This window comes from Ranitomeya variabilis, chromosome 3 (genome assembly GCF_051348905.1).
Source record: "Ranitomeya variabilis isolate aRanVar5 chromosome 3, aRanVar5.hap1, whole genome shotgun sequence".
Classification (NCBI taxonomy): Eukaryota; Metazoa; Chordata; class Amphibia; order Anura; family Dendrobatidae; genus Ranitomeya; species Ranitomeya variabilis.
The window spans coordinates 201,570,970-201,859,327 of NC_135234.1; the positions used below are offsets into that span (position 1 = coordinate 201,570,970).

The window sequence follows — 288,358 nt, forward strand, 5'->3', positions numbered from 1 at the left end:
ATACCTCTGAAGGGTATTGATTCTACACCATTGGCTAGTAATAAACCACAATACTGGACACAAGTGACTATGCGTATGAATCCAGACCATCAGGAGATGATTCGCTTCCTTGTGTTGTACAATCTACATGACGTTTTGGTGCTCGGATTACCATGGTTACAATCTCATAACCCAGTCCTTGACTGGAAAGCAATGTCTGTGTTAAGCTGGGGATGTCAGGGGGCTCATGGGGACGTACCTTTGGTTTCCATTTCGTCATCTATTCCCTCTGAGGTTCCGGAATTTTTATCTGATTATCGTGATGTTTTTGAGGAGCCTAAGCTTGGTTCACTACCTCCTCACAGAGATTGCGATTGTACCATAGATCTGATTCCGGGCAGTAAATTTCCAAAGGGTCGTTTATTTAATCTATCTGTACCTGAACATACTGCTATGCGAGAATATATTAAGGAGTCCCTGGAAAAGGGACATATTCGTCCTTCTTCATCTCCCTTAGGAGCCGGTTTTTTCTTTGTATCTAAAAAAGATGGCTCTTTGAGGCCGTGTATTGATTATCGACTCTTGAATAAAATTACAGTCAAATATCAGTATCCTCTGCCACTGCTGACTGATTTGTTTGCTCAAATAAAAGGGGCTAAGTGGTTCTCTAAGATTGATCTCCGTGGGGCGTATAATTTGGTACGAATTAAGCAGGGGGATGAGTGGAAAACCGCATTTAATACGCCCGAGGGCCATTTTGAGTATTTAGTAATGCCTTTTGGTCTTTCAAATGCCCCTTCAGTCTTTCAGTCCTTTATGCATGACATTTTCCGTGAATATTTGGATAAATTTATGATCGTGTATCTGGATGATATTTTGATTTTTTCGGATGACTGGGATTCTCATGTCCAACAGGTCAGGAGGGTTTTTCAGGTTTTGCTGGCTAATTCCTTGTGTGTGAAGGGTTCTAAGTGTATTTTTGGGGTTCAAAAGATTTCTTTTTTGGGGTACATTTTTTCCCCCTCTTCCATTGAGATGGATCCTGTCAAGGTTCGGGCTATTTGTGATTGGACGCAACCTTCTTCTCTTAAGAGCCTTCAGAAATTTTTGGGCTTTGCTAATTTTTATCGTCGATTTATAACTGGTTTTTCTGATGTTGCTAAACCTTTGACTGATTTGACCAAAAAGGGTGCTGATGTTGCTGATTGGTCCCCTGCTGCTGTGGAGGCCTTTCGGGAGCTTAAGCGCCGCTTTTCTTCCGCCCCTGTGTTGCGTCAGCCTGATGTTACTCTTCCTTTTCAGGTTGAGGTCGATGCTTCCGAGATCGGAGCTGGGGCGGTCTTGTCGCAGAAAAGTTCCGACTGCTCCGTGATGAGACCTTGTGCGTTCTTTTCTCGAAAATTTTCGCCCGCCGAGCGAAATTATGATATTGGTAATCGGGAGCTTTTGGCTATGAAGTGGGCTTTTGAGGAGTGGCGTCATTGGCTTGAGGGGGCTAGACATCAGGTGGTGGTATTGACCGATCACAAGAATTTGATTTATCTTGAGTCTGCCAGGCGCCTGAATCCTAGACAGGCGCGCTGGTCGTTGTTTTTCTCTCGGTTTAATTTTGTGGTCTCATACTTACCAGGTTCTAAAAATGTGAAGGCGGATGCCCTTTCTAGGAGTTTTGAGCCTGATTCCCCTGGTGATTCTGAACCTACAGGTATCCTTAAGGATGGGGTGATATTATCTGCTGTTTCCCCAGACCTGCGACGGGCTTTGCAGGAGTTTCAGGCGGATAGACCTGATCGTTGCCCGCCTGGTAGACTGTTTGTTCCTGATGATTGGACCAGTAGAGTCATCTCGGAGGTTCATTCTTCTGTGTTGGCAGGTCATCCCGGGATCTTTGGTACTAGGGATTTGGTGGCTAGGTCCTTCTGGTGGCCTTCCCTGTCTCGAGATGTACGAGTTTTTGTGCAGTCTTGTGATGTTTGTGCTCGGGCCAAACCTTGTTGTTCTCGGGCTAGCGGATTGTTGTTATCTTTGCCTATTCCGAAGAGGCCTTGGACTCACATCTCTATGGATTTTATTTCTGATCTCCCTGTTTCTCAGAAAATGTCTGTCATCTGGGTGGTGTGTGACCGTTTTTCAAAGATGATTCATTTGGTGCCCTTGCCTAAGTTGCCTTCCTCATCCGAGTTGGTTCCTCTGTTTTTTCAAAATGTGGTTCGCTTGCATGGTATTCCGGAGAATATCGTTTCTGACAGGGGGACCCAGTTCGTGTCTAGATTTTGGCGGGCGTTCTGTGCTAGGATGGGCATTGATTTGTCTTTTTCGTCTGCGTTCCATCCTCAGACTAATGGCCAGACTGAGCGAACTAATCAGACCTTGGAGACTTATTTGAGGTGTTTTGTGTCTGCGGATCAGGATGACTGGGTTGCCTTTTTGCCGTTGGCGGAGTTTGCCCTCAATAATCGGGCTAGTTCTGCCACTTTGGTTTCTCCTTTCTTTTGCAATTCGGGGTTTCATCCTCGCTTTTCTTCTGGTCAGGTGGAGTCTTCGGATTGTCCTGGAGTGGATACTGTGGTGGATAGGTTGCATCGGATTTGGGGACAGGTGGTGGACAATTTGGAGTTGTCCCAGGAGAAGACTCGGCATTTTGCTAACCGCCGTCGTCGTGTTGGTCCTCGTCTTCGTGTTGGGGACTTGGTGTGGTTGTCTTCTCGTTTTGTCCCTATGAGGGTTTCTTCTCCTAAGTTTAAGCCTCGGTTCATCGGCCCGTATAAGATATTGGAGATTCTTAACCCTGTGTCCTTTCGATTGGACCTCCCGGCATCTTTTTCTATCCATAATGTCTTCCATCGGTCATTATTGCGCAGGTATGAGGTACCGGTTGTGCCTTCCGTTGAGCCTCCCGCTCCGGTGTTGGTTGAGGGTGAATTGGAGTACGTTGTGGAGAAGATCTTGGACTCCCGTGTTTCCAGACGGAAACTTCAGTATCTGGTCAAGTGGAAGGGCTACGGTCAGGAGGATAATTCTTGGGTGACAGCCTCTGATGTTCATGCCTCTGATTTGGTCCGTGCCTTTCATAGGGCTCATCCTGATCGCCCTGGTGGTTCTTGTGAGGGTTCGGTGCCCCCTCCTTGAGGGGGGGGTACTGTTGTGAATTTGGTTTTTGGGCTCCCCCGGTGGTCACTGGTGGTACTGGACTTGTGTGCTTCACTTTCTCTGTTCACCTGTTTCCATCAGGATATGGGAGTATCCTATTTAGCCTTGCTGCTCAGTTATTCTAGTGCCGGCCATCAATGTAACCAGAGCCTTTCTGTTGCATGTTCCTGCTTCTAGACTACTATCAGCTAAGTTGGACTCTTAGTCCTAAGTTTGTTTGCATTTTTGTTCCAGTTCACAGTTATGTTATGTTTCTGTAGCTATAAGCTCTTGTGGGCCGAAATTACCACTCCGGTGTCATGAGTTGACACATGAGTCTTAAAGTAATTTCTGGATGGTATTTTAATAGGGTTTTCAGCTGACCGTGAAGTTCCCTATTGTATCTTCTTACTATCTAGTAAGCGGACCTCGCTTTGCTGAACCTACCTTCATACTGCGTATGTCTTTTCCTCTGAACTCACCGTCAATATATGTGGGGGGCTTCTGTCTCCTTTTTGGGGGAATTTCCCTAGAGGTAAGCCAGGTCTGTTTTTTCCTCTATTAGGGTTAGTTAGTTCTCCGGCTGGCGCTGGGCGTCTAGGGATAAAACGTAGGTACGTCACCCGGCCACTGTTAGTTGTGTGGTATGTTTAGCTCACGGTCAGCTCGAGATTCCATCACCCAAGAGCTGTTCTGTTATTTATGTTCTCTGACGTTCCCTTGCCATTGGGAACCATGACAGGTAACATGACCGTGACGTCACGGCAGCTCCTTTCCGCGCAGGCGCGCAGGACTTGTGATGGCGTCGCGGTCACATGACCGTGACGTCATGGCAGGTCCTTCTGCCAGACCATCCTTGCCACCGGAACGTTCCGCTTGCATCGCGAGGAGCGGGAAAGGCGGCGTAGGTGAGTACATAATCATTTTTTATTTTTTTAATTATTTTTGACATTAGATGTTTTTACTATTGACGCTGCATAGGCTGCGTCAATAGTAAAAAACTTGGTCACACAGGGTTAATAGCAGCGGTAACGGAGTGCGTTACCCACGGCATAACGCGGTCCGTTACCACCGGCATTAACCCTGTGTGAGCGGTGACCGGAGGGGTGTATGCGGGCGCCGGGCAGTAAGTGCGGGGAGTAAGGAGCGGCCATTTTCTTCCGGACTGTGCGCGTCGCTGATTGGTCGTGGGCGTTTTGCCACAACCAATCAGCGACTTGGATTCCATGACAGACAGAGGCCGCGACCAATGAATATCCGCGACAGACAGACAGAAAGACGGAAGTGACCCTTAGACAATTATATAGTAGATATAGCACCATTAATTCCATGGTGCTGTACATGAGAAAGGGGTTACGTACAGAGTTATAGATATCGCTTACAGTAAACAAATTTACAATGACAGACTGGTTCAGAGGGGAGAGGACCCTGTCCTTGCGGAAATACATTCTATGGGATAATGGGGAAGAGACAGAAGCTCGGGGGCATGGCAGCTCTAGTGGTGGTGAGGCGGCAGCTCGGGTGGTGGTGAGGCAGCAGGTTATTGCAGGCTGTAGGCTTTCCTGAAGAGATGAGTTTTCGGGTTCCGTCTGAAGGATCCGAGGGAGGTGGATAATCGGACGTGTTGAGGCGTTGAATTCCAGAGGATGGGGGATATTCAGGAGAAATCTTGGAGGCAGTTGTGTGAGGAACAAATAAGTGTGGAGGAGAGTAGGAGGTCTTGGGAGGATCAGAGATTATGTGAGGGAAGATATTGGGAGATTAGTTCAGAGATATAGGGAGGGGACAGGTTGTGGATGGCTTTGTAGATCAGTGTTAGTTGTTTGAACTGGATTCTTGGGGAATTGGGAGCCAGTGGAGGGATTTGCAGAGGGGAGAAGCAGGGAAGTAGCGAGCAGAGAGGTGGATTAGTCGGGCAGCAGAGTTGAGGACAGACTGGAGCGGTGCAAGAGAGTTAGCGGGGAGGCCACAGAGGAGGGTGTTGCAGTAATCGAGGTGGGAGATGATGAGGGCATGCACAAGAGTTTTGGTAGATTGTGGGCTGAGGAAGGGACGGATTCTGGCAATATTTTTGAGTTGGAGGCGACAGGAGGTGGCAAGAGTTTGGACATGAGGTTTGAAGGACAGGGCAGAGTCGACAGTTACCCCGAGGCAGCGGATTTCAGGTGCGGGAGAGAGCGTGATGCCGTTTACCATAATAGATAGATCAGGTAGGGGGGATACGCGAGATGGGGGAAAGAGGATGAGTTCGGTTTTGTCTACATTGAGTTTTAGGAAGCAAGAGGTGAAGAAGGAAGATATGGATGACAGACACTCCTTGGATTCTGGACAGCAGAGAGGTGACATCTGGGCCAGAGAGGTAGATCTGAATGTAGTCCGCATACAGGTGGTACTGGAAGCCATGGGACTTTATGAGTTGTCCTAGGCCAAGGGTATATAATTTTTAGGTTTTATCGTCCTCAACACATTCCACTATATAATGAATAAAGATTTAAAATTGGAATATTTCATTCAGTGATATCTAGGATGTGGGATTTTAGTGTTCCCTTTATTTTTTTGAGCAGTATCTACTATATCATTGTCTAAGGGGTACTTCCGTCTGTCTGTCTGTCCCGGATATTCATTGGTCGCGGCCTCTGTCTGTAATGGAATCCAAGTCGCTGATTTGTCGCCGCAAAACAGCCAAGACCAATCAGCGACGGTCCAGTCCTTTGATCCATCATATAGCCGTCGTAGCTACGCCATTTGCGCAGATCGTCGTTGTGAATAGAGCACTTACGTTTGAAGCTATGTATCTGGCCAGCGCCGCTGCGCAACTTTCGTGACGCCGGTTCTCCTTGGCAGGCCCTGTGTCGGATGGGTTGGAAAGCGGCCACCGGTGGCGCACAATCGGCATGAGGATGACGGCTTCTCCTCACCGAGGAGCTCCCCTGCTGCTTACATGTGCGCCGGACACTTAATATTTACCGAGTACGGAGAGAAATACCAGGGGCCTTGAGAGCAGCCCCGAACCGGTGCCATTTTCTGGCAGAGGAGGCCCGGGGGGTGGGCCTATGTGTGGGTGAGATTACATGGAGAGATGGCGCAGCATGTGCATGGCGGTGTAAATATTGTGTGGACACTGCAGGGAGGAGGCGGTATATACCAGCCATTATCTGTTCTGTATAGGGGGAGGGGTGTATATATATATACATAGTGTGTGTATATAATATATACCCGGTGTAATGTGCGGACACTGCAGGGAGGAGGCGGTGTATACCAGCCATCATCTGTTCTGTATAGGGGGAGGGGTGTATATATATATATATATATATATATATATATATATATATATATATATATATATACATAGTGTGTGTATATAATATATACCCGGTGTAATGTGTGGACACTGCAGGGAGGAGGCGGTGTATTCCGGCCATTATCTGTACTGTATAGGGGAGGGGTGTATATATGTATACATAGTGTGTGTATATAATATATACCCGGTGTAATGTATAGCAGCCACATGGTATATACCACAGGCCACATAGTACTCCTATATACTACGTGGCCTGTGCTATATACTTTTTGGCTGCTATATACATACATACATATTCTAGAATACCCGATGCGTTAGAATCGGGCCACCATCTAGTATATATATACAGTACAGACCAAAAGTTTGGACACACCTTCTCATTTAAAGATTTTTCTGTATTTTCATGACTATGAAAATTGTAAATTCACACTGAAGGCATCAGAACTATGAATTAACACATGTGGAATTATATACTTAACAAAAAAGTGTGAAACAACTGAAATTATGTCTTATATTCTAGGTTCTTCAAAGTAGCCACCTTTTGCTTTGATGACTGCTTTGCATACTCTTGGCATTTTCTTGATGAGCTTCAAGAGGTAGTCACCGGGAATAGTCTTCGAACAATTCTGAAGGAGTTCCCAGAGATGCTTAGCACTTGTTGGCCCTTTTGCCTTCACTCTGCGTCCAGCTCACCCCAAACCATCTCGATTGGGTTCAGGTCTGGTGACTGTGGAGGCCAGGTCATCTGGCGTAGCACCCCATCACTCTCCTTCTTGGTCAAATAGCCCTTACACAGCCTGGAGGTGTGTTTGGGGTCATTGTCCTGTTAAAAAATAAATGATGGTCCAACTAAACGCAAACTGGATGGAATAGCATGCCACTGCAAAATGAGGTGGTAGCCATGCGGGTTCAGTATGCCTTCAATTTTTTAATAAATCCCCAACAGTGTCACCAGCAAAGCACCCCCACACCATCACACCTCATCCTCCATGCTTCACGGTGGGAACCAGGCATGTAGAGTCCATCCGTTCACCTTTTCTGCGTCGCACAAAGACACAGTGGTTGGAACCAAAGATCTCAAATTTGGACTCATCAGACCAAAGCACAGATTTCCACCGATCTAATGTCCATTCCTTGTGTTCTTTAGCCCAAACAAGTCTCTTCTGCTTGTTGCCTGTCCTTAGCAGTGGTTTCCTAGCAGCTATTTTACCATGAAGGCCTGCTGCACAAAGTCTCCTCTTAACAGTTGTTGTAGAGATGTGTCTGCTGCTAGAACTCTGTGTGGCATTGACCTGGTCTCTAATCTGAGCTGCTGTTAACCTGCGATTTCTGAGGCTGGTGACTCGGATACACTTATCCTCAGAAGCAGAGATGACTCTTGGTCTTCCTTTCCTGGGGCGGTCCTCATGTGAGCCAGTTTCTTTGTAGTGCTTGATGGTTTTTGCAACTGCACTTGGGGACACTTTCAAAGTTTTCCCAATTTTTCGGACTGACTGACCTTCATTTCTTAAAGTAGTGATGGCCACTCGTTTTTCTTTACTTAGCTGCTTTTTTCTTGCCATGATACAAATTCTAACAGTCTATTCAGTAGGACTATCAGCTGTGTATCCACCAGACTTCTGCTCAACACAACTGATGGGTCCAACCCCATTTATAAGGCAAGAAGTCCCACTTATTAAACCTGACAGGGCACACCAGTAAAGTGAAAACCATTCCCGGTGACTACCTCTTGAAGCTCAGCAAGAGAATGCCAAGAGTGTGCAAAGCAGTCATCAAAGCAAAAGGTGGCTACTTTGAAGAACCTAGAATATAAGACATATTTTCAGTTGTTTCACACTTTTTTGTTAAGTATATAATTCCACATGTGTTAATTCATAGTTTTGATGCCTTCAGTGTGAATTTACAACTTTCATAGTCATGAAAATACAGAAAAATCTTTAAATGAGAAGGTGTGTTCAAACTTTTGGTCTGTACTATATATATATATATATATATATATATATATATATTGAGGTTATATGCCGTATAGTGGAAATTGGTAATAAACATCTTTATGAGTTGAAACTACTGGCATAAAGATTTAGAAAGAAAATTTGTATAGTCTGCTCCATGTAATGGACATGGAGACGTATATGATATGGGGTAGTAGTGTGAAGGGAAAGAAGGTGAGTATCTCTTATGGCGATGCTATTTGCAGTCATAGGAGAGAGAGCACCAATGTGATTTCTAGCCTTAGTTATATTTTTCTAAAACAGTACTTACTTTTTCCGTACAACTATAGTTATTTTACACAGGGGTTCCCAACATGTTGTAGGCCCACATGTAGCTTGAAGGCTGATGATGTGTGACTCATGACTGTCTGCATGCTTGATGCATTAGCACCAGGTTTGGCCAACATATATGGAGAGCAGGTCTTTAGTTGATGATTTTTCAGAGTAGCCCCACACAGAAGGTCACATCTGAATGCACATATACTCTATATAATAAGGTGGAAATTGAATGATACTGCCAGTTAGAGAGGTGCTTGAAGCCGGTTGTATTAGTGTGTTGGGAATACTTTATGCAAGAATACCAAACAAGGGGAACACCTGGAAGTAAGTTTGCTCCGTATAAGAGAGTGCAATGTGTAGGTGCACAGTCACACTGTGCCCAGTCACACTGTGCCCATTAAAAGACAAAACATGGGATAAATATGCAGCGCCCCAGAGTCCTGGTCGTTGCAGTACTGTGGCTCCGCCACTAAGGGGAGCTATGGTATGTCTGATGGCACTGAAGGAGTTCATCTGACCAGGTATCACAGACACCAATACATTTCACAGCCGGGCCTCCGGGGGGAGCTAAGGGTTCTATTCACTAGGCCACTCCCCACCATAGTGGGTAAACTGGGGGTCAGGCAGGAAGTTAGAGGAGAAGCTGACTGGGTTGGAACCAGGCAACACCTTGTGGCAGAGGGTGTTGTGGGGGAAGATACAGTAGGGTCTCTGTCAGGGGTGGGATCCTGACAGAGGCTTGGCAACTTGAACGAACGTAACGGGACCGTGCCTGCTCAGGATAGCGGCGGTGCCCAAGGAGGGATCAGAAGCGAGATAGATTGTGCTGAGTGAGAAACGAGATCATAGCAATAGGAGAATACCAGTAGGAGTCGTGCTGTAAGACCGAGGCAACATCCTACTGAGGCGCATAACCGGTGGCCGGAACGCCGAGGGAGTATTATAATATCCAGCTTCAAGCAATACTCTAAACAGCGGCAGGACAGTCAGTCTAAGGCGGGCTGTCTAACTCAAATCACCTATGCAGTCTTGGGGGGCAACTTGTGGAGAGGGGCGACTCTAGGGTCCCGGAAGAGCTCCGAGCCTACCCGTCAAACGGGTGCCGTCCCAACCAGAATATCAGGGAGGGACGGAGGATTAGCGGAAGATCATCTAATCGAGTTGTGAGGGAACTTAAGAAACAGACACAACAGTTGTGGGGTACTTTCCGTAAGCACAGCAGGGAAGGACCACAACACATAGCGCAAGTAGGAAGGCACAGATTTCCACCTGTGAGGAGAACTCTGGAGGTGCCATTGGACTGGCCGGACTTGCGCAGCCTGGTGAACCGTATTCCGGACTGAGGACCCAGAGATCTTCAGTAAAGAGGTAAAGAGACTGCAACCTGGTGTCCTCGTTATTTACTGCGACCTGCACCCCACAACTGCACCGTTACCGTCACCACCATCTACATCTACCTACCCATTCACTGTGCGCCCCACGGCAGGGTCACGGACCGGGGCCTAGCCACCGTGACAACCCCAGAGCAGAGACTCAGAGGCCCGGTACCGGGTACCCCTCGGCCCTGCGGCGGTGGGGGCGCTACAAATACAAAGAGAAAATACTCCACAATAGATAAATAAATGGTAATAGTACATATAAAGAACATAGGGTACTTGGTTGATACTATTTTGATCAAAAATACGGAAAAGCAATCCCACTGCGACAAGGTGTACCCAATCAGGATGGTCTCTAACTCTAATATTCCTCCTCGCTATGTGCCAACAAGCCTCAAAACAGATGGGGCAGAGCAGAATCTAGACCTGACCTACAATGTCTCAGTGTGATTCCTGTGGGGAAGCTTTGGCTGTCATTATCTTAGTAATGGGGGTCTCTGGGTGTTACTACTGTGAAGAGGCACTGGATGCTGCTCGCGACTATTTTTAAGAGCTGAATGTGGCTCTTATAGATAGGTTGAAGACAATTATTCTTGTACTTTTGCCTCAAATCATCCCAAGATGACAACTTGGTGGTCCAATAAAAAATATAACCTACAGTATATGGTGCAAAGAGATTACCAAACGATTACGCTGGAGACAGGCATTGGAATTCTGGTAAATAAAGCATAATTAGCCAATTGACATGAACACAGTAGGTTAACGCACCACAATGCCTTCATTTTTTTACAGTGATATCTATTTTTGTACTGACGGGTTGGTGTGTTGATTCACATACAATTCCTGACTGAAGAAAGATGTGGATGGTTTCCTTGTTTTCATGACAATTAACAACAGGAAAGCTTGCTATACCCATGGTGCAAATTACAGGTTATGTTTAGCGATGTAACAGCCATAGAAGAGAATTTTCCTCATATAATGAAATCATTAGTATTCCACTGTACTTTTGCTAGACTTTAAAAAATGAGTAATGGAAAGAGTAGGCGACAAAAGGTTGGTTAATCCTTGTAGACTAAAGCTTCTACATGCTAGCCATTTTATTAATTTAAATATTAAACAACCTTGTAAGAAGCTTATACCAAAAACTCAATTAACTGTTTGGTTCCATGTGTCATGATTTCGAATGACATCCTTGAGACACTTGCACTGAAAAACATTTATTTGAAATGCTGCTAATGGTAGATTTTATTTAGCATCTGCACTTTCACAACTAAGCATACTGTAAAACAATTTTAAGTCATGTGCACATACATACAAATTAATATTTACGATAGTAGTCTGAAATCCTACCAAAAAGCTGCAACAGATTTATCTACAACATGTACAGCATCTTGAAAAAGTATTCATACCTTGGGAACTTTTCCACATTTTTCACATTACACTCATAAACTTAAATGTATTTAATTGGAAGTTTATGTGATACACCAACACAAAGCAACAAGTTTTTGTGAATTGTAAAGAAAATTATGCATGTTTCTCTAAACATGTAAATATATATATATATATATATATATATATATATATATATATATATATATATATATATATACACTCACCGGCCACTTTATTAGGTACACCATGCTAGTAACGGGTTGGACCCCCTTTTGCCTTCAGAACTGCCTCAATTCTTCGTGGCATAGATTCAACAAGGTGCTGGAAGCATTCCTCAGAGATTTTGGTCCATATTGACATGATGGCATCACACAGTTGCCGCAGATTTGTCGGCTGCACATCCCAAAGATGCTCCATACAAGGCAGGATGGATCCATGCTTTCATGTTGTTTACGCCAAATTCTGACCCTACCATCCGAATGTCGCAGCAGAAATCGAGACTCATCAGACCAAGCAACGTTTTTCCAATCTTCTACTGTCCAATTTCGATGAGCTTGTACAAATTGTAGCCTCAGTTTCCTGTTCTTAGCTGAAAGGAGTGGTACCCGGTGTGGTCTTCTGCTGCTGTAGCCCATCTGCCTCAAAGTTCGACGCATTGTGCGTTCAGAGATGCTCTTAGGCCTACCTTGGTTGTAACGGGTGGCGATTTGAGTCACTGTTGCCTTTCTATCAGCTCGAACCAGTCTGCCCATTCTCCTCTGACCTCTGGCATCAACAAGGCATTTCCGCCCACAGAACTGCCGCTCACTGGATTTTTTTTCTTTTTCGGACCATTCTCTGTAAACCCTAGAGATGGTTGTGCGTGAAAATCCCAGTAGATCAGCAGTTTCTGAAATACTCAGACCAGCCCTTCTGGCACCAACAACCATGCCACGTTCAAAGGCACTCAAATCACCTTTCTTCCCCATACTGATGCTCGGTTTGAACTGCAGGAGATTGTCTTGACCATGTCTACATGCCTAAATGCACTGAGTTGCCACCATGTGATTGGCTGATTAGAAATTAAGTGTTAACAAGAAGTTGGACAGGTGTACCTAATAAAGTGGCCGGTGAGTGTATATATATGTCTATATACAGTTGAAGCCAGAAGTTTACATATACTATATAAAAAGACACATATGCATGTTATTCTCAATATCTGACATGAAATCAGAATAAACCTTTCCCGTTTTAAGTAAATTAGGATTACCATAATTATTAATATTTGCCGAATGCCACCTCCCTGCAGGACCCAGAAGGAGCCCAGCGGCCATGTTGGATCTGGGGCCTGCAGGGAGGAGAACGGAGGAGAGGGTCTCAGGGAAGCATGCAGGGAGCCCAGTCCCTGCACGATGCTTCCCTATGCCGCCGTAACGCTGCGATCATGTTTGATCACAGCGTTCCGGGGGTTAATGTGCCAGGAGCAGTCCGTGACCGCTCCTGGCACATAGTGCCGGATGTCAGCTGTGATAGTCAGCTGACACCCGGCCCCGATCTGCCGCGCTTCCCCCGTGAGCGCGACTGATTGGTGATGATGTACTATCCCGTCGGTGGTCATATGGGCCCATACCAACTCGACGGGAAAATACATCATATGTTAGAAAGGGGTTAATACTTGGTGGCAAAACCCTTGTTGGCAAACACCGTAGTCAGATGTTTTTTGTAGTTGATGATGAGGTTTGCGCGCATGTCAGGAGGAATTTTGGTCCACTCCTCTTTACAGATCATGTGTAAATCATTAAGATTTTGAAACTGTCGCTTGGCAACTTGGAGCTTCAACTCTCTCCATAAGTTTTCTATGGGATTAAGGTCTGGAGACTAGCTAAGCCACTCCATGACCTTAATGTGCTTCTTTTTGAAACACTCCTTTGTGGCCTTGGCTGTATGTTTTGAGTAATTGTCTTGCTGGAAGACCCAGCCATGACCCATTTTTAATGTCCTGGCAGAGGGAAAGAGGTAGTCACTCAGGATTTTACGGTACATGGCTCCATCCATTCTCCCATTGATGCAGTGAAGTATGTTGTGATCCGCTTTTTGGGCTCCCCTAGTGGTGGCTGGTGGTACTGGAGAGTTGTGTGTTCTTTTCTGCCTCAGCTCACCTGCTTCCATCAGTTTTGGGAGTTCCCTATTTAGCCTTGCTCTCCAGTCACTTCCTTGCCGGTCATCATTGTAACCTGAGTCTTTCAGTTGCATGTTCCTGCTACCAGTCTGCTGATCAGCTAAGTGGACTCTTGTCCTTTTTGTTTTGTATTTTTTGTCCAGTTTACAGTTTGTCATTTCCTGTTACTGGAAGCTCTTGTGGACTGAAATTGCCACTCCTGTGTCATGAGTTGACACAGGAGTCTTAAAGTAATTTCAGGATGGGTTTTTGAAAGGGTTTTTCAGCTGACCGTGAAGTCCTCTTTTGTATCCTTCCTCTATCTAGTAAGTGGACCTCGCTTTGCTAAATCTACCTTCATACTGTGTATGTCTTTTCCTCTGAACTCACCGTTAATATATGTGGGGGCTACTATCATCTTTGGGGAATTTCACTAGAGGTAAGCCAGGTCTGTTCCTTCCTCTTCCAGGTATAGTTAGTTCTCCGGCTGGCGCATGGCATCTAGGCAGCCGTAGGAATGCTTCCTGGCTACTGTTAGTTGTGTGGTAGATTTAGGTCACGGTCAGCTTGAGTTTCCATCACCCGAGGGCTAGTCTGTTATTTTGTGTTTCTGATGTTCCCATGCCATTGGGGAATCATGACAGTATGACCGGCCGCTGTTAAAGTAATTGGCAGAAGAATGGAGAGTAAAAGAAGTCTGTAGATTTATATTTTTTTTTCCTCACATGTTTGCTACTTAGTTGGCTCAGTTGTATTTCTGCTCTATTTACAGCCTTGCCTTTCTCTCCTTCTAATCCTTGAATGGCTCTGATCTCTCCGGTTTAAGGATGGACTCTCAGAGTTTGGCTGCAGGTTTAAATAATCTTGCTACGAAGGTTCAGAATTTACAAGATTATGTTATACATGCTCCTATTTCTGAACCTAAGATTCCTACACCAGAGGTATTTTCCGGAGATAGATCTCGGTTTCAGAATTTCAAATGTAATTGTAAATTATTCTTTTCTCTCAGACCTCACTCCTCTGGAGATCCTGTTCAGCAGGTTAAGATTGTGATTTCTTTGCTGCGAGGTGACCCTCAAAATTGGGCATTTTCATTGACACCAGGGGATCCTGCGTTGCTCAATGTGGATGCGTTTTTTCTGGCTTTAGGGTTGCTGTATGAGGAACCTAATTTGGAGATTCAAGCTGAAAAAGTTTTAATAGCCCTGTCTCAAGGGCAAGATGAAGCTGAGATATACTGCCAAAAATTTCGTAAATGGTCTGTGCTTACTCAGTGGAATGAGTGTGCCCTAGCGGCAATTTTCAGAGAAGGCCTTTCTGATGCCGTTAAGGATGTCATGGTGGGGTTTCCTACGCCCACAGGTCTGAATGAGTCCATCACAATGGCGATTCAGATTGATCGGCGTTTGCGGGAGCGCAAACCCGTGCACCATTTGGCGGTATCTTCTGAAGGGACGCCAGAGAAAATGCAATGTGACAGAATTCTGTCAAGAAGCGAGCGGCAGAATTATAGGCGCAAAAATGGCTTGTGCTTCTACTGTGGTGATTCCGCGCATGTTATATCAGCATGCTCTAAACGTACTAGGAAGGTTGACAAGTCTGTTTCTATTGGCACTTTACAGTCTAAATTTCTTCTGTCTGTAACTCTGATTTGTTCATTATCAGTTATTACCGTGGATGCCTATGTGGACTCTGGCGCCGCTCTGAGTCTCATGGATTGGTCCTTCGCCAGGCGCTGTGGGTTTGATTTGGAGCCTCTGGAAGTTCCTATACCTCTGAAGGGTATTGATTCTACACCTCTGGCTTGTAATAGACCACAGTTCTGGACGCAAGTGACTATGCGTATGACTCCAGACCATCAGGAGATGATTCGCTTCCTCGTGTTGCATAATTTACATGATGTGTTAGTGCTTGGATTACCATGGTTGCAATCTCATAACCCAGTACTGGACTGGAAAACTATGTCTGTGTTAAGCTGGGGATGTCGGGGGGCTCATGGGGACATACCTTTGGTTTCTATCTCGTCATCTATTCCCTCTGAGGTTCCGGCATTTTTGTCGGATTTTGGGGATATTTTTGAAGAGCCTAAAATTGGTTCTCTCCCTCCCCACAGAGAGTGTGATTGCGCCATAGATCTGATTCCAGGCAGTAAATTTCCAAAGGGTCGTTTGTTTAACCTATCTGTACCTGAGCATGCTGCCATGCGAGAGTATGTTAAGGAGTCCCTGGAAAAGGGACATATTCGTCCTTCTTCATCACCTTTAGGAGCTGGGTTTTTCTTTGTCTCTAAAAAGGATGGCTCGCTGAGGCCTTGTATTGATTATCGACTCCTGAATAAAATTACTGTCAAATATCAGTATCCGTTGCCGCTGCTTACTGATTTGTTTGCTCGCATAAGGGGGGCTAAGTGGTTCTCCAAGATTGATCTCCGTGGGGCGTATAATTTGGTGCGAATTAAGCAAGGGGATGAGTGGAAAACCGCATTTAATACGCCTGAGGGCCACTTTGAGTATTTAGTAATGCCTTTCGGCCTTTCTAATGCACCTTCAGTTTTTCAGTCCTTTATGCATGATATTTTCCGTGAATATCTGGATAAATTTATGATTGTGTATTTGGACGATATTTTGATTTTTTCTGAGGACTGGGAGTCTCATGTTCAGCAGGTCAGGAGGGTTTTTCAGGTCTTGCGGGAGAATTCTCTGTGTGTAAAGGGTTCTAAGTGTGTTTTTGGGGTTCAAAAGATTTCCTTTTTGGGGTACATTTTTTCCCCTTCTGTTGAGATGGACCCTGTCAAGGTTCGGGCTATTTGTGACTGGACGCAGCCTACTTCTCTAAAGGGTCTTCAGAAGTTCTTGGGCTTTGCTAATTTTTATCGTTGATTTATAACTGGTTTTTCTGGTGTTGCTAAGCCTCTTACGGATTTGACTAAGAAGGGTGCTGATGTTGCCAATTGGTCCTCTGCCGCTGTGGAGGCCTTTCGGGAACTTAAGCGCTGCTTTTCGTCTGCCCCTGTGTTGCGCCAGCCTGATGTCTCTCTCCCCTTTCAGGTTGAGGTCGATGCTTCCGAGATCGGAGCAGGGGCGGTTTTGTCGCAGAAAAGTTCCGATTGCTCAGTGATGAGACCTTGTGCGTTCTTTTCTCGAAAATTTTCTGCCGCCGAAAGAAATTATGATGTCGGTAATCGGGAGCTTTTGGCCATGAAGTGGGCATTTGAGGAGTGGCGTCATTGGCTTGAGGGTGCTAGACATCAGGTGGTGGTTTTGACTGATCACAAGAATCTGATTTATCTTGAGTCCGCCAGGCGCCTGAATCCTAGACAGGCGCGCTGGTCGTTGTTTTTCTCTCGGTTTAATTTTGTGGTCTCATATCTACCAGGTTCTAAGAATGTGAAGGCAGATGCCCTTTCTAGGAGTTTTGAGCCTGATTCCCCTGGTGATTCGGAACCTACAGGTATCCTTAAGGATGGGGTGATATTATCCGCTATTTCCCCAGATCTGCGACGTGCTTTGCAAGAGTTTCAGGCGGATAGACCTGATCGCTGTCCACCTGGTAGACTGTTTGTTCCTGATGATTGGACCAGTAGAGTCATCTCGGAGGTTCATTCTTCTACGCTGGCGGGTCATCCTGGAATTTTTGGTACCAGGGATTTGGTGGCTAGATCCTTCTGGTGGCCATCTCTGTCTCGAGATGTGCGTGTTTTTGTGCAGTCTTGTGATGTGTGTGCTCGGGCCAAGCCTTGTTGTTCTAGGGCTAGCGGGTTGTTGTTGCCCTTGCCTATTCCGAAGAGGCCTTGGACGCATATCTCGATGGACTTTATTTCTGATCTTCCTGTCTCTCAGAGGATGTCTGTTATCTGGGTGGTGTGTGACCGTTTTTCTAAGATGGTTCATTTGGTGCCATTGCCGAAGTTGCCTTCCTCGTCTGAGTTGGTTCCTTTGTTTTTTCAAAATGTGGTTCGCTTGCATGGTATTCCTGAAAATATCGTTTCTGATAGGGGTACCCAGTTCGTTTCTAGATTTTGGCGGGCATTCTGTGCCAGGTTGGGCATTGATTTGTCTTTTTCGTCTGCCTTCCATCCTCAGACTAATGGCCAGACGGAGCGAACTAATCAGACTTTGGAGACGTATTTGAGGTGTTTTGTGTCTGCGGATCAGGATGATTGGGTTGCCTTTTTGCCGTTGGCGGAGTTTGCTCTTAATAATCGGGCTTGTTCGGCCACTTTGGTTTCCCCTTTCTTTTGCAATTCGGGGTTTCATCCCCGTTTTTCTTCTGGTCAGGCGGAGTCTTCGGATTGTCCTGGAGTAGATGCTGTGGTGGATCGGTTGTATCGGATTTGGGAACAAGTGGTGGACAATTTGAATTTGTCCCAGGAGAGGACTCAGCGGTTTGCTAACCGCCAGCGTCGGGTTGGTCCTCGCCTTCGTGTTGGGGACTTGGTGTGGTTGTCTTCCCGTTTTGTCCCAATGAGGGTTTCTTCTCCTAAATTTAAGCCTCGGTTCATCGGTCCCTATAGGATTTTGGAGATTATTAACCCTGTTTCCTTTCGTTTGGACCTCCCGGCATCTTTCGCTATCCATAATGTGTTCCATCGGTCGTTGTTGCGGAGATACGAGGTGCCGGTGGTTCCTTCTGCTGAGCCTCCTGCTCCTGTGCTGGTTGAGGGTGAATTGGAGTACGTTATAGAGAAGATCTTGGACTCCCGTATTTCCAGGCGGAGACTCCAGTATCTGGTTAAATGGAAGGGCTATGTTCAGGAAGATAATTCTTGGGTAACTGCCTCTGATGTTCATGCCTCGGATTTGGTTCGTGCCTTTCATAGGGCTCATCCAGGTCGCCCTGGCGGTTCTTGTGAGGGTTCGGTGCCCCCTCCTTAAGGGGGGGGGTACTGTTGTGATCCGCTTTTTGGGCTCCCCTAGTGGTGGCTGGTGGTACTGGAGACTTGTGTGTTCTTTTCTGCCTCAGCTCACCTGCTTCCATCAGTTTTGGGAGTTCCCTATTTAGCCTTGCTCTCCAGTCACTTCCTTGCCGGTCATCATTGTAACCTGAGTCTTTCAGTTGCATGTTCCTGCTACCAGTCTGCTGATCAGCTAAGTGGACTCTTGTCCTTTTTGTTTTGTATTTTTTGTCCAGTTTACAGTTTGTCATTTCCTGTTACTGGAAGCTCTTGTGGACTGAAATTGCCACTCCTGTGTCATGAGTTGACACAGGAGTCTTAAAGTAATTTCAGGATGGGTTTTTGAAAGGGTTTTTCAGCTGACCGTGAAGTCCTCTTTTGTATCCTTCCTCTATCTAGTAAGTGGACCTCGCTTTGCTAAATCTACCTTCATACTGTGTATGTCTTTTCCTCTGAACTCACCGTTAATATATGTGGGGGCTACTATCATCTTTGGGGAATTTCACTAGAGGTAAGCCAGGTCTGTTCCTTCCTCTTCCAGGTATAGTTAGTTCTCCGGCTGGCGCATGGCATCTAGGCAGCCGTAGGAATGCTTCCTGGCTACTGTTAGTTGTGTGGTAGATTTAGGTCACGGTCAGCTTGAGTTTCCATCACCCGAGGGCTAGTCTGTTATTTTGTGTTTCTGATGTTCCCATGCCATTGGGGAATCATGACAGAAGTAGTCCTGTGCCCTTAGCAGAGAAACACCCCCAAAACATAATGTTTCCACCTCCATGTTTGACAGTGGGAACGGTGTTCTTTGGGTCATAGGCAGCATTTCTCTTCCTCCAAACACAGTGACTTGAGTTAATGTCAGACCTTAATTTTTGTCAGACCACAGCACCTTCTCCCATTCACTCACAGAATCATCCAGGTGTTCAATGGCAATCTTCAGATGGGCCTGCTTGTGTGCCTTCTTGAGCAGGGAAATCTTGAGGGCACTGCAGGATTTTAAATCTTTATGGCGTAATGTGTTACCAATTTTTCTTGGTGAACTGTGGTCCCAGCTGCCTTGAGATCATTAGCAAGCTCCCACCTGTGTAGTTTTAGGCTGATCTTCCACCTTCCTTATGATCAAGAATACCCCACATGATGAGATTTTGCATGGTGCCCCAGATCGATGTTGGTCATTTTGTATTTCCTCCATGTTCTTATTATTGCACCAACAGTTGTCTCCTTCTCACCCAGCATCTTTCTAATGGTTTTGTAGCCCATTCCAGCTTTGTGCAGGTCTATGATCTTGTCCCTGACATCCTTATAAAGCTCTTTGGTCTTGCCCATGTTGTAGAGGTTAAAGTCTGACTGATTAATTGAGTCTGTGGACAGGAGTCTTTTATAAAGGTGACTATGTAAGACAGCTGTCTTTAATGCAGGAAACCTGTTGATTAGGAGCTTCTAACTGGTCTGTAAGAGCCTGAACTCTGGTTGGTATGACATCAAATACTTATTTCTCACTGCAAAATGCAAATACATTTATATAATTTATACAATGTGATTTTCTGGAATTTGTTTTTGATATTCTGTCTCTCAATGTTAAAATTAACCTTACCTTAAAATTAGACTGTTATAGACTGTTCATGTCTTTGTCAGTGGGCAAACTTACAAAATCAGCAGAGGATCAAATACTTTTTTTCCCCCACTGTACCTTGAGCTAAACCAGTGTTTCACAAATGCCAATCCTCATGGCCTCCTACAGGTCATGTGTTCAGGATTTCTCATATCATTGTAAAGGTGAAAGAATTCCTGATGCCTTGATACTTCCACCACCGGTACCATACTAAGGAAATTCTGAGAACATGACCTGTTGGGAGCCATGAGGACTGGAGTTTGGGAACACTGATCTAAACCATTCCATAGTAGCTCTTGCAGTATGTTTAGGTCATACTCCTGCTGGAATGTAAACCTTACATTCCAGTCTCAAGTCTCTTGCATCCTCTAACAGGTTTTCCTTCAGAACTGCCTGTCCCTGATGAAGAAAAGCATTCCCAAATTATGATGCTGCCATCACCATGTTTGGCCGATGGGAATGGTGTTTTCAGGGTGATGTGCAGTGGTAGTTTTCCATCACACAGGGTTTTGCATTTAGCACAAAAAGTTCTACTTTGGTCTCATCTGATCAGACCACTTTCTTGAACATGCTATGAAGGGGACACAGCTAGTATGAGGAAGAAGGTACTCTGTTCTAATGAGACCAAAGTAGAACTAAATACAAAAGGCTATGTGTGATGGAAAAATAACCTGACATCACCCTGAAAACACCATCCCCATTGTCAAACATGGTGGAGGCACATTATGCTGTGGGAATGCTATTCTTAAGCATGGACAAGGAATCTGATCAGAGTTGATGGGAAGATGGATAGCATTAATTCCTTGAGGAAATGTTAGAAGCTGAAAAAGACTTGAGAATGGGGCGTAGGTTCACCTTCCAGCAAGACAACAATCCTAAACATACTGCCAGACCTAAAATGGAATGATCAGAGCATAGCAATGTGTTTGAAAGACCCAGTCACAGTCTAGACCTAAATTCCATTGAGAATCTGTGACTTAAAAATTGCTGTTCACAGAAACTCTCCATCCAATCTCACTCAGCTAGAGCTATTTTGCAAAGAAAAATGGGTAAAAATTTCAGCCTTTAGATGTGCAAAGCTTGTGGAGGCAGACCCCAAAACACTTGCAGCAGTAATTTCAGAGAAAGGTGGTCCTTCAAAATATTGACACGGGGGGCTGAATACAAATGCACACATCACAATTTTGAGATTTATATTTTTTAAAGATTTAGAAAACCATGCATCATTTCCGTTACGCCTCACAAATACTTGCTACTTTGTGTTCGTAAATCACATAAAATACATTAAAGTTTATGGGTGTAACATGAAAAAATGAAAAAAAAATTCACAGGGCATAAATACTTTTTCAAGACACTGTATCTGGGGTCTTCTTAAACTCTACACTACACATTCAGTTTTATTCTAAAAACGTACTGAGTGAACTTATGCAAAAACAGGTTTTAAGATTAAAGAAAATGGTCTGTTCTGTTTCTCCGAAACAGCACCACCCCTGGTCATTGGTAATATTTTGCATTGTATCTTCGCCCCATTATATGTTGCCCTGCAGTTAAAACATCTTGCAGATTATCATACCTTGTACAATAGTGGTTAGAACCCGGATCATCACAGATCAGCAGTTCCCAGTGTAGCACAGTTTGTACGGTAGTCATTTTCCATCTCCCAGAGTCATTGGGTAAGTTCTGTTCTTTACTGTAGAGTGTTAGCTCTTATGGTCAGCAGGGTCCTTCATCTTTCTCCTGTAGTGTAAGCTGTTATGATCAGCACGGACCTCTATCTCTCACCTGTCCTGTAGAGTGTAAACTCTTATGGTCATCTGGGTTATAGCTGTCTTTCCTGTAGAGTGTAATTTCTAATGGCGAGCCACGCTCTTTATGTCTCTCTCACCTCTCCCCCTTATGTATTTTCTGATCAGTTACAAGTAGTGTTGAGCATTCCGATACCGCAAGTATCGGGTATCAGACGATATTTGCGGTATCGGAATTCCGATACCGAGTTCCGATATTTTTGTGATATCGGAATCGGAAGTTCCCAGTGTATGGTTCCCAGGGTCTGGAGGAGAGGAGACTCTCCTTCAGGCCCTGGGATCCATATTCATGTAAAAAATAAAGAATAAAAATAAAAAATATGGATATACTCACCCCTCCGACGGAGCCTGGACCTCAGACGTGCAACCGGCAGCCTCCGTTCCTAAGAATGAGCGAGTGAAGGACCTGCGATGACGTCGCGGCTTGTGATTGGTCGCGTGAGCGGTCACATGAGCGGTCACACGACCAATCACGACGTCATCGCAGGTCTTTCACTCGCTCATTCTTAGGAACGGAGGCTGCCGGTTACAGCGGTTACTACTAGGGCGCGTCAGAGGGGTGAGTATATCCCTATTTTTTATTTTTATTCTTTATTTTACACATGAATATGGATCCCAGGGCCTGAAGGAGAGTTTCCTCTCCTTCAGACCCTGGGAACCATCCAGGATACCTTCCGATACTTGTGTCCCATTGACTTGTATTGGTATCAGGTATCGGTATCGGCAATATCCGATATTTTTCGGATATCGGCCGATACCATCCGATACCAATACTTTCAAATATCGGAAGGTATCGCTCAACACTAGTTACAAGCTTTCCAGTATTGAGACACAAATTGAACTTTTTGGGAAAATCTGGTGAACCTGGCAAACACAAATTTTCAAAGATCTGTTCATCTAAAATTTCCCGCATCTCCACCTAACACTAGCTATAGCTCTGACTGCACGTCATTGAATATTAGAAAACAATATTTATCCTTCTGACATAAATGTACATTTTTGTGCAGTAGACATTTGAGTGCCAATAATTCCTATTAAAAAGATTGAACATACACATATTTGTACTATATGAAGATTAAATGAATACCATTGTGTAACTTGCATATGATTCAAATTCTATAATTTTTGTGTTTCATTTCAATAGGTCTCTGGCATAAATATTAAAAAAAAGTATGTAGTTTGGGATGAACATTTTTCTCAAACACTTTTTTTCACCATGGTTGTAGCTACTGTACAGACAAAAATCATCAAAATCACTTGGCATGGTACTCGATCTTGAGCCATGGAGACTCGAAGGATAAACGATCTGTAGGAAGATAGATTTTGTGCAAACCTACATAGATCCACCATGGTCTTCTCCTCTGTTATCTTGATAGTATCAAGCTGGTTGCAGGTCTTCCTCTTGCATGTTCCTTCTATTCTTCAAACCATGATGTCCTGCTCCTGTGATTGCTCTCTTCGTATGATTTGTTCAAATTAAGCAAGTCGAAGCTTGGTGATCCTTGCTACGAATGACATCTGGTTTGATTTTTTCCATTCCAAAATTGACCTGTTAGTTCTTCTTGCCATCCATGGTAATGATTAATAATAATAATAATAATACTACCTTCTCCAGCACCACATTTCAAAGGTGTCTATTCTTCTATCTTGTTTCTTTATTGCCCAGATTTCGCATCTGTATGTTACAACAGAAAACACTAAACAATGTATGAGCCATGCCTTCATCACCAGTGAAATGTTCTTTAATTTGAAGACCTTGCCCAGTGACTTACTTGTTGATTTTTCCATAGCTATTTTCCTATTGACTCCCGGTGTCATCTCTGCATCTTGAGTGATCATTGATCCGAGTAGGTTTAAGACCTTTGCAACTTCCAGTTTGTCACTGTCCATCTCAAATGGGTCTCGGTCGTACCTGGTAGTAGTCAATATCTTTGTCTTATTTGTGTTGAGTAACAGTCCCATGTTCGAGCTTTCCATTTTTACACTCTATAATAAGTCTTTCATTCCATCTACGCTTGTTGCTATCAATGTTGTATCATCTCTGTATTTAAAATTGCTTCGATGATTCATCCAGCAATTTTGATACCTTCTTCTTTTTCAGCAAGTACAGCCTTCTTGAAACTAACTTCTGCATATAAATTGAAGATAAATGGTAACAGGATGCAGCCTTGTCTCACGCCTTGCTCTACTTTGAACCATGCCGTGTCACCATGTTCCTTTTGCACTGTTGCTTCTTGACGAAAGTAAAAGTTCCTAATGAGGCCGTTTCGCACTACAAGTGCTTGGACCCGTCGAAGCACTTGTAGTGCGAAACGGCCGTCATCCGTACTCCACTTACCGCACCCTCCTTATGTACCTGCAGTCCTGATGGATTTTAAAGCTTATCTTCAATAAAAATCACGAAATTACACAGCAATAACTGGGTGAGTGCCCCATTCTTCATCTTTTTGTCCACAGTTGAAGGCTTTGCTGTAGTTGATGAAGCAAAAATAGATCTCCTTGTTGTATTCTTTGGCCTTTTCCGTTATCTCTGTAATATTAGCGATCACAAATTTTGGTCCTCTGTCTTTTCTGATTCCTGCTTACTGATCTGGCAGCTCTTTGTCAAAGTAAGTCTGTCTGTCTTTGTAAGATCTTCAGTAGTATTTTGCTGGCATGAGGTATGAGTGCAATAGTCCGATAGATTCAACAGTCAGCAGCATCTCTCCTTCTTTGGAATAGGAATAAACACGGATCTTGTCAACTCCTTGGGTCATTTACCAGTTGTCCATATCTGTTGACACAGGTGTGTGATGACATCAACTACTGCTTCAGAAGCCTTTATTAGCTCTGTTGGAATATTGTTACATTCAGATGCTTTGTTGTTTGACAGAAACTTTATCACAGCAGAAACTTCTTTTTTCAGGATGCTTGACTATCTATCTTTTCCAGTCTCAGTTTCTTCCTTTATCACTGAGTCTTTCTTGTAGAGATGCTTTGTGAACTCTTTCCATCTTTTATTGACCTGTTCTGGTTCAGTTAGTTTGTTACCATTGAAATCTTTTAACATGCCCACTCTTGGTGGTAACTTTTGTTGTATCTCTTTAATTTTTAGGTATGCCTTCATGGTCTTGCCCAACAGATGATCCCTTTCTATCTCTGTACATATCTTTTGATGATTTGTCTGCTTGAATGGCTCTTTTCAGTCTTTTACTGATGGTGTCTGCTTCCTGCTTGTTACCTTTTGCTTTTGCCATTCATCTGGAGCGCCCCCACGTGTAGGGAAATGGGGTACTCGGTACCGGGTCTATCTCTCTCTCGGTTCTGGGGATGTCACGGTAGCCCGACCCGGTCCGTGGCCCTTCTGAGGGGCGCCCAATCAAAAGTGTAATTGTTTGTACGGTGTTCGTGACGCCACCTGTGGTATTCGGTCAGGGTGACCAACGCTGCTAGGGGTCCGCTGGGGTGATGGAATGGCAGCTAGATGGTGTACCTTCCCACAGGCGAAGTATGTCCCCAGGGCTTCCCAGATGTGTAGGTGGTGATGGTGGACGTTGTAAGGCGCAATGAATAACGAGGACACAAAGGTTGCAGTCTCTTTACCTTTTACTGAAGACTTCAGAGTCAACAGTCCAGAGTACCGTTCACAGGGCACACTAAGTCCGGCCGGTCCGAAGGCACATCCAGAGTTCCCTTATCCAGGTGGAAATCAGTAGCCTTCCTACCAGCGCCTGTGTGTTGTAGTACCTCCCTGATGAGCACCACGGGATAGTCCTCACAACTTTCGTGGATGTTTCTGATGTTCTCTCTCTCTCTGTCCCCCAGATGATATGGATAGGACAACCCGTATGACGGGGTAGGCCTGGACCTATTTTATAGGGACCCTAGAGACGCCCCTCTCCCACAATTTGCCTCCGTGTCTTCATAGGTATTAAGTTCGGGCAGCCAACTTGGAATCAACTGTCCTGCCGGTCTCTGAAGTAATGCGTAGAGCCTATTACTCCCTCGGTGTTCCGGCCACCGGCTACGCGCCTCAGAAGGAGGCTGCCGATCTCGGGGGCAGAACTCCTCCTGGTATTATCTTCTTGTGCTGTGACTTCGTTTCTCACTCTCCACAATATACTTTGCTTCGTGTCCTTTCTTAGGATACTGCCGCAATGAAGTGCAGGCGCAGCTCCGTAACGTTCTATCTCGTGCTTGGCCTCTGTCAGGATCCCACCTGACAGGGACCCTCTGTCTGCAGCTCAGATGTTCCTCCTTCTCCCCCTGTCTGCCTGACAGGTCCTCTCTGGGTCTAACCCAGGCAGCTTCTGACTGACTTCCTATCCAACCCACCAGTTTTACCCGTGTGTGAGGAGTGGCCTAGTAAATAGAACCTTTGCTCCCCCTGGTGGACTGGAGTGTGAAGTGTAGTGTGTGACTGTGATACCTGGTCAGGTGAACTCCTTTAGTACCATCAGACGTAACATCACTCCCCCTTGTGGAAGAGCGACATTACTGCAACGACCAGGACTCTGAGGCGCTGCACATCTTTCTTTGATGATTTTTAGGGTCTCTTCTGTTAACCATGGTTGGGGGGTCTCTTCCGTCTCTTGCTTAATGTAGCACTGGCCTTTTTGGTAATAATAGTTTTATAAGTGTCCATAATTTCTCAGGCTTTCTTTCATCTGTGTCCATTGATGTAAATCGTTTGTGCAGACCATTCTAAAAAATGTCAAATGTGTTGGTGTGATGCTAGTGACTACTCACGGACAGGCTGTGAGGCAGAAGAGTCAGACGTTCCAAGGTCAATACCGAGGGAGTACATAGATAACCAAAGGAGAAGACAAAGGTGTAAGTCAGGTCACAATCCAGGGTCAATAACAAGAGGAAGCGGAGCAAAAGCCGAAGGACAATACAAAGGACGGTCCAATGGGTCAGGCAGAAGATCAGAACTCAGAGCAACAGCTTAGCACTCACCAAGAAGCACAAACTACATCTGGCAGGGATCAGGGGCAGACAGCTCAGTTAAGTAGCTATGCGATTACCAGAACACTGAACACCTGCAGAAGTCCTGCACGCCCCAGTCACAGACTGGACAGCAGAGCTGTCAATCAAGGCACAAACAGCCCAGCAAACCCATCACAGAATTGGACAACCAAGCTGTCAATCAAGACACAGACAGCTCAACAAGACAGTTTCCACAAAATAGCATAGCAATCATTCACTGAGTGGAGGAATTGTGACAGTTGGTCAAAACAAAGTTGGAAGTGGCCTGTTGTCTAGTCTATTTGTTCATCTCGACTCTAATCTTTGATGGCAAAAGTTCATGATCAGTTCCACAATCAGCTCCTGGCCTTTTCACACTAATGATTGATGACCTAAATCTTTAGCATTAACATGTGTAATCCAACTGATTATTATAGGTCCCATTCAGTGAGGTCCATGAGTAGAGTATCTGTTTGTGATTTTGGAAGAAGATCTTCATGATGAACAGTTGATTTGTTGTACAAAAGTCAATGAATCTTCCTCCAGCCTCATTTTGTTCATCAAGTACGTTTCCAACAGCAATTCCATGTTTGCCATGCCACAATTTGGCATTCAAGTCTCCAATGATAACAAATAAGTCTTGTTTTGGAGCCTTGCTGATTTTCTCTTGAACATAATTGTGGAATAGTTCAATGTCCTCCTCCTCGTCATCTGTTTTTGGGAGTAGACTTTTATGACTGTGACATGGATTGGTGCTCCTTGTAGCTGTATTGAGATGATTCTATTATCACTGACTGCATTTTACATCGGGACTCAATGTTAGTTTGACTGGAAAGTTCATCTTAATTCGCTAATTTCAAGTAAGTTGAGTCCTGTTCTGTTCATTTTGGTTTTGCTTTGGTTTATGGTTCGTACATTCCAAGTTTATAACTTTATGATATCTCTGCAGCTTTTCATGTTCCCTTTGAACCAAGCAACATCAGCACCAAGACGACTTTATGGCTTTGATTCTAGCGCATCATAAGCATTGAGCATACTCAGGTTGACCATTGGCTCTTCTCCGGTAGCTTGTTGAGTGTCTTCCGGCTTAGTGGCGAACCTTCCAGCACCATAACAAATTCTTTTAGTTGTACTTTCCATCAAGTTTGATTGATATGATATGAAAGTAGATTGCCATTCCTTTTTTGTGTGAGGTAATGTGGCACCCATGAAGGAGCCACACTGAATCGCGCTTGGCAGTATGCTTAGTCTGACACCTCAGTTGAAACCTGTCCACCTAGGGTGTCACTGATGGGGAAAAAATGTACACATAGAAATGGAAATTTTATTTTCACAAATTGGAGCCTGTTAATATTCTGATGGCCTTTTAGTGATAAATACATTTTATGATGTTACTGTATATTGCTCCTCATCTTGAATAATCACATTTTAGTCTTCATTAGGAAAAAAATCTAAACTATTATCTATATGTTATGTCCTAGATCCTAATCTATATTGTACCCTATGCTGTACACTATTATATCACAGTCTATTCATAGTATACAAGTTATGCTTAAGTACTAACTCTTGTACTATACATTAGAACATCACAACACTGATATACAAAAGATGCATAACACTATATACATGATGCATTTGGTGACTTCAGGGGAAAGGAATGTGTTAGTACAGACCACCACTCTTACAGATGTATCATACACTTTACTGGATGCAGCCCTTGTGATACAATCAAAGATTTTAGATCTAATATGTAGGAGAGCTCGGAAAGCTAACCCCACTCACACCCCTGATTAGCAGCTTCCTGTGTATACTGTATATTGGCAGTAAGCTGCTTATCAGTGCTGGGGGAGTGGTTGGACCAGGAAGTACATGGGCAGCTAGTCTGGCAGTGATAATCTCCTGCTGATAAAACACTAATTGGATTGGAACAACAGCACACAGCCTAATAAGTGACACATCCCTGAAATCAGTGTCTCAGTCTGCCTCATGCTGCCCTCAGATTTTCTAGCAAAAAACTGCTTACACTGAGAGATTAATTTTAAAGTTCTGTTCTTTCTGAGATTTTTTTTCCAGTGACTGACAGCCTTCCTTGTATAAATGTACATACAGGGATAGCTGTCAGTCATTGATAGGACTGCCTTCTGCGAAAAAAATTGGGTTTCATTACAAATTTTGCACTATTTGCTTTCTATAGCCATTATGTTGTACTGTCTATTGTTGGTGTAACGTGGTGCAGGGTGGTAGCCATGGGCGATTTACTCCTCTCTTACACCTGGCAGGTTACATGAAGGTGGGGATCCTGGCTGGGTGTGTGGATTTTGTCTAAAGGGGCACTACGCCCTTGATGTCAGTGACTTTGGCTGGCCTGGACCGGATGTTGAACGCTTCAATGAGGGATACCACCACTCAAAAATAAAGCCTTTTACTTAACAGTAACTTGGTGGGAATTCTGTACAATAGATAGCGGGTGCAAAACTTTACAAATGTTTATTTCACAATATGGAGCATCTTCACAAATCTCTATATCTCTTCAAGTTTACTGGTTCGTGCCTCACATTTCTCTGTCTTCACCACCACACAGCACACTACTACAGTCCAGTTAGTGAAAGTCCTAATCTCAACCAGCGTTTCCACATCCTCTTCCCTCTAAGGAAAAGTAGCTTGCCAATATGGCTGGTACTTAGCTTCTCTGCTTGCTTCTCTGTACCGTTCTGGCCCATTACCTCTCTGAGTTTTATACTCGAGGCCATACTGCTAGGCATCCTGTCCCAGGACTTGTCTCTGGTGCATCATTTCTGTCTTTCTGTCACTTCTCCTTTCGCTACTCTGGATCCACTGCCTCGGTCTCTACACAATTTGGGGGCACCCAACTCATGCGGCTCTGCTGAGTATACAGATCAAAGGTCTGCTCTAGCTGCAAGATAGGCCCTGTCTGACTCACTACCAGGAAGTTCTCTCTGATCTTGCTATATAGCCCATCCCTCTTTGGGCTAGTCCCAACTCTTAACGCTATCCATACCTACTTACTACTTGTTGCTGGGCATATTACAACACCAACACTAATAACGCATACCACAATACACATTGTACACCATAACAGTACTCGTGTCTTTAGAGGGTAATGTGGAGAGTATGTCCAACTCCTTATATTGGCAGCAGAATGACTTAACTGAGATTCCATCAATCAGCCCACTAGGACACTCTGACAGGGAGTGTGTAACTCTTTTATGTGTCTTTTTCTGAGCTTCTCTAAGCTGATTTAGCACCTCACACCACATCAAAGTTGAATGTGCAAAAAAAAACCAAAGAGCCTGAAAAAGCAAAACGGCAAAACAATTTCCAATGAAACCCAAATTGCAAAAAATGATTTTTTGCCCCAAATAAATGTAAATAATGTAAAAAAGAACCTGTCCCCATATGTGGACAACCCCTTAACAAAAATATTTTAAGGTCAGATAGAGAATATGGTGTTGTCAATAGGAAAATAAATTCCATTTCAGCTTGTGAGATTACTATCTCAATATCACTGTAATATTCAGCAAAGAAAAAAGTTACAAAGGCCTCATTCACACGTCCGTGTAATACCGGTACTGGAAAAAATAGTATCAGTGTCAGTCTTTTGGATCAATGAGCCATCAGTGTCTCATCTGTGTGCCATCTGTTTTTTTAGGTATGTCTTAAGTAAAATGAATCCCAAAGCTTCTCCTTGTACTTAGAAATAATAAACACATACAGCACATGGATAACACACGAATGCCATCCGTGATCTGTACATGTTTTACACGGACCCATAGACTTGTATTGGCCCTTAAATTAACAAGAACACGGAGGAAAAACGTCCACTTAAACATATTTAGAAAACAGTATTCAAAAGATTTATTAAATTGTAACAGTCATATACAAATATAGGTATATAAAATACAAAACATGGGTGTATTATCAATACAGCCATATGGCAGAAGACACAGAAAGGAGAAAATGTGGCGATGACCAAGTCAGAGGGGGAGTACACAAATAAACCTTTCGGGTGGCAGCATCAATTCAAAATATAGGAAAAACATATGCGACCATGACCGAATATAATCACTATATCCAACTCACGTGACTAGATTACCCGAAATACATGATCACATATTCATATATACATGCAATCGCTGCTTACCCATTGTCAATCAGGTATGGCCTCCCCACCTCACTCGGTCCCCCCGGACGCGCGTTTCGCGTAGCTTTTTCACCCTGTTGAAAAAGCTACGCGAAACGCGCGTCCGGGGGGACCGAGTGAGGTGGGGAGGCCATACCTGATTGACAATGGGTAAGCAGCGATTGCATGTATATATGAATATGTGATCATGTATTTCGGGTAATCTAGTCACGTGAGTTGGATATAGTGATTATATTCGGTCATGGTCGCATATGTTTTTCCTATATTTTGAATTGATGCTGCCACCCGAAAGGTTTATTTGTGTACTCCCCCTCTGACTTGGTCATCGCCACATTTTCTCCTTTCTGTGTCTTCTGCCATATGGCTGTATTGATAATACACCCATGTTTTGTATTTTATATACCTATATTTGTATATGACTGTTACAATTTAATAAATCTTTTGAATACTGTTTTCTAAATATGTTTAAGTGGACGTTTTTCCTCCGTGTTCTTGTTAATTTATTGATTTGGAGTAGTCCCAGAAGGGCACCTGAGGAGTGCCTAGAGAGAGTCGGTATTTACCGCTCACCTATACAAAGTATATTGGTGCTTCATGACTGTAATACTAAATATTGTATTGGCCCTTGTCATCTGTGCTGCTGGCAGAAAATGGACACTCTATATGGTTTACACTGACACTTGGTCTATGCAAATGTGGCGCCCCAGGGTCCTGGTCGTCACAGTGGCATTGCTTTCCTCTCGGGGAGAGTGATGCTACATTTGGAGGCAAGGAAGGATAACTACATCCAGGTATACAAGCATGCAACATATTCACACTCCAGGCCACCATGGGGAGCTTTTGATCCTATTTACTAGGTGACTCCCCATATATATATAACTGGTAGTCTGTAGGGAAAGTTAGAAAGTTCCAGACGTCCGTCTGAGGAGGACAGAGGACCACGGAGAGGGTCCACGGGGGACAGAGAGAGAAACACCACATCTGTGAGGACCTTATTTGAAGCTTATGCAGTAAGGGACTACACCACTACAGCACAAGGGAAGGCTATTGATTTCTACCTGGACAAGGGGACTCTGGACTTTCCTCCAAACCGGCTGGACTCTACCTGCCCTGTGATCTGGTGCCCTGGACTGTGGCTGCTGAAACCAACAGTAAACAAGGTAAAGAGACTGCAAACCTATGTCCTCTTTCTTCTCTGCGCCTCTCACCATTCTACCATCTACACACTGGGAAGCCCTGGGTATATACTTCACCTGTGGGAAGGTATACCATCTAGCTGCCATAACATCACCCCAGCGGACCCCTTAAAGCAGCATCGGTCACCCTGACCGAATACCACAGGTGGCATCACGAACATAAACTTTATCCCTTTAAAGACCTTTCCCTTTTATACGGACATCCCAGGGCCACGGAACGGGTCAGCCACCGTGACATCCCCCCTGTGAACCGCAGGACCCGGTACCGAGTAACCCCTTGCCCTGACAGGGCGCTCCACAAACACATGGATATGTGTGTAGCACCATAGATTATAATGGGTACATGTGGCATCCGTGAAAAAATGGATACCACGCATACTGGAAACAGGGATATGTGAAGGGGTCCAGCAGAAAGAGCGAGCTTGGCTTGCATAAAGGCTTTCTGTTACTCAATTTTGTGAAGATACATAACAAAACTAGCACATATGAATAGAACCTAAATAAAAATAAATGGATCTGACTGAATATCAAAGTAAATCTACATCTGGAAGTTATGTACAAATATTAATTCTGCGAGTGACTGGTTCTTACACTCGGTACATTATATGCACATTAATGAGATCAGTTTTCTTGCGCATGAAGTCAGGAATTCATTTATATTCAATTATTTGCAAACATGGGGAAATGTAGAAAGTAATTATATTGCTATCAGACTTCGGCAAATTAAAATGCGTTCATTTACCTCATTTACTGACCAACACACCTGACTTCTTTGAGAAAACTAAAATATTTAAAAGCATTTGGCACCTTCAGTGCTTTAGTCTACAATGTAAAGCCCCAACATCTGAAGCCTTTTTGGGTCAAGTGAACTAGAGGAGGTCTAGCTGTAAAGGCATGTGCATTCCCCCTTAATGGGGAAAGGAGAAGGATGTGAAACCTTGCCCAAAGCAATAGATAACACCATACAGATATCATAAAACACATATACTGCGCAGTGTGTCTGCATTCGGCCTTTAAATACGTATGTGGTGGTGTTACAGTATGGATAATATTTCCTTGGTTTCATTAAAATGCCAAATCACAGTTTAGTTGTGGATTGTGGGCATCATGCTTTGTCCACAACCAGCGGCGTAACGACCGCGGTCGCTGTGATTGTCGCTGCGACTGGGCCAGACAAGTCAGAGGCCCGCCAACGGCAGCAGAAACTTCTACTGGATATGCGTCCGAGGAAGCACATTCAGTTGGTGTGTTGCTGGGCAGAGACACATCTGGTCTTTACGCCACAATATTCACTGCCAGCTTATCAGAGGCCAGCAGCTGACGTCGGTGTGCACGAGACGACGTGGATGGCAGTGACATCATATGCTCTCGTCGAATTCTGAAGTCAGCTACCCGCTTCACAAGAGGACGCACGTGATGTGGTAACAAAGGGAAGGTAAGCTTTTATTTGTTTTTCTAAAAAAAAATTGTGGCCATACTAGTACATGGATGACTATGAGGAGCATTATATTTTATGGATAACTATGGGGGTGCATTATACTTTATGGATGACTATGGGGTGCATTATACTTTATGGATGACGATGGGGGCGTATTACAGTTTATAGAAGAGTATGCACCGTGCAGTATATGATATGGAGGACTATAGGATGCATTATACTATATGGAGGACTATGAAGGGTGCATTATACTTCTATTTAGCCCCAAGACTTGTATTTACACCCCTGGTGAGTATAATGGTATATTTTCTTCTATACATTAAAGAACAGCGACAGAACAGGGGACATATACCAAGATAGGGGATATATACCAAGATGGGGCCCAGGATAAGGAACATATAGCAGAATGGGCCATATACAGCGGAGTGAAAACGTGCCCCTTTCCTGATTTCCTTTGCTTTTGCATGTTTGTCATACTTAAATGTTTCTGATCACCAAAAAAAATTTAAATATTAGACAAAGATAACACAAGAAAACATACAATTTGGTTTTTAAATGAAGGTCTTTATTATTAAGGGAAAAAGAAATCCAAACGTACAGGGCCCTGTGTGAAAAAGTGATTGACTCCCCCTTAGAACATCAATTAAATAGTTTATCACATCTTTGGGAAGCTGAATTTATTCCCAAGCCACAACCAGGCCCTATTACTGCCACACCTGTTCTTAATCAAGAAAGGTAGGACCTGCCTGGTAAAGTAAAGTAGACCAAAAGATACCAGGATGGAGCCAGGATGAGGGACGTATATACCAGGATGAGGGACATATATAAACACACCATTAATAAATTATATATATAATTTATTCAGGATGGGGGAGCCCGGTTCAAATCTTGCACAGGGGGCCATCAGACTCTAGTTATGTCACTATCCACAACCAGCAAGATCTTACACATGACTAGGGTTCAAATATAAGAAGGCCCAGTACTTCAAATTGCAGGATACTCAACTAAAAGTGATGTATCATAGTCCTATCTTTAACATTAGTGATGCAGGTGCCTGCGATTGGATGCATTTTGCCGCATTTGACTACGCATGCGTCGTTTCGTTGTCTGTGGCTTGGCGTGGTAAACGCTACATGTTGTAATTTCAGAAGCGTGAATTTGCCGCCTAGAAACATATGCGGTTGTTAGCGGATGGAATGAGGTGAAAAAAATGCATTTCAGTCTATTAGAACGCATGTGTTCGCAAGCACATGCGTTTGCGTTTGTGAACGCATGCATTTTTCAACAGGAAAACCTGTCTAGACACTGATTAGCCACCCCCCACATACAAACTGATAAAAGGAGGGAGTGGGCATCGCAGGTCACTACTCAGCAGACTGGGAACAAGAGAACAAGCTCTGAAGCTATGAGGAATCTTCACTTTGAACAATGTGAGTATCAAAGCCAATGTCTGTATTTTCTTTTTTCTCTCTATATAATGTCCTAATTTCTGTCTCTTTTTTCTTGCTGCAAGCATAGGAATCTCATCCTCTTCTTCTGAGGAGCGTCTTGGGCCTGAACAAGGTGGAAATGATAGTGAAGTGAGTACTTACCTCTTCAGATTGGTAAGTATTCTCTAGTAAAGAAAAGCGAGCAGCATCCAATCCAGGTGAAAACTTGTGAGTACTTATCCAATTGGGTCAATGGATCTTTGAGCGGGCATCCGGATCTTCCGATGTGCTGTCAGTTGCTGTTTCTGGTAATCTACACATGTGACAAATTTTTCTTTTTTTTTCTTTTTCAGAACAGTTCAACTGTGGCAGAGGCCGAGCAGGAGCAGCGTGTTCGTGTGGCAAGGCGGCGTGTAAGTATACCTGACTGATACTGTACTGTACTGATGTACTCTGTTTATTGTATCCTGACTTTACTATTCTTGACTGTTCATTTCTTTACTTTGCTCTTTCTTTACCTTTTTCTTCTTGACTCCTTTTTTTTTCTTGATTTTTTTTTTCTTGACTTTGAATATTCTTGCCTGTTTTCTGTCTCTGTTGTTTTCTTTCTTTTCCTTATGTTAATGTCTCCAACCTTAATGTATTTATTCATTTTCTAGGTTCCAGAACGGAATGAAGACCTCATTGACAATGACATCCTCATCTTCCTGGTCCATGAGCGAGTCCGGTTGTGGAACACCCGAGTTCCGCAGCACTCGGACAACGTGACGATCTGGCGACTATGGAATGAGGTGGCCCAAGCGATGATGGATGGCTGGGAAAACGCCCTGGCTCGGGTCCGCAAGGCATTTCATAAGTATTGAAATTCAGTGTGATGCAGCAGTGACCTTGGCCGGGTTCACACAACTGTGTGTGATGAGAGAAACCCCTGTGTGTTTCTCTCATCACACACAGTTGTGTGATCCCGGCCAAAAGTGCATTGTCTAACCATTTTTTTTTTAAACAGTGCTCAAAATCAGAACACGTTGGCGTTCGATGAAGGATTGCTTCAACAAGGACCTTCGTCAAGAGAGCTGGGTTCCAAGTGATTCTGGAGTAAGGATCCGAAAACATAAGCATCACCACATGCTGGCATTTTTGAGATCGGTCCTTGCCCAGAGAACATAAGTATTTTTGTGGTGCATTGGATTGTGTTGTGTTGCCTAATCTGTATTTTTTGTTTCCACAGAAGTTGGCGTTTTTACTATTATAAATGTTTTGTACTAATGTTTTTTGTTTTTTTTGTTCACAGCACCTGGAGCAGCACTTTTGACCCTGGTTCTGGAGCGGTCCTTCATCAAACAGACCAATCCCAGCCATCCAGCAGCGCAGCAGCAAGTGGGCCTGCAACACAGACTGGAGACCAGGAAGCTGGTCCATCAGGTGTTCCCCTGTCCCAGTCCTCTGCCTCTGCCTCTTTTTTTTGGCCTCTACCCGGCAGCGGCAGAGGGCCTCGGACAGGTCACTCATGCCCGAATTTTTGCACTTGAGCTCGATCTTTCATGATGGACTCAAGGCGATGGGAGAGAGACTGGATAGTGGCTTCAACCTTATGAATACACTTTTCCAGGATGTCACCAGAAGCCTTGACCAAGTGAAAGCTGACCTCCAGAGGCCAGCACATCATTTTTTTTTAATGAAATAGAAAAAGGCATGTCGGAACACCTGATCTCCAGCTCAGTGTCATGCAGGCCTGCAATGCTGCTTACATGCAGTCTATGCAGCAGAGTATTTTCAGCAGCCAGTGGTGGCATTTCCACCTGTGCCAACACTGTCGCGCTTAACCTCAATGCCGAGCTCTGCTTCATACCACTACATGGCCACCACCTTTCCAAGCACTGCTGGACACCACTACAGCGCCACCACCATGCCGAGTGCTGTTGCACAGCCCACTGCCACCACCATGCCAACTGCTGCTCCTGCTTGGACATCCTCCACTGCCACCAGCATGCAGCAGCACCCAGACCAGGACAGGTCGTCAACCATCACCAGGTCCCAGCTGCAGCAGCAGCAGCACCCAGGCCCTGGCATGGCTTTCACCACCACCAGGGTGCAGCAGCAGCAGCACCCGGACCCTGGCATGGCCTTCACCACCACCACCATGCAGCAGCAGCTGCACACGGACCATGACAAGTTGGCAACCATCACCGGGCTGCAAGAAATGACCCCACCGAGGCTCCCCAGACTGCAGCGCCTATCCCAAAAAGAGAAAAAGAAAAAAGCAGCAGACTATCGCTATCACTCCCCCCTCACCTCCCAATGTGTCTGTGATGTCAGGTTTGTCTCACCCTTCCAGTGTGTCTCTGCCGTCCCATGCCTCTAGTACCATCCCTGAACTACCTGACCCCACTAATTTAATTGCCCCTTCTCCTGCAACCCCTGCCTCATCTTCAGCCAGCCAGGCCTCACAGCTACACACCCCCCAGTTCTGTCACTCTACCCCAAGCCAGCACAGTTAAATTTTTTTTTTGTTAATAAATGTCAATGTTTTTTGCCCCCAATACTGTTTGGTTATTTGTGTATTTCGCCGCCGGCAACACACACCGTACGCCAAATAAACACACTGCGACGTACACTTTGTGTTTTTGCCACCTCATAGCTCCAGGAGTTATTAAGTAGAACACTGCAGCTTTGTGTATTTGGTATGGAGCTATGAGTTGTCAAAAACTAACATTACTTGTATTTTCTCCATAATCTCTTCAGACTGCTTAATCTATGTGACGCAGATTGAAGAGACAATGGCGGTAATACAAAGCAGATCTATACTCAACAGGTCATGTGTCATGAATAGTGAGTTCATGATGCACAAAACACTGCATCTTGAAATCATTATTTATGACACCTGACCTAGTGAGTAGAGAACTGCCTTGTATAACCTCCATTTTCTCTTCAGTCTACGTAATCTAGTTCACACAAACTGAAGAGACAATGGAGGTCATACAACGCATATCTATACTCACCTGGACAGGTGTCAGAAATAGTGAATTCATGAGGCTGAGTTTTGTGCATCATGAAGTCATTATTTCTCACACATGAACTGGTGAGTATAGATCTGCTTTGTATTATACCTCCATAGTCTCTTCAGTCTGCGTCCAATAGATACTGCAGAAGAGATTCAGGACGTAATAACGTCAACTACCTAACCACTATTAACATACCGTATATACTCGAGTATAAGCCGAGATTTTCAGCCCAAATTTTTGGGCTGAAAGTGCCCCTCTCGGCTTATACTCGAGTCACGGTCGGCGGCGGGGTCGGCGGGTGAGGGGGAGAGAGGTCTGTCATATACTCACCTCCCCCTGCCTGTCCCATGGCCTTCGGGTGCCGCAGCTCTTCCCCTGTTCAGCGGTCATGTGGGACCGCTCATTAAAGTTATGAATATGGACTCGACTCCCATAGGAGTGGAGCCTCATATTCATTTCTCTAATGGGCGGTAACAGTGACCGCTGACAGAGGAAGAGGCTGCGGCACCCGGAGACCATCTGTCCGGGATAAGAAGCCAGGGAAGCCGGGAGCAGGTGAGTATTACATATTTACCTGTCCACGTTCCACACGCTGGGCGCAGCTCCATCTTCCCGTCCTCTTGCTCTGACTGTTCAGGTCAGAGGGCGCGATGACGTACTAATCTGCGCGCCGCCCTCTGCCTGAACAGTCAGTGCGGAGAGACGCCGAGACGGGACGCTGAGGAGCTGCGGGCAGCAAGAGAGGCGAGTATGTCATTTTTTTTTATTGCAGCAGCATTATATATTGCACAGCTTTATATGGAGCATCTATGGGGCAATAATGAATGCTGCAGAGCATTCTATATGGCATAGTTTTGTATGGAGCATCTATGGGGCCATAATGAACGGTGCAGAGCATTCTATATGGCACAGCTATATATGGATCATCTATGGGGCAATAATCAACAGTATGGAGCATTATATATGGCACAGCTTTATATGGAGCATCTTATGGGGCAATAATGAACAGTATGGAGCATTATATGTGGCACAGTTTTATGTGGAGCATCTATGGGGCAATAATGAAATGTATGGAGCACTCTATATGGCACAGTTTTATATGGAGCATCTATGGGGCCATAATGACATGTATGGAGCATTATATGTGGCACAGCTTTATATGGAGCATCTTATGGGGCAATAATGAATGGTATGGAGCATCTATTTTTATTTTTGAAATTCACCGGTAGCTGCTGAGTTTCCTACCCTAGGCTTATACTCGAGTCAATAAGTTTTCCCAGTATTTTGTGGCAAAATTAGGGGGGTCGGCTTATACTCGGGTCGGCTTATACTCGAGTATATACGGTAAGTGGTTTTTAGAGGAAAGACATATGACTCGGTACAGGTATCAAAACACGTTGTTTATTAAGAACAAATATTAGTAACATTTAAAACATAACTGGTACAGATTCAAATCCAAAAGCACATTTTACACAATATTATCTTGCCAATGCCACACGTCTGATGTCAGAAACAAAGTAGGCAGCAAATTGGTCTCGCATGTGGGCAACTTCAACAGTTGACCGCAGAGGGTGATGCTGGTAATCTGACAATGGGTTTGCAACTGGTTCATCCAGTTCAATGTTGGGTCGCTCCTTAGCCATTAGGTAATTGTGGAGAACCACACAGGCTTTGACAACCTTATTGACTGTCTCCATTTTTAGATTAATGGCTGTCCCAAGAATGCGCCATTTTGATACAAGAATCCCAAAGGTACACTCAACTGTTCTTCGGGCCCTGGTCAGTCTGTAGTTATAAATCCTTTTAGAGTGGTTCAAGTCCCGACTGGAATATGACTTCAGTAGGTTTTCACAGATCTGAAAGGCCTCATCCCCAACCATAACAAATGGCATCGGTGGGCCTTGAGTGTTGGGGACGGGTCGTGGCAGGGGAAATTAAAATTTTTGACATAGAAATGTCGGCCCATATCAGAGATCTTGAAAGTCTGGGAGTCATTGCCACGACCAAATGCTCCAATGTCCATGGCAATAAAGCGATAGTCCACATCTGCTATTGCCATGAGGACTACAGAAAAATATTTATTGTAGTTAAAGTACTCCGATCCAGATCTGGCGGGTTTGATAATCCGTATGTGCTCTCCATCCACTGCTCCCAAACAGTTGGGGAAATTATACACTCTCCAGAATTTGGTCGGCAATTTCCATCCACATGTCCGCGGATGGTAGGGGGATAAATTCATCCAAGAGTACGTTCCACATAGCCTGGCATGTGTCCGCAACTATTCCAGACAAGGTGGAGATTCCAAGCCGGTACTGAAAGTGGAGTGATGGTAAGCGCTCTCCGGTAGCAAGGAATCTGAAAGAAAAAAAAAGAAAAAATTATCAACAATTCTATTTATGGTGGGGTTTTGCTAAACACATAAAGGAAAATACAAATAATACATGGCAGAACAATAATAATTATGACAGGCATTTGTTTAGAATTATTACATACCTTAGTGTGACCAGGAGACGTTCCGCTGATGAATCGCTCTACGGAGCTGGGTGTCCTGTCTCCAGATGGCTCATTGGACACGACCAAGTAAATCCTGAAAAGTCTCTTGAGACAACCTGGTATATTCCGGGAATTTGTCCGGGTCGGAATTAAGCTAGCCATATAGCGTGTGGTAGGCTCTCCCAGAGTTCAATAATGGGGTGTCTCCAAAAACGCAGACGATATTTCCTTCTCTGTCTTTCTCCATTTCTTTGTTGCTCCCAAGCAAATGCATAAGCAAGAAACAGCTTTATACTTAAATCCTGGCTGAAATAAAAGCTCTCCATGCGAAGATCCATCATGACTCAGGATACAGGAGCAAAATCTGAAGATTTCATCAGTCCAAGGGTCTATATAAAGATATCCCATAATATACGCCCACTGTTGTCCCATTGGCGGTGTCTGTTTATCGAGATTTTTCTCCTTTTAAATTTTCCACCATGCGCACAGAAAAAACACTGCGTTTGCATGCGGTTTATCGTTGCGGCATAAACGCTGAGGATTCTACCGCAAATGTGAAACTAGCCTAAGACACATAGTCCCTAGCCGGGTGTCAAAATAGAACATACCTGGCTGCAATCACACTGCCAGTGTCTGATTCATGCTCGCTTTGCTCTGGACAGCATGAATCTGATGTTAAGTTCCCTTTAAAAAAAATTTAATCGCAAATGCCTGATGCTAGGGCTTATTCCTGTTGAAATTCAAGAATGTCTTGTTAAGGTCTATAGGAAAGCATTAAAGAGTACAAAGCTGCAATACCAACTGACCCTTCTTCTCTTGCCACTGAAGCCAAAACAAATGCACAACTATATAATTAAACCAGAAGAAGCCATCGTAATGTATAAGTAACTTATTACTTGTTTAGGGATTGTACAATCAAAGCCAAAAGTTTTGAGACTGACAAATTTTGGTTTCCACAAAGTTTGCTGCTTCTGTGCTTTTAGATCTTTTAGTAAGATGTTTCTATGGTTACTGAAGTACAGTTATAGGCATTTAATAAGTTTTTTTAACTTTTAGTGACAAATACATTGAGTTTATGCAAAGCCTCATACAGTGTCGATCTCTATTTTCCCAAACAGTCTGAAGTGAGCTTCATCAGAGAAAATTATTTGGCAGGAAGTACAGGAATTGGACTGCAGACAACTGGGGTAAAACTATTTTCTCTAATGAAGCCCCCTTTAGACCAAGACTGCCATCAGGGCATTATTGCCCTTACTGGCATATGGGGCCCGGTGAGCAGAGGGGGCCTGAACCGAGCCTCCTCTGCTCACCGGTCCCCAGGTTCAGGAGGACCTGCCGGTGCAGTAACTGAACGTGCATTCTCGGGGATCCTCAGTTAAAATTTATTTGGGCCCGCACGGTGATAGTTAAAAGCTGCCAGCCAATTACCGGCTGGTAGCTGATGGCAGTGCGCATGTCGCCGGCGTATGATGTCACTGTCATACGCCGGCGAGTCTGCACTTCAAATGGATGGAGGACACTATGTCATTGGACTGCGACCAGGTAAGAAGAAAATGTTGTTTTTTTAATATTGAAAGGGGCAAGCCACAATATGTTTGGCCGACAGGATGGAGACACACAGTGCAGAATCATGGGGCAGGATGGAGACAGATGGTGCAGGATCATGGGGCAGGGTGGAGACTATAGAGACACATGGGGCAGGATCATGGGACAGATAAGGCAGAATCATGGGACAGATGAGGCAGAATCATGGAACAGATGGGGCAGGATCATGGGACAGATAGGGCAGAATCATGGGCCAGATGAGGCAGGATCATAAATGAGCTAGATGAGGAAGGATCATGGGACACATGTGGTCGGATGGAGATCAAATGGGACAGGATGGGACATCACATGGGGGCAGAATGGAGACACATGAGGGCAGGATGGGAGAACATATGGCTGGAACCGGGAATGAGAGAAAAGGGGGCAAGAATGGGGATATTATTACTGCAGGGGCTAATAAAGGGATATTAATACTGCAGTGATGTATTTTATTTTTGAGGATACTGTTTTCAATGGGGGTGCTGGTACTGTGTGGAGCGACACTATGTCACCTTTTTTTCTTCATCTGGTGTAGTGTAGAATTTGGGAAAAAATAAGTAATGTGCTCTGCAAGTGGTGCTCTAGATAACTGTTATTTTCAGAGATGAGTCCTGGCTGGAAGAAGTGATGGCGGTCTATGCTTGATGAAGATGAAAAGTGAAGATGAAGGACTTCAACTAGAAATGTCACCAGTGAGTCAGTATGTTACCTGTACACTGACACTATACACTGCATATTATATATAGAGCTCTTATGTATAATGTCACCAATGATTCCTGTATTACCTGAACACTGACTCTATATACAAAGCTCTTGTGTATAATGTCACTGGTGATCACTGTATTATCTGTACACTGATACTGTATACAGAGCTCCTATGTACAATGTCACCAGTGATCACTGTATTACCTGTACACTGACACTGTATACTATGTACAGAGCTCCTGTGTATAATGGCACTTATGGTAATATTAGTATTGTGTTTTTTTATTAAAGGGAACCTGTCACCCCAAAATCGAAGGTGAGCTAAGCCCACCAGCATTAGGGGCTTATCTACAGCATTCTGGAATGCTGTAGATAAGCCCCCGATGTATCCTAAAAGATGAGAAAAAGAGGTTAGATTATACTCACTCAGGGGCGGTCCGATGGGCTTCATGGTCTGGTCCGGGGCCTCCTATCTTCATCAGATGACGTCCTCTTCTTGTCTTCACACTGCGGCTCTGGCGCAGGCATACTTTGTCTGCCCTGTTGAGGGCAGAGCAAAGTACTGCAGTGCGCAGGCGCTGGGCCTCTCTGACCTTTCCCGGCGCCTGCGTACTGCAGTACTTTGCTCTGCCCTCAACAGGGCAGACAAAGTATGCCTGCGCTGGAGCCGCAGTGTAAAGACAAGAGGATGTCATCATAAGAAGATGGGAGGCCCCGGACCGCGACGCCCATCGTACCGGGTGAGAATAATCTAACCTCTTTTTCTCATCTTTTAGGATACATTGGGCTTATCTACAGCATTCCAGAATGCTGTAGCTAAGCCCCTGATGCTGGTGGGCTTAGCTCACCTTCATTTTTGGGGGTGACAGGTTCCCTTTAATGATCAGTATTGTAGTATTGGCCATGCTGTGACGGCATTTGTCCCTTGTATGTGGTATTATTCGATCACTATGTGGTGGTAATATGTGGTCTGGTCATAGTGTATTGCTATTTGTATGTAAGATTATTTGTCATTTTAAAAATTGAAAATTAAATAAAAATATACCTAAAGAGTATTGGATATTTTAACAAATGTTTTATAAGTTACAGTAGAGTAGGGCCCGGTCAAAAGAGTCTACCTTGTCGTGGTGGCGGATTAAAAAATCTTTTGGCCAGAACAAAAGCTGATGGCTATGTATGTGATCTGGTGAAGGAAATTGTTAATGTGTGATTGGTGAGGATGTGGTTTAAAAGTGGAGTTTTTCCAACAATGGGTGGTGGGACTGTGGAAGGTTCGAGGGGTGGAACCTGGCCAGAGTATCAAGGGGTTCCAGAAATGTTGCCAGTATGTGTTACGGCTAGCGGAACGCACCGAATAAATAGAGATGTTTTTATTGATATTGGTGCGTTCGCAGCCCGGGTCCACCGTGCAGGAGTACCTGCTGCTAGCAACGGCGGCACGATATGGTGGTATGGACTAACTCAGTTACTTCACCGAGTAGTCGTGAAAGAAAAGCACTGTGCCCTGTTAGGCTTCACAGAGGCACAGGCTAACTGCCCACACAGAGAGCAGTCAGTGGTCACGCATGCACACAAAACTCCTCGCCGGAGGTGCCAGCATTCTAGGGGCTTATTTCAGCCGGGTCCCTGAACACATTCAAACACAAACTCCTCGCCGGAGGTGCCAGCATTCTAGGGGCTTATTTCAGCCAGGTCCCTGAACACATACTCTCGTGACCACACTGGCGCAAAGCACTTAACAAAGAACAATACTAGCGCATGGCCATGCGGTCATGCGAACCTTAAATAGCTGCAGCACGTACAGGACCTTCCAAGAAGGACCAATGAGAAGCTACACCAGAGCGTGAGCACCTACAGGACCTTCCTGAAGGAGCCAATGACCTTAGCTGCAGTATCAGATCATGTGACCCTCGATCTCCACTGAGAGATCTTACTCTGGGCATGCTCAGAACGAGCAAAGCAGGACTTAGACCCAGAAGCGTCTGCTCGCCGCAGCACAGTACCGACTTCAATGGCAGAAGCAGGAAAGGCAGCAGTAACTCTTAGCACAGAGTCAGACTGAGCGAGACGCTGGGACCGACGTCTCCGCTGAGCAGGCTCCACTGCGGCAGGAGAAGAATGGGAGACCGCAGCGGAGATGAACCGAGATTCCCCCTGTGCAGAGGAGGGAACTCGATCCCTAACATTACCCCCCCTCCTTGGGTCTCCCTACGTTTGAAGGCAGCAATGAGCTGCGGAGCCCGAATGCGCTCAGCAGGCTCCCAGGACCTATCCTCAGGACCATAACCCTTCCAGTCCACCAAATAAAATATTTTGTCACGAACCACCTTGTACCCCAAAATAGCGTTCACCTCGTAATCGTCCGTAGACGAACCCGATGTCCCAGCAGATGACTCAGAAAACCGGGACATGTATAGGAGGGACACATGAAAGGTGTCGGTGATACCTAGGCGTGGCAGAAGAGCTAGACGGTAGACCACAGGATTAACCTGTTCGAGGACCTTGAAGGGACCCAAGTAGCGAGGAGCAAACTTAGTGGACTCAACATGCAGCCTGATGTTACGGGCGGAGAGCCACACTAAATCGCCGGGAGCAAAGGTCGGAGCGGGGCGCCGATGTGCATCGGCGGAAGACCTCATTCTCTCCTTGGAGGCCTGAATGGCATCCTGAGTGCGGTCCCAAATGTCCCGTGCCTCCACAGCCCAGTCTGCCACCCTGGAGTCGGCGGAAGACACGGGCATGGGCACAGGTACCCACGGATGCTGACCATAATTAAGAAGGAATGGCATCTGTCCAGTGGAGTCGGCTACAGCATTGTTCAGTGCAAACTCTGCCCACGATAGCAAGGATGCCCAGTCATCCTGCCTGGCTGAGACAAAATGTCGCAGATATGTGACCAAGGTCTGGTTGGCCCTCTCTACCAACCCATTCGTCTCGGGATGATAAGCAGAAGAGAGATTTAAAGCTCTCTCCAGAATCGAAATGCAAACTGGGGACCCCGGTCACTGACAATTTTGTCTGGCATACCGTGTAGGCGGAAGATGTGTTTAACAAACAACGCTGCCAAGGCCCGTGCAGAAGGTAGCCGTGGAAGCGGCACCAAGTGCACCATTTTAGAAAAATAATCGGTGATAACCCAAATGATGGTACAGCCCCGAGACTTGGGCAAACCCACCACAAAGTCCATCCCGACCATCTCCCAGGGCCTATCTGCCACCGGCAGAGGATATAATAACCCAGCTGGCTGTTGTTGAGGAGACTTATTTTGGCGCAGGAGACACACGCCCGAACATAGTCTGCGACATCACGAGCCATATGTGGCCACCAGTATGTCCTCGCCAGTAACTCAGATGTCCTTTTGGAACCAAAATGTCCACCCACCCTGGACGAGTGTGCCCAAGAGAGAACCTCCGGTCGCAAACCGGATGGTACAAAAGTCTTGCCCGGAGGCACAGACTCTAGCGAAACTGGGGCCACAGTTCTCAGGCTCTCGGTGGGGACAATAAGCCGAGGCTCCTCTTCCTCCTCCACAGATGACACAACGGAGCGAGAGAGAGCGTCGGCACGAATGTTCTTCTCCCCAGAAAGGAAGTGGAGGATGAAATGCAACCGGGAGAAGAACAAGTACCATCTGACCTGGCGAGAATTTAACCGCTGGGCTGTCTGCAGGTACACCAAATTTTTGTTATCTGTGTAGACTTGGAAGGGAAAACGAGCTCCCTCCAAGAGATGTCTCCACTCCGAGAGCGCCAAATTCATGGCTAGCAACTCCCTGTCCCTGATGGAATAATTCCTCTCTGCTGGTGAGAAGGTCTTAGAAAAGAAGAAGGATGCTTCCGACCTTGAGCATCCTTTTGGAAGAGGACTGCTTCAGCACCAACAGATGAGGCATCCACCTCCATGATAAATGGCCTATCTACATCGGGGCGATTTAGGATGGGAGCGCTAGCAAAGTGAGACTTTATGGAGTTAAAGGCCTTGGAGACCTCCACAGACCACAATTTGGGATTTGCTCCCTTCTTGGTGAGGGCAACCAAGGGAGCTACCAAAGTCGAGAAGTGCGGAATAAACTGACGATAATAATTTATGAACCCCATAAAGCGCTGCACCACTTTAAGAGAATGGGGTTCCTGCCAGTCCATCACAGCCTGTAGTTTGGCAGGATCCATGGCCAATCCCTGGGCGGAGAGGATATAGCCCAGGAAAGGTAAGGACTCCTGCTCAAACACAAACTTCTCCAACTTGGCATAGAGGAAGTTTGCCCGTAGGAGGTCGAAAACTTTGCAAACATCTCTCCGGTGGGAGTCAATATCTGTAGAGTAGATGAGAATATCATCCAGATAGACTACGACCGAGGTGGTGAGCATATCCCGGAAGATGTCATTCACAAAGTCTTGGAAAACGGCTGGGGCATTACAGAGCCCGAAGGGCATCGCCAGATATTCATAGTGCCCATCCCTGGTGTTAAAAGCCGTCTTCCATTCGTCCCCCTCACGGATGCGAATCAGGTTGTAAGCACCCCGCAGATCTAGTTTAGTAAACACCCTTGCTCCCCGAAGACTATCGAAGAGCTCAGATATCAAGGGCAAAGGGTACTTATTCTTAACGGTGACGGCGTTAAGACCCCTGTAGTCTATGCATGGACGCAGTTCCCCTTTCTTCTTCTGCACGAAGAAGAACCCAGCCCCAGCAGGTGACACTGACTTCCTAATGAACCCTCTTGCCAGATTCTCTTGAATGTACTGAGACATTGCCTCCGTCTCCGGGAGAGATAATGGATAAACTCGACCCCAAGGAGGCTCAGCACCAGGCAAGAGGTCAATAGGACAGTCATAGGGGCGATGGGGCGGAAGAGTCTCCGCCGCCTTTTTGGAGAACACGTCCGCATAAGACCAATACTGCTTGGGGAGAGAGGATAGATCTGCGGGTACCTCTGTAGTAGCAACCTGAATGCACTCCCTCTGACACCTACCCCCACAAGATTCACCCCATCCCAAAATTCTGCCTGAGGACCACTCGATATGAGGAGAGTGGTAACATAACCAAGGTATCCCCAACAGGACCTCATCAATTCCCTCAGGAATGACGAGCAGAGATATAATCTCCTGATGGGATGGCGACATGGACAGAGTAAAAGGGATTGTCTGGTGTGTTATCAGTGAAGGCAGTGTCGACCTATTCACCACTCGTACCATCACTGGTTGAGCAAGCATAACCAGGGGTATTGCGTGACGTTGGGCGAAGGCAGAAGACATAAAATTGCCCTCTGCCCCAGAATCCACGCAGAGGTCTACCGAGTGGGAGGATGAGCCAATAATAATTGTCCCCTTAAAGGACAATTTGGAGGCAAACGTCGCCGTGTCTAGTGTACCTCCACCTACTACCACTAGACGCTGACGTTTCCTCGACCGCTGAGAACATCTGGTGGCAAGATGTCCTGAGCGCTGGCAAACATGACAAACCCGGAGTGCACGAGCAGTCTGGGACTTAGAACCCGCTCGTGACACTTCCATGGCCTCATGTGACTCAGGTACCATGACCGGAGATTCAAGAGGTTTGGCGAAGGTGGGAGCCAGCCGAAACCTCTGCCTACACTGGGCTCGCTGTAACCTCCGCTCGTTAAAACGGAGGTCAATTCAAGTAGAGACCGATATTAACTCCTCCAGTGTGGCAGGAATCTCCCTAGTGGCCAGAGCATCCTTAACGTGATCAGCCAGGCCCCTCCAAAATATGGGAATAAGGGCTTTATCCGACCACTCCAGCTCAGAAGCCAGAGTCCGAAATCGGATGGCAAAATGGCTGACCATGGACTCACCCTGAGTTAATGCCAGCAGTTGGAGCGCCGTGTCATGGGTGACTTGAGGTCCTAAAAAGACCTGTTTCAGAGTGCTCAGGAACCGCGGAGCACTCTGCACCACATGATCGCCACGCTCCCACAGCGGCGAAGCCCATTCCAACGCCCTGTCCGACAAGAGAGACAGAATAAATCCCACCTTAGCCCGCTCAGTAGGGAAACGTGCAGCCAGGAGCTCGAGATGAATAGAGCACTGACTCATGAAACCCCTACAAGATTTGCTGTCTCCAGAAAATTTTTCTGGCAGCGGGAGGCGAGATAATGTTGGAACAGGGGTGGCAGTGGACAAGGTAGCTGCATCCACGCTAGCAGCCTGTACAGCAACTGCAGTAACATCCACAGCTGGGGTTGAGCTCTCGAGAGCCGCCAACCTACCCTCCAGCTGCTGGATATACCGCAAAGTTTGCTGAATGTCCGCCATTTACTAGCCAGACCCTGGCGCTAGTATTATGTTACGGCTAGCGGAACACACCGAATAAAGAGAGATGTTTTTATTGATATTGGTGCGTTCGCAGCCCGGGGTCCACCGTGCAGGAGTACCTGCTGCTAGCAACGGCGGCACAATATGGCGGTATGGACTAACTCAGTTACTTCACCGAGTAGTCGTGAAAGAAAAGCACTGTGCCCTGTTAGGCTTCACAGAGGCACAGGCTAACTGCCCACACAGAGAGCAGTCAGTGGTCACGCATGCACACAAAACTCCTCGCCGGAGGTGCCAGCATTCTAGGGGCTTATTTCAGCTGGGTCCCTGAACACATTCAAACACAAACTCCTCGCCGGAGGTGCCAGCATTCTAGGAGCTTATTTCAGCCGGGTCCCTGAACACATACTCTCGTGACCACACTGGCGCAAAGCACTTAACAAAGAACAATACTAGCGCATGGCCATGCGGTCATGCGAACCTTAAATAGCTGCAGCACATACAGGACCTTCCTAGAAGAACCAATGAGAAGCTACACCAGAGCGTGAGCACCTACAGGACCTTCCTGAAGGAGCCAATGACCTTAGCTGCAGTATCAGATCATGTGACCCTCGATCTCCACTGAGAGATCTTACTCTGGGCATGCTCAGAACGAGCAAAGCAGGACTTAGACCCAGAAGCATCTGCTCGCTGCTGCCCAGCACCGACTTCAATGGCAGAAGCAGGAAAGGCAGCAGTAACTCTTAGCACAGAGTCAGACTGAGCGAGACACTGGGACCGACGTCTCCGCTGAGCAGGCTCCACTGCGGCAGGAGAAGAATGGGAGACCGCAGCGGAGATGAACCGAGATTCCCCCTGTGCAGAGGAGGGAACTCGATCCCTAACATTACCCCCACTCCTTGGGCCTCGCTACGTTTGAAGGCAGCAATGAGCTGCGGAGCCCGAATGCACTCAGCAGGCTCTCAGGACCGTAACCCTTCCAGTCCACCAAATAAAATATTTTGCCACGAACCACCTTGTACCCCAAAATAGCGTTCACCTCGTAATCGTCCGTAGACGAACCCGATGTCCCAGCAGATGACTCAGAAAACCGAGACATGTATAGGAGGGACACATGAAAGGTGTCGGTGATACCTAGGCGTGGCAGAAGAGCTAGACGGTAGACCACAGGATTAACCTGTTCGAGGACCTTGAAGGGACCCAAGTAGCGAGGAGCAAACTTAGTGGACTCAACATGCAGCCTGATGTTACGGGCGGAGAGCCACACTAAATCGCCGGGAGCAAAGGTCGGAGCGGGGCGCCGATGTGCATCGGTGGAAGACCTCATTCTCTCCTTGGAGGCCTGAATGGCATCCTGAGTGCGGTCCCAAATGTCCCGTGCCTCCACAGCCCAGTCTGCCACCCTGGAGTCGGCGGAAGACACGGGCATGGGCACAGGTACCCACGGATGCTGACCATAATTAAGAAGGAATGGCATCTGTCCAGTGGAGTCGGCTACAGCATTGTTCAGTGCAAACTCTGCCCACGATAGCAAGGATGCCCAGTCATCCTGCCTGGCTGAGACAAAATGTCGCAGATATGTGACCAAGGTCTGGTTGGCCCTCTCTACTAACCCATTCGTCTCGGGATGATAAGCAGAAGAGAGATTTAAAGCTCTCTCCAGAATCGAAATGCAAACTGGGGACCCCAGTCACTGACAATTTTGTCTGGCATACCGTGTAGGCGGAAGATGTGTTTAACAAACAACGCTGCCAAGGCCCGTGCAGAAGGTAGCCATGGAAGCGGCACCAAGTGCACCATTTTAGAAAAATAATCGGTGATAACCCAAATGATGGTACAGCCCCGAGACTTGGGCAAACCCACCACAAAGTCCATCCCGACCATCTCCCAGGGCCTATCTGCCACCGGCAGAGGATATAATAACCCAGCTGGCTGTTGTCGAGGAGACTTATTTTGGCGCAGGAGACACACGCCCGAACATAGTCTGCGACATCACGAGCCATATGTGGCCACCAGTATGTCCTCGCCAGTAACTCAGATGTCCTTTTGGAACCAAAATGTCCACCCACCCTGGACGAGTGTGCCCAAGAGAGAACCTCCGGTCGCAAACCGGATGGTACAAAAGTCTTGCCCGGAGGCACAGACTCTAGCGAAACTGGGGCCACAGTTCTCAGGCTCTCGGTGGGGACAATAAGCCGAGGCTCCTCTTCCTCCTCCACAGATGACACAACGGAGCGAGAGAGAGCGTCGGCACGAATGTTCTTCTCCCCAGAAAGGAAATGGAGGATGAAATGCAACCGGGAGAAGAACAAGGACCATCTGACCTGGCGAGAATTTAACCGCTGGGCTGTCTGCAGGTACACCAAATTTTTGTTATCTGTGTAGACTTGGAAGGGAAAACGAGCTCCCTCCAAGAGATGTCTCCACTCCGAGAGCGCCAACTTCATGGCTAGCAACTCCCTGTCCCTGATGGAATAATTCCTCTCTGCTGGTGAGAAGGTCTTAGAAAAGAAGAAGGATGCTTCCGACCTTGAGCATCCTTTTGGAAGAGGACTGCTCCAGCACCAACAGATGAGGCATCCACCTCCATGATAAATGGCCTATCTACATCGGGGCGATTTAGGATGGGAGCGCTAGCAAAGTGAGACTTTATGGAGTTAAAGGCCTTGGAGACCTCCACAGACCACAATTTGGGATTTGCTCCCTTCTTGGTGAGGGCAACCAAGGGAGCTACCAAAGTCGAGAAGTGCGGAATAAACTGACGATAATAATTTATGAACCCCATAAAGCGCTGCACCGCTTTAAGAGAATGGGGTTCCTGCCAGTCCATCACAGCCTGTAGTTTGGCAGGATCCATGGCCAATCCCTGGGCGGAGAGGATATAGCCCAGGAAAGGTAAGGACTCCTGCTCAAACACAAACTTCTCCAACTTGGCATAGAGGAAGTTTGCCCGTAGGAGGTCGAAGACTTTGCAAACATCTCTCCGGTGGGAGTCAATATCTGGAGAGTAGATGAGAATATCATCCAGATAGACTACGACCGAGGTGGTGAGCATATCCCGGAAGATGTCATTCACAAAGTCTTGGAAAACGGCTGGGGCATTACAGAGCCCGAAGGGCATCGCCAGATATTCATAGTGCCCATCCCTGGTGTTAAAAGCCGTCTTCCATTCGTCCCCCTCACGGATGCGAATCAGGTTGTAAGCACCCCGCAGATCTAGTTTAGTAAACACCCTTGCTCCCCGAAGCCTATCGAAGAGCTCAGATATCAAGGGCAAAGGGTACTTATTCTTAACGGTGACGGCGTTAAGACCCCTGTAGTCTATGCATGGACGCAGTTCCCCTTTCTTCTTCTGCACGAAGAAGAACCCAGCCCCAGCAGGTGACACTGACTTCCTAATGAACCCTCTTGCCAGATTCTCTTGAATGTACTGAGACATTGCCTCCGTCTCCGGGAGAGATAATGGATAAACTTGACCCCAAGGAGGCTCAGCTCCAGGCAAGAGGTCAATAGGACAGTCATAGGGGCGATGGGGCGGAAGAGTCTCCGCCGCCTTTTTGGAGAACACGTCCGCATAAGACCAATACTGCTTGGGGAGAGAGGATAGATCTGCGGGTACCTCTGTAGTAGCAACCTGAACGCACTCCCTCTGACACCTACCCCCACAAGATTCACCCCATCCCAAAATTCTGCCTGAGGACCACTCGATATGAGGAGAGTGGTAACATAACCAAGGTATCCCCAACAGGACCTCATCAATTCCCTCAGGAATGACGAGCAGAGATATAATCTCCTGATGGGATGGCGACATGGACAGAGTAAAAGGGATTGTCTGGTGTGTTATCAGTGAAGGCCGTGTCGACCCATTCACCACTCGTACCATCACTGGTTGAGCAAGCATAACCAGGGGTATTGCGTGACGTTGGGCGAAGGCAGAAGACATAAAATTGCCCTCTGCCCCAGAATCCACGCAGAGGTCTACCGAGTGGGAGGATGAGCCAATAATAATTGTCCCCTTAAAGGACAATTTGGAGGCAAACGTCGCCGTGTCTAGTGTACCTCCACCTACTACCACTAGACGCTGACGTTTCCTCGACCGCTGAGAACATCTGGTGGCAAGATGTCCTGAGCGCTGGCAAACATGACAAACCCGGAGTGCACGAGCAGTCTGGGACTTAGAACCCGCTCGTGACACTTCCATGGCCTCATGTGACTCAGGTACCATGACCGGAGATTCAAGAGGTTTGGCGAAGGTGGGAGCCAGCCGAAACCTCTGCCTACACTGGGCTCGCTGTAACCTCCGCTCGTTAAAACGGAGGTCAATTCAAGTAGAGACCGATATTAACTCCTCCAGTGTGGCAGGAATCTCCCTAGTGGCCAGAGCATCCTTAACGTGATCAGCCAGGCCCCTCCAAAATATGGGAATAAGGGCTTTATCCGACCACTCCAGCTCAGAAGCCAGAGTCCGAAATCGAATGGCAAAATGGCTGACCATGGACTCACCCTGAGTTAATGCCAGCAGTTGGAGCGCCGTGTCATGGGTGACTTGAGGTCCTAAAAAGACCTGTTTCAGAGTGCTCAGGAACCGCGGAGCACTCTGCACCACATGATCGCCACGCTCCCACAGCGGCGAAGCCCATTCCAACGCCCTGTCCGACAAGAGAGACAGAATAAATCCCACCTTAGCCCGCTCAGTAGGGAAACGTGCAGCCAGGAGCTCGAGATGAATAGAGCACTGACTCACGAAACCCCTACAAGATTTGCTGTCTCCAGAAAATTTTTCTGGCAGCGGGAGGCGAGATAATGTTGGAACAGGGGGTGGCAGTGGACAAGGTAGCTGCATCCACGCTAGCAGCCTGTACAGCAACTGCGGTAACATCCACAGCTGGGGTTGAGCTCTCGAGAGCCGCCAACCTACCCTCCAGCTGCTGGATATACCGCAAAGTTTGCTGAATGTCCGCCATTTACTAGCCAGACCCTGGCGCTAGTATTATGTTACGGCTAGCGGAACACACCAAATAAAGAGAGATGTTTTTATTGATATTGGTGCGTTCGCAGCCCGGGGTCCACCGTGCAGGAGTACCTGCTGCTAGCAACGGCGGCACAATATGGCGGTATGGACTAACTCAGTTACTTCACCGAGTAGTCGTGAAAGAAAAGCACTGTGCCCTGTTAGGCTTCACAGAGGCACAGGCTAACTGCCCACACAGAGAGCAGTCAGTGGTCACGCATGCACACAAAACTCCTCGCCGGAGGTGCCAGCATTCTAGGGGCTTATTTCAGCTGGGTCCCTGAACACATTCAAACACAAACTCCTCGCCGGAGGTGCCAGCATTCTAGGAGCTTATTTCAGCCGGGTCCCTGAACACATACTCTCGTGACCACACTGGCGCAAAGCACTTAACAAAGAACAATACTAGCGCATGGCCATGCGGTCATGCGAACCTTAAATAGCTGCAGCACATACAGGACCTTCCTAGAAGAACCAATGAGAAGCTACACCAGAGCGTGAGCACCTACAGGACCTTCCTGAAGGAGCCAATGACCTTAGCTGCAGTATCAGATCATGTGACCCTCGATCTCCACTGAGAGATCTTACTCTGGGCATGCTCAGAACGAGCAAAGCAGGACTTAGACCCAGAAGCATCTGCTCGCTGCTGCCCAGCACCGACTTCAATGGCAGAAGCAGGAAAGGCAGCAGTAACTCTTAGCACAGAGTCAGACTGAGCGAGACACTGGGACCGACGTCTCCGCTGAGCAGGCTCCACTGCGGCAGGAGAAGAATGGGAGACCGCAGCGGAGATGGACCGAGATTCCCCCTGTGCAGAGGAGGGAACTCCATCCCTAACAGTATGGGCCCTGAAATTCCTTGTGGCAGCCCTGCTTTAGACTGTTTGAGACATCTGGAAGAAGATGAAAAGGTGAGCACTACTATGAGACCTGTGTCATGCCAACAGTAATGCATCCTGAGACTGTTCATGTGTAGGGTTGCTTTTCATCCATGGGAGCGGGTTCAGGCACAATTGTGCCTAAGAACACTGTCATGAATAAAGAATGGGATCTAAACATCTTCCAATAGCAACCTCTCTCAACGATCCAGAAGCAATTTGGTGATGATAAGCAATGCTTTTTCGAGCATGATGGAGCACCATATCACAAGGCAAAAGAAATAACTAAGTGGCTTGGTGATCAAAGCGATGACATTTTGAGTACATGTGAAGCAACTTCCCAGATCTCAATCCCATTGTGAACCTGTGGTCATTCCTCAAAAGGTGGGTAGACCAAAAAAATCCAAAAATTGTGATAAACTCCAAGCATTGATTAGGCAATTTGGCCCAGAAGCTGATATCAGCTGTCAGGGAAAATTGCAGACATCCTGAATAGGGTTGAGCGAAACGGATCGGACATTTTCAAAAGTCGCCGACTTTCAGCAAAGTCGGGTTTCATGAAACCCGACCCGATCCCACTGTGGGATCGGCCATGCGGTCGGCGATCTTCGCGCAAAAGTTGCGTTTCATATGACGCTTTCCCTGCCATTTTTTCAGCCAATGAAGGAGTGTGGGCAGTGTGATGACATAGGTTCCGGCTTGCTTTGTGCGGCGTCACAGGGGGTAAAACCGCCATCTTAACGTTTGGGATATATTGATTTGCACAGTGAAAGACAAACTTTGCAGGGACAGAGGAGAGAGAGAGAGAGAGAGAGAGAGAGAGAGAAAAAAAATTAAATAAGTACCCATTGACCTGCATTGGGTTTCGTGTTTCGGTTGGCCCCCGACTTTTCACAATAATCGGACGATTTCACACGATCCGACTTTCGAGACAGTCGGGTTTCACGAGACCCGACTCGATCCTAAAAAAGCAAAAGTCGCTCAACCCTAATCCTGAATAATAGAGGTCTACACTGTAAATATTGAGTCTTTGCATAAACTTGTATTTGTCAAGAAAAGTATAAAAATTTCTGAAATGGTTATAATTGTACCATTGAAAAGCACAGAAGCAGCAAACTCTGTGACAACCAAAATTTGTGTCAGTTTCTAGAGTTTTGGCCACGGCTGTACATTAGATTTTACATGACATATTTGCAAAACACGTTTCTGAATATTTGCTTACATATGACAAGCCTTTACTGTGTTGAGCTATGATTGCATTTGCAATTTCCATCTTTTACATTAGTTTGAATTAACAGTTGTGCTGCTATCTGAAAGCTTCAATAGAAATATTGCCAGAGTGGCCTTGTATAATGAAAAATCAATGAAGCGCATAACAGCCGCCATCATTTGTTGTTTATTTTTACATTATTATGTTGATGATTATCATATGACTAAACAAATTTGAAGGGAATCTGCCTTCTGTTCCTCACACCTGCTTCTCCGGTAATTTTATTCAGTGCTTGCCAGTCATTGCTTTTTATAGAATGTTTTTTTTGCAAGATTGCTAATGCCAAGTAGCTTCCTGCATTTACATATGTAAATTATTACATTTAGTCTGAACACCCTAATTGACTTGTAAAGTCGTTGAAGAAATACATATGTTTAGAATGCAGAACCCAAAAATATACGAGGATACAAGCCTATCCTGCTGGACCTGTTGAAGGTTGGAGGAGCAGATTTTCTAAACCATTTCATATTTTAAACTTTCAGACTTAACAAAAAAAGACATTGAAAGGATTTTCCGGGTCTTATTGTTGTTGGCTCATCATTTTGCCCTCACCACTTTCATTGTAGTCACAGCAGCTTCCATGACTTCCCTAGATGTCACAGAAGGCCAACATCATTTCCCAGTAGTCATCACAGGAGCCCCTTATTTTTTGGAACAGTCACTTACAATGAAGGACTCTCCACTGCTCTCCTTCTAGTTCCTGTAGTAGAGGAATCGCTCAACTCTCCTTCAATTGTGCAAAATAAAGGAGGTTCACCAACAACCACATCACTCCATTTATTTTCAAAAGACCACATACACCATATCAGGGACAGACACAGAAAGAAAAGACTCCTGTGCAAGAACAATATATGGTCCCTTTGTAGTCCAAAAGCTCATCATAATGCACAATTCCACTGTCATGTCAGAGGCCCCTTGCTCAAAAAGCTTACCTTAGACAGATGTCACAAGCTACTCCATCTGACAGTTTCCAGAGGAACACTAGACTTCAATCTTTAACCCCTGTACAGGGATCTAGTCTTACCATGGGGCCCAGTGGATTGCGTTCACGGAAGAGCTGCTATCTAAAAGAGCAAACCAGAGGCAAGAGAATGGTCTGTAAGCTGGATCAGAACCAGCTCTGCTGCATTGCTAAATCTAAAAACTCTGATTGTGGCAGAATGGCTGCACTCAGTAAACTAAGTGGTACTTCTCTACAATCAGGGTCTCTTTTCCTACATTTTGCTGTGCTCAGATGAGGTAGCAAAAACCTGCTGACAGATTTCCTTTAAATAGCTTGCAACCCCACTCCAAAGGGAACAACACTTACAGAAGTTAACCCTACACCCCCAAGCCTGGACAGAAGTACAAATCCCATAGGACACAGAACTAGAACTGTCGCCTCACTTCGCCTGTATTGAGAGAATGGCTTCACCCGGTGACAGAAGCAGAGACCGGAAGGGCAGACACCGATACAGATGTCACATCCATTTGCTTAGGAGTTAGAAGTGGGCCGCCTTACCTCTTGGTTCCTTGTGCAGCCGCACAGGTTGTGCTAATGGAATATCTGCCCCTGCACCACATCAACCCACGCAGAGGTATTTTACTTTGTTTTTATCAATGCATAGAGCATTACGTGGTGGAAGGAACACTGTCCTGCCTTATTGTGCATTTGCCAAAAAACAAAAGTTCAAGTGCTGACTGAAGTTTTTATAAGTTATCCTTCTTCAATCTTGTTACTGTAGGACTGTCCACCTCTTAATACTCTGACCTCAAACACCGCCTATGGACTGTAGACAACATGTCAGCTGCTGAATGACAGCCAATGTTCCTGTTGCAGTCTTCTAAGAGAACCTGATGCCTGAGGTGCATATAGCGCTTTCATAATATTCCTCCCTTTATGTGTTTTCACGTCCTATATGGAATGGAGAGATGCCAGGAGAGAAGATAATGACAACTTCCTGCTACATAAAAGGTTTAAAACCATTAAAAATGTCTCTCTCAAAAGAGCAGACTAGAGTTATTGTACTTATTTGCCTTAAAAAAAAAATATGTCACAGAGGTGCACACTACCATGGCCATGCATGCACTTCTGTGAATTGTGAGCTGCAACACAGTCACAGATACGATGCTGGCATCCTTGCAACGGCATTATCATTTACAGAAATGGAAAAACATATTGGAAACTTGCTTAATACATGGAATGTATCCCCATACTCTTATGGGATGAGAATTTATTTTTTTCTTCTATAAATTAATACTGCCCAAAATTGTCAAAAGAATTATGACTCGTCTTATGACAGCTGAACTGGTTAGGCTACATTGCCACAATTAATTTTTGGTGAGTTTTTTACTCTGCATATTTTTGAAAACACGCAAGTAACCTTTTTTACCAAATGGGTGCAGAAAATCTGAAATACAACCCCTGGCAAAAATTATGTAATCACCAGGGTGATGAAACAATTTTTTTCCCTCATAATTGAGTGACTCCATCATTTTTACCCTATGCTTGGTTAAAAAATGTAACCATTACTGACTACTAGTGTTGAGCGATACCGTCCGATACTTGAAAGTATCGGTATCGGAAAGTATCGGCCGATACCGGCAAAGTATCGGATCCAATCCGATACCGATACCCGATACCAATATAAGTCAATGGGACTCAAGTATCGGACGGTATTCCTGATGGTTCCCAGGGTCTGAAGGAGAGGAAACTCTCCTTCAGGCCCTGGGAACCATATTAATGTGTAAAAGAAAGAATTAAAATAAAAAATATTGCTATACTCACCTCTCCGAGGGAACCGGCAGCGTTGTTTGCTTAAAATTCGCGCTTTTCTTTCCTTACGTGAAGTCCCGGCTTTGTGATTGGTTGCGTCGCAGTCACATGGGCGACGCAACCAATCACAGCAAGCCGTGACGTAATTTCAGGTCCTTAAGGATTTTAAAATTACGTCCCGGCTTTGTGATTGGTTGCGTCGCAGTCACATGGGCGACGCAACCAATCACAGCAAGCCGTGACGTAATTTCAGGCCCTTAAGGATTTTAAAATTACGTCCCGGCTTTGTGATTGGTTGCGTCGCAGTCACATGGGCGACGCAACCAATCACAAGCCGTGACGTCACGGGAGGCTGGACACGCGCGCATTTTAAAATGCGCGCTTGTCCAGCCTCCCGGCTTGTGATTGGTTGACCGCGACGCAACCAATCACAAGCCGGGACGTCACGGGAGGCTGGACAAGCGCGCATTTTAAAACGCGCGCGTGTCCAGCCTCCCGGCTTGTGATTGGTTGACCGCGATGCAACCAATCACAAGCCGGGACGTCACGGGAGGCTGGACAAGCGCGCATTTTAAAATGCGCGCGTGTCCAGCCTCCTGGCTTGTGATTGGTTGACCGCGATGCAACCAATCACAAGCCGGGACGTCACGGGAGGCTGGACAAGCGCGCATTTTAAAATGCGCGCGTGTCCAGCCTCCCGTGACGTCACGGCTTGTGATTGGTTGCGTCGCCCATGTGACTGCGACGCAACCAATCACAAAGCCGGGACGTAATTTTAAAATCCTTAAGGGCCTGAAATTACGTCACGGCTTGCTGTGATTGGTTGCGTCGCCCATGTGACTGCGACGCAACCAATCACAAAGCCGGGACGTAATTTTAAAATCCTTAAGGACCTGAAATTACGTCACGGCTTGCTGTGATTGGTTGCGTCGCCCATGTGACTGCGACGCAACTAATCACAAGCCGGGACTTCACGTAAAGGAAAGAAAAGCGCGAATTTTAAACAAAGAACGCTGCCGCTTCCCTCGGTAAGGTGCAGGCTGCGTCGGAGAGGTGAGTATAGCAATATTTTTTATTTTAATTCTCTCTTTTACACATTTTTACATTAATGTTGTTTCGATACCGATACCCGATACCACAAAAGTATCGGATCTCGGTATCGGAATTCCGATACCCGCAAGTATCGGCCGATACCCGATACTTGCGGTATCGGAATGCTCAACACTACTGACTACCACATTTTTTGTTCTTGATTTCTTTTAGTGTCTCTTAAAGCCAGAATGTTGCCATTTGAAATGACTTTAGTTTTGTGCCATGTCTGTGATATGCTTTTTTCTACAAAATTAAACAACCGAATGAACATCCTCCAAGACCGGTGATTACATAATTTTTGCCAGGGGTTGTATCAAAAACTCACCAGAAGCTCATCATGGGCACATAGCCTCAAAGGCTACCTATGATGGACAGTTGTTTTTTTTATCCAAACATACAGAAAAGAGAAGTATACATCTCCAAAAAACAGCAAGGAAAACTGCACGTGTGAATGCAGCCTAAAAAAGTTAAAAAAAAATAATTATAATACCAATTGCATCAATACCAAATTGTTCTTTCACCATCTATGTAAGAAAACCTTATACAGTAATTCATAGTTTTGATCTGTCTCCTCCAAAAAATAACAAATGTTGCAATATAAAAAGATGACATTAATTGAAGACTTTATTTTAGTGGATTTCATTATCACACTAGCTTCCATTTTTAATAGAGCTATGTTCGTTGTGTCATCCTTTCGCCAATGGAGTACTGGTAAGTCCTGATAGACCCCACTGATTTGGGGACTGCAAGAATTATTCTGAAGACTGTGCTCTTCTTTCAATAAAGAATATTGGAAAATGAGACAAAATAGTTAAATGAGGGGCTGAAAGTGAATGTGAACAAAGCCTTAAAAACTAGCTAGTACTTTCCATTTAAGTTACATTTTAAAACATATACTTTCCAGATTACTTTCTGTAGCGAGAACATTTCTTTAGATCACTGACAGATTAGTCACAATAAGTGTGTTAAAGCTCCTATTTACAAATGTCACTTAAAATAGATTTCTCTAAGAACTAATGTGACACAAATGGAATTTTCCACATAAAATTAAACTTAACATGCAAAATCACTTTGAGTTAAAAAAAAAGTGTAAGGGTAGACACCAAGATAATGCTATAAATGGAGGTGAAAAATACCTACTTTAGTAAGTGTTATTCTGCACACAAGTTTCACAAGGCCCTATATATAGAAATGGATATAAGGACAGTTCTGTTTTTAAAATGAACTGAAAACCATGTAGATAATCAAAGAGAAGAAATAACAGGCGCTAATGGTTTTCAAAAGGGATTACAGCTATGACCTAATATATGCTCGAGTATAAGCTGACCCGAGTATAAGCCGAGACCTCTAATTTTGCCACAAAAACTGAGAAAACTTATTGACTCGAGTATAAGCCTTGAATCAAAGAAAATCTGAACTAAGGGTTGTATCTCAGCAATCGATTAATACATAAATAATAATGTCACCTTATTTTCTTTTGATTATTATATAAATAATAATTCCACCTTATTTTCTTTTGATTAATACAAAAATAACAGCACCTTATTTTCTTTTTAAAATTGAACATACAGTGGTATGTAAAAGTTTGGGCACCCCTGGTAAAAATTACTGTTATTGTGAACAGTTTAGCAAGTTGAAGATGAAGTGATCTCTAAAAGGCCTAAAGTGAAATATGACACATTTCCTTTGTATTTTAGGCAAAATAAAATATATATTTTCATGTTTTACATTCATTTTAGAAATTACAAAAAGGAAAATGGGCGGATGCAAAAGTTTGGGCACCCTGCATGGTTAGTACCCGATAGCACCCCCTTTTGAAAGTATCACAGCTTGTAAATGCTTTTTGTTGCCAGCCAAGAGTCTTTCAATTCTTTTTTTAAGGATTTTCATCCATTCTTCCAGGAAAATTCTTCCAGGTTTGTGAGTTTCCTTGGTAATCTTACATGCACTGCTATTTTGGGGTCTAGCCCCAGACTTTCAATGATGTTCAGATCAGGGGACTGTGAGGGCCATTGTAAAACCTTCAGCTTATGCCTTTTGATGCAGTCTATTGTGGATTTTGACATGTGTTTAAGCTCTTTATCTGTTTATAGAAGCCATCATCTTTTCAACTTCAGCTTTTCTACAGATGGTGTTATGTTTGCATCAAGAATTTGTTGAAATGTTTCCCTCTACCTGTGAAATGTTCCCCGTGCCATTGTCTGCAACAAATCCCCAAAGCATGATTGATCCACCCCCATGTTTAATGATTGGAGAGATGTTCTTTTACTGAAATTCTGTGCCTTTTTTCTCCACACAGAACTTTGATCATTGTGGCCAAAGAGTTCTATTTTAATCTCATTGGTCCATAGGACTTGTTTCCATAATGCATCAGGCTTGTTTAGATGTTCTTTTGCATACTTCTGATGCTGAATTTTATGGTGAGGATGCTGGAGAGGTTTTCCTCTGATGACTTTTCCATGAAAGCCATATTTGTACAAGTGTCTCTGAACAGTAGAACAATGTACCACAACTCCAGAATCTGGAAAATTTTTCTGAAGGTCTTTTACAGTCAAACACGGGTTCTGATTTGCCTCTCTAGCAATCCTACGAGCAATTCTCACTGATATTTTGATTGGTCTTCCAGACCTTATCTTGACCTCCACTGTTCCTGTTAACTGCCATTTCTTAATTACATTTCGAACTTAGGAAAAGGCAACTTTAAAACGCTTTGCCATCTTCTTATATTCTTCTCCTGCTTTGTGGGCCTCCACCATTTTCATTGTCAGAGTGGTAGGCAGCTGCTTAAAAGAACCTATGGTTGGTATTTTTTGCTACAAGGTTAGAGGAAGCTGAGTTAATATAAAGCTGGGAAACTGGCATCACCTGGCCTTTCCTAATGATGATAATGAACAAGCCTAACAGGCTAATTAAGGTCTGAAACCTTGGTCAAAGTTATCTGAGCCCGCAAATCTCCCAAGGGTGCCCAAAATTTTGCATGTGTCCATTTTCCTTTCATAATTTTTAAATAAAAGACAATATATATATTTTTGAGTAAAATACAAAAAAAAGTGTCATCCTTAACTTTAAGTCTTTTGGAGATCATGTCATCTTCAACTTGCCTAACTCTTCACAGTAACAGTAATAACAGTAATTTTGACCAGGGGTGCACAGACTTTTACATGCCACTGTACGACTAAAAATAGAGGACAGAAACAAAACCTTGTAATATATCTAAAACCATGTGTGCAGAAGTATTAGGCAAGTGAGTATTTTATTATATTGTATTATATCCAAGCTGTATAAACTTGAATGGCAATTGAGTGAAGCAGATCAGGTGATGTATAATTGTGTAATGAGGGAGGATGAGGCCAAAGGATATGAACAGCCTTTATCAAAGCATGCAGAATTATTAGGCACCTTGCTTTCCTCAGGAAAAAGAGGCCAAAAAGAGATTTAACTAACTCTGAAAAGTAAAGAATTAATGAAAGCCTCTTCCAGAGGGATGCAGCACTCTTGAAATTGCAAAGATATTGGGACAAGATCATAGAATGTGCGCACATATAATCCCTTAAAACTTGATTTTTATTTCAACTCAATATAAAACCCAGACCCAATATAAAAACTAAATACGAATACCACAAATATAGAAATTAGTCACCAAATACAATTACTGTGGAGGTTGGCACCCTAAGAAACGATTTTTTGGCACCACCACTCAGTGTTTGCTATCCCTTTCTCCCCTACAATATCCCTCACACTACAGGTGGGAAAACAATATAGCTTAAGAGCAGTGGTGAAAAACAGACAGATAACTAAATAAACAGATAAATCATCAGTTGGACCTCCACATAATGTATCAATGTTCCCAACACAACGCACATAATGCACATATAATAGCCTATAGTATCAAAAAGGTATTCCAATCAGGTAATAGCCGTCATGGTCCTAAAACCATCAGCGATACATAGTCAATTCAATCAAATCAATAACCAGACAGCAACTGAAGGCCCGATATATGCCAGAAAAAGATTTCTCTTAATAAATAATTAGGGTAACTTAGCGTGTGTCGGTGTCTCCCCGATGGCATCATGAATATCACTTCCTCCTGATGAACCGTGAGAGCAGAGAAACGCGTCGGGAGACACCGACACACGCTAAGTTACCCTAATTAGTTATTAAGAGAAATTGTATTTGGTGACTTATTTCTATATTTGTGGTATCCATATTTAGTATTTATTGAGTATTTTTCTGACAAGATCATAGAACCATCAACATTTTTGTTGCAAATAGTCAACTATGCTGCAAAAACATGTTGAGAAAAAAAACATTTGAGAAAAATCAAATTGTGAAGCAACCAGGAACCTATTATCCTCCAGGGCTATCATATTCTAGAACTGTAGCCTCCCAGTACCTAGAAACACAAGGTTTTCAGTGCTCAGAGACATTGGCAAGGTAAGGAGGGCTGAAACCGACCACCACTGCACAAGACACAGAAGTGAAACAAAAGTCAAGACTATGCCAAGAAATATTTGAAGCTAGATATTTGAAAGGTCTGTAAAACTTTGGCCAGATCTGTGCCTTGCCACAATTCTGTCTCTGAGCTCCTTGGCCAGTTCCTTTAACCTCATGATTCTCATTTGGTCTGACATGCACTGTAAGCTGTGAGGTCTTATATAGACAGCCGTGTGGCTTTCCAAATCAAGTCCTATCAGCTGGACTCCAATTAAGGAGTAGAACCATCTCAAGGAGGATCACAAGGAAATTGACAGCATGTGACTTAAATATGAGTGTCTGAGCAAAAGGTCTAAATACTTATGACCATATAATATTTTGTTTTTTCTTTCTCAATTTGCAAAAATGTCTACATTTCTGTTTTTTTTCAGTCAAGATGGGGTGCAGAGTATACATTAATGAGAAAAAAATGAACTTTTTTGAACTTACCAAATGGCTGCAATGAAACAAAGAGTGAAAAATTTAAGGGGGTCTGAATACTTTCCGTACCCACTGTATTTTTTTTAAAGGTCAGAAATGTAGTTTTGTTCATTTTGAGCTTGTTTGTTTATTATTCTCACTTTAACAGATGAAAATAAACAATTGAGATGTAAAATTTACGTTTTTCATTTAGTTGCATAATAATGCGGTACATTAATCATTGCCCAATAATTATGCACACATAGATATCTCCTAAGAAAGACAAAATCTCACTTTTACTTTCTTAAATATTCAGATTTCAGGTTTATTAACCTTTCAGATTGACTGACAGTACAGTAGTTGTTCAATAATAAAATTAATCATCAAAAATACAAAATTGCCTAATAATTGTGCACACACTGTAAGTGAAATATGCATATTTTCCCACTTGTCACTTCTCTCCTTGCACTGATCATTCACTTTCAAAAACTGCTCAAACCTGTCTACATATCTGTCTTCTGAAATGAAGGAAATTATATCTGTCACTTATAAAAGTACATGTGGGTGGGAAAAATTGAAAGGAGAAAGTAACAAAGTTCACAAAGATAATCTCTTTTATCAAAATACTTTGTCAGAGTACTCAATAGGAAATGTCAAGTCATCTGTCTAAATAATAGAGCTTGGTTAAACCAAGTAGTGCAATGTATGGGCACTATAATGGCAGATTTGCAATTTTAACTCAGCAACATCCACTGCTGTTTGTTTATGGAAAACACCCATGGAGTCAAAATTGTCACTACACCTGCAGATAAATTACCAAAGGGGTGTAATTTCCAAAATGGGGTCACTTGAGGGGGATTCTGCTCTTTTGGTACTTAGGGACTCCGTACTGTATATGGAGTCTGCAAATTATTCTAGGAAAGTATGTGCTCCAAGAGTCAAATAGAGCTCCTTCCTTCCAGAGTCTCGACTTGTGGCTAAACCGTACAGTAAAGACACATATTGTCAATTTTGGTGCCATTTTACCCATTTCCCCTTGTGAAAATGTAAAATCTGGTTCTAAAACAACATTTAAAAAAAATTTAATTTTTTATTCACCGCCCAATAATATAAAATTCAGTGACATGGCTTTGGTGTCAACATGCTCACTACACCCCTAGATGAATTCATTGGGGGGGGGGGGGTGTAGTTTGTAAAATGGGGTTAATTATGTGGGGTCTGCTTTTCTGGTACCTGAAGAGCCCTGCCAATGTGATATGGTACTCTCACATCAGTGCAGCTTAATCTGAATTCCAATATGGCACTCCTTCCCTTCTGAGCTGTGCACTGTGCCTCAAAAGTAGTTTTTAACCTCATATGGGGTACTCAGGAGAAATTGTTTAACAAACTGTACCTTTCATTTTTTCCTATTAACCTTTTTGAAAATTAAAAACTTGGAATCAAAGTAACATTTAGTAGAGAAACTGGTAATTTTTCATTTACTTAGCCCAATGTTATACAAATCTGTGAATCGCCTGAGGGTTAAAAATACTCAGTACACCCCTAAGAAGAATTCCTTGAGAGTTGTAGATTCCAAAATGGGGTCTCTTGTGGGAGTTTCTGCTGTTTTGGCATGTCAGGGGCTCTTCAAATGCAACATAGCATTCACAATCGATTTCAGTCAAAATTGCGCTCCAGAATTCAAATGGCGCTCCTACCCTTCTGAGACATGCCGTGTGCCCAAACATTAGTTTTTGAGCACATATGGGTACTCAGTAAAAATTGCACAACAAATTTAATGGTCCATTTTCTCCTGTTAATCTTGTGAAAATGAAAAACTTAGGCTATGTTCACACGGTGCGGTTTTTGCTGCGGATCCACAGCGGATTTGCACTGCGGATCCGCAGCAGTTTTCCATGTAGGTTACAGTACAATGTAACCCAATGGAAAACAGGACCCGCTGTGCCGACGATCCTTTTTTCCACAGGCAAATCCGCAGCGGTTTTGCCTGCAGAAAAAAGAAGTACCATGTCAATAGGAAACTGGAAACCCGCAGTGGAATCCGCAGAAGAAAAAGGATCAAAAACCGCAGCTAAAATCAGCGCTGAATTTAGCTGCGGTTTTTCAAAACAGGACCTGAAAAAAAAAAGGATGAAAAAAAGGAACGTGTGAACGTAGCCTTAGGGCTTCAGTAACATTTTTGTGAAAAAATTGAAATTTTTCATTTTCACATCCCACTATTATAAAATCCTGTGAACCACCTCTGGGTTCAATACGATCAACACTCCCCTTGTTGAAAGGGGCCTTGGGCCTTACGCTGATGGGAAGAATGCTCAGTCAGAATAGGAGGCATTCAAAACCTCCAATAGTATACTACAAAAAACAAAGAAGTTCCAGCATCTCCGAACAGAATAAAACAAGTGTGAACAGATGTAAGCTGCTATGATTGCAAATTGTACAAACAAGAGAATACAGCAGAACACTGTAAGTGCTAAGATGTATGCAGACATTGAATATATGATATTTGAACTCCATTACTGCTATTTTGAATATACTTATAAAAATGAAGGCACCTATTCCTGAGAGCTCATCAGTTTATCTTACTCTCACCACAGCTGTTTGAGGTTTTATTTTAGGACAAACTGTAGTCTTCATTGGTACAATTATGGGGTATATAAGACTTATTGATTCAATTCCATGTATTTTTGAGAGGTGAACAAAATGCTTTTCCACTTTTTTTTAAACAGACTTTCCATGTGCAAGATAAGGAAAGTGTTAATTTATAGCATGGATCATGATGGTTTTTAAAATATCAAGTTTGTGTATTTATTATTTGTTAATTTTCTGCCATAATAAGGGGTAATGTTTCTCCTTGTGATTGACATATCGGCTCTGGCATGCCAAGGTACAGAGGCTTATTCACCGTGCAATGCTTCGCTGGGAAATTTAATATGCAAATTGCCTCTTCAGAAAGTAAGAGGACTTGAACTCTATTGCGCTACCTGTTGGAAGCAGCAATCCTACAAGTCACATTCCACACTATAAGTCAATTTGCATCCTGCCATAATAAAGCATTTGTATGAGCTTTCTATTTTTTTGTCTATTTTTTACACTATATTTACTTGTTTATAACAGACTTTTTTAGGGGACTTGATTGTTTGGATAATAAAGTGCCTTATGCATTTCAGTATAAAACTGACAAATGGCCTATTAAGCATACATAAGACATGCCTCAGGTCCTTCATTAGGCTCTTAGCTGCCATTGAAACCCATTGGGAAGGGATGACAGAGAGAACCACCTTCTATCTAGCCATTTAGATGCGATTGTCTCTGCTGACAGTAGCATCTAAGTGGCTAGACGGGCTATTGAACTGGCTTTAGAGGTCAGTCAGTGTGTCAGCGTGGCTACATGAAGGTACCTTCATTTTTATAAGTATATTCTAAATAGCAGCAATGGAGTTCAAATATCAAGTCACTTAGTAGTGACTTAAGCCTTGACGGCCAACACCTATGATTGAAAGTCGAATACTGCCAGAAGGAATAAAGTTAACTTTTTCCCAGCTGCAGGGCTCTCAGTGTTGGAGCTGGGCAATTTCAGAACCCTATTAGCCTGCAGATTAACCTCTTATCTGCATATTAATAGTGCTTTTTTTACATGACCGGTTCTGTTTAATCAAGGTACCTGCCAACTTAACCTTTTCCATCATTCCTAGATGCTGCCTGAATCCTAAACCTCCGAATTCGGCTGAATCTAGGTTTCTGCAACCTACTCCTGTGACGATAGCTTAGGGAACCATGACCCTAACTGAAACAATACAGATCTGCTCCATTGACTATCACTGAACCTATAGATACGTTTCGGGCAATCAGGATTTGGACCCACCGGTCACCTAAGCCCCATGGATACATTTGTGAAAGTCATGAATGGGACTCACCAGTCACCTGGCTCAAAAGAGATGTTTCGGGAAGCCAGGTTGTGACCCTCCGGTCACCTGGCTTTGCACCTCAAAGGACTGACATCTTCCTAAGCTTTTTGATACCTTATCTTTGTGTGTGCCAAAAGTGGGGTAGTCGGCCCTGGGAGCTCTGAAGTCACAGCTGCACTTATCCTGGCGAGTCAGCGGAAGGGTGAGACTCTGTAATTTGCAATCTTTGGCATTGTGCTAGGACTATTCTACATGTTATTTGCCTGTTTGTGATTCAATAAAGTATTGCCACACTGTTTTATGCTCACCCTGTGTTGTCTGAGTAGGATCATGCCCACGGTAGAAAGAGAGGGGGCGTTCGGTGGGATGAACACTGGTCCATGCGGTTTTGACTAGCAGACTATGACACCCTCTGACCCCCGTGTCTCAACAACTCCTATCTGCTATTCCTTGTGCTATCTTTCTCCTCAACTTTGCTGAATCAACATACCTGCCAACCTGTCTCTGCTATGCCTAGTGCAGTATGCACTCTTAAATCTGTTGAATCACGTTACCGGCCAAATGATTCCTCTCTGCTATTCCCATGTGCTACCTGCACTACAGCATCAAGGTGTCTTATTTTCCACTCAATCTGTTCCTACGTGCTGTCTGCACATTTGGCTCTCCTGAATTTTGCAGCTTCATCTCCACTGATCCACCTGCTATTCTGCATATCCAACTCTACTGGTCCTCACTGTTCCATGTACTTTCCTGTTGTCCTCCTGTACTGCATAAATGGCTCTGATCTATGCTACCCACCCTGATCTACGGCTTTCTCAATCTACATAACCAGATGAGCCTATAACAACAGTGCTAATTGGGCTCAGTCAGAGAATAGAGAATTAATACAATACCACAATGTCGCCTCTGATTTTAGTTCAGACTTGAATAAAGGCTCTTTTCAGCTACAACCGGCCTCTGCAGAGTTTACAGCCTACAAAAAATTTACTCCCTTTTACATTACATATCTACTATAGCAGCCTCAGGCTGCCCCATATAGCAAAAAATGTCCTTTAAGGGGTTGTCCATTCTTAAACTATGAGTCTACCGTCACTCTATATGACTGCAGACTTGAGAATCTTCATATTGTGCGCACCGTGCATAGTGAGGATTCTCCGGAGTCAGGAGAAGAGGGGATGTGAATGCAAGTATGTGACTGGCATATATGCGGTCATGTTCCGACTAGACTGTATCCAGTCTAGCTCAATGCAAGTGCATTGAGGAAGGCTTGATACAGTCTAGTCAGAATGTGGCCGGAAGCATGCAAATCACATGCTTGCACTTAAATGACCACTCACTGCCGGTGCCGGTGAATCCCCAATGCGCATTGTGCGCTCTGTAACATTCACAAGTCTGCAAACACATTGACTGACAGCAGACTGTAGTTTAAGACCTGACAACCCCTGTAATACTGACAACATTGCCCACAATAAAGTCACAGTGCACAGGCTAGCCATAGCATTTTCAATACCCCCAATGTAGCTCGTAGTTAGTCATCCATTCCCTTAGAAGAGTGACGAATGTACAGTGAACCAGTAAAAAACTTACATTTAAGATGCTTTGTATTAGGAGAACACCTGGTATATTTCCTATTATAGCATTTATGAACATCCTACTGAGGGATTATCTGCCTAGGTCACCCTGTATTGTCCAAAGCAGGGAGCTTCCATAAGGAATCGCTCACTCTCTGGAGGACTTGGGCTCAACACACCCTACAGAGCAGTCATTCTAGAGGAATCATGTGGGTGTCCAGAGCTTATTACTCCGATCTGCTGCAGAATTAAAGGTTATTTAGTTGGAACAACCCCTTTAATCCTGCTCTTGTATTTGTATTGGGCTGATTTTGACACAAACACAATATGGTGCAGATGTGCGGTGACACATATGTCTACAACACAGAGAATGCGAGCAGCTGGAGACTTCCTAGCTGTGATTGTATAATATCCACTTTCAGCAGAGCATATGATAGCAGCACACAGCCACTTGAAGCTTGCAGAACAATGTCCTTACTGGAAAGTGCCTGTTCGCTGGCCTCGGTGCTGATCTCTGCGCACATCTACTGTACAGGCCACAGCATTACCATGGCTCTGATGGCGTTTACCTGGGGGGACCCTCTGTAGGGGGCTCATGTCACATGTTAAGTGATGACAAGCTGCCCACAAGAGCGTATTATAGCCACGCCTCATCCACTATGATATTTCTAGCTGAAAAAAATAACATAAAGAGCTGGGCAGAAATCATAATGGTAATTATACTAAGGTGTTCGGCACTTGGGGCTTTTTTAGAATATGAAGCACAACATGTATTTAAAAAAATGAAATTACAAAAACATGTTGAGCTTCAGTAAAGTGTGAACCAGAAAGAGAACAATTCCATCAGCTGCATGAGAGAGTCAGATCAAAGAGCCAGATGATGGGAATGCATGTGTCTATGTGTGTGTGTATCTATGTATGTGTCTATGTATATATGTACAGTATGTATGTGTGTGTATGTCTATGCATGAATGCGTGTGTGTAGCTATGTATGTGTGTATCTATGTATGTAATGTATGTGTCTATGTATGTATGCATGTGTGTATCTATGTTTGTATCTATGTATATATATGCATGTGTGTATCTAAGTATGTATATATATATATATGTATGTATATGTATGCATGTGTGTATGTATGTGTATGTATGTGGGTATATATGCATGTGTGCGTGTATCTATATATGTATGTGTGTGTATGTGTCTATGTATGTATATGCATGTGTGTATCTATATATGTATGTGTGTGTATGTGTCTATATATGTATGCATGTGTGTATCTATGTATGTATGTGTGTGTATGTGTCTATGTAGCTATGTATATATATATATGTATGCATGTGTGTATCTACGCATGTGTATGTATGTGGGTCTATATGCCTGTGTGTGTGTATCTATAAAATGTATATGTTTATGCAAGTGCGTATGACTGTACTGTATGTATATACAGTGGGGAAAATAAGTATTTGATACACTGCGGATTTTGCACGTTTTCTCACCTACAAAGAATGGAGGGGTGTGTAATTTTTATTGTAGATACACTTCAACTGTGAAAGACAGAATCTAAATATAAAAAACAGAAAATCATATTGCATGATTTTTACATAATTAATTTGCATTCTATTGCATGAAATACGTATTTGATACATAAAAAAGACCTTAATATTTGGTGCAGAAACCTTTGTTGGCTATTACAGAGGTCAGCCGTTTCCTGTAGTTGTGGACCATGTTTGCACACACTGCACTCCTCCACACAGATCTTTGTAGGTAGGAAAGTGTGTATCATATACTTATTTCCCCCACTGTCTGTCTCCATGTATAAGTATATATAACGTGTGTCTGTGTAGTGATGTGTCCATAGTACCTATGTGTGCATGGAGCTGTGTGTCTAGCTGTCAGTCTGTGTGCATGTGTCCACCCATAGGCTGTATAGAAGCCCCCGGAGCAGTGCTCCATAGACCCCGTGTGCTGCGGAGCTGTGTGAGGAGGCCATGCCGGCACGGGCAGCTCAGCCACCCCCAGGACCCCGCAGGCTGAGCGGGCAGGCACACATTCTGTGCGGAGCAGCCGGCTGTACGGCCCCACAATGGCTGCGCCTGTCTGCACAGCGCCTTGTCGGTCACATTCCGCCGTGTGTGGGGCTGATGAAGCCGCTGCGCTTTAGGCGGCAGTATATCCCTCTGTGTGCAGCACTAGTGGGCGCAGGGCACGCTGACGCTTGTAGTACCACCACACTAGCAGCCGCCGCGCAGGTCAGCATCAGGTGGTCGCTGGGCGCCAGCAGCGGCTCTCTGTGGGCGGGGCATACCGTGGGCGTGGCTAAAGGTGAGGCGAAGGCGGGAAGCCTATATAACCGGAGAGCGGCTGCCGGAGACGCTAGAGACAACGGACCGTGCCAGCTCGGGGGTGACGGAGGCTGAAGCACCAGGGGGAGCGGGGAGGGGAGCCGCCGGCTCTTTCGGAGGGCTGAACGAGGAGGCCGCCGCTTCCCCTGCTCCGCTCAGCTTTATGGACGAGCACCTCAGCCTCCTGCACTCGCCTCCGCCGTCCTCCACCAGGCACCGCACCAACAGCAACATCGTGAACCCGGGCTACACGGACGGGGAGCAGGAGACCATGACGGTGGTGGCGTGTGACAACCTCCTGGAGGAGGCGGCGGCGCTGCCGGGGCTCCGCTCCTCCGAGACCTACGAGCAGGACGAGCACGAGTGCTGCGAGCGGGTGGTCATCAACATCTCCGGGCTGCGCTTCGAGACGCAGCTGAAAACTTTAGCCCAGTTCCCGGACACGCTGCTGGGCGACCCCAAGAAGAGGATGCGCTACTTCGACCCCCTGAGGAACGAGTACTTCTTTGACAGGAACCGTCCGAGCTTCGATGCCATCCTGTACTACTACCAGTCCGGGGGCCGGATCCGCCGACCCGTGAACGTGCCCATCGACATCTTCTCGGAGGAGATCCGCTTCTACCAGCTGGGCGAGGAGGCCATGGAGAAGTTCCGAGAGGACGAGGGCTTCATCCGGGAAGAGGAGCGCCCACTGCCCGCCAATGACTTCCAGAGACAGGTGTGGCTGCTGTTCGAGTACCCGGAGAGCTCGGGTCCTGCCCGGGGCATCGCCATTGTGTCCGTGCTGGTCATCCTCATCTCCATCGTCATCTTCTGCCTGGAGACTTTGCCCGAGTTCCGGGACGACAAGGAGTACAATGGGCCGGTGCTGCCAGCTGGGAATGGCACTGGTCCCTACCTCTCCAGCTCCTTCACCGACCCCTTCTTTGTGGTGGAGACTCTATGTATCATCTGGTTCTCCTTTGAGCTCTTGGTCAGGTTCTTCGCCTGCCCGAGCAAAGCCACCTTCTCCAAGAACATCATGAACATCATAGACATCGTGGCCATCATCCCTTACTTCATCACCCTGGGCACTGAGCTTGCTGAGCGCCAGGGCAATGGGCAGCAGGCCATGTCCTTGGCCATCCTGAGGGTGATACGCTTGGTCAGAGTCTTTCGGATCTTCAAGCTTTCCAGACATTCCAAGGGGCTCCAGATTTTGGGTCAGACCCTCAAGGCCAGTATGAGGGAGCTGGGACTGCTCATTTTCTTCCTCTTCATCGGAGTCATCTTGTTCTCCAGTGCTGTGTACTTTGCTGAGGCTGATGACCCATCCTCAGGGTTCAACAGCATCCCAGACGCCTTCTGGTGGGCAGTGGTCACTATGACTACTGTAGGGTACGGGGATATGCACCCAGTCACCATAGGGGGTAAAATAGTGGGCTCTTTGTGTGCCATTGCCGGTGTGCTCACCATAGCCCTACCAGTGCCTGTCATAGTCTCCAACTTCAACTACTTCTATCACAGGGAGACTGAAGGGGAAGAACAAGCCCAGTACCTCCATGTGGGCAGCTGCCAGCACTTGTCCTCTAATGAGGACCTTAAAAAGACCCGCAGTAATTCCACCCTGAGCAAATCTGAGTACATGGTCATAGAAGAAGGGGTGAGCCCTGGACCCTTCACACAGCCCAGCTTTAAGACTGCAAACTGCACCACCAATAACCCAAACTGTGTCAATATCAAGAAGATCTTTACAGATGTGTAATAAGTCGTGTAGGGGTCATGGATGTGTCCAACGCTAGAAATGTCACTACCATCGACATCAGCCTGTCCCACTTTTTAGTGTTCATTTTCTGGGAAGAAGCTCTAGCATATCACAGAGGGGCTGACCCGCGGAGCCTGCACATTTCTTTATCCTCATTATTTTGGGGTGAGAGGCTAGGTACCTGCTCCCCCTTCAGAAGTGCTGCTTTTAGTAACCTCAGACATGCTTGTTTTGGATCATTATACCTCAATTTGGCACATTTCTTCTTTTGGGATTTACTATCATCGCACTTAGTGTAAGGACACAATCCTTCCTTGTCTGATACTAGTCTATTGACAGGCGGTGACCACTAGAAGTCAGCTGCTGATAGATAACCTAGACTAAGCAGCATCCAAAACTGCAACAAGTGTTCCCATTCCATAGCAGTGCCAAGACCTATGGCTGGAGCTGCCCCCCCGCACTGTGGCTGTTGTTATGCTGTGACAGTCTACATGTCAGAAGAAGATTAAACTGCTGGACTTGCTTTTCATCGGAAGTTACTAATTCTGACCGAGTGATGCAGTTTCCATAGCAACATAGGTTTCCTGAGAAACCCAGTTGTCATGGCATCCCTGTTTCCATACCAACCTTCCAGATGGTTCCAACTTAACACAGACGCTGCTGTTGGGAAAATGCTCAGAGAAAGTTAATCCCAGTGAGATTTGCAGAGTAGGTATGAAGAGCTGATCCTCACCTGGAATCTGGAGAACCAATCCAACCCCACACTGTGAAGGGCACCCTGATGCTTCCAAGAGAGACGAGGGTGTAAGCAAAGAACACATTGGTGGCCCTCCATCATATCATGGTTAGGGATGGGAAATACAGCCCTCCTCTCCCATTCAGACAAAAATAAATTGTAGCATTAGAAGAAAAGCACTTTAGGAATGGAAACAAATCAGCACTTACATGACTACAGTAATGAACAAGCCTTACAAAGAGAAGAAGGGGCTGGAAGTAGCCAACTCTAGAAATGTAACCTCGCCGCAGACCCCTTCACCAAGGGGAGTGATAGAACCTGAGAACGGTGAGTTCACGAATGTGTAGTGGCTAACATGGATGGACGCACACATCTGCTTGTAGACATAACATTTAGTCATGTATAACTTATATCCCCGGACCTACACTAAGTTATTCCAGACTGGTGGAGATGTCAGACCATGGTGGTGACAGCTATATAGTAGGATAAGGTAGATATGTTTATATACATATAGGTTGTGAGATGGGTAATTATGATCTGATTCCTTACCAGTAGGCTCATAAGCTTATTTTCAGGTATGTTACTCGTTTATGTGACATATAAATATCACATGTGTTCTACTGTGAGGTTTTATAGTGCTGCGCTTTTGCCCATGTGACTTGCCAGGTTTACTTATTACCTTTTTGATCATGGGGGGTCCGAATGCTGGGATTAAAGCTCCTCAATCTGTCATCTGGTGGGACACCCACTGATCAGCATGTCATCACCATAGGTGACATCTTATTTTACTCTCATAAGCCATTTAAGTGTTCAAAAAGACTTGGTGTATGGAAATAATGTAACAAATGGGTAAGTGGTGTATGTGGTTAATGTGATAGACTATTCACATGACAGGCACAGTTCTGGCACTTTTAATGGCAGTGTAGCACAACTCCCAACAGGTAATGTGAGGGGAAAGAATTGGGAATATTGAATTTTAACTTCCTATTCTTTTCTCCAGGCAGATACACCAGAGGTCTGCAAGGAGGAATGAGGTGACTGGCGGTGGGTTAGGGTACATTTGCACTGAACGATTATCGTGCATGAGTAAGTTAACTTAAAGGAGCACTCCCATTAACCTTTTTCCCCGTAAACCTGTGTAAATGTCAGTCAACGTTTTTACATACTCACTGACTGCCATTCTCTCCAGTATCCAGTGCTATTTCGCTTCTCTCCTGAGTTACATGACAGCAATCCACTCTCCAGATCACACTGCTCTCACACATGGAGCCGGAAGTCTCTTTTATAGTGTAATCTTATGGAGTCTCGTTCTGTTGTCCCGTAGACTTACATTGTAAATGCCACTTCCACAGAGCACTGTGATTTGGAGAGTCTGAGATGTCGTTACTTGAATTAAAAGAGGAACAGAGCACTGCTTGATACCCTACAAGACGGAAATCTGTGCGTATATTAGCACACTGACCCTACACTACACTTTTACTTAGGTTTACAAAAAAAGTTAATGAGTGCTTCTTTAAGAACACTCATTTCACAATAATCTTTCCATAGAAACAGGCTGCCAATGGTTGAGCAAAACGCTTGTTCATCAGATAAGAAAAATCCGCTGAGCATTGCAAAAGATCGTCATTCTCTGCAGTGCTAAATCCTGTGTAAACAGGACTCGAGGACTAAGGCTAGGTTCACATTGCGTTGGGGCAATCCGTTTAGCGCTAGCGGATTGCGTTAACGCAATGTTTTTTTCGGGGCCGCGTTTAGGGGTCGTGTTAACGTCCCCGCTCTAGCAGAGATCTGCGAGAGCGGGGAACGGACCTCGGGCGCGCCGCGGACACTGCAAGCAGCGTCCGCGGCGCGTCACAAAAGAACGGCACATCACTAGCGCGAGCCGAAAAGGCACGCGCTAGCGATGCGCTACAGGCGAAATTTACATTGCTGTCAATGGGTGCGCTAACGGACCCGTTGCACGGCGTTAATTGCGACATTTTCGCCGTGCAACGCTGTCCGTTAGCGTGCACACATTAACGCAATGTGAACCTAGCCTAAGGGTACTGTCATACAGTGGCACTTTGATCGCTCCGACGGCACGATCCGTGACGTTGCAGCGTCGCTTGATTATCGCTCCAGCGTCGTAGACTGCGGTCACACTTTGCAATGCACGGCGCTGGAGCGATAATTTCATGACGTAGTTGCGATGTAGAAGTCATACGGGACATTGGGAATATCGTGCACACCTTTGTTACACGCTGCGATCATGCCGCCACAGCGGGACCCTTGACGACGAAATAAAGTTTCAAACGATCTGCCACGACGTACGATTCTCAGCGGGGTCCCTGATCGCAGTAGCGTGTCAGACACAGCGATATCGTAACTATATCGCTGGAACGTCACGGATCGTGCCGTTGTAGCGACCAAAGTGCCACTGTGTGACAGTACCCTAAGGCAGCCTATTGTGCTACAGCTACAGATCGCTCGGTGCACATCCATCACTCTGCCTGTGTAAACAGTCTATTAAACAACTGACCATGGGGAAAAATTAAATCGACGGTTATTTAGTGCCCCCGATGAGCAGCCGTGAAGAGATGTTTTCATCATGGAAAATTGTCTTTCAGATTTAATTCATGCATTGCCTTAAATGGAATATGTCATGAAAATACAGTCCATTCTGCGGGCATCATATTATAGTGCAGAAAGAGCGGAATAAAAAAAAAATATCGGGTATTCTAGAATATGTATGTAGTTTATTTATGAAGATTTTAGAATAATACATTTAATACACAGGATTCGGCCGGCCGCGACCAATTAGCGGCAGGACTGCGCCTGTCGCTGATTGTTCGCGGCCGGCCACGTAGTATATAGCACAGCCACGTAGTATATAACAGCCCACGTAGTAAATAGCACAGCCACGTAGTACGTAGCACAGCCCACGGAGTATATAGCACAGCCCATGTAGTATATAACACAGCACACGGAGTATATAGCACAGCCACATAGTATATAGCACAGCCCACGGAGTGTATAACAGCCCACATAGCATATAACACAGCCATGTAGTTTATAGCAGCCCACGCACGCAGTATATAACACAGCCCACATAGTTTATAGCACAGCCACGTATTTTGCACAGCCCACGTAGTATTTTGCACAGCCCACGTAGTATATTGAACAGCCCACATAGTATATGGCACATCCCACGTAGTATATGGCACAGCCCACGTAGTATATAGCACAGCCCACGTAGTATATAGCACAGCCCACGTAGTATATTGCACAGCCCACGTAGTATATTGCACAGCCCACGTAGTATATTGCACAGCCCACGTAGTATATTGCACAGCCCACGTATTATATTGCACAGCCCACGTAGTATATTGCACAGCCCACACAGTATATAGCAATGTGGGCATCATATCCCTGTTAAAAAAACGCGTACTTTCAAAGTGGTCCTGTTATCATCAGTGCTTTGGATCAGTGTGCCATTGTGTGTCAGTTTTTTACCATCGGTGTCTGCTTTTCAAGGATGGGTGAAAAAATAAATTAAAATCTTCTATCGTTTGCAATGATAAATATGGACAGCACACGGACTGAACACTGATGCCATCCGTGTGCTCTACGTGTTTTTCATAGACCCACAGACTTGAATTGGCCCTTTTCATCTGTGAAAGGGGAGATAAACTGACGTCTCTGTGAGTTTTGCACGGATACACGATCCATGAAGAATAATGGTCCTGTGAATAGCTCCGTAGATTATAATGGGTACATGTTGTATCCGTCACAAGCATGGATAGAACACGTACGGATGTGTGAAGGGGGCCCCAATCATTTAATACTCTGCTCTTTCTGGGACTTTCTGGCTAGTAAGTGGTTTTATTAGTGATTGACAGCTATCTCTGTATGCACACTTATACAAAAAAAAAAAAGCTGTCGGTCACTGCTAAGACCTCCTATTAGACCGAAAATTCCAGAAAGAGCAAGCTTGAAATGATGGTAAAAAGGGTAAAACTATGGTCACACATCAGTATTTTACATCAATATTTGTAAGCTAAAATCAGGAGTGGAACAATTAGGGTGCCATCAGATACCATACAAAATGAACTATCGCATCTCAATGCTCGGACTGGCCTTAGGCTCTCCTGACCCGAGTGTAACAGCATGAATTTCTATGCCGCTGTCATCTTCTGGTCAGGAACGCCAACTGCCAGTCCGAGCATTGCGATGTGATAGTCGTCCGTGTTATACTGCTGTCTGACTGCACCCTTAGAGGAAAAGTATAATCGAAATGTGATGTGCTCCACTTCTGCATTTTTAATCCACTCCTTTTTTTGGCTTACAAATATAGATGTAAAGTACTGACCAAAATACTGTGTGTGAACTTGGCCTTATAATGAATATTTTCTCACAAAACTATATATATATATATATATATATATATATATATATATATATATATATATATATATATATATATAGTTCTGCTCCCCCTGTTCTATAACATGGTGAGTACAAATTAGATTTCATTTTCGTGGCAACAGGTTTCCTTTAAATAGATTTTCCAAAACTGTAGAACAATTTTTAGGTATGTATCATGTTAACTTAATAAACAGGTACTTACCTTCCTTCACTCCAGTGAATTTAGCAACGGCTGCTCTGGAAGTCTGAGCCGGAAGTGATGTCTGCGGGGTTCAAATGTCAACAGGACCCCTGAAACCGGATATTGACTACAGCAGTCAGGAGGCTAGAAGAGCACATCATCAAAGAAACATCCAGTGATGCGCTCCATCCAATTACCTGACCTTTGAAGCTACTGTAAGTGCAGACTTCAGTAGTCCTTTTGACCCCCATATGCTTTTGGAACTGCAACAGACCTCCAGAGGGGCCTGCACTGGATTCATGGGAGTGCCTTCATTTGAAAAACATCTATGCCTTAAAAAAGTGAACAGAACTTGGACAACCCCTTTAAATGCAAACTAATTGCTGTAAAAGGGAAATAGCCAACATTTTTTGTGATCGTATTGATGAAGTCTATAATTTTGAATCTCCTCTGATGTCCAGAATGAAAGGTCTATACGTTGTAGAATGTGTGAATCAGCTTCACCCAATGAAACAAAGATATGATCATTACTCACATGGTGAATCGCACTCCTTTCTCTCCAGCGCTGCCACATCGATAGTGCCTGGGGGTCTTCTTACCTTTGTAGGAATAACTTGAACATAATATGCATAATGATTGCTACTGCCAGTCACTATTAACATCGGTGACTGCAGTGGTCAGGTGTGTATATTCAGCATGTCGTCACTGCAGGACAAGTGCAGACAGGATTGGCTAATATAACCCTTACAGATGTGGCACTGAAGCTTTTTTTTATTTTCTAGACATCCTTATAATAATGTATTTATTTAAAGGCATAAGTATAGTAATTCTTACAAATACTTCTGTTGTTGAAATGGCTTCAGGAATGATGCTACAGTCGAGCAAACAGCTGTGAAAAAATCCTATTTCTGCCATTAACCAAGGTTTGTAGTAATTTGTATTCTGATTAAAGCCATAGGATGTGATAAAAAAGACTAAGGGTATGTGCACACGATGCAGATTTAGTGCAGAATTGGTGCAGAACTGCAGCAGATTTCTCTGCTGCAGAAACGCTGCAGAACTGCACTGTGATTTACAGTACAATGTAAATCAATGGGAAAAAAAAAAAGCTGTGCACATGGTGCAGAAAAATCTGCGCAGAAACGCTGCAGATTTCAAAGAAGTGCACGTCGCTTCTTTTGTGCAGTTCTGCAGCGTTTCTGCTGCAGATTTTTCTGCACCATGTGCACAGCTTTTTTTTTTTCCCATTGATTTACATTGTACTGCACAGAAACTGCATAGAAACTGCACAGAAACTGCATAGAATCTGCGCAGAAACTGCATAGAATCTGCATAGAATCTGCATAGAAACTGCACAGAAACTGCATAGAATCTGCGCAGAAACTGCATAGAAACTGCATAGAAACTGCACAGAAACTGCATCAAATCTGCAGATGCAGATTTAGTGCAGAAAATTCTGCACCACATTTCCTACGTGTGCACATAGCCTTATTGTCTGCTGAAGAGAAGCAGGCACAGGATATGTGAATTCCCTCGAGGCTTCCGGCTCTATTATTACATAGCCATTACCCAATGTGACATTTATAGATGGAAACCATATAATTGTCTTCAAATCGCCTACTTACCAAAAGTTTCTCTAATAGATGAAAATAGAAATAGCAACTTCCTATACATCTGAGTGTGCGGTAATGTATCAGAAGGAGGGAGAGTGGTCCTGTAGTCTTGTACTACCGACCGTTCACCTTTCCTGATCTCTGAGGACACAGGTGCAACTCTGCCGCTGTTCATTATAAAACAATGAGATGACTCAATTATAGTCTGTACCCTTATTATGTATGTGCTCCTCTAGCTGCGTTTCATAGGATGAACGCTCATGAACTACGTATGAAATTAGAGCATGTCTAGATCTCTGACGTGCAGTCTATAAGACCCACTTTTCTAAAAATTGTTAGGAGCGTCTGAAAAGAACTTTTTTTTCTACTAAGAAACTGGATTACAGTCAATGATAAATTACTGGAAGAGTTGTTTGTTGTAGTCCAAATTTATCTGATGACCATCCTAAAAGTTAGTTTACTCTGGGCAGCTATCGCTTGGAGGTATTTTATTTGGACAATAACGATAGTGGGACTGTGTAAATGGTTAGCATTAGTCCTGCACTACTATTTGTAAGCTTCTTGTAAACTTTAGGGCTCATTAAAGCTGATTTTCGTGTATGAGTTCTATGTGATTTTCATGGATATCACTCGTATGTGTGATGCTCTATGTGGCCATTCACATTTCTGTGATTTTTCTCAGACCAGTCAGTCCACGGAGACATGTCTGAGGGTCAGATCAAAATCGTCAATGCAAGTCAAATTGAACCGCTCTCGGATGATATCCACATCAGAGTGCTATCTGACTTTAATAGACTGACATAGAAGGTTGAGAAACTTTTTTTTTTTTTTTGCTCCACGTACAAGAAAACAAGATGACACTCTGTCCACAAGCTGATCAAAATTTGACCACATTCTGATAAAAATAATCAGTCCTTTCTTGCACGTAAGGAAAAACAGATGACTGATTGAGGCCTATTAAAATTCCTAGCGTTCATTTCTCATCTCTCAGAACTGTCACTTATCAACCATAGTGCTGTCTGTCAGAAATCAAAGGCAGTGTGAATCAGTCACATGCTCTCTTGTTCTCTCGTTATGTTTTCAATGTTTAAACCCCTGCCGGAAATAAGACGTAATGGTATGTTGGATGCAGGTCTAAAAAGGGGGCTCAAGAACTGGCTAGTGCCAGCTGTGTTATACAGCCAGCGCCTGCCTCTAACAGCAGTTACTATACGAATGCTTCTGTCCATTGCTGTCAGCTTCATTTAAATGGTTCGACTGTATGTGGGAGCACATCAGCTTCCCTGCAATGAGATTGTGTGGTGCTGACAGATTACCATGCCGATGCCAACTAAAGTTACCCATCACCAGCTTCTCAGTACTGCCATGAAGCCCAGCCTGCGACTAGGCTTCAAAGGAGATTGTCATTGTTGCTATAAACTGCTATACTGAAGCGTTGCAGTATATTGTCCAAGTGATTTAGTGATTATACGTTTAACTCCCATTGGTGAACTAAAAATAAAATGAAAATGATTATGAAAAGAATAATTTATAAAACTTTGAATCATTCCACTTTTTCCAAAATCAAAAATAAAGAAAAATAGAATCAAAACGCCAGAATTGTGTTTTAAAAATGTGGTATGGTTGCAATCCTCCTGGCCTACACATCTGTTATACTCCCTTATAATGCCATAAAAGAAACACCTAGAAAAGAATCACCATTTTTTGTTCATCTCCCCCGTCCAAAAGAAAACAAATTGGAGAGTGATCAAAAAATCACATTTACCACTAAAATCCGCCAATGAAAACTTCAGGTTAAACCCTTAAATAAAGCCCTCAAACAACTTTGAAGTGAGTGAAACAGCAATTCTGGAATAATATCGATTATTTTTCTGTTATAGCAGTGGTTAAATATTGTAGATTTTGATATATCCAGGACTTTTATGGATGCAGTAATACCAACTATGTTTACTTTTACATTTATTTGTAATGAGGGAGAAAATATATATATTTTTTTTTTATTTGATCTTTTTTTTACTTTATATTTAAGCACCCTAGGGCAGTGATGCCGAACATTTTAGAGACGGAGTGCCCAAACTTCAACCCAAAACCCACTTATTTATCTCAAAGTGCCAACATCGAACTTTAACCCAAATACTGAGGTTTTAGTTTAGAAAAAACAACTCATGCAGAGACCAGACTGGGGCAATGCAGAGCAGCCACAGACAGGAGCAGGGGTACCAGACTGCAGCTGAAAAGGAATATGCTTCCTATCCTGGTATATGCTCTTCCCATCCTGGTATATGCACCCACATCCTGGTATATGCCTATCATCCTTGTATATGCCCCCTACCCTGGTGTAGTATGCGCCCGATCCTGATATATGCCACAATCCTGGTGTATGCTCCTCCATCCTGGTATGTGATCTCCCATCCTGGCATATGCTCGCCCATCCTAGTATATGCTCCCCCATCGTAGTATATCCCCCCATCCTTGCGTATGCACCCCCATCCTTTTATATGCTGCCCCTTTCTTGTATATTATGGTCCCCAAAACCATGTATATGCCCCATCATTGTACATACTCCCTCAATCCAAGTATATGCTCCCCCATCATTGCATATGATGCCCCCATGCTTGTATATGCGCCTCCATCCTTGTATATGCTCACCAATCCTGGTATGTGTCCTTCATCCTGGTGTATATGCCTCCATCCTTGTATATGTCACCCCATCCTTGTAAATGTCACCTCATCATTATAGGTGCTCCCCCATCCTGGGATATGTCCCTCATCCTGTCAGCAATGCTGTTCAATGCATATAAAGAAAAAATAAAAAAAACTTGTATATGCTGTCCCCCCCTCCTGGTATATGCATCCCCATCCTAGTACAGCTCTGGTGAAAATCAAGAGACCACTGCAAAATGTTCAGTTTGTCTGATTTTCGTCTTTATAGGTATATTTTTGGTAAAATGTAAATTGTTCTTTTATTCTATAAACTTCTGACAACATGTATCCGAATTTCCAAGCAATACATTTTGTATTTTTTCTTTTGAAAAAGAAAAACGGTCAAAATTAAAAAAACAGTGCTTTCAGACATCAAATAATGCAAAGAAAACAAGTTCAGAATCATTTAGAAACAACAATACTAATGTTTTAACTCAGGAAGAGTTCAGAAATCAATATTTTGTGGAATAACCATGATTTTTAATCACAGCTTTCATGCGTCTTGGCATGCTTTCCACCAGTCTTTCACATTGCTTCTGGTGCAAAAATGTAAGCAGTTCTTCTTTGTTTGATGGCTTGTGACTATCCATCATCCTGTTGATTACATTACAGAGGTTTTCAATGAGGTTCAGGTCTGGAGATTGGGCTGCCCATAACAGGGTTTTTGTTGCAGTGGTCTCTTAATTTTTGCCAGAGCTGTAAATGACTCCCCATCCTTGTATATGCTCTCTCATCCTTGTTTATTCTAGCTGATCCATGTATATGTTCCCCCTTCCTTGTATATGCTCCCCCAACCATGAATATGCCCCCATCCTTGTGTATGCTCCCCCATCCTTGCATATGATGCCCCCATACTTGTGTATACTCATCTATCTTTGTATATGCTCCCCCATCCTGGTATTTGCCCTTCATCCTGGTATATATGCACCCCCATCCTTGTATATGCCCCCATCCTGGTACATGCCCTTTATCCTGGTATATGCCCTTCATCCTGGTATATGTTCCCCCATCTTGTATATACTCATGCTTGTATATGCCTTTTTATCCTGGTATATGCTCCCCCATCCTTGTATATGACTTCATCCTGGTATATATGCACCTGTCCTTGTAAATGTCACCCCATCATTGTATATTCTCCCCCATTCTGGTATATGTCCAACTTCCTGCCAGCAATGCTGTTCAACGCATAGAAAAAACAAACATTGCTACTCACCTTCCTTCCTATCCCCCACCGCGTCGTCTTCTGAAGCTGGCAGCTTTATTTCAGCGTCCAATCGATGGGAGGCAATGACTTCACTGCCATGCGCCCAGTTCCGTGTTCGCCGACGTGTCAGCTGCTGGCCAATCGTGTATTGCGGCGCACGGACTTAGCAAGTTCGTGCTCTCCAATACACTCCAGCTGGATGTGTGTCCGAGGACGCAGATCCAGCTGAAGTAAGGACTGGCGTCGTGGGGCCCATTACCCGCTGGCACCGTTCCACTTATGCGTAACGGTGATGGCGTGCTTGCCCACAGGGAGGACTCTGTGTGCCCCCTCTGGCACGTGTGCCATAGGCTCGCCACCTAGGGGATGTGACCCTTCAATCGCTTGTTCTGTACAGTGGATATAAAAAGTTAATATACCAAAAAGAATCATTTCATAACTGTTTCCACCTTTAATGACATCCATAATCTGTATAAATCCATTGAAAAATGTTCGAAATCTTTTTAGGTGGAAAAAGAAAAATACAGAACTAAAATAATGTGGTTGCAGAAATACAGTGCAGACCAAAAGTTTGGACACACCTTCTCATTTAAAGATTTTTCTGTATTTTCATGACTATGAAATTTGTAAATTCACACTGAAGGCATCAAAACTATGAATTAACACATGTGGAATTATATACTTAACAAAAAAGTGTGAAACAACTGAAAATTTGTCTTATATTCTAGGTTCTTCAAAGTAGACACGTTTTGCTTTGATGACTGCTTTGCACGCTCTTGGCATTCTCTTGATGAGCTTCAAGAGGTAGTTACCAGGAATGGTTTTCACTTCACAGGTGTGCCCTGTCAGGTTTAATAAGTGGGATTTCTTGCCTTATAAATGGGGTTGGGACCATCAGTTGTGTTGAGCAGAAGTCTGGTGGATACACAGCTGATAGTCCTTCTCAATAGACTGTAAGAATTTGTGGTCTTCAAGATTGTTGGAAGACCATTCCCGGTGACTACCTCTTGAAGCTCATCAAGAGAATGCCAAGTGTGTGCAAAGCAGTCATCAAAGCAAAAGGTGGCTACTTTGAAGAACCTAGAATATAAGACATATTTTCAATTGTTTCACACTTTTTTGTTAAGTATATAATTCCACATGTGTTAATTCATAGTTTTGATGCCTTCAGTGTGAATGTACAATTTTCATAGTCATGAAAATACAGAAAAATCTTTAAATGAGAAGGTGTGTCCAAACTTTTGGTCTGTACTGTATGCGCAATCTTAAACTAATAGTTTATTGAAGTATCCTTAGAATTTATGTCAGAATTCAGTCTTTTTTTGTAGGAGTCTTATCAGCATGGCATATCTACACTGTGTTCCAAATTATTATGCAAATTGGATTTAAGTGTCTTAACGATTAATTGTTTTGTTTTTCATATATACTCGTGGATAGTATTGTGTCTCAGGGCTCAATGGATCACTGAAATCAATCTTAAACACATGTGATAATTAGTTTTCTAGATGATACTAATTAAAGTAAAACTACTTAAAAATGATGTTCCAAATTATTAAGCAGGCCACAGGTTTCAAGCAATATGGGAAATAAAAAGGATCTCTCTGCTGCTGAAAAGCGTTAAATAGTGCAATGCCTTGGTGAAGGGATGAAAACATTAGATATTTCACGAAAACTTAAGAGTGATCATCATACTGTGAAGAGATTTGTGACTGAAACAGAGCACAGAAAGAGTTCATGCAGATAAAGGCATAATGAAGAAAGTTTCTGCCAGACAAATTCATTGGATTAAGAGAGCCGCTGCCAAAATACCATTACAAAGCAGCAAACAGTTATGTGAAGCTGCTGATGCCTCTGGAGTCCCTCGAACCTCAAGGTGTAGGATCCTTCAAAGGCTTGCTGTGGAGCATAAACCTACTATTCGGCCACCTCTTAACAGTATTCACAAGCAGAAACGGTTGCAGTGGGCTTAGACATACATAAAGACTAATTTCCAAACAGTCTTGTTTACTGATGAGTGTTGAGCAACCCTGGATGGTCCAGATGGATGGAATAGTGGATGGTTGATGGATGGCCACCATGTCCCAACAAGGCTGCGACGTCAGCAAGGAGGTGGAGGAGTCATGTTTTGGACCGGAATCATGGGGAAACAGCTGGTAGGGCCCTTTAAGGTTCCTGAAGGTGTGAAGATGACCTCTGCAAAGTATATAGAGTTTCTAACTGACAACTTTCTTCCATGGTATAAAAAGCAGAAGCGTGCCTTCAGGAGCAAAATCATCTTCATGCATGACAATGCACCATCTCATGCTGCAAAGAATAACTCTGAGTCATTGGCTGCTATGGGCATAAAAGGAGATAAACTCATGGTGTGGCCACCATCTTCCCCTGACCTCAACCCTATAGAGAGCCTTTGGAGTATCATCAAGCAACAGATCTATGAGGGTGGGAGGCAGTTCACATTAAAACAGCAGCTCTGGGAGGCTATTCTGACTTCATGCAAAGAAATACAAGCAGAAACTCTCCAAGAACTCACAAGTTCAATGGATGCAAGAATTGTGAAGGTGATATCAAAGAAGGGTTCCTATGTTAACATGCAACTTGGCCTGTTAGGATGTTTTGGAGTTAAATAGCTTTTCTGTTCAGTGAATGTGATCTCCTAATGCTGCAAATTCCACAAATGAGCATTTTCAGTTCTTTAAAACATATCAAATGTTTAGAAATTCTACTGTGCCTAATAATTTGGAACAGTGCATTTTGAGTTTTTATTCATTTTGGAGATTATACTGTTATCATTGGGAGGTTTCTTCAATCAAATTTGATGTATAATCTAACGGGTGATGACTTATTAGACTGTCATTTGCCCGACTATTTAGGAAAATCCGAGAAAAATGTCATTTGCATAATAATTTGGAACACAGTGTAGAATTGGTAATCTTTGCTCTCTGTTCTTGTGCACCAGCGCTCCAAATCTGTCAGAAACATAGATTTTAGATCACGTGAAGTAATAATCCCTCTCTACTCCTCCTTGGTCAGTCCATAATAGAAAAAAGTAAAGCCGCACAGCTGCCCCACGATCCGAGACCGACTGCGGTCTATCCAAGGCGTGTCACACAGGAGCCTGATATCCAGGTAGAGGTGCCCGCATGAATAAGAATTGCAATCATCAGAGAAAATACAGAGAAATGCGGCAACACTCACCAGTCCAAGTGTGGTTCAATTCCTTTATTGAAGCATGTAAAACACCGCCGTCATGTTCATGGCCCGGGGTGGTGAAACAGAGAAGGAGGTGAGCAGGATGTGACGACAGCTGTTTCGCGCCTACAATAGCGCTTCCACAGGTCTCCTGTTAGCGGCATTTAACTAGCTAATAGGCATGGATGGATCGCGATTCCGCCCGCGCCTATTGCTAACACATGTCAGCTGTTCAAAACAGCTGACATGTCCCTGCTTTGATGCAGGCTCCGGCAGTAAGCCCGCATCAAAGCAGATAGGTTTCCCTTGTGTGTGCTTGTGGGTGAGGACGGGATAGCGACCCCCGAGTCTGACATTTCTGAGATGGGGACTTCCAGGGAGAACTTTGGGACTGCTCAACTGAAGGACCTTACACTAAAAGGGGCATTTGATAATGTCACATTGTTAGACGGGGTAGCTCAACAGCCGGAGGCCGACACCAGGTTTCCACACTTTTCGGACCGGGCTGCCAAAGGAGATACTTACAGATCAAGGAACTCGGCTAAGCGGCAAGTGCCATACAAAGTGGTCGAAAAACTGAGCAAAGTTCACTATAAGGTCCACCAGCCAGGGAGAAGAAAACCCTATTTGTTCTACTATGTAAACCTGCTCAAGCCATGGTGACTAAGGCTACTTTCACACTTGCGTTTTCTGGTTTCCGTCGTCGTGCAGTGAAATGACGTATCGACGGACGTCATGAAAATAGTGAAAAAACATGTGCGACGGATCCAGTAAAAAGACGGATGCGTCGTTTCTATTTTTGAATGGAAACATTTCCGGAATTCAAATGTCCTGGGACGAGAGAGACTGGATTCCTGTGTGTGACGGTCAGCGACGGATCCTGTGTCCATAGGCTTCCATTGTAGCCGACGACGGGCAGCGCAGGATGCGTCGCTGACCGATTTTCCGACTTGCACAAAAAAAGTTCCTATGAACGTTTTCTCTGCACGACGGACCGCTATTTTCTGACGGATCCAGTGCACAACGGATGAAACTGCCATCCGTCACAATCCGTCGCTAATACAAGTCTATGGGAAAATGCAGGATCCTGCAAATTTTTTGCATTCACAAAAACGACGGATTGTGATGGATTAAAAAAAACGCAAGTGTGAAAGTATCCTTAGAGAGCCAGAGGAAGCTCCATGCTTGCGGGCTAACACCAGAGCCAATGTTGAAGTGACAGACACATTATCAGCAGTCCAGAAACAATAGTGCCGAGAACTGCTCCAGCAAAACCGATACCTGTTTTCAGAGTTGCCGGAATGTATTTGGACCGTGGAGCACGAAGTTCTGATGGAACCACACATGTCGATTCCCTGAAGCCAGACACAAATGAGGTCAGAAGAATGTTGAGCCAGGGAGTCATCGAAGAGTTGAAGAGCGCCTGGCCCAGTCCCATTATCCTTGTGCTGAAGCCAAATGGAGAATGGCAGTTTTGTAATGATTATCGTAAGCTGAATGAGGTGTCCAACTTTGATGAGTTTCCAATGCTCCCGGACAATTAAATCATTGACCTAGTGAAATAGTACTGGCAAGTTCAAATGTCCCAAATGGCTAAAGAGAAGATGGCCTTCTCTACAACTGATGGGTGTTTCCAATCCATCAGGATGCATTTTGGTCTGCAAGTAGCCCCAGCCACCTTCCAGATGGCCATAGACCGGGGCCTAAGTCCCCACCAGAAATATGCCGCAGCTTACCTAGACTATTTTGTGATCTTCAGGCCGGATTGGGACAGTCATGTGCAGAAGATCCAGATGGTACTGAACACACTGACAACGGCAGGCTTTACCATAAACCCAAAGAAGTGCATCATGGGGAAGGAAGATGCTAAATACCTAAACTACCGTATTTTTTGGACTATAAGACGCAGCGGACTATAAGACGCACCCAGGTTTTAGAGGTGGAAAAAACAGGAAAAAAATATTTGAAGCAAAAAAATGTGGTAAACTATTTAGTAGCATAAATAACATACTATTATATGTGGTGTTATTATACAGTATAGACCAAAAGTTTGGACACAGCTCAGATTTTTCTGTATTTTCATGTCTATGAAAAATTGTACATTCCCACTGAAGGCATCAAAACTATGAATTAACACATGTGGAATTATATACTTAAAGGGAACCTGTCACCACGTTTTTGGAAGATGGGATAAAAATAGCGTTAAATAGGGGCAGAGGTGGGCGTTACATTAGTGTGTGTGTTATGCGTTTATTACCCACCTAAGTTGCCGAAATAACTTTGCAAAGTCTCCGTTTTCGCCTGTCAATCAGGCTGGTCAGGTCGCATGGGCGTTGTCTTCCCCCAGATTTGGCGTAGTTTTCCGTTGGTGGCGTAGTGGTGTGCGCATGCCCAAAGTCCGGAATCCTCTTCCAGGGGATTTAAAATAGCGCGGTGTTCGTTATTGCATTGGTGATCGGTGGGCGCGGCCATCTTCCTTTGGCCGCGCGTGCGCAGAAGCGGCGCTCTGCTGGCCGCGGCTTCAGGAAAATGGCCGCCGCGATATCCATCTGCGCACGCGCGGCATCCGGCGGCCATTTTCCTGAAGCCGCGGCCAGCAGAGCGCCGCTTCTGCGCACGCGCGGCCAAAGGAAGATGGCCGCGCCCACCGATCACCAATGCAATAACGAACACCGCGCTATTTTAAATCCCCTGGAAGAGGATTCCGGACTTTGGGCATGCGCACACCACTACGCCACCAACGGAAAACTACGCCAAATCTGGGTGAAGACACCACGCCCATGTGACCTGACCAGCCTGATTGACAGGCGAAAACGGAGACTTTGCAAAGTTATTTCGGCAACTTAGGTGGGTAATAAACGCATAACACACACACTAATGTAACGCCCACCTCTGCCCCTATTTAACGCTATTTTTATCCCATCTTCCAAAAACGTGGTGACAGGTTCCCTTTAACAAAAATGTGTGAAACAACTGAAAATATGCCTTATATTCTAGGTTTTTCAAAGTAGCCACCTTTTGCTTTGATGGCTGCTTTGCCCACTCTTGAAGCTCATCAAGAGAATGCCAAGAGTGTGCGAAGCAGTCATCAAAGCAAAAGGTGGCTACTTTGAAGAACCTAGAATATAAGTCATATTTTCAGTTGTTTCACACTTTTTTGTTAAGTATATCATTCCACATGTGTTAATTCATAGTTTTGATGCCTTCAGTGTGAATGTACAATTTTCATAGTCATGAAAATACAGAAAAATCTTCAAATGAGAAGGTGTGTCCAAACTTTTGGTCTGTACTGTATGTGACTGGCATATATGCGGTCATGTTCCGACCAGACTGTATCCAGTCTAGCTCAATGCAAGTGTATTGAGGAAGGCAGAAGTCAGAATGTGGCCGGAAGCATGCAAATCACATGCTTGCACTTAAATGACCACTCACTGCCGGTGCCGGTGAATCCCCAATGCGCAGTGTGCGCTCTGTAACATTCACAAGTCTGCAATCACATTGACTGACAGCAGACTGTAGTTTAAGACCTGACAACCCCTGTAATACTGACAACATTGCCCACAATAAAGTCACAGTGCACAGGCTAGCCATAACATTTTCAATACCCTCAATGTAGCTCGTAGTTAGTCATCCATTCCCTTAGAAGAGTGACGAATGTACAGTGAACCAGTAAAAAACTTACATTTAAGATGCTTTGTATTAGGAGAACACCTGGTATATTTCCTATTATAGCATTTATGAACATCCTAGTGAGGGATTATCTGCCTAGGTCACCCTGTATTGTCCAAAGCAGGAAGCTTCCTTAAGGAATCGCTCACTCTCTGGAGGACTTGGGCTCAACACACCCTACAGAGCAGTCATTCTAGAGGAATGGGGGCACAGGGCTTATATTTAAAGCACCACTCCTGCACTGAAAAATAACACTGGAGTGCTGCTTTAAGAACCCATAGGAGAACTATAACTCCCAGCATGTCCTGCAGATGATATGGCATGCTGGGAGTTATAGTTCACCACAGGAGTGGCAGAGTGCTTTATTGTGTGTTGTAGTGACTAACCTTTTAATTGTGGCAGCCAGCCGGCCACTGTGGTGTGGTGAAAAGCTGGAGCATCCCATGACAGCGCACACAGAGCTCTCCCTGCCTTTCCACAGCACAGTTCATAAGAGGAAACCTGCAGATTCTAGTGTGGAGTCTGAAGGACCTGTGATGACATGAAGAAGAGGGAGGGCTCTGTGCTGTCATGTGATGCTCCAGCCCGCCCACTTCATGACATTACACAGGTCCTTATGCCTCAGCATCCAGCACAGCCCAGGCAGGTATGCTGCGATATTGTCTCCTCTAGCCCCTGCTGCTGCCCCCTCCTCCATCGGACACAGTACTCCCCAGCTGCTACAGGAATCCAGCGCTGGGGAAACCATGTGTTTCCCTGTGTAAGTGAAGGACTATTCATTTGCTGCTCGCTGCTCAGGGCTGACAGGAGGGCGGGGAAGCGGCTAATGAATAATCACTGCACTTTAATCATTGGGACCATGTGGTTTCCCCAGCGCTGCATTCGGCAGCGGGACATTTTTCTGCCTCCTGCAAGTGGGATAACCGTGCGATCCCACCCGCTACTGCCCCTCCCCACGTTACATCCGTACCATAAGACGCACCCACACTTTCCTCCCAAATTTGAAGGAAAAAAGTGCATCTTATGGTCGGAAAAATACGGTATATTGTTAGTAGGGGCCAAATCAAGCCTCAGTAGAACAAGGTGGAGGTTATCCAAAATTGTCTGCAACCAAGAAACAGATTAGAGTGTTTTTAGGAATTGTGGGTAACTATCGTCAGTTAATCCCGAATTTCGCCATTAGATCTGCACCCCTGACCTACCTCCTTAAAGGCACAAAGTCATTGATGGCCAAGTGGACTTCCGAAGCGGAAAGGGCTTTCCAGAAGTTAAAGCTAGCCCTGTAAACAGGTGGTCTTGGTGGCACCAGACTTCTCGAACGAGTTTGTGATCCAGAAGGACATGTCAGGTTTTGAGCCTTGTTTTCACAGGAAGTAAATGGGGAGAAACATCCAATCCTTTACCTAGGTAGAAAACTTTGCTCCTGTGATAAAAATTATGCCATCGTGGAAAAAGAATGCTTGGCCATCAAATGCGTGAATGACACTTTGAAGTACTACCTGCTGGGCCGAAAGTTCAGGTTATTGTCAGACCATGCTCCCCTGAGATAGACGAAGGAAAAGAATGCAAACAATGCCTGAGTGGCCAGGTGGTTTCTGGCACTTCAGGACTTTAGCTTCCATAGGCCAGGGAAACTACATGCTAATGTAAATGCTCTGTTGAGGCTTTCCTGTCTAGTAACTGAAAGTGCCAAACCCCCCCTGTTTTGGTCAGAGGGAGAGATATGTAAAAGTGTCACTGGTAATGTGCTACAAGGGGATATGTGTTTCACTGAGGTTATTAGCTTCAGTGATATAAACCTGGAAGTTTTACTTCAGCATGTTATGTGCTGACAAGGGTTAATCGGCCATGAGAGGCCCAGGTCTATTATGAACAGCTGGAGAGTTGGGCGGGACAACTGTTCACCATATCTCCACTCTAGGAAGGGATCAATAGGTAAAAAATGTAACGACTTTGGCCTTAATTATTGTTCTGTGTAGTCTAGAGGGGAGCTGACCTAGAGAGCTGGGCTCTTGGTAAACAACTGAATCCTGTTTTATGTGCGGGAGAAACCAGCAGCTATAAGTACTATAGTGAGTGCTATAGTGAGTTTATGTCAAGAAGATTGAATATATCTATTTCCTTATGGTATATTAAGCCTGTTTTAATAAACAAGTTGAAAATTTAATTGATAAGCATTCCTCTGACTACCCCGTTAAGCAGCTGAGTGAGCCAATCTACATATATACTTCAACTGTGAGAAACAGAATCTTAATACAAAATCCAGAAATTCACATTGTATGATTTTTACATAATTAGTAGTGATGAGCGAATATACTCGTTACTCGAGATTTCTCGAGCATGCTCGGAGGTCCTCAGAGTATTTTTTTGTGCTCGGAGTTTTAGTTTTTAGCACCGCAGCTGAATGATTTACATCTGTTAGCCAGCATAAGTACATGTGGGGGTTGCCTGGTTGCTAGGGTATCCCCACATGTACTTATGCTGGCTAACAGAGGTAAATCATTCAGCTGCGGCGCTAAAAACTAAAACTCCGAGCACTAAAAAATACTCAGAGGACCCCCGAGCATGCTTGAGAAATCTCGAGTAATGAGTATATTCACTCATCACTAATAGCATTTTATTGCGTAAAATAAGTATACGGCACAATAGAAAAACAGAACTTAATATCTTGCACAGAAACCTTTGTTTTGCAATTATAGAGGTCAGACATTTCCTGTAGTTCTTGACCAAGTTGCACACACTGCAGTAGGGATTTTGGCCCACTCCTCCATATAGATCTACTCCAGATCTTTCAGGTTTCAAGGCTGTCGCTGGGCAACATTGAGCTCCAGCTCCCTCCAAGGATTTTCTTATGGTTCAGGTCTGGAGACTGTCTAGGTCATTCAAGGACCTTGAAATGTTTCTTACGGAACCACTACTTAGTTGTCCTAGCTGTGTGTGCCTTGTGCAGGTCTACGCAGATCTACAATGTTGTCCCTGGTGTCCTTAGACAGCTCTTTGGTCTTGGCCATGGTGGAGATGTTGGAGTGTGTGGACAGGTGTCTTTTATACAAGTAATAAGTTCAAACAGGTGTAATTAACAAAGGTAATGAATGCTGAATAGGAGAGCTTCTTAAAGAAAAACTAACAGGTTTCTGAGAGCCAGAATTCTTGCTGGTTGGTAGGTGATTAAATACTTATTTAATGCAATAAAATCCAATTTAATAATTTTAAAATCATACAATGTGATTTTCTGAATTTTTTTTTTAAATTCTGTCTCTCTTAGTTGAAGTATACCTACGATAAAAATTACAGATCCTTCCATTCTTTGCAGTATCATATACCATATATACTCGAGTATAAGCCGACCCGAGTATAAGCTGAGGCACCTACTTTTCCACGGAAAACTGGGTAAGTTTATTGACTCAAGTATAAGCCGGGTATGCATTGTCCCCTCGTCCTTGTCCTGCTATGCATGACTCCCCCTTGCATTGTCCCCTCGTCCTTGTCCTGCTATGCATGACTTTCCCTGTCCTGGTATGAATGTCTCCCCCGTTCCTTCCCTGTATGCATGCCTCATTATCCCCTATCCCTGTGTGCATGTTTCCTATTGAAAAAAACAAAAAAAACTACTCACCTACCTGCGTGCCCAGGGTGCTGGCACTGCATCTAATTCCGGCCGCCGGCACCTGCCTGCAGCTCTTCCTGTGCTCAGCGGTCACGTGGTGCCGCTCATTAAGGTGATGAATTTGCGCTCCACCCCTATGGGAGTGGAGACACATCCATATTCATTTCCTTAATGAGCGGTACCACTTGACTGCTGAGCACAGGAAGAGCTGCAGACAGGCGCCAATGGCCGGAACGAGATGCAGTGCCAGCACCGAGGGAGCGCAAGTAGGTGAGTATGATGTGTGCGCCAGGTCCTGGCACCCGCTGCTCCGCCGCCCCCCTCCCCCGCCGGCTTTCTGTACTGTGACTCGTGTATGAGCCGAGGGAGGCGTTTTCAGCACACAAAAAGTGCTGAAAAACTCGGCTTATACACGAGTATGTATGGTACTTATCCCCACTATATATATAGATATATATATGTCTATATATAGATATATATCTATATATAGATATACTGTATATATGAAAAATGTTTATAGTCAACCCCTTTTTTCCATTAAAAAACATAAGTAAATATAAATAAAAAGTATCGTAATCTGTATCACCGTATGCATAAACGTCTATCAAAATATAAAATGATCCCAAATGGTAAAATCGTAAAGAGAAAAAAAAAATGAAACTTCAGTACAGCATTTTTTTGTTCTCCATAAATCGACAAACTTTGCAATAAGAAGTGTCATTACTTAGTCCAATTGCTATAATAAACTGGTCATATATGTTTGTCAGGCCTAGTTATAATAATAATAATAATAATAATAATAATAATTTTTATTTATATAGCGCCAACATATTCCGCAGCGCTTTACAACTTATAAACTTAGTTCTGTATGACTACCAATTACCGTGAATACTCGAGTATAAGCCGAGATTTTCAGGCCATTTTTTTTAGGCTGAAAGCGCCTCTCTCGGTTTACACTCGAGTCATTGTCTCTGGGGGGTCAGCGGGGGAGGGGTAGCGGCGGCTGTGACATACAGTGTGCGCCCTCTGCCTGAGCGTCAGTGCGGAGGACGAGGAAGACAGCGGCGCCTGGCGGTGGAACGGGGAAAGATGACTATAGCAAGTGCCAGGGGCCTCAGTGACGAGAGGTGAGTATGTCATTTTTTTTTTTTTTTTTTAAATCGCAGTAACAGCATATGGGGCATAATAGTCTATGGAGCATCTTATGGGGCCATAATGAACATTTGTGGAGCATTATATGGGGTAAATGTGTCTATGGAGCATATTATAGGGCCATAATCAGCATTTGTGCAGCATTATACGGGGCAAATGTCTGTATGGAGCAGCTTATGGGGACATAATCAGCATTTGTGCAGCATTATATGGGGCAAATGTCTGTATGGAACATCTTATGGGGCCATAATCAACATTTGTACAGCATTATATGGGGCATATTTTAATATGGAACATCTTATGGGGCCCATCATAAACTTTATGGAGCATTGTATGGGGCATATTTTGCATGGAGCATCTTATGGGGCCCATAATAAACTTTATGGAGCATTATATGGGGCGTTTTTTGTATGGAGCATTATATGGGGCTCCTGATTCAATATGGATATTCAAAAACACTTAACTTACTGATGTCTCAATTAATTTTACTTTTATTGGTATCTATTTTGATTTTTGACATTTACCAGTAGCTGCTACATTTTCCACCCTAGGCTTATACTCGAGTCATTAAGTTTTCCCAGGTTTTTTTGGCAAAATTAGGGGTCTCGGCTTATACTCGGGTCGGCTTATACTCGAGTATATACGGTATTTATCAAACTTCTTAAAGAGGTGTATTAGGTGAAGGGATTTTGGATTGTGATTTTTACAGGTGAAACATGGGTATTATATATATTTTACTTGTAAGCTCCACAAGCGAATTGAAAACTGCAGCATATCGTAGCCATATACCCACAATTTCTGAATATGCCCTGGAGAACATACAAATGATTTTTTTTAAAGGGTCGTCTTGTCAGACACAGACATTTTTGTAGATTGTGAGCCCTCACGGGCATTGTGCTCTCTCTGTTATGATCCTTAGTGGCTGAGGATCACAGAATGAACTAGCTAAGATACTGAACATAGAACGAGCTCTAGGGAGGTGGTAACTGGACTGACTGCAAAACCTGATCCTAAGCAAACACACTGAAGGTAGCCGGTGAACGTGCCTAAATTCCTGGACGTCTCGACGCAGCCTGAGAAACTTGCTACCCCTATAAAGTAAGACCTCACTTGCCTCAGAGAAATGACCCCAAAGATATAGGAAGCCCCCAACAAATAATAACGGTGAGGTAAGGGGAAAATACAAAACGTAGAAATGAAAACAGATTCAGCAAATGAGGCCCACTAATACTAGATAGCAGAAGACGGGCAGGGAACTGTGCGGTCAGTAAAAAACCCTATACAAAATATCCACGCTGAGAATACAAGAACCCCCACACCAACTAACGGTGTGAGGGGAGAAACTCAGCCCCCTAGCGCTACCAGCAAGCAAGGAAATCACATATTAGCAAGCTGGACAAGGACAAATAAATAACCAAGAAACATATTAAACACTGATGAGCAAAAAATAACCAAACAGAAACTTAGCTTCTCTCGGCGAGACTGATAACGAAGGGATTCAGGAGAGATCAAAATAGCACTGAATACATCGACAGCAGGCAACCACTGAAAGTCCAGGTGAGCCAAATAGAAAACCAGCTAACAGATAACGAGACAGCTGAACCAGCCTCAGACCTGCAGAATGACACAAAGAGCCACCAGAGGGAGCCCAAAGACAGCACTCACACAGTACCACTTGTGACCACAAGAGGGAGCCCAAAAACAGAGTTCACAACAGTACCCCCCCTTGAGGATGGGTCACCGAACCCTCATCAAAACCCCCAGGGCGATCAGGATGAGCCACATGGAAGGCACGAACCAAATCGGCCGCATGAACATCAGAGGCGACAACCCAGGAATTATCCTCCTGACCATAGCCCTTCCACTTAACCAAATACTAAAGCCTCCATCTAGAAACACGAGAATCCATGATCTTCACCACGTACTCCAATTCGCCCTCAACCAGCACCGGGGCAGGGGGCTCAACAGAAGGAACCACAGGCACCACATACCTCCGCAACAAAGACCTATGGAACACGTTATGAATGGCAAACGACGCTGGGAGATCCAAACGAAATGACACCGGGTTAAGGATTTCCAAAATCTTATAAGGACCGATGAAGCGAGGCTTGAATTTAGGAGAGGAGACCTTCATAGGAACATACCGAGAAGACAGCCATACCAAATCCCCAACACGAAGTCGGGGACCCACACCGCGACGGCGGTTGGCAAAGCGCTGAGCCTTCTCCTGTGACAACTTCAAATTGTCCACCACATGGTTCCAAATCTGCTGCAACCTATCCACCACAGAATCCACCCCAGGACAGTCAGAAGGCTCGACCTGACCCGAGGAGAAACGAGCATGAAAACCAGAATTGCAGAAAAAAGGCGAAACCAAAGTAGCAGAACTAGCCCGATTATTAAGGGCAAACTCGGCCAATGGCAAAAAAGTCACCCAATCATCCTGATCAGCAGAAACAAAACATCTTAAATAAGTTTCCAAGGTCTGATTAGTTCGCTCGGTTTGGCCATTCGTCTGAGGATGGAAGGCCGACGAAAAAGACAAATCAATGCCCATCTTAGCACAAAAGATCCGCCAAAATCTGGACACAAACTGGGATCCTCTGTCAGACACAATATTTTCAGGGATGCCATGCAAGCGAACCACATTCTGAAAAAATAGAGGAACCAAATCGGAGGAGGAAGGCAACTTAGGCAAGGGCACCAAATGGACCATTTTGGAAAAACGATCACACACCACCCAGATGACAGACATTCTCTGAGAGACTGGAAGATCCGAAATAAAATCCATGGAAATGTGCGTCCAAGGCCTTTTCGGGACAGGCAAAGGCAAAAGCAAACCGCTGGCACGAGAACAGCAAGGCTTAGCCCGAGCACAAATCCCACAGGACTGCACAAAGGAACGCACATCCCGCGACAAGGAAGGCCACCAGAAGGACTTAGCCACCAAATCTCTGGTACCAAAAATCCCAGGATGGCCTGCCAACACCGAAGAATGAACCTCGGAAATAACTCTGCTGGTCCATCTATCTGGGACAAACAGTCTCTCTGGTGGGCAACGGTCAGGTCTATCCGCCTGAAATTTCTGCAGCACTCGTCGCAAATCTGGGGAAATGGCAGACAAAATCACTCCCTCTCTGAGGATACCAGTCGGCTCTGAAACTCCCGGAGAGTCAGGCACAAAACTCCTAGAAAGAGCATCAGCCTTCACGTTCTTCGAACCAGGCAGGTACGAGACCACGAAATCGAAACGGGAGAAAAACAACGACCAACGAGCCTGTCTAGGATTCAGCTGCTTGGCAGACTCGAGATAAATCAGATTTTTGTGATCAGTCAAGACCACCACACGATGCTTAGCTCCCTCTAGCCAATGTCGCCACTCCTCAAATGCCCACTTCATAGCCAACAACTCCCGATTACCAACATCATAATTCCGCTCGGCAGGCGAAAACTTTCTTGAAAAGAAAGCACAAGGTTTCATCACAGCAATCAGAGCTTCTCTGCGACAAAACAGCCCCTGCTCCAATCTCAGAAGCATCAACCTCGACCTGAAAAGGAAGAGAGACATCAGGCTGACACAAAACTGGAGCCGAAGAAAACCGGCGCTTCAGCTCCCGAAAGGCTTCCACGGCCGCAGGAGACCAATTAGTCACATCAGAACCCTTCTTGGTCAAATCTGTCAAGGGTTTAACCACGCCAGAAAAATTAGCAATGAAGCGACGGGAAAAATTAGCAAAACCCAAGAACTTCTGAAGACTCTTAACAGATCTAGGCTGAGTCCAGTCATGAATAGCCTGGACCTTGACTGGGTCCATCTCAATAGTAGAAGGAGAAAAAATAAAACCCAAAAAGGAAACCTTCTGTACTCCGAAGAGACATTTTGAGCCCTTCACAAATAAGGCATTAGCACGCAGGACCTGAAATACCATCCTGACCTGCTTCACATGGGACTCCCAGTCCTCAGAAAAGACCAAAATGTCATCCAGATACACAATCAAATTTATCCAGATATTCTCGGAAGATGTCATGCATGAAGGACTGGAACACAGAAGGAGCATTAGAGAGTCCAAAAGGCATCACCAAGTACTCAAAATGGCCTTCGGGCGTATTAAATGCTGTTTTCCATTCATCCCCCTGCTTAATACGCACAAGGTTATACGCACCACGAAGATCTATCTTGGTGAACCAACTGGACCCCTTAATCCGAGCAAACAGATCAGATAATAATGGCAAAGGATACTGAAATTTGACCGTGATTTTATTTAGAAGACGATAATCTATACAAGGTCTCAGAGAACCATCCTTCTTGGCCACAAAAAAGAATCCTGCACCAAGAGGGGAGGAGGACGGGCGAATATGTCGCTTCTCTAAAGACTCCTTTATATAAGTCCGCATCGCGGCATGTTCTGGTACAGACAAATTAAAAAGTCGTCCCTTAGGGAACTTACTACCAGGAATCAAATTTATAGCACAATTACAATCCCTGTGAGGAGGCAGGGCACCGGATCTGGGCTCATCAAATACATCCTGGTAGTCCGACAAAAACTCAGGGACCTCAGAAGGAGTGGAAGAAGCAATTGACACCAAAGGAGCATCGCCATGAATTCCCTGGCAACCCCAACTTGAAACAGACATAGCTTTCCAATCCAGAACTGGATTATGAGCCTGCCGCCATGGCAGACCCAAAACGACATCATGCAAATTATGCAGCACAAGAAAGCGAATCACCTCCTGATGTACAGGAGTCATGCACATGGTCACTTGAGTCCAATACTGAGGCTTATTCTCAGCCAATGGTGTAGCATCAATTCCCCTCAGTGGAATAGGGAATTCCAAAGGCTCCAGGACCAAACCACAGCGCCTGGCAAACGACAAATCCATCAGGTTCAGGGCAGCACCTGAATCCACAAAAGCCATAACCGAATAGGAAGACAAGGAACAAATTAAAGTAACAGACAAAATGAATTTAGGCTGTATAGTACCAACGGTGACAGATTTAGCAATTTTTTTTACGCGCTTAGAGCATGCTGAGATAACATGAGTTGAATCACCACAGTAAAAGCACAACCCATTTCCGAAATTTTTGACAATACACGTCAGCTTCATCCTGGCCCTGAGAGAGCCAGCAAGGCCTTTTCTGCTTGGTTCTCAAGATTAGGTTCCTCATAAAGCAATCCAAGCGCCAGAAAAAACGCATCCACATTCAGCAATGCAGGATCTCCTGGCGCCAGGGAGAAAGCCCAATCTTGAGGGTCGCCACGTAACAGGGAGATAACAATTCTAACTTGCTGAGCGGAATCACCAGAGGAACGAGGTCTCAAAGAAAGAAATAATTTACAATTATTCTTAAAATTCAGAAACCTAGATCTATCTCCAGAAAACAACTCAGGAATAGGTACTTTTGGCTCAGACATAGGACTGTGAACAACAAAATCCTGAGTGCTTTGCACCCTTGCAGCAAGACGATCCACACTAGAAGTCAGACTCTGAATTTCCATGTCTGCAGCTGAACTCAAAGCCACCCAGAGATTAAGGGGATGAGAGAAGCTGGACAGACTGCAGCAAAGGGAGAGGAAAAAAAAAAAAAAATTGTACTCAGGACTTCTCTTATCCCACTTCTGCGATGCATTAAACACTTTTTTGGCCTGCTGTACTGTTATGATCCTTAGTGGCTGAGGATCACAGAATGAACTAGCTAAGATACTGAACATAGAACGAGCTCTAGGGAGGTGGTAGCTGGACGGACCGCAAAACCTGATCCTAACCAAACACACTGAAGGTAGCCAGTGAACGTGCCTAAATTCCTGGACGTCTCGACGCAGCCTGAGAAACTTGCTACCCCTATAGAGAAAGTAGGACCTCACTTGCCTCAGAGAAATGACCCCAAAGATATGGGAAGCCCCCAACAAATAATAACGGTGAGGTAAGGGGAAAATACAAAACGTAGAAATTAACAGATTCAGCAAATGAGGCCCACTAATACTAGATAGCAGAAGACAGGCAGGGAACTGTGCGGTCAGTAAAAAACCCTATACAAAATATCCACGCTGAAAATACAAGAACCCCCACACCAACTAACGGTGTGAGGGGAGAAACTCAGCCCCCTAGAGCTACCAGCAAGCAAGGAAATCACATATTAGCAAGCTGGACAAGGACAAATAAATAACCAAAAAACATATTAAACACTGATGAGCAAAAAATAACCAAACAGAAACTTAGCTTCTCTCGGCGAGACTGATAACGAAGGGATTCAGGAGAGATCAAAATAGCACTGAATACATCGACAGCAGGCAACCACTGAAAGTCCAGGTGAGCCAAATAGAAATCCAGCTAACAGATAACGAGACAGCTGAACCAGCCTCAGACCTGCAGAATGACACAAAGAGCCACCAGAGGGAGCCCAAAGACAGCACTCACACAGTACCACTTGTGACCACAAGAGGGAGCCCAAAAACAGAGTTCACAACATCTCTCCTCCTGTACCAGTCATGACTTGTATTGTTTAAGATTACTGTTCTTGTTTTTTTTTCATGTATACACCCCTTTAACATGTAAAGTGCAATGGAATAAATGGCGCTATAATATTAAATAATAATAATAGTCAGAATCTACTCTTTGTAGAATGTGCCCCTGACACCCTCCAATTTTGCACTTCCCCTGCAATGACTATTGCAGAGATAATATAAAATCACATGCAATATATAGATGGCTTGAGTCTGCCAAAGCTGCTGGTTCTCTCCATTCCAGCTCGTTGAGTGGGGCCAGGAGTAGGGGATCCTCTTATATGGCATCAGTATTACAGATAAGGGTTGTCTCATGGTTTCTTCATACCGTAATATAGTATCACAAATCTCTAGTTTGAGGTTTATAACCTCATTCTCACAGATATATGCTGCCAGATTCTGAAGCATTGAATAAATTTGCCTTAAGTGATGCTACAGTCTGCATTTTTTATGATGTATAAATTAAATATCAGATACTCTAAGATACCAACAAATTTCTCCGCTTCAAATCCTTGCCTAAACACAAAAACCATTGTCTTATATCATTTGACCCTCTTTTCGTCACAAGTTTCAGCTCATATTACTGTGTATCACTGGAAAAGAAAAACTTGCTAATGAGATCTTGAGAAAGGCTACAGTGATTAACTGTGCTTGTCCAATGTGTCTACTACGCTCAGCATATAGTACATAAGACATTATAGATGCTGTGCCAGAATAATGTTTGTATATATACTGTATATATACAGTATATACTGCTCAAAAAAATAAAGGAAACACTTAAACGACAGAATATAACTCCAAGTAAATCAAACGTCTGTGAAATCAAACTGTCCACTTAGGGTATGTTTCCACGTTCAGGAAACGCTGCGTTTTTGACGCTGCGTTTTTCTGCTGCGTCAAAAACGCAGCGTCCAGATGTTACAGCATAGTGGATGGGATTTTATGAAATCCAGACTCCACTATGTGTTTAAAAACGCATGCGTTTTTGCCGCGAAAACGCATGCGTTGTGCGTTTTTTCAAAACGCTGCATGTTGCTACTATGAGCAAAACACGCAGGTACACCACAGGTGACCTGCCAGTGACCTCAGGTGCAGTTTTGGTCAGGATTTTACTTGCATAAAATCCTGACCAAAGACTGATGCAATCCTGAACGTGGAGACATACCCTTAAGGCCCCGTCTCACATAGCGAGATCGCTAGCGAGATCGCTGCTGAGTCACAAGTTTTGTGACGCAACAGCGACCTCCATAGCGATCTCGCTATGTGTGACACGTACCAGCGATCAGGCCCCTGCTGCGAGATCGCTGGTCGTGTCAGAATGGCCTGGACCTTTTTTTGGTCGTTGAGGCCCCGCTGACATCGCTGAATCGGTGTGTGTGACACCGATCCAGCGATGTCTTCACTGGTAACCAGGGTAAACATCGGGTTACTAAGCGCAGGGCCGCGCTTAGTAACCCGATGTTTACCCTGGTTACCAGCGTAAATGTAAAAAAAACAAACAGTACATACTCGCCTTCTGATGTCCGTCAGGTCCCTTGCCGTCTGCTTCCTGCTCTCACTGACTCCCGGCCGTACAGTGAGAAGTGAGAGCGCAGCAGTGACGTCACCGCTGCGCTCTGCTCTCACTGTACGGCGGCTCAGTCAAAGCAGGAAGCAGACGGCAAGGGACCTAGACACCGAAAGGCGAGTATGTAGTGTTTGTTTTTTTTGGTAACCAGGGTAAACATCGGGTTACTAAGCGCGGCCCTGCGCTTAGTAACCCGATGTTTACCCTGGTTACCCGGGTGCTGCAGGGGGACTTCGGCATCGTTGAAGACAGTTTCAACGATGCCGAAGTCGTTCCCCTGATCGTTGGTCGCTGGAGAGCGGTCTGTGTGACAGCTCCCCAGCGACCACACAGCGACTTACCAACGATCACGGCCAGGTCATATCGCTGGTCGTGATCGTTGGTAAATCGCTTAGTGAGACGGGGCCTTTAGGAAGCAACACTGTTTGACAATCAATTACACATGCTGTTGTGCAAATGGAATAGACAACAGATGGAAATTATTGGCAATTATCAAGACACACTCAATAAAGGAGTGGTTCTGCAGGTGGGGACCACAGTCCACATCTCAGTACCAATGCTTTCTGGTGATGTTTTGGTCACTTTTGAATGTTGGTTGAGCTTTCACCAGTGGCGTAGGAAGGGGGGTGCGGGGGGGGCGGGCCGCCCCGGGCGGCACAATGCGGGGGGGCGGCACAATGCGGGGGTGAGTCAGTGGCGTATCTAGGGGGGAGCAGCCGGCAGGGGGGCGCAGTCGGGCCGCCTAAAGCGGCGGTCCGCAGTGTCTCCCCCGGCGGCTGCATTCTGTCACCCCCCGCACTGGGAGTCAGCTGTTCTCTGTGCCGACTGTCAAGCTGACAGCCGGCACAGAGAAGCTGCGGCGCGCCGGCTCCCAATGTTCAATTGTACTCGTATCTGAGATGCGAGTACAATTGAAGCTCTGACTGCCGGGTCAGAGCGACGCCAGCAGTGTGATCAGGTCATGTGATCACGCTGCTGACGTCACTCACCTGCGCGGCAGAGCAGGAGATGCAGAGCGGTGGTAAGTGCTCCAGTGGAGCTGAAGACACCGAAAGTGCAGGGGGGGGGATTTACTGTGAGTGGGGATGGGGGCATATATTGTGGGGGGGATTTAATGTGAGGGGATGGGGGGCATATATTGTGGGGGGGATTTACTGTGAGTGGGGATGGGGGGCATATATTGTGGGGGGGATTTAATGTGAGGGGATGGGGGGCATATATTGTGGGGGGGGATTTAATGTGAGGGGATGGGGGGCATATATTGTGGGGGGGATTTAATGTGAGGGGATGGGGGGCATATATTGTGGGGGGGATTTACTGTGAGTGGGGATGGGGGGCATATATTGTGGGGGGGATTTAATGTGCGGGGATGGGGGGGATATATTGTGGGGGGGATTTAATGTGCGGGGATGGGGGGGATATATTGTGGGGGGGATTTAATGTGCGGGGATGGGGGGCATATATTGTGGGGGGGATTTACTGTGAGTGGGGATGGGGGCATATATTGTGGGGGGGATTTAATGTGAGTGGGGATGGGGGGCATATATTGTGGGGGGGATTTACTGTGAGTGGGGGGGATTTAATGTGAGTGGGGATAGTGGGATATATTATTGGATTGGGGATATTTAATATGAGTGGAGATGAGGGGATTTATTGTGGGGGGAGATTTAATGTGAGTGGAGATGGGGGATTTAATGTGTGGGGGAGATCTGAGGACACAAAATGAAGAGCAAAGGGGGAGATGGGGGGGCATATATGAGGAAACAGTATGGGGGATGGGTGCAGACAGCTTGGGGTCAAACGGGGGGATGTATGCGGATACAGTATGAGTAGCGATGTGAAAAACGTATGTGGACAGAGTACGGGGAGTGAGGGTGTTGGGATGTGTGCATGCGTAGCATGGGGGACAGTGTAAGGGCACAGCCAGGAGGGGATAGTATACAAAGGAGGGGGAGTGTGATGAGAGAGTACAGTATAAATACTGGGCCCTATAGGGGGGACACAGTGTGAGAGGTCAGTGTGAAGAGGGGTCCGGTATAGAAAGGAGAGGTCAGTGTGAAGAGCAAGTACCATAAGACGGACAGTGTGGGGGTCATATTTTATGCAGACAATATAGTGAGGGGCATTTTTTTATTCAGGAGCATTACAATGACACTTGTATCTTTAAGGGCGTCATGTGGAGATTTTCTGCAAAAGAACGGAGAAGATGGAAGTCTGCAGAGACGGCTGTGGATCAGAAAACTCATCATGGGGTCTGGACAATATGAAGAAATGAAGGAGAACAACTTCAGAGGCGACGTCATCTATAAGGTACCTGGATGTAAATGTTATTTGTGATACTAACTAACTCTCATGTTTTTATTTATGTTAGGAGCATTAAAGGGGATGTCCAGGTTTGTAATGAGTCTGCAGTCATTCTTTGTGACTGCAGACTTCTGACTTCTCACAGTGTGCCCTGCACACTGTCAGGATTCTCTCGTGCTGGCGATTTACATACATGCGGTCACATGCTGACTAGACATGTGTGGCCTCACTCTATGATAATGAACTGAGCGAGGCTGGGCACGTCTAGTCGGAATGTGGTCAGAAGTATACAAATCACATGCTTGTGCTGACATGACCGTCCACCGGCCAGGGAGAATCCTAAAAGTGTGCAGTGCATTAGTTGTGAGAATTCAGAAGCTGCGATGTCAGGATTCAGCTCTGCAGGTTCCAGTCGTCGACACATGGACACGTCACTCATATGCGATTTTCATACTCGTGGTCCTGTAACAACGAGCTTCTCTTCTGCTTCTCTCAGTTTTTCACTTAACATTGGGAGCTTAAGGGAGAGGAGCTCGTCGGTACATGACTAAGTGTGAAAATCGCATACATTCTGGGGGGGGGGGGGGCGCCAAACTCGGGAACAGCCCCGGGCGGCAAAAGCTCTAGCTACGCCCCTGGCTTTCACACTCGTGAGATGGACTCTACACCCCACACAAGTGGCTCAGGTAGTGCATCTCATCCAGGATGACACATCAATGCGAGCTGTGGCAAGAAGGTTTGCTGTGTCTGTCAGCGTAGTGTCCAGAGGCTGGAAGCGCTACCAGGAGACAGGCCAGTACACCAGGAGACGTGGAGGGGGCCAACAACCCAGCAGCAGGAACGCTACCTCAGCCTTTGTGCAAGGAGGAACAGGAGGAGCACTGCCAGAGCCCTGCAAAATGACCTCCAGCAGGCCACAAATGTGCATGTGTCTGCACAAATGGTTAGAAACCAACTCCATGAGGATGGTCTGAGTGCCCGACGTCAACAGATGGGGGTTGTGCTCACAGCCCAGTGCTGTGCAGGACGCTTGGCATTTACCACAGAACACCAGGACTGGCAAATTCACCACTGGCGCTCTATGCTCTTCACAGATGAAAGCAGGTTCACACTGAGCACATGTGACAGAGTCTGGAGATGCAGTGGAGAGCAATCTGCCTGCAACATTCTTGAGCATGACCGGTTTGGCAGTGTAATGGTCATTAATGGTGTGGCGTGGCACTTCTTTGGAGGGCCGTACAGCCCTCCATGTGCTTGCCAGAGGTAGCCTGACTGCCATTAGGTACCGAGATGAGATCCTTAGACCCCTTGTGAGACCATATGCTGGTGCGGTTGGCCCTGGGTTCCTCCTAATTCAGGGCATTGCTAGACCTCATGTGGCTGGAGTGTGTCAGCAGTTCCTGCAAGATGAAGGCATTGAAGCTATGGAAGGGCCCGCCCATTCCCCAGACCTGAATCCGATTGAACATATCTGGGACATCATGTCTTGCACCATCCACCAACGTCACATTGCACCACAGACTGTTCAGGAGTTTGCAGATGCTTTAGTCCAGGTCTGGGAGGAGATCCCTCAGGAGACCATCCGCCGCCTCATCAGGAGCAGGCCCAGGTGTTGTAGGGAGGTCATACAGGCACATGGAGGCCACACACACTACTGAGCATCATTTCCCTGTCTTGAGGCATTTCCACTGAAGTTGGATCAGCCTGTAACTTCATTTTCCACTTTGATTTTGAGCATCATTCCAACTCCAGACCTCCGTGGGATATTATTTGGGATTTACACTAATCATTTTTAGGTTTTATTGCTCTCAACACATTCCACTATGTAATGAATAAAGATTTACAACTGGAATATTTCATTCGGTGATATCTCGGATGTGGAATTTTAGTGTTTCCTTTATTTTTTTGAGCAGTATATATATATATATATATATATATATATATATATATATATATACTGAACCCCGCAAACATATATTTCTCTTGTGTTAGCTTGTAGAACTGGACCCTGATGCTTCATGGAAATTGAAATCATCAGCACATTATGTTCCCTCTTCACACCTGTATACCAACCATAGATTTATGGCAAACAACTGGTAATACGCCTGTGCTGGGAATTTGCTGCAAGCTGAAATGCTTCCCATTGTTGCTTTCATAGCAGCTACGTCTGGTAATTATCTACAGTAAATGCATTTCACATTTAGCTGATTTTATAGAGGCTATGTTTTGCTATGGATCCTTATTTTTTTGTACACGTTACTCCAACTAGTCTTTCAGTTTATTCTGGTCAAACAACGTGTCCTCTGTTTGGTTAAAGGGGTATTCCTATTGCAGATATTCATGGCTGAAGGAGAAATATCTGCTGGACACAGGAGATTGAGAACAACTTGTGCTACAAGTCCTTGTGAATTCTCACATCACATGCACCTGCTCAATGTGGGCATTCTCAACCACTGGGAGCAAGTGTATGCGATTTGCATATTTTTGACCACATTCCGACACATGACTGAATGTATGGAAATCACATCCTTGTGATCATGGGCCTGACACTCTTGGCGCCGACCCTGGAGAGTCCTAAAAAGAAGAAAAAATACTCCTGAAGTGTAATATAGCTCAGAGATCTTTCAATTGAGATAACGATGCACGGAAGGAAAAAATCTAAGCTGGAGGATGAGTGAGGCACAAGAGCAATAGAAAGAATGCTAAATATTAAACTTCACATTTATTTATTTAAAATCAATTCAAAACATATTGAAGGGGAATTACAAAAGGGGAGTAGCAATGAGCAAACGTGCTCGGATAACGTGTTATTCGAGCAACTTGGACGTGCCAGAATAATATACAAGTGCTTCTCACAAAATTAGTATATCATCAAAAAGTTAATTTCAGTTCTTCAATACAAAAAGTGAAGCTCATATATTATATAGAGTCATTACAAACAGAGTGATGTATTTCAAGTGTTTATTTCTGTTAATGTTGACGATTATTTCTTAGTATACTTGAGTCCTTACGGCTGCATGTTTTGCGGCAGTAGACAGCTGCAACACATGCTGGAATTGCTAAACAAATGGGCAATTTGCTCATCACTACATAAAAAATTAGAGAATTATGCATTTTGAGCCAGTATGGTTTTTACTCATATCCAGATTCCCAGTCAATATGTTTTTAATTGTTTTTCATTAAATACGAAGTGTTAATATGGTTGTTTGCATGTTAATGACCAGGCCAATTTTTACAATTTTACCACTGTCCCTTTATGAGGTAATAACTCTGGAACGCTTCCATCAATCCCGGTGATTCTGACATTGTTTTCTCGTGACATATTGTACTTCATAATAGTGGTAAAATTTCTTTGATACGACTTGTGTTTATTTGTGAAAAAATGTTGAAAATATCGCAGTTTTCCAACTGTGAATTTTCATGCCCTTAAATCACAGAGATAAGTCACACAAAATACTTAAAAGTAACATTTCCCACATGTCTACTTTACATCAACATAACTTTGGAACCAAATTTTTTTTGTTAGGAAGTTATGTGTTTCTAATTTTTTACAACACCATTTTTTTAGGGACCACATCACATTTGAAGTCCCTTTGAGGGGTCAATAAGATAGAAGATACCCAAAATTGACACCATTCTAAAAACTTCACACCTCAACATGCTTAAAACCACATTCAAGAAGTTTATTAACCATTCAGGTCCTTTACAGGAATTTTTGGAATGTGGAAAAAAAAATAAACATTTTTTCTTTTTTCACCCAAAATTTACTTCAGATCCATTTTTTTTTTATTTTGACAAGAGTAACAGGAAAAAATGGACCCCAAACTTTATTGTGCAATTTTTCCTGAGTACGGCGATACAACACATGAGGGAGAAAACCACTATTTGGGCACACAACAGCTTGGATGGGAAGGAGCACCATTTGACATTTTGAATGCAAGGTTTGCTGCAACAATTGGGGGACGCCATGTCGCATTTAGAGAGCCTCTCATGTGCCTAAACAGTGAAAATCCCCCACAAGTGACACCATTTTGAAAACTAAACCCCTCAGGGAACTGATCTAGATGTGTGATGAGCACATTGACCCCTCAGGTGGTTCACAGAAGTTTATAACGTTGAGGGTATGTGCACACGTTCAGGTTTTTTCGTGTTTTTCGTGATAAAAACGCTATAAAAACTCATTAAAAACGCATATCATTTAGAATGCATTCTGCATGTTTTGTGCACATGGTGTGTTTTTTTTCTACGAAAAAACGCATCGCGGTAAAAAAAGCAGCATGTTCATAAATTTTGTGGATTTTCCGCGTTTTTCCCGCAATTCTATGCATTTGGAAAAAAAACGCACAAAAAACGCGTCAAAAATGCATGAAATAACGCGAAAAAAACGCATGCGGATTTCTGGCAGAAATGTCTGGTTTTTGTCAGGAAAATTTCTGCTAGAAATCCTGACGTGTGCACATAGCCTGAGCCATAAAAATAAAAAAATTCTAATTTTCCCCACAAATATGTTTTCAGCACAAAATATTGCATTTTCATAAGAGTTACAGGAGAAATTGCACCATACAATTTGTTGTGCAATTTCTCCTGAGTACGCCGATACTCCATATGAGGGAGAAAACTACTGTTGGGGCGCATGGCAGGGCTCAGAAGGGAAGGAGCATCATTTGATTTTTTGAATGTAAAATTTCCTGGAATGATTATCACATGTGTCCTATTTGGAGAGCCCCTGATGTGCCTAAGCAGTGGAAAAACCCCCACAAGTGATCTCATTTTGGAAAATAGACCCCTCAAGAAATGTATTTAGATGCATGGTAAGCACCTTGAACCCCCAGGTGCTTCACAGAAGTTTATAATGTTGAACCGTGAAAATAATAAAATCACATATCCTTCATCAGGATAGGTATATACAGCTCTGGCAAAAATTAAGAGACCACCACATCAAAACCCTGTCATGGGCTGCCCAATCTCCAGACCTGAACCCCATTGAGAACCTCTAGAATGTAATCAAGAGGATGATGGATGGTCACAAGCCATCAAACAAAGAAGAACTGCTTACATTTTTGCACCAGAAGCAGTGTGAAAGACTGGTGGAAAGCATGCCAAGATGCATAATAGCTGTGATTAAAAATCATGGTTATTCCACAAAACATTGATTTCTGAACTCTTCCAGAATTAAAACATTAGTATTGTTGTATATATATATATATATATATATATATATATATATATATATATATATATATATATATATATATATATATATATATATATATATATAGTAAGGCAGTGACTGAGGTCTTATGTGAAGGTCACTATGTGTCCCCCAGGATGCGCAAAGAAGCATAGTGAGGCCGCTGGAGTGCATTGCAGTCACAGGCATAGCTGTGATTGCAATGCAGAATAAAAGTGTGTGTTAGTCATATTTGTCCAAGGCAGATTTAGAAAAACCTGCCATGGACTTTTATTTTTTAAACGGACTGCAGGACGGTAGTGGGGCGGTCAGTTTCCTCCCTCGACCCGGGTTTTCCATGTGTGGTTTTCCATTCCCTAATTTATTTCAGTTCTTCAATATAAAAAGTGGAACTCATATATTATTATTATATAGAGTCATTACAAACAGAGTGATCTATTTCATGTTTTTTTTTCTGTTAATGTTGATTATTATGTCTTACAGCCAATGAAAACCCAAAAGTAATTATCTCAGTAAATTAGAATAATTAACAAAAACACCTACAAAGGCTTCCTAAGCGTTTCCCTTAGTCTGTTTCATTAGACTCCACAATCATGGGGAAGACTGCTGACTTGACAGATGCCCAATAGGCAGTCATTGACACACTCCACAAGGAGGGTAAGCCACAAAAGGTCATTGCTAAAGAAGCTGGCTGTTCACAGAGTGCTGTACCCCAGCATATTAATGGAAAGTTGAGTTTAAGGAAAAAGTGGTAGAAAAAGGTGCACAAGCAACTGGGATAACTGCAGCCTTGAAAAGATTGTTAAGAAAAGGCTATTGAAAAATTAGGGGAAGATTCACAAGGAGTGGACTGGTTTTGGAGTCATTGCTTCAAGCGCCACCAAACACAGATGTATCCAGGGCATGGGCTACAAGTGTTGCATTCCTTGTGTCAAGCCACTCTTGACCAATAGATAACGCCAGAAGCATCTTAGCTGGACCAAGGAGAAAAAGAACTGGACTGTTGCTCAGTGGTCCAAGGTTTTGTTTTCAGATGAAAGCAAATTTTGCATTTCATTTGGAAATCAAGGTCCCAGAGTCTGGAGGAAGAGAGGAGAGGCACACAATGCTAGCTGCTTGAGGTCTAGTGTGAAGTTTCCTTAATCAGTGATGTTGGTCAGCCAAGTCATCTGCTGGTGTAGGTCCAGTGTATTTTATCAAGACCAAAGTCAGCACGGCAGTCTACCAGGAAATTTTAGAGCACTTTATGCTTCCCTCTGCTGACAAGCTTTTTGGAGATGAAAATTTAATTCTCCAGCAGGACTTGGCACCTGTCCACACTGCCAAAAGTACCAATACCTGGTTTAAAAACAATAGTATCACTGTGCTTGATTGACCAGCAAACTCGCCTAACCTTAACTCCATAGAGAATCTATGGGGTATTGTCAAAAGGAAGATGAGAAACACCAGACCCAACAATGCAGAGGAGCTGAAAGCTGCTATCAGAGCAACCTGGGCTTCCATAACACCTCAGCAGTGCCACAGGCTGATCGCCTCCATGACACGCCGCATAGATACAGTAATTGTTGCAAAAGGAGCCCCGTCCAAGTATTGCGTGCATTTACTAAACATACATTTCAGTAGGCCAACATTTCAGATTTTAAAATTTTTCAAGCTGATGTTATAAAGTATTCTAATTTACTGAGATAATAACTTTTGGGTTTGCATTGGCAGTAAGCCATAATCATCAACATTACCAGAAATGAACACTTGAAGTAGATCACTCTGTAGTGACTATATAATTGATGATTTTCCATTTTTGTATTGAAAAAGTGAAATAAAATAACTTTTTGATGATATTCTAATTTTGTGAGAATCACTTGTACATTATATTGATATAGTGCTAAAAGATGCGCCCAAAATGGACAGAAAAGAAATCTACTTACTCAGAATTAGCAAATTAAGATGGACTCAATCTGGACATTTTCAGCCAAAAGAACGTTTGATTTTCTATTCTGGCAACGATAACCGAAGACAATACAGTGTCACTTTTATTCTCAATCGAAGATTGCCCGGCACTGCCTGAAGTACAATGCAGTCACTGATAGAGTCATCTCAATATGACTACAAGGAGACCCAACCATGTCACAGTTATAGAAGGCTACTCACCAACACAGATGCCAAGGAGGCAGACACTGAGCTATTCCTACGATCACATTGAAGACGCAATTCATAAATATTATTTATGAAAAAAGTAAACAATGTACCCAAATTTGGTATCGACGCACCCGGAATGACCGGGCTATAAAACTGCCTAACTAATCAACCCTTTCAACGGATACTATAAAAAATAAAAAACAAGTCACAAGACTATGCTTTTTCATAATACCGCCGAACAAAAAGTGGAATAAAACACGATCAAAAAGACGAACATAAATAAAAATGGTATGGTTGAAAACGTTATCTTATTCAGCCAAAGACAAGCCACCATATAGCTCCATCAGTGGAAAAATAAAAACGTTATAGCTCTCTGAATTAAGCGATACAAAAATAATTATTAATAGCCTATAAAAAATAGCCAAAACATAAAAAAATATGGTATCGTTGTAATCGTACTGACTGCCTTATCAATGTTGCCACAAGTAGAATGGCATAAAAAAGAACAATTCTTGAATCGCTGGTTTTTGTTCATTCTGCCTCCCAAAAATTGGAATAAAAAACTGTCAAAAAATGTTATGTGCCCAAAAATGGTACCAATAAAAATGTCAGTTCGTTCTGAAATATTCAAGCAATCACTTGTCTCTGTCCACAGAAATGTGGAAAAATTCTAGCTCTCAAAATATGGCGATGTAAAAATTAATTTTTAGTGTGTGACAGCAACCAAGCAGAAAGGAACTATATAAATCCGGTATCACTGTAATCGCACTGACCAGAAGAATAAAGTTGTCTATCCACTTACAGTGCATGATAAATGACGTAAAAAACAAAATCAATTAATGACTTACTATTTATTTGCTCATTCTGCCACTCAAAGATCGCAGTAGGGCTCGGCTCAAATTTATCCTGTTCTCTACGCTGAGCGCTTTCACCGGGGTTTCAATGTAAATCTCTGAAATACATGATTCAAACGGAACCCACAATGGAAGATTACCTATATTTACTTAGCTGGAGACCCTGTTGATGCTGTCTGGCTTATGATCCTGAGGTGTACGTCTTTTTAGGTGTGCATGAAAGAGCGGTCGACAACCATTTTGTGCTCTGAAAAGAAGAACAACACTGAACAGAGGCCCAACAGAGTCCAAAGTAACTCTGCTGCTTCATTATAGTGAATGGATCCTTTGGGGTTTTCATCAGAATCACAGCACTTTAAGATTTAAATGGAAACCCATATGTAAGTGCTCAGCGTAGAGCGCAGGATAAATATGATCCCGAATGTTATGTAAAATGTTTTCAATAGAAGCTTCAGCTCAATACACAAAAAAACAAGTCCTAACTCAGGTCAGTCATCCGTTAATAGAAAAATAGGGGGTTTCGGCTGACCTAAAAATTCAAACCCTGGGTGACATCTCAAACGGACCTAAACTTCTGGATTTCAGCTCTCTAAAAAATAAATTTAAAGTCCCATCATCCTCCTTCCTCGAATACATAATACTGAGGGAAAATATAAAATCCTTTCTAGACCTCAAGCTGAGATTTTCGGAGACATCTCTAAAAATTTTAACCAACCCAAACCACCGAATTTTCTGGAGTCACAAATTTATTTACGATAGCTTTAATAAAGACACATCCTTTGTCAAAAACGCTTATTTAATAACATGGGAGAAATCCCTTAACCACTATGCCACCATAGACGAATGGGAAGAGGCATTCTCAGCATCATATCATTCTACAATTTCTATGTCCCTTTTAGAATCCCACCTCAAAGTATGCTCCAGATGGTACTATGTTGTGAATTTGGTTTTTGGGCTCCCCCGGTGGTCACTGGTGGTACTGGACTTGTGTGCTTCACTTTCTCTGTTCACCTGTTTCCATCAGGATATGGGAGTATCCTATTTAGCCTTGCTGCTCAGTTATTCTAGTGCCGGCCATCAATGTAACCAGAGCCTTTCTGTTGCATGTTCCTGCTTCTAGACTACTATCAGCTAAGTTGGACCTCGCTTTGCTGAACCTACCTTCATACTGCGTATGTCTTTTCCTCTGAACTCACCGTCAATATATGTGGGGGGCTTCTGTCTCCTTTTTGGGGGAATTTCCCTAGAGGTAAGCCAGGTCTGTTTTTTCCTCTATTAGGGTTAGTTAGTTCTCCGGCTGGCGCTGGGCGTCTAGGGATAAAACGTAGGTACGTCACCCGGCCACTGTTAGTTGTGTGATAGGTTTAGCTCACGGTCAGCTCGAGATTCCATCACCCAAGAGCTAGTCTGTTATTTAAGTTCTCTGACGTTCCCTTGCCATTGGGAACCATGACAGTATGGCCGGCCTAGGGTTAAAACCGTTGGCAGAAGAAAGGAGAGAAAAAGAAGTCTGCAGATTTATTTTTTTTTTTCTTCTGAGCTTGCTCTATAGTTTACTCAGTTGCATTTCTGCTCTAATTGCAGCCTTTGCCTCTCTCTCTCCTTCTAATCCTTGAATGGCTCTGATCTCACCTGATTAAAATGGATCCTCAGAGTTTGGCTACAGGTTTGAATAATCTTGCTACGAAGGTTCAAAATTTACAGGATTTTGTTATTCATGCTCCTATGTCTGAACCTAGAATTCCTATACCAGAATTTTTCTCCGGGGATAGATCTCGTTTCCTGAATTTCAAATATAATTGTAAATTATTTCTTTCCCTGAGATCTCGCTCCGCTGGAGATCCCGCACAGCAGGTTAGGATAGTAATTTCCTTGCTGCGGGGTGACCCTCAGGATTGGGCATTTGCGTTGGTACCCGGGGATCCTGCGTTGCTCAATGTGGATGCGTTTTTTCTGGCTTTGGGGTTGCTTTATGAGGAACCTAATTTAGAGATTCAGGCTGAAAAAACCTTGATGGCCCTATCTCAAGGGCAAGATGAAGCTGAAATATACTGCCAAAAATTTCGTAAATGGTCTGTGCTTACTCAGTGGAATGAGTGCGCCCTGGCGGCGAATTTCAGAGAGGGTCTCTCTGATGCCATTAAAGATGTTATGGTGGGGTTCCCTGCACCTACAGGTCTGAATGAGTCCATGACAATGGCTATTCAGATTGATCGGCGTTTGCGGGAGCGCAAACCTGTGCACCATTTGGCGGTGTTTTCTGAGAAGGCTCCAGAAAATATGCAATGTGATAGAATTCTGTCCAGAAGCGAACGGCAGAATTTTAGGCGAAAAAATGGGTTGTGCTTCTATTGTGGTGATTCAACTCATGTTATATCAGCATGCTCTAAACGTACAAAAAAGGTTGATAAGTCTATTTCAATTGGCACTTTACAGTCTAAGTTTATTTTGTCTGTGACCTTGATTTGTTCATTATCGTCAATTACCGCGGATGCCTATGTCGACTCTGGCGCCGCTTTGAGTCTCATGGATTGGTCCTTTGCCAGGCGCTGTGGGTTTGATCTAGAGCCTCTGGAAGTTCCTATACCTCTGAAGGGTATTGACTCTACACCATTGGCTAGTAATAAACCACAATACTGGACACAAGTGACTATGCGTATGAATCCAGACCATCAGGAGACGATTCGCTTCCTTGTGTTGTACAATCTACATGATGTTTTGGTGCTCGGATTGCCATGGTTTCAATCTCAGAACCCAGTTCTTGACTGGAAAGCAATGTCTGTGTTAAGCTGGGGATGTCAGGGGGCTCATGGGGACGTACCTTTGGTTTCCATTTCGTCATCTATTCCCTCTGAGATTCCGGAATTTTTATCTGATTATCGTGATGTTTTTGAGGAGCCTAAGCTTGGTTCACTACCTCCTCACAGAGATTGCGATTGTACCATAGATCTGATTCCGGGCAGTAAATTTCCAAAGGGTCGTTTATTTAATCTATCTGTACCTGAACATGCTGCTATGCGAGAATATATTAAGGAGTCCCTGGAAAAGGGACATATTCGTCCTTCTTCATCTCCCTTAGGAGCCGGTTTTTTCTTTGTATCTAAAAAAGATGGCTCTTTGAGGCCGTGTATTGATTATCGACTCTTGAATAAAATTACAGTCAGATATCAGTATCCTCTGCCACTGCTGACTGATTTGTTTGCTCGAATAAGAGGGGCTAAGTGGTTCTCTAAGATTGATCTCCGTGGGGCGTATAATTTGGTGCGAATTAAGCAGGGGGATGAGTGGAAAACCGCATTTAATACGCCCGAGGGCCATTTTGAGTATTTAGTAATGCCTTTTGGTCTTTCAAATGCCCCTTCAGTCTTTCAGTCCTTTATGCATGACATTTTCCGGGAATATTTGGATAAATTCATGATCGTGTATCTGGATGATATTTTTATTTTTTCGGATGACTGGGACTCTCATGTCCAACAGGTCAGGAGGGTTTTTCAGGTTTTGCGGGCTAATTCCTTGTGTGTGAAGGGTTCTAAGTGTATTTTTGGGGTTCAAAAGATTTCTTTTTTGGGGTACATTTTTTCCCCCTCTTCCATTGAGATGGATCCTGTCAAGGTTCGGGCTATTTGTGATTGGACGCAACCTTCTTCGCTTAAGAGCCTTCAGAAATTTTTGGGCTTTGCTAATTTTTATCGTCGATTTATAACTGGTTTTTCTGATGTTGCTAAACCTTTGACTGATTTGACCAAAAAGGGTGCTGATGTTGCTGATTGGTCCCCTGCTGCTGTGGAGGCCTTTCGGGAGCTTAAGCGCCGCTTTTCTTCCGCCCCTGTGTTGCGTTAGCCTGATGTTACTCTTCCTTTTCAGGTTGAGGTCGATGCTTCCGAGATCGGAGCTGGGGCGGTCTTGTCGCAGAAAAGTTCCGATTGCTCCGTGATGAGACCTTGTGCGTTCTTTTCTCGAAAATTTTCGCCCGCCGAGCGAAATTATAATATTGGTAATCGGGAGCTTTTGGCTATGAAGTGGGCTTTTGAGGAGTGGCGTCATTGGCTTGAGGGGGCTAGACATCAGGTGGTGGTTGTCTTCTCGTTTTGTCCCTATGAGGGTTTCTTCTCCTAAGTTTAAGCCTCGGTTCATCGGCCCGTATAAGATTTTGGAGATTCTTAACCCTGTGTCCTTTCGATTGGACCTCCCGGCATCTTTTTCTATCCATAATGTCTTCCATCGGTCATTATTGCGCAGGTATGAGGTACCGGTTGTGCCTTCCGTTGAGCCTCCCGCTCCGGTGTTGGTTGAGGGTGAATTGGAGTACGTTGTGGAGAAGATCTTGGACTCCCGTGTTTCCAGACGGAAACTTCAGTATCTGGTCAAGTGGAAGGGCTACGGTCAGGAGGATAATTCTTGGGTGACAGCCTCTGATGTTCATGCCTCTGATTTGGTCCGTGCCTTTCATAGGGCTCATCCTGATCGCCCTGGTGGTTCTTGTGAGGGTTCGGTGCCCCCTCCTTGAGGGGGGGGTACTGTTGTGAATTTGGTTTTTGGGCTCCCCCGGTGGTCACTGGTGGTACTGGACTTGTGTGCTTCACTTTCTCTGTTCACCTGTTTCCATCAGGATATGGGAGTATCCTATTTAGCCTTGCTGCTCAGTTATTCTAGTGCTGGCCATCAATGTAACCAGAGCCTTTCTGTTGCATGTTCCTGCTTCTAGACTACTATCAGCTAAGTTGGACTCTTAGTCCTAAGTTTGTTTGCATTTTTGTTCCAGTTCACAGTTATGTTATGTTTCTGTAGCTGGAAGCTCTTGTGGGCCGAAATTACCACTCCGGTGTCATGAGTTGACACATGAGTCTTAAAGTAATTTCTGGATGGTATTTTAATAGGGTTTTCAGCTGACCGTGAAGTTCCCTATTGTATCTTCTTACTATCTAGTAAGCGGACCTCGCTTTGCTGAACCTACCTTCATACTGCGTATGTCTTTTCCTCTGAACTCACCGTCAATATATGTGGGGGGCTTCTGTCTCCTTTTTGGGGGAATTTCCCTAGAGGTAAGCCAGGTCTGTTTTTTCCTCTATTAGGGTTAGTTAGTTCTCCGGCTGGCGCTGGGCGTCTAGGGATAAAACGTAGGTACGTCACCCGGCCACTGTTAGTTGTGTGATAGGTTTAGCTCACGGTCAGCTCGAGATTCCATCACCCAAAAGCTAGTCTGTTATTTAAGTTCTCTGACGTTCCCTTGCCATTGGGAACCATGACAGTACTACACTCCAGCGAGGTTGTCTCACATCAATCCATCCAACTCCCCCCTCTGATGGCGGGATTGCGGCCATAGAGGAGACTTATTACATATTTTTTGGAACTGCCCCACCGTTGTTTCCTTTTGGTTAAACATCTCAATTATCTCCAAACTAACAGGATCTACCTTTACCCTCCTTCCACAACTGGCCCTTCTCTCATTGGATACTAACCTCATTGACAAGTCTTTGCTACACATAATTCTACATTTATGCATGGTAGCCAAAAATTCCATTGCCTACCATTGGAAAAAAAAAACGCTACCTAGCGTTGATTTTATCATTAAATTAATGTCACAACATAGAGAACTTGAACTCAAATTCGCTTTATTCAACAACGAATTTAGCAAGTTCTACCAGAAATGGTATAAATGGGAACAGTGTTATCCACCCTGACCACCCAGTATCTTATCCCACTTTTATCACCAAGTATGTTTCTGGCACTGTCTGACTATGCCTCATCTAGACAACCCCAGTCCTCTAACCTCTCCATAGTCATCTTATTGACCTGCCTACCTCGTCAAGGTTTTCTCTTTCTTTATTGACCTTTGTTTTATAGTTGCCAATTATAAGTAAGTTCTTCTCAAGGGCTGCGTCCCTTGTTTATTCAGGCTAAAATGTAGCCAATTCGTATTCATTTAAGTGATAATCTCATTGTAGTTGCCATAATAAGGCGATTCGTTTCAAGGGCTGCGTCCCTTGCTTCATTCATGTTAAAATGTTAATATTCACACTAATATGTGAGATCTGCTTGTTACACACCCCTTTATTTTCCTAATACTCATATCCCTTCCCCCTACCCTCCTTCCCCTTCCCTGTCTACCCTTCCCGGTTAAAAATATAAAAACCCCAATAAAGTTTTTGGGAAAAGAAATATAGGGGGTTTCCACATCACTTGTAGTAAGAAAGCTCTGGAAAAGCGCTATGGCTCTTCTTCCCCCCAAAAATCCAGCAAATTCTGCACTCCCAAATACAAATGCCCCCCTCTCTTCTGAGCCCCACAGTGTGCCTACATTTAGCATCCGCGTGTTTGACATTTCTGTAGCAATGAGAGCCTGCCTAATTTACGTGTACATGCTTGAAAAAGCATGAGCTGAGCATAATGTACTGGACACTACAATGTATGGGCTCTAAAATAGCAGATTTCCAATTTTCACTCGGCAACATCCATGTCTGCTTGTTTCTGGAAAACACCCATGGAGCCAAATCATCACTATACCTGGAGATAAATTCCCAAAGGGATTTAATTTCCAAAGTGGGGTCCCTTGAAGGGGGGAAGGGGATATTCTGTTTTTTTAGCACTTAGGGGCTTTGTATATGAAGTTTGCAAATAGCGCCCTGTCCCTCCCACATTTCGCCATGTACAGCCACATATGGGGTATTTCCATGTTCAGCAGAAATTGTGTGACACATTTTGGTGCCATTGTTGCCCATTTCCCCTTGTGAAAATGTAAAATCTGGTGATAAAGCAAATTTTCTGTGATACAAATGTAATTATTTTTTCATTTGTTCACTGTGCCCTTAGATGAATTCATTGAGATTTGTAGTTTGTAAATTAGGGTCACTTATGGTGGAGTCTGCTGTTTTGGTACCTCAAGGATTCTCCCAGTGGGTCATGGCACCCGCAAACTATAACAGTAAAATCTTCTCTAAATTATGGCACTCCTTCCCTTCTAAATTTTGCACTGTGAAATAGCAGAACAAACTGAGGTCCATTTTTCCTATTAGCCCTTATAAAAATGGTATACATTTCTGTGAGGCACATGTGGTGCCAACATGTTCACTGCACCCCTAAATGAATTAATTGAAAAATATTGTTTGTAATATCACATCACTTATGGGAGGTTTCTGCTGTTGTGGCATCTCAGGGGCTGTGATTGCCAACAAAGGATATATAACATAGTATTGAGATTAACTTTTGTCAATGACCAAATACTTATTTTCCACTGTAATTTGCAAAATAAATCTTGCCAAATCAGACAAGGTGATTTTTTGTATTTTTCTCATTTTCACTCTCATAGTTGTGGTCTACCTATGATGTCAATTACAGGCCTCTCATCTTTTTAAGTGGGAGAACTTGCACAGTTGGTGGCTGACTAAATACTTTTTTCCCCACTGTATAAGCATGAAGTGGATGTAAAGGAACTTTATACTTCACTTTACGAAGTAGATTGGGTTTTCATAGCATTTCATTGCAACAGTGCCATGACCTTTCCAACTTATAACAAGTTCATATTGATTTATTCACCACCAGAGGCTGAAAAAGGTTTTATCAATAATGTGACAAAAATAGCACTTCGCTTTTGGCATGGGAGATAATGCTTCTCAAGTGTGGCCACAATTTATTTTACATTAGTCTATGGCTTGTTAGCCCATTTCTAAAAATTTAAACATTATTTGTTTCAATTGAGACAAGGTCATAAAGAGACTTTAGTATCCAAATAAGCAGAACTCAGAAAATATCAGCTGCAGATATGTCCTATATATGCTTAGAAGTGAAATTATTTGAATAAAAGCATTATTCCTGCTTTTAAGAATTATAGGTAGTATGCCTTAGCTTCTCCTGTCCCAAAACTTTTACTCTGGATTCTGGCAACATTATCTACACAAAGCAGCATTTCTTGTGTTGGCATATTACTGGAAGAGTGGGTGAAGGGGGTTAGCTGATTGCTAATATCGATAGCAAATCTGTCACCCTTCCCTGAAGACAGAGAGTGAGGCCAGCTTAAATGGATTAAATGGAACCTTTCACCAGATTTTACATACGTGGTCAAAATTGTTGGTACCCCTCGTTTAATGACAGAAAAACCCACAATGGTCACAGAAATAACTTGAATCTGACAAAAGTGATAATAAATTAAAAATCTGTGAAAATGAACAAACAATAAAACAAATGAAAGTCGGACATTGCTTTTCAACCTTGCTTCCACGGAATTTATAAAAAATAAAGCTCATGAAATAGGCCTGGACAGAAATGATGGTACCCTTAACGTAATATTTTGTTGCACAACCTTTTGAGGCAATCACTGCAATCAAACGATTCCTGTAACTGTCAATGACACTTCTCCACCTCTCTACAGGTATTTTGGCCCACTCCTTGTGCAAACTGCTCCAGTTGTCTCGTGTTTGAAGGTTGCCTTTTCCAGACGGCATGTTTCAGTTCTTTCCAAAGATGCTCAATAGGATTTAGGTCAGGGCTCATAGAAGGCCACTTCTGAATAGTCCAATGTTTTCCTCTTAGCCATTCTGTGTTTTTAGCTGTGTGTTTTGGGTCATTATCCTGTTGCAAGACCCATGACCTGTGACTGAGACCATGCTTTCTGACACTGGGCAGCACATTTCTCTCTAAAATCCCTTGATAGTCTTGAGATTTCATTGTACCCTGCACAGATTTAGACACTCTGTGCCAGATGCTGCAAAGCAGCCCCAGAACATAACAGAGCCTCCTCCATGTTTCACAGTAGGGACAGTGTTCTTTTCTTGATATGCTTCATTTTTCCATCTGTGAATATAGAGCTGATGTGCTTTGCCAAAAAGTTGCATTTTTGTCTCATCTGTCCATAGGACATTCTCCCAGAAGCTTTGTGGCTTGTCAACATTTAGTTTGGCAAATTCCAGTCTGGCTTTTTTATGATTTTTTTTTCAACAATGGTGTCCTTGGTCATCTCCCATGAAATCCACTTTGGCTCATACAACGACGGATGGTGCGATCTGACACTGATGTTCCTTTTGCTTGAAGTTCACCTTTAATCTGTTTAGAAGTTTTCCTGCGCTCTTTTACCATTCGTATTATCCGTCTCTTTGATTTGTCAGCAATTTTCCTCCTGCGGCCACGTCCAGGGAGGTTGGCTACAGTCCCATGGATCTTAAATTTCTAAATAATATGTTCAACTGTAGTCACAGGAACATCAAGCTGCTTGGAGATGGTCATAACTTTTACCTTTAATCCCTTCCTGACATCAGACGTACTATCCCGTCGAGGTGGGGTGGGCCCGTATGACCACCGACGGGATAGTACGTCATACGCGATCCGCCGCGCTCACGGGGGGAGCGCGGCCGATCGCGGCCGGGTGTCAGCTGCATATCGCAGCTGACATCCGGCACTATGTGCCAGGAGCGGTCACGGACCGCCCCCGGCACATTAACCCCCGGCACACCGCGATCAAACATGATCGCGGTGTACCGGCGGTATAGGGAAGCATCGCGCAGGGAGGGGGCTCCCTGCGGGCTTCCCTGAGACCCCCGGAGCAACGCGATGTGATCGCGTTGCTCCGAGGGTCTCCTACCTCCCTCCTCGCCGCAGGTCCCGGATCCAAGATGGCCGCGGCATCCGGGTCCTGCAGGGAGGGAGGTGGCTTACCGAGCGCCTGCTCAGAGCAGACACTTGGTAAGCCTGCAGCCCTGCACAGCAGATCGTCGATCTGACAGAGTGCTGTGCACACTGTCAGATCAATGATCTGTAATGTCCCCCCTGGGACAAAGTAAAGAAGTTAAAAAAAAATTCCCCACATGTGTGTAAAAAAAAAAAAAAAAAAAAAAAATATCCTAAATAAAGAAAAAAAAAATATTATTCCCATAAATACATTTCTTTAGCTAAATAAAATTAAAAAAACAATAAAAGTACACATATTTAGTATCGCCGCGTCCGTAACGACCCAACCTATAATACTGCCCCACTAGTCAACCCCTTCAGTAAACACCGTAAGAAAAAAAAAAAAAAAAACGAGGCAAAAAACAACGCTTTATTATCATACCGCCGAACAAAAAGTGGAATAACACGCGATCAAAAAGACGCATATAAATAACCATGGTACCGCTGAAAACGTCATCTTGTCCCGCAAAAAACGAGCCGCAATACAGCATCATCAGCAAAAAAATAAAAAAGTTATAGTCCTGAGAATAAAGCGATACCAAAATAATTATTTTTTCTATAAAATAGTTTTTATCGTATAAAAGCGCCAAAACATAAAAAAATGATATAAATGAGATATCGCTGTAATCGTACTGACTTGACGAATAAAACTGCTTTATCAATTTTACCAAACGCGGAACGGTATAAACGCCTCCCCCAAAAGAAATTCATGAATAGCTGGTTTTTGATCACTCTGCCTCACAAAAATCGGAATAAAAAGCGATCAAAAAATGCCACGTGTCCAAAAATGTTACCAATAAAAACGTCGACTTGTCCCGCAAAAAACAAGATCTCACATGACTCTGTGGACTCAAATATGGAAAAATTACAGCTCTCAAAATGTGGTAACGCAAAAAATATTTTTTGCAATGAAAAGCGTCTTTCAGTGTGTGACGGCTGCCAATCATAAAAATCCGCTAAAAAACCCGCTATAAAAGTAAATCAAACCCCCCTTCATCACCCCCTTAGTTTGGGAAAAATAAAAAAATTAAAAAATGTATTTATTTCCATTTTCCCATTAGGGTTAGGGCTAGAGTTAGGACTAGAGTTAGGGCTATGGTTAGGGCAAGGGTTAGGACTAGGGTTAGGGCTAGGGTTAGGGCTAGGGTTGGGGCTAGGGTTAGGGCTAGGGCTAGAGTTGGGGCTAGGGTTAGGGCTAGGGTTAGGGCTAGGGTTGGGGCTAGGGTTAGGGTTAGGGCTAGAGTTGGGGCTAGGGTTAGGGCTAGGGTTAGGGCTAGTGTTACGGCTAGTGTTAGGGCTAGTGATAGGGCTAGGGTTATTGCTAGGGTTAGGGCTAGGGTTAGGGTTGGGGCTAGGGTTGGGGCTACAGTTAGGGTTGGGGCTAAAGATAGGGTTAGGGTTTGGATTACATTTACAGTTGGGAATAGGGTTGGGTGTTTCTGGGTTAGAGGAGTGGTTAGGGTTACTGTTGGGATTAGGGTAAGGGGTGTTTTTGGATTAGGGTTTCAGTTATAATTGGGGGGTTTCCACTGTTTAGGCACATCAGGGGCTCTCCAAACGGGACATGGCATCCGATCTGAATTCCAGCCAATTCTGCGTTGAAAAAGGAAAACAGTGCTCCTTCCCTTCAGAGCTCTCCCGTGTGCCCAAACAGGGGTTTACCCCAACATATGGGGTATCAGCGTACTCAGGACAAATTGGACATCATCTTTTGGGGTCCAATTTCTCCTGCTACCCTTGGGAAAATACAAAACTGGGGGCCAAAAAATAAGTTTTGTGGGAAAAAAAGGATTTTTTATTTTCACGGCTCTGCGTTGTAAACTGTAGTGAAACACTTGGGGGTTCAAAGTTCTCACAACACATCTAGATAAGTTCCTTGGGGGGTCTAGTTTCCGATATGGGGTCAGTTGTGGGGGGTTTGTACTGTTTGGGTACATCAGGGGCTCTGCAAATGCAACGTGACGCCTGCAGACCAATCCATTTAAGTCTGCATTCCAAATGGCGCTCCTTCCCTTCCGAACTCTGTCATGCGCCCAAACAGTGGTTCCCCCCCACATATGGGGTATCAGCGTACTCAGGACAAATTGGACAACAACTTTTGGGGTCCAATTTATCCTGATACCCTTGTGAAAATACAAAACTGGGGGCTAAAAAATCATTTTTGTGAAAAAAAAAAGAATTTTTATTTTCACGGCTCTGTGTTATAAACTGTAGTGAAACACTTGGGGGTTCAATGTTCTCACAACACATCTAGATAAGTTCCTTGGGGGTCTAGTTTCCAATATGGGGTCACTTGTGGGGGGTTTGTACTGTTTGGGTACATCAGGGGCTCTGCAAATGCAACGTGATGCCTGCAGACCAATCCATTTAAGTCTGCATTCCAAATGGCGCTCCTTCCCTTCCGAGCTCTGTCATGCGCCCAAACAGTGGTTCCCCCCCACATATGGAGTATCAGCGTACTCAGGACAAATTGGACAACAACTTTTGGGGTCCAATTTATCCTGATACCCTTGTGAAAATACAAAACTGGGGGCTAAAAAATCATTTTTGTGAAAAAAAAGAATTTTTTTTTTCACGGCTCTGCGTTATAAACTGTAGTGAAACACTTAGGGGTTCAAAGCTCTCACAACACATCTAGATAAGTTCCTTGGGGGGTCTAGTTTCCAATATGGGGTCACTTGTGGGGGGTTTGTACTGTTTGGGTACATCAGGGGCTCTGCAAATGCAACGTGACGCCTGCAGACCAATCCATTTAAGTCTGCATTCCAAATGGCGCTCCTTCCCTTCCGAGGTCTGTCATGCGCCCAAACTGGTTCCCCCCCACATATGGGGTATCAGCGTACTCAGGACAAATTGGACAACAATGTTTGGGGTCCAATTTATCCTGATACCCTTGTGAAAATACAAAACTGGGGGCTAAAAAATCATTTTTGTGAAAAAAAAAGGAATTTTTATTTTCACGACTGCGTTATAAACTGTAGTGAAACACTTGGGGGTTCAAAGCTCTCAAAACACATCTAGATAAGTTCCTTAGGGGGTCTACTTTCCAAAATGGTGTCACTTGTGGGTTTTTTTAATGTTTAGGCACATCAGGGGCTCTCCAAACGCAACATGGCGTCCCATCTCAATTCCAGTCAATTTTGCATTGAAAAGTCAAATGGCGCTCCTTCCCTTCCGAGCTCTGCCCTGCGCCCAAACAATGGTTTACACCCACATATGGGGTATCAGCGTACTCAGGACAAATTGCACAACAATTTTTGGGGTCCAATTTCTTCTCTTACCCTTGGGAAAATAAAAAATTGGGGGCGAAAAGATCATTTTTGTGAAAAAATATGATTTTTTACTTTTACGGCTCTGCATTATAAACTTCTGTGAAGCACTTGTTGGGTCAAAGTGCTCAACACACATCTAGATAAGTTCCTTAAGGGGTCTACTTTCCAAAATGGTGTCACTTGTGGGGGGTTTCAATGTTTAGGCACATCAGGGGCTCTCCAAATGCAACATGGCGTCCCATCTCAATTCCAGTCAATTTTGCATTGAAAAGTCAAATGGCGCTCCTTCCCTTCCGAGCTCTGCCCTGCACCCAAACAATGGTTTACACCCACATATGGGGTATCAGCGTACTCAGGACAAATTGCACAACAATTTTTGGGGTCCAATTTCTTCTCTTACCCTTGGGAAAATAAAAAATAGGTGGCGAAAAGATCATTTTTGTGAAAAAATATGATTTTTTATTTTTACGGCTCTGCATTATAAACTTCTGTGAAGCACTTGTTGGGTCAAAGTGCTCACCACACATCTAGATAAGATCCTTAGGGGGTCTAATTTCCAAAATGGTGTCACTTGTGGGGGATTTCAATGTTTAGGCACATCAGGGGCTCTCCAAATGCAACATGGCGTCCCATCTCAATTCCAGTCAATTTTGCATTGAAAAGTCAAATGGCGCTCCTTTCCTTCCGAGCTCTGCCATGCGCCCAAACAGTGGTTTACCCCCACATATGGGGTATCAGCGTACTCAGGACAAATTGTACAAGAAATTTTGGGGTCTATTTTCTCCTGTTACCCTTGGTAAAATAAAACAAATTGGAGCTGAAATAAATTTTGTGTGAAAAAAAGTTAAATGTTCATTTTTATTTAAACATTCCAAAAATTCCTGTGAAACACCTAAAGGGTTAATAAACTTCTTGAAAGTGGTTTTGAGTACCTTGAGGGGTGCAGTTTTTAGAATGGTGTCACACTTGGGTATTTTCTATCATATAGACCCCTCAAAATGACTTCAAATGAGATGTGGTCCCTAAAAAAAAATGGTGTTGTAAAAATGAGAAATTGCTGGTCAACTTTTAACCCTTATAACTCCGTCACAAAAAAAAATGTTGGTTCCAAAATTGTGCTGATGTAAAGTAGACATGTGGGAAATGTTACTTCTTAAGTATTTTGTGTGACATATGTCTGTGATTTAAGGGCATAAAAATTCAAAGTTGGAAAATTGCGAAATTTTCAAAATTTTCGCCAAATATTCGTTTTTTTCACAAATAAACGCAAGTTATATCGAAGAAATTTTACCACTATCATGAAGTACAATATGTCACGAGAAAAAAATGTCAGAATCGCCAAGATCCGTTGAAGCGTTCCAGAGTTATAACCTCATAAAGGGACAGTGGTCAGAATTGTAAAAATTGGCCCGGTCATTAACGTGCAAACCACCCTTGGGGGTGAAGGGGTTAACATTGTCTATAATTTTCTTTCTAATCTCCTGAGACAACTCTTTCCTTTGCTTCCTCTGGTTCATGTTGAGTGTTCATTTTCATAGATCTTTTATTATTACTTTTGTCAGATTCAAGTTATTTCTCTGACCATTGTGGGTTTTTCTGTCATGAAATGAGGGGTACCAACAATTTTGACCAGGTGTGTAAGTGTTTTTTTTTTTTGCAAAGTATGTAACTATGTAAAATATTCAGTTTTAGTACTCGGGCCACATACATGACACTGTAACACAGTCAAAAATCCCAAAATCCCCATATGCACCTCATCAGAAAAGGGGATAATCATTTTCACATCTTTATTATGGGCTCAAAAACTTTTGGAAATCCCCAAATATAAATCACCCTTGCAATACCCACAGATAAAATGGCAAGCATTTCCAGATTTGATGCCACATTTATAGTAAAAGTCAATAAATGTTGTCAGTATAGCTGCAGAATTTGGTACCTTTCACTATTTTTCTTGCAAAGCATAATGTTGTTTAAAGTATCAGAAGGGGTATGATGATTACCGTATATACTCAAGTGTAAGCCAACCCGAATATAAGCCAAGACCCCTAATTTTGCCACAAAAAATGGGAAAACTTATTGACTCGAGTATAAGCCTAGGGTGGGAAATGCAGCAGCTACTGGTAAATTTCAAAAATAAAAAGAGATACCAATAAAAGTAAAATTAATTGAGACATCAGTAGGTTACATTTTTTTGAATATCCATATTGAATCAGGAGCCCCATTTAATGCTCCATACAGTTCATGAAGAAAAAAAAAAAATTCCCAATAAATCCATTTATTTATGTAAATAAAAAAAACAATAAAAGTACACATATTTGGTATTGCCGTGTCCGTAACGACCCACTGTATAAAACTATCCCACTAGTTAACCCCTTCAGTGAACACCGCAAAAAAAAAAAAAAAATAGGCAAAAGACAACACTTTATTATCATACCGGCAAACAAAAAGTGGAATAACACACGATCAAAAAGACGGATATAAATAACCATGGTACCGCTGAAAACGTCATCTTGTCCTGCAAAAAAAAAAGCCGCCATACAGCATCATCAGCAGAAAAATAAAGTTATAGCTCTCAGAATAAAGCAATGCAAAAACAATTATTTTTTATATAAAATAGTTTTTATTGTGTAAAAGCGCCAAAACATAAAAAAAACATATAAATGAGGCATCGCTGTACTCGTACTAACCTGAGGAATAAAGCTGCTTTATCAATTTTACCACACGTGGAACGGTATAAACTCCCCCTAAAAGAAATTCAGGAATTGCTGGTTTTTGTTCATTCTGCCTCCCAAAAGTCAGAATAAAAAGCGATCATGTCATGTGCCCGAAAATGGTACAAATAAAAACGTCAACTCGTCCTGCAAAAAACAAGATCTCTCATGACTCTGTGGGCCAAAATATAGATAAATTATAGCTCTCAAAATGTGGTGATGCAAAAACTATTTTTTGCAACAAAAAGCGTCTTTTAGTGTGTGATGGCTGCCAATCATAAAATTTCACCAAAAAAACACTATAAAAGTAAATCAAAACCCCCTTAGTTAGGGAAAAATAATACAATTTTAAAAAATGTATTTATTTCCATTTTCCCATTAGGGTTAGGGTTGGGGCTAAAGTTAGGGTTGGGGTTAGGGTTAGGGTTGGGGCTAAAGTTAGGGTTGGGGTTAGGGTTGGGGCTAAAGTTAGGGTTTGGATTACATTTACGGTTGGGATTAGGGTTAGGGCTGTGGTTAGGGTTATGATTGGGAATAGGTTTAGGGGTGTGTTTGGGTTAGGGTTTTAGTTAGAATTGGGGGGTTTCCACTGTTTAGGCACATCAGGGGATCTCCAAACGCGACATGGCGTCCGATCTCAATTCCAGCCAATTCTGCGTTGAAAAGTGCTCCTTCCCTTCCGAGCTCTCCCGTGCGCCCAAACAGGGGTTTATCCCAATATGTGGAGTATCAGCGTACTCAGGACAAATTGGACAACAACTTTTGGGGTCCAATTTCTCCTGTTACCCTTGGGAAAATACAAAACCGGGGGCTAAAATATAATTTTAATGGAAAAAAATATATTTTTTACTTTCACGGCTCTGCGTTATAAACTTTAGCGAAACAATTGGGGATTCAAAGTTCTCGCAACACATCTAGATAAGTTCCTTGGGGCGGTCGAGTTTCCAATATGGCATGACTTGTGGGGGGTTTCTACTGTTTAGGTACATCAGGGGCTCTGCAAATGCAACGTGACGCCTGCAGACCAATCCATCTAAGTCTGCATTCCAAACGGCTCTCCTTCCCTTCTGAGCTCTGACGAGCACCCAAACGGTGGTTCCCCCCCACATATGGGGTATCAGCTTACTCTGGACAAATTGGACAACAACTTTTGGTGTCCAATTTCTCCTGTTACCCTTGGGGAAATAAAAAATTGCGGGTTAAAAGATCATTTTGTGGGAAAAAAAAAGAGATTTTTTAATTTTCACGGATCTACATTCTAAACTTTAGTGAAACAATTGGGGGTTAAAAGTGCTCACCACACATCTAAAGTCAAACGGCGCTCCTTCCCTTCCGAGCTCTGCCATGCGCCCAAACAGTGGTTGACCCCCACACACGGGGTGTCAGCATACTCAGGACAAATTGCACAACAACTTTTGGGGTCCAATTTGTCCTGTTACCCTTGGGAAAATAAAAAATTTGGGGCAAAAAGATCATTTTTTGTGAAAAAAAATTTGTTTTGTTTTTTACTTCTCTACATTATATACTTCTGTGAAGCACTTGGAGGTTCAAAGTGCTCACCACACATCTAGATTAGTTCCTTAGGGGGCCTACTTTCCAAAATGGTGTTGCTTGTTGGGGTTTCAACTGTTTAGGCACATCAGAGGCTCTCCAAATGCGACATGGTGTCAGATCTCAATTCCAGCAAATTTTACATTGAAAAGTCAAATGGCGCTTCTTCACTTCCGAGCTCTGCCATGCGCCCAAACAGTGGTTTACCCCCAGATATGAGGTATCGGCGTACTCAGGACAAATTGTACAACGACTTTTGTGGTCCAATTTCTCCTGTTACCCTTCGTAAAATAAAACAAATTGGATCTGAAGTAAAGATTTTGTGAAAAAAGTTAAATGTTCAATTTTTTTTAAACATTCCAAAAATTCCTGTGAAGCACCTGAAGATTTAATAAACTTTTTGAATGTGGTTTTGAGTACCTTGAGGGGTGCAGTTTTTAGAATGGTGTCACTTTTGGGCATTTTCTGCCCCTCAAAGTCACTTCAAGTGTGAGGTGGTCCCTAAAAAAAATGGTTTTGCAAATTTTGTTGTAAAAATGAGAAATCGCTGGTCAATTTTTAACCCTTATAACTTCCTAACAAAAAAAATTATGTTTCCAAAATTGTGCTAATGTAAAGCAGACATGTGGGTAATGTTATTTATTAACTATTTTTTATGATATGACTCTCTAATTTAAGGGCATAAAAACGAAAAGTTTAAAAATTGCAACATTTTCAAAATTTTCGCCTAATTTCCATTTTTTTCACAAATAAACGCAAGTCAAATCGAAGAAATCTTATCACTATCATAAAGTAGAATATGTCACGAGAAAACAGTCTCAGAATCACCAAGATCCATTGAAGCGTTTCAGAGTTATGACCTCATAAAGTGACAGTGGTCACAATTGAAAAAAATGGCCTGGTCAGGAAATTGAAAACAGGCTTCGGGGTGAAGGGGTTAATGAGCGGTACCACGTGACCGCTGAACCCAGGAAGAGCTACAGGCGCCAGACACCATCTGAGAAGCAGGGACGTACAGAGACTGCGTGGGGAGGGGGCGAGTATGATGACAGCCGCCATGCCTGCCGCTCCCCTGTCGACCCCCTGGGACAATGACTCAAGTATAAGCCGAGAGGGGCAATTTCAGCCTAAAAAAGTGGGCTGAAAATCTCGGCTTAAACGCGAGTATATACGGTAACTTTTTTATTATGACTTAAAGGGAATCTGTGATTGGATAAACCCTCCTAAGCCGTCTTTATGAGCATGTAGCTCATAGGAAGCTGAATAAAATGATATCTTAATATCTGCGATCCAACATCTTATTCCAGAGAAATCCATGATTCTCTTAGATGTAAATGAAATGTTCTAGGCTAGGGGCCGGACACAGGTCTGCATGAGAATCTGTCTCCAGAGATTACTATAAATAAAAGGGGCATTATCAATGTGATGTGTAATGGCCGCTCCCTGCTCTCCCGATCTCACTGCAGAGCTGTGTGTGATTATAGCTGACACATCTGCAGGTTCCTCTCAGCTTCAGCTTCTATGTCACAGGCAGCCATTGTTGCAATATTGTTGCAATACAGCAGAGCTGTGAGAGCTGCAGATACTAACTTGTTTGTTGTGAAATAAAGTTCACTTCTATTGTTTTGTGTTAGTTATGTCTGGTAACTCCCCCTTTCATTTATAATAAGCTCTGGTGCAGATTCTCATGCAGATTAGTGTCCGGCCCATAGACCATAACAGCTCATTTACATATAAGAATAACGTGATTTTTTCTAGAATAAGACATCGGATCGCAGATATCAAAGGATCATTTTATCCAGCTTCATTTCATGCCCATATAGGTGGTTTAGGTGGGTGGATTCTACTGACAGATTTCCTTTATAGACGACCTGCCATCACTCCTGTTAATAAATTGTATTCTGCATGTGTTGTACTGTTCTTCAGTTATTCCTCCTAGCAGTTTATAAATAGGTGTATTACAAGTTGGAGGTTTTTCCCTACATGCTCAGACACCGTCCTGTCAATACTGACTGTGTCAGACAAAATAGGCACAACATTTGTGAAAAGGGGAATAGTAAAGCCCAGTTGTCAGTTTATTTATACATTTTAGGTGTTATAACAGAGTAACAGCACAACACAAAGCTATAAGAAAAGATGTTCCAAATTATTATTTCAGGTGGTACGCAATTATTTACCTAAACAAATATGTTAGGGGTGCCGAGGGGTCCTCACTAAGTTTTACTTGTGAGCATATAAATAATTTATTCCCAAGGGTTATTAAAATCTGGCCTTTTCAGCCCCCGTCTGTTACTGACTAAATTGGGCAGCCAGGTGGCTGATTTTCCATGAATATTTTTCATTTCTAGGATTCCCGGGACAGTAGAGGACTTGTTAATAACGACTATCTATTTTTTGCATAAATTTGCACTATTTTAGAATTTGAAAACTAGTTAGGCAAAGGAGCCAAGTGGAAATATACTTGCAAAAATCATCAGCCAATATCTTGACAGCTAGCGCTATTAATTACTGCCTCTTGGCGTCTCACTTTAGAATTCCCATAACACAGTTTACTTACTGCAGAATTTCTGACACAAATGAACTGCTATTAATTACAGTTGTATGTTAGGTGAGAAGTAGGGAGCTGATTATTTATTCCTGTGATTTATTATATTCAATTGCTGATACAATGTTTTCTTAAAGCACCACGCCAGCATTATTTTTTTTTCAGGGCTGGAGTGGCGCTCTAAATGTAAGCCCCGTGCTCCCAGTCATATACTCTTTCTTTGGTGTCTTCAACCTTTTTTTTTGGAGCTGTGAGTGCAGCTTCTGAAGTCAGGAGCTATGTCACAATCTCTCAATGCAAATCTGTGAGAGCCAGAACGAGACTCTCATAGACTTGTATTGAAAAGTGACCTCCGCACAGCTCCATGAAACACTGGAACTGCCCGGCAGGTCACTTTCCGCCGGAGACCCATAGGAGCGATGCTGGAAATGATGAACGCGGTGGCATGTGAGTATGAGACAGTTTCGAGCGCTAGGACAGCAGTTCTGACATTCATATGGAGAAACGATGAAAAGGAGACTACCCCTTGGAAACCTCTACTTTGATTTCAACTGTACCTTAAAGAAGCCTAATATGGTTTATTCATTGCCTGCTCATCTCTTCGGGACATAAATCCATTTTTGAATAAGCAGTCACATGTGTATATAAGGAATAATATGATTCACATCCATTATATCACTTGTAGGAAAAAGCACAAAAAAGGGTTGAAATAAGCCTCACCATGTAATGTACAGACGGTTGCTCCTCACTTGTATAGCCTGGATCCCAGTCCGTTTACCACCGGAAAACAGGAAACAGAAGAGAAATGTATCCATTGTTTTTATAAAAGGTTCTGATCTTTATTTCACTTAGTTAAAAAATGGATTGTCCAGCCAATTAAAAGATAGTGCCCATTCTGATACGTTTCTGGCTGAAGCCCTTAGTCATAGAATGTGCTAATGTTAGCAGCGAAAGTAATATATAGAGGTTTAACCCCTTTCTGTCATCAGACGGAATAGTACGTCCAATGGCAGAACCCCCACTTTGATGCGGGCTCAGGCGGTGAGCCCGCATCAAAGTCGGGACATGTCAGCTGTTATGAACAGCTGACATGTGCCCGCAATAAGCGCGGGTGTAATCACGATCCGCCTGCGCCTATTAACTAGTTAAATGCCATTGTCAAACTCTGACAGTGGCATTTATAAAGTGCTTCGGCCATCCGACCGGAAATGCGTGCGACGGTGACCCCCATCACATGATCGGGGGTCATTGGTGTGTCAGCATAACAACCAGAGGTCACCTGCACAGCCCTAGGATTGTTGATGCCGGATTGCTATGAGCGCCACCCTGTGGAAGGCGCTCATAGCATTACTGTAACTCTACTACATAAAGGTGTTTTTGTTTTTTTTTAGCAAAGTTAGGAATTTTTTTCAACACTTAGATAAAAAAGAACCTAGACATGTTTGGTGTCTATAAACTTGTAATGACCTGGAGAATCATAATGGCAGGTCAGTTTTAGCATTGAGTGAACCTAGCAAAAAAGCCAAACAAAAAAACAAGTGTGAGATTGCACTTTTTTTGCAATTTCACCGAACTTGAAATTATTATCCCGTATTCTGTTACAGGATATGGTAAAACCTATGGTATTGTTCAAAAGTACAACTCGTCCCGCAAAAAATAAGCCCTCACATGGCCATATTGACGGAAAAATAAAAAAGTTATGGCTCTGAAAAGGGGAGCGAAAAACGAAAACGCAAAACCGAAAAAAGCTCCAGTCATTAAGGGATTAACCCCTTCTGACATCACAGCATAATTAACATATATTGGATAACATTGGAATAAATTGATAAAGGAAGGGGATACAAAGCAAACAAAGGAAAAATACATAACAAATTGCTATGTATACTATGTAAGTTGAAGCAACATGACAATAGATTACATCCAAAATGCCTGGAAGGTATAAGTAGATCTATCACAAAGGATCTTCGTTCTTATGCCTGAAAAACAAAGGCGATTCATTAAGAGGTCATCTACACAGGTGTTGCAGTGTTTAACGGATTTCTTTCTCGAGGTGTGAGTAAGGACATACCAGATGTATGCTAGCCTCAAATTGCAGAATAACTCATAGCAAAATCTAAAAAAAATACAAAGAAAATCACTCATTTTATTATTTCGGCCACAAACGCATCAGATGGGCACTATCTTATAATTGTCTGGACAATCTGTTTTTTAACTATGTGAAATAAAGATCAGAACCTTCATCAAAAATATCCATGTGGATCCCTTTTCTTCTTTTTTTCCTGTATATCCATTGTATTCTGCATTTTTCTTCAGTTTTCCCCTTTTCATGCCCCATCTCTAATTTTCATTTGACTCTGAGCTGATGGGTGGGGAGACTAGCTGCTATGATGTCTCCTATACACAGTATATACAGACATGAGTGATTCCTTTCTCCTGTTTCTATTTAGCACATGCTCCGAATTAGCAGCAGCATAGAAGATATATAGCTTCACTGAGCTGTGTAGATGAGAATTCACCATTAGGGTGAGATAAACACTAGAAAGCATCAACAGGGGGAGGGTGTCTATGTTTATTTGTACCTTTTTCACTCGATCTACTCCTCCTCCTGGCCCCTCCATCTCCAAAAACTTGTTGCATCATTCCCAAGGAGACTCATGCCTGTACTAGCACAAAAGGGTGCTTGTACTCAATGCTGAGCAAAGGGTCTGAATACTGTACTTAAATGACCATGTGATATTTCAGTTTTTCTTTTTTATTAAATTTGCAAAAATGTCTACATTTCTGTTTTTTTTCTAAAGCAACCGTCTAGAATATAGTAATGTCAGGTGCAAGTGCCCTAGAAAACAGTTCCCACATTTTGTCCCCTAAAAAGTAATATTGCCCTGTGTGTGCCCTTTTGACAGTCACAGTAACCTGAGTTCTCCTGTAACAATGAGTGCCCACTTTACATTTAATAATGTCCCGAGTCTCCCCCCTGTACAGCTCACCTATACACAGTATGATGCTCTCTTATACACAGTATAATGTCCCCTCGCTGTATATATACTCACCTCTTAGTTTCTCAAAGTGTTTGATGGCACCAACACTGTATGATGGCCCTGTCACTGTAATCTCCACACGGTTTGATGGCTCCCATATAGTATAATGCACTAGATAGTCCTCAATAAAGTATAATACACTCCCCATAGGCCTCCATATAATATAATGCACTCCCCATAGGCAGACTCTATATAGTATATTGCAGCCCCATAGGCAGACTCTACAGGTCCTTCTCAAAAAATTAGCATATAGTGTTAAATTTCATTATTTACCATAATGTAATGATTACAATTAAACTTTCATATATTATAGATTCATTATCCACCAACTGAAATTTGTCAGGTCTTTTATTGTTTTAATACTGATGATTTTGGCCTACAACTCCTGATAACCCCAAAAACCTGTCTCAATAAATTAGCATATCAAGAAAAGGTTCTCTAAACGACCTATTACCCTAATCTTCTGAATCAACTAATTAACTCTAAACACATGCAAAAGATACCTGAGGCTTTTAAAAACTCCCTGCCTGGTTCATTACTCAAAACCCCCATCATGGGTAAGACTAGCGACCTGACAGATGTCAAGAAGGCCATCATTGACACCCTCAAGCAAGAGGGTAAGACCCAGAAAGAAATTTCTCAACAAATAGGCTGTTCCCAGAGTGCTGTATCAAGGCACCTCAATGGTAAGTCTGTTGGAAGGAAACAATGTGGCAGAAAACGCTGTACAACGAGAAGAGGTGACCGGACCCTGAGGAAGATTGTGGAGAAGGACCGATTCCAGACCTTGGGGAACCTGAGGAAGCAGTGGACTGAGTCCACTGTGTGCAGGAAATGGGCTACAGGTGCCGCATTCCCCAGGTAAAGCCACTTTTGAACCATAAACAGCGGCAGAAGCGCCTGACCTGGGCTACAGAGAAGCAGCACTGGACTGTCGCTAAGTGGTCCCAAGTACTTTTTTCTGATGAAAGCAAATTTTGCATGTCATTCGGAAATCAAGGTGCCAGAGTCTGGAGGAAGACTGGGGAGAAGGAAATGCCAAAATGCCTGAAGTCCAGTGTCAAGTACCCACAGTCAGTGATGGTGTGGGGTGCCATGTCAGCTGCTGGTGTTGGTCCACTGTGTTTCATCAAGGGCAGGGTCAATGCAGCTATCAGGAGATTTTGGAGCACTTCATGCTTCCATCGGCTGAAATGCTTTATGGAGATGAAGATTTCATTTTTCAGCACGACCTGGCACCTGCTCACAGTGCCAAAACCACTGGTAAATGGTTTACTGACCATGGTATTACTGTGCTCAATTGGCCTGCCAACTCTCCTGACCTGAACCCCATAGAGAATCTGTGGGATATTGTGAAGAGAAAGTTGAGAGACGCAAGACCCAACACTCTGGATGAGCTTAAGGCCGCTATTGAAGCATCCTGGGCCTCCATAACATCTCAGCAGTGTCACAGGCTGATTGCCTCCATGCCACGCCGCATTGAAGCAGTCATTTCTGCCAAAGGATTCCCGACCAAGTATTGAGTGCATAACTGAACATTATTATTTGATGGTTTTTTTGTTTGTTATTAAAAAACACTTTTATTTGATTGGACGGGTGAAATATGCTAATTTATTGAGACAGGTTTTTTGGGTTATCAGGAGTTGTAGGCCAAAATCATCAGTATTAAAACAATAAAAGACCTGACAAATTTCAGTTGGTGGATAATGAATCTATAATATATGAAAGTTTAATTGTAATCATTACATTATGGTAAATAATGAAATTTAACACTATATGCTAATTTTTTGAGAAGGACCTGTATATAGAATAATGAACTCCCCATAAGCCGACTCTATAGTGTAATGCACTCCCCATAGGCAGACTCTATATAGTATAATGCACCCCCATAGGCAGACTATAGTATAATGCAGCCCCCCATAGGCAGACTGTATAGTATAATGCACCCCATAGACGGACTCTATATAGTATAATGCACTCCTCATAGGCAGACTATAATATAATGCACTCCCCATAGACAGACTCTATAGTATAATGCACTCCCCATAGGCAGACTTTATAGTATAATGCAGCCCCCCATAGGCAGACTCTAATATAATGGAGCCCCCCTTAGGCAGACTCTAATATAATGGAGCCCCCCTTAGGCAGACTCTAATATAATGCACCCCCCATAGGCAGACTCTAATATAATGCACCCCTTAGGCCTCTATAGTACAATTCACCTCCATAAGAAAAAAAATAAATACAATTCTCACCTCTCTTCTTCCTGGTTACTCCGCTGCACCGAGCGCCCGCACATCTCTGTATAGCTGGTGCTGGGTAGTGATGTCATTGCGCTCACTGTCAGTTTCTGCATCAGGGATGTCAGACGCTGACGGGGATGATGTGAGAGGGAGCGTAACGGTCCTCTCATCAATGCCGTCAGCTGTGCATTGGCATCTAGCCGATACAGTTGAACCTGTGATGATGGGCGGGGGGTCCCACTGCTGGCAACGGGGCCCCGTCCTGCTCAGGGCCGCGTGGCAGAGCAGGGAGATCGATAGTTACAGTAGCCTAGCTCCGGGTGGGCCCCCTCTGAGTGCCGGGCCCAGGGCAACCACCCCCTCTGCTCCTCTGGAAGCTATGCTTCTGGTCTCACATGATCCTCGAGCACTCTCTGGTACAAAGAAGCATTCGTTATGGGCTGTAAGATTGTGAGATGTCGGTGTCCTGGTACAAGGTGGCCAAATCACATCATTCTAGATAGATTTATCAAAGGCTCATATTGGATACATTTGTGCTCAAATGTTGGCATCATTTTGAAATCAATGTTGCATTTCAGGACATGCTCCTTTCTCACCGAGCCAACATCTTTAGGCTAAACCACATCCCCTGTCGCACAAGTGCAAAAGTGTCTAAATACATATTTGTGGTGCAAGGCATAAATGCCAGTTGTTTGCCACCAAGCTCATCATTTGCTCATGGGCAAATTTTATTTTTGCCATACTGTTCTTTGGAAAGTTTTTTGTGGCACATCTCACATGTAGGCCTTCCCCATGCACAGACTGCTTGTGATGTGTTGTATTTTTCTTTTGAATCTGGTTGGAAAGGCCAGTTGAAATGAACAGTCTGTTTGTGAATTTCAGATTGCTCAGAGACCTTTCTGTATGTAGTCATGATTGTACCAAACCACAGAAAATGTCAGAGGATTAAATAAGACAGGTTCCTCTGTAGCCATATTCTAGGGATTAATCTCGTGCGCACAAAGCCACGTTCACATTCTTGTATCTTTCCATTAGGGTATATGCATATGGCATTTCTTTAAGAAGGGTCCGCAACAAATCATTGAGAATCTTTCTTTTTTAATTCTGCTCTTAAAAAATGAGAGCTATTCTGTGACTGGTTGCTAAACAGTTCTATAAATCTTGCCTATTGTGTCTACTTTATATAAGAGAACAATGGTAAGTATACACAGGCTCTGCTGGGGCAGCCACTCTGTGTTACTGATTGATCACTGACAGCCATTATAGTAATGAGACTCTGAACATCATAGGAAATATAGGCCCCGAATCATCAGGACCAGTGATTTTCTCGCCCTCTTGATGAGGGGGTATGGTGGAGTCAGACGCTCCTGATCCATGAAGAGGTGCATGTGTCTTCATGAATGTGTAGTGCCTGACAAATAGCAGGCCGCTCTAAGCGCAATGTCAGAAATCTTACTCTAGTCATTGGCTGGAGCGAGACTTGCGGCATAGGGAATGCCTCAACTCACCAAGAATTAGACGAGCTGTGGCGTCACACCCCTGCCGTGCCCCAGTCCTTCTCCAACCTAACCCATTTCGGTGGAGCTGGGATAAATTGGCGTTCAAGCACTAAAAGTCACAAGATTTTGGTGCAACGCTGAGTTGCTCTGAAATTTTGAAACTCTCTGATTAATCAAAGCCACTGTCTTTATTAGATGATGCTCTTAGACAGGAACCCCCATTAGCTCAGAATGCCTTAATGTGATGCTTGATATTGAAGATTCAAGACTAAACACCCCTGTAACACCCCACTGCAATATTCCCTAAATACACAGTTTCAAGAACATCAATGATATATTAAAGTTGTACAGCCCATTATTGATCCACTGCTATAACAGAGACTGGAGTGACTTATCATTGGGGCACATAGAGCAGGAGGAACTTAGAATTCCAATATAATGGCACCTGATGGTATAAAATGAAGTGAGAGAAGACCATATATGACCCCAGAATTTGTAGGAATCCACAGCTTTGCACAAATCAAGCATTCATATTGTGTTATTGATTAGTTTTACTGAGCTAATGTCTAGGCCAACAGTAAGGGAGATGGCTGATCAGAGCAGGGTGTAGTATTCTTTGTCTTACACCAGGGCTTCTTATTATCATCATTATTACTAAGCAATCATCCTAAAATACTACTAAAATACTACGCATAAGGATCAGAAATAACCGAATGAACACGGAGTGATGAGTTATACATGGATGACATTTATTAGTGAAGACTAATGAGTCACGGATCATTATAGACCTTTATCAGAATCAAATAGGTTTCATATGTGAAGTGCGGCAGACGGCTACTGAGTATAACATGTTGAGTGATGACTAAGGAATGATGACAGGGAAATGTGATAAAGAGTAAATAATAAGAAATGACTAATAGGGAGAGTGAACTATGAGGTGTTAGAAATGGAAAATAAAAAAGATTTATTTGCTAGTTTCAAAGTTAGCATCTCTATACATTTCGCTTTCGTCTCCAGTGTCTATGGCTTAAAATGAAGGTTCAGATTTACACTAAAAAGTATTTTGGGCTTGATTATGTCTTAATCAGAAATCTATGTTGTACATGTATAATCTATCCATTTTTTTATTGGATATAACACATAATCATTATAAGCTATGGTGCTATTCACATGTCCATGTTTCTTCGCTGGCCGTGTGTCCCTGCAAAACTCAGAAAGACATGTCCGTTTTTCTTCGGTATCACGGATGAAAAGAGCCAATACAAGTCTATGGGTGTATAAAAAACACGCGCTTATATCTTGTCGCTCCATTTATTGTGTATGGGGCACACATAGCTGAGTGTGCCTCATAATTGCATGGTAGCTCAGTGGTGACCTCATCACGCTGCTTCACGTTGGTGCACCCACACAGTTACATTCTGAGACAGAACAGGGAGAATGGATCTCCCTGCACTGCCACCTGGCTGATAAGGGGCCCCTGAGCAGGATAGGAGGCACCCTGCTAGCACCAGGCCTCCTTCCCCTGTCATCGCAAGTTCAACTGTATCAGCTAGATGCCGATACAGTTGAACGCATTGATGAGAGTGGAAGCGTTACGCTCCCTCTCCCATCATTCCACCTATCAGCATTTGACATCACTGACGCAGACACTGACAGCGAGTGCGATGACGTCATTACTTTGCGCCCGCTGCCCAGAGATCTGCGGGCGCTCGTAGCAGCGGGGGAATGAGGAGGGGAGGTGAGTATTGGATTTTTTTATGGGGTTGCTTTATATTATATAGAGTCTGCCTATGGTGGGGTGCATTACACTATAGAGTCTGCCTATGGGGGTGCGTTATATAACATAGTCTGCCTATGGGGGGTGCATTATACTATATAGAGTCTGCCTATGGGGAGTGCATTACACTATAGAGTCTGCCTATGGGGAGTGCATTATACAATATAGAGTCTGCCTATGGGGGGTGCATTATACAATATCGAGTATACCTATGGGGGGTGCATTATACAATGTAGAATCTGCCTATGCGGGTGCATTATACAATATAGAGTCTGCTTATGGGGGTGCATTATGCAATATAGAGTCTGCCTATTGAGAATTCATTATACAATATAGAGTCTGCCTATGGGGGTCATGCATTATACTATATAGAGTCTGCCTATGAGGGTGCATTATTCTATATAGAGTCTACCTATGGGGAGTGCATTGTAATGTAAAGGACTTTGGGGGCGCATTATACTATTTAGAGTCTGTCTATGGGGGTGCATTGTACTATATAGAGTCTGCCTATGGGGAGTGCATTTTACAATATAGGGTGCCTTTCGAGGTGCATTATAATATATAGAGTCTGCCTATGGGGGTACATTATACTATATAGGGTGCCTTTCTGGGTGCATTATACTATATATAGTCTGGCTATGGGGGTGCATTATACTATGTAGAGTCTGCCTATGGGGAGTGCATTATACTAAATAGAGTCTGCCTATGGAGGTGCATAATACAATATAAAGTATGCCTATGAGAAATGCATTATACTATGTAGAGTCTGCCTGTGGTGAGTGCATTATACTATGTAGAGTACCTATGATGGTGCACTATACAATATAGAGTCTGCCAATGAGGGTACATTATACAATATAGAGTCTGCCTATGGGGGTGCATTATACTATATAGAGTCTGTATGGGTGTGCATTATGCTATATTGAGTCTGCCTATGGGTAGGGCATTATACTATACAGAGTCTGCCTTTCTGGGTGCATTATACTATATAGAGTCTGCGTATGGGGGTGCATTATGTTATATAGTGTCTGCCTATGGGGTGTGCGTTATAATATATAGAGTCTGCTTTTGGGGAGGGCATTATACAATATAGAGTATGCCTATGGGGAGTGAATTATACTATATAGAGTCTGCCTTTCGGGTGCATTATGCTATATAGAGTCTGCCTATGGGGAGTGCATTATGCTATATAGAGTCTGTATATGGGGGTGCATTGTACTATATAGAGTCTGCCTTTCGGGTGCATTATGCTATATAAAGTCTGCCTATGGGGATGTATTATATTATATAGAGTGTTGTGAAATTGGATTTTGGGCTCCCCCGGTGGCCACTGGTGGAATTGAACTGGTGTGCATCATCCCCTCTGTTCACCTGTTTCCATCAGGATGTGGGAGTCGCTATTTAACCTTGCTCCTCTGTCACTTCCATGCCGGTCAACATTGTAATCAGAAGCCTTTCTGTGCATGTTCCTGCTGCTAGACAACTCCCAGCTAAGTTGGACTTTAGTCCTCGTTTGTTTTTGCATTTTGTTCCAGTTCACAGCTGTAGTTTCGTTTCTGTGTCTGGAAAGCTCTTGTGATCTGAAATTGCCACTCTGATGTTATGAGTTAATACTAGAGTCTTAAAGTAATTTCAGGATGGTATTTTGATAGGGTTTTCAGCTGACCATGAAAGTGCCCTTTCTGTCTTCCTGCTATCTAGTAAGCGGACCTCAATTTTGCTAAACCTATTTTCATACTACGTTTGTCATTTCATCTAAAATCACCGCCAATATATGTGGGGGCCTCTGTCTGCCTATCGGGGAAATTTCTCTAGAGGTGAGCCAGGACTATATTTTCCTCTGCCAGGATTAGTTAGTCCTCCGGCCGGCGCTGGGCGTCTAGGGATAAAAAACGTAGGCAACGCTACCCGGCTACTGTTAGTTGTGCGGCAGGTTTAGTTCATGGTCAGTTTAGTTTCCATCCTTCCAAGAGCTAGTACTTATGTTTGCTGGGCTATGTTCTCTTGCCATTGAGAACCATAACAGTTTGACCGGCCCAAAAGGGGTTAAATTAATTGACAGAGAAAGGAGAGAAAAGAGAAGTCTGCTGAAGATTTTTTTTTTTTTTTCCCTTCCCTTCAGTTCTGAGTGTGCTTGTAATTGAATCTCTTGCAAGTCTGCCTATATTGCAGCCTTTCTCTCTCTCTCTCTCCTTCTAATCCTGGAATGGCTCTGTGTTCACCTGTTTAAAATGGATATTCAGAGTTTAGCTGCAGGTTTGAATAATCTCACCACGAAAGTTCAAAATTTACAAGATTTTGTTGTTCATGTTCCTATATCTGAACCTAGAATTCCTTTGCCTGAATTTTTCTCGGGGAATAGATCTTGCTTTCAAAATTTCAAAAATAATTGCAAGTTGTTTTTGTCCCTGAAATCTCGCTCTGCTGGAGATCCTGCTCAGCAGGTCAGGATTGTGATTTCCTTGCTCCGGGGCGACCCTCAGGATTGGGCTTTTGCATTGGCTCCAGGGGATCCTGCGTTGCTCAATGTGGATGCGTTTTTTCTGGCCTTGGGGTTGCTTTATGAGGAACCTCAGTTAGAGCTTCAGGCGGAAAAGGCCTTGATGTCCCTATCTCAGGGGCAAGACGAAGCTGAAATATACTGCCAGAAATTCCGTAAATGGGCTGTGCTTACTCAGTGGAATGAGTGCGCCCTGGCGGCGAATTTCAGAGAGGGTCTCTCTGATGCCATTAAGGATGTTATGGTGGGGTTCCCTGTGCCTGCGGGTCTGAATGAGTCCATGACAATGGCTATCCAGATCGATAGGCGTCTGCGGGAGCGCAAACCTGTGCACCATTTGGCGGTGTCTACTGAGAAGACGCCAGAGAATATGCAATGTGATAGAATTCTGTCCAGAAGTGAACGGCAGAATTTAAGACGAAAAAATGGGTTGTGCTTCTATTGCGGTGATTCAACTCATGTTATATCAGCATGCTCTAAGCGTACTAAGAAGCTTGATAAGTCTGTTTCAATTGGCACTTTACAGTCTAAGTTTATTCTATCTGTGACCCTGATTTGTTCTTTATCATCTATTACCGCGGATGCCTATGTCGACTCTGGCGCCGCTTTGAGTCTTATGGATTGGTCCTTTGCCAAACGCTGTGGGTATGATTTGGAGCCTCTTGAAACTCCTATACCCCTGAAGGGGATTGACTCCACCCCATTGGCTAGTAATAAACCACAATACTGGACACAAGTAACTATGCGGATTAATCCGGATCATCAGGAGATTATTCGCTTTCTTGTGCTGTATAACCTACATGATGTGTTGGTGCTTGGATTGCCATGGCTGCAATCTCATAACCCAGTCCTTGACTGGAAAGCTATGTCTGTGTTAAGCTGGGGATGTAAGGGGACGCATGGGGACGTACCTGTGGTTTCCATTTCATCATCTATTCCCTCTGAGATTCCTGAATTCTAGACTGAATATCGTGACGTTTTTGAAGAACCTAAGCTTGGTTCATTACCTCCGCACCGGGAGTGCGATTGTGCCATAGATTTGATTCCGGGTAGTAAATACCCTAAGGGTCGTTTATTTAATCTGTCTGTGCCTGAACATGCTGCTATGCGAGAATATATAAAGGAGTCCTTGGAAAAGGGACATATTCGTCCTTCGTCATCTCCCTTAGGAGCCGGTTTTTTCTTTGTGGCTAAGAAAGATGGCTCTTTAAGACCGTGTATTGATTATCGGCTTTTGAATAAAATCGCGGTTAAATATCAGTATCCGTTGCCACTGCTGACTGATTTGTTTGCTCGCATAAAGGGGGCCAAGTGGTTCTCTAAGATAGATCTCCGTGGGGTGTATAATTTGGTGCGAATTAAGCAGGGGGATGAGTGGAAGACCGCATTTAATACGCCCGAGGGCCACTTTGAGTATTTGGTGATGCCTTTTGGTCTTTCAAATGCCCCTTCAGTCTTTCAGTCCTTTATGCATGACATTTTCCGTGATTATTTGGATAAATTTATGATTGTGTATCTGGATGATATTTTGATTTTTTCGGATGACTGGGACTCTCATGTCCAGCAGGTCAGGAGGGTTTTTCAGGTTTTGCGGTCTAATTCCTTGTGTGTGAAGGGTTCTAAGTGCGTTTTTGGGGTACAAAAGATTTCCTTTTTGGGATATATTTTTTCCCCCTCTTCCATCGAGATGGATCCTGTCAAGGTTCAGGCTATTTGTGATTGGACGCAACCCTCTTCTCTTAAGAGTCTTCAGAAATTTTTGGGCTTTGCTAACTTTTATCGTCGATTTATTGCTGGTTTTTCTGATGTTGTTAAACCATTGACTGATTTGACTAAGAAGGGTGCTGATGTTGCTGATTGGTCCCCTGCTGCTGTGGAGGCCTTTCGGGAGCTTAAGCGCCGCTTTTCTTCCGCCCCTGTGTTGCGTCAGCCTGATGTTGCTCTTCCTTTTCAGGTTGAGGTCGACGCTTCTGAAATCGGAGCTGGGGCAGTTTTGTCGCAGAGAAGTTCCGATTGTTCCGTGATGAGACCTTGTGCCTTTTTCTCGCGTAAATTTTCGCCCGCCGAGCGGAATTATGATGTTGGGAATCGGGAGCTTTTGGCCATGAAGTGGGCTTTTGAGGAGTGGCGTCATTGGCTTGAGGGGGCTAGACATCAGGTGGTGGTATTGACTGACCACAAAAATCTAATTTATCTTGAGTCCGCCAGACGCCTGAATCCTAGACAGGCGCGCTGGTCGTTGTTTTTCTCTCGGTTTAATTTTGTGGTGTCCTACCTGCCGGGGTCTAAGAATGTTAAGGCGGATGCCCTTTCTAGGAGTTTTGAGCCTGACTCCCCTGGTAACTCTGAACCTACAGGTATCCTTAAGGATGGAGTGATATTGTCTGCCGTTTCTCCAGACCTGCGGCGGGCCTTGCAGGAGTTTCAGGCGGATAGACCTGATCGTTGCCCACCTGGTAGACTGTTTGTTCCTGATGATTGGACCAGTAAAGTCATTTCTGAGGTTCATTCTTCTGCGTTGACAGGTCATCCTGGAATCTTTGGTACCAGGGATTTGGTGGCAAGGTCCTTCTGGTGGCCTTCCCTGTCTCGAGATGTGCGAGGCTTTGTGCAGTCTTGTGACGTTTGTGCTCGGGCCAAGCCTTGTTGTTCTCGGGCTAGTGGATTGTTGTTGCCCTTGCCTATCCCGAAGAGGCCCTGGACGCACATCTCTATGGATTTTATTTCGGATCTTCCGGTTTCTCAGAAGATGTCTGTCATCTGGGTGGTGTGTGACCGTTTCTCTAAGATGGTCCATTTGGTTCCCCTGCCTAAGTTGCCTTCTTCTTCCGAGTTGGTTCCTCTGTTTTTTCAAAATGTGGTCCGTTTGCATGGTATTCCGGAGAATATCGTTTCTGACAGAGGAACCCAATTCATGTCTAGATTTTGGCGAGCATTCTGTGCTAGGATGGGCATAGATTTGTCTTTCTCGTCTGCTTTCCATCCTCAGACTAATGGCCAGACCGAGCGGACGAATCAGACCTTGGAGACATATTTGAGGTGTTTTGTGTCTGCAGATCAGGATGATTGGGTTGCTTTTTTGCCTTTAGCGGAGTTTGCCCTCAATAATCGGGCCAGCTCTGCCACCTTGGTGTCTCCTTTTTTCTGTAATTCGGGGTTTCATCCTCGATTTTCTTCTGGTCAGGTGGAATCTTCGGATTGTCCTGGAGTGGATGCTGTGGTGGAGAGGTTGCATCAGATTTGGGGGCAGGTAGTGGACAATTTGAAGTTGTCCCAGGAGAAGACTCAGCTTTTTGCCAACCGCCGGCGTCGGGTTGGTCCTCGGCTTTGTGTTGGGGACTTGGTGTGGTTGTCTTCTCGTTTTGTCCCTATGAGGGTTTCTTCTCCTAAGTTTAAGCCTCGGTTCATCGGCCCGTACAAGATATTGGAGATTCTTAACCCTGTGTCCTTCCGTTTGGACCTCCCTGCATCTTTTTCTATTCATAATGTTTTTCATCGGTCATTGTTGCGCAGGTATGAGGTACCGGTTGTGCCTTCCGTTGAGCCTCCTGCTCCGGTGTTGGTTGAGGGCGAGTTGGAGTACGTTGTGGAAAAAATCTTGGACTCCCGTGTTTCCAGACGGAAACTCCAGTATCTGGTCAAATGGAAGGGATACGGTCAGGAGGATAATTCTTGGGTGACTGCCTCTGATGTTCATGCCTCCGATCTGGTCCGTGCCTTTCATAGGGCTCATCCTGATCGCCCTGGTGGTTCTGGTGAGGGTTCGGTGCCCCCTCCTTGAGGGGGGGGGGTACTGTTGTGAAATTGGATTTTGGGCTCCCCCGGTGGCCACTGGTGGAATTGAACTGGTGTGCATCATCCCCTCTGTTCACCTGTTTCCATCAGGATGTGGGAGTCGCTATTTAACCTTGCTCCTCTGTCACTTCCATGCCGGTCAACATTGTAATCAGAAGCCTTTCTGTGCATGTTCCTGCTGATAGACAACTCCCAGCTAAGTTGGACTTTAGTCCTCGTTTGTTTTTGCATTTTGTTCCAGTTCACAGCTGTAGTTTCGTTTCTGTGTCTGGAAAGCTCTTGTGATCTGAAATTGCCACTCTGATGTTATGAGTTAATACTAGAGTCTTAAAGTAATTTCAGGATGGTATTTTGATAGGGTTTTCAGCTGACCATGAAAGTGCCCTTTCTGTCTTCCTGCTATCTAGTAAGCGGACCTCAATTTTGCTAAACCTATTTTCATACTACGTTTGTCATTTCATCTAAAATCACCGCCAATATATGTGGGGGCCTCTGTCTGCCTATCGGGGAAATTTCTCTAGAGGTGAGCCAGGACTATATTTTCCTCTGCCAGGATTAGTTAGTCCTCCGGCCGGCGCTGGGCGTCTAGGGATAAAAAACGTAGGCAACGCTACCCGGCTACTGTTAGTTGTGCGGCAGGTTTAGTTCATGGTCAGTTTAGTTTCCATCCTTCCAAGAGCTAGTACTTATGTTTGCTGGGCTATGTTCTCTTGCCATTGAGAACCATAACAATAGAGTCTGCCTGTGGGGTGTGCATTATAATATATAGTGTCTGCCTTTGGGGAATGCATTATACAATAGAGGCCTATGGTGAGTGCATTATACTATATAAAGTATGCCTATGGGGAGTGCATTATACTATATAGAGTCTGCTTATGGGGGTGCATTATATAATATAGAGTATGCCTGTGGGGAATTCATTATACAATAGAGGCCTATGGGGAGTGCATTATGCTATATAGAGTCTGCCTATAGGGAGTGCATTATACAATATAGAGTCTGCCTATGGGGAATGCATTACACTATAGAGGCCAATGAGGAGTATATTATACTATATTGAGTACTATCTGGTGCATTATACTATATGGAGGCTATTTAGGGGCCGCGGAGAGGGCTCTTGACCACTTATGGGTAAGCAGGTTCCATTCATCTTTTCAGCACAGGAGTTTTGGTAGTTGGGACACTTACAGTATGTTGTTTACTACTTTCTGCCAGTCTCTTATTGCTCATGATTGTATACTGGGTATTCTGTGTATTTACCTTATCTCCTGCATTTTTTTCCTTATTTTTTTGCTGTTTTTAATGTATAAAACGTAATTTGTATGTGGTACTTTAATAAAAGTGATTTTGTACTTTTTATCATTCTTCCATGGATTTTCTATGCTCTGTTTGTTTCTTGTTTCTTATATAGAGGCTATCTAGGGGGGTCATCATACAGTGTGGAGATCACAGTGAGGGTCCATCATACAGTGTTGGAACCAGGGCTGCCACTAGAAATTTTGGGGCCCCATACTGGCAACATTTTCGGGGCCCCCTTGAGACTCCGCCCAGGCTCCACCCCAGCCCCGCCTCCACACTCCACCCCTCGAACTGTCCACAGTCCCACCGCTCTCTCTTGGAAAAACTCCACTTCTCACCAATCACACATTGAGGGTACGTGTCCACCTTCAGGATGGCCGGCGGTTGCTGCGTCGGAGCGGCAAACCCGCTCGGCGCTAAGCCCCGCCCCCTACTGTGACGCGATGATGCCGGATGTGTTCATTGCACACATCCGGGATCATCGCACCCCACACATAGGGCCCTGTGTTATAGCTTGCGGCGGCGCAGCTGCCGCAAGGAACACGGACATGCTGCGATCTTAAAAGAAGCGCCGTATGTCCGGAGTCGCAGGGCCGCCGGGTGCGTGTTACCACGCTTAGTGGAGACGGGATTTCATAAAATCCCCTTCACTATGCTGGAACATCTGGACGCTGCGTGTTTGACGCTGTGGCCCCACGCACCGTCAAACACGCAGCGTTTACTTAACGTGGACACATACCCTAACAGTTCCCATCACCAGATTACACATATAGCCGGCAGCTTTTGTTTTGGCCAAAAGATTTTGTAAGCCGCCACCATAACACGGTAGACTCTTTTGGTGAGGCCCTACTCTGCTGTAACCTATTAAATATTTGTTAAAATATGCAAAACAATTTAGGTATATTTTTATTTATTTTTCAATTTTTAAAATGACCAATAATATCACATAAAAAACAAATACCGCTACACCATGACCAGATGACATATTACCACCACAGTGATCGAATAATATCACATACAAAGAACAAATACCGCTACACCATGACCAGACCGCATATTACCACCACAGTGATCGAATAATATCACATACAAAGAACAAATACCGCTACACCATGACCAGATGACATATTACCACCACAGTGATCGAATAATATCACATACAAAGAACAAATACCGCTACACCATGACCAGACCGCATATTACCACCACAGTGATCGAATAATATCACATACAAGGGACAAATACCGCAACACCATGTCCAGACCACATATTACCACCACATAGTGACTGAATACTACAATTCTGATCAGTAATAAAAAAAAAGCACCACACTATCACCATAAGGCCGGAGACACACTGGTGCGAGATACGGCCGAGTCTCGCTGGTTAAAAGCAAGCTGTGGCACCGGCACTCCGGAGCGGAGCGTGCAGCTCCATGTATTGCTATGCAGCTGCATTCTCCGCTGCGGAGTGCAGGTGCCACAGCTTGCTTTTAACCAGCGAGACTCGGCCGTATCTCGCACCAGTGTGACCCCGGCCTAAGTGCCATTATACACAGGAGAGCTGTACTTAGTATGCAGTGTCTGTGTACAGATAATACAGTGATCACTAGTGAAATTATACACAGGAGCTCTGTACATAGTATACAGTGTATAGTGTCAGTGTACAGGTAACACTGACTTACCAGTGACGTCTCTAGGTGAAGTCCTTCATCTTTCATCCAGCACAGACCGCCATCATGTCTTCCAGCCAGGACTCGTCTCTGCAGGAAATAACAGAGTTATCTCGAGCTCCGCTTGTAGAACACATTACTTAATTTTTCCCAACTTCTACATTACACAGCATAAAGAAAAAGAGGCGACATAGTGTCACTCTACACAGTAACAGGACCGCCCCCTCATTTAAAACAGTGTCCTCAAAAAATAAATACATCACTGCAGTAATAATATCCCTTAATTAGTCCCTATGGTAATAATATTCGCCATCCTGGCCCCGTGTGTCTCATTCCTGGCGTCAGCCATATGTTCTCCCATCCTGCCCTCATGAGTATCCTTTCTGCACCATATGATCTCCCCATCCTGCCCCATCTGTCTCCATCATATCCATCCTGCCCCATGATCCTGCACGATCTGTCTCCAATTCTGCCCCCAGTGTCTCCAATCATGCCCCATCTGTCTCCAGTTATGCCCCCATGTCTTTCATCATACCCCATATCTCCATTCTGCCCGTGTCCAGCATCATTCATAGCCCCCGTGTCCAGCATCATTCATAGCCCCCCGTGTCCAGCATCATTCATAGCCCCCCGTGTCCAGCATCATTCATAGCCCCCCGTGTCCAGCATCATTCATAGCCCCCGTGTCCAGCATCATTCATAGCCCCCGTGTCCAGCATCATTCATAGCCCCCGTGTCCAGCATCATTCATAGCCCCCGTGTCCAGCATCATTCATAGCCCCCGTGTCCAGCATCATTCATAGCCCCCGTGTCCAGCATCATTCATAGCCCCCGTGTCCAGCATCATTCATAGCCCCCGTGTCCAGCATCACTCATAGCCCCCGTGTCCAGCATCACTCATAGCCCCCGTGTCCAGCATCATTCATAGCCCCCGTGTCCAGCATCATTCATAGCCCCCGTGTCCAGCATCATTCATAGCCCACGTGTCCAGCATCATTCATAGCCCACGTGTCCAGCATCATTCATAGCCCACGTGTCCAGCATCATTCATAGCCCCCGTGTCCAGCATCATTCATAGCCCCCGTGTCCAGCATCATTCATAGCCCCCGTGTCCAGCATCATTCATAGCCCCCGTGTCCAGCATCACTCATAGCCCCACGTGTCCAGCATCATTCATAGCCCCCCGTGTCCAGCATCATTCATAGCCCCCGTGTCCAGCATCATTCATAGCCCACGTGTCCAGCATCATTCATAGCCCCCGTGTCCAGCATCATTCATAGCCCCCGTGTCCAGCATCTCTGCCCCCGTGTCCAGCATCTCTGCCCCCGTGTCCAGCATCTCTGCCCCCGTGTCCAGCATCTCTGCCCCCGTGTCCAGCATCTCTGCCCCCGTGTCCAGCATCTCTGCCCCCGTGTCCAGCAAGGACACAAAGATACGGACGCAAGGATACTTTATATGTGTACCACCTCCACCTGTGCCTTGTTGGAATGTGCAGCAAACAAACCCCCCCCTCATTGAATCCATGCAGGCAGCAAACCAACCCCCCCCCCCCCCCCCCCGGGCCCTGTTTGAATCCATGCAGGCAGGCAGCAAACAAACCTCCCCACCCCCGGGCCCTGTTTGAATCCGACCCCCCCCCCCCCCGTGCAGGCAGGCAGCAAATAAACCCCCCCAAACAGGGCCCGGGGGTGGGGGGGGTTTATTTGCTGCCTGCCTCAGCCTGCACCACGGGTCGGATTCAAACAGGGCCCAGGGGTGAGGGCCCGGGGGTGTTTATTTGCTGCCTGCCTGCACGGGGGGTCTGATTCAAACAGGGCCCGGGGGTGGGGGCCCGGGGGGGTTTATTTGCTGCCTGCCTGCACGGGGGGTCTGATTCAAACAGGGCCCGGGGGGGGGGTTTATTTGCTGCCTGCCTGCATGGGGGGTCTGATTCAAACAGGGCCCGGGGGTGGGGGCCCGGGGGGGGTTTATTTGCTGCCTGCCTGCATGGGGGGTCTGATTCAAACAGGGCCCGGGGGTGGGGGCCCGGGGGGGGTTTATTTGCTGCCTGCCTGCATGGGGGGTCTGATTCAAACAGGGCCCGGGGGTGGGGGCCCGGGGGGGTTTATTTGCTGCCTGCCTGCACGGGGAGTCTGATTCAAACAGGGCCTGGGGGTGGGGGCCCTGGGGGGTTTATTTGCTGCCTGCCTGCACGGGGGGTCTGATTCAAACAGGGCCCGGGGGGGTTTATTTGCTGCCTGCCTGCATGGGGGTCTGCTTCAAACAGGGCCCGGGGGTGGGGGCCCCCGGGCCCTGTTTGAATCAGACCCCCGTGCAGGCAGGCAGCAAATAACCCCCCCCTGGGCCCCCACCCCCGGGCCCTCACCCCCAGGCCCTCACCCCCGGGCCCTGTTTGCATCCGGAGTCTGGACGGACGGTACTAACCCTGCTCGCCCGCCGCCGGCTCCACTCGTCTGGTCCGGTCTGCAGAGCAGCTCCAGCATCCTGCACGTCCTCAGTCCTCTCATCGTGCGGTGGTCCCCTGCTGCCACCGGCCTGCCTCTTCTGCTCCGCCGTCTGCTCCACCGCCGTCCGCAGCAGGCACGTGGCACACCACACGCTGCTCTGCTCTGGAATGAGGAAGTGGAGCAGGGCAGCGTGTGATGTCACACGCCCATGATGCACCGGGCCCCTTAAAGCTACAGCGCTCATTTAGCCTGCATTTACACACGCCAGACGCGGAGACGCCAGCCCACAGGTAGTTAATTGGCTCAATGGCAGCACAGCAGCTGCAGCAGCATGAATAAAATGTCAGAGGGGGCCCGAGCAGAGCGCGGACCGGGTTGTCAGCGTGCTCGGGCGGCGGGCCCCCCTTTTTGCTCCTCATCTCCGGGCCCCATACAGCAGTGATGCCTGTCATGCCCTGATGGCGGCCCTGGTTGGAACCATCAATCATTTTGGGGGCTACTAAGGGGTCAGTATACTGTGTGGGTGGTACTATACAGTGAGGGGGCATTATACTGTGTATAAGAGAGCATCATACTGTGTATAGGGGAGCTGTACAGGGGGGAAGACTCAGGACATTATTAAATGTAAAGTGGGCACTTTGTTATAGGGGAACTCAGGTTACTGTGACTGTCAAAGGGGCACACACAGAGCATTATTACTTTTTAGGGGGAAAAAGGGGTACTGTTTTCTAGGGGACTTGCACCCGGCATTACTATATTCTGAAGTTTTGTTTTACCAGCTAGAGGGCACACAGCAGATGCAGTAATAGGGACACATACGGCAGCAGTGGCTCAGTATTGGGGTATCAGGGGCAGTAATAGGGTTACATACGGCAGCAGCGGCTCAGCATTGGGGTTTCAGCAGGATGAGGAGTTTGTGCAGGTTGGGAATAGTCCCATTGTTGACGGTGCTGAAAATGTGAGAAGTGAAATGTGTCTTTGTTGTATTCTCTGCAGGAGAGTCCTGGCTAGAAGAAGTTGTCATGTTGGTCTGGGCCAGATGGAAAAGACGTGAAAAGTCAACAATTCCATCAGAAAGAGCGTCAGCAGTAAGACATTATCTGTAACTGTGCTGTGATCTCTTATATGTTCTGTAGCACTGGTATTTACCACTGACCATATGGCGGTAATATCCATAGTAACATGGTTATTAAGGTTGAAGGAAGACTTTAAGTCCATCTAGTTCAACCCATAGCCTAACCTAACATGCCCTAACATGTTGATCCAGAGGAAGGCAAAAAAAAACCATGTGGCAAAGACCATGTTGGTCTTTATATAGAGATTATCTTCAGTAACAGCGCGGTCATCTACTGAGGTTCTCCTCCACTATTAGGGTGCGTCACCCAGTTATAATCAAGGTTACCTGCTTAGGGGCCCACTGAAATTTCGCCTGCCCTGAGCCAAAACCCTAGCTACGCCTCTGGTCAAAGGGAATGGTTGTCTCCCACGGATATATCGAAGGAGAAATAAAAAGCTGTTGCTACTGTAATGAGAGGAAGTATTGAAAATAGGCTTCAGCAGGAAGAATTTAAGGGATTATTATTTAGAAAGACTCAGGTATAATTAGTGGGTGCGGTGTGGTAGCTGTGAGAAGGTTGTGCATGGTGTAGTCATTATGGTAAATATGGCAGTGTAGTGCTATATTGTCTAGCGTGGAGGGAGTGGTTGCTGATGTTCTTGTTGAGCAGGGCATAATTATTATAGAACTAGCCCTTATTAAAGGGCAGCCATTTTAACATGATTTTAAAAATAAGCAAACTAGCCTCAAGGACTAAAAGAGCTAGTTATTAATGTATGCAGGTTGTATTATTAAATCTGGTGATAAATTTGCTTTAAAGTTACTTGAAAACCCTTCCTACCCCTTGAACTACACTTCTGTGCTTGGGGAAAAAAGATGGACACAGCCAAGAAGGATATTACATGGGGTCTAAAGTTTCATATTTTACATTCAGTTCGGCTCGTTCAAGGGAATGAACATGCTGACACCTCAGTGCTATTTATCAGCTCCTCAGACAGAATGCTCAATGGGAAACTTGCAATGCATGCCGCTATTCTACAAGCAGCGATGTGATAACCCTCATCTATGCTGCCAACATGACCATGGTCCTTTTACCACTTGGTCTCGGACCTGCAGAGATTCTAATATTTTTGTGATGTCTGCCATTCTGTATGTTATTGACATGTGCGTGTATTGCATCAGCGTCATTTATAGCATACTGAGCGTTAACAAGACATGGCCTCTCAGAGCATCTTGTGCAGTTTTCCAGCACAACAAGTGACGTGATGAATCCATAGCTGCCTATCTTCTCTAAACAGGACCCCAAGGACTTTCCACTGGTTCACTGTTAAATAGCTCTTTAATTGCATAGGGATAGTATCCTATTGCATGTTCGTTTTCTCCAGAGCTTTACTCCTTCCCAGAACACAGTATGTAACCAGCAGTTTGAGAACTTGAAGCTTTTTGTGATTATTATTGCAGATCACAAGTATCACTTTTTTGCAATTATTATAGAATCTGTAATTTCTTTGCTATAGTTTGGGCAAAGCAAATGGCTATAAACTGAAGAGGGGGATAAGTAAAGGTTGGTTCTCACAAACGACTGCCGATTATCACCTTGTTTGTTGATCTGTTACTTAAAAGCCTGAGTACACAGGTAGATGTGTAATACATGGCTCAGTGCACATAGGCTGCCATTGATCTCGACAGTGCAAGCCTTGTTTACAGTAGACGATGCTTCTGAGAGCCATGATCTTTTGTGCAGCTCAGATCATTTCACCTGATGAACAAGCAAACTCGTTCATCGGGTGATCTTCTGACTGCTAAGACTACAAGAATATGATGAAAGCGATTGTCTGGTCAGTTAACATTTTTTTACTAAGTACTCAGTGTGGGATAAAAAATAAGCAGTATTCAATTTGCCAGTCCTTTGCCATCCTGTATTATCAAATTTTCAGAAATGCGTCTAATATTTCTAACATAATAATTTAATTTTGTATTAATAGTCCTTCACATATAATAGCCCCTTAAAATACCGTATTTTCCGGCGTATAAGACGACTTTTTAACCCCCGAAAATCTTCTTAAAAGTCGGGGGTCGTCTTATACGCCGGGAATCGACTTGTACGCCGGTGTATATGGTGGGTGGGGAGGGGGAGTGATCCTGATGACGAGGGGGCGTCTCACAGGAAAGTGAGTAATCCCCATTACCTTATCCTAGCGGTGCAGCGTGGGGGTGTCAGTGCTGGGAGCGGCGGCGGCTGCTGTGTTCTGGTGCGGCGGCTCCTCTTCTGTGTGGGGCCTCTGTGCTGTGAGGTGGCGGCGGCAGCGGCGTATCTTTATCCAGTTGGGGCTCCTCCGGCATCTCCTTAGCCCTGGAGGCCCCGCCGCAACTCCATCGGTGCAATGTGGTGGCCTCCGGGAAAATGGCCGCTGCTCAGATTCAGATCTCGTGTCCCGAGATTTCGGGACGAGATCTGAATCTGAGCAGCGGCCATTTTCCCGGAGGCCACCGCATCGCACCTATTGAGCTGCCTCCGGGAAAATGGCCGCTGCATTGCACTCATGGAGTTGCGGCGGGGCCTCCAGGGCTAAGGAGATGCCGGAGGAGCCCCAACTGGATAAAGATATGCCGCCGCCACCGCCACCGCACAGCACAGAGGCCCCACACAGAAGAGGAGCCGCCGCACCAGAGCACAGCAGCCGCCGCACCAGAGCACAGCAGCCGCCGCCGCCACTCCCAGCACTGACACCCCCACGCTGCACCGCTACGATAAGGTAATGGGGGATACTCACTTTCCTGTGAGACGCCCCCTCGTCATCAGGATCACTCCCCCCCCAAAAGGCACATATTCACCGGCCCTATAAGACGACATAGGGTGTATAAGAAGACCCCCGACTTTTAAGAAGATTTTATATTTTAACTGGTAAAGTTGGGGGGTCGTCTTATACGCCCAGTCGTCTTATACGCCGGAAAATACGGGTAGATGTCAGGCTCACAGGCCAACACTTACCAGAAGGTGCTGATGCTATGGTGATATGGTCACCATATTATTATTATTCATTTTTATATTAGTTTTCTGTGAATCCATTGGTATTACGACAATCAATACTTTCAAAAATATATACAACAGTACAGAAATCGGCTTTACTTACCGTACCTCAATGTGTGACTTTTGTTTAGTACATATAACAATACAGACATCTGCTTTACTTACCTCCATGTGTGTAATACGTTTTCTTCTTTAACCATTTGGCAGAGATATAGGCTACAAAGATATGTTGTTTTATGCAAAACATGACAAAATAATCAGGGCCAGGACCGGCATTATGTTATATGACACTCTGTGAAAATCATATTATAGGATACATTCACTCGCTGGGATTTATTGCTTTTTTTCATAAAATGTAGTGACAATTTTAAATAGAGCCACGCTAAATCACAAAGAGACTCCTGTAAGTATGGCCATAGTAAAAACTATAGTGAAACTCATCTAAATGAAGTGGTTGCTTTCTTCATTATTTTTCTGTGACAATGACTGCATTGTGCTGTCATATAAAAAGTTGTGTTTTTAGATGTGGCGACAATGCCCTTAAAACACATTTCGTTTTATGGTTCCTTATACAGCGAAACAAAAGACCTCTTGTATGAGCACCCATATGTATATACTGTGTATACAAATATATATATATATACACTGTGGCAGGTCGGCTCACTCTACTGCTCCCCGAGTTAGACACAAGAACACTAAAGTCTCTGGGTGGTTGCAGGGCCAGACTGGCCATCTGGCAAATGCCATAAGGGCCTGTCTTGTTGTGGGCCACCTTGTCTGCTACCTTGTTATCAGAATCTGCATCCTCAAGACACGAATATTGTTAACAGTTGTGACATAATAACATAGTTACCAAGCAAGTTAGCTAACTAACAGTTGTGACGGAGCACAAAGTTACTGGCCCCGTCTCTTGCCCCAGCAGGCCACGGGTGACCTTTCCGGCTGTGACCAACAGGTGTCGTCAGTGGTGAAATAACGTTACTGCATCGCGCCGCCAGCATCCACTGCGAGAATGGATAGAAGAGGAGTCAGACGCTCGCTGCAAAGGATGAGATGTCTGAATTAGGTGAGTATAGGGATTTTTTTTAATATTTGGGTGGTTGTGGGGGATCATCACATATATAGGGCACTGTGAGTTGGACCATCATCTAATATATAAAGCTGAATGTGTGTGTGTGTGTATGTATCTATGTATGTATGTATGTCCGGGATTGGCATCTGAACCGTCGCAGCTACAGCCACAAAATTTTGCACAGTCACACGTCTGGACCCCGAGAGCGTCATAGGCTATGTTGTGAGGTGAAATTTTAACCCCGCGCTTTCCAATTCACCAAACAATTTTGCCCCTATCGACATAATGGGGAAAAAGTGAAAGGAAAAGTGTTGGAGGCGTCGCAGCTACAGGCACAAAATTTTGCACAGTCACACGTCTGGACCCTGAGAGCATCAAAGCTATGTTGTGAGGTGAAATTTTAACCCCGCGCTTTCCAATTCACCAAACAATTTTGCCCCTATCTACATAATGGGGAAAAAATGAAAGGAAAAGTGTTGGAGGCAAATTAACAGCTGCCAGATGTGAACAAGGGGGACTTAAAGAATGACAGCGATGGCGCCAAAGAGTATATACTGTACAGTTGCTAAGGTGGGGCCCCAACATGGGATAATCACCACACCACCACGGGGATATGAACACACACAAAATGCGCCACATACTACCACGTGCTCGAACACATATACCACCCTCAGCGCACATTTCACCACACATACACCAACCTCGCCACATAAAAGTAGAAACACAAAAGTCGCCGCTCAAAACTCGCCACGCGCAAAACTCTCTACATGCAAAACTCGCCACACGTGCAAAACTCACCTCATGGAAAACTCGCCACACGCAAAACTTGCACACGCAGAAAAATTGCCACACGCAGAAAAATTGCCACATGCACAAAAGTTGCAACACATGCAAAAGTTGCCTCACACAAAACTTGCACATACTCAAAAGGCACCACACATAAAACTCGCCACGCGCAAAACTCGCCATGCGCAAAACTTGCTGCACACAACGCTAACCTGTCACATGCAACTCGACACACAAAAAGTTGCTACACGCATGTCGCCACACAAAACTCATCTCACAAAAGTCCCTACATGCATGTCGCCACACGCAACTCAACACACACAACTTGACACACGAAACTCGCCCTAAAACACACACAAGTCTGGTATTATCCTTCAAAAATAAAAATCTGATTAATAAGCAGACAAACTACAAGAGCAACAAATGTACCATATAGGAATCCGGCAGCTGTCAGTCACATGACCAGTCTATTATGTGTATGTGTGAGCTAATATATACTGCCAGGGGGTGGGCTTACTGTTGGCTGGGGATTTATCAGGCTGCCATTTTAGCTTACAAATACTGAGGTAAAAATACTGACCAAATAACGTGTGAACGAGGTCTAATACAGGAGGAGATGACATACAGATATATACTATATACAGGAGGAGATGACACACAGGTATATACTATATAGAGGAGGAGATGACATACAGGTACATACTACATACAGGACGAGATGACATACAGGTATATACTATTTACAGGGGAGATGACACACAGGTATATACTATATACAGGAGGAGATGACACACAGATATATACTATATACAGGAGAGATGACACACAGGTATATACTATATAGAGGAGGAGATGACATACAGGTACATACTACATACAGGACGAGATGACATACAGGTATATACTATATACAGGAGGAGATGACACACAGGTATATACTATATACAGGAGCAGATTACCTACAGGTATATAGTATATACAGGAGGAGATGACATACAGGTATATGCTATGTATAGGAGGAGATGACATACAGGTATATACTATATACAGGAGGAGATGACACACAGATATATACTATATATAGGCGAGATGACACACAGGTATATACTATATACAGGAGATTACATACAGGTATATCTAATATATAAAGCTGAATGTGTGTATGTATGTATGTGTGTATGTCCGGGATTGGCATCTGCACCGTCGCAGCTACAGCCACAAAATTTTGCACAGTCACACGTCTGGACCCCGAGAGCGTCATAGGCTATGTTGTGAGGTGAAATTTTAACCCCGCGCGTTCCAATTCACCAAACAATTTTGCCCCTATCTACATAATGGGGAAAAAGTGAAGGGAAAAGTGTTGGAGGAAAATTGACAGCTGCCAGATGTGAACAATGAGGACTTAAAGAATGAGAGCGATGGCGCCAAAGGGTATATACCGTACAGTTGCTAAGGTGGGGCCCCGACATGGGATACTCACCACACACGGGGATATGAACACAAACACAAAATGCGCCACACACTACCACGTGCTTGAACACATATACGACCCTCAGCACACATTTCACCACACACACACCAACCTCGCCACATAAAAGTCGAAACACAAAAGTCACCACTCAAAACTCGCAACGCGCAAAACTCGCTACATGCAAAACTCGCCATATGCAAAACTAGGCTCACGCAAAACTCGCCACACGTGCAAAACTCACCTCATGGAAAACTCACCTCATGCAAAACTTGCACACACAGAAAAATTGCCACATGTACAAAAGTTGCACCACATGCAAAAGTTGCCTCACACAAAACTTGCACATACTCAAAACGCACCACACATAAAACTCGCCACGCGCAAAACTCGCCATGCACAAATCTTGCTGCACACAACTTGCTACACTAACCTGTCACATGCAACTCGACACAGAAAATGTTGCTACACGCATGTCGCCACACAAAACTCATCTCACAAAAGTCGCTACATGCATGTCGCCACACGCAACTCAACACACACAACTTGACACATGAAACTCGCCCTAAAACACACACAAGTCTGGTATTATCCTTCAAAAATAAAAATCTGATTAATAAGCAGACAAACTACAAGAGCAACAAATGTACCATATAGGAAATACGGCAGCTGTCAGTCACATGACCTGTCTATTATGTGTATGTGTAAGCTAATATATACTGCCAGGGGGTGGGCTTCCTGTTGGCTGGGGATTTATCAGGCTGCCAATAGCAACCAATCACAGCTCAGCTTCTATTTTGCTACAGTTAATTAACCTGAGCTCTGATTGGTTAATATAGGCAACAAAGACATTCTCAGTATAACAAAGCTAATATATGTTGTGAAATGCTTCTATTAGCTTAGTTTTTGCCTTTTAATAATTACATTTCTATCTATTTGTTTTGTGGTTTTTGTGTGCAGAATACATTTTTGTTAACACATTCTATTTTGCTAACAGCAGTCATTAACCCGGGCGAAGCCGGGTAGTACAGCTAGTAGTATATAAAGGGCTGTGGGATCCACCACCATAGTAAATGGGGGTACTGTGAGGTGGACCATCATATAGGGGGCTATGAGGTGAACCAGCATACTACATACAAGCTGTGATGTGTACCATCATAATATATAAGCTTCTATGGGTTGTAACATCATACTATATAGAAGGTGTTGTTAAGGGGACCATCATACTATATAGGGGGCTTTTGGAGGGACTATCATACTGTATGGGGGGCTGTGAGGTGGACCATCATACTATGTAGGGGGCTGTGACGTGGACCATCATACTATATAGGGGACTATGAGGTGAAACATAATATGTGGGAGATTGTTGGTAGTACCATCATGCTATATAGGAGCTGTGAGGTGTATCATCATAATATACAATGAGCTATACCATCATATTATATGGGGGTGTTGGGAGACCATCATACTTTATAGGGCCCATCATACTATATGGGGGTGTGAGGCGGACCATCATACTATACAGGGTGTTGTGACGGAACCATCATACTATATAGGGGACTGTGGGGGGACTGTCATACAGTATTTTGGCTATGGGGATCTCAATAGTGTATGACAGAACTATCATATGGTATGGGGTGGCTATGGGGAGGATCTGCTTACTGTGTAGGGTGTTTGTGGTGGACATCATACAGTATGGTGTGGCTGTGGTGGACATTATACCTTCTGGAGGTCTATGTTGTGCATTATACTATGTTGGGGGCTGTGGTGACATTCTGTATGGGTTGGTTATGGGGGACATCATACTATATATGGGCTGTGGGGGCTTTGATGAACATCAGATTTTATATAGGGGCCTGTGGTGGACATCATACTTTGTGGGGGTCTGTGGTGCCTCTCATGCTGTATATTGGGGGCTGTGGTGGATACCATACTGTATGGAAGGCTGTGATGACAATTTTACTGTGTGGTATGCTGAGGGATATTATACTTTGTGTAAGGCTTGTGGGACAATCATACTGTGTGGGGTCATCACACTTTGTGGGGTTATAATCTATGGGGGTCATGAATGGGGTATAATATTCTACGGGGGGTGATGAATGGGGTATCATAGTGAGTGAGACCACTCGGGCTTCAGTAGGAGCAAAATAACTAGTGCTGTAATACACTTCCTTCTACGTTTCTTAAAATGTTGGGAGATATGCGCTTCTTTTACTGTGACGTGATAAGACTTCTTATAAGGGGCACCTGTTATTTATGTAGGCCCCTGCTCAGGAGCATTATTACAATATAGAGACACTGAGGGTCATTATAACAAGGAAGCACAATGAGGGATTGTTATCATTATGGGGAAGCAAGAAATCATTCTTATTATTAATATAAGAAAGCACAGGGGATATTGTTTATTATTATAGGGAGGTACAGAGTAATATAAGAGGTTAAAAGGGGCATTATTAAAGGAGGAACAGGGGAATTATTATAAGGTATAAGTTGTGATTTGTGTTGAGGTGTTAGAAAGAGAAGGGTCCTAGAAAATCAGTTAAGTCAAGAATGCAAAGGAAAAGGAAAAATGATTGACAACAAAGAGCGAGAATCTCACTGGTGTAAAATGGATATTACCGTTATATGGTCACTGTATAGTGGTAATATCAGTCTTAGTAGGGTGTTTTTGGTTAAAGTAGTTATCCAAGCTTGAAGCTAAAGTCTGCAGTGACTCTGTTACTGCAGACTTCTGAATCCTCACAGAGCTCGCTCGCTGTGAGAATTCTCCGGTGCTGGCACAGGGAAATGATAATGTACAGTGGTGTAATTTGAACAGCATGGGCCCCAAAGCAAAAGCTCTAATGGGGCCCCCAATTATTGCAAGTCTTTACTAGCATTGGTCTTTTTATATAAGCCAAATGGACATTTGGGGCCCTCTAGGCTCCAGAGTCCTGGTGCGATTGCAACCCTTGCACCTACTGTAGTTATGCGATTTGCATACATGTGGTCACATGCTGACTAGACATGCACGGCCTCGCTCAATACAAGTGAAACACACAAAGCCAAGTACTGTCAGTCAGAATATGGCCAGAGGTGTGAAAATCGCGTCCTTAGTTCACATGATGGCCGCTCCCAATGCCGGAACTGGAGACTCCTGTCAGTGTGCGGTATGAGTATTCAGAAGTCTGAAGTTACATAGACTTTAACCTCAACCCCTTTAACGATCAGTATGGTGGTATTATTAATACTCTATATGCTGGTAATATTTGGCTATGGTTTGTTGATTTTTGTTTGCAATATTGCAACATTACCGTATATACTCGAGTATAAGCTGAGATTTTCAGCCCAAATTTTTGGGCTGAAAGTGCCCCTCTCGGCTTATACTCGAGTCATGTTCGGCGGCGGGGTCGGCAGGTGAGGGGGAGAGAGGACTGTCGCATACTCACCTGCTCCCGGCGCTCCTAACGTTGTCCCAGCCTGTCCCATGGTCTCCCTCGCTGCAGCTCTTCCTCTATTCAGCGGTCACTTGGTACTGCTCATTAATGTAATGAATATGGACTCCACTCCCATAGGGGCGGAGCCGCATATTCATTACTGTAATGAGCGGTACTAGTGACCGCTCATTACAGGAAGAAGCTGCGGTACCATGGGACAGGCAGGGACAGCGTCAGGAGCGCCGGGACCAGGTGAGTATTTTATATTCACCTGTCCGCGTTCCATTCGCCGGGCGCCGCTCCGTCTTCCTGTCCTCTTGCAGTGACTGTGCAGGTCAGAGGGCGCGATGACGTATGAGTTTGTGCGCCAGCCTCTGCCTGAACAGTCAGTGCGGAGAGACGGGACGCTGAGGAGCAGCAGGCAGCGACGAGAGATGAGTATGTGATTTTTCTTTTTATTGCAGCAGCAGCATTACATGTGGCACAATGCTGTATGGAGCGTCTATGGTGCTATAAAGAACTGCATGGAGCATTATATGGGGCATTATATGGGACCATAACTGCATGGAGCATTATATGGGGCATTATATGGAGCATCTATGGGGCCATAACTGTATGGAGCATTATATGGGGCCATAACTACATGGAGCATTATATGGGGCATTATATGGGGCCATAACTGCATGGAGCATTATATGGGACATCTATGGGGCCATAACTGTATGGAGCATTATATGGGGCCATAACTACATGGAGCATTATATGGGGCATTATATGGGGCCATAACTGTATGGAGCATTATATGGGGCATCTATGGGGCCATAACTGCATGGAGCATTATATGGAGCATCTATGGGGCCATAACTGTATGGAGCATTATATGGGGCCATAACTACATGGAGCATTATATGGGGCCATAACTGTATGGAGCATTATATGGGGCCATAACTACATGGAGCATTATATGGGGCCATAACTGTATGGAGCATTATATGGGGCAGCTATGGGGCCATAACTGCATGGAGCATTATATGGAGCATCTATGGGACCATAACTGTATGGAGCATTATATGGCGCCATAAGTACATGGAGCATTATATGGGGCATTATATGGGGCCATAACTGTATGGAGCATTATATGGGGCCATAACTACATGGAGCATTATATGGGGCATTATATGGGGCCATAACTGTATGGAGCATTATATGGGGCATCTATGGGGCCATAACTACATGGAGCATTATATGGAGCATCTATGGGGCCATAACTGTATGGAGCATTATATGGGGCCATAACTGTATGGAGCATTATATGGGGCATCTATGGGGCCATAACTGCATGGAGCATTATAAGGGGCATCTATGGGGCCATAACTGCATGGAGCATTATATGGGGAATCTATGGGGCCATAACTGCATGGTGCATTATATGGAGCATCTATGGGGCCATAACTGCATGGAGCATTATATGGAGCATCTATGGGGCCATAACTGTATGGAGCATTATATGGAGCATTATATGGGGCCATAACTGCATGGAGCATTATATGGAGCATCTATGGGGCCATAACTGCATGGAGCATTATATGGGGCATCTATGGGGCCATAACTGCATGGAGCATTATATGGGGGCATCTATGGGGCCATAACTGCATGGAGCATTATATGGAGCATCTATGGGGCCATAACTACATGGAGCATTATATGGAGCATCTATGGGGCCATAAAGAACTGCATGGAGCATTATATGGGGCTCCTGATTCAATATGGATATTCAAAAACACTTAACCGACTGATGTCTCAATTAATTTTACTTTTATTGGTATCTATTTTTATTTTTGACATATACCGGTAGCTGCTGCATTTTCCACCCTAGGCTTATACTTGAGTCAATAAGTTTTCCCAGTTTTTTGTTGCAAAATTAGGAGGGTCGGCTTATACTCGGGTCGGCTTATACTCGAGTATATACGGTATTTTGATATTATAATTATGTAATATTATATAGCAATAGTATTGGTATTATTTGAAATATTGGTCTTGTAGTAAATCTTGATTTCCTCCAGGCAAGGTAATATTAGTAATATATCCCAATCTGCTGCTCGGGGGCGGGGAAACACCATGGGACTGTGTGATCTCAAATGCCAGGGCTGAATTTCAGTCCTATTCTGTCTATGCTGGCAAGTGTGGGGTGCATCACATTCACCTGTGAACCGCAGACCTCTGCTTTCTGTAGGTCTCCCTCCTCAGGAGACTCCACACATAACTCAGGAGAACACACAGTTCATTGTAATAAGCAAGCATTTATTGGGCAGTTCAAGTTCATCAGACCCAACATGCACTTCTTATTCCTTGTTTCTTTAGTACAGTACGTCTTCAGCATCGCTCTCCATTCCTCCTGGACTATCCTCACGTTAACTGGTTTTCCAGGGATTTCCTGTCCAGTCCCGCAGTGTAACGAGGATCCGTTACCTTATATTAACGCGGTTTCACTTTCACTTCCTCTGTACACTAGAGGATAAAGCACTCTTTGTAATATCTGTACTGAGCCCTAGGCTTCGGATATTGCAGATTCCAGTAAGGCCTCCCACTGCCTTGAACGATGGCTGTCCGCTATACTGTACTTCCCTATCTGATTATCAGTATCAGCAAGTAGTCCTATTTTACTAGGGCTTTTCCCTCCCACTATGGGCCAGTCCCAAGCTTTAACTATGTCTGTCGCTACAGTATGTAACTGGGCAGATCACCACCACAATCACTAAGTGTTACATTTACATACATTACACATATTATACACAAGCTTTGACTGGCTCACAGGAAAACAAGAAAATCCTCTGGTGGGTCACTGTGCAAGAGTGGGTCACCACCCTCTTATATAAGCAGTACTTGGCAATATATACTTGAATCACTATGTACGGACAAAGGCGGCATCTTATTCATCTAACAATCTACCCAGTTCATTGTTATTTAAATTTGTAATTGAGGATAATGTTACATTATATAGCTGAAATGTGGGACCCTGGGGTTGGTTACTGATGGGCCCTTGGCACCCCAATCCTACACTGTTTGTGTTTCATGTATTCTGCAGCGCTGTGTCCCTGTCTTCTGTCTTCTATCGGGTAGTTTGTTGTGTAGGACATATATTATTTTAGGGCACTGCCTCCATAACAGTTTTAATGTAACTTGGGACACGAGTTGACATTAGGATACCACAATAGTGGAGATATATGTGGCCTGCCTTCTGTAAATGGCGCCCCCCATAATTCCTGGTTCAGTTTGTAGAGTATTGAGTCTAGTAATGATCACTCCCATCATTATAACTGTGTAAAAAGACATTGAATACAAAAAAAGTCATGACACTTTTATTGTTTATTTTTAATTTTTTATTGTAATAGCAATAAGCAACACTGTAATAAAAATATTACCGGCCTTTTAAGAAATTAAACCATGACCACAATACTCTCAGGTCAGGCCCTATACAGACCACAGAACTAGCTGTGGGCATTGAGGACTGGCTGAGAGCCACTGGACCAAAAGATCCAGAGGAAGGCAAAGAAACCCCCTGGAGAGTTCTGTCTCAGGGGGGAAAAAAATTCCTTCCTGACCCCAGTTTTGACGATCGGATATTTCCCTGGATCACATCTGTCCTGCTGCATATTGCTGTATATCTACATGTATTATAAGCTCAGGAGAGTCGATTTGGAAGGGAAAAGATAAATACACATTGCTCCTGGGAGCTTACAATCTAATATACTGTATTTTTCGGACTATAAGACGCACTTTTTTTCTCAAAAAGTTTTGGGGAAAATGGGCGTGCATCTTATAGTCAGAATATACTTACAAGTAGTGTGGCGGAGGCAGGAGTCGGGCGATTCCAACGCTGCAGGGTGATGATCACACTCCCTTCCCAGGCTGGTGCAGCAGGTTCGGCTCATACGAAATGCCGGCGGAACCCCCCGCACATCCATTACTGCGATGCAGTGGCCTCCGGGAAAATGGCTGCCGGGGGCGACGCATACTCAGATTGAGATCTCGGCACCGCATTGCAGTTATGGATGTGCGTGGAGTTCTGGGCTTTCACATAATGCCGGCGGAGCCCCCACAGAGCACCGTGGAACCTGTCACTCTAGCCTGGGATGGGATTTCCCGGAGGCCACCGTATCACAGCAATGGATGTGAGGGGGCTCCGGGCTTTCAGAAAATGTCAGTGGAGCCCCCACACCACGAGCATTGCCAAACCTGCCGCACCAGTCTGGGATGGGAGTCATATCACCGGACCACCGAATACCCCTGTGACCACGCTCCACCAGCGCTGCCGATAACCCCCGGTAAGCTGATTTCGGACTGTAAGATGGACCCCCATTTGGCACTTTATTTTTTTTTCCCCTATTTTCCTTCTGAAAATTTGGGGTGCGTCTTATGCTCCGGTGTGTCTTATAGTCCTAAAAATACGGTACAATGTACACCCTGCTCCTAGGAGCTTGCAATCTAATATACAATATACACCCTGCTCCTGTGAGCTTACAATCTAATACACAATATACACCCTGCTCCTGTGAGCCTACAATCTAATACACAATATACACCCTGCTCCTAGGAGCTTGCAATCTAATATACAATTTACACCCTGCTCCTGGGAGCTTACAATCAAATACACAATATACACCCTGCTCCTGGGAGCTTACAGTCTAATACACATTATACACCCTGCTCCTGGGAGCTTACAATCTAATACACAATATACACCCTGCTCCTGGGAGCTTACAGTCTCATATACACCCTGCTCCTGGGAGCTTACAGTCTCATATACACCCTGCTCTGCTCCTAGGAGCTTACAAACTAATATACAGTATACATGCTGATGAGAGTATACAGAATAATATACTGGTAAATAAGGGAAGGAGGAAGGGGAAAGTATAGGAACTCACTACATTGACGGCTTGCGATCTTCAGTTCAGGCTGCAGACATGCTGGTGGTTACCGCACCCGCTCGTTATTACAGCGATACCGAAATGACAAGAGGGCATATGTCGGCACATCCAACCAGGAAATAAAAGTTTAAATATTTATTTGTGTAACATTAAATGAGCTTACGATCTAATATAAATATACAGGCTGCTCATGAGAGTTTACAGACTAATCTACACCCTGCTCCTAGTTTACAATGTAATATACATGCTGATGAAAACATACAGACTAATAAACACCCTGCTCCTAGAAGTTTACAATCTAGTTCCATGACTACTTTGCTGATCTAATTAGCAATTACTATTCTGCTGCCAAACGTGCATTTACACTGCACAATTACTGCAAACAAGAGTTTCTTGGGGACGCTCGTTCACGATAATTGTGCCATCTAAATAGACTGACGATCATCCAATGAATGAGCAAAATGCTCGTTCGTCAGGTGAAATGCTCTTTTGTTCCTCTTGGTTGGCACATCATCCTGTGTTAATAGGACATATTGCACACTTAATGATTTATTACAGATCGTTCATTGAACATCTGAAGTTGGAGCTACTAGTGGGAATAAGCCACACATCAGGTAATTTAATGTGTCACAAGGCTTCTAAACATCTAAGCAAGACCGGCATTAAGGGTGAAAACTTAACACTTGACATAAAGCAACTCCCTGTTTCTGCGGGCATACCGTATTTTTCGAATTATAAAACTCTCTTTTTTTCCCTTCAAATTTTGGAGGAAAATGAGGGTGCGTTTTATAATCTGAAGGTAGGTTTCCGGAGTGGTGGCTGCGGTGGAGCCGGGTCACAGGAGGTAGGGTTGTTGCTTCAGGAGGCTGGCGAAGGTGTCAGGAGTGGGCTGATGCTACTCGCCCTGGACTCTCATAAGATGTCGGCGCCAGTGAGCGGAGTCTCCTTTTCCATTGATTTCCATGCGGTGTGCTTCGGAAAAATGGCTGTCGGGAGACGAGATCTCGTCTTCCAAGATCTCATCTCCCAAGATCTCAATCTGTGCATGCACGGCCTCCGACAGCAATTTTCCTGAAGCCCACTACAGGAACATCAATGGGAAAGGTGACTCCACTCACCGACGCAAACGTCTTGTGAGATCACAGGGCCAGCAGCATCGGCCCACAATTACCGCCTCCGCCAGCCTGCTGAAGCAGTGACCCTGCTTCCTGTGACGCCCCCCCCCAACAAGCTACCTTTAAACCAGACTAGAAGACGCATCCTCATGTTATTTAAAAATGTTTTTTTTCCTATTTTCTGCCCCAAAACCTGGGGTGCATCTTATGGTCAGCTGCATTTTATAGTACACAAATTACATATACATAATAGAGTTGCAGACTCCGATCAGGCTTTGATCAGAGTGGCATCAGTTTCTCTCACATGTGGAGAAGGGGAAAAAAAGTTTCTCCATTTTGTCAGTCTGTGAAAATTCGAGACCATATATATGAATATATATGTATAAATATATTTATATATATTTAATTTATTTATATATAGTATGTATACATAGCGCTGTGGAATTAATGGCACTATGTAAGTAAGTAAAATAAATATGTGTGTGTTTGAGTGTATTTGTGCAATTCTATAAGCCTGTGCATAAAGTAGAATACAGGCTAATAGACTTTCTATTGAGCCTGTACATAGATTGGTGCCCGCTCAGGCAGAAGCTCTGTGGAGCGATCAGTGGGTTTCTCAGGACCCAGTCCCCCATTGATCAACTCCACATAAGGGCTTGTGCACACGACCAGTTTTGTCATCTGATTGCTATCCGTGGTTTTGACGGATAGCACTCACACCTATGATGTTCTTTGGGGCTGTGCAAATGTCAGATTTTCTCCTCGGACCCAGTGGTCCACAGAAAAAAATCGGAAACAAGTCCGATTTTGATCCCAGTGTCAGATCAAAATCGGCAATGCAAGTCTATGGACCCGCAAAAAAATTGATCCCCACTTGGATGAAATCTGAGTGTGATCTGATTTTCACAGACTGACATAGTGGCGAAAGTGGAGAAACCTTTTTTTCCCCTCTCCACATCTGAGAAAAACTGATGCCACTCTGTTCAAACACCGATCTGAGTTTGATCAAAGTCTGTAACTCTATTACTCCAGCTGCCGTTGCCCCAATTCTGCTCATCATATCCTGTGGTTCCAGTTCTGGTCTCCTGTTGCCCTCAAGATACTACGTTCTCCATTTTTTCTGCTCGGCCTTCCTGCTGCTCCACCGTCTTCTGTCCGTGCTTCATTACAGTTGCTCATCTGAACTCCAAGAGACATAACACCTAGCATTACAAAAAAGAGGATTAAATGGTAGGTCCTATTTAAGGAATCATTCTGATACACAAGAGAGAACACTTCACTCAGATGATTGCTGAGGTTTTTTAGGGGTAAATAATGCAGTTCTAAACTTCACCATGAACACCCCACAGCTACATAATGTGTAAATGGGGTCTTAGTGTTCAGTCAACAGCTACCTATTGGGACTTATTTTCCTCAAGCTGCTGCTTTGTGGGACACAAGTGGTTCAGGATAATAACTATTCATTCTGTACCAATTGTGATGTCATGTGTGTGATATCTATGATGTCATGTGCCCTGTGATGTCATGTGATATCTATGATGTCATGTGCCTTGTGATGTCATGTGATATCTATGATGTCATGTGCCCTGTGATATCATGTCCCCTGTCGTAATAACTGCCACTGGTGTGTTATGTATGAAGTTTCCAACATCAAGAGTAGAATTAATAAGACAACATCACAGGCTGCAAATAGCTACCAGCCACATAATTGAGTCATGACGCACGTTAAAACCTAAACATTTCCACCATTTTATTCTAATCCGTATCACCTACTGTTCTATGAACTAAAGGAAACCACAGGACGCCATACTGCAGTTCCTGATCACGATAAACCGGCAGTTCCTGGTCACCCCTGATCCAACAGGACCAAGACGGCTGACAATGGAGAACTGTAGCAGTCTGCAATTACATTTATGTTATGGAAATACTATGTTCTGACAACATTAATGGCAAAGCTGCCCAAAAATGGAACCAATTAGAGTTGTCTCACCTGGCCCGCCCCGTTCTATATGCTTTTATTAGAGCACATGGGTATCAGGGGGCAAAACCAGCCTATTGCCCTCCGCAATGACGAGTGACACATGATCAGTGGATCGCCAGCAAGTCCTCATTTAACGAAGGGGTTGTCCACATTGGTGACCCCTGTTAGGCCGGGTTCTCACTGGCTTAATAAAGAACCAAAATGGGCATATTTTCCTTGGAACCTAATCAATGAAAAATTTTTAAATCATAGGATCATTATAACAATCACAGGTCACATGATACAGCGGATTTTGCTGAGATTTTCAGGTGATGGATGCAGTTCTGAATCCCACTACTAATCCCCCGTCTATACAATTTGTGAGTGAGGTCATCAGTGAAGAGTTCCCTACCTGGACTTGTTTCCTTCAAGCTGTCGGGCTCTAATGAAGCAAGATGGCTCATGTGTTGCACTTTGCACCTTCTATGCCTATTGTGATGTCACATGATGTCTGTGATGTTTATGTGCTTTGTGATGTCATCCAAACTGCCTGTTTAACCCCTTCCCACCCAATGACATACTTTGAATTTGTGAACAGGTTATTTGGAAGCAGCGGCACAGATAAAAAGGGACAATGGTAATCATTCAAAACTTTATCTATCTACCACAGAAAGGAAGTCTGACTATAGGGACGCACATATATACAGTGAAGGAAATAAGTATTTGATCCCTTGCTGATTTTGTAAGTTCGCCCACTGACAAAGACATGCACAGTCTATAATTTTAAGGGTAAGTTAATTTTAACATTGCAAGATAGAATATCAAAAATAAAATCTAGAAAATCACATTGTATAAATTATTTAAATTTATTTGCATTTTGCAGTGAGAAATAAGTATTTGATCCCTCTGGCAAATAATTCCTTCACTAAAAACTAAAAAAACTCCATAAATTAATCACTAAAGGAGAGCATTTCCTTAAAGGGGTTGTCCATTACAAACTGATAACTCTGCAGTCACTCTGTGTTGCTACAGACATACAGCTCTGGCAAAAATTAAGAGACCACTGCAAAATGTTCAGTTTGTCTGATTTTTCTCTTTGTAGGTATATTTTTGAATAAAATGTAAATTGTTCTTTTAGTCTATAAACTTCTGACAACATGTCTCAGAAAGTTCCAAGGAATACATTTTGTATTTTTTTCTGAAAAAGAAAAATGGTCACAATTTCAGACCTCAAATAATGCAAAGAAAACAAGTTCATAATCATTTAGAAACAACAATACTAATGTTTTAACTCAGGAAGAGTTCAGAAATCAATATTTTGTGGAATAACCATGATTTCTAATCTCAGCTTTCATGTGTCTTGGCATGCTTTCCACCAGTTTTTCACACTGCTTCTGGTGCAAAAATGTAAGCAGTTCTCCTTAGTTTGATGGCTTGTGACTATCCATCATCCTCTTGATTACATTCCAGAGGTATTCAATGGGGTTCAGGTCTGGAGATTGGGCTGCCCATGACAGGGTTTTGATGTGGTGGTCTCTTAATTTTTGCCAGAGCTGTATAAGTCCCAACAGCACACCCGCAAACTCGCAAAAATCGTTTTGGACCGGACAACCCTACGCTAGAAAACCTTTTCTGCCCACTCAAAATCTTAAACTGTGCGAATACACCCTAAGACTTCATACATAGTCTCTTTAACTCCTTCACTCCCAGCCAATTTTTCATTTTTTTATCTTTTCAGTTTCCCCCCTTGTCTTCCAAAAGCCATAGCTTTTTTTGTGTGTGTTAACATGGCTGTACGAGGTCTTGTTTCTTTGTGAGACAAATTAGTTTTGAATAACACATTCAATTTACAAAATAATGTGAACAAAATTTAAATTGGGATGAGATGGTGAAAAATATGCAAATCCAACTTTATTTTTATGGTGTAAATTGTATGGTATAAATTGCCTGGAAGCCTGATTCTCCAGGTCAGTAAGACGATACCAATTTTACATTTTTTTTGGTTATATTTACTTGACCATGAGTTAAGCTGTGTGAGATAAGCTTGCTTTTTTCTTTTTTTTGCCTTGTGAGCTGATGTTTTCATTGTTGCCATTTTGGAGTTCATGAAAATATTTTGCTTGCTCTCTAAGGTCTGTTTCACACGTCCTGATAGTTCCGGTATCGGAAAAACCCGTACCGAAGATATCTGTATGTCTGTGTGTGTAATACTTGTGGCACACATGTGGCAACCGTGTGCCACATCCGTACCACACACACTGGCGCCACCAGGGAAGCAGCAGTACAGTAAGCGCTGTTCCCCTGCGTCGGGTGCTGAAGACGGCTCTCATCATTCTCACCTGCTCTGCTGGCGATCAGCGCAAGCAGCGGAGAATGATGAGAGTTATATTCAAGTGATAACAGTGAGCGCATGGGGCGGCTGATGAGACTACTACTTCCATCAGCCTACACCTGCTGCCGCTAATAACAGTGAGAGCAGGCGGCGGCTTATAGGAGTATTCATCAGCCAGCGCTATAAATTAAATTAAGAAAAACGGCATGGGTCCCCTGTATTTTTTAATGTATGTTATTTTTTAATTATTTAAATAATTAAATAATTTTTGACAACTAGCCAAGCTAAACCTGACATCTGGGAACTGGTATTCTCAAGCTAGTAAGAGGCCATGGGTATTGACTCCCCCAGCCAAAAAATTGCAGCATGCAGCCGCCCAGAAAAGGCACATCTATTAAATGCCCAATTCACAGCAAGTATAAAGTTCTTTATTTGAAATAAAACAAAACACACTTTTCTGTTTTTATTTATTCACGTGAGAGGACGTCGCTCCAGGATCCAGATAGCAAGGTGAATCGGTCTCCTTTTTCAGAGGGCACTATGTCCCCCACTTACTTATGTGCACAGCTGTACTTTTGGTCTGATTATACCATTGTTTTGGTGCATCGCACTGATACTAGTCTTTTGCCTTTGCGGGCACTGTTCCCCACTCATTTATGTGTATAGTTGTATATTTGGTCTGAGTATACCATTTTTTAGTGGCGTAATTTATTGATTGATCTTGGTTTATTATTTCCAAGCTTTACTTGCCTGGTACTCATTCTGTCCTTACAAGGTTCTTAAGTGGCTTTGCACTAGAGGTTTCCATTTTCCTATGCTATTGTGGCTATTACTGTTCTTTACCAGTTTCATGTAGCGTAGATTTAACCTTTACCTCTTTAGTTATATGGTTTACTGTTTGGGAGTTTGAGTAGTTTTGAGAAAAAAAACCCTACCTATTCAGCTGAAGATTCTCTATTTCTGGCTCATACAATATGTATATATACCGTATATACTTGAGTATAAGCTGAGATTTTCAGCCCATTTTTTTAGGCTGAAAGTGCCCCTCTCGCTTATACTCGTCATTGTCCTAGGGGGCAGCAGGGGAGGGGGAGCTGAGTGGCAGCTCACCCCCTCCTGATGCGGTCTCTGCATGACCCTGCTTCTCAGATGGTCTCTGGCGCCGGCAGCTCTTCCTGTGTTCAGCGGTCATGTGGTACCGCTCATTAAAATAATGAATATGGACGTGACTCCACTCCCATAGGCGTGGAGCGCATATTCATTACTTTAATGAGCGGTACCATGTGACTGCTGAACACAGATAGAGCTGCAGATGCCAGAGACCATCTGAGAAGCAGAGACCGCGCCAGGATGGGGTGAGTTTGATGGGGGAGGGTGAGCCATGCGATATTCACCTGTCCCCGTTCCAACGTCTGGCTCTGTGTTCGTTGGTTGTGACGTTCAGGTCAGAGGGCACGATGCCGTGTTTAGTGAGTTCCCTCTGCCTGAACAGTCACCGGAAGACACAGCGGCACAAGGCGGTGGAATGGGGACAGGTGAATAGGTGGAGCGGCGACTCCGGCACCTGGCCCCCATAGCGCCGGTGTCCCTGCCTGCTCAGGACACCGGCACCTCTCCCCCAGCGACGAGAGGTGAGTATGTCTTTTTTTTTTTTAATCGCAGCAGCATATGGGGATATTATTCTATGGAGCATCTTATGGGACCATCAACCTTTATGCAGTGTTATATGGGGCATATTATTCTATGGAGCATCTTATGGAGCCATCAACCTTTATGGAGCATTATATGGGGCATATTATTCTATGGAGCATCTTATGGGGCCATCATTAATGTTGAGTCCTTATCAGTCCCCGGCTTACTAATATAGGAATCCAAGTAATGACACGCAGCACAAGAGTTGTGTGATCATATGCAGGGATCGCCCAGGAGCGCATCTGGCCCCCCTGGTCTCTCACCCCTCTTTTTATATGGCAAAGAGATAAGCATTACAGACATGCGTACAAGCACTCATATCCTCTAACAAAGAGTATCTATTCTACTGATAACGTTCAACTTCTGGAATGTAGGTTAAAGGTCACAATAACAAGAAGGAATGCGTCCATAAAAGGAAATGTCTATTTGCTCAAGTTTCTTCATATAAAGCCAGACGTCTCTGAATAGGAAGACAAAATGGATTCTTCAATCTGATCTCTACAATTCCCCCCTTTGACATATTCCTTTTATGATCTATCACAAATCCCCTTTAACATATCCATATTTTAGATTACCACAGGGCCAAAGACAAAGCCTTTATTTTTGGTATTACACATGCACACACTTATATTATTAATAAGAGAATCAAATCTAGTATTAATTCTTCTATCGCAAATTATTTTCTTCTTTAGCAGTATACTAAAATATAAAAACAAAAATTAGTACGGTAATATTAATTAGAATCACTAGAGGATAACATAAGAATAAAGAAGAAAATTTATACTCTTGCATCTATTACACAAAATTTATCTGTGCATACTGAGATACTCTTGAGCACAATCTGGAATAGTACGTATATGACTACAATAATCATAACTATATGTATTATGCTCTGCATGATCCCAGCAACCCACCCACCAATCCCTCTGAACCAGTTGGCTGGGTTGAGAAAAGAGAAAGTATCAGACCACCAGCTATCCTTATTCTGGTCATTGTCTTTATCATACTGATCTCTGAGTCGTTGTACGTCCTTTAATTTAAATGTCATGTACTAATTTTCTATGATGTTGCACGAATCTATTATTCAAAGGGGTTAGAGAATTCAGTTTATCCCATGCCTCCGTTGAGGTTAATACTATTAACATCAATGTTATGAGTTTTATACTGCTCTTTTGCAATGGCTTGCATGTATCCATGATGCCTTTCCTTCAAGCTTGACTGATGTAGGTGTTGTCAACAGGACTTGGAAGGGTCCGTCAAATCTTGGTTCAAGAGCCTTTCTGGTGTGTCTTTTTACATAGACTTGATCACCTGGTTCCAACTTGTGACTTCCTTCAATGTTGTCAGGATCTGGAAGGGAAGCAAAAACTTGTGCATACACCTTAGTTAATTGTTTCTGAAGATTTTGCACATAAGAAGTCAATGATTCAATATTTAACACAAGTTGCTGTGGAAAATAACATCCTAAATTGGCAGTCCTGCCAAACAAAATTTCATATGGAGACAGTTTAGTCTTACCCCTTGGGGTATTGCGTATATTGAGTAAAGGGCCAGTGGAAGGCATTCTGTCCAAGGCTTTCCTGTTTCAGCCATGGCTTTCTGTATTTTTAATTTTAAAGTTCCATTCATGCGTTCCACCTTACCGGAACTTTGAGGATGGTACGGAGTGTGTAACTGACTTTCAACACCCAACATTTTCAGTACATTTTGAAATATTTCTCCAGTGAAATGAGTACCCCTATCTGACTCGATCACTTCAGGGAGACCGTAACGGGGTATCAGTTCGGCAACTAGCTTTACAGCAGTGTTTTTAGCTGAAGCCTTCCGAACTGGATAGGCCTCTGGCCACCCTGAGAACATGTCCACACACACCAACACATACTCATACCCATTACTTTTTGGCAGCTGGATAAAGTCTATTTGTAATCGCTGAAACGGATAGAGAGGTCGGACGTGGTGCTTCATAGGGGTCTTTGTTGTCTGTCCGGGATTATGTGCCAGGCATATAGCGCATGTTGCACAATAGTCTCTTGCGTAGTTGCCAAAACCTGGAGCCAACCAGACTTGCTTTGCCAGTAGTGTCATTGCATTTGCAGACACATGAGTAGGGTGGTGCAGTCCACCAACTACAATCGGATACCAGGCTCTAGGTAGACATATTAGTCCATCTTTCTTCCAAATTCCTGCTTGTTCTTCTGCCCCTTCCTTTTTCCACCTGTCCCTCTCCTCTTCTCCTGCATCTTCCTGTGCTTGTCTCAGTCTATCTTCAGTATTTTCTGTGGGGTTTACAGTATGAACCTGCTGTAAGGGTTTGACCGCTGCTGCCTTGGCTGCTTTATCAGCCCTATCATTTCCCCTAGATTCCCTAGTGTCGAGTCTCACATGTGCAGCTACCTTAATTACTGCTACTTCTTTTGTTTCTTGTGCAGCCTCTAAGATCTGTTTGATCAGAGAAGCATGTTTTACAGGTTGTCCTGACGCTGTCATATAACCTCTAGCTCTCCAGATTACTCCAAAGTCAAACACAATACCATGTGCATACCTAGAATCAGTGTATATATTAGCTGTCTGATTCTCAGCTATTTTTAGCGCTTCAATCAATGCTGTTAGTTCTGCTTCTTGTGCAGACTGTTTCGGTGGAAGAGGTTCTGCTTTGAGAGTTTCAGATTCTGACACAACTGCATACCCTGTATGGAAGTTACCTGTGTCATCTGCAAACCTACTACCGTCTATAAACAGCTCTAAATCTGGATTTTGAAGTGGTGTTTCGGATACATTGGGTAAGCCTACCGTTTCTTGTAAAATGAGCTCTGTACAATCATGTGTGTCTGTAGGGAAAAAATTTGCGTGTGGATCAGTGTCCTTATTCCCCCCTTCAGACTCGAGAGGTAGCAGTGTTGCTAAATTAAGAGTCTGAAGCCTTGCAAATGTGATAGTAGAGGGGAGCAGCAAAGAACACTGCAGCCGCAAATGTCTAGCCATAGAAATGTGTTTTGGTTGTACCTGGTTTAATATCCCATAAACATCATGTGTAGTTTGAACTGTGAGTGGATGCTCTAGGACAATTTCTGATGCTTTGTCCAACAATAGCGAGACAGCAACAACTACACGTACACAGGTTGGCGCTGCCCTGGCTACTGGATCTAACCTTGCTGAAAGATATGCAATTGGTCTTTGTTTCCCTGCATGCTTCTGGGTAAGAACTCCTGTAGCATGGGAATCAACTTCTGCAGCCATAAGCTGAAATGATTTGGTGTAGTCTGGTAGCCCTAACGCTGGAGCTGAAACAAGGGCATCTTTTAATTGTTGGAACGAAATCTGACCTTCTTTTGTCAACAAATAAGGTTCACTTTTTACACAGTCATACAGTGATTGCATTAGTTGACTGGCATGTATAATCCATTGTCTACAATGAGACACTATTCCTAAAAATGCTCGTAGCTGTTTATGATTTCTAGGCTCATTCATCTGTCTTATTGCTTCAGTTCTTTGAGGTGTAAGATGCTTTTTACCTTGAGAAATGCAATGACCTAGAAAGACCACTTTGATCTGACAAACTTGTAGCTTTTGTCTATTCACTTTACACCCTTCTTTTTCTAGAAAACATAGTAAACTCACAGTGGACCTTTCTGCAGTTTCTAGATCTGGGCAGCAAAGTAGTAGGTCATCCACATACTGCAAAATTACTACCTGTGGTTCAGGTTCAAACCTTTGAAGAACTGTTTGTAGGGCATTTGAATAAAGAGTAGGGGAGTGTATCATTCCCTGTGGAAGGCGTGTCCACGCCAACTGTTTGCCCTTAAATGTAAATTCAAATAAATGCCAACTATCTTGGTGTAAAGGAACCGAGAAAAATGCATTCGAAAGATCTATTACAGTAAACACTTGAGAACTGGCTGGTATCTGTGATAGTAACGTATGAGGATTGGGTACAACTGGGGTGATAGGATCTAGAACTTTGTTTATTTCTCTTAGATCATGTACCATACGATATTTGGGCATGGAACCCTTATCAAGAGTTCTCTTCTTGACTGGATACAGAGGAGTGTTAGCAGGTGATTGTATCTCTACCAAAACTCCTTTCTCTCTATATCCCTCTATCTGTTTTGTAATTGCTAATTCCTGCTGGGCACTCACAGGGTATTGTCTGAGCTGTAGGAGAACAGCTCCTGGTTGCACAGATAAATTTACAGGAGAAATATGCAATAATCCCACATCAGTGTCACCCTGTGCCCACAGTGTTTCTGGGATCATTGAGAGATCTAGATCTGTGGTGTACTCTTTTTCTTCAGCATAATCCTCAAAAGCCTGAATTCTGACATATTGTTCTAATGATTCTGCATCATCAGGGATAGTCAACATAACTGTGCCATCTTCCCTAAAATTGATGTTAGCTTCTAATTTCTTTAGTACATCAGTTCCTAACAGACATGTTGGGGCACCTCTGGCATACAAAAATCTGGATGCAAAACATTTAGGTCCTAATGAGACCTCTAGGGGCACAGTATATGGCAGTGTTCGAATTACCCCATCATAACCCTCAGCAAAAGTTGTTTGTTCTGAAATATCTTCCGGATTCGGAAGAAAATCTTGATTCAAAATTGAGGAAGTTGCACCTGTATCTATCAAAAATGGAATCTCTCTCCCCCCCACATTCACCTGTATCATAGGTCTTCTAGCTGGTAGGGAAGTTTGTAACACATCGAGTCAATCTGAATCTGATATGGGACCATCTATGATGGTAGATTTCTGCTGATTGGCCGTTTGGAGAGGGTTATTTCTGGGAACAAATTTGCCTGACTTTATATCTGCCAACTTTTTCCTGCACTCTCTTTGGAAATGACCTGGCTTTTTACAGTAGTGGCAAGGAAAATTGTGTCTCACTCTTCCTCCTGTATTAGCTTGTGCTATTCTAACAGGCTTACGATTCTCTCTCATATCCATGGCTATTCCTAAACATCGTTGTTTCACAATATTTGGTTGTTCAATTGTTCTCCAATCTGGAGTAGAGGATTTAAATTTTTCTCTGATTTTCGGATCTAGCCCCTCTATTAATTGTTTTGTAAAAAGTCTCCTTACTGAAGCATCAGTCAAATCCAATCCTTCATCCCTAAAGCTATTTTCTAGTTCTTGACTATATTCTTCAATACTTTGCCCAAATTTCTGCATAATCACACCCGTTGACCCCCTTTCCCTCTGTTTTCCTCCTTCTGTTCTTCCAGATGGTACAAATGATTGGGCTTTTGGATCTAGGTAAGGTGGTGGGATTATATCACAACTTTTTCCCTTTCCCATGATCCATTTGGAAGTGTCTGGATCATACTTCCAATTCTCCTCTTTAGCTGTTTTTGAGACCTCTATCATACAATGTATGATTTCTTCCCACCCATTGTCTTTGATAATTCCACCTCGTTCTTTACTCAGTCTTTCCCATTCTGTACTGAACATAAGTGCTTCTGAAATTCCCAATTTTCCTCTCACTCTTCTAATCTGACTTCTGACTGCCTTTCCACATCTTTCCTGTATGATATCTGCTGCTTCCACTTGTCCTAAGACAGTTTTGGTCTGTTTATTTCCCATTTTTCTTTTCAATATTAGCTATGACTACCCTAGGTGACGTTTGGACAATCACTTACTCTATGGTGATGTCTCGTTGCCTTCTCTCCTAGGGAGCTAAAATATTGAAGGGCTTGTCTGCTCCGTTTCTTCTAATCTGCAGGACGTACTTAAGTGCTATTATGCACACAGACAGACCCAGCAACACCATACAGATCACAAAACTTTCTGTGTCAGTTAGCATACTTGTCCCAGGCTCATGAAAACCCGCGTCCTGGGCTCATTCTATCACACCTTATCCAGGGAATGTAGAAACAAGTTCTATAGGAGAGTCAAGCATGGGCGGAGGTCTCCCAGAAGGACGCTACCTCATAACCCAGTTAGGCTGACTTCACCAATAACCTTGTTCTAACAATCGTGGCTTATTGTTCTACGTACTTCTATTCTTCTTTCACAACATGTCACAACCTTCACACTGTTCACACACTGTTCACACACTGTTCACACACTGTTCACACACTGCCAGGGACTAGACTCATAAATCTATACAATATGGTAACCCGAGTTCTATAGGTATCCACTCACTACTAGACTAACCCAGCATGACACGGCTCATAGAGATCTTTCGGATAATACAGGGCAGATAAAAGAGAACTAATAATGTCTCTTACCTGGCCAGGTTTTTTTCATTTGCCGTCCATTATCCCAGATCTCCGTTGTCCGTATCCGCAGGTAAATCTTGAGTAAATACTCTCACCTCGGGTCCCTGTTCGAGCGCCAGGAAATGTTGAGTCCTTATCAGTCCCCGGCTTACTAATATAGGAATCCAAGTAATGACACGCAGCACAAGAGTTGTGTGATCATATGCAGGGATCGCCCAGGAGCGCATCTGGCCCCCCTGGTCTCTCACCCCTCTTTTTATATGGCAAAGAGATAAGCATTACAGACATGCGTACAAGCACTCATATCCTCTAACAAAGAGTATCTATTCTACTGATAACGTTCAACTTCTGGAATGTAGGTTAAAGGTCACAATAACAAGAAGGAATGCGTCCATAAAAGGAAATGTCTATTTGCTCAAGTTTCTTCATATAAAGCCAGACGTCTCTGAATAGGAAGACAAAATGGATTCTTCAATCTGATCTCTACAATTAACCTTTGTTCAGCATTATATAGGGGCATATTTTTTGTATAGAGCATCTTATGGGGCCCATCATGAACTTTATGGAGCATTATATGTGTCGTATTTTGTATGGAGCATTTTATAGGGCCCATCATGAACTTTATGGAGCATTATATGGGGCTCCTGATTCACTATGGATATTCAAAAACACAACCTCCTGATGTCTCAATTAATTTTACTTTTATTGGTATCTATTTTTATTTTTGACATTTACTGGTAGCTGCTGCATTTCCCACCCTAGGCTTATACTCAAGTCAATAAGTTTTCCCCATTTTTTGTGGCAAAATTAGGGGGGTCGGCTTATACTCGGGTCGGCTTATACTCGAGTATATACGGTAAGTTGTTGTGTAGTATTTACTATTACCATTTATCCACGTTAGGCTACTTTCACACTTGCGTCGTTTGGCCTCCGTCGCAATGCGTCGCTTTGGGAAAAAAATGCATCTTGCAAATGTGCCCACAAGATGTGTTTTTTGCCCGTAGACTTGTATTGCCGACGGATCGCGATGCATGACCATACGTTGCGTCTGTCGTGCACTGGATCCGTCGTGTTTTGGTGGACTGTCGTCACGAAAAACCGTTCAAGGGAACATTTTTTCGTACGTCACATCCTGCATTTCCTACCGCGCATGCGTGGACGGAACTCCGCCCCCTCCTCCCTGGGACTTTAGAATGGGCAGCGGATGCGTTGAAAAACTGCATCCGCTGCCCATGTTGTGCCGAATTTTTACAACGTCTGTCGGTACGTCGCGCCGACGCTTAGCGACAGCCGCGTACCGACGCAAGTGTGAAAGAAGTCTTACATGTACTGTATCTATTTGTCCAGTTCTTTGCTGCTGGAAGTCTGGTCTGCCCTCGATGTGAGGCACACTGTTTTTTAACTTTAGAATTTTAATTTTTTGAATCTAATATACCGTATATACTCGAGTATAAGCCGACCCGAGTATAAGCCGACCCCCCTAATTTTGCCACAAAAAACTGGGAAAACTTATTGACTCGAGTATAAGCCTAGGGTGGAAAATGCAGCAGCTACCGGTGAATTTCAAAAATAAAAATAGATGCTCCATACCGTTCATTATGGCCCCATAGCTGTGCCATATAGTGCTCTGCACCATTCATTATTGCCCCATAGCTGTACCATAGAAAGCTGTGCCATATAGTGCTCTGCACCGTTCATTATTGCCCCATAGCTGTGCCATATAGTGCTCTGCACCGTTCATTTTTGCCCCATAGCTGTGCCATATAGTGCTCTGCACCATTCATTATTGCCCCATAGCTGTGCCATATAGTGCTCTGCACCGTTTATTATTGCCCCATAGCTGTGCCATATAGTGCTCTGTACCGTTCATTATTGCCCCATAGCTGTGCCATATAGTGCTCTGCACCGTTCATAATTGCCCCATAGCTGTGCCATATAGTGCTCTGCGCCGTTCATTATTTCCCCATAGCTGTACCATATAGTGCTCTGCACCGTTCATTATTGCCCCATAGGATGTGCCATAGAAAGCTGTGCTGCTGCAATAAAAATAATAAAACACATACTCACCTCTCTTGCTTGCAGCTCCTCAGCGTCCCGTCCCGGCGTCTCTCCGCACTGACTGATCAGGCAGAGGGCGGCGCGCACACTATATGCGTCATCGCGCCCTCTGACCTGTACAGTCAGTGCGGAGAGAGAGACACTGGGAAGACAGAGCGGCGCCCGGCGTGTGGAACGCGGACAGGTAAATATGACATACTTACCTGCTCCCGGCGTCCCGCTCCTTCCCCCGGACAGCTGGTCTTCGGTGCCGCAGCATCTTCCTCTGTCAGCGGTCACCGTTACCGCTGATTAGAGAAATGAATAGGCGGCTCCGCCCCTATGGGAGTGGAGTCCATATTCATTTCTCTAATGAGCGGTCCCACGTGACCGCTGAACGGGGGAAGAGCTGCGGCACCCGGAGACCGTGGGACGGGCAGGGGGAGCGCCAGGAGCCCCGGAAGCAGGTAAGTATACCTCAGCGCCCTCTCCCCCTCACCCGCCGACCGTGACTCGAGTATAAGCCGAGAGGGGCACTTTCAGCCCAAAAATTTGGGCTGAAAATCTCGGCTTATACTCGAGTATATACGGTATAAAGCTGAATGTGTGTATGTGTGTATGTCTGGGATTGGCATCTGAACCGTCGCAGCTACAGCCACAAAATTTTGCACAGTCACACGTCTGGACCCCGAGAGCGTCATAGGCTATGTTGTGAGGTGAAATTTTAACCCCGCGCTTTCCAATTCACCAAACAATTTTGCCCCTATCTACATAATGGGGAAAAAATGAAAGGAAAAGTGTTGGAGGCAAATTAACAGCTGCCAGATGTGAACAAGGGGGACTTAAAGAATGAGAGCGCCAAAGAGTATATACTGTACAGTTGCTAAGGTGGGGCCCCAACATGGGATAATCACCACACCACCACGGGGATATGAACACACACACAAAATGCTCCACACACTACCACGTGCTCGAACACATATACCACCCTCAGCGCACATTTCACCAAACATACACCAACCTCACCACATAAAAGTCGAAACACAAAAGTCGCCGCTCAAAACTCGCCACGCGCAAAACTCTCCACATGCAAAACTCGCCACACGTGCAAAACTCACCTCATGGAAAACTCGCCACACGCAAAACTTGCACACGCGGAAAAATTGCCACATGCACAAAAGTTGCAACACATTTAAAAGTTGCCTCACACAAAACTTGCACATACTCAAAAGGCACCACACATAAAACTCGCCACGCGCAAAACTCGCCATGCGCAAAACTTGCTGCACACAACTTGCTACACTAACTTGTCACATGCAACTCGACACACAAAAAGTTGCTACACGCATGTCGCCACACAAAACTCATCTCACAAAAGTCGCTACATGCATGTCACCACACGCAACTCAACACACACAACTTGACACACGAAACTCGCCCTAAAACACACACAAGTCTGGTATTATCCTTCAAAAATAAAAATCTGATTAATAAGCAGACAAACTACAAGAGCAACAAATGTACCATATAGGAATCCGGCAGCTGTCAGTCACATGACCAGTCTATTATGTGTATGTGTGAGCTAATATATACTGCCAGAGGGTGGGCTTACTGTTGGCTGGGGATTTATCAGGCTGCCAATTTAGCTTACAAATACCGAGGTAAAAATACTGACCAAATAACGTGTGAACGAGGTCTAATACAGGAGGAGATGACATACAGATATATACTATATGCAGGAGGAGATGACACACAGGTATATACTATTTACAGTGGAGATGACACACAGGTATATACTATATACAGGAGAGATGACACACAGGTATATACTATTTACAGTGGAGATGACACACAGGTATATACTATATACAGGAGGAGATGACACACAGATATATACTATATACAGGAGAGATGACACACAGGTACATACTACATACAGGAGGAGATGACATACAGGTATGTACTATATACAGGAGGAGATGACACACAGGTATATACTATATACAGGAGCAGATTACCTACAGGTATATAGTATATACAGGAGGAGATGACATACAGGTATATGCTATGTATAGGAGGAGATGACATACAGGTATATACTATATACAGGAGGAGATGACACACATATATACTATATATAGGTGAGATGACACACAGGTATATACTATATACAGGAGGAGATTACATACAGGTATATACTATATATAGGAGGAGATGACATACAGGTATATACTATATACAGGGGAGATGACACACAGCAGGTATATACTATATACAGGGGAGATGACATACAGGTATATACTATATACAGGAGATGACATACAGGTGTATACTATATATAAGGGAGATGACAAACATTTATATACTGAGGTGAAAATGAGAGGTGTGAGTGCAAAATGAGAGGAGTGAGGGAAAATAGTGGAGTGATCGGAAAATGACAGATGTGAGGTCGAAATGACAAGTGTTAGGGGGGGAATGAGAGGAGTGAGGGGGAAAATGAGAGGTGTGAGGGAGAAAATGAGAGATGTGAGGGGGAAAATGAAAGATGTGATGGGGAAAATGAGAGGCGTGATGGGAAAATAAGAGAAGTGAGGTGCTATAACTAACCACAGATATTTACTATGCCCAGGCAACGCCGGGCTCTTCAGCTAATTATTAATAACATGTTTTTGTATGTATCTCTTCATCCCCTTTTTTATTTCAATTGGGGAGTGTGTTATATATTATTAGTACTGTATATTCTGGTATTATTTGGTTATGGTTTGTTTTATATTTGCCTGTAATATTGAAGTATTATTATTTTGATATAATTATTTAATTTTATACAGCAATATTATTGGTATTATTACAAATATTAGTCTTGTAATAAATCTGGATTTCCTCCAGGCAGGGTAATATTTCCCCATCGGGGGCTCGGAGCGGGACAGCATGGGCCTCAGTTATTTCAAGTGCCAGAGCTGAATTTCAGTCCCAGTCCATCCCTGGTTTATTGCTTCATAAACCACAAATCAAAGTAATATCACAAAACAGCCATTCTGGCACAAATGAAAATAAAAAGTCCATACAAAAACTCCTCCCCAGTGTGGCTCCAGCCCTCTGGGACGCAACCCACTTCAGCTCCCACCACAGCTTGAGTCTGGAGACTTCCTTCCTCCAAACATACAGCAGAGAAAAATCACAGTAGGTGGACATTTCTCTCTGCCAACCACACCCTTGAGGTGGAGATATGGTGAGTAGGCATCCCACCCATCACCAGAAACCCAGACCTTTGTAATGGCTGGTTAACCCCTTCAGCACATAACATGCTGGAGAGGAACTTATGGGTTTCAGATCACGAAAGAGAGCAATCTTCATGATACATATCTCCCTCATATACAGCGCCAGTGACCATTCTACAACACATACAGTTAGTCCTCGGGTTACAACGGTCTCGAGTTACATCATTTCGTGGTTATGACACTTTATACGACGCCTCATTCCGACTTACACTTTTTTGCGTCGTAAGTCGAACTACATGCAACTACGTGCAGTGGCAGAAGAATAGAGTCCAGTACTGTACACTGTAGCTGGTTACACGAGGAAAACGAGTCTCCTGCACGCCATAACACCCTAATTATGTAGGGTACTGTGTTAGGATAGGTGTTTGGATAGGCTAAGTGTTTGCAGTAGTGTACTGTTATTATGGTACAGTACTGTATGAATGTATGGTCCGACTTACATCGAAATTCGGTTTACGACGCCGTGTAAGAACGGATCAACGTCGTAAGTCGAGGACTACCTGTATACACAACCCAGGAGCGGCAGTCATGTGACCGCAAGTATTCGTTTTGCACACTCTTGGCCTCATTCTGACTAAATGGGTGCGGCCTCACTATGCAAGTGTATTGAGCAAGGCTGGAAACAGTCTAGTCAGAATGTGGCTGGGAGTGTGCATAACGCATATTTGCGTTCACATGACTGCTTTTGCCGGCATCAGATAATCCTCACATCCTGCAGTGCGAGCGATGTAAGGACTCACAAATTTACAGTCACATAGAGTGACTAGACTTATAGTTTAAGACCGGACAACTCCTTTAATGAATATCTGCAGGCAACAGAGAAGCATGGTGGAGGTTCTGATTGGCTCAAAATGTATTCTGCAGCAGAGATATTACCTTAAACATACAGCCAATAGCATTAGGAACTATCTTCAGCCACAAAAGAAAGATGTGATTATATGATTCCCACAAAGCTATGATCTCAAAATCATCGGTGTGAAGTTACATGAAAAGAAGGATTTGCACAAGCCTACATGCACAGAAGATCTGTTGTTAGTTCTCCAAGATATTTGAAACAAGCTCTCCAAAACTGTGTGTAAGGTACCTACAGTAGAAGAATTGATGCGTAGATGTTGTTTTTGAAGGCAAAGGGCGATCACACCAAATTTCAATTTGATTTAGATTTCTATTGTTCCTAAACTTTATTTTTGTCGTAATCTATTGATAATTCTATATTTGAAAGTATTGCTTTGCAGAGATTTTCTACACTTGCCTAAAACGTTTGCACAGTACTGTACATGTACACAATATAAATATATCTCTGTAAATGCGCACACACGTACAGATAGGAACATGATACAAAAACAGTAATGTACTGTTCTCCTTCCTTAATATAATGGATAAGCCATTCTACAGTTTAACAGGTTGTCTTGCTGAGAGCAACAGGGTGACAGATTTCTTGCATTTCATTGTCAGCTATGCAGCGCCCCCTACATGCCAGGAGGTTGCAGCGCCTTGTGCGCACCTAAGGCCCGGCCCTAATAAGTACTAACATAACAGAACAGAAAAATTGTACAGATTGTGAGATTTCTTTTTCACCTTGTTTGATGCTACATAAATGACCTTCCATTTGTCAATACTTTGACCTTTATATAGAGCTGTTAATCTGAGCTAGCTCATGAAATATGGATACAAATCTTATACACCAGACTAGTAAATGAAAGGTCATGTTAATCTTTATTTCATGCAGCTTTCCTTTCTCCATAAATCACCTTACCGCCATAGTCCTTAAATTTAAGCCTAGTGGGACACCCTGTCTAGAGAGATTTCCAAGCGCAATCGTCATCACCACAGACAGCCTCAATATTGCCTATTTTAAGTGATGTATAAAAACCTAAAGAAGTTAACAGGACTATAAGTTGGTGTGTAAGCACATGATCACACTGGCCACTAAAGAGAAAAACCTAAGATAAAAGCAAAGTGAGCAAATACCCTGCTGTAAAGAAATAGCAATAGTGTGTCAAAATAACATTGGGTACTTGGTTAACATCATTTTGATTAAAAAAAAAATGTAAAAGACGACCCACCACATCATGGTGACCTTATTCGGGATGGTCTGAACCTATTAGTAAAACCTTACCATATGTCTAATGACAAATAATGTGAATAAGGGACCTTTTCTTTGATCTGGCCATTACGTTATATACATATGCCTTCAGTGTGAATGTACAATTTTCATAGACATGAAAATACAGAAAAATCTTTAAATGAGAAGGTGTGTCCAAACTTTTGGTCTGTACTATACCACCACATGTCTGAGTATCCATTAGACGGCGTCTCGATCCTGCTCGGCCCATATTCACATTTAAGCCACTTGACATTTAGTAAGGCTTTTATGTTTTTTTGAAAAGTATGTTAACCGAGTACATTATGCTAATTTCATGCACTATTACTATTTATTTTATTTTTTTCCTGCAAGGTATTTCTTCACTTAGTTTTTATCTTAGGTTTTATTATGTGATGTATCCAACAAACAGGAGAGACTAGGTGAAGTAGTTCACTGTTGTGGTGAAGCAGCAGACATCACAAAAGAATGTATTTACCTATAAAAGACTGAGCAAAACATTATATTTGTAGAAAATCACATTGTATAGTTATTCTCAAGTTCATCATTGGTCAAAATTGTAAAGAGCTTGTAAAACCAAGCAATTTTGCAATTTACTTGTTGCTAAAAATTCTTTGCATTCTCAAGAATGGACAGATTTTTAATTTGATAGTTTATTGCTCATTGCCTAGGAAACCAGCATGGTGCTTACAAGCTCAGGAAACCAGTATGATGCTTACAAGCTGTGCTACAGTGCTTGTAAGCGCTGCTCTGAAGCTGGTTTGATCACTTCCTCACTATTAGCTCATGGTGAAGCCATCTACAATACGTCTGCACTCCTCTGATAATGCAGTCAAAGCTGCCTCTATTTGCTGAATTAAAATATACACTACTGGTCAATCAAGCAGAAGCGCACTGCCCTTAGCAAGCATAAAGCCTGGGGAGCGATGTGCTCCTGCCAAAGATGAGACAACAGCTTTAAATGCAAAAATATTGTAAAGATTTAAATACATAACTTTCATCTCCTGAAGAGTCTTTTCGCCTATATTATGTACTAGCTGAAGAGCCCGGCGTTGCTTGGGCATAGTAAATATCTGTGGTTAGTTATAGCACCTCACTTCTCTTATTTTCCCATCACGCCTCTTATTTTCCCCATCACATCTTTCATTTTCCCCCTCACATCTCTCATTTTCTCCCTCACACCTCTCATTTTCCCCCTCACTCCTCTTATTTTCCCCCTCACTCCTCTCATTCCCCCTTAACACTTGTCATTTCGACCTCACATCTGTCATTTTCCGATCACTCCACTATTTTCCCTCACTCCTCTCATTTTGCACTCACACCTTTTCATTTTCACCTCACACCTCTCATTTTCACCTCAGTATATACATGTTTGTCATCTCCCTTATATATAGTATACACCTGTATGTCATCTCCTGTATATAGTATATACCTGTATGTCATCTCCCCTGTATATAGTATATACCTGCTGTGTGTCATCTCCCCTGTATATAGTATATACCTGTATGTCATCTCCTCCTATATATAGTATATACCTGTATGTAATATCCTGTATATAGTATATACCTGTGTGTCATCTCACCTATATATAGTATATATCTGTGTGTCATCTCCTCCTGTATATAGTATATACCTGTATGTCATCTCCTCCTATACATAGCATATACCAGTATGTCATCTCCTCCTGTATATACTATATACCTGTAGGTAATCTGCTCCTGTATATAGTATATACCTGTGTGTCATCTCCTCCTGTATATAGTATATACCTGTATGTCATCTCCTCCTGTATGTAGTATGTACCTGTATGTCATCTCCTCCTCTATATAGTATATACCTGTGTGTCATCTCTCCTGTATATAGTATATATCTGTGTGTCATCTCCTCCTGTATATAGTATATACCTGTGTGTCATCTCCCCTGTAAATAGTATATACCTGTGTGTCATCTCTTCCTGTATATAGTATATATCTGTATGTCATCTCCTCCTGTATTAGACCTCGTTCACACGTTATTTGGTCAGTATTTTTACCTCAGTATTTGTAAGCTAAATTGGCAGCCTGATAAATCCCCAGCCAACAGTAAGCCCTCCCCCCTGGCAGTATATATTAGCTCACACATACACATAATAGACTGGTCATGTGACTGACAGCTGCCGGATTCCTATATGGTACATTTGTTGCTCTTGTAGTTTGTCTTCTTATTAATCAGATTTTTATTTTTGAAGGATTATACCAGACTTGTGTGTGTTTTAGGTCGAGTTTCGTGTGTCAAGTTGTGTGTGTTGAGTTGCTCATGGCGACATGCATGTAGCGACTTTTGTGAGATGAGTTTTGTGTGGTGACATGCGTGTAGCAACTTTTTGTGTGTCGAGTTGCATGTGACAGGTTAGTGTAGCAAGTTGTGTGCAGCAAGTTTTGCGCATGGCGAGTTTTGCGCGTGGCGAGTTTTATGTGTGGTGCCTTTTGAGTATGTGCAAGTTTTGTGTGAGGCAACTTTTGCATGTGTTGCAACTTTTGTGCATGTGGCAATTTTTCCGCGTGTGCAAGTTTTGCGTGTGGCGAGTTTTCCATGAGGTGAGTTTTGCATGTGGAGAGTTTTGCGCATGGCGAGCTTTGAGCGGCGACTTTTGTGTTTCGACTTTTATGTGGCGAGGTTGGTGTATGTGGTGAAATGTGCGCTGAGGGTGGTATATGTGTTCGAGCACGTGGTAGTGTGTGGCGCATTTTGTGTGTGTGTTCATATCCCCGTGGTGGTGTGGGGATTATCCCATGTCGGGGCCCCACCTTAGCAACTGTACAGTATATACTCTTTGGCGCCATCGCTCTCATTCTTTAAGTCCCCCTTGTTCACATCTGGCAGCTGTTAATTTGCCTCCAACACTTTTCCTTTCACTTTTTCCCCATTATGTAGATAGGGGCAAAATTGTTTGGTGAATTGGAAAGCGCGGGGTTAAAATTTCACCTCACAACATAGCCTATGACGCTCTCGGGGTCCAGACGTGTGACTGTGCCAAATTTTGTGGCTGTAGCTGCGACGGTTCAGATGCCAATCCCCGACATACACACATACACACATACACACATTCAGCTTTATATATTAGACTAGATTGTGGCCCGATTCTAACGCATCGGGTATTCTAGAATATGCATGTCCCCTGTTATGGTTCTCAATGGCAAGAGAACATAGCCCAGCAAACATACGAACTAGCTCTTGGAAGGATGGAAACTAAACTGACCATGAACTAAACCTGCCGCACAACTAACAGTAGCCGGGTAGCGTAGCCTGCGTTTTATCCCTAGACGCCCAGCGCCGGCCGGAGGACTAACTAATCCTGGCAGAGGAAAATATAGTCCTGGCTCACCTCTAGAGAAATTTCCCCGAAAGGCAGACAGAGGCCCCCACAAATATTGGCGGTGATTTTAGATGAAATGACAAACGTAGTATGAAAATAGGTTTAGCAAAATTGAGGTCCGCTTACTAGATAGCAGGAAGACAGAAAGGGCACTTTCATGGTCAGCTGAAAACCCTATCAAAATACCATCCTGAAATTACTTTAAGACTAGTATTAACTCATAACATCAGAGTGGCAATTTCAGATCACAAGAGCTTTCCAGACACAGAAACGAAACTACAGCTGTGAACTGGAACAAAATGCAAAAACAAACAAGGACTAAGTCCAACTTAGCTGGGAGTTGTCTAGCAGCAGGAACATGCACAGAAAGGCTTCTGATTACAATGTTGACCGGCATGGAAGTGACAGAGGAGCAAGGCTAAATAGCGACTCCCACATCCTGATGGAAACAGGTGAACAGAGAGGATGATGCACACCAGTTCAATTCCACCAGTGGCCACCGGGGGAGCCCAAAATCCAATTTCACAACAGTACCCCCCCCTCAAGGAGGGGGCACCGAACCCTCACCAGAACCACCAGGGCGATCAGGATGAGCCCTATGAAAGGCACGGACCAAATCGGAGGCATGAACATCAGAGGCAGTCACCCAAGAATTATCCTCCTGACCGTATCCCTTCCATTTGACCAGATACTGGAGTTTCCGTCTGGAAACACGGGAGTCCAAGATTTTTTCCACAACGTACTCCAACTCGCCCTCAACCAACACCGGAGCAGGAGGCTCAACGGAAGGCACAACCGGTACCTCATACCTGCGCAATAATGACCGATGAAAAACATTATGAATAGAAAAAGATGCAGGGAGGTCCAAACGGAAGGACACAGGGTTAAGAATCTCCAATATCTTGTACGGGCCGATGAACCGAGGCTTAAACTTGGGAGAAGAAACCCTCATAGGGACAAAACGAGAAGACAACCACACCAAGTCCCCAACACAAAGCCGAGGACCAACCCGACGCCGGCGGTTGGCAAAAAGCTGAGTCTTCTCCTGGGACAACTTCAAATTGTCCACTACCTGCCCCCAAATCTGATGCAACCTCTCCACCACAGCATCCACTCCAGGACAATCCGAAGATTCCACCTGACCAGAAGAAAATCGAGGATGAAACCCCGAATTACAGAAAAAGGGAGACACCAAGGTGGCAGAACTGGCCCGATTATTGAGGGCAAACTCCGCTAAAGGCAAAAAAGCAACCCAATCATCCTGATCTGCAGACACAAAACACCTCAAATATGTCTCCAAGGTCTGATTCGTCCGCTCGGTCTGGCCATTAGTCTGAGGATGGAAAGCAGACGAGAAAGACAAATCTATGCCCATCCTAGCACAGAATGCTCGCCAAAATCTAGACACGAATTGGGTACCTCTGTCAGAAACGATATTCTCCGGAATACCATGCAAACGGACCACATTTTGAAAAAACAGAGGAACCAACTCGGAAGAAGAAGGCAACTTAGGCAGGGGAACCAAATGGACCATCTTAGAGAAACGATCACACACCACCCAGATGACAGACATCTTCTGAGAAACAGGAAGATCCGAAATAAAATCCATCGAGATGTGCGTCCAGGGCCTCTTCGGGATAGGCAAGGGCAACAACAATCCACTAGCCCGAGAACAACAAGGCTTGGCCCGAGCACAAACGTCACAAGACTGCACGAAGCCTCGCACATCTCGAGACAGGGAAGGCCACCAGAAGGACCTTGCCACCAAATCCCTGGTACCAAAGATTCCAGGATGACCTGCCAACGCAGAAGAATGAACCTCAGAAATGACTTTACTGGTCCAATCATCAGGAACAAACAGTCTACCAGGTGGGCAACGATCAGGTCTATCCGCCTGAAACTCCTGCAAGGCCCGCCGCAGGTCTGGAGAAACGGCAGACAATATCACTCCATCCTTAAGGATACCTGTAGGTTCAGAATTACCAGGGGAGTCAGGCTCAAAACTCCTAGAAAGGGCATCCGCCTTAACATTCTTAGAACCCGGCAGGTAGGACACCACAAAATTAAACCGAGAGAAAAACAACGACCAGCGCGCCTGTCTAGGATTCAGGCGTCTGGCGGACTCAAGATAAATTAGATTTTTGTGGTCAGTCAATACCACCACCTGATGTCTAGCCCCCTCAAGCCAATGACGCCACTCCTCAAAAGCCCACTTCATGGCCAAAAGCTCCCGATTCCCAACATCATAATTCCGCTCGGCGGGCGAAAATTTACGCGAGAAAAAAGCACAAGGTCTCATCACGGAGCAATCGGAACTTCTCTGCGACAAAACCGCCCCAGCTCCGATTTCAGAAGCGTCGACCTCAACCTGAAAAGGAAGAGCAACATCAGGCTGACGCAACACAGGGGCGGAAGAAAAGCGGCGCTTAAGCTCCCGAAAGGCCTCCACAGCAGCAGGGGACCAATCAGCAACATCAGCACCCTTCTTAGTCAAATCAGTCAATGGTTTAACAACATCAGAAAAACCAGCAATAAATCGACGATAAAAGTTAGCAAAGCCCAAAAATTTCTGAAGACTCTTAAGAGAAGAGGGTTGCGTCCAATCACAAATAGCCTGAACCTTGACAGGATCCATCTCGATGGAAGAGGGGGAAAAAATATATCCCAAAAAGGAAATCTTTTGAACCCCAAAAACGCACTTAGAACCCTTCACACACAAGGAATTAGACCGCAAAACCTGAAAAACCCTCCTGACCTGCTGGACATGAGAGTCCCAGTCATCCGAAAAAATCAAAATATCATCCAGATACACAATCATAAATTTATCCAAATAATCACGGAAAATGTCATGCATAAAGGACTGAAAGACTGAAGGGGCATTTGAAAGACCAAAAGGCATCACCAAATACTCAAAGTGGCCCTCGGGCGTATTAAATGCGGTTTTCCACTCATCCCCCTGCTTAATTCGCACCAAATTATACGCCCCAAGAAGATCTATCTTAGAGAACCACTTGGCCCCCTTTATGCGAGCAAACAAATCAGTCAGCAGTGGCAACGGATATTGATATTTAACCGTGATTTTATTCAAAAGCCGATAATCAATGCACGGCCTCAAAGAGCCATCTTTCTTAGCCACAAAGAAAAAACCGGCTCCTAAGGGAGATGACGAAGGATGAATATGTCCCTTTTCCAAGGACTCCTTTATATATTCTCGCATAGCAGCATGTTCAGGCACAGACAGATTAAATAAACGACCCTTAGGGTATTTACTACCCGGAATCAAATCTATGGCACAATCGCACTCCCGGTGCGGAGGTAATGAACCAAGCTTAGGTTCTTCAAAAACGTCACGATATTCAGTCAAGAATTCAGGAATCTCAGAGGGAATAGATGATAAAATGGAAACCACAGGTACGTCCCCATGCGTCCCCTTACATCCCCAGCTTAACACAGACATAGCTTTCCAGTCAAGGACTGGGTTATGAGATTGCAGCCATGGCAATCCAAGCACCAACACATCATGAAGGTTATACAGCACAAGAAAGCGAATAATCTCCTGGTGATCCGGATTAATCCGCATAGTTACTTGTGTCCAGTATTGTGGTTTATTGCTAGCCAATGGGGTGGAGTCAATCCCCTTCAGGGGTATAGGAGTTTCAAGAGGCTCCAAATCATACCCACAGCGTTTGGCAAAGGACCAATCCATAAGACTCAAAGCGGCGCCAGAGTCGACATAGGCATCCGCGGTAATAGATGATAAAGAACAAATCAGGGTCACAGATAGAATAAACTTAGACTGTAAAGTGCCAATAGAAACAGACTTATCAAGCTTCTTAGTACGCTTAGAGCATGCTGATATAACATGAGTTGAATCACCGCAATAGAAGCACAACCCATTTTTTCGTCTAAAATTCTGCCGTTCACTTCTGGACAGAATTCTATCACATTGCATATTCTCTGGCGTCTTCTCAGTAGACACCGCCAAATGGTGCACAGGTTTGCGCTCCCGCAGACGCCTATCGATCTGGATAGCCATTGTCATGGACTCATTCAGACCCGCAGGCACAGGGAACCCCACAATAACATCCTTAATGGCATCAGAGAGACCCTCTCTGAAATTCGCCGCCAGGGCGCACTCATTCCACTGAGTAAGCACAGCCCATTTACGGAATTTCTGGCAGTATATTTCAGCTTCGTCTTGCCCCTGAGATAGGGACATCAAGGCCTTTTCCGCCTGAAGTTCTAACTGAGGTTCCTCATAAAGCAACCCCAAGGCCAGAAAAAACGCATCCACATTGAGCAACGCAGGATCCCCTGGAGCCAATGCAAAAGCCCAATCCTGAGGGTCGCCCCGGAGCAAAGAAATCACAATCCTGACCTGCTGAGCAGGATCTCCAGCAGAGCGAGATTTCAGGGACAAAAACAACTTGCAATTATTTTTGAAATTTTGAAAGCAAGATCTATTCCCCGAGAAAAATTCAGGCAAAGGAATTCTAGGTTCAGATATAGGAACATGAACAACAAAATCTTGTAAGTTTTGAACTTTCGTGGTGAGATTATTCAAACCTGCAGCTAAACTCTGAATATCCATTTTAAACAGGTGAACACAGAGCCATTCCAGGATTAGAAGGAGAGAGAGAGAGAAAGGCTGCAATATAGGCAGACTTGCAAGAGATTCAATTACAAGCACACTCAGAACTGAGAAAAAAAAAAAAAAAATCTTCAGCAGACTTCTCTTTACTCTCCTTTCTCTGTCAATTAATTTAACCCTTTTTGGCCGGTCAAACTGTTATGGTTCTCAATGGCAAGAGAACATAGCCCAGCAAACATACGAACTAGCTCTTGGAAGGATGGAAACTAAACTGACCATGAACTAAACCTGCCGCACAACTAACAGTAGCCGGGTAGCGTAGCCTGCGTTTTATCCCTAGACGCCCAGCGCCGGCCGGAGGACTAACTAATCCTGGCAGAGGAAAATATAGTCCTGGCTCACCTCTAGAGAAATTTCCCCGAAAGGCAGACAGAGGCCCCCACAAATATTGGCGGTGATTTTAGATGAAATGACAAACGTAGTATGAAAATAGGTTTAGCAAAATTGAGGTCCGCTTACTAGATAGCAGGAAGACAGAAAGGGCACTTTCATGGTCAGCTGAAAACCCTATCAAAATACCATCCTGAAATTACTTTAAGACTCTAGTATTATTAACTCATAACATCAGAGTGGCAATTTCAGATCACAAGAGCTTTCCAGACACAGAAACGAAACTACAGCTGTGAACTGGAACAAAATGCAAAAACAAACAAGGACTAAGTCCAACTTAGCTGGGAGTTGTCTAGCAGCAGGAACATGCACAGAAAGGCTTCTGATTACAATGTTGACCGGCATGGAAGTGACAGAGGAGCAAGGCTAAATAGCGACTCCCACATCCTGATGGAAACAGGTGAACAGAGAGGATGATGCACACCAGTTCAATTCCACCAGTGGCCACCGGGGGAGCCCAAAATCCAATTTCACAACAGTCCCCGTAGTATATGGACAATGATGATTCCAGAATTCGCGGCAGACTGTGCCCGTTGCTGATTGGTCGAGGCAACCTTTATGACATCATCGTTGCCATGGCAACCATTATGACATCTACGTCGATACTGTGCCCGTTGCTGATTGGTCGAGGCGAATTCGCGGCAGACTGTGCCCGTCGCTGATTGGTCGAGGCAACCTTTATGACATCATCGTCTCCATGCTGTGCCCGTCGTATATGCATATGCGTGTCCCCGTAGTATATGGACAATGATGATTCCGACTGTGCCCGTCGCTGATTGGTCGAGGCAACCTTTTTGACATCATCGTCGCCATGGCAACCATTATGACATCTACGCCGATACTGTGCCCATCGCTGATTGGTCGAGGCCTGGCAGCCTCGACCAATCAGAGACGTGGGATTTCCATTATGACATCATCGTCTCCATGCTGTGCCCGTCGTATATGCATATGCGTGTCCCCGTAGTATATGGACAATGATGATTCCGACTGTGCCCGTCGCTGATTGGTCGAGGCAACCTTTTTGACATCATCGTCGCCATGGCAACCATTATGACATCTACGCCGATACTGTGCCCATCGCTGATTGGTCGAGGCCTGGCGGCCTCGACCAATCAGAGACACGGGATTTCTACGACCAATCAGCGAATGAATAAACGGGACAGACAGACAGAAAAACCCTTAGACAATTATATATATAGATATGCAGAACGTACACCAGGAAAGCTCACAATGTATGTGTTAAAAGTATTGACAGGCTTCCATTTCTAGACGGAGGCCCTTTGTTTGACCTTAGTCTGGGCAGTATACTGCAGTCCCATGTAGAAATGTACAAGAAGTGTATGTCCCCGATCCATCGATACTGGTCTTGGTGACAGTGTGTGCTGGAGTCAGAGGCGCCCCATTGAAGAGGTGCACGCATCTTAATAAATTAGCTGAGTCTGAAAAGTGGCATGTACTTTGCCAAAAATCTTAGTCAAGTCAGTGACTAGTGTAAGATTTCTGGAATACGGCTCAGCACAGCCCGTCATGAGTTAGACAAGCTGTAGGGTCTCGCCCGCATTACGCCCCCTTCCTGCCCCAGCACTGCCCATATCGGTGCAGCTGAGTGAAACTAGTGTGCAAATGCCAAAAGTTGCAAAATATTTGCACAACTCTGTGTTGCGCAAAAATCTTGAAACTTTCAAAGCAATTTATGCCAAAATTCTGATGTAATCACTTTGATGAATCGGTGCCTATGCACCCTTCAAAGGACTCTCAGGATCTGTAGCTTTTTTTAAGATCAGTATCTGCACATTTTAAAAATTCTATTGTATCTCCATGTCCCGAGACTCATAGTTTTCATTGTTTGATCGAGCTGTATGAGGGTTTATTTTTTTGCAGAGTGAGACGACATTTTATCAATATCATTTTGGGTTAGATATAACATTTTCATTGCTTCTTAATATATTTTGTTTTGCAGTGTTGTGGCAAAAAAAATAGAAATCGCATTTCTTATTCTTTTGCATGTTTGTCACACTTAAATGTTTCAGATCACAAAACGCATTTAAACATTAGACAAAGATAACACAAGTTAACACAAAATGCAGTTTTTCACACAGTCCCCTGTAGGTTTGGATTTCCTTTTTCCTTTAATAAGAAAGACCTTCATTTAACAAACTGCATTTTTGTTTACTTGGGTTATCTTTGTCTAATATTTAAATTTGATTATCTGAAACATCTAAGTGTGACAAACATGCAAAAGAATAAGAAATAATGAAGGGGCAGAGACTTTTTCACACAACTGTACTGGACCTGTGCCCATATCTTCAGGCAGGACTCTCCACTGAGGTGCTGCATAGTTTTTAGCGATACACAGAAGAAAAAGAGTCATGCTAAATATTAGAAATATAATAACACCTTTTATTGGTTAAATAGATCACACAAAGAATATTAAATATTAAAAACTAGGGCTTAGAAGAGCACAAAAATAGCCCACAATTGAACAGAGCAATAAATACAAAAGTACAAAAATATGGCAGGTGAGTGGGAATGTTTTGGGGAATATGTGTACAAATAGTTTTTAGCGAGTGTTTTATAATGAAATCCAAGATGTAAGACTAAATGAATCCACGCAAAATGGCTAAAGAAAATGATACATTATACTAAAATGATAATGGTAAATTTTATGTATTACACTCAGCTGCCATATCTGGCTATCCCCCTACTCTAAAGCAGAGGCCCTAAATGAGGCAAAAAACTAAGATGAACACATAGACCTTTCTAGAATCAAAGCCAATGTGATGTGTGTGTGATGCGCACGTCCTAAAGTAACAAGCTAGGAATGTGTCCTTCTACCTAGCGTTTCCTTCCCAAATGCCAAGTCAAAGCTGGATGTAAGAATATTAAAGGCAAAGCTGCCTAGATGAAAATTGTAACAGATCTCCATTCAATCTGTTCTAGAGTAGGAGGAGATGAGCAGATTGTAGACGTTTTTGTAGGAAAAGTTTCAGTAAAACTTGTATTTTATTCATTGAAATCCCTGGTGTCCTACTCAGTGATTAATAATCTTCCCATGCAGAGGTAGCGGTCAGCCACAGAGTAGGACCACCCAATGGACTCCTATACATACAAACACCAGGGATTTCAAAGGACAAATTACAAGTTATGCTGAATCTTTCCCAACAAACCAATATCATTCTTCTCCGCTTTTCCATCTCTACACTTTGCTGTCCACAGATCAGATTGCGGGTACAATGTGACAGGCTCCCTTTAAAGTGGTAGCATCAAAGCAATGCTTTTCTGATCCTGGCACCTGTCCTGTCGGTGGCCTGCTGGACCTCTCCAGTGTTTGCTGAGCGATCTGGAAGTCACAACTTAATGTAAGTCTATGAGAGCCAGAACTAGGCCAGAACGAGGCTCATAGACTGACACTGAGATCTTGTGACCGTTACCTCAGACATTTGGTCAGTCAGAAGTTGCGTTCACAAGATGATGGATCGGAGCCACCCCGGGAAGAGCTGAAAACGTCAGCTAGTAAGTATAGGAAAAGGGACAGGGAACTTATAGTGGCACCACTCCAGTTCCGAAATATAGAAAAACCCCTTAGATTGGAGCTTTAATACACAGATGTTACCTCAGGAGACAAAGGATGCATTGAGCAGCAGCCATAATGATCGCACAAACCTGTAGCACAGTTGGGGAGGCACAGGGTTCACCTTTGTAGAAGTTGTCCATCTGTGGTCCCCGTGGTGGAGGTGTGTACTTGTAGCAGACCAGGTGACTATCGCATAGTCCTAGTAGTGAAAGGGTTCTTGTTACTTATCACAATGGTTTTATTATTTTATCTCCAGGTGACCTGGGGCAGTGTAGTGGAGGATTATTGGGTACATCTTCTGGGGTCTTGGATTAGACATTTGCCACTGTAGTGTTTTTTTTTAAGTGGATGCTGCAGAGGGGAAACATTTATGTCCTTCCTTTATATTTCCCAATCCTTTCACATCCACTCCTGGCTTTGACCACTCTTATGGCCACTCATGGCCCTATTTTCCACGAGTGTTTGTTAGCCAGATATTGTCAAGTCCTTATGTAACCATGTTGTAATAATCTAGTGCACCTCAGGCAACTTCCACAAAGCAGGATCTGTCTGTAAGCCAAAATGGCAAGTGAAACGTTCATGTAGAAAATGATAGTGGAAATGTTGTCATCTTTTTGGTGATGTTCCTGTTTATGGCTTGTGAATAATGATCCAGAATAGTGCAGAGTTCATGTGGCCACAGTGAGTAAATAATGAATCCAGCCACTAGATGGCGCTATTACCTAGCATTACTACAGATGCAGCTATTACATAATAAAGATCTATACGGAATATGCATCAGACTTTGTGTCTGGCCTCCGTGACTGGCAGGTACCACTCGTCTATCCACTTCTATGTCACTTGCTTTCTCTATAATCTAATACACCCACAGATGGGGCTCCTGATCAGTAATGCGTTTTTAGTCATACATCTTGTATTTTACCAAATACATTTTATTGTTGCTCTAATAAAGGGTGAATAAAAACTTAATTGCACAGGAGATATTTTATTACTGGCTGATCATTGTCCTGGCTGTATTAAGAATAATAAAGTCCGCTCTACCTCCCCCAGTCAAGTGCTGCGTCTTTTGTGCACAGGCTGCAGTGGTGACATCATCACATCAACAGGTTTGCAGCCAATCACTGGGCACAGCGGCTCGTGCCGTCCACCATTGAGCGCTGTTGGTATGATGTCACTGCTGCTGCTGCTATGCAATTGCTGGCGCTAGTAGTGCAGGAACCTCGGAGGTCAAAAAGCAGATGATTTATTATTTTTCCATCATATATTGTTAAGACAGAGTTAGTAAATAAAGTTGAAAGGAGAAATCATCCTTAATACTCTATTGGGACCCCTACTGGTCCGATATGGGTACTACTACTTCTGTAATCATCAGCTACATCAATCTTACTAATAGGTTGCTACAATGTATCATTCTGCAGCAACAGATCATTACCTAAACTTGGTACAATTGTATGGACTTCTCAGCTGACAGCACGACTAGGTATGTACTGGTTTGCACAGGCCATTTAAAGGGGATCTCCAGGTTTGGCACGAATATGTACAGTCTGTGTGACTGCAGACTTGTGAATCCTCACATCGCAACCAGCACGCACTGTCAGGATTCTCTTGTGCCGGCAGCAAGACCGAGCGGTCTTAAGCTTCAAGCCTCCAGTCATTCTATGTACTTGCACACTGTGAAGATTCTCCGATGCCAGCAGAGGGCAGTCATGTGACTGCAAATATGAGATATACATATCACAAGCTGTGAGAGTTTGATCTGACTGTCCTCTCACTGTGATGTGATTCTCTCCCATGAGAGAATTGAAGCACAGACGTGGAGAAGATGGAGAGCTTAATTTCTCCATCTTCCCCATTGTCAATATGTGCGTACATCGAGCTACACTCAAATGAGCATGCTGCATTTTTTTCCACAGACTGATTCAGCATGAGAACAAAATGGTAGCTCTGCACTGCCCCATAGTACAATATTGGTCCAAGTTCTATGCGATAAACCCTTGGATAGCACTCGGCGAGTTATACCCTTGTGTGAGCGAGTCCTTCAAGGGAATCTGTCCACAGGTTTTTGCTATGTAATCTGAAGACAGCAGGAGATAGAGGCTGAGCCACAGAGGTGAAAGATGCATCATTTATTATCCTGCGTGGTGTTGTTTACTTATAATGAAGGGACTAGCATTGCTAGACTGCTTCAGTCTGAACAGGCCCCTCCCCCTGTGATTAGCAGCACACTGTCTATAGAGACAATGTCCATACAGAGCCTGGTGTGGCCGGCGTTAGCTTTCTCAGCTCTGCTGCATTGCTAAATGTAAAAGCTCTGATTGTGTCAGTAATCTAAGTGATTATTGGATTCAGCTTCTCTTTTCTTACATTATGTTGCAATCAGATGAGTTAGCAGAAACCTGCTGACAGATTCCTTTTAAAGAGAATGTCCGAAACCAAACAGTAAACCCAATACTCAATGTCTAACCGTTTCAATTTAAAAACTAACTAATTTAGTAATGTACGTTGATTAAAAATTGCCTAATGTTCCTTCTGTGCATTAACTTTCTTTGTCCAGTTTTTTTTTTCATTTCTGATGACTCTCCCAGCATGCACTGGAAATCCTCTGGCAGAACATCATGAGGGGGCTGGGGCTACTGTCATTTCCCCTGTCTCCTATTTCCTCCCTGTAACAAGATGTCAGCAGGCCCTTCAGTCACTCCTCACATCTGCTATCGCCACCCTGACATTGGTTAGAGGAGCTGGGCTTGTCAGTTTTCTAATAAGCATTCACTGGTGGTCAATTCTGATGCATACTTAGTATGCTTTCTGGTTATCGCGTTCTCTCCTTTATGATGCACGTTGGCAGTGCGCTTCCTCACCAGCTCGCCATTTCTCTTTAGTGCTGGCAAGAAAGCACACTGGCAGTGCACATTGAAAGAGAAAGAATGTGGTAGAACAGAGACAAGCCTAGACCCTGAACCTGATGTCTCTGATGACTTTATATTTCAAGGTAATGGCCACATCCGTGGGGAATGACTGCAGTGCCAGCTCCTGATGATGTCCCACTTCAGGGCGGGAGAAGCTGGCTTAAGTGACAGAGGAAACAGTAGGGAAGTTTTATTTGATGTCTATTACAAAGATAGTGAGTTTTTAAAATTAAATAGTTAGATCCTGAGTATTTAAGTACACCACATTTGGTTATTGGAACAATGGTAGCTCTTACCACACTAAACCTATGGTATACACGCAGAATATGCCAGAACTGTAGAGAAGACATGGACTGCACATCCAAATGTCATTAATCTAAAGCCGCTAGGTGGCGTGCACGTGGGGTGTTGTGACCTGGAGCCATGAGGCATAGGTGCTGTGGGCACCAGGTCGCTCCCCTGCTTGTGCGCTGTCGCTTTGGTGCTTGGTGCTGCACCTTTTTTGCTAAGGACCCCCTGAGAGGTCCACCGTGATGTTGTAGTGCGCTTCATGTAGTCTGATCAGAATATTATGCTAAGAACCTCTTGTTCAGTTTTGTAAACTTTTGTCCATTTTTGCCTAGCGACTTTAGATCAATGTATGGTTTTTGGATGTGCTGTCCATGTTTTCTCTACTGTTCTGGCATAGATATAAATATGTATGCAGACAACCTTCCACACCCCATAAGTGCAGGCATTTAAAAATGAGTATGATTTGGTAGATTCCAAACCCTCAACGAATTCAGACCCTATCATCAGACCCCATTACAATTCAGACTCATTAGATCAGACGTTCTACGTGTGCAGTACAGCGTCTTCTTTGTACAATGTTCTTAGCGCCTGATTACTCACTTCACTGGTTCTCCGCCTTCCATGTCACCACTACCTGTTCCCTGCAACTTGCTACTCAGCACTAGTGATGAGTGAGTATACTCATTGCTCGGGTGATCTCCGAGTATTTGTAAGTGCTCGGAATTTAATTTTTGTTGACGCAGCTGCATGATTTACGGCTGCTAGCCAGCCTAAGTACATGTGGGGGTTTCCTGGTTGCTAGGGAATCCCCACATGTAATCAAGCTGTCTATCAGCTGTAAATTATGCAGCTGAGGCAATGAAAACTAAATCTCCGAGCACTTACAAATACTCGGAGATCACCCGAGCGTGCTCAGGAAAACCCGAGCAATGAGTATACTCGCTCATCACTACTCACCACCTATAAAATGTTACATAATATAATATGGATGAAACATCGCTGTAATGGGCAGGGATTGGTATCAGCACATTATTAGGCAAGATGGTAGCCAGCTAGTGGCACAGCAGTGATCGCCTTCTTGGGTGGAAAAATTTCATGATTCTTCAGTTTGCCCACAGGCGTTGGCTGCACCATTGGCATTTACCATTTAATTTATTCTGAGAAATTTTCATACCATGAATGATTGTAGACTTTTATTGTAATGTCCAAGCATCGAACAATGAGGACAAGCTTGGGGCAACAAGGGAGGAGAGACATTACCAGGCAGAAATCCAAAGAAGGAGTTGGCTATTTTATGAACCAGAGAAGATATGGATTTGAGGCCCAAGTCATATCATTCTCTTAGCACACAAATAGCTCCACACACACTATATATCTGACTAGGGATTTTCTTTTTTCTGTGCAGCTTTTTGTGGGATTTACCACATAGGAGCGAAATGGAATAAGTTGCCATAAAACTTTTAGAATCACTTTCCTAGTTTTCTAAAGAACTACAGTATAGACAATAGTCCTGTGTTTTGTTCTTTTATTAAAGCATGAATTCATTAAAACTTATGAAGTTGTGGGCACAAAGTATAGCTTATACCTTTATCCACAATTTGCTTCTTTTCCAGACTGCTTTTCAGTTCTTCTCCATTAGAACACATCTTTGAGGAATAACGATAAGATGGTTGCAATAAAAGCGGCCAAACCACAGTGATTAAAAAGCTAAGAATAAAATATTTATAAATGCAAATATCTATCTATACATTATTAATCTATATATTTACTGTCTAATACGTGAGGGAAGATGCAATGACTTACTCATCTATGGGTTAATTTATATGCACTTTTTTAATGTTTTTTTTTGGCAGAGATTTTCACAACATTCAGATTCATTCAGATGTCCGTTTTTCACTTACGGTTTGTGTTCTATCTGTGGTTTTCCCACATTGAACACTTACTCATTATTGTCTGTGGGGCTGTTCACTTTCTTTTTGCAATCTTTGTCTTCCAAAAAATCACAAGTACATGTCAATTTTTGATTGGATTCATGGATTAAAATTACCCATAGAAGTGTATGGGTCCGCAAAAATTATGGACATTAATGCCATCTATGTGCCACTATTAACAATGTAACAGATAGGAGAAGTTTGCAAGTTATTTATCCATGCAAGAAAGTCCCTGATGGAACATTGATGGTAAAACCGGATACTGATTATACACTGATGAAACTCACATTACAAACACAGATAACGTGCACCGTTTTTTATGATGTCCAAATGAAACCGTAAAAAGCAAAATTGCGGCATTTTTTGCCATGACTTGATGAACACCAAGTAAAAAAAAATTGCATAACATTATTGATAGACCCTAATGGCTTATTTAAAGGGGCTAGTAATCAGGGAACAAGCATTCATTGGAACTATCAGCCTGTCTAAACAGGCCGGCAAACGCCAATGACACCAATGAATGAGCAAGATGTTTTCTTAAAAAATCATCGTTCTTAGTTGTCCCATCGGCCTGTGTAAACGAGATGTGCTGCCGATAACATAATGTCCTATATAGAACAATCGTATTAATAATCATGTCATGCACGTAGAACGTTCATTGGTCTGTCTAAATAGGCTACTAAATAATCTCCGATCGGCTTGTGTATAGTCAATTGGTGGTTGTTTAAATGGGTTATCCGAGGCTTTGTTTTTTTTTTTGTCGATTATCATAAGAACTTACCGGAAGGTAGTTGCTAACTCCCTGTCTCTTCTATGCTGTGATGATCTCTCCTTGCTCAGGCGGCGATTCAGTTGACCTCACGTCAATAGAGCAGTTCTTTGTTTTCCCCTCTGCTGTCTTGATGGGGCGTCTCTGCTGACATCATGCTGACTGACTGCCTGCTCCCTGCAGTTGGGAGTCGGCTGTCAAGCAGCATGACATCGGTAATAGCGCCCCATTGACAGAGCAGAGTGGAAGAGAAGGAGCTGCTCTGTCTACGTGTTGTTACCAGAAACAGGAGACTCAATGGCAGGAGTGGTCTGTTACTGCCGTGAGCTGGAGCAGATTGGCGCAGGGCAGAACAGGCAGTACTTTCAGTAAGTTTTTAGCTCAATAGCCTAAACCCCCAAAGTGCTAGATAACGCCCTTAACAGCAAGGCTCATAACCCGTAAACCCAGCATAAGAATCACTTTATAGTAATATCCAGAATAGATGAAGGCAGCCATGCATTAATTAATTCTTTTATTTGCTTATCTTGAATCATTATGGAATCAGTAATATAGAATGCTAATTACCAAAAGGACATAATGATGTATTGCTAGACGTAACTAAATGGCTACAGGGAAAAATTATACTATTAGGAATTGTTTGTTACTATATTAACTTGTATGAAGCTGCTATTTGTTCACTGTATGGTAGTGGTTTGGAGTGGTTTAGCATATTATAATTGTAGTCAATGGTTTGGGCAGCACAGTATAGTATTGCTAAATAGACAATGCATGGCTCTGTTATTTTTAAGACTTATTCCATGGCTCCGATAACAGTTGTTTGTCTTGGTTACTTGTGGTACAGTGTGTGGCTCTGCCCTTTGAACTCCTGTCATGCGTCTGGTTTCAAACCCTTGAGCCTGTGTTTTGTGGTCAACTTATCTGTTCGCTGAGCCATAGCAGATACACGTTTTCTCTGGGTGTTTAGTTTCTGTTATCCTTGCTTTAGTCTTTTTAGGGTAACAGGTACAGTATTTGGTATTTTCATTTATTCATTTGTCTGCCCAATCACCTTTTGGATGCAGCTTTATATAATGTCCCCTTGCTGGTATTTCCTACTGGTAATAGTCTCATTTGGAAGTCCAGCCATACTGCTGTAGTTTAATCCTCAGTGAAATACCAGCTAGGGTTTATCTCTTTGTTTATGTTCTTTAGCCTGCACCTATCTTCTGTTTCTTTTCAGAAAGTATACAGCATATTCTCTAACGGTACCACTACCTACTTAATCCTTTAGGCCTTTTTCACATGTCTGTTTTTTATGTCCTTATTCTGTCCACTTTTTAAGGACCACAAATCCGGACATACACACATCATTGTATTGTACGTCCATGTGTCCGTGTGAAGAACTCGCAGATATGTCTTTTTTTTTCATGCACCATGGACAAAATGCGTGCTGTACAAGTACACAATGATAACTTCCATGTGTCATCAGTGTGACACGTACTGGCACCTGGGAAAAGCAGTACAATTTGTGCTGTTCCCATGCTCCGGGTGCTGAAGCCAGCTCTCATCATTGTTGTCTGGTCTCCCTGAGATCAGTGCAACCAGGCGACAATGCTGAGAGCTGGAATCAGCACCCTGTGTTTGGAGCGTGCGTACCAAATAAATTATATACAACTTCTTTGTGCCCCTGTAATTTTCATAACCAGTTGAGTGAAAGCCACTGTTAATATTCTGTGAATGGACCAATAGACATAAAGATTCCCAAGCTATTAATATCAGTTCACAGCTGTTTGCATAGCCATTACTGGTTGTTGTAGGAGATACCCCCCAAAAATTGATGTATGATCTCTCTTATATTTACTAACCAGCAAAGGCTAAACAGACAGCTGTGCACTGATAAATAATAAAATAGAAAGGGGACATGGATATCCATGGCACCCTCCCGACTGAAAACATCAGCCCTCAGCTGCCACAGAAGTGGCACATCCATTAGATGCGCCAATTCTGCGGCTTAGCCTCCGCTCTTCCAACTTGCCCTGGTGCAGTGGCAAGTGGGGTAATAGTTTTGGGGTTGATGTCAGCTGTTTTATGGCCGCTGACATCAATCCCATGGGTAAGTAGTGGAGAGGCATCTACAAGACACCCCCATTACTAAGACCATAGTCAAATGTAATAAAGACACAGCCAGAGTAAAATCCTTTAATTGAAATAAAAACTCCCCTACCCTCTTTTACCCATTTAAACAACAAAAATAAAAAAGTAAAGTTATACTCACCTTTCCGTCATTAATGTCCATGTCCCATGACGATCCAGATGGTTTGGTGAGCGGTCACATCAATGATGCGAAATCTCACCCTGCCAGCTGGAACACACTGACCTGAGCATGAGATGCGCTGCCTGTGACTGGCGCTAACCTTAATGACATCACCGCCAGTCACATGCAGCTACATACTCATGTTCAGTTTGTTCCTGCTGTTGTGTTGAGAGGTCTCATCACTGATGTGGCTGCTCACCAAACCATCCGGATCGTCTTGGGACATGGCATTATGGGCATGTGAAAATCTGGTCATACCCTTTGGTTTGACTAATGCCGCTGGTTTCCAACATTTTGTTACAGACATTTTCTCTCACCTTGTGGGTAGATTTGTATTCGTGTATCTTGAAAATATTTTGATATATTTGCCTGATCTCACGTCACATCAGTTACACGTCAGGGAGGTGTTACAGGTTTTTGCAGGATAATAAACTGTACGCCAAATTAGGAAAATGTGTATTCACCGTACAATAGGTTCAATTCCTGGATTTTCTAGTGTTTGCTGCAGATTCATGCATCTGAGGTGGGTGGCTGGGCTATGTTGTCTCAAAGGTCGTCCTCTGATAAGTGGCATAAATCTGTCTTTTTCTATAAAAAAAATTATCATCTGCCGAAAGGAAGTGACATGGGTAGTAGAGAACTTTTGGCCATCAAATTGGCTTTTGAGGAGTGGCATCACTTTTTAGAGGGGGCAGTCCACCCTGTCATTGCTGATCATAAAAATCTGTTGTACATCGAATCCTCTAAACGTCTTTATCCTAGAAAAGCTAGATGATTTTTGTTTTTTTACCAGATGTAATTTTATTGTCACTTACCATCCTGGGATTAAAAATGTCAAACTTAATGCTTTATCTAGGAGTTCCCCTTTGGGTCGTAGTTCGGATGACTCTGTCCCTATTTTACAAGAAGGTGTGGTCATCTCTGCCGTATGTTCTGAGCTCGATGGAGAGGTATTGAAGGCTAAAGGGGATGCCCCTGCTTGTCCTTCAGGGAAATTATTTGTACCCTTGCATTGCGTCTCAAAGTTCTAGGTCTGAGACCCTGCCTTCTCATCAAGAGTATCTCTTGTCCGGGGAAGGTCCAGGAACTGTTTTAGGCACCTCTCCCTTACTTCACACCATAACACCGTGACTATCTATCTATCTATCTATCTATCTATCTATCTATCTATCTATCTATCTATCTATCATGTTGCTCATCGCTATGTATCTCTATCTTTGAACATCTTTAATCCATAAAACTCTTTAACTTCTATGCTGCATTTCATTCCATGTGTCACACTGACAGCACACTTACACACGGACACTGACATCAAACAGACACACGGATGTCACATTTGTACAAACAGATGGCATACGGACACAAACCATGGATCTCATCAGTCCTGTTTCTCCAGTACAGGAATCACCATGACTTGTGAAGGAAGACTTTTTATGTATTTTGTGGTTTGTTTTACAATTTCAGCACACTTTCCCTTCTGAAGGTAATTTGCACACTGCTCTGCCATCTAGTTCGTTAGGAGGCATGTGAAGCGCTTGACCGCCTTTCAGTCAGCATAAGTCTGAGTTGCCATCATCTAGTCTATGGTTTGGGCTGTCTCAGCTCATGTAGAAACCACTTGGGACTTCGGGGTCAGGATCTCTAGTCCATACAGGAACAGATAGGATCAGTTGCAGTTTTTAGTGTATTACCTATTTTCCCTAGTGAGTTGCTCCACTATCATAACAACTCCTAGTTGAGACCCCCAAAATGTAAATTTTCTGAGATTTCAATTTACATTATGATGCATTCTGGGAATACAAGATGAGAAAATATTAAAATATATAGTGGTTAAACCATTGTATATTAAATTAAAGTTTAATTAAAAGATTGTTTAAATCCTGTTTCCCTAAATACAGATATAAGAAGAGAAAATGAATGGGCGTCTTAGTCTTTGTGTAGGTCCTTTGAGTATATATTAATAATAGATTCAGGATATAATAACTACCTGCAGTCTGCATTTTAGCAATATTACCATTACAATGCACTCATTCACTTCTTATTCCTGGAGCCCTGAATGGTGGTAAATCAATATTCATAACATAGTTTGGGGGGGGGGGAGGAAATAATAAATCAAGAGTACATCACATCACTATTTACACATTGGCCTTCCATATGAAAAGTACGAACGTTGATTCCTCCACCTAAATTCTAATCACGGTATTGCATTGTTGTTATTAGGTTTGGGGGAGGCCAGATCTTTATGTTGAACTAGATGGCAGCCCGATTCTAAAGAATCGGGAGTCTAGAATCCATATATACTTTATTTATTCAAATGTAAGAATAATACAATTAATAAATAATAGTAAGAAAGAACAAAAAATGGCTGCACTCACCAGCTCTTGACAATTCTTGACAGTACGGCACATTTCTGATTGGTCGCTCGCGGCAGGCGGCAACCAATCAGAAAAGTGCCGCGCACCACGAAGGCATATATCTTTGTCCACCCTGAGCGGGTGTAGGACGCTGGTGACGTCACTTATCTCCGGACATTATCTCCGGACAAAGCCACGGAAGTTGGCACAAATTGCCGGAAGTAGTATTCTAGGCAATTATATATTAGATTTTAATGTTATCAGTGTTTACCTTTGAACGTTTATATTGTATTGTCCTGTCACCAGCCATGTGTACGATTATCGGCCGAAAGCCTCTCTGGAACCAATAATCACCCCATGTAAAGGTATCTTTATAAGTTAAAGATTCAGAATACTATGACTTTTATCATATCCTGAACAGTCAAGTTTTTTATGAACCGTTAAGGTTTTCTGGTTGAAGTAAAAAAAAACTCTGAGTGTTTACAGTTTGAAACCATAAAATGTTGAAAAATTATGTAATTCTTGAGTATATCACTCAATGGTGCTCATAAACGTGTCAAATTTGATCTATAATATACTTTAATATACGTTACTTTAATCTTTAATATACTTAAGAACAGGGCCCCAGACATCACACAGGGGGTCTGAAACACCGCACAGTGGTCCAAAATATCGCTGTGCTCTGCCTGGGACCCCATATGCTGCCTGGGGCCCCTGTGCTCTGCCTGGGGCCCCATATGCTGCCTGGGGCCCCTGTGCTCTGCCTGGGGCCCCATGTTCTGCCTGGGGCCCCTGTGCTCTGCCTGGGGCCACTGTGCTCTGCCTGGGGCCCCATATGCTGCCTGGGGCCCCTGTGCTCTGCCTGGGGCCCCATATGCTGCCTGGGGCCCCTGTGCTCTGCCTGGGGCCCCATAGGTTGCCTGGGGCCCCTGTGCTCTACCTGGGACCACTGTGCTCTGCCTGGGGCCCCATATGCTGCCTGGGGCCCCTGTGCTCTGCCTGAGGCCCCTGTGCTCTGCCTGGGGCCCCATGTTCTGCCTGGGGCCACTGTGCTCTGCCTGGGGCCCCATAGGCTGCCTGGGGCCCCTGTGCTCTGCCTGGGACCACTGTGCTCTGCCTGGGGCCCCATATGCTGCCTGGGGCCCCTGTGTTCTGCCTGGGGCCCCTGTGCTCTGCCTGGGGCCCCATGTTCTGCCTGGGGCCCCTGTGCTCTGCCTGGGGCCCCATATGCTGCCTGGGGCCCCTGTGCTCTGCCTGGGGCCCCATATGCTGCCTGGGGCCCCTGTGCTCTGCCTGGGGCCCCATATGCTGCCTGGGGCCCCTGTGCTCTGCCTGGGGCCCCTGTGCTCTGCCTGGGGCCCCATGTTCTGCCTGGGGCCCCTGTGCTCTGCCTGGGGCCCCATGTTCTGCCTGGGGCCCCTGTGCTCTGCCTGGGGCCCCATATGCTGCCTGGGGCCCCTGTGCTCTGCCTGGGGCCCCTGTGCTCTGCCTGGGGCCCCATGTTCTGCCTGGGGCCCCTGTGCTCTGCCTGGGGCCACTGTGCTCTGCCTGGGGCCACTGTGCTCTGCCTGGGGCCCCATAAGCTGCCTGGGGCCCCTGTGCTCTGCCTGGGACCACTGTGCTCTGCCTGGGGCCCCATATGCTGCCTGGGGCCCCTGTGCTCTGCCTGGGGCCACTGTGCTCTGCCTGGGGCCCCATATGCTGCCTGGGGCCACTGTGCTCTGCCTGGGGCCCCATATGCTGCCTGGGGCCCCTGTGCTCTGCCTGGGGCCCCATATGCTGCCTGGGGCCCCTGTGCTCTGCCTGGGGCCCCTGTGCTCTGCCTGGGGCCCCATGTTCTGCCTGGGGCCCCTGTGCTCTGCCTGGGGCCACTGTGCTCTGCCTGGGTGTAGGACACTGGTGACGTCACTTATCTCCGGACATTAGCTCCGGACATTAGCTACGGACATTAGCTCCGGACAATAGCTCCGGACAAAGCCACGGAAGTTGGCACAAATTGCAGGAAGTAGTATTCTAGGCAATTATATATTAGATTCTCATAATAGAGTCATACTGCTGTTGAAGCTTTTTTTTGTGAGGACGAAGGCAATTCTGCACCTTAGCTTTTTGTTTAAGAAGTTTGAGGTTATAAAAAAAGGAGAAGAAAATCTAGAAACTTAGAAAAAGGGTAATGTCAGTGGGTCAAGAATGAAGCTTGAATCGCTCATCTTTAAACCCGTAAGGTCCACAAAGGTTTTTGTTTTGTTTTAGTTCAGAAAAAAATACTTAGCGAGAGATAAACCCAGTAGGTGAAAATTTATCTTATTGTTTCATTCATTTTTTTTAGTTTGATTATAGAGTCAATCGTTTTGATAACAGCCACATGTACTATGAAAACAATACTTTGTTGATGTTCATTGGCTTTTGACTTGTGATCTGTGTAGATGTTATTTTGCAGGGAGGGGGAGGAGGTGCGCAGTGATACCACCGCAGGTGAATGGTGGCTTTTGTGTTATTTATGTGAAGGTGTTATCTATCATCGTTATTCTGCCTGTAATGATAAGGAAACTACTGAAGAGTCATCTGCACAGAACAGGTCAGGCTTAGTAGCGGTGAAAATAATGCAAAACTTCAGGACTCAGGTTTTCTTTTAAAGGGAGTCTGTGATTAGTGATGAGCGAATATACTCGTTACTCGAGATTTCTCGAGCATGCTCGGGTGTCTTCAGAGTAATTTTTAGTGCTCGGAGATTTAGTTTTCATCGCCGCAGCTGAATGATTTACATCTGTTAGACAGCATAAGTACATGTGGGGGTTGCCTGGTTGCTAGGGAATCCCCACATGTAATCAAGCTGTCTATGAGATGTAAATCATTCAGCTGCGGCAAAGAAAAATAAATCTCCGAGCACTAAAAAATACTCTGAAGACACCCGAGCGTGCTCGAGAAATCTCCAGTAACGAGTACATTTGCTCATCACTATCTGTGATGTGTCCAAACTAAGCACAGCATCTTGTAGGAGACATATTCCTAACAAATGGATTTATTGTTATCATCTGTTGCTTCGTTTGCCCAAAATCCACCTATATTCAGATATACTAATGAGCTGCTCAGCTTGCACCTTCCCACTTGTTATATATATACTTACTTTACAGGAGCCATCTCTGACAGTTAACTTAAGTGGATGATGAACTTAACCACCTGGTCATATCAAGGGTGCACAGGGCAACTCATAAGCATTTTTGAATAGTTGAAATTGAGACAAATGCAGCTACGGGTTTTAAACCTAAAGATACAATTTTTATTAGGGTTATGTCCCCTACAAGGTGCCACATCTCCTGAGCAGTTGAGGAAGCAAAAGAGAGTATGCAGCTGATTTTTCTGTGACGTAAAGCATTTGCTGCTTCTTTTTAGACATGTTTTACCTCACAGAAAGTATCATTTGTGATTACATGCTGTAGTGTCTTTATACTCTCTTTTGCTTCCTCCCCTGCCCAGGAGCTGTGGTATGATCAGACCATGTTCCTGCACGGTCAGACACAGCCATTACACAGTGCACAGCAGGGGCACATTTATAAGATTATCTCAGCACAGGAACATTTAATTTAAACACATCCAAATGTGAAACTTATTTTTATTCCAAGATCTATTCATTACACTTTGGTCAAGGGAGAACCCATTTATTGCAGAAAGTCTTGATCTTTTCAGCTTTAGGAACCTCCTTCAGGATACTTATAGAAGTAGCAATGCATATACATGCTGCAACAATAACATTCACACCGAAATTTGCTGTGTGTGAACTTATCCCAAGTCTGCCTTCTGACAGTGGATAGGGGGATGCACCTGTATGACAAAACACTGTATGGACAGTGCAGAAGGAGCTGCAGTACCCTCCAGATTGGTGTTCACCCACCTTTAGCCATACACTCATGATATGTTTAAAGATCACTTCACAAATGGGGAAATTTCAAGACGTTTCTACAAAAAGTTTGGCAAGTTTGTTGATACACAGTCCCATGCTCTTATTTGTAGGAAATAAGGAAGCAGCCATGTTTATTTTCTTACTGGCTTCTCTGGTGAGAATCTCCTGTTTTTATCCCTTGTGTTGTGTGAATAAATGGCGGCAGCTGCAGAAGACTCTTCTCACAAGGGTACAGTTTTGCCTAAATTGCTTGTAGGCAGAAGTATGTACTTGTGCGCAATAAGATGCCCACCACATTGTAATGAAACCCAAGCCCAGAGATGGTGGTCAGTCTCCATTTAAGCTAATATTATTTGAGGAAAATACTGTAAAGAACCAACAGTAAAAAAATGCAAGAGTTTTCTTTAAAAAAAAGCCAACCCAAGATGCCACCCAAAGTTTAGTTTATGGAATGATTAATACCCCACACATTAATATAACGCCATCTGCTCCTCTGCTGGTGCTCCCATGCCCGTTGGATCAGGCTGCAACCTGGCTACGAATGAAAAAAGCCCCCGGGTAATACTGGTAATAGTGGCCTACTAGATGTGGCTGGACCGGGTGATGAGGGGACAACCCCTATAGAGCTGCATTTATTGTCAGTTTTGCTGGAAAGCATCCATATGAGTAAGAGACACTGCATGTGACGTATTGTTATTTTCTGCTGCCCTCCATATTACAGGTCGCAGTGTGTTTTCGATGAGATAGCTTGTTAATGAGGTTTTAAGTGAAGATTTAACAGCCAGACATTTGTTGTAAAGGTGACCTGGGAAAAAAAAAACGGCTGCAGATTTTTCTAAAATGAAAGCGTTTAGCAGACAGAACAGCCTGATAAATAGCCTCACTCTCACTTAAATGCCTGACAGATTTCTAAAAAGAGTAATTATCTCTCTGCAGAATCTTCTCATGGACTTTTGATTACACCGAGGCGTATAGGTACAATTTTGGATTAGATATCTGATTTAAAGCCATGAGAATGTGCCGTTCCATGTGAGAGTGGGGCAGTATATTAGCCAACATGGCACAAAAGTAGAGCTGTTCGGCTAATGGCAAGATACGCCACGGAAAGCTTATAAATCAGTTTATAGCTTAGGATGAGCACCTCTCCCCACCTTTTACCACCTACGCCCTCCCTTTCATGGGTGATTGACATCAGACCACCAGTCACTGACTATGTGTCCAATATATTTCTAATAGCACAGCATTGTGTGTGGCACAATATTTTTTATTGGATTCGGACCTGTCCCCCATGCTGTGCCCTTGCATAGGATATGAACATATCTCTGTGATAAGTACATTTATTAATAAAGTAAACTGACAACTAATACGTTTTATAGGTGGTTATCTTTAATGCCCAACTTCATTGCAGCGAGTACATGATAGTATAATAAGAGGTGTGGTAATAACTAATGTACCCTATGCATAAAGCTAATAGTAGTACATGCAAAAAACACAGGGTACTTAGTTAACACTGTTTTGATCAAGAAAACATATAAGTCCCCTCTCCGCCGCTAAGTGTACCCACTGAGGATGGTCCTATCTCTAAAGCAAAACCTCTCTGTGTGCCAGCCGGATCTATAGAGGTGGGCAGAACATGACCCACTTACAGCATGGTATTTATTCATTTTGTTTTTATTCTAGGTTATGTTTGTGTATGACAATAGTGTGACTGTGTGCTGTGCATTACACTTATAACAGCATATGTTCCAGCTCATTTTTTTCAGTGTTCCTTATGCATATTAGACTAACAGGCAAACCTGCCGATATCGATTGAAGTCTAATGTGTAGGTCAGGCCCTGCATCTGCTATGAACCATAGGCCATAATTAAGGGATGGGACTAACCAAAGCGTTGGCCGTTCTGTATATTTCCACATGCTGACTCACTGTCAATCGCAGGATGCTGCAATCATTCTCTCATGCCGAATCGGCATGAGAAAATAATCACAGATCTGAGCTGCCCCATAGAGTAACACTGGGCAGAGTACTATGCAATGTTTTATCTCATAGCACTCAGCCATGTTATACGGTAGTGTGACTCTGGCCTTAAATCACACACAGTGAGATCAGGAGAGCAGAGAGCGGCCATTACACATCACACTGGTAATGTAAGATATAAGATAAGCTCTGAAGGCAGATTAATCTTCTGTGTAGTGTACACCCCATAGCCCCGACAAGGTGATTTATATAAAGTGATAAAAGATATTTATTCCACAACAAGACATCTGATATGACACACACATGTATCACTCTCCTCAGCAGTCTATAACCTGTATGTCCATATTACCATATTTTTCGGACTATAAGATGCACCGGACCATAAGACACACCTAGATTTTAGAGGAGGAAACTAGTGAAAAAAAATGAAACAAAAAATGTGGTCAATTCCCCTATCCTGCTATATATGGTCCTCTCATCTCCATCCTGATACACATGGCTCCCTCATCCCCATCCTGGTATGCATGGTCCCCCTCATCCCCATCCTGGTTTGCATGGCTCCCTCATCCCTACCCTGGTATGCATGGCTCTCTTATCCCTAATCCTGGTATATATGGTCCCCTCATGCCTACCCTGGTATATATGGTCCCCCTAATCCCTATCCTGGTATGCATGGCTCCCTCATCCCCATCCTGATATGCATGGCTCCCTTATCCCTACCCTGGTATGCATGGTCCCCCTCATCCCCATCCTTGTATGCATGGCTCCCTCACCCCCATCCTGGTATGCATGCCCCCTTATCCCTATCCTGGTAGGAATGGTCCCCCTCATCCCTATCCTGGTATGCAGGGTCCCCCATCTTGTCCTAGTATGCATGGCTCCATCCCTATCCTGGTATGCATGGTCCCATCCTTACCCTGATACGATTGGCCCCATCCTTATTCTGGTATGATTGGCCCAAAACCCTGCTCCTGTTATGCATGGCCCCATCCTTATGATTGTCCCCCACCACCATCCTTGTAAATCACCCCATGCCATGAATATTCATTTCTCTTAAGTATCGTCATACGTGACCGCCGGCAGCAGCAGGAAGTCTCCGGCTGACACTGTGCTTGCTAGAGAGAAATTGATAATCACTGCTTTGCGCTCGTACTGTCCCGGCGTGCAGAGCATTGAGTATTGCGGCACCTGTGCTCTGCTTGTGAGCAGTGCATGACGTCCCTGCCATGCGCTGCTTACAAGCATAAAGCAGTTGCTGAAATCGGAGCAGGACGCTGCGGGAAGGTAAGAATAATGTTTTTTTTAATGTTTTCTGATGGGGCCGTGCATACCAGGATGGGGGTGGGGGCCAATCATACCAGGATAAGGAAAGGATGGGAATGATCATACCAGGACCGGTATGAGGGCCAGTCGTACCAGGATGCCATTAAGAGAAATTAATATTCATTGCCCTCCATGCCCATGGGCGTGGAATGCAGTGAATATTAATTTCTCTTTAGCAGTGGGCGCAGGAGTTAGCTGCAGCAGCCGGCTCCTGCCTCTGTGACCCCTGCTCCACCAAACCGTTCTCCCACCTCTCTACCATAGCCAGGACCGGTACATCCGGACTATAAGACTAGTGATGAGTGAGTATACTCATTGCTCGAGATTTCCCGGGCACGCTCGGGGGGTCTCCGAGTATTTGTAAGTGCTCAGAGATTTAGTTTTTGTTGACGCAGCTGCATGATTTACAGCTACTAGCCAGCATAAGTACATGTGGGGGTTGCCTTGTTGCTAGGGAATCCCCACATGTAATCAAGCTGGCTAACAGATGTAAATCATTCAGCTGAGGTGAGGGAAACTAAATCTCCGAGTACTTACAAATACTCGGAGGACACCCAAGCATGCTTGAGAAATCTCGAGTACTGAGTATACTCGCTCATCACTATATAAGACGCACACCCCATTTTCCTCCACATTTTTTTGGGGAAAAAAGTGTGTCTTATAGTCCGAAAAATACGGTAATAGTTTAGATAGGTCATTTTGGTGACAGATTCCCTATGAGATCTATGGACCAGACATAGATCTCCTTGAGAATCTGCCTCCAGAGCTTACTTTAAATAAAAGGGGGCGTTACCATTGTGCAGCAGTCAGTGACTGACGGTCTTATAAGGAATGCAGGTTTTTAATACCTAGATAATATAAATATATACCATATATTCAGCATTTGTGTTTTTATCTTTTGCAGTGAAAGAAGATTTCCAAAGGCCTGCATCATGTCATGCAAGATTGTTTGCCTTAGTCATTTTCTAGAAACTGGAAAATGTAGAAAACATTTCAACTCCTTGAAGAAATACATGTCGCTGAAGAAGCCTCAAATGTCAATGAAATCTACACAGAATTAAATGACAAAAATGTAAAAGACTCTTTAGGAAGAGACGCTGCAGTATGTCGACCAACAGAAGACTTGGTCTCTTAGTAATATTTGCTTTCTATTTTTATACAGTAAGTTATTAGTTTTCTGTTCTACACAAGTGCATTATGTTGAAGAAATTTAGTTGAAATCGGAAACACACCCGGATTCAGTGCAATATGTCTTAGAAGGAAAAGACAAAACCTAGATGCAAAAAGCTGTTGTTTTTTTGTGATCATCGCCATTTACTGAAAAGTAGAATACTGTATCCAGTCTAAGAGTGCTGCTAATTGATGTTGTGATCAGATGATAAAATATGAACTGTGTGACCTGTTAATTACCTGTTTCATTTATATATATATATATATATATATATATATATATATACTGTATATATATATATATATATATATATATATATATATATATATATATATATATATATATATACGCTACATATATATATATATATATATACACGAGTGTGTATGTGTATATATATATATATATATACCGTATATATATGCAGATAAATACATTCAGAGTGTGTAATTGCAACACCAAGAGGGAAAAGACTTGGAGTTATGGAAATCACGGGATTGACAGACATGTTGTGCGTGTGAAAATGATCAGAATATGAATACAAAATCTTCAAAACATCTTGATTTATTCAGAATCCAGTAAGAGTGCTACGCTCATTCACGAGGCTTTCACGAGAAAACATGAAAGTGTTGCAGGAGCCATTTTTTCAACACAACGCCAAGATGCATGTTACTGCCACTTCTGTGAGCTGTCTGCATGGCCTAAATGTGCTACCATGGCCTACAGCCTCTCCACACTTGTCTCCCATCACTCCCATCTGGGATGTCATTGGTCAGCAATTGCAAAGGAAGCTGCCAGCAATGGATTTTGATGATTTGTGGGCCCAAGTTCATTCAGTGTGACAGAACATTCCACAGACAACCATTAATAACTTCTTTGATAGCAGCCAAGGCATGTAAGTGCTGCATGGGATGCTCATACTCGATAAATCATGATGTTTTGAAAACTTTGTTTCTTTTTTTTCTTCATTTGCATATCATGTCAGTAGATCCCGTGATTTCTATAGTTATATAACTTTTCCTTCTTGGTGTGAGGAGTGCATATAGATTTATATTGTGATATGTGTACATTATAAATGTATGTACCAAAGCTCTAACTGTAAGTCCAGTCGGTCTGACAATGTGATTACCAATGTGTCACTGTTATATTGTGCTGTGGCAGATCATGTTTATCCCCCAATAGTTGTATTTTATATCATTTACACTTTGTCCATAGGCTCAACCTTATTCTTATAAAATGACCCATACCACTAATTCTTTTTCTGGGGGAGGTATATAATTGCAATTCAGCTCTTTTATGACTCTTATTGTCAATTATGTTTGTCCATCAGAAAAGATGACTTTTATGCTAAATGGGTTTTCCAGGATTACAATATGAGCCTTTTACAGAAATAGTGCAGCTCAGTCCTATTGAAATATGGAGTGGCACTGTTTCTTGAAAAAAATGTTTAGATCCAATTTAATAATTATGAATTATCCTTTTAAATCAGTCTTTGGATTATAAGTACCTGCTGATCCTCAAGTGACCACTCAGACAGAATCACATACTTGGTATAAATGTCGATTTCCCCTTACATTGGCTGCTTTATTCTCTTGCGTGTTCCACACAAGCTGGTAGTTGGGATAATCGTTGGGAAAATTCATGCAGTATGTGATGTACACGGCTTCACATGGGCAGTAGTCGTTGAGATATTGGGGCATTTACCAATATTTGTGTGCCACTAAGTGCTGTGCTACCGTCGTATGCGTGCTGTATCCCAACATGGCACATTGTTTGCGGAGTACAGACACTTGTAATTCGAAAGCTTCACCCCTTTCTTTCAGCAAATCTGAAATTGGTCATGCTTTTAGTGGAGGGAACCCGGACTTCATACAGTATATATGGCATTCAGCATACATTTGGCAAAGCTGCCCGCTTTGGTTCCAGTAATAGTTCAGTACGCTATGTATGAATTGTACATATCATTTCTGACATTTTCAGGAAAATCTACATTACAGAATCACTGTATCTTGGGTTAGATAGACAGCCAGACAACACCAAGAACTTCACTGAGTGCACTGAATTCACTTTCAAACTGGCCTCAAGTAGAAGGAGCTATTAGGCAAAGCCCTGCTGCCCACACTTCTATCTATACCGGTCTCCTTACTCCCATAAGCTAACATCGCCTATTATTCCCCAGGTGGAAGCCCTGTGAGAACAGCTCCACCTTATTTAAGGGGGCTCTCCTATCTACAGCTCTGGCAAAAATTAAGAGACCACCACATCAAAACCCTGTCATGGGCAGCCCAATCTCCAGACCTGAACCCCATTGAAAACCTCTGGAATGTAATCAAGAGGATGATGGATAGTCACAGGCCATCAAACAAAGAAGAACTGCTTACATTTTTGCAACAGGAGCAGAGTGAAAGACTGGTGGAAAGCATGACAAGACGCATGAAAGCTGTGATTAAAAATCATGGTTATTCCACAAAATATTGATTTCTGAACTCTTCCTGAGTTAAAACATTAGTTTTGTTGTTTCTAAATGATTATGAACTCGTTTTGTTTGCATTATTTGAACTCTGAAAGCCCTGGTTTTTTTTTTATTTTGACCATTTCTCCTTTTTGGAAAAAAAATACAAAATTTATTGATTGGAAATTCAGAGACATGTTGTCAGAAGTTTATAGAATAAATGAAAAATTTACATTTTACTCAAAAATATACCTATAAAGAGAAAAACCAGAGAAACTGAACATTTTGCAGTGGTCTCTTAATTTTTGCCAGAGCTGTATCTATCTATCTATCTATCTATCTATCTATCTATCTATCTATCTATCTCTTATCTATTTATTTATCCACTCATTTTTATGTCTATCTTTGTAATAGGCACACGAGTAAAGTGAAAAGAGCAATAAAATGTCCTAAGTTGTGTACCATATTTCACCAGTTTCAGGGTAAACGTTTCTGTATGGTTTCAGTGCTGCTATGTACTGCTTTCTTATTGTACAAATTAGCTATTCTTATTGAATATTTTTGTAGCAGCATTTGATGAGTTCGCAGATAATCAAGTTTCCAAATAATAAAGGAAGACCTAACATTAACAATCGATCAAAAAAGTAATTTAGTCACACATGGCAGGCCAAGAGAAAACAGATTTTCATGCTATTGATCACATTGGAAAAAATCCCTGGCAATGTAGAGCATGGCGCCGCACCCGTGCTCTGAATTCTGCACCGATTCACTTGTGATATTAACCTACAGCTGACACTCAGTTTAATTACACTGTAAATAAATGGGTTTGGAAAATTTTTCAGATTATTTGCCCAAGGTGGACCACATAGTTTTTGTTTCCGGAGGCGCTTTTTCCTACTCTCGCAGCAGATTAAGAACATATTTTAACCTCTTCATGATCTTGATATTTTCCGTTTTTCAGGTTTCGTTTTTCACTCCCCTTCTTCCCGGAGCCATAACTTTTTTGTTTTCCCATCAATATGGCCGTGTGAGAACTTGTTTTTGCAGGACGAGTTGTATTTTTGAAAGTCACCACTGATTTTATATAGCAGTGTACTAGAAAACGTGAATAAAATTCCAAGTGCAACAACACAATTATTTATTTACTTTTTACCATGTTCACTAAATGCTAAAACTGACCTGCCATTATGAGTCTCCAGGTTATTTTGAGTTCACATATAACAGTCATGCATAGGTTCTTTTTTATGTGGTGAAAAAAATCAAACTTTTGTGAAAAAACCACATTTTCATAGACCTGTAGCATCTCCATTTTTCGGTATCTGGGCTGGGTGATGGCTTATTTTTTGCACCCTGAGCTGACTTTTTTATTGGTACCATTTTGGGGTAGATACGATGTTTTGACCGCCTGTTTTTGCATTTTATAGCAATGTTGCGGCCACCAAAAAACTAATTCTAGCGTGTTGATTTTTTTTCTCATTACGGAGTTAACCAATCGAGTTTATTTAGTTTATATTTGGATAGATCGGACATTTCTGAATGCAGCGATATCAAATATGTGTTATTTTTATTATTAGTAGTAGAATTGTTTTATTTAAAATGGAGCAAAAGGCGGTGATTTGAACTTTTATATTTTTTACATTTTTTAAATAATTTTTAAAACTTTTTTTTTACTTTTTACTTGCGCTTGTCTTACTGCTTGCGCTACGCATGGCAAGGCCTGAGGCCTGCTATGCATAACAGAAATGATCATCTGCTATGAACGCCTGCCACGAGCCAGCGTTCTTAGGAGATCTGCAATGACAAGTACAGAGGTCTTCTGCAGACCTCCTGCTGTCATGCCAACCGATAGGCACCCCGCGATCATGTGACAGGGGCGCCGATGGATGGGGTTAATATGTTAACAGTCACAGGTGGATCGTGATTGCACCCGCGGCTGTTAGGGGCACATGACAGCTGATCAAATCAGCTGTTATGTACCGGAAAAGATGTGGGCTCTGCGCCGGGATACGACCCACAACATACCTATACGTCATAGGTCCTAAAGGGGTTAATTGCTGTGTGAAATGTTGGCTGCAAATTGGCCTCACATACAAATCCATATTTCAGTTCCATACACGCGACACATAGTAATACTGCAGCATATAAGCCCAAACTGTACAATACCTCTGTAGGTGCATAAGGCCTTATACAAATAAATGTCTTAATACAATACACAATACAAGAGATATATAAAATACACATACACCATCTACCAACTGTGGTGTCTAATCTTGACTAAAAGAAGATTCATCTACATGGAAAGAACAGAAATGTAGTAATTATGTTGCATTACTTGGGGTCTGTCACATGCTCGGTTCAAAGACTCTGTTGAGTTCTTTAAATTGTGATGGAAAAAATAGCCACTTTCCTTGTCGATCAAATAACAAGCACCACAGAAAAACCATGAAAAAATTCATTGTAATTGGGACCATTGGGTACAATTGGTATCTGTCAAAATTTGTATCTGGCACTATGTTGTTGATTCTGTTGTAAAGGAAAGTCACATGTGAAGAGCTTTCTCCTCTACCTTTCGAGTTAATAAAAAATTTCATTGTGAATTTTCTGCATTGGGTTCAATGGAAAATTCTGAATCTAAAAGAAAATCCAGTTGTGAAGTTTTTAATAACCAAATATGTCTAAAATAAACAAAACATTTTACTCCAAATGTAATAATAAAAAAAACACTATGTTCACTTCCCCACAAACACAGCCCCATAGATAAGTGCAATTTCAGGCTGCAGATAGAAAAATCCAGAAAAATGCCTGCCCCAATATCAGTTCAGAGACCCACCAGAGACATATGAGAGATGATAACAACTGAGTTTCCTAGACTTTGCTTCACTACATCAGTAGTTATAGTAAAATTATACAAACTGATTTGATAATTAGGTGATAATAGTAATGTACGGTATATCCTAAATTCATGAACATATCTCCACTTTGGCTACAAATTTGTGATTTAGAATAAAAGCTATAACTTGTTACCAACATAATATTATTAATGTTCGTCTCCACACAGAAAATGTCTGATTGTAGTGTAAAATGTTTTATGTGTGACAAATATTGTAAGCACTTCATCATATCAAAATAAAGAGTCTCCAGAATGTTTGATTCTAGCTGTTGTGTTATTTATGGTGTCACATCTAAATCCACATGACCATAATGATCAATGTATCCATAGAAGCTGACATATATGATGGCATTTTGAAAATGCTTTTTCCCAGTGGAGCACATTTGTCAGTCTGTCCCACAGTCAGTCTATGTATCAGGAATCTGGAAATTCTGACCAGTCTCCAGGTGAATCTTTATGATCGTAAAATCAGTTTGAGAACATCAGCTTAAAAAGTCAGCTCTGGAAGACATGGTTCTAGCCACTCCATTTAGGAACATCCCCAGCCTTTACCCTTTCAGGGATCAGGATTTACAATGGGGTCCACAGGGTTGAGTTCTTGCTGTAGCTGCTGGCTAGAGGAACAAACGAACCTGAGGCAAGAGTAGATCACATAACCGGGACAGAACCAGGGACACAAGACAAAATCATCATCCAAGGAATAGCTAAGGTCACGTGCAAGCAAGTCAGTCAAAAGCGAAGTCAGTCAAGCCAGGGTCAAAGTCAGAAGGAATAACGGGAAAAAGCTAAGAAGTGGTTGGCACTCAGTGTTCCAGTGTTCAGCTCGTAAAGGAAGTATAACTGGAAAGGCAAGAATTCCAGCACTCACATGTTGAGAAGTAGCTGTTTTATTGCAATCAAAGCAAATCCATAGACCTCTCGGCCCATCCCGGGCTTTTATCAATGAAGGAATAACAGAACTAACAAGGTCAGGATCAAGCCGGGTTAAAAGCAAGATAGCAGATATTTCTCCATTGGTGTATGAGGAAAATCAATCACAATGATCGGCAACTCCCAGCAGACTCCTGGGAGTTTAAAAAGGTTGGGGTACTGCAGATAGGCCACTGTATGGATCTGATGAGCAGATCTCTCTAGCTGGGCGGCAACACAATTAACATCCATACCAGTATTTCTTGCTGGACAGCGCTTGCGTCTTCTCCCAAGTGGCATCGGCAGTGCCGCCTCTACCATCAGTAGTGCCGTCCACCGAGTGAATGGCAAATGTCACTGGAGCAGGCCCAAATATGGATTCAACAACATGCATATTTTACCTATTTTCAAGAAGAACAATTTGCATATCTTCTCCTTAACTTCTGTAAGCACTTTCTGGACTCCAGTGAGATTTCATAATATCTTCTCTTACTGTGTCACACTTTATGTAACAAAAAACGATAAATACTGTAGATATGTGTAATACACATAGTTATTTGGCTCAATTATAATTATTTGTTAAAGGAGTTTTATGCCATAAAGGTTATATACAGACTTGGGAATAATAGTTGTATGTAAACATGTAATCCATTAAAAACAATTTTAATTTATAAGTATTAAAAGACACCTACCCAGTGTAACAAACAAAAAAGCACAATTTTTTGGCGCCCCCACTCAACAAAGACTATCCCTTTCTTCTCTAGATGTCCCTTCTACTAGGCAGGTGAGAAAACATATAGATAAAAGATAAGAAATTAAAAACTTCCCCAGGAAAATAATACCCTATACACATAAAACTACAGTCCCTTGTGGGTAATTTGTGGGTTATGTAGATACAGTAATGATAATCAACATAAATATAAATTAATAATCTGTCACTATGACAACTGCAGGCAAAAAAATGAATGATCTTCCCTTTGCCACTATTACTTCTTCCTAGCCTGTAACATGATAGCAAGGTCAGGAATGGTAACTTACCGTAATCCACCATAGACAATTAATATTAAACATAGATACAATATGGTGCAAAATCATGTAACCACTAGGAGACTTATCATAGAGAAAATGCGCCTCAACGTGTTTTCAAACTGTCACGGTTCATCAGGAGGCCTGGTTGATAGTGGCGATGTCAAAGATGTAAGGTGATATGAGTAAAAATTAGCATACTTAAAGTGAAGCTGTTTTCAGTAATGTTACTATGGCTTCTCTTTCCCTATGAACAAGCACAGCCATAGAAAAAAATTACTAAACATTTTCAATGATGCTATTGCATTTCACATTCCAGTTCAAATCGTAAAAAATAATAAAAAATGCACAATATATTTCAATGAGCTATTAAAGAGAATTTGTCAGTAGGCATTACCACTGAGCCCTGATCGCGATCAGACTGGAAATAATTGCAGCATGCTGCAATTAGAATTGGAAATCGGATGGCATTCAGCAATAGAAGTCAATGGGTGTGAGAAAAAAAATCACACAGCACTGGGACCATGCGAGTGTCCGATTTTCACACACCAATGTCCTTAAAAAAGCCAGCAATTCAGCCTGCGTACAGTAAAATCACAGCGGGACCCGACAGGAAAGAATAGTTAGATTACACACAGTATATACACATAGAATAGATAGATATATAGATGTCTGTCACATGTACAATTAGTAGAGTGTGTGTGCAGCTTACTGTAGTTGCATGTAATTATTAAAACATACATTTTCTGAAAAAATGGCGTGGGCTCTCTCGTAATTTTCATAACTAGCAGAGGGAAAGCCGGCGGCTGGTGGCAGATGCTTATAGCCTGGGAAGAGGGTAATACCCATGGAGCTTCCCAGGCTATTAATAACCTCTCACAGTTGTATGCGCAGCCTTTACTGGCTACTAAAATGAGGGACCCCATGGATATTGGCCACCAGGCTAAAAACATCAGCTCTCTAAGATGCGCCAATTCTGTCACAGCCTCACTCTTCCCACTTGCCCTGTAGCGGTGGCAAGTGAGATGATAGTTGGGGGGGTTGATGTCACCTTTGTATTGTAAGGTGACATCAAGCCCAAAGGTTAGTAATGGAGAGTAATAAGACGCCCCCATTACTAACCTCATAGTCATATTGTATAAAAACACACACCCGGAATAAAGTCCTTTAATTGATAGAATGACACAGACTCCTTTGTCCCCTGCAAGAGAATTAAAATAACAAACAGTATTCCTTACCTGTCTGCAGAGAAGATAATCCATTTGTCCACGATGGGTCTAGCTCTGCTACATCTAGATGGCAGGCTGCCACCATTGCTCAGTGTCTCGCAGTGAACTCCTATAACCTGTCAACAAGGTCTTGAAAAAATATTGTGAAAAAAAGATGCACATTAATTGCCAACGATTTGAGGAGAATCAAACGTGAAGCGACCAGGAACCCATTATTCTCCAGTACTGTCATATTCCAGAACTGCAACCTCCCTGGAGTACCCAGAAGTGTAAGATGTTCAGTGCTCAGAGACATGGCCACAGAAAGGAAAGCCAAAAACCCACCACCATTGAACAAGGCAAATGAGCTGAAACATCAAGACTAGGCCAAGAAATATATGAAGACAGATTTTTCAAGGTTATCGTATATACTCGAGTATAAGCCGACCCGAGTATAAGCCGAACCCCCTAATTTTGCCACAAAAAACTGGGAAAACTTATTGACTCGAGTATAAGCCTAGGGTGGAAAATGCAGCAGCTACCGGTGAATTTCAAAAATAAAAATAGATGCTCCATACCGTTCATTATTTCCCTATAAGATGCTCCATATAAAGCTGTGCCACATGTAATGCTCCATACATTTCATTATGGCCCCATAGATGCTCCATATAAAACTGTGCCATATAGAATGCTCCATACATTTCATTATGGCCCCATAGATGCTCCATATAAAACTGTGCCACATATAATGCTCCATACATTTCATTATTGCCCCATAGATGCTTCACATAAAACTGTGCCACATATAATGCTCCATACTGTTCATTATTGCCCCATAAGATGCTCCATATAAAGCTGTGCCATATATAATGCTCTGCACCCTTCATTATGGCCCCATAGATGATCCATATATAGCTGTGCCATATAAAATGCTCTGCACCGTTCATTATGGCCCCATAGATGCTCTATATAAAACTGTGCCATATAGAATGCTCTGCACCGTTCATTATTGCCCCATAGATGCTCCTTATAAAGCTGTGCCATATAGAATGCTCTGCACCGTTCATTATGGCCCCATAGATGCTCCATAGAAAGCTGTGCCATATAGAATGCTCTGCACCGTTCATTATGGTCCCATAGATGCTCCTTATAAAGCTGTGCCATATAGAATGCTCTGCACCGTTCATTATGGCCCCATAGATGCTCCATAGAAAGCTGTGCCATATAGAATGCTCTGCACCGTTCATTATTGCCCCATAGATGCTCCTTATAAAGCTGTGCCATTTATAATGCTGCTGCTGCAATAAAAAAAATGACATACTCACCTCTCTTGCTGCCTGCAGCTCCTCAGCATCCCGTCTCGGCATCTCTCCGCACTGACTGTTCAGGCAGAGGGCGGCGCGCAGATTAGTACGTCATCGCGCCCTCTGACCTGAACAGTCAGAGCAAGAGGACGGGAAGACGGAGCGGCGCCCGGCGTGTGGAACGTGGACAGGTAAATATGTAATACTCACCTGCTCCCGGCGTCCCTGGCTCCTTATCCCGGACAGATAGTCTCCGGGTGCCGCAGCCTCTTCCTCTGTCAGTGGTCACCGTTACCACTCATTACAAGGAATGAATATGCGGCTCCATCCCTATGGGAGTGGAGTCCATATTCATAACTTTAATGAGCGGTCCCACGTGACCGCTGAACAGGGGAAGAGCTGCGGCACCCGATGACCATGGGACAGGCAGGGGGAGCGCCAGGAGCCCCGGAAGCAGGTGAGTATATGACAGACCTCTCTCCCCCTCAACCGCCGACCCTGCCGCCGACAGTGACTCGAGTATAAGCCGAGAGGGGCACATTCAGCCCAAAAATTTGGGCTGAAAATCTCGGCTTATACTCGAGTATATACGGTATATCTACTGATGAGATGATAGTAACTTCACAGAGCAGATAAATGGGCCTGTGGCTGGATCAGTAATGGCCACAGAGCTCCACTTCGACTCAGATGGCAGCAAGGTGCAGTTGATGGTACTGCTATGGGTTGATTTTATTAAAGATGAGCTAGTTGGACCTTTTTGGGATGAAGATGGACTCAAAATCAACTAAAAAAACTGTGGTTTTAGAAGACACTTTCCTCAAGCAGTGATACTAACTCATGTGCCCCCTCAGTTATGCCTCTGACTAGGCACTATTAACCCACACTTTGTATATTGTACGCAATGGTTTAAAGGATCCCTATGAAGTTTACTTTTAATTTGTCTATATATTTCCAGGTTTAATGTTCCTTTACGTGTTTAACAATTAATGATATTTAGAATTTTGCAGTTGAACCTCATCTAGAAAATGTGTAAAACTCGTAGGGTGATTTTAGTGCATTATCAATAATGCGTTCACGTATTCTTGCTGTATACTATGCACCTGCAAGTTTTATGGCTGCTTTACAATTAGAGGTAACATTAATTGCCTTGAAAATCTAAAAGCCGGAAATAGCATCTAAATGGAGATGACTTTCTCTCTGACAGAGAAAAAGAAGACTATTGTCCTACTAATGAGATTTTGGTCGAAATTAGCTTTTCTAATACAACTTCTGTAAAGAATAAACTATTAGTTTTATTTCCAATGGTACCTGAAGCTATTGAGAAGATTATTGGAAAGACACAACCTAGTTTGATGACATGATTGAACCTGCAGATGCTTATAATATTTACTTTGTGTCTAAAGTATATTGATCCTATATTTTATATGGTAGGTACACTTCAACTGTGAGAGAAAGAATCTTTTTAAAAAATCCAGAAAATCACATTGCATGAATTTTCCATGAACAGAACTTAATATTTGATACAGAAACCTTTGTTTGCAATTACAGAGGTCAGATGTTTCCTGTAGTTCTTGACCAAGCTTGCACACACTGCAGCAGGGATTTTGGTCCTCTCCTCCACACAGATCTCCAGATCTTTCAGATTTCGGGGCTGTCACTGGACAACATTGAAATTTATCTCCATACAATGATTTTCTATTGGGTTCAGGTCTGAAGACTGGCTGGGTCACTGCAGGACGTTGAAATGCTTGTTACAGAGCCACTCCTTAGGTGCCATGGCTGTGTGTTTCCGGTCATTGTGATGCTGGAAGACCCAGCCATGACTAACCTTCAATGCTCTTACTGAGGGAAGAAGGTTGCTGGCCAAAATCTCTCGATACATGACCCCATCCATCCTCCCTTGAATACAGTGCAGTCATCCTGTCCCCTTTGCAGAAAAGCACCCCCAAAGTATGGTGATTGCCCCACAAGCTTCACAGTTTTGACGGCGTTCTTGGAGTTGTACTCATCCTTCTTCTTCCTGCAAACACGGTATCAGGGACCGTCAGGCAAGAACTCACCAGGAGCCTGAGCTGTCCAAGCTGCGAAAGACTAGAGACACCGATGACCCAGGATGGACTGCGGATCCCACGCTGACCAGGGACTGAGCGCCAGTGGGTAAGCCAGATGGATGAAGAGGATGTGGAGACGGGGCTAAGCGCAAGTCTGTTGGAGGAAGCAGCAGAGCGCGCCGGAGACTCCCAGGGTTAGGAGGGGAGAGGGAACCACGGGGCACTAGGGAATTATGGGGCACCTGGGAATAACGGGGCACCAGATAAGAATAGTCAGGCAGGCTGGGGTCAAGAATACCTGGAAGGACGAGGAATTACCAAAGGAGCAGACAAATAGAGTAACCTAAGACACAGCAGAAGTCAAAGCCAGGAGAGCAGATACTGAATCAGAAGGCAAAATCACAACAGGGAACAGACCTAAACAGTAGAAATCCCCCACAAGTGACCCCATATTGGAAACTAGACCCCCCAAGGAACTTATATAGATGTGTTGTGAGAACTTTGAACCCCCAAGTGTTTCACTGGAGTTTATAGCGCAGAGCTGTGAAAATAAAAAAAAAATTTTCTCCACAAAAATTATTTTTTAGCCCCCCCAGTTTTGTATTTTTCCAAGGGTAACACGAGAAATTGGACCACAAAAGTTTTTGTCCTATTTGTCCTGAGTACGTTGATACCCCATATGTGGGGGGAACCACCATTTGGGTGCATGGCAGAGCTCGGAAGGGAAGGAGCGCTGTTTGGAATGCAAACTTAGATGAAATGGTCTGCAGGTGTCACATTGCGTTTGCAGAGCCCCGGATGTACCTAAACAGTAGAAACCCCTCACAAGTGATGCCATATTGGAAACTAGACCCCCCCAAGGAACTTATCTAGAGCTGTGAGAACTTTGAACCCCCAAGTGTTTCACTACAGTTTATAAGGCAGAGCCTTAAAAATAAAAAATCATTTTTTCCCACAAAAATGATTTTTTAGCGCCCTAAATTTTTATTTCCAAAGGGTAACCAGAGAAATTGGACAGCAAAAGTTGTTGTAAAATTTGTCCTGAGTACGCTGATACCCCATATGTTGGGGTAAACCCCTGTTTTGGCGCACGGAAGACTCAGAAGGGAAGGAGCACTGTTTTACTTTTTCAACGCAGAATTGGCTGGAATTGAGATGGACGCCATGTCGCATTTGGAGAACCTCTGATGTGCCTAAACAGTGGAAACCCCCCAATTCTAACTGAAACCCAAACCAAACACACCCCTAACCCTAATAACAATCCTAACCATAACCCTAACCACACCCCTAACCCAAACATGCCCCTAACCCTAATCCCAACCACACCCCTAACCCCAACACACCCCTAACCCTAATACCAACCCTAACCACACCCCTAACTCCAACACACCCCTAACCCTAATCCCTACCATAACCCTAACCACACCCCTAACCCTGACACACCGCTAACCCTAATCCCAACCCTTATCCCAACCTTAAATGTAATCCAAACCCTAGCTTTAGCCCCAACCCTAACTTTAGCCCCAACCCTAACCCTAACTTTAGCCCTAACCCTAACTTTAGCCCCTACCCTAACCATAACTTTTGCCCCAACCCTAACCTTAACTTTAACCCCAACCCTAACTATAGCCCCAACCCTAACTTTAGCCCTAACCATAACCCTAACTTTAGCCCCAACCCTAACCCTTACTTTAGCCCCAACCCTAACCCTAACTTTAGCCCCAACCCTAACCCTAAATTTAGCCCCAACTCTAACCCTAACTTTAGCCCCAACCCTAATCCTAACTTTATCCTCAACCCTAATCCTAACTTTAGCCCCAACCCTAACTGTAGCCCCAACCCTAACTCTAACTGTAGCCCTAACCCTAACTGTATCCCCAACCCTAACCCTAAATTAAATGGGAAATCAGACTTACCGTATTTTTTTTTGTGACTGCCCTTATACCGATGTAAAAACCACCCTGAATCATGTTCTCTGGGGTCTCAGCTACCCTCGGTAGCCGAGACCCCGGAGGAATTCTGACTCTGAGGGGGCGCTATACACTTATTTCTCAGCGCTGTTAGAAAGCGGTGCTGAGGAATAAGTACCGATAATTGCCACCGTTAAAAGGCATATCGGCGGTCATTAAGGGGTTAACTTTATTAAATTAGAGCACAGCCATACTCACCACTGTAATATCACAAGAAGAACAGCACTGCATACATATTGTGCCATCATAAAATTAAGCAAAGTATATAATTGCACACACATTTATGACTTTTGACATGTTAAAGCAGAGTACACCCTATAAATACTGCTCATTAATAGGCAAATATGCTTTTCATATGTAAGAGTGGTGGACTGTACTGTCGCCTTCCTGTCCCTGAAGACACAACAATTGCATTATGTAAGTTATGTCATGTGTTCCACTATACAAATGTTTCATGTGAAGGGTGAACTGTGTATTACGGCTTTACATGTATACGTTGGTATGGTAATATGTAATGTGTAAGTAATGTTTAGTGTAAAGTATAGAGTAAGACATAGGTTATGACATAAGGTTGTGACTATAAGGTAAGATAGACTTTGGTAGGCATTATAGGTGTAATCTAGTTCACGTGTTGTGTGGGACAAATAATATTAGTATAATAATAGGCATAGTGTGCAGTAGGAATATTGGGAATGTGAAGTATAAGATAAATAATATAATATAGTGTTGTGAGGGTGATCTGTTCAGTAACATATACTAGGGACAGACATAGTTAAAGTTGGGACTAGCCCATAGAGGGAAGGGAAAGCCCAGTAAAAGGGGACTGCTTTCTGATAGCAGGGCAGATAGGGAAGCACAGTAACCAAGTTCAAGTGCGGTGAGCCGCTAGTGCCATCAAGAATCTATCATTCGGAAAAGTGGAAGGCCTTACTGGAATCCCTTGTGAACATTCCTGCAACATTCGGAGCTCATGGCTCGATAGAGGTACTTCAAAAAATATTTTACCCTCTGCTGTACGATGGATGCGGAACTGTGTGAAGGGAGGTAATGGATCCTGGGTGCACTGCGGAACTGGACGGAAAATCCTTGGGGCCGAGTCAGTAAACATAGGGATAATGCAGGGGGAACTGATGTGATGCTGGAATCGTACTGTATAAAGGAGATAAGGAATAGGGATTGGTGTTCCTGATTCCTGCGTGTTACGATCTGATGAACTTCAAATGTCCAGTAAACTTTCAGCTGTTATAACGAACTGTGTGTCCCCTGAGTTATGAGTGGCGGCTCCTGAGGATGGAGACTTGGAGATAGCGGAGGCCTTCGGCCTACAAGTGTGCGTGATGCACCTCACACCTGACAGCACATTGGAACTGGGACGCGATTTTCCTGTAAAGTGCCAGAGCGTTATGGAGCAGCAGGTCATCCACAGCTACCATTCTCGCTCACTTTACATATGTATAATATGAATCTCAATGTTCATGAATGTAAAGGAGGAAAACTGACACACTTACCCCAGAAAACAGCTGTGCTTATTTTTTCAACCATTTTACAAGAAGCACATAGCAACATTTGTTATTGAGCAGACCTTATAATGACTAATGCTTATTGAACTATTGAACCATTCCCGAGCTTCTAGTCAAGTGACTGTAACAGATTAAATGTCTTCGCTTATTTACAGTAAATTGTAAGTCAGCCTATGAAATTATAGAGAGGATATAATTATTGATATATGAAATAGCTTAAAAATGTGCCATCTTCTGTCTGTTTTAGAAATGTACGGCTAAAATAGACTGACTGGTTCCTGTATTTACTTTAAAGGGACTCATACTGATAGTATAGTTTTTTTTTGTAATCATTAAACTATTTATTTCTAATTACATTTTATTTTCTGATTGTAGATTTTTCATTTTATTTTCTATACATGATTATACAGGTGTACATATTGCCTAATTTTCTGCATTCAGGGATATAGCACTTAGATGTATTGATAACAATTTCCTGGACATGTTCATTAACTTCTATGGAAGAGTGTCTAGGAGTGATCTTGTAATCCGTGCAGTGGTAGTGAGAACTGAATTAGCTCCTGACACCACTGCTTCATATAAAGTAGAAGTATTATACAGGGTGGGAAGCTTGTTAAGACTAAGGGAAAACAGATTCAAATTACAACTCAGAAATGCCCTTACTTTCTAACGAAAGTACAGAAATTGGAATTAAAGTGGTTATCCTATGAACAAAGCACATTTTAATCAATAAATCTTGGAATAAAAATAAGCTCCACAATTACGTGTAAAAAATGTTCCTGTGCTGAGATAATCTTATAAATGTGCTCCTGCTCTGTGCTGTGCAATGGCTGTTTGACCGTGCAGGAACATTGTCTTGGTCATACCACATCTCCTGGGCAGTGGAGGAAGAGGAAAAGGGTATACAGATGACCAGGGCCATATTTAGAGTTTCTGCTGCCCTAGGCACTTTTAGTGCTGCCTCCCCCTTTGGTGAGTATGACACTATCGGCAGTGACTTTGGCAAGAATCGCTGATGTGAAAGTCGCCTTTTGCAGCAGATTGGGCAGTTTTTCTGCATCTGCCACGTAACGGATCACTTACGGCAACACTGCGTTCGGCCTCATTCATTCCCTATGGGATTTGTGGCACTTGCCATGATCTGGCAAATGCGGTACCATACCTCCCAACTTTTGACGAAGGGAAGGAGGTATAAAATTTGCGGCGCGCGTAGTGCGCTGTGGCAAATTTTAGGCCACGCCTCTGACCACACCCATTTCACAACTAGTCACACCCATATCCACGTCCCAACCACAGCCATTTAGCACTGCTGATCACACTGTTTTATATATTATAATTATAAACAAAAAAAATATGGCCACAGTGTTCCATACTGTATAATGGCCACACATGATGCTCAATACTGTATTATGGCCACACATGATGCTCCATACTGTATAATGGCCACACATGATGCTTCATACTGTATAATGGCCCCACATGATGCTCCATACTGTATAATGGCTCCACATGATGCTCAATACTGTATAATGGCCACACATGATGCTCAATACTGTATAACGGCCACCACACATGATGCTCCATACTGTATAATGGCCACACACAGTTCTCAATACTGTATAATGGCCACACATGATGCTCAATACTGTATAATGGCCACACATGATGCTTCATAGTGTATAATAGCCACACATGATGCTCCATAATGTATAATGGCCACACAGTGCTCCATACTGTATAATGGCCACACATAGGTCTCCATACTGTATAACGGCCACACACAGTTCTTCATACTGTATAATGATCCCACATGATGCTCAATACTGTATAATGGCCACACATGATGCTCCATACTGTATAACGGCCACACATGATGTTCCATACTGTATAATGGCCATTGGCCACACATGATGCTCCATAATGTATAACGGCCACAAATGATGCTCCATACTGTATAACGGCCATTGGCCACACATGATGCTCCATACTGTATAATGGCCACACATGATGCTCAGTACTGTACAATGGCCACACAGTTCTCCATACTGTATAATGATCCCACATGATGCTTAATACTGTATAATGACCCCCCCTCCTGTATGCATGGCTCATATTCCCCCCCTGTATGCATGGCTCATATTCCCCCCCTGTATGCATGGCTCATATTTCCCCCTCCTGTATGCATGGCTCATATTCCCCCCCTGTATACATGGCTCATATTTCCCTCCCCCCTGTATGAATGGCTCATATTTCCCCCCCTGTATGCATGGCTCATATTTCCCCCTCCTGTATACATGGCTCATATTTCCCCCCTGTATGCATGGCTCATATTTCCCCCCCCCTGTATGAATGGCTCATATCCCCCCCTGTATGCATGGCTCATATTTCCCCCTCCTGTATGCATGGCTCATATTCCCCCCTCCCGTATACATGGCTCGTATTTCCCCCCCGTATGCATGGCTCATCTCTCCACCCCACCCCCCGCTCCCATCTTGAATGGCGCGGCTTACCGTCCTCCTTCATCCCCCCTCTCCTGTACCCCTGTTCCCTCCGTCCCTCCGTCCCTCATACTTACCTGTTCCTCACCGCGCCGACATCCCTCTGGCTCTGTCCCGACTCCCGGCGCAGCACCTTCTTTCTGCGTGAGCAGTCTTGTGATACCGCTCATTCAGGTCATGAATATGCACATATTCATGACCTTAATGAGTGGTACCACGTGACCGCTCATTCAGGAGCGCTGCAGAAGCCGAGACCAGGCATCGCTGGAGCAGGGTGAGTATTGTCTTCAAGGAAGGTGGGTGGGAGGCGGGCGGCCGAGGGGGCGGGGTCGGTCGGGAGGTGACCCAGCTTTTATAAAAAAAACACAAAAAAACAAACCTTGCTCAGGTGCCGCCCCCTGCATTGTCCTCGCCCTAGGCACGTGCCCTCACGTGCCTAGTGGCAAATACGGCCCTGCAGATGACACTGCAGAGACTCACAGCATATTCTTTCTGTGAAGTAAAACGTTGTTTAAAAACACTAGAATATGCCGATGACCCACCTGCGCTTATGAGGAAATGATGTTGCTACATGCACTACAGCCCCGCCTGCTGTGGGGATAAACAGAGCCGACTGCGCTCTTTATAGTATCTTAGGTCCAATGAGCAGATTGTGCCCAAGAACCGTGATTTCAGCGGGATGGCGGTCTAACCGCTAAATGTTGGCAATATAATGACTCCCTGCAATGATTGCATAAATAAACATACACTTACTAGTTATGGGAGTGAAGAGGGTCAAGGAAGTCGGTCGATGTCCGAGGATCTTGTCTGCTGCTGGGCCGGGCTGGACCGTAGCCTGCAGGGAAAGCCAGAACCGGCTGTGCCCAGACAAGTGGCTGGACGCTGGGCGTCTAAAATGACAGGAACCGCTCTGACGAAGAAGGAGTCCCTCCTTCGAAACACGTTGGTTGGTTGCCCTGACACGCGCCCGCCCAATTTGTGACGTCACTGCTTCAACCACGCCCCCTACACATACCGCTACTGCTCCGGCGTTGCTTCCAGCCGGGGCACGCTAGGAGTGAGCGGTTCCTGTCATTTTAGACGCCCAGCGTCCAGCCACTTGTCTGGGCACAGCCGGTTCTGGATTTCCCTGCAGGCTACGGTCCAGCCCGGCACAGCAGCAGACAAGATCCTCGGACATCGACCGACTTCCTTGACCCTCTTCACTCCCATAACTAGTAAGTGTATGTTTATTTACGCAATCATTGCAGCGAGTCATTATATTGCCAACATTTAGCGGTTAGACCGCCATCCCGCTGAAATCACGGTTCTTGGGCACAATCTGCTCATTGGACCTAAGATACTATAAAGAGCGCAGTCGTCTCTGTTTATCCCACAGCAGGCGGGGCTGTAGGGCATGTAGCAACATCATTTCCTCATAAGCGCAGGTGGGTCATCGGCATATTCTAGTATATTTATTTCAGACAGGGTCCAGCACAGTCCCTGTTACCTCACCAGCAGCTCCATTTCCCCTTTCGCTTTTCTCCCCCCTCCCCTATTATCCGGACAGTGCAGCGCCAGTGTTTACCTTTTTTCGTTGTTTAAAAACAGGCACTGAAATCTTTTACCCCCACAGAAAGAATCAGTTGCGATCTCATGCTGTCCTGTCTGTATACTGTCTTTTTCTTCCTTGCCTGCCTAGGAAATATATGTTCAGTCCATGTTCCTGCACGGTCAGACACAGCCATTACAAAGTGCATAGCGGAGGCACATTTAGAAGATTATCTGAGCACAAGAAGAACATTTCTCAATGCATCCAGTTGTAGACTTTACTATTATTCCAAGATCTATTGATTAAATTGCATTTTGTTAGTGGGATAACTCATAATGCCCACTCTCTAAAGCTTCATAAATATGGAAATAGTGCCAGTCAAGATTTTTTGGCGAATCACAAATTGACTCTAAATGTTTTAATATGTGTGAAACCACAAATTTTAGGAAATGTGACTTGAACTCAATCCTCCACAGATTGATCTGCTCATCTCTAGTGCTGAAGTAAGGAGAGGCTGCTCACACTGCTGTCCACACTTGTGTTTTTGAATGTTGAGTTTTTGTTGTGACCTAGACATAACATGGTATATGTTATCACCAGGTCACAGCAGTGAAACTTTCTATCACACTTGCTCACATGCACCGTAACTATTACTATTCTATGAGGTTTCTGTCAGTGTAACAAGTCAACTGCCATATTAATGTACTATAGTGATTACCGCATTAGACAAAAGTGTAATTTCCTAATTAAAGGTATTTTGTAACTTATTTATAATGTTTCTTTCATTTTTTAATTTTTTTAAAAGAGTTAATTTAAGGTAACAAGATATGTCTACAATGTCAAAGCTGGATTCCTCCCCCCAAGGAAGGGTCAATGCATATGATATGATAAGGAAGATGATCTGTTTTGCTTTATTAAAAGAGGGGACTGTTGGTAAAAAGGATGGGAAGTAACACCTGAGGATCCTGTCTGAAATAATAATAAGGTACTCTGTAAGAAAAAGTTTGTAGTTTTCAAAATATTTTGGGACAGGTTAAGGCGAAAAGAAATGAAAGCTTTGACAGTAAAATACTGATGATTAACTTCCAGCATGTCCTTAAAATCACTACTTTTATAACAGCTATTTTTATTTGAAAGATAAACTTGTGAATGATTTATGAAGAATTATTAAAAGCTTTTCCTAATATTCTTTTCTTAGCTGTGGCAGTTCAAAATTTAGCATACAGTATATTTTTTTCAAGAATCTATATAGTTAGGTCCAGAAATATTTGGAGAGTGACTCTATCTTTGAGATTTGGGCTCTGTATGATACTATTTTGGATTTAACCCCTTCAAGACATATGATATATATGCATCATATGTCATGTATCCCCCTTTGATGCAGGCTCCAGCACTGAACCTGCATCCTTTCTGGCACATGACAGCTGATTTGATCAGCTGTCGTGTGCCCCTAACAGCTGCGAGTTGAATCGCGATCTACCTGCGGCTGTTAATATGTTAAATGCCGCTGTTAATTTCTGACAGCAGCATTTAACATGCAAGTGCAGGAAGCACATCACTAACCGCACCCATCAGCACCCCTGTCATATGATCACAAGGTGCCGATGTGTTGGCATGACAACTGGGGTCTGCAGAAGACCCCCGTGGTTGTCATTGCCGATCTGCTATGAATGCTGAGCAATGGCCGCCTTTCATAACAGATGAGCATTTCTGTTACACATACAGTAGCAGGGCTAAGACCCTGCTATGTGTAGCACAAGCGATCAGAAGATCGCAGCTTCAAGTCTCCTAAGAAGAGTACTGAAATAAGTAAAAAGTAGAGAGAAATGTTTTTAAAAATATTTAAAAAATTCAAAAAATAAAAATAACAGTTCAATTCACCTGCCTTTTTACCCCATCTATCTATATGATCGTCTAAGGGGTACTTCCGTCTGTCTGTAATGAAAATCCCGCGTCGCTGATTGGTCGCGGCCGCGAATTCGCCCCTTCCTACTCTCCGTCAGTGCCCCCTCCATACTCCCCTCAAGTAAGCGCTCACACAGGGTTAATGGCTGCGTTACACCACATTATGCCGCGGTGTAACGCAATCTGTTAACACTGCTATTAACCCTGTGTGACCAACTTGTTACTATTGATGCTGCCTATGCAGCATCAATAGTAAAAAGACCTAATGTTAAAAATAATAAAAAAATAAAAAATCATTATATACTCACCTTCCGGAACCTTTCCCGCTCCTCGTGACGCTCCGGTCCGTGCATTGTGGTCTCGCGAGATGGTGACATAGCGGTCTCGTGAGACCGCTATGTCATCATCTCGTGAGACCGCAATGCATTCTTGGGACCGGAGTGTCGCGAGGAGCATCGCTAAATGCCTGGCCTGGATCCGGGGGTCGCCGGAAGGTGAGTATATAACTATATTTTATTTTAATTCTTTTTTTAAACAGGGATATGGTGCCCACATTGCTATATACTATGTGGGCTGTGTTAGATACTACGTGGGCTGTGTTATAACTTAATGGGCTGTGTTATATACTGCGTGGGCTGTGTTATATACTACGTCTCTGTGCTATATACTACATGGGCTGTGCTATATACTACGTGGCTGTGCAATATATTACTTGGCTGGGCAATATACTACGTGGCTGTGTTATACACTGTGTGAGCTGTGCTGTATACTATGTGGGCTGTGCTATATACTATGTGGCTGTGTTATATACTACGTGGGCTGTGCTATATACTACGAAGCTGTGCAATATAAGTGGCTGGGCAATATACTACGTGGCTGTGATATATACTACGTGGCTGTGTTATATACTACGTGGGAGATGTTATATACTACGTGGCCTGTATTATATACTACATGGGCTGTGTTATATACTATGTGGGCTGTGTTATACACTGCGTGGGCTGTGCTATATACTACGTGGGCTGTGTTATATACTGCGTGGCTGTGCTATATACTATGTGGGCTGTGTTATATACTATGTGGCTGTACTATATACTACGTGGGCTGTGTTATATGCTATGTGGGCTGTTATATACTACGTGGCTGTGTTATATGCTATGTGGCTGTGCTATATGCTACGTGGGCTGTGCTATATGCTACGTGGGCTGTGTTATATACTATGTGGCCTGTGCTATATACTACGTGGCCTGTGCTATATTCTACGTGGCTGTGCTATATTTCTCTTCTGTATCTGTGCATCATGAATCATGGTATGTGGTAAAAAGGGGGGCCCACTGAGACTCTTTCGCCCGGGGCCCTCAAAAACCTGGAGCAGGCCCTGGCTTCACTGGTCACGCCAGGCTGGCCGCGAACAATCAGCGACAGGTGCAGTCCGGCTGTGAATTGGCATGGAATTTGAACCATTCTTCGCTAATTGGTCGCGCCATGCCGGCGGAATCCTGTGTATAAATTGCATTATTCTGAAAACTTCATAAATAAACTACATATATATTCTAGACTATCTCATGCGTTAGAATCGGGCCACCACCTAGTTCAAAATAAAACAATAAAAAAAATAAAAAATAAAATACTTGGTATCGGCGCATTCAGAATCTCCTGATGTATCAAAATATAAAAATAATTAATATGATAGGTAAACGGCATAACGTGAAAAAAATTAAATATGTTCCTTTTTTTGGTCGATGCTGCATTGCAATGAAATGCAATAACAGGTTATAAAAACATTGTATCTACCCCAAAATGGTATCAATAAAAACGTCATCTTGGTGCGGAAAAATAAGCCTCCACTCAGCCCCAGATCACGAGAAATGGAGACGCTGCAGGTCTCGGAAAATGGGGCTTTTTTTTTTTACAAACTTTACTTTGGATTTTTTTCACCACTTAAATAATAAAGAACCTATATATGCTTTGTAATTTCAAACTCGTGATGACCCGCAGCATCATAACGGCAGGTCAGTTTTAGCATTTAATGAACATAGTAACAAAAAGCCATTCAGGAATTGCAATTTTTTGCAATTTCACCACACTTGGAATTTTTGTCCTGTTTTCCAGTACATTATATGGTAAAATCAATGGTGTTGCTCCAAAGTGCAACTTGTCCCGCAAAAAAAAAGCCCTCACATGGCCATATTGACAAAAAAATAAAGTTATGGCTCTGTAAAAAAGGAGAGCAAAAAACGAAAATGAAAAAAGGAAAATGGCCTGGGTTTGAAGGGGTTAAAATTAGTGTTGAGCGATACCTTCCGATATTTGAAAGTATCGGTATCGGATTGGATCGGCCGATACCAGCAAAATATCGGATCTCGCCGATACCGATACCCGATACCAATACAAGTCAATGGGACACAAATATCGGAAGGTATCCTGGATGGTTCCCAGGGTCTGAAGGAGAGGAAACTCTCCTTCAGGCCCTGGGATCCATATTCATGTAAAAAATAAAGAATAAAAATAAAAAATATGGATATACTCACCCCTCCGAAAACCCTGGCTGTCACCGCTGCAAGCGTCTGCCTCCGTTCCTAAGAATGCAGAGAGTGAAGGACCTTCGATGACGTCGCGGCTTGTGATTGGTCGCGTGACCGCTCATGTGACCGCTCACGCGACCAATCACAAGCCGCGACGTCATCGCAGGTCCTACACTCACTGCATTCTTAGGAACGGAGGCTGCCGGTTGCATGTCTGAGGTCCAGGCTCCGTCGGAGGGGTGAGTATATCCATATTTTTTATTTTTATTCTTTATTTTTTACATAAATATGGATCCCAGGGCCTGAAGGAGAGTCTCCTCTCCTCCAGACCCTGGGAACCATACGCACCGCACACGCCTGGGAACTTATAGGAACTTCCGATTCCGATTTCCGATATCACAAAAATATCGGAACTCGGTATCGGAATTCCGATACAGGGAATATTGGCCGATACCCGATATTTGCAGTATCGGAATGCTCAACACTAGTTAAAATGAAAGAAATGAGATGCAATTGAAGTGTAGACTTTAAATTAAAGGAGCTGAAACGTGAAACCTGTGAAAAGTTTAGGAATTGCAACCATTTTTTCTACAAAAGCCTCCTCATTTCAGGGCTCAAAAGTAAATAAAATGTTCATTTTTAATACTTAGTAGAGAATCCTTCGCAGGCAATGACTGTCTGAAGCTGACTTCAGTTGTTACTTATTTGTGGGGCTTTCTATCTTTCGTTTTGTCTTAATCATGTGAAATGCTGCTCGATGCTGTTGAGATCTGATTGTTGATTCAACTATTGCAGAATATACCACTTATTTGCCTTAAAAAACTTCTGTGTTGCTTTCACAGTGTGTTTTGGGTCATTGTCCTTCTGTACTATGAAGAGCTGTCCAATTAACCTTGCTGCATTTGGTTAAATCAAACTAGAAAGTATCGGACTGTACACTTCAGAATTCATCCAGCTGCTTCTGTCTTCAGTCACATCATCAATAGAGTTGAGCATTCTGATACCGCAAGTATCGGGTATCGGCCGATATTTGCTGTATCGGAATTCCGATACCGAGTTCCGATATTTTTGTGATATCGGAAATCAGAATCGGAAGTTCCCAGTGTATGGCTCCCAGGGTCTGGAGGAGAGGAGACTCTCCTTCAGGCCCTGGGATCCATATTCATGTAAAAAATAAAGAATTAAAATAAAAAATATGGATATACTCATTCGTCCGGTGGCCCCTGGACCTTACCGATGTAACCGGCAGCCTCCGTTCCTAAGAATGAGGAGTTTAGGACCTGCGATGACGTCGCGGCTTGTGATTGGTCGCGTGAGCGGTCACATGAGCGGTCACGCGACCAATCACAAGCCGCGACGTCATCAAAGGTCCTAAACTCCTCATTCTTAGGAACGGAGGCTGCTGGTTACATCGGTAAGGTCCAGGGGCCGCCGGACGGGTGAGTATATCCATATTTTTTATTTTAATTCTTTATTTTTTACATGAATATGGATCCCAGGGCCTGAAGGAGAGTTTCCTCTCCTTCAGACTCTGGGAACCATCCAGGATACCTTCCGATACTTGTGTCCCATTGACTTGCATTGGTATCGGGTATCGGTATCGGCGATATCCGATATTTTTTGGATATCGGCCGATACCATCCGATACCGATACCTTTGAGTATTGGAAGGTATCGCTCAACACTAATCATCAATAAACACTAGTGGCCCAGTACCATTGGAAGCCAATCATGCCTATGTCATCACACTGCCTCCAACATGTTTAACAGAACATGTGGTGTGCTTTGGATCATGAGCCGTTCCCAGCCTTCTACATACTTTCTTCTTCCCATCATCCTGAGAAGGTGTTTTTCTTCACCATGGAAAGAATTCTGCAGTCATCCACCACTATTGTCTTCTGTAAACATCCAGGCCTTTTTGAGTTCCCAAGCTCACCAGTGTGCTCTTTTTTTGTTGTTGCAGAATGTACCAATCTAATGATTTGGCTACTGCTAATATTTCTTATATCTCTCCGATGAACTTATTTTTGTTCAACCTAATAATTGAGAATGTAGTCACTTCTCACTGCCAAGCCGTGAGTCTGAGTGATCAAGGAGTCCAAGGTAAGAAGCCAGTAGAGTATGTCATAAACAGAAGGAAGAGACAAAAGCGTAGTCAGGTAATGTTCTAAGGTCAGAGTATCGGGAGGATAACAGATCGGAGCCTAAGGGGTTAAACAGGCAGATGGTCAGAACGAAGTCCAAGGTCAGGCAACAGATCAAGCATACAGAACTCAAGGCACAGGGAGCACAAACCTCGCTTGTTGAATGTACGTCTGGCAGTGGTCTGGTAGAAGCTGCTCAGTTAAGTAGCATGGCAATCACCCAGGATAGTGAACATTTGGAGACAGCCGATGCCTCCCAGTCACAGATTGGCTAGTCGAGCTGTCAATCAAGACACTGACAGCTCAGCACACCACTGAACCAGATTGGATGGCCATGCTGTCAATCAAAGTACTAACAGCTTCAGCATGCCCCTGTACTGGATTGGACAGATGAGCTGGCAGTAAATGTATCCCAGACACCCTGAGGGGTGGAACCATGACAGTAATGGTCTGTTTCACGTCCATTGAGAGCTGTTTTGTTTTCATGTTGTGGGTTCAGGGCATCAGCTTCCAAATACAAATTCCATACCTGGAATCAGTTCCAGATCTTTTACCTGCTTAATTGATGATGGATTAACAAGTAAATAGCACATGAAGCCCATTAAAGAGCTTTTGAGATAACTTTCCAAATATCTTTGGCCCCTTGAAGAAGAGGCAGCTACATATTAAAGACCTGTTTTTCCTAAATTGTTACTCCAATTAAGATGTGAATACCTTCAAATTAATGCTGAGAGTCTGCACTTCAAGCCCACATTGATTATATAACTGTATCTTGAATACTTGTATGTCTTGGTAAAGTGATAAAATGCCAAACCTTGTATCGCTGTCCAAATATTTCTGAACTTAACTGTATATCGTTGAAGTAGCAGAAATGAACCCACATGGGTAATGTATATATATTTTTTTACTTTAATATAGCATGCTATTTTCCTCCCAAATACAAATTTTCTAGGGGTATTTGTTCCCCATTTCTCCATGATTGCATGGGGAAACCTACCATTGCCTTGTTCTTGGTATAAAATTGCAGCAGTACTTGCTGAAACCACAACTAGCTACTGAGCACTGATATATTTCCAGTTGTCCACCCTTTCCCACCTAGAATGTTTTTTCCATCAGCAGTAATTCATCTGATAAAAAAAAAAATTGTTCTCGTCATGATCTGTTTCAAGTTCTTGCTACTTTGCTGAGATTTCCTGATTATTTTATGTTCTTTGATTATATAATTTGTGTATGTATAGCTTTTCCTATTTGGCACCTGAGTAAGATTTACTGAACTTTTGTCTTTTTGTGATATGGTATCAAGATGTTTGCATCAAATCCTTTAAGCCCTGTGAGTTGTAACCTGGGGATCCGAGGGGGTAAAGAATCCAATTCAACAATTGAAATCTTTTTCATGCTCCCTTAAAACATTTCTGGACATTATTTTCAATGTGGCCAAATACATTATACTGCTGAAAGAGGCTACAGAATATCATTGCCATAAAGAGGCATACCTGGGGTGCAACAAAAGTAATTGTCGGTGGTACGTGTCAAATGAGCCTCCATATACATGCAAGGACCCATTGTGTTCAAAGACAATCAGTTTGGCAATCCAGATGTTGTAAAAGTAAACATTCCTAATCACAATGGTTCATTGTCTTCTATCGTTTCTTTGTTATAGTAATTGTATTTATATAAGGAATGGGGAGGTGTTCCAGCTCACCGTTACTATTCCTGTGCTGTTCGAAGCTCGGATGATGGCTCTGCCATGGCACGTGAATGTAGACAAAAGAGAAATTGATCCGGTACTAACGAACAAGCAATCTTCTTTATTGACATAAATGTAATACAGAGGACATATGGTAAAACTTCATGACTAAGGGTGCTGCAACACCTGAACCGCGTAGATACCGATGTCAGCATGATAGTAGCGCTATCCTGACATGAAGCTTTACCATATGTCCTCTGTATTACATTAATGTGAATAAAGAAGATTGCTTATTCGATAGAGCAATTCAACTTATATTTTGTCTTTTATTTAAATGACCATTGTCTGCACTGATAGCGCTGAATAAGAGTCAGCAAGGCCATTCTGACCCATTTGCAACTACTCAGCAAACTGCACTATGTATTGATATATACCTATCATCTCCAGTATTAACTGGGATAGCAATTTGTGCTACAGTAGCTATTCTATGGGATTTGACTATAAAGTCACATTCCCACATGCATCAATGAGTTTTGGGTGCTCACGTCCCTGTTGTGAGCAGTCCTTTCTTGGATCACTCTTGGTAGGTACCACTGTACACCATGAACATCCCACAAGATCTGCTGTTTTGTAAATGCTCTCATACAGTTGTTTAGCCATCACAATTTGGTCTTTGTCAAAGTCGTTCAGAACACATGCCCATATTCCTGGATCCAGCACATTAACTTTATTAACTGCCTATTCATTTGTTACCTAATATATCCTACCCTTTGATATGGATCAATCTATCAAGATAGTCAATGTTATTCACTTTACTTCTCAATGGCATTGCTAATAAACGTATAGAGAAATATTATAGCGAAAAACGGTAGGCAAATTTGTTTCATTAGTTAAATGTTTGCAGCTATTTTAGCAAAAATATACTTAATTAGATTGCAAATGTAGGAATAAATTTTTGACTGTTTGGATAAAAAATATTTTGAAAGTTCTATGTTTCCCCTTCTTGCAATTTGCCTGTTGTCAAGACTGATCCGTCCACACTTGCAGAGGAGCAGGACTGAATATAGGAAGTGAGGGCCTGATTGCTCTCTCTGACAGCTCTGATACACGTAATATGTAATATTTGTATTGCTGCAGTGAACCAATCACATCACATGGAATTGAGCTGCTGAATTTATTATCATCCCTGGATCTACCTTACCACAGTCATTCTCTTTTTTTTTCAGTTGCCTACTCACTTATCAACTCATATAACTTCTATTCTACCCTGCTGTTGTGACCATCACGTTTGCTGGGTCTGCCACCTCATTCTCCACGTTTATTACTTTCCTCCTTGTTTCTGATAGTAAATTAGAACTTTTGTTCTCCCCTTCTCTCTTCTTCCAAGCCTTGTCGGCTATCTTTCTCCCCACCTACTGTACTGTATATTCCACTTACCTATTAGTTTCTCATAGTACATCATCAGTAAAAATTCAAGCAGTGTACTGTGGGAACAAAGGGAAAGGAAGTTGAAACACATACTACTGGTAAACTCTGCAGCACAGTGCATGCCCTCTGCACTTGAGAGAACTACATTTAGTGTGGCTAGAGGATCAATTAACCCGGGCAGACATACAAAACAACAAGGAGGCATACAAAGTGGCAGAATATCACAAGTTTTATGGGTTATATAATATTCTGCATTTTTTTAAATTTCCAGCCAAATAACGTATGTTTTAAAGGAAATTTCTCAGTTCATTTAGCATACTTGTTTGCTGTATACTCTAGGTGGTCCAGTTGCACCTATTTTGTTGCTGATCACACTTGATGGGAAGAAACACTTAAACATTATAGAGCTCTAGTGTACCATCTTTCACATACTTCTTCTTTCACATACAACTGGTGAGTGTTACCTTCATAGAGGCCATAGTTCAGTCAGTGATACATTAACACTGATCACTTAATTGGTAAAAATAAACTGAATGACTGTCACGCACAATGTGGGAAGACTAAGTGCAACACGAAGGGATGAGGGGAAGGGAGCCCAACACTAGAGAAGGGGGGAGTCGAGACGCCTAGGCAGATATAAAGTCACCCTATCCATCCTAAACGTCCCTAAATAGGTTCTGCACCTATCGCCGAGCAGGAACCCAATCCCTTCCTGACCCTGGCAATAAGCCCTGCTTAGGGAAGGACGGGATGTTACTACTCCATCCCCACTACAACTAAAGACAGCTGGTATAGACAAACAAGGGGAACACTTATCTTGAGTAGAATCAGAGAGGAAAACCAGACATCCTCAAACACCAAAGAGGAAGATAGCCGACTGCAATAGCTTCAAGTCTCAAAAGGGAAAAATGGTAATATCACCAGCGATTCCCAGCAGCAGACAGGAAGTCTATAAACACCCTGACCAGGTGTATCAATTAGAGCAGGGGGGAGGTTGCCACTGGGTCCAAGAGTCAGAAGGATTAGGAAGGCATCTGCAAAGCCAACTGCAGAGACCTTCTGCAGCCAGATGCTCTGCGACTGTCTGCAGCCTCTGACACACCTGTGACAATGACACGTAAGAACTACATGTAACTAACTACTTTTCAAAAGAATCCTCAGCAACCTCCTTGAGCACCTATCATGCATCTCTTCAGTCCACTAGACTACAGGTCTGAGCCATACATGCCACTTCACAGGCCTCTGGGCAGTTAGATTTAAAAAATAAGCTGATGACTAATTTCTCACACACTGAAGCTCAACCCCTCCTTTCCAGGCAAAACTGTAAACTTCAGGGTTGAAGTCTCCCAGAACTCAAATAATTTGGCTCCCCAACTAGCTGACTTATCTAAAAGCCCCTTGTAGACATCTCAGTTCTTAATGGTGTCAATGCATTCAGACTGTATTCCTTCAGAAGCTGCCTGCACACAGTTTCACAAGCTGTCCTTACCCCCAGCTATGATTTTCTTAGGCTACTTCTCTAAAGGGGCAATGATTCCCTTTTACAGCATACCGCCTTCTCTTCAGTGATATTTCCTAGGCTTAAAGGTACCTCTTGGATCCACCAAAAGCATGCTAGGTGTCCCACTATGTTACTTTTCTGCAGGTTCCTTGTTACTCTGGCTTTTAAACCACCGTCTATCATGTGAGAAATAATCAAACTGGCCTCCTTCTTACAGTTGCTTGTGAAAGTATTCACCCCCTTTCTGCCTCACTACCTGGAATTTTACTGTGTTTTTTAGGGTTTGCATCAGTTTATGTTAAGAACATGCCTATAACTGTGAGCATGTGTCTTTCTTTTTATTGTAAAGCAAACAACAAATAGGACAAAATAGCTGAAAACTTCAGTGTGGATAACTATTCACTCTACTAAAGTCAGTACTTTGTAGAGCCTCCTTTTGCAGCAAATACAGCTGTAAGTCACTTTGGATAAGTCTCTATGAGCTTTCCACATCTTACCAGTGGGATTTTTTGCCCATTCCTCAAGGCAAAACTGCTCCAGTTCATTCAAGTTAGATGGTTTCCTCCGGTGAATATCAATCTTCAAATCTGACCACAAATTCTCAATTGCATTAACGCCTGGGCTTTTGACTAGGCCACTCCAAAACATTTACACATTCCCCCATAAAGCACTCGAGTGTTGCTTTAGTAGTATGATTTGGGTCATTGTCTTGTTGGAAGCAGAACCTCTGTCCTAGACTCAAACCACTGACAGACTGAAGCAGGATTTGCTCAAGAATAGCCCTGTATTTTGCACAGTCCATCTTCCCCTTCACGCTGACTATTTTCCTTGTCCCTGCTATCGAAAAACATACCCACATCATGATGTTGCCACCAACATGTTGGGAATTCTGCAACTGGTAATTCCCAATTATCATATGAAGATCCTGTGCTTACTTACATGCATTGTTATACATTGGAACACATTGTTATCCCTAGCTTATACTCTTGTTATGCAGGCAGGATTTAAACTGTACTATAATACTGTGATACTATTATGCAGCATTCAAACTGTTTTGTAATACTATGATGCTATTATGGGGTCATGTTCTTCGTTACACCTGCACCTCGGCGACTGACTGAGTGCATGCCAATCCTCTGAAACCCTGCAAAGTGGGACAGGAACCTATGTGGTTTTTGGGAATTTAATACCATCATAATGTAACAGAAAGAATGCAAAGCTGTATGGATGACAATCAAAATAAATCCAGAAAATGTTTTGACACTTTTTTGGAGCGTTATATGCCACAGAAATGTACTACCATGCAAGTAATACTGTATGGGTGAGAAATTTAACCCAGCAAAATTTATTAACTCTTTTTTCCAGTTTTATAGATCACAGTAAATGTATCCCAGAAAACAGGAATAGTGTATGATTGAGAAATGTAATAGAGATAATTTTTTTTTACTTTTTTTGTAATGTTGCAAAACATTACTGAAATTTACCGCAGACCACGGAATAGCATATGGGTGAGGAATGTAATCCAGCTAATTTTTTTAATGCTTTTTTTGAGTGTTAGACATCACAGAAATGTAGCGCAAAACATGTGAAACTGTATGGCTGAGAAATCTATTACTGCAACATTTTTCAACGCTTTTTTCAGTTTTGTAGATCACAGGAAATTTATCCCAGACCATGGAATAGAGTATGGATGAGAGCTATAATCCAGACAGTTTTTTAAATGCTTTTTTGTAGTGTTAGATAATATCGCTGAAATTTACCCCAGACCACGAAATAGTGTACGGGTGAGAAATGTAATCCAGCTTATTTTTGTAATGCTTTTTGATGTGTTAGATATCACAGAAATGTACCCCAGATCATGTAATACTGTATGGGTGACAAATTTAACTCTGCAAAATTAGTTAATGATTTTTTGGAGTGTTATATAACACAAAAACATAACACAGATCTCGTAATACTTGATGGATCAAAATATATTCATTTTTCACCCCCCTAAAAAAAGTAACTATATATTTGACAATGGACTACACAGCCCTAATCCTTGTCTACTAGTTGTATTCAGCCACTCTCCCTGCTCCTGTGACTTTTTCTCCCTTCCTAGGCTAAATGCAGATTGTATGTGATACAAATGCCAAAGCAAATTATTAGCCCTTAGTGTATGTGACCAGAATCAGGAAGAGCAGCGTTTTGGACTCAGCTCACTTGCACTGCATCTAAAACTGTGTTCTACATTAGAAGCACAGTGGATGGGATTTATAGAAATGATGGCTCAGTTTCAGCACCAGTATCAACACTACAGGCCTCTGATTTGTGCACACACAGGCCTAAAAAAGCACTCTCTCCCTCCAACATGAAGTATCACAGAGCTGTGCAATGGCATTAGTGAGCCGAACCGGTCAGTGCATGTTCATTTATAACCCCTAATGATGTCACCTGGCCAGCCAATCACAGTAATGCCACAACCAAGATGGCTACGGCATTACAGCGACGTGCAGGCAATCTCCGCATGCTTATTGGCTGTGCTACAGGCACCAAAAATGTGGGGCAGGGATTCGAGTTTTACATAGAGAACCACCCAATACTCGCCAAGTAATGAGTACATCCGAGCACCGTGATACTCCAGTGATGACCGAGTATCACCAAGCACATTCGCTCATCCCTAGACAGACTTCGTGTTTCACATAAGAAAGGAAGGACAGCATCCAGTCCAGGTGAAAGTGTTCAAAAACGAATTCCTTTATTTGCCAAGGTGCGACGTTTCGACCCAGATGGGTCTTTATCAATCATGCATGATAAAGACCCATCTGGGTCGAAACGTCGCACCTTGGCAAATAAAGGAATTCGTTTTTGAACACTTTCACCTGGACTGGATGCTGTCCTTCCTTTCTTATGTGGTATGTGCATTTTCCATGGGGGTCCAGTGGAACTAGGACGTGCATCCGCTCATCTGTTGTGCTGTCGGTCAGCTGCTTTGTTTCTAAGACTTCGTGTTTCGTCAAACCCCTGCATGCAAGATGGCAGTGGAGGCTAAAATCTTGGTTTATCTGCTTCTGCAATGAGTCTTGCTTTTATCTTTGACTTAATAATAGCTGGAGAGATTGGTCAGGAGAGCAAGTGGGTAACCTCATGAAGAAGCCTTCCCTTTATCAGCGAACATCATACCTAGTCTTATGATTATGGTGTGGGGTTTCATAATGTTTTGTAACTGTACACCTCAAGTCTTCATTCCAGGCACACTAGCAACTCTACGGGACATTGACTTGGCCGTGAAACTGGTGGTATGGACATTTCTCCCAAGTGTGCCAAGAGATGTTTTTCAACACCACAATACTAGATGATATGTTTGAGTAGCCTGTGTGGCTGTAAAGTGCTATGATGGACTGCAGCATCATTGATCTGCAATTGCAAAGGGAGCTGCCAGGAGTGGATCTTGATTTGCGTTTCTGTTGTGAATTCCGCTCTTGGGCTCCCTCCGGTGGTTATAAGTAGCATTTTTGTGAGTTCTGCTCTTGGGCTCCCTCCTGTGGTTTTGAATGGTATAGCTGCTTCTTGGATTTAGCATCAGCAGCTGTTTTCACTGATCGTCTTTCTGGCTCTGCTATATTAGTCTGGCCTTTTCCCTAATTCAATGCCAGTTGTCAATTGTTGAGCTTGGAGTCATGGCTCTCTGAGGATTTCCCTGTCACTCTGACCATTTCAGCAAAGCTAAGTCCTTGCTTGTCTTTTTGCAGTTCACTTGTTGTGGACTTTGTTGTTTAGCACTTTCTATGTTTTGCTCATTTGTCCAGCTTATCAGTATGTATCTAGTCAGCTAAGCTGGAAGCTCTGGGCAGCAGAGTTTGCCCTCCACACCTTTAGTCAGGTGTGGAGATTTTTGCATTTCTCTGCGGTGGACTTTTTCTAGTTTTTATTACTGACCGCACAGTGTTCTGTCCTGTACTAATTCTTTATAGCTAGTAGTGGCCTCCTTTGCTAAATCTTGTTTCATACTACGTATGTCATTTCCTTCTCCTCTCACAGTCATTATTTGTGGGGGGCTGTCCTATCCTTTGGGGATTTTCTCTGAGGCAAGATAGCTTTCCTGCTTCTACCTTTAGGGGTAGCTAGATCTCCGGCTGTGACGAGGTGTCCAGGGAGTGACAGGAACATCCCACGGCTACTGCTAGTGTCTGTGTTAAGATCAGGAACTGCGGTCGGTATAGTTACCACCTGCCCCGAGCTAGTCGCATGTCGCTCCTTAATCACCAGACCATAACACGTTTCCAAATGCATTTAGCATGGCAGAATATTCCTCAGACAACCTTTACTACTAAGGCTAGTTTCAAATTTGCAGATGAGGGCTCTGCGGAGGACTGCGTAGTTCCTTTGTTAAGCCCTGCCCACTGCCGCACCTCTTCCTTCAGCTCCGCCTACATCGGCATGTGTCCTGCGTACCCTGCGTGAAAACGACGCATGCGGAGGCATCCGCATACATCCGCATGGCCTGCATACCCAATGTTAAAGATAGGGTACGTAACACACATGCCGACGTAGGCGGAGCTGAAGGAAGAGGCGCGGCAGTGGGCAGGGCTTAACAGAGGAACTACACAGTACTCCGCAAAGCCCATGTTCACAAATGTGAAACCAGCCTAACATCACTGTTAGCATGCTAAGGTATCTAAGTGACTGTTTTTTCTTTGCGTGGTCATGCTTATGATCAGTTCTGGATAAATTAAGATGTTTTGAAAAATTTGTTTCCATTTTTTCATCATTTGCATATCATTAACATGTCCATTGATCCGGTGACTTTTACTTCTTGGCATTGCAATTTCAATGTTGGAGAGTGTACATGAGACCCCAGCCTAAGAAGCTGGACAAATTTAGAAACCAAAGGGTAAGCGATATGTACATACATTCAGTATACTATTATGTTAATATTACGATTAGGCGTTATATTTATAGCATAGTCTTTATTTGGTGAAACTTATCTCTGCAGCAAAGGGAAGTTTACAAAATCGATATAGAGTACATGTAATTCAGCTAATAAATGGCACTCTGCTCTGGGAAGAAGCAAATCTAACTGCTTACAAAATCGATAGTTCCTTTCCAGAATATTTAAGAGACTCAAGCACGGATGGCCGCTTTTTTGCTTAGGATACTTGTGACCTGTCATCTCCTATTTAGGTAAAATATAATGATTATATATAGGTGTTTAGGTTCACGTAGCTTAAAGGGAATCTGTCACCAGTTTTTGCTACCCTCAGAGCAGCATGATGTAGAGGCAGAAAACCTGATTCCTGCAATTTGTCCCACACTGGGATCCTTGCTGCAGTTTTGATAAAATGCCAATCCCAGTTGACTGAATGCCAAGCTCTGTATATTCCTGCCCACACCACTGATTGACAGTTTTCTGTGTAGCTGTTCATAGGCAAAAATTTACCAATCAGTGGTGGAGGTGGGGTTATACAGGGCTCATAAATGTGGAGGACTACACGGTAGCAGAATTATTAGAGCTCAGTCTTGATGTTATCAAAACTACAGCAAGCAGCCCTGTATGTAACACTTCACTGGGATCCTAATCTCAGTCTTTACAGAACGTTGCTCTCAGATTATTTAGATTATTTAGCAAAAGCCTGGTGACAGATTCCCTTTATAGAGTGCAATCTAGAGTAAAGGTGCCTTTACACTGAATGATCTGCGGCATAAAACAACCTCCAGCCCGTATGTATTTGTAAGTTGGTGCTCTGATAATTGTCCGTTTATACACGTAGAACAAATGGCTTGTTTTGTGTGAATAGGCAGCCTTTTTCCTGGCAGCGTAGGTTCTGTTTACACAGAATGAAGTATGGCCAAGAACAATGATCTATTGGGCAAAGCAAAAAAAGATGATTTCACTCATGACCCGTTGATCATTTTGCTCGTTTGTCGTGTGATCGGCAGCCTATTTACACTGCCCGATTATCAAAATCGAAAATTCCTAGGAAAGATGATAGTGCAGTGTGAATTCCTTCTAGTTTCGTTGGGCAATATTGGCACATATTATACTTGTCTGCTGATCTTGAAGATTTCCTGAGTAGCTATTGTATACCATCTGGTTTTGTCCATTAGACAACAACCCACTATAAATTTTATATAGCCCACCTTCAAACTGCTCTGTCAGCTTCCATGTCTTTGTGCATTGCACTGTTTAATCAGTGGACAGATACAAAATCTACTGAGTGTGGTTATTCTCATACAGGAAAGATATATATCTTGGTACCGTGTTAGCCAGTAGATAGAAAAATATTTAGAATTGAGAGTCCTCAGTGGTTGATACCTTTTAACGGTTACCTTCTGGTTATTCTCATAGGAATTCTATGAACTTTGCCTTCAACTTTGATCTATTTGCATTGATGATAACAAACTTTTAAAGGGGCTGTCCATTATTTGGACAACCCCTTCTTATCCCCCATGTTGGTCCCTTTAAAATAAAACACCTATACTCACCTCCCGTGCCAGGACCTTTTCTAGTGGTTTTGACACTTGCATTCCACATAAGGTTGTAATGTCACGTGAGTCCCGAGTCCAGTCAGCGCCAACGTCACTGTCCCTGCCTTCGGACAAATCGAATTTCAATAGGAAGTTAGAGAGCAGCCACAGACGTGACTTCCTGTTGATGTTCAATACATCCGAAGGCAGGGACAGTGACGCCGATGCTGTTTGGGCGCAGGGCTCATGTGATGTGACAACCTCACGTGACCCCCAGGAACTCAAGTGATGACACTGCTGGTACGGTGCCGGCATGGGAGGTAAGTATAAGTGTTTTCATTTTAATGGGGGCTTGCATGAGTAATGAGAAGGGATTGTCCAAACAGTGGACGACCCCTTGTAGCATTTTTACACATACAGTATATTGCACTGGTATGTAGATTCTTTCAGATCTTATATTGCGTACATATAAATATTTGTTATGTATTGTGATACGGTATGTTGGAGGTTGGGTTAATGGCAGTCTATCAGGGTTTGCTCTCCTGTGTATATATCATGCACCTTGTATGCTTTCAAATGTTTTATACTTTTTTTGTTATATGTTTATAATACAAAAAAATATATAATTTTTCATAATAGTTACAAGCATACTGTACCACATTTTTTTCTTATGCTACATTTTGTTTCTTTGTTGTTTGTGCAGCCAAAAACCTCAACAATTGCCATTTTAGTGCCCTGAGTGACCAGTGTGAACACTGGAATAATTCAGAATTTTCATACGCAGTACATACAGTATGAGAACACAGACACCAATGGAGTAACCACCTATCTACTGAAATGGATGAAATATAGGAACTGGGCCCTACGCCTGTCATGCTTTTATTGCAAATCCCATGTATGCTGAAAAAAAATAGAAACGCAACACTTTTAGTTTTGCTCCAATTTTTCATGAGCTGAACTGAAAGATCTAAGACTATGTACGCAAAAGGCCCTTTTCTCTTAAATACTGATCACAAATTGGTCTAAATCTGTGCTAGTGAGCACTTCTCCTTTGCCGAGATAATTCATCCTTCTCATTGGTGTGGCATATCAAGATGCTGATTAGGCAGTATGATCATTGCACAGGTGCCGTAGGGTGACCACAATAAAAGGCCACCCTAAAATGTGCAGCTTTATCGCACAGTTTTGAGGGAGTGTGCAATTGGCATGCTGACTGCAGGAATGTATGTCAGCAGGTGCTGAGATGCAGTACGCAGGGATCGCAGAGCAATGCAGTATAACACTATTATTTAATTTAACAGTAAAGATGAAAGTAATCTCCTCACAGGGAGTTAGTAAACAGTAAACAAGAATTAAAGGGAGAACAAAGATTAATGAGACAGTCTGAGGTTTAAACAGCACTCCCGCTGGTCCTCCTTGATATACAGTCTGATGGGGGTTGTAGTAGCAGCAACCGCCGGCGTCCTGAGATGGGGTCCTCTGTCAACGGTCCAACTTCTGGCGGCAGCAAGCGGTCTCCGGTTTTACCCGCTGAGCCCCTAGTCCATAAGCCTGTGCAGCCAAAGTGAAGGAAGCTGCAGGTGTCCCTGTATCAAGAGTGAGCTGGTGCGTGCTAGCCAGCAGAGGGAATCGCACTTCAGTGTCCTGTAACCGGCCCCCAATTCTCCGTACGAGCACTGCCCAACGTTTATCCCGGCGCTCTCCTTGGTCAATGTCCTTCTGGAGTGTTCGGATAAACCTGGTCGCAGGACGTCTCTGCTGCGCTGGGTGCGGAGCATGCTACACACCCTGCTGCACTCTCCCTGACGGCGGGAAACTGCCTACTACTTTGACGCTTTCTCCTCACCGCCTGGATTAGCCACACCCCCTCTCCGCGGGTCAAAGGGCCTGTCCGGTCCCCTATACTTTCCCCCGGGCAACATGGGACGCAGCCTCAGCAGTTCCGGACCCGGTATGATGCAGGTACCTGCTGCTCGGTCTTCCTCTTTACATGTCCACCAGAGCTGTTTCCTATGAATTGGAAGTTAATTTCTCTACCATGAATTGGAAGTTAATTTCTCTACCATAATCCGTATCCAAAGGCGTTTCAGAGAATTTGACAGTACATCCAACCGGCCTCCCAACTGCAGACCACGTGTAACCACACCAGCACAGAACCTCAACATCCAGTATCTTCACTTCCAAGACCGTCTGAGACCAGCCGCTGCTGTAACAATCGGTTTGCACAACCAAACTATTTCTGCACAAGCCGTCAGAAACTGTCACAGGGAAGCTCATCTGCATGCTCGTCGTCTCATAGGGGTCTCCATAACCGACTTGAGTGAGCAAATGCTCTCATTCAATGGTGTCTGACAAGTTGGAGAGGTGTTGTCTTCATGGATTTCAGAGCAGATGGCAGAGTACGTGTATGGTGTTATGTGGGTGAGTGGTTTGCGGATGTGAGCGTCATGAATCGAGTGGCCCATGGTGGTGGATGCAGTTATTGTATGAGCATGTGCATTTTATGGACAATGAACAGAGGTGTATTTTATTGATGCCATTTTAAATTCACAGAGATACTGTGACAAGATCCTGAGGTCTATTGTTTTGTCATTCATCCACAACCATCACCTCATGCTGCAGCATCATAATGCACTTCCCCATGTTGCCAGGATTTGTACATAATTCCTGAAGGCTGGAATCATCCAGGTTCTTGCATGGCCAGCATACTAACCGGACATGTCACCCATTGAGCACTTTTGGGATGCTCTGGATCCCGATATACAACAGTGTGTTCAAGTTCCTGCCAATATCCAGCAACTTCGCATAGCCATTGGATAGGAGTGGACCAACATTCCACAACCTGATAACTCTATGTGAAGGAGATATGCTGCGCCGCTTGAGGCAAATGGTTGTCACACCAGATATTGACTAGCTTTCTGACCCCCCAGACACCACCACTGTAAAACTGAATATTTTAGGATGACCTTTTATTGTAGCCAGCCTAAGGCACATCTGTGCAATAATCATGTTGTCTAATCAGGATCTTGATATGCCACGCCGGTGATGAGGATGAATTATGTCGGTAAAGGAGAAATGCTCATTAACACAGATTTAGACAAATTTATGAACAATATTTGAGAGATCAAGGCCTTTTGTGTACATAGAAAAAGCCTTAGAGCTTGAGTTCAGCTTAAGAAAAATCAAAAATGGAAGCAAAAGCAAAAGTGTAAAAGCAAAAGAAGTAACAGGTCAGCAATACTGTATGCAGGCTCTCTACCAACCGTAACTACGGTAGTTTTACCATTGCACATCAAGAACTATAATATTTCCATTATTACAGTATCGCTGTGGTTGAAACATTTAAGAATCAATTCTTCTTGACATGAGTCTTTCATGTTCTTCATATAAATGCCCATAGCCTTGTTTTAAGGTAATGACATTTACTGGCAAAGATTCCATGTACTATAGCTTAAGGAGATTAGAAGAGCCGACAAGCATTTCAAGAAATTCATTAAAACTGAATTTGCTGTTTTTGATCTCTCTCGCATGGTGCAGAAATGTATGATTTAATGGTTTATTTCCTTTTCTTTCTTTTTTCACTGTTCTGCACATCTAATAAATCTTAGGACTTTTTGGAAAGCTATGTTAATTAAATCGTAGGAAAATTAAATTTTTCAGAGAATATAGATTAATACGATATGACTTAATATAGAAGAATAGAAATTTAGAGTATGAAAAACATCATTGAATAATCTGGTTGTGTTAACATATCAATTTACATTCTTTTAGATATAAGTAACTGTCTATTCAGTTTTTTTGCTAGGAATATGCATAATTGGTCACAAAATCTGAAAATTCAGTCTTAGGGCAGCGTGATCCAGATAGACTGAAGAGCGGTAACGTCATTCAGAAGAGGACTGGTTTGGATGCCAGAGAAGACGGTGGTAGGTGAGTACCGTATCATTCTGATTATCAGACGTACTTTTTTCCACAAATTTATTTTGGGGAAAATGGGAGTGTGTCTTAAAATCTGACTGAAGCTTAGTGGGGAGGGGGGTGGCTGGGCTTCTCACCTGTAGGAAGTTGGTAGCGGCAGGAGTGGGGTGATGCTGCTAGGCCCAAGCTGGTAGGAGAGAGTTTTCGTAGATGTTATGCTGCGGCAGGCAGTCCCTGCACTTCCCATTGTTTTCACTGCGGTGGACTTCGGAAAATGGCCGCAAGAGGCATCGCATGAACAGATTGAAATTTCGTCTCCCAAGATCTCGGCTCCCGGTAAACTACCGTAAAAGCAAACTAAAAGACGCACCACTATTTTATTAAAACATTTTATCCTAAAAATTTGGTGTTCGTCTTATAGTCCACAAAATACAGTATATCAACATGCTGACACTACAGTATATACACATATACACATTTTTAATAGAGTTGAAAAAAGACTGGACATGTTTTTATAAAAAATCTTTATGATTCTTCTTTTGCTGCAAAAGTAGATGTCATTGCGCAGGCAACTCATACATAAAAACAACTACTAAACTACTGAGGCATTCTACCATATTCAATATAATCCACTGACAAAAAGCTCAAATCTGCAGACTCATTTTTAAATTTGATTTTCAAAAAGGTGTTCTAAGAGTTTGTCTGTACATAATAGAAATCTCACTTGAAAGGATATTAAAGCTTAATTTTTAATAATGAATATAAATAATCCATAACAACATATTACCAAAGTGCACTATAGTAACTCAGATCCTGAAAATTCAGGGAATTACTAAACTAACAAAAGAAACATAAACCCCAAGTCTCACTCATGTGATATGTCTTCCAATCACATATGCTTAATGACTTTTTTTCATCAAAATTTACTCAAGAAAATCCCATGGCAGACAATATGATCAGTGATAAGAAAAATTCCCCATTAAGTGTCACCTGCTTAACCCAGCAGGAAGTACGGCGGCGTCTAAAAATCACTAAAATTGACAAATCTCTGGGCCCGGATGGGATACACCCCCGAGTACTGCAGGAATTAAGTACAGTCATTGATAGTCCATTATTTTGAATCTTTAACCCCTTAAGCCCCGAGGGTGGTTTGCACGTTAATGACCGGGCCAATTTTTACAATTCTGACCACTGTCCCTTTATGAGGCTATAACTCTGGAACACTTTGACGGATCTTGGCGATTCTGACAATGTTTTCTCGTGACATATTGTAATTCATGTTAGTGGTAAAATTTATTCTATATAACTTGCGTTTATTTGTGAAAAAAACGGAAATTTGGCGAAAATTTTGAAAATTTCGCAATTTTCAACTTTCAATTTTTAAGCCCTTAAATCACATACATATGTCACACACAATACTTAATAAGTAACATTTCCCACATGTCTACTTTACATCAGCACAATTTTGGAACCAAAATTTTTTTTGTTAGGGAGTTATAAGGGCTAAAATTTGACCAGAAATGTCTCATTTTTACAACACCATTTTTTTTTAGGGACCACATCTCATTTGAAGTCATTTTGAGGGGTCTATATGATAGAAAATACCCAAGTGTGACACCATTCTAAAAACTGCACCCTCAAGGTGCTCAAAACCACATTCAAGAAGTTTATTAACCCTTCAGGTGTTTCACAGGAATTTTTGGAATGTTTAAATAAAAATGAACAGTTAACTTTTTTTCACACAAAATTTATTTCAGCTCCAATTTGTTTTATTTTACCAAGGGTAGCAGGAGAAAATGGACCCCAAAAGTTGTTGTACAATTTGTCCTGAGTACGCTGATACCCCATATGTGGGTGTAAACCATTGTTTGGGCGCATGGCAGAGCTTGGAAGGGAAGGAGCGCCATTTGACTTTTCAATGCAAAATTGACTGGAATTGAGATGGGACGCCATGTTGCGTTTGGAGAGCCCCTGATGTGCCTAAACACTGAAACCCCCTACAAGTGACACCATTTTGGAAAGTAGACCCCCTAAGGAACTTATCTAGATGTGTGGTGAGCACTTTGACCCACCAAGTGCTTCACAGAAGTTTATAATGCAGAGCCGTAAAAATAAAAAATCATATTTTTTCACAAAAATGATCTTTTCGCCCCAAATTTTTTATTTTCCCAAGGGTAAGAGAAGAGAGAAGATATTGGACCCCAAAAAATGTTGTGCAATTTGTCCTGAGTACACTGATACCCCATATGTGGGTGTAAACCATTGTTTGGGCGCATGGCAGAGCTTGGAAGGGAAGGAGCGCCATTTGACTTTTCAATGCAAAATTGACTGGAATTGAGATGGGACGCCATGTTGCGTTTGGAGAGCCCCTGATGTGCCTAAACATTGAAACCCCCTACAAGTGACACCATTTTGGAAAGTAGACCCCCTAAGGAACTTATCTAGATGTGTGGTGAGCACTTTGACCCACCAAGTGCTTCACAGAAGTTTATAATGCAGAGCCGTAAAATAAAAAATCATATTTTTTCACAAAAATGATCTTTTCGCCCCCAATTTTTTATTTTCCCAAGGGTAAGAGAAGAAATTGGATCCCAAAAAATGTTGTGCAATTTGTCCTGAGTACGCTGATACCCCATATGTGGGTGTAAACCATTGTTTGGGCGCATGGCAGAGCTTGGAAGGGAAGGAGCGCCATTTGACTTTTCAATGCAAAATTGACTGGAATTGAGATGGGACGCCATGTTGCGTTTGGAGAGCCCCTGATGTGCCTAAACATTGAAACCCCCTACAAGTGACACCATTTTGGAAAGTAGACCCCCTAAGGAACTTATCTAGATGTGTGTGGTGAGCACTTTGACCCACCAAGTGCTTCACAGAAGTTTATAATGCAGAGCCGTAAAAATAAAAAATCATACTTTTTCACAAAAATGATCTTTTCGCCCCCAATTTTTTATTTTCCCAAGGGTAAGAGAAGAAATTGGATCCCAAAAAATGTTGTGCAATTTGTCCTGAGTACGCTGATACCCCATATGTGGGTGTAAACCATTGTTTGGGCGCATGGCAGAGCTTGGAAGGGAAGGAGCGCCATTTGACTTTTCAATGCAAAATTGACTGGAATTGAGATGGGACGCCATGTTGCGTTTGGAGAGCCCCTGATGTGCCTAAACATTGAAACCCCCTACAAGTGACACCATTTTGGAAAGTAGACCCCCTAAGGAACTTAAATCATAAGTTTCCAAACCACAATACACCCACAGCAATATGTTATAGGAGTGCCAGGATAAGTAAAGGTTCGGTGCATCTAACATGAGCAAAACCAAAAAGAACAATGAAGCACCAAGAGAACCAAAATCATAGAAAGTCTTTATTATTAAAAGAGAAATAACAAATGTTGATAAAAACACAGGAAAAGACAGGAACACATCACAGAAAGGGTGGCAAGGTGGACACCATTAGGCAAACAAATGTCAGTGAGCAGATGTTAATAACCATGAGCAAGCATACACAAGAAACCATGGGCAAGTCAAGACTAAAGTGTATATCTATAAATCATTACACCGTGTACTAAGTAAGATATGCCCACAAGTCATAGGCAAAAAAGAGATGCCAATAGGTAGAAAAAGTGCGCAGCCATGATAAAGAAGGGGGAAGTAATAACTCAGTTTACCTGTAGTGCCACGATGCCACCCACCCCAACGCGCGTTTCGGCGCCGTGCCTTCTTCCGGGGGTCCCCCGGAAGAAGGCACGGCGCCGAAACGCGCGTTGGGGTGGGTGGCATCGTGGCACTACAGGTAAACTGAGTTATTACTTCCCCCTTCTTTATCATGGCTGCGCACTTTTTCTACCTATTGGCATCTCTTTTTTGCCTATGACTTGTGGGCATATCTTACTTAGTACACGGTGTAATGATTTATAGATATACACTTTAGTCTTGACTTGCCCATGGTTACTTGTGTATGCTTGCTCATGGTTATTAACATCTGCTCACTGACATTTGTTTGCCTAATGGTGTCCACCTTGCCACCCTTTCTGTGATGTGTTCCTGTCTTTTCCTGTGTTTTTATCAACATTTGTTATTTCTCTTTTAATAATAAAGACTTTCTATGATTTTGGTTCCCCTAAGGAACTTATCTAGATGTGTGTGGTGAGCACTTTGACCCACCAAGTGCTTCACAGAAGTTTATAATGCAGAGCCGTAAAAATAAAAAATCATACTTTTTCACAAAAATGATCTTTTTGCCCCCAATTTTTTATTTTCCCAAGGGTAAGAGAAGAAATTGGATCCCAAAAAATGTTGTGCAATTTGTCCTGAGTACGCTGATACCCCATATGTGGGTGTAAACCATTGTTTGGGCGCATGGCAGAGCTTGGAAGGGAAGGAGCGCCATTTGACTTTTCAATGCAAAATTGACTGGAATTGAGATGGGACGCCATGTTGCGTTTGGAGAGCCCCTGATGTGCCTAAACATTGAAACCCCCCACAAGTGACACCATTTTGGAAAGTAGACCCCCTAAGGAACTTATCTAGATGTGTGGTGAGCACTTTGACCCACCAAGTGCTTCACAGAAGTTTATAATGCAGAGCCATAAAAATAAAAAATCATATTTTTTCACAAAAATGATCTTTTCGCCCCCAATTTTTTATTTTCCCAAGGGTAAGAGAAGAAATTGGATCCCAAAAAATGTTGTGCAATTTGTCCTGAGTACGCTGATACCCCATATGTGGGTGTAAACCATTGTTTGGGCGCATGGCAGAGCTTGGAAGGGAAGGAGCGCCATTTGACTTTTCAATGCAAAATTGACTGGAATTGAGATGGGACGCCATGTTGCGTTTGGAGAGCCCCTGATGTGCCTAAACATTGAAACCCCCCACAAGTGACACCATTTTGGAAAGTAGACCCCCTAAGGAACTTATCTAGATGTGTTTTGAGAGCTTTGAACCCCCAAGTGTTTCACTACAGATTATAACGCAGAGCCGTGAAAATATATATATTTTTTTCTCAAAAATGATTTTTTAGCCCCCAGCTTTGTATTTTTACAAGGGTAACAGAATAAATTGGACCCCAAAATTTGTTTTCCAATTTGTCCAGAGTACGCTGATATCCCATATGTGGGGGGGAACCACTGTTTGGGCACATGACAGAGCTCGGAAGGGAAGGAGCGCCATTTGGAATGCAGACTTAAATGGATTGGTCAGCAGCCGTCACGTTGCATTTGCAGAGCCCCTGATGTACCCAAACAGTACAAACCCCCCACAAGTGACCCCATATTGGAAACTAGACCTCCCAAGGAACTTATCTAGATGTGTTGTGAGAACTTTGAACCCCCAAGTGTTTCACTAAAGTTTATAGCGCAAAGCCGTGAAAATAAAAATTCTTTTTTTTTTCACAAAAATGATATTTTAGCCCCCAGTTTTGTATTTTCACAAGGGTAACAGGATAAATTAGACCCCAAAAGTTGTTGTCCAATTTTTCCTGAGTACGCTGATACCCCATATGTGGGGTGGAACCACTGTTTGGGCGCATGACAGAGCTCGGAAGGGAAGGAGCGCCATTTGGAATGCAGACTTAAATGGATTGGTCTGCAGGCGTCATGTTGCATTTGCAGAGCCCCTGATGTACCCAAACAGTACAAACCCCCCACAAGTGACCCCATATTGGAAACTAGACCTCCCAAGGAACTTATCTAGATGTGTTGTGAGAACTTTAAACCTCCAAGTGTTTCACTACAGTTTATAACGCAGAGCCGTGAAAATAAAACATCTTTTTTTCCCACAAAAATGATATTTAGCCCCCCAAATTTTTATTTTCCCAAGGATAACAAGAGAACTTGGACCCCAGAAGTTGTTGTTCAATTTGTCCCGAGTACGCTGATAACCCATATGTTGGGGTAAACCCCTTTTTGGGCACACGGGAGAGCTCGGAAGGGAAGGAGCACTGTTTTACTTTTTCAACCCAGAATTGGCTGGAATTGAGATTGGATGCCATGTCGCGTTTGGAGAGCCCCTGATGTGCCTGGACAGTGGAAACTCCCCAATTCTACCTGAAACCCTAACCCAAACACATCCCTAACCCTAATCCCAATGGTAACCCTATCCACACCCCTAGCCCTGACACACCCATAATTCTAATCCCAACCCTAATCCAAACCGTAAATGTAATCCAAACCCTAACCCTAACTTTAGCCCCAACCCTAACTTTAGCCCCAACCCTAACCCTAACTTTACCTCCAACCCTAACCCTAACCCTAACCCTAACTTTAGCCCCAACCCTAACCCTAGCCCTAACCCTAACCCTAACCCTAGCCCTAATGGGAAAATGGAAATAAATACATTTTTTTAATTTTATTATTTTTCCCTAACTAAGGGGGTGATGAAGGGGGGTTTGATTTACTTTTATAGCGTTTTTTATATCGGATTTTTATGATTGGCAGCTGTCACACACTAAGGCTTGTTTCACACTTGCGTTTTTATCTGCATGCATGCGTGAAAAAACGGATGTAAACGCGGTAAAACGAATGCTTTTTTTAGACGCATGCGTTTTTACAGAAAAACACAAGAAAACACAAAACACAAGAAAACACAAGAAAAAACAAGAAAACCCTAACCCTAACCCTACCCCTAACCCTAAACGTGACTGAAATACGTGGCACTGAAATACGTGGCACTGAAATACGTGGCACTGAAATACGTGCAACTGAAATACGTGGTACTTAAATACGTGGCACTTAAATACGTGGCACTGAACTACGTGATACGTGGCACTGAAATACGTGATAAGTGGCACTTAAATACGTGGCACTGAAACACGTGGCACTGAAATACGTGATACGTGGCACTTAAATACGTGGCACTTAAATACGTGGCACTGAAATACGTGGCACTGAAATACGTGGCACTGAAATATGTGGCACTTAAATACGTGGCACTTAAATACGTGTCACTTAAATACGTGGCACTTAAATACGTGGCACTGAAATACGTGGCACTGAAATACGTGGCACTGAAATACGTGGCACTATGACTGTCAGAAAATGTTCATTAAACGGTTAGGGGTGAGGTTAGGGGTAGAGTTAGGGTTAGGGTTTGGATCCCTTTATCACCTTGATGGTGGTGGGTGGCTTTTCAGTGTGTTTTCTGTTTTTTTTTCGATAAAAACGCATGCGTTTTTAATGCAAACAAACGCATGTGCTTAAAAACGCATGCGTTTACATAGACCGCAATGCATTTTTTGGCGCGAAAAAATGCATGCGTTTTTTCGCGGCAAAAAAACGCCGCAAGAAAATACTGCAGGTTGTATTTCTGAAAATGAACGCATGCAGAAAAAAAACGCATGCGTTTGAAAACGCCACCAAACGCGTACAAAAAACGCATGCGTTTTCAATGTAAAATATAGGGAAAAACGCATGCGTTTTTTGTGCAAAAAACGCTGCAGACAAAAACGCAAGTGTGAAACCAGCGACGCTTTTTATAGCAAAAAAGTTTTTGCGTCTCCACATTTTGAGACCTATAATTTTTCCACATTTTGCTCCACAGAGTCATGTGAAGTCTTGTTTTTTGCGGGACGAGTTGACGTTTTTATTGGTAACATTTTCGGACACGTGACCGTTTTTGATCACTTTTTATTCCGATTTTTGTGAGGCAGAATGACCAAAAACCTGCTATTCATGAATTTCATTTGGGAGAGGCGTTTATACCATTCCACGTTTGGTAAAATTGATAAAGCAGTTTTATTCTTCGGGTCAGTACGATTACAGTGATACCTCATTTATATAATTTTTTTATGTTTTGGCGCTTTTATACGATAAAAACTATTTTATAGAAAAAATAATTATTTTGGTATCGCTTTATTCTCAGGACTATAACTTTTTTATTTTTTCGCTGATTAAGCTGTATGGTGGCTTGTTTTGTGCGGGACAAGATGACGTTTTCAGCAGTACCATGGTTATTTATATCCATCTTTTTGATCGCGTGTTATTCCACTTTTTGTTCGGCGGTATGGTAATAAAGCGTTGTTTATTGCCTTGTTTTTTGTTTTTTTTCTTACGGTGTTTACTGAAGGGGTTAACTAGTGGGGCAGTTTTATATGTTGGGTCGTTACGGATGCGGCGATACTAAATATGTGTACTTTTATTGTTTTGTTTTTTATTTAGATAAAGAAATGTATTTATGGGAATAATATATATATTTTTTTATTATTTATTTAGGAATTTTTTTTTTTTTTTTACACATGTGGAAATTTTTTTTTTTTACTTTTTTACTTTGTCCCAGGGGGGGACATCACAGACCGATGATCTGACAGTGTGCACAGCACTCTGTCAGATCGGCGATCTGCTGTGCAGGGCTGCAGGCTTACCAAGCGTCTGCTCTGAGCAGGGGCTCGGTAAGCCACCTGTCTCCCTGCAGGACCCGGATGCCGCGGCCATCTTGGATCCGGGACCTGCGGCGAGGACGGAGGTAGGAGACCCTCGCAGCAACGTGATCACATCGCGTTGCTCCGGGGGTCTCAGTGAAGCCCGCAGGGAGCCCCCTCCCTGCGCGATGCTTCCCTATACCGCCGGTACACTGCGATCATGTTTGATCGCGGTGTGTCGGGGGTTAATGTGCCGGGGGCGGTCCGTGACTGCTCCTGGCACATAGTACCGGATGTCAGCTGCGATAGGCAGCTGACACCCGGCCGCGATCGGCCGCGCTCCCCCCGTGAGCGCGGCCGATTGCGTATGACGTACTATCCCGTCACTGGGAATTAAGTCCCAGGTCACCTTGACGGGATAGTACGTCATATGGGATTAAGGGGTTAAAGACTCCATAATAACAAGGTCTGTACCACAGGACTGGCGTATAGCAAATGTGGTGCCAATATTCAAAAAGGGGACAAAAACTGAACTCGGAAATTATAGGCTAGTAAGCTTAACCTCTACTGTGGGTAAAATCCTGGAGGGCATTCTAAGGGATGCTATACTGGAGTATCTGAAGAGGAATAACCTCATGACCCAATATCAACATGGGTTTACTAGGGACCGTTCCTGTCAGAATAATCTGATCAATTTCTATGAAGAGGTAAGTTCCGTACTGGACCAAAGGAATGCAGTGGATGTAGTGTATATGGACTTTTCAAAAGCTTTTGATACAGTGCCACACAAAAGGTTGATACATAAAATGAGAATAATGGGGATAGGGGAAAATATGTGTAAGTGGGCTAAGAGCTGGCTCAGGGATAGGAAACAAAGGGTGGTTATTAATGGCGCACACTCCGGCTGGGTCGCGGTTAGCAGTGGGGTACCACAGGGGTCAGTATTGGGCCCTCTTCTTTTTAACATATTTATTAATGATCTTGTAGGGGGCATACAGAGTAGAATTTTAGTATTTGCAGATGACACTAAACTCTGCAGGGTAATCAATACAGAGGAGGACAATTTTATAGTACAGGATGATTTATGTAAACTAGAAGCTTGGGCTGACAAATGGCAAATGAGCTTTAATGGGGATAAATGTAAGGTCATGCACTTGGGTAGAAGTAATAAGATGTATAACTATGTGCTTAATTCTAAAACTCTGGGCAAAACCGTCAATGAAAAAGACCTGGGTGTATGGGTGGATGACAAACTCATATTCAGTGGCCAGTGTCAGGCAGCTGCTACAAAGGCAAATAAAATAATGGGATGTATTAAAAGAGGCATAGATGCTCATGAGGAGAACATAATTTTACCTCTATACAAGTCACTAGTTCGACCACACTTAGAATACTGTGCACAGTTCTGGTCTCCGGTGTATAAGAAAAACATAGCTGAACTGGAGCGGGTGCAGAGAAGAGCAACCAAGGTTATTAGAGGACTGGGGGGTCTGCAATACCAAGATAGGTTATTACACTTGGGGCTATTTAGTTTGGAAAAACGAAGGCTGAGGGGTGATCTTATGTTAATGTATAAATATATGAGGGGACTGTACAAAGACCTTTCTGATGATCTTTTTAATCATAGACCGGTGACAGGGACAAGGGGGCATCCTCTACGTCTGGAGAAAAGAAGGTTTAAGCATAATCACAGACGCGGATTCTTTACTGTAAGAGCAGTGAGACTATGGAACTCTCTGCCGTATGATGTTGTAATGAGTGATTCATTACTTAAATTTAAGAGGGGACTGGATGCCTTTCTTGAAAAGTATAATGTTACAGGGTATATACACTAGATTCCTTGATAGGGCGTTGATCCAGGGAACTAGTCTGATTGCTGTATGTGGAGTCGGGAAGGAATTTTTTTCCCCAGTGTGGAGCTTACTCTTTGCCACATGGGTTTTTTTTGCCTTCCTCTGGATCAACATGTTAGGGCATGTTAGGATAGGCTATGGGTTGAACTAGATGGACTTAAAGTCTTCCTTCAACCTTAATAACTATGTTACTATGTTACATATAACTATTATCTCTGTCTTGACGCATTTTGTCGCTCTATGCTTATCGACTCATCAGGAGACCCTGTAACATATTCCCATTAGATGAGAGGCTATAGCCCATAAACAATAATCATAACCATAAACAATAATGCACAAGTAGCCTAATAAGTGTGTCCCATAATTTCACAAGGGACAACCACTGTTAAATGTGATAGGTACACCATATATTTAGCTGTATATACAGGTGCTTCTCACAAAATTAAAATATCATCAAAAAGTTAATTTATTTCAGTTTTTTAAATACAAAAAGTGAAACTCATATCATTACCAACAGAATGATCTATTTCAAGTGTTTATTTCTGTTTTTTGTTGATGATTATGGTTTACCGCCAATGAAAGCTCAAAAGTCATTATATCAGTAATTCAGAATAATTAACAAAACACCTGCAAAGGCTTCCTAAGCATTTAACCCCTTCATGACCTTGGGATTTTCCATTTTTCCATTTTCGTTTTTCACTCCCCTCCTTCCCAGAGCCATAACTTTTTTATTTTTCCGTCAATTTGGCCATGTGAGGGCTTATTTTTTGCGGGACGAGTTGTACTTTTGAACGACATCATTGGTTTTAGCATGTCTTGTACTAGAAAACGGGAAAAAAATTCCAAGTGCAGAGAAATTGCAAAAAAAATGCAGTCCCACACTTGTTTTTTGTTTGGCTTTTTTGCTAGGTTCACTAAATACTGAAACTGCCATTATGATTCTCCAGGTCAGTACGAGTTCATAGACACCTTACTTGACTAGGTTATTTTTTACCTAAGTGGTGAAAAAAAATTCCAAACTTTGCTAAAAATAAAATAAAAAATTTGTGCCATTTTCCGATATCCGTAGCGTCTCCATTTTTCATGATCTGGGGTCAGTTGAGGGCTTATTTTTTGCGTGCTGAGCTGGCGTTTTTAATTGTAGCATTTTGGTGCAGATACGTTCTTTTGATCGCCCGTTATTGCATTTTAAAGAAATGTCGCGGCGACCAAAAAAACATAATTCTGGCGTTTCGATTTTTTTTCTCGCTACGCCGTTTAGCGATCAGGTTAATGCTTTTTTTTATTGATAGATTGGGCGATTCTGAACGCGGCGATACCAAATATGTGTAGGTTTCATTTTTTTTTTATTGATTTATTTTGATTGAGGCGAAAGGGGGGTGATTTAAACTTATATTTTTTTATTTTTTTCACATTTTTTTTACTTTTTTTTTTTACTTTTGCCATGCTTCAATAGCCTCCATGGGAGGCTAGAAGCAGGCACAGCGCGATCGCCTCTGCTACATAGCAGCGATCGCTGCTATGTAGCAGAAAATCAGGTGTGCTGTGTTATGATCTGGTGGCCTAAGAGCAGCATGAGACGTACTCTGGAGAAGGTGATACCTGTACTGACCGCAGACCCTGAACCTAACACCACAACTAGAAGTAGCCGTGGAATGTACCTAGTGCTCCCTAGACATCTCGACACAGCCGGAGGACTAATTACCCTAGAGATAGAAAAGGGAAAACTATCTTGCCTCAGAGAAAATCCCCAAAGGATAGGCAGCCCCCCACAAATATTGACTGTGAGAGGAGAGGGAAAAAACATACACAGACTGAAATGAGAATTTAGCAAAGGAGGCCACTTCTAGCTAAATAGAAAGGATAGGACAGAATACTATGCGGTCAGTATTAAATCACTAGAAAATATCCACCACAGAAAATACAAAATCTCCACAGCTAACTAAAGATATGGAGGGTATATCTGCATCTCCAGAGATACCAGCTTGGCTAAAAAAATCCTTATACAGACCAAGCTGGACAAGACAAAACATAGAAATAAACTGAACAATAAGACCACAGCATGTGGACAGCAAAATCAAGGCCAGAACTTATCTTTGATGAAAAGAACTGCAAAGCAGAGAGACCAGGCAGGGATGTGAATCCTCCAGGAACAATGGACAACTGGCATTGACTAAAGGGTGAAGCAAGACTAAATAGCCCAGTCCAAATTGCAAAAAGTGAACACACCTGATAAATGCTGGGATTCAGAGACAGCAGCGCTACCACTTACAACCACCGGAGGGAGCCCAAGAGCAGAATTCACAACAGTGCTGTGAGTGCCGACCACAGTGTGGCGCTCACAGCTGCCGGGGATCAGTAACCATAGAGGTCTCAATGACCTCTATGGTTACTATTCTGAAGCATCGCCGACCTCCGATCATGTGACGGGGGTCGGCGATGCCATCATTTCCGGCCGCCCGGCCGGATGCGGTAGTTAAATGCCGCTGTCTGCGTTTGACAACGGCATTTAACTAGTTAATAGGTGCGGGCAGATCGCGATTCTGCCCGCTCCTATTACGGGCACATGTCAGCTGTTCAAAACAGCTGACATGTCCCGCCTTTGATGCGGGCTCACCGCCGGAGCCCGCATAAAAGAGGTGGCTTCTGACCTCAGACGTACTATCCCGTCCTAGGTCAGAAAGGGGTTAAAAAGGTCCCTTAGTCTGTTTCAGTAGGTGCCACAAACATGGGGAAGACTGCTGACTTGACAGGTGTCCAGAAGGCAGTCATTGACACACTAAACAAGGAGGGTAAGCCACAAAAGGTCATTGCTAAAGATGTTGGCTGTTCACAGAGTGCTGTATCCAAGCATATTAATGGAAAATGGAGTAGAATGAAAAAGTGTGATAGAAAAAGGTGCACAAGCAACCAGGATAACCACTGCCTTGAAAGGATAATTAAGAAAAGGCCATTCAAATATTTGGGAGAGATTCACAAGGAGTGGACTGCTGCTGGAGTCATTGCTTCAAGAGCCACCACACACAGACGTAGCCAGGACATGAGCTACAAGCGTCGCATTCCTTGTGCTAAGCTACTCATGACGAATTGACAACGCCAGAAGCGTCTTACCTGGGCCTAGGAGGAAAATAACTGGATTGTTGCTCAGTGGTCCAAGGTGTTGTTTTCAGATGAAAGTAAATGTTGCATTTCATTTGGAAATCAAAGTCCCAGAGTCTGGAAGAAAAGTGGAGAGGCACACAATCCAAGCTGCTTGATGTCTAGTGTGAAGTTTCCACAATCAGTGATGGTTTTATTAGGGTTGAACAATTAATATAAATGTTCAATTCTCTAGTTGCCTACTCCTGGCCTAATGGATATTGATCATGTGCACTAAAGAAATACACCAGACACAGTCAGCTGTAACTCTCCTTGATCAATGTGTGGCTCAGCTCCAAGAAGCGGTTTTATTAGTGAAAACACAATGTTATATATCTCCTGTAAGGGGGCTCGGTTAGCTCTAAAATGGGAGTGATCGGATGTATTTCATTGGTTAGTGGGTTGGGCATGAGCAAGTCCATGGGCGGATCCATGAGGTCATCAGGGTGGGTTGGTCCGTGAGGTCATCAGAGTGGGCGTCGCTGTGGGTGGATCCATGAGGTCATCAGGGTGGGCGTCATCTTGGATACCAGACCACACGGTCTGCTGGTACAGGAAATGGCGGCCATCTTTAGTGTCTTCATTGTTCATCTTGGATACCAGAGCACATGGATCTGATACAGGAGATGGCAGCCATCTTCAGTGTCTCACTTTGTCTGAGGAAAACTTATGTAAGGTTAAACAATACATGTTATAGGTTGTTTCTCTCAATTACCTTATGTGTTGAGGTTAATTAAGTATTTGATCTTATGGCTCTCCTCAACAGTTTGGGGAGCCTGGTCATATGCAGGTGTAGGTTCACTGTGCTTTACCAACACCAAAGTCAGCGCATCCGTCTACCAGATAATTTTAGAGCACTTCATGCTTCCCTCTGCCGACAAACTTTTTAGAGATGGAAATTTAATTCTCCAGCAGGACTTGGCACCTGTCCACACTGCCAAAAGTACCAATGCCTGAAAACAACAGTATCACTGTGCTTGATTGGCCAGCAAACTCACCTGACCATAACCCCATAGAGAATCTCAGGGGTATTGTCAAGAGGAAGATGAGAAACACCAGACCCAACAATGCAGATGAGCTGAAGGCTGCTATCAAAGCAACCTGGGCTTCCATAACACCTCAGCAGTGTCACAGGCTGATCGCCTCCATGCCATGCCTCTTTGATGCAGTAGTTGATGCAAAAGGTGTCCCGACAAAGTATTGAGTGCATTTACTGAACATATATTTCAGTAGTCTAACATTTCAGATTTTAAAATCATTTTTCAAGCTAGTGTTATAAAGTGTTCTAATTTAATGAGATAATGACTTTTGGGTTTTCATTGGCTGTAAGCCATAATCATCAACATTAACAGAAATAAACACTTGAAATAGATCACTCTGTTTGTAATGACTCTATATAATATATGAGTTTCACTTTTTGTATTGAATAACTTAAATAAATTAACTTTTGATGATATTCTAATTTTGTGTGAAATGCCTGTATTTGGTTTATTAAGTGCTTAAAAGAAGGTAATAACTTTAAATTTTAAATACCCCCTTAGCCATATTTGCTGGTAATGGAGCTTAAGTTGGAAGTACATACAGTATAGCCAGCGATTTCTTTATTATATTTTATTTATCTATGTATTCAGGGTAATAGACTTAATTTATGGGATAAATGTAGCTACCTTCAAATGCTCAATCTCATACTGCCCCCAATGCATCAGTTATCTAGTCTCTACTTCTAAAGATATTGCACCATTGCCCATATCTGACCATAGTATGTGCTTATCATATTCTAATTATACTAAGCACATCAGAGCTTCACTCTACCTATGGTCCAAGGGAGCTAAACCTAATTTGTCTACGGTAGGTATAACCTTATGTACATTGTGTAATGCAGTGGCTTTCACAACAGTGTGGTAAGGAGGCAGTGACCAAGGATAGTCCAACCTAAACGTCTTTATTTTGTTAACTTACAAAAATAACTCATACTTTATCCTCTGGTTCGCAGCTGGCACATCCATAACAGTTCGCATCAAATCCGTTGATCCGTTAGTTTTGCTTTTTCTGGCTCTGGCTTTGTTTAGTCTCACACAGACCTGTCCTGCACAGAGCCTCGGTCTCTGATACTTGCAAACCAAAAGTGACACAGCCAAATGTCAACTGAAAGTTTAAATGGGAATCGTGGACATGGGCCACTCACAAGCCCCGATGTGGAGGGAGAGATCCATCTTACTACCATCCTATAGATCTCTCCAAAATATAAGCCCATATCAGGTTTTGATAAATCTAACTTGTTCAAATATCTTGATCAAGTCTACACTCTTTTATTTTGCATTGTAACCACAGCTGTGGCTGTAATTGCAATGCTCTCCAATGGGTTTAGTAGGTTTCTATGCATATGCTAGTGACACATAAAGACCCTCATATATGATTCCCCTCACTGCCTCACAATTGTTAAAAGCAGGATGCCGAAGGTGTCAAATGGCGCCGCCAAGACGTTAGTCATTGTCAATCTTTGCTCAGCCTGCTAAGTGATGTGGAACCTGGTCTCTTCCGATTGGGTGACAAGTAACCAATCAGATCTCAGATAGTGGGATTCCCCAAATCAGTTTAACAGGGGGCGCAGCTCAGATAGTCAATAGAGAGTATGGCATAAAGGCACACAATGTCCAATACAGAAGCAGTATTACCAGCCAAACTAGAACAAAAGCATGCTACTCCATGTTAATATACGTGAAAAGCCACAAAGGGGGCAGTAATGGACAGCAAAATAACTCCACAAGGGGATAAGAGGGAAGGGAGGGGCCTACTGAGCAATTATTAACTATAAAGGAGGAAATATCTAACTCCATACTTAAAAAGAAACATCAAAATATTAATCATAAAATAATAAAACTATATAAATAGTACAAAAGAAATTGCATCATTGAGACCCTGTGGTCTGACACTTTGGAGTCGAAAAATCCATTAACCAAAGTCACCTTTCCTAGGAGGTGAACAAATAATCTCAATGCTCTGAAAATGAAGCCACTTAGCATCACCCTTATGCTGCAGTCATACGTGTTTGGCAACAGGCTTATCCTTCTTCCTGTTACCCAAATAATAATAATAATAATATTAATAATAATTTTATCTCTATAGCGCCAACTAGAGTTGAGCGACTTTTACTTTTTTCGGATCGAGTCGGGTTTCGCGAAACCCGACTTTGTCAGAAGTCGGGTCGGGTGAAATCGGATGATTATTGCGTAAAGTCAGGGACCGACTGAAACACGAAACCCAATGCAAGTCAATGGGGAATCAAATTTGGCAGTGAGTGGAGGACAGGAAAACACCTACAGTGCCCATTTTAATGCCAAAAACATAAATTCTTATTACTGAAGCTTGTCAATCTTAATTTACTTTATAATAATAGTTAGGAATTGAAAACTGGGGGTCATTTGGCTAAAGTTGTGGGGGGGTAGGGCTGGCTCAAGTTTTTCGTGGGCCCAGGAAACGCAGAATACGTCACTGTGGTGGAGCAGGGAGAGGTAAGTATTTCAACTTTGCAAGTGCTGTGATCCTGAGCAAGCAGTGGGGGCCCACTCGTTGGCATTGGCACTGGCACAGGGCCCCTCATAGGACGGCGGTGTGCTTGACGGCGGGTGCTGCCTCCCACCGGCAGAGACACTTTTGCGTACTATGAGGGGCCCTGTGCCAGTGACGTCGCCAACGAGTATGCCCCCCCCACCTGATGAAGGAACCTGCACTTTCATCTGCACCTTCCTCTTTGTCCCCATGTAAGGTGGTATAGTATTCGGGAAGGGGAACCTGACCTTCAGCAGGGTCAGATTCTGGCTGTGTAGAGTGCAAGGGGAATGTAGTGGTATGGGTCAATGTACCAGCAGACTCATCTAGCAGTGGCTGGGCAATGGACAGGATGAGGAGGAAACACAGATATAGGCCCAAATAATAAAGTGGGCTAATTGCAGTTCAAAATTGGTAACAGGACTAACCAGGCGGCATTGCTTTGTTCAGTGGAGGAGGACTGTAATGAGAAGCTGACACAATGAGCAGGCCCAAATAAGTAAGTAGGCTAAATGCAGTTCAAAATTGGTAACAGGACTAAACTGGCGGCATTGCTTTGTTCAGTGGAGGACAACTGTAATGAGAGACTGACACAGTGAGTAGGCCCAAATAAGTAAGTAGGCTAAATGCAGTTCAAAAATGGTAACAGGACTAACCAGGTGGCATTGCCTTGTTCAGTGGAGGACAACTGTAATAGGAAACTGACACAGTGAGTAGGCCCAAATAAGTAAGTAGGCTAGATGCAGTTCAAAATTGGTAACATGACTAAACTGGTGGCATTGCTTTGTTCAGTGGAGGACAGCTGTAAGGAGAGGCTGACACAGTGAGTAGGCCCAAATAAGTAAGTGGGCTAAATGCAGTTCAGAATTGGTAACAGGACTTAATTGGCGGCATTGCTTTGTTCAGCGGACAACTGTAAGGAGAGGCTGACACAGTGAGTAGGCCCAAATAAGTAAGTAGGTTAAATGCAGTTCAAAATTGGTAACAGGACTAACCAGGCGGCATTGCTTTGTTCAGCGGAGGACAACTGTAAGGAGAGGCTGACACAGTGAGTAGGCCCAAATAAGTAAGTAGGTTAAATGCAGTTCAAAATTGGTAACAGGACTAACCAGGCGGCATTGCTTTGTTCAGCGGAGGACAACTGTAAGGAGATGCTGACACAGTAAGTAGGCCCAAATAAGTAAGTAGGCTAAATGCAGTTCAAAAATGGTAACAGGACTAACCAGGCGGCATTGCTTTGTTCAGTGGAGGACAACTGTAATGAGAAGCTGACACAGTGAGTAGGCCCAAATAATAAAGTGGGCTAAATGCAGTTCAAAATTGGTAACAGGACTAACCAGGCGGCATTGCTTTGTTCAGTGGAGGATGACTGTAATGAGAAGCTGACACAGTGAGTAGGCCCAAATAAGTAAGTAGGCTAAATGCAGTTCAAAATTGGTAACAGGACTAAACTGGCGGCATTGCTTTGTTCAGTGGAGGACAACTGTAATGAGAAGCTGACACAGTGAGTAGGCCCAAATAAGTAAGTAGGCTAAATGCAGTTCAAAATTGGTAACAGGACTAACCAGGCGGCATTGCTTTGTTCAGTGGAGGACAACTGTAATGAGAAGCTGACACAGTGAGTAGGCCCAAATAAGTAAGTAGGCTAAATGCAGTTCAAAATTGGTAACAGGACTAACCAGGCGGCATTGCTTTGTTCAGTGGAGGACAACTGTAATGAGAAGCTGACACAGTAAGTAGGCCCAAATAAGTAAGTAGGCTAAATGCAGTTCAAAATTGGTAACAGGACTAAACTGGCGGCATTGCTTTGTTCAGCGGAGGACAACTGTAATGAGAGGCTGACACAGTGAGTAGGCCCAAATAAGTAAGTAGGCTAAATGTCTGCCAAATTTTTTTTCATAAATAAACAGGTGGCATAGCTAAGTACAGGGGTGGGCTCCTCTGCTGAGTAGCAGACAGTGGTAGTAGGCGCAAAGTATTAACTGGTCTAAATGGAGGCCAGGGCCCCTGTATATTTTAACTATCATCTATCATTTCAACAAATTTGTACTGGCAGTGCCATTGAAGGATTTAACAGCACAGAGTACACAGTGGTGGAGCAGGGAGAGGTAAGTATTGCAAGTGGTAGAGCACTGTTCGAACTGGGGGGGAACACTCTCTCATGGGCGGCGGTACTGGCACAGGGCCCCTCATATTACGACGGTGTTTCTGATGTTGGTTGTGCACCACCACCGTCAGAGACACTTCATTGCACTATGAGGGACCCTGTGCCAGTGCTGTCGCCGAAGAGTGGGCACACCCACCTGTCCAGGCAAATGGCACTTGCACGGGTGCTTGCGCCAGGTGGTGACCACGGCCCTGTGAGGGGAGTCAGCCCATTTAGGGAGGTATAAAAATGGCCTATGGTGGACATTCACCAGCTGCAAATGGAGGAATTGGAGAAGTCAGTAAGAGGAGGCCAAAAGCAAGACATTTTTTCAGGCAAGCTACGTGTCAGCAGGGGAAGGTGGGGCCAAATAATTTGAAATCTATGATTGGTTCATTTTAATGAAGGTTAGATCATCAACATTTCGGGTAGCCAGACGTGTCCTTTTTTCGGTCAGTATTGAACCAGCAGCACTGAATACCCTTTCTGATAGCACACTAGCAGCAGGGCATGCGAGCTCCTGTAATGCATATTCTGCCAATTCAGGCCAGGTGTCTATTTTAGATGCCCAGTAATCAAAGGGGAAATGACCTGTGAGGGAGAACATCGATAAGGGCGGAAAAGTAGTTCGTAACCATACTGGAAAAATGCTGTCTCCTGTCACTTTGAATCGATGCAGCAGTACCTGTCGTGTCAGCGGTCGTTGCGAAATCACTCCACAACCTGGTCATAAAACCCCTCTGTCCAATGCCACTTCGGATTTGTGCACCTCTAACACATCTGCCATGTTGCCCACTACGGCTCGTATGAGAACCATCACCGCCGCTGTGTGCTGGGAATGCCTGAACCAAACGGTCTACAAGAGTTGCTTGTTTGGTAGCCAATATTTGCTCAAGGTTCTCATGTGGCATGATGTTTTGTAATTTTCCTTTATATCGTGGATTTAGGAGGCAGGCCAACCAGTAATCGTCGTCTGTCATCATTTTGATAATGCGGGGGTCCCTTTTTAGGATATGCAAGGCATACTCAGCCATGTGGGCCAATGTTCCAGGTGTCAATTCACTTCTTGTGCTGGGTTGAGGAGCACTTTCTTGCAAATCAACATCACTTGTGTCCCGCAAAAACCCTGTACCTGACCTTGCAACGCCACCAGTTTCTATTGCCCCCTGAGAAGCATCCTCCTCCCATAAATATTCATCCCCATCATCCTCCTCCTCCTCCTCTTCATCCGCCACCTCGTCCAGGAGAGTTCCCTGAGCTGACTATGGCTGACTGTCATCAAGGCTTCCCTCCTCTTCGGCTGCAGATGCCTGCTCCTTAATGTACGTCAAACTTTGCATCAGCAGACGCGTTAGTGGGATGCTCATGCTTATGATGGCGTCGTCTGCACTTACCAGCCATGTGCATTCCTCAAAACACTGAAGGACTTGACAGAGATCTTGTAGCTTTGACCACTGCACACCAGACAACTCCATGTCTGCCATCCAAGTGCCTGTCCGTGAATGTTTATCCTCCCACAAATAAATTACAGCACGCCTCTGTTCGCACAGCCTCTGAAGCATGTGCAGTGTGGAGTTCCAGCTTTTTTGCAACGTCGATTATTAGGCGGTGCTGGGGAAGATTCAGCGATCGCTGATGGTTCAGCATACGGCTGGAGTGTACGGGCGACTGGCGGATGTGCGAGCAAAGTCTTCGCACCTTCAGGAGCAGGGCTGGTAACCCTGGATAATTTTTCAGGAAGCACTGCACCACCAGGTTCAAGGTGTGAGCCAGGCAAGGTATGTGTTTCAGTTCTGAAAGGGCTATGGCAGCCATAAAATTCCTTCCGTTATCACTGACTACCTTGCCTGCCTCAAGATACTACGTGGTACTGCGTAGGCCATCAGGTCTTTGAAAGCTTCACTTTCAAGCAACCGGTAGGGCATCATCTCTAATGAGATTAGTATAGCAATGTGGGCGTTCAAACCCTGTGTACGCGGATGAGAGGATGAGTAATTTATTTTCCTAACGAGAGTCTCTTATAGGGTGAGCTGGACTGGAGAGCTGCATATGGTGGAACTAGCGGTGGTGGTGGACATGGCGGATTGAGAGATGGTATTCTTGATGTTGGCCTACATACAGTGTCACCTACCAATAACCTTGCGATTCCCTGACTGCTTTGGCCTTGCGACGATACCTCCACATTTGCTGCTGGTGGGGTCCTAACCGGTGGGCTTACAGTGAGGAAAGCAATGTAGAGTTGCTGACTACCTTCATTCTGAGCAGGTGCCACAACTGTACATGACGTTTGGTACTTAGACCAGGCTTGCAAGTGCATGCTGGTTAAATGTCTACGCATGCACGTTGTATTTAAATTTTGAAGATTCCTCCCTCTGCCAAAGGTCTTTGAGCATTTCTTACAGATAACTTTTGACTGATCATTCGGATCTTGGTTAAAAAATTGCCACACTGCACTCTTCCTGCTATCGAATACCTTTTCAGGCATTGCACGCTGTGCTACTTTCATCGGATGGCCACGCTGTCCTAAAACTGTTTTTGTTTTTGACACACGTTTTTGGCCTGATACGGGCCTGCCAGATGACAGCTGTTGCGATGTAGATGGCTGCTGTGGATCATTCTCCTTAGCTTCTGAGCTACTGGCAGCAGCACCCTCTTCCCCCAATGGCTGCCAATCTGGGTCAACAACTGGGTCATCTATCACCTCCTCTTCAATGTCATGTGCACCTTCCTTTGTGTCACCGTGTAAGGTGCTATAGCGTTCGGGATGGGGCTCCATAGTCTCATCAGGGTCAGATTCTGGCTCAGTACACTGCGAGGGCAATGTAGTGATCTGAGTCAATGGAACAGCATAATAATCTAGCTGTGGCTGTGCATCAGTGCACTCCATGTCAGATTCATCTTGCAATGGGCAGTTAACAATTTCCCTTTCTAACCCAGGCACGATATGTGTAAAGAGCTCCATGGAGTAACCTGTGGTGTCACCTGACGCATCCTTCACTTTTGGTTTGGGTGAAGGACACAAGGAAACGTCTTGTTCCTGACCGGGAGCATCCACTGACGACTCGCTGCTTTTATATTTTGAACTTTCTGAAGAGGAGGCTAAAGACCTAGAGGCTGAGTCAGCAAGGAAAGCCAAAACTTTTTCCTGCAGCTCTGGCTTTAAAAGCGGTTTTCCTACTCCAAGATAAGGGAGCCTTCGAGGCCTTGTGTAGCCAGACGATGATGCTGGCTCAACACCTCCAGCCTTAGGTGCTATTTTGCTTTTCCCACTTCCGCCAGATGCTCCACCACCACCACCATCAGTACCAGCTGGCAACGACTGCCCACGGCCTCTTCCACCAGACTTCCTCATTTTTAGGAAAATGTTACCAAAATAACCGTTATATGGTACTGTAAAACAAGGTAGAAGGTGTATATAAACTTGTTGAGCATTTAAATCTCCCTTTTTATTTTGGGGAGACTGAACCAAAACTCAGGCCCAGTGTATAACACAACACAATGTAAGTGGCAGAACGTGGCTGGCTGATATATGACAAACTAACAGAATTGACGTATATCCACTTTGTGACAATTTGAATCTCCTTTTTTGGAGGGGAGACTGCACTGCAACTCAGGCACAGTGTATAACACAACACAATGTAAGTGGCAGAACGTGGCTGGCTGATATACGACAAACTAACAGAACTGACGTATATCAGTATATAGCAGGAGATCGAATTTTAGTTTTGGTGCCCACCACTGAAAGCAAGCTTATGGTCAGGTGACAAGGGCCACATGAAGTTCAGGAAAAAGTGGAGGAAGTAAACTACTGAGTTTTCCAGCTTATGAAAAGAAAACCCGAACAGGTGTATCACGTCAATTTGTTAAAAGCGTGGAAGGAGCGGGAGTGTATGCTTACGGATGCGATTCCAGAAGTGTCATCTGGGGTCCCTCCGATAGTGGCCCAGACAGAGGGCCACAAAATAGACGTCACTCTCTCTAAACAGCAGCGTCAAGAGGTACGGAATTTAGTACACGACAATACGGAGGTATTCTTGGAAGTACCCGTTCGTATCACTGTCATCCAGCAAGACATTGTCACCGAGCCTCACGTAAGGGTACGATTGAAACCACACCGTGTGCCCAAGGCCCGGAGACAAGCCATCACGAGTGAGGTAAAACAAGTGGTCCCGCTGGGAGTAATTGAGGAGTCCCAATGTGAGTGGGCTAGTTCCATAGTACTGATCTCAAAGCCAGATGGATACTTATGGTTCTGTAATGATTTCCGTAAGTTGAACGAGGTATCGAAATTCGATCTTTATCTAATGCCCCAGGTGAACGAGCTGATTGAGGAACTGGGTCAGGCCCAGTACTTTACCACGCTCGATCCGACCAAGGGTTATTGGCAGGTGCCTCTAACGGAGTCGGCAAAAGAAAAGCCTTCATACCACCAGAGGGTCTGTACCACTATGTCGTCTTGCCCTTTGGACTACATGGGGCATTAGCCATGTTCCAGAGGCTGATGGACGTAGTGCTAGAACCCCATCGGATGTATGCGTCAGTATACTTGGATGATATCATCATTTTTAGTACTGACTGGCATACCCACTTGTCCCAGGTACAAGCAGTAGTAGATTCACTCAGAGCCATGGGCTTGACAGCCAATCCCAAGAAATGTGCAATAGGGCTTGAGGAAGCCCGGACTTAGGGTACGTGATTGGCCCAGGGGTTATCAAACCCTAAATTAATAAAATTGAGGCAATACAAATCTGGCCCTGACCTGTTACCACCAACCAGGTGAGAGCATTAATTGGCATCGTTGGGTATTGCCGGAGGTTTATACTTAATTTCCCTGGGAGTAAAACACCCTAACTGATCTTCTAAAGGAAAACAAATCAGTCATAGTGCGGTGGAACCCTCAAGTGGAGGAAGCATACCAGTCTATGTGCATACAGCCCATCCTCATCAGCCCCAACTTCAAGAGAGACTTCAAAGTGCAGGCAGATGCCTCTAATGTGGGCCTAGGAGTAGTCCTGCCACAGGAGATGAATGGAGAGGAACATCTGGTCACCTACCTAAGTAGGAAACTCACCCCAGCTGAGAAAAATTATAGCATAGTGAAGAAAGAGTGCCTGGCCATTAAGTAGGCTTTGGAGTCTCTATGCTATTATTTGCTTGGTCGACCATTTCGCTTGGTGACAGATCATTCACCCTTGCTCTGGATGAGAAATGCCAAGGAGAGGAATGCTCGGGTCACCAGATGCTTTCTCTCTCTGCAAAATTACGATTTCACTGTAGAACATTGTGCAGGGAAGGCGCAAGGGAATGCGGATGCCCTGCCCCGGGCACCTTATACGGTGACAAGTGTTCAACCTCACAAGTTTGAACAGAAGAGGGGATATGTGAGGAAGTGAGGAGGATCATATGTGAGGGTCGATATGTGTCACCT

At 43.6% G+C, this 288,358-nt stretch overlaps 1 protein-coding gene across 3 annotated transcripts; it reads left to right on the top strand.

Annotated features, from left to right (window-relative positions):
* The first annotated feature begins 72,822 nt into the window (after positions 1-72,822).
* LOC143815615 (potassium voltage-gated channel subfamily A member 3-like) lies at positions 72,823-223,212 on the top strand. 3 transcript variants are annotated; one of them, XM_077295001.1, is made up of 3 exons: positions 72,823-75,645; positions 156,598-156,689; positions 222,713-223,212. In XM_077295001.1, exon 1 carries the CDS (start codon positions 73,002-73,004, stop codon positions 74,580-74,582), a length of 1,581 nt encoding a protein of 526 aa, XP_077151116.1. In that variant the 5' UTR covers positions 72,823-73,001; the 3' UTR covers positions 74,583-75,645; positions 156,598-156,689; positions 222,713-223,212. The 3 variants fall into 3 exon arrangements, with proteins under 3 accessions (XP_077151116.1, XP_077151115.1, XP_077151114.1); XM_077295000.1 differs by lacking the exons at positions 156,598-156,689; positions 222,713-223,212 and adding exons at positions 79,940-80,883; positions 81,390-84,388; XM_077294999.1 differs by lacking the exon at positions 156,598-156,689.
* The last annotated feature ends 65,146 nt before the right edge of the window (positions 223,213-288,358 follow it).

Bases quoted from the DNA above. Each gene is read 5' to 3' on its own strand.
- LOC143815615 (XM_077295001.1), top strand. From the start codon at position 73,002: ATGGACGAGCACCTCAGCCTCCTGCACTCGCCTCCGCCGTCCTCCACC.